The following is a 250716-nucleotide window of genomic DNA, read 5'->3' as shown; positions in this document are numbered from 1 at the left end:
TGGTGAGATCTGTGCTCATCAACGTGAAAGGAAAATTCAGAGACTATAAAGACCCAATTGACTACATGTGCTATCGAATAAAACACTGAAAATGCAAAAGAACAGATAAATCCATATTAAATACTGCACATATCAAACTGTAACACTGATAATTCACTTATCTGCAAATATAAATGTTAACGAAAGAAAAGTGAATAAACGAGAAATTTAATAAATGCAAATGGTTTCACAGAGATTAGTCAGAGGCAACAAAATGATGACATTTAAAGGATGATGTGTTCTTCAGAGTCCCCTGAAGGTCTCACGCCAACTGAGACCCCCGAGGAGGATTTGTGTTAGATATGTTTGACAGTGCTCTCTGCTTTTGTAATCAAAACCCCAAATGAGGATTTACAGAGTGATGCTCGTTCCCAGAGTTCAGAGACCTCATGTGTGCTCACCTTTGTCAGTCAGTTTCATTTCCAGTTTTACTTTTGTCAATTAGTGGATCTGCTGGATCTGGACTTTTCTCTTTAAAATCTAAAAATAAAAATAAATTAAATTAAACACTATAAATGTAACATTATATTATTTAGTAATATTTAAAGTCAGGATGACATTTTTTAGCTGAACTAGTAGATCAAGTGAAGTATGTATTTCATACAGTTTCTTAATCTGCATGACAGACAATGTTTTCAATTCAGCATTAAAGTTCAACTGTAGAATAAAAAAAGAACAAAAAATGACACCTGAAGAGTGAAACCAGAAACTAGCAGGTGGACCTTTATTATTAAAACTGCATTTGTTTGATCTACAGCAGAATCTGTTGACTTTAAAGATCATCTCCAGCTGCAGCAAAGAGTTTCCAGCATTCAATGACACAGACTCTGGGCACGTGTAGAAACCACATTCAGGAGTAGTGTCTTCTCTGAGGAAAATCTCAACATCTATCATCACATCAGGTGCTCGAGTAGAAGTTTTTCAACTTTGTTTTGATTCTGCAGTGAAACTGAGACGTAAACTGTGTCGACACGCTGGAGTCGCCGCACTTCAGCTCTGTTTTCAACCAATAACTGTCACATTATGTGAGCTCTACTTTCAGCGCACAGCTAAAATCACAATGCTTGCACATTCAAAGTAGTGAGGTTGGCTTATAAAATGACAGTGGTGCAGTGGTAAATACCAGAGTGACAAGATCAGACATTTGTTTAGTGAGTTTGGAGTGTCTGGTTGCGGAGTACGCTCAGTAGCAGTGTGTGTTTAGTGGCTGTGTCATACGTGTGTGTGTGTGTGTGTGTGTGTAAACCATGTCAGTGGCTTGTGCGTCCAGTAGCATGGTGTGTGTGTGTGCGTCTATGTGTGTTTATGTGTGTGTACTGGCTCTCTGTGGGGTTGTCGGTTGCTCATGCTGTTTGGAAGTTTATGATCAGTATTTTCCGGCTTGCATGACTTAGCGTGTGAAAATCCATTCACACCCAACACAAACACACACACACGTACACATGTACACACACACACACACACACACACACACGGACTAATGGTGTGGATCTTGATGATGTTCCATGGTGTGTCCGTTACTGTAGGGCAGTCTTGGTAGCGGTGCGATGTGGGGGGAGTCAGGGTGTGTGTATGTGTGTAGCTTTGTGTGTTTGTGAGTGCAGCTGCATGTCGGTGTGTGTGGAATGAGTGTAAAAGACATCAGACACCACCGTTAATGGACTTAATCAATGACAGATGAAATTCTTGTTGTTTTTCTCACCGCAGCACTGTCTGCTCCAATAGAAACAAGGCACAGAATGTGCAGAGAGACTGATGGGGACGACTGAGGTTGGAAATCTCACTTACGTTCTCAGCCACCATACACACACACAGACACACACACACTCTTAAACGCAGCGAGGAAAGGTTCTACATTGGCATGAACCTGCTCGCATTTCGTTCTGCCACAGAGTTTACGAATTGCATGAAATATGCATTTTACAAATAAACTATGCATACATTGGTGTATGACTACACACATACATCCACACACACATGCACACACACTTGCCAAAGTCCTTTCTGTGCTCCAGCTGGGGACCCAGCTGCAGTGATGTCATTGCTTACTGCCACTTTGCTGATTGTGACTCTTATTGAAAGCAGAGCACTTTGATTCAGCTTCAAGAGCGGTCACCGTGCACAGACGTGCGCATGCATACACACAACAGAGAAATACTAAAATAGATTGCACGCATTATACACGTGCCCCCACACAAGGTTCATACCATCAGCATATTTGGAGTGAGGGCACACACACATATTGACACACAAATTGCCTTTAGGTTGGATCATAGCGGTCACAGCACTTTTCCAAAGTAGACAAACAGATTGAATACTCAGGAGATGAGATGGAAAGCAGGATGAGAGGGGAGGAAAAGTGAGAAGGCTGTGCCCCTGAAGACCTGATCCCAAAAGAGAGAGGGAGAGAGGTGGGGAGGCAGCACTGACAGTTTGCTTTGAGAGCAGAGATAACAAAGATGAAGTTACGCAATGAGGGAATGTCTCCTTTGCCCAAGCTATCCCCAAATCCATCCATCTCCCTCACACGTGTTAGTTTATGCGCACAAACACCTACCGCACAGCACGCTGACAGACACACACTCATAACTGTGTGCAGATTGAGGCACAGACACACACACACAAACTAGTCTTTGCCAGTACTTTTTTTTTAAACTATCACGATCTGATATAAAACATCATTCTCCTCTTAACCTCCCCAGCAGACACACATGCACACACTGACAAAATCAGTTACAAGGTTCTGTGAAAGTCCTGCCAGTGAAAAAGCTGCAAACATATGAGAACAGGCCCGAGCAGTTTCCCCATATTATGGTCCATCTGGACTCGTCCCAGCACCCCCCGCTCCCAACCCACCCGCCCACCTTCTCCCTCCGCGCTGGCCTTCGCTCGGTGTCCTCGCTGCCAGTGGCACGGTCTCAATTCCTCAACCCGGCATCACCTCCTCCACCAGCCCCCCAAGACCTTTTCTACCCCATTCATGTCCCCAGACCTTATTCGTTTTTTGCCTCTCCCTAAACCTTTTTCGCCTTGTCCCTTTCACCCCCCCCGCACCTCTCCCCTCTGCCCCCCCCTTCTCCCCCTCACCTCCCCTCCTCTCTCCTCTGCCTTGTATACACTCGTCTGTTGGCATGTCCTCTGTCTTTCCAGCCTTTGAAGGCTTTTCAGGCTGCTAATAAAAGACAGGTCCCCACCACAACAAAAGGGCTCAGCGCTGCCTTTGAATAAACAGTTTATTTCGCTTTTTTTTTTTTTTTCTTCTTCCCCATCATACACCCCCGTCCCTCCTTCCCCTACATCCTACCCCACCCCTGTGTATGTGTGTGTGTGTGTGTGTGTTTTCAGTCTTGGCTAAGGGGGAAATATGTGCACTTGCTATGTTTTTTTTCCATGTGATCACAATGCTCTGGAACAGATTAACAGAAGACGAGGGAGGGAGAAAGAGGGATGAAAAAGAGCAGAAGAGGGAACAGAAAACGAGAAAGCAGGTAACTGTGGCAACCTTGGCCTTCAGAGTAGACAGGCGTTCTGCATGTGTTTGTTTCTGCATGTGTTCGTCTGTCAGTTCTTCAGTCAATCTGGCTCTCTGTATCTCCGTGCTGACTCGGACCATATGGCTCGAGGGGGCATGGGACACATGCACATGCTCGACTCCCGCCTCGGCATCTTATCTCCGGAGGACTGCAGCACACTCCTACAGGCACCTGTAGTCTGCACTCTGAGGTAAACTCCCCAAACCACATTAGTCCTGTGTACACTGGCAACACCTTGCTTTTCCCAAGGGGATTCAAATAAACATCTAGTTGAAGAGAGACCTGTTTTGTTGGATAAACTGGAACAACTCGGCTTTGAATCTGAGCGTAATCCACCGCTTCCAGGGGAATCACGTCAAAGTTTAGCTGACAATTTGTCCTGTTTACATGTGTAGAAATATTTCTCTGGCTTGAAACGACTTGTAAGGCATATTTGAAAAGGCGTATTTTCCCCCAAATGTTAATAAGTTCTCAGTTTGCTGGAACTGGACCCAGTGTGGCCCTGGTAGCTGGAAAGACACTCTGCTACTGAATGGAGCCCCAACAGTCGGGCCAGGAGCCGGCTGGGCAGGGCAGCGCGCTCCCTCCAGCAGATCTGGACAAACATAAATATGGCTCCAAATATTTGAAATGCTTGAGGTGAACCTTAATTCATCTCATCAGACACTTACACAACTTCAGCGCAGACGAGAATCTCAGTGAAAGATACGTTTATTAAGCACTTGTAACGTGTGTTTTCAAGTGCTCGGAGTGAATTCAGCGACTTTCTTTGCCCGGGTTTGTTTCCCTGCTCGTTTCAGCCCAACCCACACAAGCCACAGCCAGACTGTAACACAACCAACCGCTGCACTGGACCAAACCACAGCTCGCTACTTGACATCCACGAGCAAACTCTCTCCCTCTCCGTCAACTTGTAGCTCTTTCTGCCTCATTCTTCTCTTGCTCGTCCAACACGCCTCTCTCTCCGTCCTCTCGTGTTGTTTGCCTACCTTTTGCCTTCCTACCCCGTCCTCAGTTTTGCTCTTTGCCTCTTGCAGTATTTTCTGGTACTGGCAGGCGATGTTGCCGCAGAGCTCAAAGTAAATAAATGGTCATTTTTCGGCCTCTTTCTCTTGGAAGAAGAACAACAGCGAGAGGAGCATGTGTGTAAAGGTTTGTGTTAAGTGTGTTAGAACGCGTGTGTGTTTATGCGTCAGTGTGTACATATTTGTGTATATATGTATGTCTGTGTGTGTTTGAGGCAGCAAACCACAGGCTTATTGGAGCTATTAGAGAGCTGGCTGAGCAGCACAGCATAGCAGCACCAGATGGGCAACTAGACGCAGACACATTGCATGTAGATTCACACTGCACACATAAAACAGACACACACACACTCACACACTACGTACATGGACACATGGTGCGCATTAATACTGACAGATTGACAGAAGAAATATTAATACATACAATACACACATGTGCATAAACAGACTTTGAAAACTATGCAAACAAATTGAGTACACACACCTACACTTGTGCACAGCTGGCACACACAGCTGCCACACACTCTGGAGCCTCCCGATGAATGATGGACAGAGTGAAAGTGAGGACGGGTGACACCAGAGAGCATCTCTTCATCTCTGTCACTCCGCTAATCCCTCTCTCCTCTCGTCCATTACGTCACTTTGCTTCTCGCCAGGCAAATACCCCCCGCCCCAATCGCCCCAAAACCCTCATCCCGCGCCGTGCGTCAGACGCTTACACTTTCCCTTCTCTGTTTACCTCCTTTCCTCCTCAACATCTATTTCTTTCTCCTTTTCCTGTCCTCCTCCTTCCTTCCCCTCGTCATTGTTTTGTTCTGATTTTAAAATATGGAAATGTGGTTTCTGTTTTTAATATTTTTTTTCTGACATAGGCTAGACTGTCTGTGTTGTATCATGTGCAGTGATGAGGTATTCAACTTCTTAACCTCAAAACATCAAACTGTAAAATAGTCAATTACGCAAAAGTTGCACATTCAAATGTTTTACCTAGATAATAAAGGACATAGTTACTAACTAAAAATTTACTTAATTAAGCCCTGCAAAAATGGGCCCTTTGGAGTGTACTGTTAAATAAATGCTGTTGGATAATTATTAAGCAGCTTTTTGATGCTGGTTGAGGTATTCAGATCTATCCTATAAACGTTTAGGTTGTTGAATCTATAACAAGACGACCTATTTTGTAAGGAAATTGTAAATTGTAAGTTTAAAACTTAACATGCAAAGTAATAAAGTAAATAGAGATTTTAAATAAATGCAGAGCGAGGAGCAATTTCCTTGAAGGAGCAGTGCAGTGGAAGTACAAAGATACATGAAATTACTAGTTTTAACTAGTGCTTGAGTAATGCAGCCTCACACATGGACCTGCACATACACATTCATATCCACAGACACATTATGTGCGAATAAAGGTCCTGGCATTGAGCCTGAAACAAAACCTTTACTCGTGTCTTTGTTCTCCTCAACATTCTTCTGCCTTGAATGGTGAATAGACATTTTCACCGCACTTTTCAAGTCTTAACATTACAAGTCACTACAAGACACATTTTCCCATTCACACTCGCATTCATACAATACGTCTTTATTTAGCCTCCTCTATCATTCACACATCCCACCCACACACTAATGACACAGCCACCGGGGTTGATTTGACATGCAGACTGGAGGAGCGCCGGGGAATGAACCAGTGACTGTCCCATTATTGGACGACCTGCTCTACCTCCACAGCTGGCGATCCTCTCAGCTCCATCACTTGTACCTCTTCCAGTTTTATACTGCCTGTGTGTTTTATTACAACCTGTGCTCCCCTTGTTTTCAATGTCCAGCACTGCTGCCAAGATCAGACTTCTAAGAATATGTAATTTATACCCTTCACATATGCACTTTACACCTTGCTTAGTATTGGGGATTACCTGTCCAAAAAGGTCTCTTTGAAGCCCACAAAACATTACAGCTCACACTTAATTTCTTCCCAGAAGTCACAGCAGCCTGTCTAGAATTTCTTACTTTCCCTGCAATGTTCCCTTTGCATCTCCCTCTCGGCCAGAAGAAATTTACTACAAGCTCGCAGCGTTACCCTTCTCCCATTTGTCATCCATCAGGCCCGGAGAAGTTATTGGAACGTTGCAGCCATGCTTCCCGCGGCGTGGATGCGGCCGGCAGGCACGTTCTTGGGGTTGCAGTAAAACAAGCGTCTAATGACACCCCCTGTAACCACAGCAAAAAGGGGAGGGGGTGGGGGGCACGCGTCACTTGCGCTAACCCAGGAAATGCTTTGGTAGGCCACAGGGTAATTGGGACTGTCCCATGTAATTTGGGCGGAGAGGCAGGCATGTTTGGCCTGCACTCCTGCACTTGTCTCTCCTTGGCTGTTGGTCAACCACACAGCACCACAGAAAACGACAAAGGGATGGAAGGAGGGAGAGAGGGAGGGAGGGAGGGAGGGGGAGAGCTAAAGGAGATAGGGTACTGAAAAGCGATAAGGCTGAAGTTGAGGAAAACGGGAAAACGAGTGGAATACTGAGAGGCTGAATGGAAAGAAATGGGTGAATAGAAAGCAGAGAGGGAAACCATGGAGATTGACAGAGCGGATTAGCAATGTGTGTGTGTGTGTGTGTGTCTGCGCGTGTGTTCAAAGGAGTGTCGGGAGAAAGTTTAAGTGTGGTGTGTGTGTGTATGGAGGGCATTATTTTTCCCCACGCAGGTTCTCCTACGCTGAGGCAGATGGAAAATAGGAAAGGGGAGCAGGGGGAAATTCAGCTTAGTCAGGTCTTCTGCTCCAGCCGTGTACGCATCACAGTGTGTGTGCGTGTGTGTGTGTGTGTGTGTGTGTGTGTGTGTGTGTGTGTTTGCTCTGTCTGTCAGGTCCTCTTCACAGGCAGCGCTCACTTTAAGTGGGACAGACAGCTCGAAGACTAAAGAGTTCTCTGTGTGCTGGCCTGAAACCACAGGTGTGTGTTTGTGTGCGCACACTTGCATCTACAGAAGGTTGTGTGCGTGTGTGTGTATACATCTCTTTGTGTACATATTTCTGTTTTGGTGCAGGGTTCAATGTGGTGTTCATGCATCTTTGTGTGTGCATGTGTGTGCTAGTAAGTGTAGAGTGCGTGTGTTACTAGTTATTAGGTGTTTCAGGTGTGTGCGTGTGTAACTGTGTGCATGCTCATGTGTTAAAGTTAAACCTTACAGGCACTTAACTGTGCACTGGTGTGTGTGTAATGTCTCTCTTTGGGGTTGCTGTGGCGGCTTTGTCATACCTGTCTGTGTCTGCAGATTTTTTCGTATTAGTGGAATTAGACGGCCTGTTCCACATGTTGTCTGCGTGTGTGTGTTCTGTCTCCATATCTGTCTGTGTTTTCTTGACTCGCTAGTGTGTGTTTGCGTGCACGGACAGAAATATGTCTGCTTAGGTTTATATGTGTGTGAGTGTGCATATATAAATGTGCAAGAATGTGTGTGTATGTGTGTGTGTGTTGCAGGCTCTGGGCTCTGGGGTCACCGGCAGGTCCTCATCTCCTCAGACCAGACCAGACGATGAGGAGGGGAGCGGCTCGGTGCGGTGTGCAGCGCTGTGCTGTGTAGCAGTCTCCAATCTGGGACATGGCCTTGGGCTGCGACTAAATGAAAAATGAAACAGAGCAGCAGCAGGGCCTTAAATGTTTGTAAATCGGAGACTGACTAAACCGTGCTAAACACAAAAACACACACGGAGCAGACTCCAAACAGATCTCCCACAGAACAGTACCCCCTGACCTGCTTTCCTGGCCTGGCTCTGGCCCCGCTCCAAACGGAGTCAGGTACACACCAAAGGCGATTCTTCCAACAATGGCCGGCCTTGGGTTTATTTTCCTATAAACTTTTGTTTTCATGATTAATCAGAGTGACGTTTTTCTCGACCGGGATTCATGACCGCAATTGAATGCTTTTTTAACTTCAATAAACAAAATATTTAGCAAGTGTTGTTGTTCTTCTCCCTGGATTCTTGCGTAACAGTAATATGTTTAACAAAGCACAGATGCTGCATCAGCCTGGAGACATAGGTCTGCATTACAGAGGGAGAAAGAGAGGAAGACAGACTTGTTAAGAATGTCCCTACATTCGGCTCAGTCACTGCAAACACATCATCATCCTGCCAGCCAGAGCCGAAGGCCGGCCAAGCCCAAGACACACTGGCCTTTCTCTGGACGCCGCTGACCTATTAAGTTGATATCATGTTTTCTTTGTGACATTTAGGCTCTGCTCTTCACATGTGGCTCGTGGGGGGGGGGGTTGAGGGCAACAGAGGAATAAGCTTAAGTAAAAACACAGAGGAGGCAGGGAGGAGGAGGTGTAAAATGTGATGGAACAGGAGGGGAGAGACAAAATGGGAGAGATATACAGAGTGAGAGGGGAAATGGGGGGTGAGTTGAGGGGGAGAGAGGGTCCTGCCATAAACAGAGGGAGTGCGAGGTACACTTCACACTGGAGACCAATAGAATTTTAAGCCTTTTGTGCAGCAGTTGAGGTTACGAGTTGTTTCAATTCAGGAAGGACTCTCCAAGCCAAAACAGTTCCAGTATCCCTGCACCAGCGCAGCAGACAACGCCAAAGTGCAGCACAGCTGGGAAAGTCCATTCTGACTCATTTGTGGATTCCATCTACAGATGGAGAAATTCTGCTGCAGTGTAAATAAGACTGGAATAGTGAAATATAACACCATCCTCTCATCCATTTTGATGGGTAGCCTGACTACCAGTAGCCTCTGGCCGAACGTCAGTCATGTGTTACCCCCATGGTAGGACTGACGTTTGAAAAGGGTTTCCCCGACTCTCTAATCCTTCATAACAATAATATCAGCAAAATCAGCAGAGAGATGGAGGTAATTAACTCAATTATGTTTTGGGGTTTATTCATATTTTTCCTGGTGGCCGTCGGCGGAAGAATCCTCTAACCACGTCTCAACACTCTACAATGATTTATGTGAATGAAAAGGAAAAAAAGAGAGAAAACATCAGTAATGGGCCGGAATACATATGTAATATAAACTGCAGACAACACTCTGTCACCCATGTGTATCCCCATCCATCCCTCCATCCCTCCATCCCTTCATCCCTCCATCCATCCCTCCATCCAGTCTGTGTAGTCAACACCCTTCCTTGACTCCTTGACTGCTCTCTTTGCTCTCTCCTCCCTCCCTCCTGCTCCCTCGTCCTCTGTCCTCTCCCTCTTTCATCTCAGGCCAGACATGCCCAACTGTAGCCAATTAGCACCCCCCCCCTCCCCCCACCCACCCCTTTTCCTTCGTTTCTGCCCCCTCTTCTCTCCTCTCTCTGTTTGTTGTGTAAATTAGATTTGGGGGCTCTAGACAGATTTTGTACTGTTTAAGCTCTCTCTTTCTTCTGCGCTCTCTCTCTCTTAACATGAATAAACCTGTTGGCAATTAAACATTTATGGAACTGGCATGCCCCCATTTATCCCATCCCACTCTCTCTCCCTCTTGCTCTCTCTTTTTATCCATTCACCTCTAACCTGCTTTTATCCCTCGCTGTCACTCTCGCTGAAGCTCACATTGTCTCCTCTTTGCTCACCTCTCAACACCTGTTGCACAGGTTGTCCCATCCCTGCTTGTATCCATCCCCATCTCTCTCGCTCTCCCTCTGTGTGTGTGTGTGTGCATGTCTCTCTCTCTCTCTCTGAGTGGAATAGGGGAATGATTAGTGAGAACACATTCAGATTTTCCTTCCATGTGTCGTGCCAGTGAAACGCCCGTGTGCCCGCAGCATTTGGGACAGCTGTGCCAGGGAAGAAGTGGTGTTGGGCTGTGTGTATTTGTGTGTGTGGGCACGCATGAGAGAGTGTGTGGATAAGAACGACCAGGGTTAAAAAGCAACAGAGCATGATACAATAAGCAGCACTTGCATAATATAAATGAGGAGCTGTCTAACTGGTTGTACAATGTGTGTGGTAGCTGAGTGCGTGTGCACGTATGTTGGGCGCTGCAGTGGTGTTTGCAGCGGTGGGTGTGCACATGCTTTCACAGCACAGATGTTTGTGTACCACTCGTGGTTTATCAAGGTGTGTGCAGATGCATGTGAATGTGTGTAGGCTGTGTGTTTTCAGTCGTGGGAACTCTAATTCTGCTCTCGCAGCCCAGATGTGCTGCATGGTGCTATGAAACCTGACGACCCCCCCCCCCCCCCATTCCCCCCCCTCACCAACAGCAGCCCCCTCTCCTCCCTTGTCCTCCAAACCCGCCCAGAACTCTGCGTTAAGACACATGTGGAAACAATTCAGTCAATGCCCTGAGCAGGGTAGCCCTCACACACACAAACAGACATATACACACTCAAGATACACGCACACATTATGCACACACAAGATACACACACAATTCACACTCGCCCCTCTCATATACCATGTGCGGACATACACACGCCCTGCGTACGCTCACATGTTACTCTCATCTGTCCTCTGTTGAGGTGCTCATTGCATGGCATTTGACAGTGTGTTAACTCTACTGTGATCCTAAACTGCTATCAGGTTGTCTACACTCAATCAGTAAGTCATGTGTATCCCCAGGATAGCTCAGGGTTTATGGAGGAGGTGAGCAGGAGGCTACACTTTCAGAACAATATGTGCAGAGGGGAGAGTGTAGATTTTTTGGGGATGTTGTAACAGTATGATACAAGCTACTTGTGCTGTAGCAGCTTCTGATGTCACATCGCTGTGTGCGTGATGCCAGTGCGTGACAAGACAGGAGATGTGATGTGGAACAAAAGTCCGAGAGAGGTTTTACACGTTTAAAGACGTGTAGTTAAATAATAGTCAAATAATCAATTGTAGGACTATTTTGTAAGTTTGTTTATTTGTTCTGTTAATTAACTCACTTTTTAACCTGTCCGTCATATTTCTCTTTCTCCAAATGATCCCAAATAGAAACTTGAATTTATACAAATTTCACTGTATGTTAGGACTGTAGCCTCGTTTCTTTTGCCTTTGACTTTATATCTGCATGAATGTAGCAGTATTCACTATTAATGCTCTGCTCATATCTTTTAAGGAGCCCTTAACTCGTCATTTGGTTTAGGTTCAGCAATAATTACTAAACACATTTACATAAAGCAATAAATTTAGATCATTAAACCTGACTTGAACATGAACTATTATCTGTGTGTTTTTATCAAAAGACCCAGAGGAACTTGTGAATCCGGTGATGTAATGTCAGAAAATGATGTTCCATGATATCATTCCACTTCTGAGAATAACAGTTTTTATTACTTATTATTTTAAGTATGCTTCTATATTCAGTGACACTCACAGGCTTATCTTGTCTTGATTTGATAAAACCTCAAGGCCTTTTTGCCAAAGTTCCCAGGATCCATATGGGGTTTGCTGCTCGACTCTGATGCACTGAATAGGGAGCGTGTGGTGTCTAAAATGAATATTGTTTTGAAAGTGTAAATGCTGAGTCTGGACACAAACCGCTGACTACAAAATAAAAACTGAAAGTGCACCAGAAAACTAACAACAACTGTAATGTAACAAGCATCGCAGTGCTTTGCTCCGCTCACCTGCAGTAAACGGTCATATGGAATTTTTAAAGTGACTGTCAAAGAGTGAGAAAGTGTGTGTGTCGGGTCAGGGGAGAGCAGAGACCGGGTTGTTTTTGATATATCCAAAGTGCAGAAACAAGCCCATTTCTGTAATTCAATATTTCACTGCCTTCACATCTGGAGCTACATGTAAAAATGGAAAATAGAGGGGTGGGATATAAGACTGACATGGAGAGAGGGAGGAAGAAAGAAGGAGAGAAAAATACACCCTCTTCTCCTGCGCACACATTCATAGTCTTCACTCGCTCGCTGCACTCACAGTATGACTGCATGCTCGTCTGTGTACACACACTTTTTACGGTAACACAGGATGCATACTTGCTGCATGCACATATACTTCTTGTCTTTCGTTTTCTTTCTCCCTCTCAATCAGTCTCCCTTCTTTTTCTTTTTTTTTTGCAGACACACACATACACACACCGCTCTGGGTTGACTGGTGTTGTAAGTTGGCGTGAGCGTGTAGGTGATCTGGGTGTGATTACTGCTTGGCTCTCCGACAGCTCTGATGATGACATTCAGTGCTTTGAGCTCCTCTGGCCTGGGCCCGCTCCAAACACAACCAGGCAGTACACTCTCTCTACCTCGCAACCATGCATACATGTGGCCTAGATACTACAGAAACACATACACACTCCCCTGGATTGTACCTCATGTTCAGCTGCACACTGGGGTTCGGGTGCGAGGGGTGCGAGATTCAGAGACAACAAAAAAGCAAGTTGTGTCAAATGATCGCTAAGAACATAGAGGTTTAATTGCCACCATCATGTCACCTTCTCTTTCTTACATTGACCCTATATATTCACATCACTATTATGATATTTAAAGCTTTTTCAGCCCACGTGTACGTACAACCTGCTCTGGGGTCTGCTCCTCAGATCACTTCGATCTTTCTATGTTGTCGCCGCCTCTCTCTGTATTCCATTTGCTCCAAGTGTCTGTTTGCCTCATTTAAATGCCAAGCTTAGAAACCAGCTGTGTGTTGGATCGTTGCTATCAAGACAGAGTCAACATATGTACACACACACACACACGTGCGCACACACACACACAGACGCACCATTCTCTCAGTTGTGGGGCTTCATGCCCAGATTGTGTTAATCCTCGCTGTCCTCCACACATTTCTCTAAACCCATCAACGTCAACGCAGCTTTGATGAAGAAACACACACGCACACACACACCCACAAACACACACACACACACACACACACACACACACACTTACAACTCTCCATCATTATCATTGTTTCAGCTGGAGAAGAGTCAGCGCTTTTGTTTGTAATTACAGGGGTTTGAGGAGAAAGGGAACACTTCTCAAGAAGAGAGAGGAGGATGGATGGAACAGGAGAAAAAAGGAGTAGGTCAGAAAAAAAACACATCAGCATGTCTGTGACATATTAGTCACATTTTACCGTAATTGTTGTTCGACCTCATCCCACACTTGTAAAAAGAAGAAAAAATAAATAGTTTGGGAATGTGCTTTACTGTGGATGGCTTCCAAGGTTTTGTCTGGTGTGTTCTGTACAAAGGGCAAAAGGAGCTTTGTGGTTGGCTGGTATGGCTTTAAAAACATTACAGCAATGGGTAAGAGGCCTGTTCCACTTCCTAAGCCCGGGGCTTCAGTCAGGATTGACCCCATCAAAGCAAAATAGATTGTGCCATTTGTAGAGGTTCTAAAGAGTCTTCAGCTGCAGTCATTCCGTTTCCCTAAAATCAAAACGAATCCCTCGGTGCAAAACCCAAGATAAAGGAAACATAAAACTGACTCGGTTTCCTTCCTTCTGGACGTGTGGTGATAAGCCAACCCGAGGATCTTTGAGAGAAAAAACCAATTGATTGATGGACTGATTGATTTTGACTTTTCAACGAACCCATCGATTCAATATCAGAAAGAGCAAAGCCTGTTTGTCAGAAGCACACGCTTGTTTGACTGAGGCAGAGAAATGCTCCAAAACAACACAGCTGAGTGATGACAGGCACGTGGCACATGGCAACATGCACACAGCTTGCTGCGATCCCTCAGGGTTCATAAAACACAAGCCTCGTTACAGCCTGCGCCCCCACTGTGACAAGCAAGCCGAGGTCACAGTTCGGGGATAAGGGTCGCTGTGAGTAGAATCAGAGGACGAAGCAGACTTACTGTCGTAAACAATACTTCTTCTGGCCATTAACCCTTTTATCTTGAATTTCTGTGCAGTGGATATATTGTCCTGGCAGTTGTTTGGATCTGCTTAGCTCGTCTATCTCTTTCATCCCTTGTTTTCTTGGACAGTTCACGCACACTCCTACGTGAGCTTCATCACACATATTTCATGCAGCATCTTGGAAAGGAGCACCGCTGTGGTTTGTTGTGCACAGGCACATTTCTAGTGGAAGGAGCTCAACACAAAAACAGTGCAACTCACTTCGGAAACATATGCACAAAATGCAATGAACCCCACACTCGGACATATTCCCCACATATAACTGCTTTCGAAACCCGCAGCACTTAGGGAGGTGTGTGTGACCCATGTACGTCCTCTCCTGACTCCCAGTGTTGCCCAACAGGGAGTGTTTGTGTGGTATCCATGGGCAACGGCGAGAGAGGGTGGGGGAGGCTGATGTAGAGAGGCAGGGCTGCAGCCACACTTTCTGCACTGGTTTGTTTGCATGTCTGATTGCTGTGTGTGTGTGTGTGTGTGTGTGTGTGCCTGCAGATCATGCAGGTGGGCCTATGCACGATGTCATTGTATGACTATGTTTGTGTATGGCTGCGTGTGCATGCGCACTTGTGCATGCATGTGTGTGCCTCGGCAGCGTGTGGAAAGTGTTGTTGTCTACTGGCTAACTGTTACTGACAAGCACACACCGACTACTGGAGTCAAAAAGTTAAACGTACTCTATGCTCTTTTCTCTCCCTGGAGGCTCCCTCTTTCTGCCTCTCTCACTTTCTCTCCTCCCATTTTTATTTTCTATATTTTTCTCTCTGTCATACTCTCCTGCTTTTTCTCTCTCCCTGACGATTTCTTTCTTTTGCCCCCTCCCTCCCTCCATCTCTGATGATTTTAGCAGAGGTGTGACTCATTGGGCATCGAGCCACAATGTCAGGTAGTGAGGGGAGGGCGGGAATGAGGTGGGGAGAAAGAGAGAGGGAGAAAGAGAGGGGGAAAGAGAGAATGAGAGGGGGAAGGAGAGTTGTTTTAAAAGTGGTGAGGTGTAGCACAGGGGTTGGGGGGGGGGGGGGTCTGAGATATGCAAAATGGAGTGGAACGTGCAAGAAGGAAAGAGTGAGGGTGAAAGAGGGAGACTGGGGAGAGGGAGGGGTGTACAGTCAGCACAAGGAAAACATAAAAAAGGAGGGAAATGAATAATTTCTGCAAACGGTTTCCGTCACGATTGAGTTTTTTTTCCCTCCTTGCATGTTTTCACGACTGCTGCTCGTGTTTTGGCCATGCAGCGCTGACCAATGTGTTTATGTGCAAACCTGTTCACGGGCAGGCCTCCATTCATGACTTTTTATGCCTTAAAGTAGCTAATTACCGAGAGGGTCATTAATATACGCCCGCTTCCCAATAAAACAAAAAAAAAAGGCCTGGAGGAAATGGAGGAGGAAGGAGGGATGGTGTGGGAGAAGGGTGTAGAGGACGAAAGGGCCTGAAAAGAGGGGAAGTGGAGCTGGGATGGGTGGAGAGGAGGGGAGAAAAGAGGAGAAGCGGTGCGATTAGGAGGATTTGGTACAGAGAGGGTTACGCAGGCACATTCATGTTCATCTGGCTTGTCAATCAAATGTCTCCGTGGCCCCTGAGGCGGGGGTTCTCCATCTCTCTCATTGTCTTATCTCAGCCTTGGCACAGACACCCCCCCCAACATATGCACGCACATACAGAGAGACAGACAGAGAGACAGAGAGACAGACAGAGAGACAGATAGAGACAGACAGACAGAGAGACAGAGAGACAGAGAGACATACAGGTAGAGAGACAGACAGACAGACAGAGAGAGAGACATACAGATAGACAGAGAGACACACAGATAGACAGAGAGACAGAGAGACAGATAGACAGACAGACAGACAGACAGACAGACAGGTAGAGAGACAGACAGACAGACAGACAGACAGAGAGACAGAGAGACAGACCAATAGACAGAGAGACAGATATAGACATACAGGTAGAGAGACAGACAGACAGAGAGACAGAGAGACAGACAGACAGAGAGAATTAGAGGTAGAGAGAAAGGCAGATAGAGAGACAGACAGACAGACAGACAGACAGACAGATAGATAGATAGATAGAGAGACGGACAGACAGATAGACTAATAGACTGATAGAGAGACAGACAGGGACAGACGGACAGACAGATAGATAAGGGTTCTGGGGTTTTCTCCCATGTGATGACACATTGTGCTGAATCCTTTTGTCTCAAATGCCCGAGGTCACACAGAACACACAAACTTGAGCTTTGCCTCCTGTCCTCACCAGACACTGCATTTGTGCCAAAGCCATTTCTGTGTCTCCCTTTCCTCTTCCATTGTTAGCCCTCAGTGGAAACAGCGAGAGATGCCTCCGTTGCTCCATCTCCGCTTTACTTTGGAAACAACAGCAGAAAGCGTAGGTAGACGGACAGTCACATGAAGAATTCCAACAAGCACATGCAACCTGATGTGCTCTCCCTCCATTAAAACTGCACTCTTACGTTGCTAAGTATTTTGTTAAGTACTTCAGTGTGGGGCTGTTATTACATCTTGGCTCGTGCATGCACTGGAGGCCGACCTGATCCATCCAGTATATTTGAGCGGTGGTGACAGAGGCATGGGGAAGATCAAAGTCATCCTGATAGATTGCTATCGCCACTCCCACCTGTTCCCTCTGGAATTTCCTCTCTTCCCAGCATGTGTGCATACGCGTGCACGTCTGTTATGTCTATCAGACTGTTTGTGTTTCTGCATGTGTGCCTGGGTTTGCATCTGTTACCAGGTGGACGTGGACCTGTGTGTGTGTGTGTGTGTGAGCTTGTGTGCTGTATATGTGTGTGTGTGTGTAGGCTGTTTCAACACGTCTGCAACTTGCGGGAATCTTATAATCTGGAGCTGGAATATGTGTTCATGTCTGTGTCTGTCTAGCCCTGCTGCACCTCTCACTCTCTCTCTTTTCTCTCACCCTCTGACAGCTCTAATAAGTTCAGCAGATCAGGTTACACCCCTCGATTCATGCCAACTTCTCCCTGTTTTTCTTTAATTCTGTCCTCTTGCATCTTACTTTTGCCCGCTTCCTACAGATGCTATGTCTCACCAATAGACCGTTTCTCACGAACCTGAGGATACACACACACACACACACACACATGCAGCACACACACACACAGGGAGTGAGACAGTGCATGCACGCACCGTCCCTGCAGGCCTCTCAGGTTGCTGACATTTTCCATTTTTTGCGCATATAAAGTAATAATAATAATATTAGTGGGTGTGACACAGAGCAAGGGTCCTTTCACTGCCACTGCCAGCCTCCTATAAATATCCCCCTTCTTCTGGGGAATCCGAGAAGCAGCAGAGACCTTCAGTTTACACAGCTGAGAAGCATGTGGACGAAAAACCCTCCATTCTGTCTCTTTCCCTCTTTTTTCCTCCCTCTCCTCTGCCCTATCCCCGCTCTTCATTTTCCTATCACTTCACCACTTTGGTCTGCTACTGTTTGTCTTTAACATTTATTTTTCTCTTTTCTGTCCCAGCCTCGTTTTATCTCCCCTCACCTGCCTTCCTCCCCCATAATTACTTGCACCTTTTTTCTGTGGTGTGACCTCCCACCTTTCCTCTCACCCTCACATCTCTCCTTTTTCTGTTTATCTCTTCTGATGGATGTTGTGGTGACACATTGGACAGAGTTCAGCGGGTTATTATGGAAACTGTAGAGAGAGATGAGGGAGGGGGGGGGCAGTAATTGGAAGAAACACACACACACACACACATGCACATAAAACAACACATGTTTTGTGTTTATAGCATCAGATAGATGTGAGCATTAATTCATATATCAGTGTTTGTCAGAGACAGAGAACAGTGGAAGTTGAACATAGCCCTATGTTTTATTGGTCTTTAGCTCCCCCTAGTGGATTTTCTGTGTTAACGTAACAAAACGTCCATTGGCAACTAGATAAACCCTTATCAAAAGCTCAGTCCAGGTATGACATGACCACACTGATCATCTTTGACCACAGAGTCATGACACTACTGTGCTTTATTTTTTTTGTTTAATTGGCAAATCTTTGTACAACATATGGTTCTTTACTGTGATCATAACTTTCAAATAGACCCCGAAGACAGACAGCACACGCCACTCATCGGCATGTTCATTGATTTGCTCAACTTATCAAAATAAATATCATTAACATCGGTTTAGCTCTTCGGTCTAAAAGGTTCCAACACATGCACCCCCTCCTTCATTCTACTATCTCTCTTCTACGCACTCGGTCCAAGAACTACACACTAAAAAGAGTTTTATCACAACAAAAAGATACGTATGTGGAGAAACAAGCTCCTATTTATTGTGTAATAATAATATTGTAGCCAACACCATTATCCTGATGGCACATTTCCAGTTTTTCTTGTGGTTCATCCCCTCCACTAATAGGCCCAATCTATCACAGTATTTACTCGTATAGACGTGCAAAGGTGAAAGGAACTCAGACAAACAAGTTACCTGTGTTGTCTCCAGTCCCAGTAAGATGTGGCTCAGCATTTTACAATACCTTCGAAGATTATGGCTTTAACCTGGTGATCATGGCTTTAACGGCTCTCCACCTTTGGAATAAATTCCCTTAAAGGTGAGGAAGCCCCGTTTATTATGTTGTAAAAGTCTAAATGCACCATTATGTGCCGAAGGGTGACAGTGAACATGAGATGACTAATTCCAAGCACATTAATGTGATCTTCATTAATAATTCATACTCGACAGAAACATATTACAAAATAATGTCTGTTATGAGATAGTTATTCTAAATGGCAAAATTATAAATCAAGTGAAAGTATATCATTACAAAGGCCTAGTGTAACGTTAATGATTATTCCTACTAAGGATATAGACTGTTAGTATAAAACATAGCTGACATAGTCTATTTTAATGTATTGTGGAATGTTTGGTTTTATTCATTTTTAACAGAAATATAAATTTGTCATCAGTGACCCTCCTGCAGTTGTTATAAAACTCCATTTATGTAGTCAACCTCTACAAAGCGGAGTAATAATGAACTGAGTGCTACAGCATAAACACTCTATGCGGTTTTCATTCTCTCAGTAGATGTTATGCAGACAATACCCAGTAGATGGCGCACTAAGATCACAAATGGAAAATAAAAACACTATAAACCATAACGGCCTCTGACAGAGACAAAGTCAAATCTATAAAACTTAATGAAGAGATTCTGGAGGTTGTATCTGGGGTTTTTCAGTTAATATGAGATTTTACTTTCTAGGAAATGTTTATGAGAGACGAATTCACCCATTCTGCGATTATTATATAGTTCTGTGATCACATTTATTAACGTGGCCTGCAATTCAGACTAATCCCAGATACCAAACCTACCAAATCAATGTTATCAACTCATTCATAGTCACATATATGTTTCATATTTGATTTTACATTGTTTGAAATGCATTGGATATTAGATAGGACGGTGTATTTGCATGTTTTTAAACGTCATTAATTTATTTGGAGAATCATTTCTCAAATGAGGAAGGCATTGGATTGAATCAGCGCTTTTCTCAACCGAAAAATGTTGACATTAATGCAACCCCACGACCTTGTAGGTAATGAGCCCATTTATTATCATAACATGTCTGTATGTTTAAAACGTAATGTTTGAGACCCTTTGATTATTTAAGTGACTAAGACTATATACTTGTCATCCTCATGAATCTGCAGTGCTTTCACTGAGTCAAGGGCTGTTGGCCACTTAATGATGATTCTATATTTATCAAGTAAGACAAACAAAACTTGTATTTCCATCCATTGCTTTTTAATGGGGGCCCCTTCATTTGCTCGCCACCTTGTTGCTGACACACGTCTCTGATAACATTAGTCCTTATTTCCAGGCTGTTTTACATTGTCAGGCTGTGGCCAGTAGATGGAGCCACAAGATCACGAATGAAATCCAAAATATTCAGTTTGCACACTTTCAGGTAAATCGAACACCTTATACCTGATCACTTTAAAAAACCCTTGATGAACGAATGGAACATATTTTTCTTTATTTCTAAGCATGTGAATGAATAAATGAACTATTCTAACATAAGGTGTTCATCCACCTGGTCGCCACCTTGCACCTTCTCCGCCTGACACACACTCTTCAGAGAGCGGCGTGAGGGGGTCAGGGTCAGGTGGCTGCTGAGCGGTGGTTCAGAGGAAGTGTAGGCCGCCCCTCTCTGTCGGGGAGCGGGGTGAGCGAGGCGGATGAGAGCGGCCTAATGCTCCGTGTAATGCATGTTAATGTAACAGGCACACAGGGACCGCCGGCCGGAGCGCTTTGGGATTATTTATCACAAAACATTTGTATTCTTCCGTCGGAGAACGCTTGATCCCGGATAGCTGCACACTAATCCTTCACTCCGTTAATTAAAAAGAAGGGGAAAGCAATGGAACTGGTGCTGGTGATTTTTTTCCCTTCTTGTCCAGAAATGTAATCATTTCTGGAGAAGCTTAACCATCTGCTTGAGGTTAAGTCTGCAAGCAGATTGTGTTTCCTGCTTATTTAAACCTGGGGATTTTTGTTTCGTGTTTTTTTTTTCCTGAAAAGGGGAGGGTGGCGCATTTCAGGGGCTGTTGGCTGTTGGACAAATAGGTCAGGGACAACTTTAGTTCCTATAGGGAAAGCTCAAGTGATATTTGATAGATGACATCTGATGAGCATTTGATAGCACTGCAGTTTCTGCTCAGAAATATGTTGTGCCATTTGTTATCCCCCTGTGAAACGCCAGGCTGGACTGGAATGATCAACTATTCCGCCCTCATCCCCTGCTTCCTGAAGGTCTTATTCTCTTAACTGCGTAAAAGAGAAATGTCAGACACAACCTCTGTCTCTGAGTTGAAGTATTCCCACTTGTCCCGTTTGACTGTTTTTATTCCAAGTGAAAATATCACAACAACATTACGCATCAGTGTCGCTTGGTTCCCCTGATCATTCTCACGGACGCGGAATGCAGAAGTTCACAGGTTTAGGGGCAGTTAAACAGAAAATGTAGCGTCTAGTCTAAAAGGAAATGTTGCCCATAGGATGTAGAAATAATTGTTTCTTGTTCTTTCTCTCTCCCCCCGTCTTCGTCCCCCCCCCCCTTTCCTAACAAGCCCAGCGCTGCCTGGAGGCCAAAGCTGTGTCGTCAGTCCCAGAAAGACACTTTCAGATTTCAAGCCACCGTCTTACATTAGGATGCCACTCGTGTCTGTGCGGAGACGAACCCGAATTCACAAAGACATCCTTTAGTTCCCCCCCACTCTCTGGTTCAGCGGTTGTCTAACGGATCAGGAATAACGGGGGACACATCAAATCTGGACAAACGTGTGTCGCCCTCTAAAGATGCCTGAGCTGTGGCCGTTGTCCTTAAATAACAGACTGGTACTCAGTGGTAGGTCTTTGATACTGAGGTCATTTATTATCAAAATGTGTGTTTCCTCAAAACACCCCCAGCACCCATGCGCGCTTCGTTCTGCTATTGTAAACACATCACCTCGGCTGTGTGGCATTCGTCTAATCCCAGCTATAATACCTGATTACAGACAAGTATGATTAAGGCTTTATGACATTGCTTTTATGTTGATTGTGTTGATACATGTTCGGGCCTACTTACGTGAATTACAGTCGTGTAATGCCTATTTGTATGAGTGTATCACCCACTCGTGATTGTCACTACAATCGTTTTAAGCTCCAAAAACGTCTCATTTAAATATTGATTAAAATTGAGTGCTCGGACCAATCAAAGATTCTTTTTGAAAAAACCCAAATTTCGCGTGTGATGATTAATTAATGTGGGACTGTTTTTTTTTTGCAATGTGGGCATTCATCTTCAAAGGGCTCTCATTAAAAAGCATCATGGAATCCCAGGAGCCTGCTGGCACTGGCCACTGCCCGTGTGAGGCAAAGCGAAAGAGGCCAGGGTGTTTTGTTTTCTGCATTGGAACATGTAATGGTAGTGTCCCAGAGGGGTAATTCTTTTATTCTGAAGCTAAAATGGGAGTTGTAATTCATCAAAGTACTAAAATAATGTGAGCTACCACTGCCACCCTGGGCAGTGTGGTCACCGAGACAAATCCTTGTCCGTCCTCATCTGTTAAATGCAGCCTAGAAAACGACACCCACAACACAATTTGTCCCCTAATCCAAATCTGTCTCAAACGTCTGGTGTCAAACTTACGCCTTCTCGTCTTTTTAATAGGTCAGAGGAATAGACACGAGGATGCGAAAGGGTTAAACGTCTACAGTAATTAGAGTCGCACTTCGCGTCGGCGTCCTCCAATACGGAGCATGGAGAAGCTACGTCCACCCCCTCCGTCCTCCACCCCCACCCCTCTGTCTCCCTCTCTCTCTCTCTCTCTCTCTTTCACACACACACTCTCTCACAAACACACACACACGCCTCCCCACCAGCTCCTCCGAGTGTCTAATACACTGGAAAATCAAAGCGCGAGCCTCCCCCGTTCACACACCACCGGTGTTGCGCTTGGAGCACAACACACACAGAGAGAGAGAGAGAGAGAGAGAGAGAGAGAGAGAGAGGGAGAGAGCGGCGCTTCCACTCTCATCTCTTGTCCCCTCAGCTCAACTACCCAGTGAAGTTATCTATAAACATAGATGTTACAAACTTATATGTGAAGATTCTTTGAACTGGGGCCAGGATCTGCTTCTGTGTTTACTTTTCTGCTGAATGGCCCCATGAAGAGAAAGATGTCCTGGTGAGGTGATTTTACGCACGCCGCTGAAATGGATCGCAGACTCTCCAGAGGCAGTTGGGTGCCGGTGACTGGACTGGTTATATGTCTGCTTCTGTGTGCGTGTGTCGTGGACCTGGTTCTGGCGCAAATTCGGTACTCCATCCCGGAGGAGCTGGAGCATGGAGCTTTTGTGGGCAACATCGCCGAAGACCTGGGCTTGGATGTGGCTAAGCTGTCAGCCCGTCGGTTTCGCATCGTCTCCGGCGCAAATAAGCAGTATTTAGAGGTGAACTTGGAGAATGGCATTCTCTTCGTCAACGAAAAGATAGACAGAGAGGAGCTGTGTGAAAGAAGCCCGAGCTGTTTTTTACACTTACAAGTGGTTATTGAAAACCCATTAGAACTATACAGAGTGGAAGTGGAGATTCTCGATGTGAATGACAACTCTCCTAATTTCCCATGGAGCGAGTTTAACCTCGACATCACAGAGTCGGCGGCGCCCGGCTCCTGTTTCCCGTTGGAGAGCGCACAGGACCAGGACGTGGGCACCAACTCTCTGCGCTCTTACCAGCTAAGCGCAAACGAGCACTTCATACTGAATATCCAGACGCGCAACGATGGGAGCAAGTTTGCGGAGCTCGTGCTGGACACGCCACTGGACCGGGAACAGCAGAAGAGACATGAAATGGTTCTGACAGCCATCGACGGGGGGTCGCCGGAACGCTCCGGGACGGCGTTGATAACTATCATAGTGTTAGACGCCAACGATAACGTGCCCGTGTTCGACCGCTCAGTTTACCGGTCGAGCCTGGTGGAGAACGCAGCGAGGGGGACGCTGGTGCTGAAGCTAAACGCCACAGACCTGGACGAAGGCTCAAACGGAGAGGTGACCTACGCGTTTAGCGGGCACGCACCCCTGAAGGTGCGAGAACTGTTCAGCGTGGACCCGTACACGGGGGAAATCCGAGTGAAGGGCATTGTGGACTATGAGAAATCCAGTGTCTACGAGCTGTATGTGCAGGCGAAAGACAGGGGACCTTCAGCTGTGGCAGTGCACAGTAAAGTGCTGGTAGACATCCTGGATGTGAATGACAACGCGCCCGAAGTCATCCTCACATCAGTGTCCACACCTGTCCAGGAAGACGCGCCGCCGGGCACGGTCATAGCTGTTATCAGTGTCATGGACCGGGACTCTGGAGAGAACGGGAACGTTGACTGTCAAATTCCGAACAACGTTCCCTTTCAGCTCCATTCATCATTCAAAAACTACTATACTCTGGTGACAAGCGAGTTTCTGGACAGGGAAGCGGTGGCCGAGTACAACATCACCCTCACAGCCCGCGACTTGGGCTCTCCGTCGCTTTCCACCAGGAAAACCATCCTCGTCCAAGTGTCTGACATTAATGACAACCCCCCGCGGTTCTCTCAACCTTCATACACAGTTTATGTGACCGAGAATAATGCCCCGGGCGCTTCCATTTGCTCCGTCACTGCATTCGACCCCGATTCCAACCAGAACGCCTATCTGTCTTATTCTATTCTCGAGGGTCAGATTCAGGGCATGCCCGTGTCCACTTATGTCTCCATCAACTCTGACAACGGCAATATCTACGCACTGCGCTCTTTTGATTATGAGCAACTTAGAAACTTTCAGATCCTGGTCCAGGCGCAGGACGCTGGTTTCCCCCCTCTCGCCAACAATGTCACAGTCAATGTCTTTGTCTTGGACCAGAACGATAACGCGCCTGCTATTGTATCCCCGCTGCCCAAAAACGGCACCGTGGCCACAGAGGTGGTTCCACGGTCAGTGGATGCTGGGTATCTGGTTACCAAGATAACAGCGTTAGACGCAGACGCGGGGCAAAACTCCCGGCTGTCCTATCAGGTATTACAGGCTACAGACCCGGGACTGTTCAGCGTGGCTCTGTACACAGGCGAAATCAGGACTATACGCCGGTTAGTGGAGAAAGACGCAACAAGGCACAGGCTGGTAATATTAGTCAAGGACAACGGGCAGCCGCCGCTCTCCGCCACCGTCTCCATTGTCCTCACGGTGGTGGACAGCGTGCCCGAGTCGCTGTCAGATTTCGGAGACCTCACTCTCAGCCCACAGCCCCCCTCCAACCTCGCTCTCTACTTGATCGTGTCACTGAGCACAATATCTCTAATATTCCTGGTGGCTATCATCGTGCTGGCCGCGGTGAAGTGCTACAAGGATAGGGAGACCCACAGCGGGTACAACCTGCCCCCGTTCGCCTGCTGCTGCTGCGGCGGGTTCCAGCCCGAGCCGCCCCCGGAGGTGTTCAAAAAATCCAACCTCAACCTGCAGATTTCCTCCGCGGCCAAAGTGCCCACAAACTGCATGGAAGTGAACGGAAACAGCAGCCTCTCGCAGTCATACTGTTATAAAGTGTGCCTGACCCCCGAATCTGCCAAGAGTGACTTTATGTTCCTGAAGCCGTGCAGCCCCGGCAGCACGCCGAGGAACAACGAGGCGAAGAGCGCAGAAAACTCGTGGAACGCACAAAGCCGGAGCGCATCTGTGAACAACGGAGCAACTACTCCCAATGAGGTACAGTCAAATCAGAGTATAGAAAAACACCCTAGGGATGATGCTGCTCGTGTAAATGTAACATTCTCACTTACTGTCAGTGTTAAAAATCAATCTATCTGACACGAATCTAGACTGTGACATTCGCTCATGAAGGTCAAATTACGCATGCCAGACGAATTTGAACCCAACTTGAGCAAAGCCACGGTTCTCTATTTGCTCTCTGGTTAATAACAATCTTACACGGTATCTCGCCTCCAATGATTTTTATAATTATGGCAGTCATTTATCCCAGATGTGCTGGTTATGGTGATGTTTTGCTCTCGAGAAAATGAACAGAGGCGACGTGATATTCCATTCTAATTGACTTGTTACTGAAAGTGTAACGCTCCGTTTTGCCAGGAGCATATGCTGTGCGCACATACCGCGTCTTATCATCATCTGTATGGAATGAGAGATATCAATTACTGCGTGAGAGGAAGATGAGATATGGTTCAAGCGGACTCCTCTATTCAGGCAAATATCTCCAGATGTCTCCCTCACATATTATTGATTTAAATGTGTGAAAAATGATTTTCAAATAATAATATTATCATTCATTTTAACTGAATCATAAAAGGTCGTGACCTGAGAGAGTAATGATGTCTACATCATCCAGTGTCATTGCACCATGCGAGGACACACACACACACACACGCACACGCACGCACACGCGCACGCACGCACGCACGCACACACATACACATGCACCCAGTACATATACCTGGATAAAAAGTCAAGGTTATACACATGATGAACAAGGTGAATGGCAGCTGTTTCAATTCATCAGCCCCGGGTTCAGACAATTCTTGTTCGATCAGTCGGGTTTGCGACACGCCTTCTTGCTCTCAGACTAACACTACAGGACAGATAACCTCACTAACTGTGCCTCAAGGGCACAAGCGCGGCCGAACCATTATACTACACACAATGTGGCGTGTCACAGGGGAGGGGGGAGGGGGGGGGGGGGGGGGGTGGGGGGGTCCATTATTGATGAAAAATGGCAAATGGACGGTTTTGGGGAGACAGGGGAGGACATCGAGAGGGGAGGGGGGCAAGGAGAATGACGGGGTGCAAGGACACGGCTGGACTGAGACGTGGGACGCCTGTAGATCGGATCCGGCGTTGTCCTCTGAATGTGAGAAGAGAGAGGGAGGGAGAGGTAGAGGTAGAGAGAGAGAGGGGGGTGGGGGGGGAAGAGAGAGAGAGAGTGGGGGAGGGAGAGGGGGAGAGAGAGAGAGAGAGAGACGTGGTTTCAGATTTGTCGAGCAAGGACGGGGAAGAGGAGGGGAAGAGGAGGGGAGAAGGAGGGGGAGGAAGGAGACTAGGAGACGGAGGATTTACGGAGGCAGGCTGTCTACATCAGTGTTTTCTAATTCTAATAGACGGGGCAGCGGTGCGTAAACGTGCGCGTAATGCTCATTGTCGTCTGCCTGTTTCCATCATAAGGCGGAGGCGCAACGACTCAGAGCCCCCGATACCAGACTCCTCCACCAGGCACAGTGAGAAATGTCAGCCCGGTCACTGGCACACACTGTACACCTCTGGCCACATGAGGGATTTCGAGGTCACGGTGATTGTGCAGCCCGCAGCTATGTGCTCCTCCAGGAGGAAGTGTCCTTCCTGTCGTTAATTGCCTCCTCTAATTCACCCTCAGCGCATGAGCACGTGATTCGGCGCGAGGTCGTCAGTGACACATTAAATCTCAAAGGCAAATTACCATGAAAGCATCTGAGCGTCACACGAAGCGCACATTCCTGTCTCCGTTGATGAAGTGAAGGTGAAATAAGCGAACAACGCGTCGAGTCGTGTACGACAGGTGCGTGCACGAGCGTAGGAGTGTAGCAACATATGCGTGTGGAGCCTTCTTGGGTCGTGCGCATCGCTGCGAGGAGCGCAAACTTTTCAAGGCTGTCTTTGAGACTTTTAATTAAAAACCTTGCTCGAGGAGCATCAGGCAAATATTAATGTAAAAATGATGCATAAAATCCACAAAACAATGACGTGTGTAATTTTCTTAATTTCCTCCCTGGCACGGTTTCCTTTGAAGATTAGGATCATGTTTCGTTTCATCCCGGTGGGGTCCTAATTGGTTTTGTGCGCAGTTCGCGAGGAGTGTATTTTGAATACCGATTCTAATAATACGCTTACGTCGCATTCTCCTTGTTAACAACTTTAGGGGAATTCATAGAGCGTGGAATCCATACTATGAGACCCAAACCCGGGATAAATATGACTCTCCTTCACCCCCTCCCTCTGCTCCACAGAGGATAAAAGCACAACTAAGTGACAGACGAGTCGGAGCTGAAGGCAACAGCACCTCTGCTCTTTAAAATAAAAAAAGACTGTTCTGCCAAACGTCCACAGGGTGGCAGCCACGACCCATCAGAAAACAGCCATGTCTTCATTTCAGGACGAACACGTTGATGGACCTCTGCTCATGTCGATTATCACTGACCTCTACTGATCCAAGAGGGCGGAACCAAGGATTTCTGTTTTGATTGAAACTTAGACTTAGGAGATACAATTCTTTAAATAGACCGGAGCAGTCAAATTGTGACCGTGTGTGAATTTACATGAAGATTTTATCATTTGTATGAATATTAAATTAAATTCTTTCCTCTTTTCTTTCTGCAGCTAAAGCAGCCAAACACAGACTGGACTCTGACAAAAAACCAGAACTCCTCCATAAAAAGGTACATTTTCACCCGTGATATGTGCATGTTTTTAATGTGAAGCAACATTCTTGGTAAATACTATTTGAACACATAAAGTACCTGAATAAAAATCCCTTTTCTTCAATTTGATATAATGTAGATGTTGAATTTAAATGTAATTCAAGTATTGAATCACAGACTGGGGTCTTTTTTTTTGTAGTTACAACTCTATCAACATGGATGGCACCCTGATGCGTAAGGCCATGCACGCAGACCCAGAGAACTACGTCACGTCCATGGCACCTGGACAGTACTGGACCTGGGGTACTCACATGAGAGGCGTGAAAGGTGAGACAGGCCGGACACAGGGGACCATAGCTTTCATCAACACATTGTATTTACACCGCAGTATATAACGGCACATCTTCATGGCTTGATGTAATGATATTTTGTTTTTCCCCCTTTCTCCCCATTCATTTTTGTTGGTAATGTCTTTCCTCACCTTCACTTAGTTGGGTCTCTTCATTTGTTGTATGTCACTGTTTACCTGCTTCATTGCAAAACACTTTCTATAAGATTCTTAATGAAAATATCATTACAGCAGTAAGTCAGTATTGTATAGTCTAATCAAGTATTCGCTTCTCCCCTCCTTCCTGCGTCACTCTACAGAATACAAGATGTCTCCATCAACCAGTGGGGTCACCTCTCGCCCCTGGACTCCTCGCTGCACACCTCCTCCTCAGCAGCAGCAGCCGCCGGCGGTGCCCCCCCACCCCCACCCCCACCCGCCCCCTGACTACCACCACAACGTGTACATACCCGGGACACCGTCGGGCTTTTGCACCCTGAGGCCCACTGTACAGCGGAGTGAGCTGGACGTCCACAACGCCTTCTCCACCTTTGGCAAGAGGCGGCGTATGCAGATGTCCCCCCAGGGAGAGGCTGCGATTATAAATAATGACTTGTACAACGACTGACTTTTAAATGGCTGTCTGACAGGATGATGAAAATGATGGATAACCTCATGTGAATACAGAGCAAGAGACCGTTCAGTATATAAATTAATGAACATATGATTTACAGCTGGTATGAAAGATATACAGGATGCGCAATTCACTGAGTAATAGAAATAATGAATGAACAATCCATATTGGCTAAAATGCTGACGGGAAATAAATTCTAATATTTATGTGATAAGTCACTGCAACATAGTCCTTGTATGTGTCTGTCCATTATTATTTTTATTATTGTTATTATTTAGACAATCAAACTCGAGCAGCGGTTACATCCAAAATGTTTGGAAAAGCATTAGCGGACAACAATTTTGCACATCCTAATGAATTTATATTTCTAAGTTCAATCAATGAAAACATTTGCTTTATTTTCTTTTATATGTTTGGTTGCTAATAGAGCTTGCGTGAATATGACAAATAGTATCATAATGTATATGCAAGCTGCAACTTGACGCAGGCTACTGTAAAGATGGGGGATTTCCCCCTCACGTGTACTGTATACATTTATGAAAATAAAGTATTTTTTTTCACCTGGTCTTTTTATGTCTCTTGAATATGTGTGGCCTGCTGTGATTCACAAAACTCATGGCCTTACAGAACCCACGCACCCAAATACAGATTCGGTTGATCTACATGCACAAAGCATTTAGATGCAAGTTTCCTAGATCTGTGTTTAATTAGCTGGAGTCAATTATTTTGTGGTGAAAAAGTTCCACAGCTATACTCTTACAAGGGTGAAAAGCTTTTCGCCTTGGTAAGCTGTTTTCCACAGTGAGGAATAAACATAGTAAAATGCTAACATATGCTAATTGGAGTGCTTGCATTTCCATTTGCCCGCAGAGAATAGTGGGGTTCATTAACTGAACAAACAGGACCTGCTTTCTCGAAATATCACTTTAATTAAGACCACCAACACGAATGCAAGCGTTTGAGGGGGAGGGGGATCAGCTCCAAATGCCACACCTGGATGTGAGCGTGAAGGCCTGTGGCTTTTCTCCTCTCCCTGTGCCCTTTTACATCTGACTTCCCAGGGAATTAGTTCCTCCCGTGGTTAGAGCTGGCCACTGGCCAGGAATGAGCAGCGTAATTAGGTCATTGTATGGTTCAGATTTAGAATAATTCGGTTAATAAGGAAACTGGGGTCCACAGAGAGCACGGAGGGGAGCGGGCTAACCTTCTCTATGGTAAGGTGATCCGTGGGGACGGCCTGTGGGGGCAACCATATTTAGGTCAACTTGGCTCAGGCTACTCTCAGATGAGTTAGGGACAGAGCTCTATTCCTAAAATAGAGCTGTAGGATTTTCTGACACAAGAAAAACATATTTATTTATATATTAATTATGTTACTTAACAAATCTATTCAGAGACATACAATTCATGTATACGTCTAAACATGGAAAACAAACTAAATAGGCCCATACAAATGTATGTTTCATTTAAACCCAGCAGTTAGTGTAACTGCAGTGAAATTACAGTGTTATTTTTTAGTATGGTCATTAGGATCCAAACTAGCATCACAAGTGTTTATGGGATATAATATTCAACGCATATGAAGTTGTAACACTTCACCTCTTTGAACTAGGCTGGTCAGTCCCACTGGGAGCTGTCCATCACCATGGTGCTGAAATATGTTTCCGACTGGTGGATCTGGTGGTTCTTTTCTAGCCAGCTGTAATTTGGTCAGTCGTCCACCAGAGGGCACACAGAGCATTACTTACTGAATACTGGTGCACTATGTTGAATTAAATGATTTTGTGGCAAAACATAAATATAAAATACAAACCGACAAAAACTATGTTACAACAGCTATGCAAATACAAATATGTAATTTTATATAGGAATAAAAAACGAAATAAAACTACAGATTATGCAGACAGATGGCCCCTTGGAGTGTTATACTCTAATATATAATGTTATTGGTTTACTGATGCAGTGCAAGAATAATTTGAAAGTTGCAGCAGGTCGTGGTGAAGCCATTTTAATTTACTTGAACTTACTTTTTGGCTTCTAGCTTTACAGTTTAGATGCAAGAAGTTTTGTTTTTTGTTGGAAATCTGCCAAGCTGCTAATTAACTATAGTAACTGCAAATATCCCCATTGTGGGACTAATAAAGGACTTATTATCTTTACTATAACTGCTAAATTAATGAAATGAGGTAAAAAGTACAATGTTTCACCCTGAAATGTAGTGGATATTATAATGTTGGAATAATAGAGTAGCCTTAAATCGAAAGCAAAAGTACAAGTACTTCAAACTACTACTTGTGTAAAATACTTGAGCTAATGTAGGTGACTTGGTTATGTTTAACTACAGCTTGGCGCTCATACTCAATAAAGACCATCACTCTTAACATGGGGAGTCCTACATGCAATATGCTTGTTAACCATTTACATCCATGTATGAGAAGGATGTGATTAAATAAGAAGTTATGTTATTTTACATTAAAACAAAAATACATCTTGGTTTGTCATTTTAAATGGTATTAAAATCCTGGATACTTAAATTATTATTCAATTATTTCATAGTCCTTATTTTAACACTGATGTGGTAGCACAACTTCCCCAGCAGAGAGCAGCATTGAGTAAAAATACACCAAACAAAGAGGGTGAGGAAAAAAGGTTATTGTTATTAAATCAGGGACTGCAGAATAAGATGGCGTAAACAGACCAGAACAGTGTCAGACAAACAACAAAGGGAATTTGCTGAATGTATTAGTAGGAAAAAAGAAATGCAACTAAGAGGTGATGCAGAGGAACTCAATTCTCTCTTCTTTTCTTTTTTGAGACTGATGCACAAAGTGTTGCAAGATAAAGTGATTCAACCTTTTATAATGATCTCATTTATGTATAACTTTGTCTAAAAATATGGTGATAGCTATTTATAAGTTAAATTAAAAATGCTAATATCACCCAAATCATTGTGTTGTTCTTGTCTTTGGAGTTGGAAAAAATCTATTTAAGATTGTTGGAGTTGGTATTTAGTAAACCTAGAGTCCAGTCAATGAAATCAGATTAAAGGTGTCTGTTCAAGCTGCTTCAGCTTCTAACAACACATTCTGAGTTCGCTGATCAAGAGTTGTTGATTTTCATCAAATTGGAAATGGTTAAAAACTCATCTTACTGAGTGTAGATATTCATCTCTCTACAGTAAGTTACTTATTACCCTCCTCTCTCATCAATGATATATTGCAAGTAACGTGATCAGTGGATCCCTGGGATGAATCATGCGGCCATAGAAGCGTTAAGATTAAAACCATGGAGCACCTCAGTGCCACTGACTCAAGGGGTTTACAAGGTCCGACACACTCATGAAAAGTAACAAGAGTATAACAGTTGGGCACTATTGAGGTGATTGTACTTTAAGGGTTTGTTAAAGTCCCTCATATTTCTACTCTGTCCGAATCTGCACAACCCTTTTCACTCAGGGCGTTAACCAGAAGGTGGGTGGTTCGATAACAGCAAATTTCCCCTGATGGCTGTGTGCTCATTATGTTGTGATTATTATACCTTAAGCGTCACACTATTAAATGGTGTGCCTTTCATTAATAATTAAGTTAATAAATATAACTAAAATTACCATATAGTTACCAAAGTGGAAGGATATGGAGTTCTCGACTGTGTAGAGGTTGGCAAAATTCACACTTACAGTATGCAACATTAATGAAGACAACATTTGTGTTAAAGAACAACATTTATTATGAAGATAATAAAAGTATAAACACACAAACTAACTAAAGGTGTACTTACTATATACAGATGTGCAGATGTGTATGTGAATATGCGTGTGCGTGTGGGTGTGAGTGAGTGTGCTTTCAAAATGGCGGCTGGCCACTATGAAGACAAAAGACTCCCTGGAGTGTTTACACCATGTGGCTGAGATCACATGTATGTGTTAAGTTTTGGGAGATGAGTGTGTGTGTGTGTGTTGGTGCCAGGTTAGAGAAAGTAGTTAGTTGCATGTATCTATGAAGGTGACTTGTACTGTAAAGCCTTTGAGTAGTTGATATGATTAGAAACAAGCTAAAATTCCGTACATTTACTCAAACTCTACAGTGTTGGTTCACATTTGAGGTCAGACTTAAATGACTGAGTTAGGACTTTTCCAATTCAAAGGCCACAGCATGTGAATGTTGATCTATTCAAGTCATTAACTTTTCCACAACCTGCACATATGTTACTGATGATTTCAGATGGGCTCTGAAACATAGAGACGTCTAAGAGAAGAGAGGAGAAGAGGAGAGGATAGAAGAGAAAGAGTAGAGGATAGAAAGAGAGATGATAGAAGAGGAGACGATAGGATAGAAGAGAAGAGGAGAGGATAGAAAGAGAGATGATAGAAGAGGAGAGTAGAGGATAGAAGAAGAGAGTAGAAGATAGAAATAGAGATGATAGAAGAGGAGAGGAGAGGATAGAAGAGGAGAGTAGAGGATAGAAGAGAAGAGGAGAGGATAGAAGAGAAAGAGTAGAGGATAGAAAGAGAGATGATAGAAGAGGAGAGGAGAGGATAGAAGAAGAGAGTAGAAGATAGAAATAGAGATGATAGAGGAGAGGATATAAAGAGAGAATATAGAAGAGGAGAGTAGAGGATAGAAAGAGAGATGATAGAAGAGGAGAGGAGAGGATAGAAGAGGAGAGTAGAGGATAGAAAGAGAGATGATAGAAGAGAAGAGGAGAGGATAGAAGAGGAGAGTAGAGGATAGAAAGAGAGATGATAGAAGAGAAGAGGAGAGGAAAGGATAGAAAGATTGAATATAGAAGAGGAGAGGAGAGGATAGAAAGAGAGATGATAGAAGAGAAGAGGAGAGGATAGAAATAGAGAATATAGAAGAAGAGAGTAGAGGACAGAAAGAGAGATGATAGAAGAGGAGAGGATAGAAGAGGAGAGTAGAAGATAGAAAGATAGATGATAGAAGAGGAGATGATAGGATAGAAGAGAAGAGGAGAGGATAAAAAGAGAGAATATAGAAGAGAAGAGGAGAGGATAGAAGAGAAGAGGAGAGGAGAGGATAGAAAGAGAGAGGATAGAAGAGAAGAGGAGAGGATAGAAAGAGAGATGATAGAAGAGAAGAGGAGAGGATAGAAGAGAAGAGGAGAGGAAAGAAGAGGAGAGTAGAGGATAGAAAGAGAGATGATAGAAGAGAAGAGGAGAGGAGAGGATAGAAGAGAAGAGGAGAGGATAGAAAAATTGAATATAGAAGAGGAGAGTAGAGGATAGAAAGAGAGATGATAGAAGAGAAGAGGAGAGGATAGAAGAGGAGAGTAGAGGATAGAAAGAGAGACGATAGAAGAGAAGAGGAGAGGAAAGAAGAGGAGAGGAAAGGATAGAAAGAGAATATAGAAGAGGAGAGTAGAGGATAGAAAGAGAGATGATAGAAGAGAAGAGGAGAGGATAGAAGAGAAGAGGAGAGGATAGAAAGAGAGAATATAGAAGAGGAGAGTAGAGGATAGAAAGAGAGATGATAGAAGAGAAGAGGAGATGAAAGAAGAGGAGAGGAGAGGATAGAAAGAGAGATGATAGAAGAGAAGAGGAGAGGATAGAAAGAGAGAATATAGAAGAAGAGAGTAGAGGATAGAAAGAGAGATGATAGAAGAGAAGAGGAGATGAAAGAAGAGGAGAGGATAGAAAGAGAGATGATAGAAGAGAAGAGGAGATGATAGAAAGAGAGAATATAGAAGAGGAGAGTAGAGGATAGAAAGAGAGATGATAGAAGAGGAGAGTAGAGGATAGAAAGAGAGTTGATAGAAGAGGAGAGGAGAGGAGAGGATAGAAGAGGAGAGTAGAGGATAGAAAGATTGAATATAGAAGAGGAGAGTGTAGGATAGAAAGAGAGGTGATAGAAGAGGAGAGGAGAGGATAGAAGAGGAGAGTAGAGGATAGAAAGAGAGATGATAGAAGAGAAGAGGATAGAAAGAGAGAATATAGAAGAGGAGAGTAGAGGGTAGAAAGAGAGATGATAGAAGAGAAGAGGAGAGGCTAGAAGAGAAGAGGAGAGGATAGAAAGAGAGAATATAGAAGAGGAGAGTGGAGGATAGAAAGATAGATGATAGAAGAGGAGAGGAGAGGATAGAAGAGGAGAGTAGAGGATAGAAAGAGAGATGATAGAAGAGAAGAGGAGAGGAAAGAAGAGGAGAGGAGAGGATAGAAGAGGAGAGTAGAGGATAGAAAGAGAGATGATAGAAGAGAAGAGGATAGAAAGAGAGAATATAGAAGAGGAGAGTAGAGGGTAGAAAGAGAGATGATAGAAGAGGAGAGGAGAGGATAGAAAGAGAGATGATAGAAGAGAAGAGGAGAGGCTAGAAGAGAAGAGGAGAGGATAGAAAGAGAGAATATAGAAGAGGAGAGTGGAGGATAGAAAGATAGATGATAGAAGAGGAGAGGAGAGGATAGAAGAGGAGAGTAGAGGATAGAAAGAGAGATGATAGAAGAGAAGAGGAGAGGATAGAAGAGGAGAAGAGATGATACAGAGTAGAATGGAATAATTTAGAATAGAACAGAAGCTTAGCACCATCATCTAAAATCATGCCAGGGAGAGGAGGTGTAACAGGAGCCAGACACTTTCTTTTTCTATCAACAAATAAATGTATAATAAATGATGTGTGTGTGCCTTTGATTGTTACACAGTTCTAATGACAATTCACCCAGACACCAAACTTATGGAAGAGGCACTGAGGCACGTAGCATTTTTACTGACAAGGATCAGGATGTATTTAAAATGTTCATGGGAGGAAACTGAAAATCCTCCTTTTACACGCAGGAGAAAGAGTAAAGTGAGTGAACCCTGCTTCATGTCACTGTCAAACAAAGCTGATTCTGAAACAGTTCCTGCGCTGTGTACAGTCTCTGTCACAAGGTGTCACTGTTGACCATTAATGTATAACGCCTCTCTTTAACTGAAGCCATGACACACCCATTCGTAAAGGGAGTAAGACGCAGCTGTCTGGAGGATGAGTGTTTTTTTAATGTTTAATTTAACAACAGAATCCTAAGGTATATTTTTTTAGACCTTAAGTAGAAAACAAGAAATGGCTTTAGATCCTGGATTATTTTTTCCTGGAGATGAAAGGATGAAGGTCTGGGCCACTGTCTTTGTCCTGTGTGCAGTCTGGCCCAGTGCTTTGTCTGTGACGCGCTACTCCATAGCCGAGGAGATGGAGAGGGGCTCTGTTGTGGCCAATCTCGCTGCGGATTTGGGACTTGAGCCCGGAGGTTTGGCCCAACGAGAGGTAAAACTTGATATTTTCACCAACAAGAAATATCTAGATTTTAACAAAAAGACCGGGGAGCTGTACATCGTGGAAAAGATGGACAGGGAATATCTTTGTCCGGCGAAGCCCACGTCCTGTTTTCTAAAGCTTGACGTGATCATAGAGAGTCCCTTACGCATCTTTAACATAGAGCTCGGAATAACGGACATAAACGACAACGCTCCGCATTTTCGACGGGACAGAGTAGAGCTCGACGTGTCGGAGTCGGCCACGCCGGGAGAGCGGTTCTCTCTGCCTAATGCTGTGGATCCAGATGTGGGCGTTAATACAATAAAAACATACAAGCTCAGTGTCAGTGAACAATTCACCATCGAAATTCAGACGGGCAGTGACGGAACTCAGTATGTGGATTTGGTGTTGACCAAGTCTTTAGACAGGGAGGAGAAAGCTGTTCATAATCTAATATTGACTGCTGTGGACGGCGGAGTCCCTGTGCGCTCTGGCACTGCCAACATCATCGTTAGAGTGCAGGACACAAACGACAACCCTCCTCGGTTTGACAAGCAGACTTACACCGTTAACATGACGGAAAACTCTCCGATCGGAACCTTGGCGATGAAGCTTAACGCCACAGATCTCGACGAGGGTGTGAATTCGGAGATTGTGTACTCGTTCACCCTTTACACGTCAGAGAAGACACAAGATGTCTTTGCTCTAAATCCGAACACGGGGGAAATAACAGTGAAGGGCACTATTGACTATGAAGATATGAAATTCTATGAGATGCACATTGAGGCTAGGGACAAAGGGATTCATCCGTTATTGGGACAGTGTAAAGTGGTCGTCCACGTGACTGATATGAATGACAATTATCCAGACATCACCATACAGTCTGTTAAAAACACAGTGAATGAGAACATCCCAGTAGGAAGTGTCATAGCTCTAGTAGGCATAAGTGACAGAGACAGTGGCGATAATGGAAAAGTGAGCTTATCAATACATCAGCCGATGCCCTTTATTCTAAACAGTTCATCAGAAAGACCCATGCATTATAATCTCATAGTGTCTGAGCCTTTAGATCGTGAAATTGTTCCAGAATATGACATCATACTGGTTGTGACTGATGCAGGGACACCGCCTTTATCTGATAATGAGACAATAACTGTGCATCTGCTTGATATCAATGACAACGCACCACAGTTCCCTCAGTCGTTTAATACGATACGTGTGATGGAGAATAACGCACCTGGGGCCTTGCTCAGTTCACTCACTGCCTTTGACCCTGACCTCCATGAAAACCAGTATCTGGTTTATTTCATCCTAGAGAAGGAGATAGCCAACACCTCCATGTCCATGCTGTTCTCCATCAACCCAGAGAACGGTAATCTTTACGCACTGAAAACTTTTGACTATGAGATCGAGAAGGAGTTTCTTTTCCACATCGAGGCCAGAGACTCTGGTTCTCCTCCACTCAGCAGTAACGTCACCGTCCATATTGTTATTGTGGACCAGAACGACAACGTTCCGGTTATCGTGTCTCCGTGGCGCGCGCACGGCTCAGTGGTGGAGGAGAAGATCCCCAGATCCACAGATAAAGGCTCTCTGGTTGCCAAGGTGATCGCTTTAGACACAGACTCGGTGCACAACTCTCGGATTACCTACCAGTTTCTACAGGTGACTGACGCCACCTTGTTCAGTCTGGACCAATACAACGGAGAGATCCGGACTATGAGGATGTTCAGTTACAGAGATCCACGCCACCAGAGACTGATTGTTGTTGCCAAGGACAACGGGGAGCCCGCTCTCTCTGCTACAGTCACCATCAAGCTGTCCACAGTGGAGACTGTCGTTAAGGCCTACTCTGACATGACTGAGGTGCCTCTAGAGTACGACATCTTCTCAGACCTAAACCTGTATTTGGTGATCGGTCTGGGCTCCGTGTCGTTTCTCCTGCTCATCACCATATTGGTCACCATCGTGCTCAAGTGTCAGAAACCCAAGCCCAGCAATGCGGCTCCTCCCTGCAGGAACAGTGTGATCAGTGAGAGGAACTCCACCATCGCAGATTCCACTCTGGTCTCCAACGATGCCTACTGGTACAGTCTGTTTCTGGCAGAGACCCGGAAAGGAAAGATGGTGGTCAGACAGCCTGTGCCAAAGGGCTCCAGATACATCGTGTCCAGTATACCGAGAGGAACAGGACTCACAGACACTAGCGACTCAGCAGCTTCTACTTTGCAGGTAGGAATTCAAATTACACTTAAAAAATGCCCACATCATTTATCAATATTGAGCCATATGTTGCTATATACTCTGAACATTTTGTAGAAAGCTTCATTAGTTAAGATTAAAAAGGGTGTCAGTAAATCTTATGTTTTCTTTCTGTATTAATCCATTAAAACTCACAATGATAAAATGTTGTTAAAAAAAATAAGGTCATCATATTAGTTATAACAAATATATTAATTTAAAAGTAAAAGGGTGGCGCTGTTACGTTAGTAAAAGCCCAGACCATGAACGTCATGACAGTGACTCGCTGCCATTACGGCAGATCGTGAATCAGCCGGACAGCTGCGTGGTGCTGAAACGCCGCTCGGAAAACACACTCCTAGTTTTTTCAAATAATGCTGGAATATCGTGTGGATTAAAACTATATTAATATGAAAGAGGTCGATGATCATCACAACAAAAGTAAATAATCCTGGATATCTGCATTGAGACTGATCTAAATACGGACAACAATGCGACCCGATGTAACAATGGAGTCTTGCAGAAGGTACGTGCTGCTCGTGGTTCTTGTTCTTTTTTCTTACGTTCGTAACATATCGACATCAGTGACTCATTATTCAATACCCGAGGAAATGAAAGAAGGATCAGTTGTAGCAAACCTCGCTACTGATCTCGGCCTGGACGTGAAAACACTGAATCAGAGGAAGATGCGTCTGGATATCATCACAAATAAGAAATATCTGGATGTGAACAAAGAGACTGGGGAACTGTACATTGTGGAGATGATTGACAGAGAATATCTTTGCCCTTCAAAATCATCAGTTGCATGTTATCTGAAACTGGAAGTAATACTCGAAACCCCATTACGAATATTTAATATTGAGGTAGAAATTCTGGATATGAACGACAACGCCCCACAATTTAGAAGAGACGCGATACACTTAGACATTTCTGAGTCGACGTCAAACGGAGAGAGATTCTCTCTCAGTAATGCAGTTGATCCTGATGTCGGGAGCAACTCGGTGAAAACTTACCATCTGAGTGAAAGCGAACATTTTAATATTGAAGTTCAGACCGGAAGAGATGGGTCGAAATTTGCTGAATTAATCTTAAAAAAGACTTTAGACCGGGAGCAGCAGGCTGTTCATAATTTAATACTCACAGCTGTAGATGGAGGAACACCTGCTCGTTCTGGTACCGTTAATATTATTGTTCACGTTTTAGACACAAATGACAACGCTCCTACGTTTGATAAAGCGATTCATAATATAAAAATACTGGAGAATTCCCCCATAGGAAGTCTTGTTATTCATCTGAATGCAACTGATTTAGATGAGGGGTCAAACTCTGAGGTAATTTACTCATATAGTTTATATACGTCAGAAAAAACGCAGGAAACATTTAATCTGAATCCTTCCACTGGTGAAATTACTATTAAAGGAATGTTAAACTACGAGGACTTCAGGATTTATGATATGGAAGTTATAGCAACCGACCACGGAGCCAATAGTTTATCAGGACAATGTACCATAAAGATTCTGGTTGAAGACATGAATGACAACCACCCAGAAATATCTATTAAATCATTTCAGAGTCCAGTCAATGAAAACATAGAATTAGACACAGTGATCGCTGTGGTTAGTGTCAGTGATAAAGACTCTGGTGACAATGGAGTGGTTGATCTTCGTATTCCAGATAATATGCCTTTCAAACTGAGAGAATCCTCTGATAACTATTATGAATTAGTGGTGTCAGAGCCGTTAGACCGTGAGAAGGTTCCTGAATATGACGTCACTTTCACTGTCACAGACAGAGGTTCTCCTCCTTTATCTGACAACGAAACTATGACTTTAGAGCTGCTGGATATTAATGACAATGTTCCACAGTTCCCTCAGTCGTTTTATACGATACGTGTGATGGAGAATAATGCACCTGGGGCCTTGCTCAGTTCACTCACTGCCTTTGACCCTGACCTCCATGAAAACCAGTATCTGGTTTATTTCATTCTAGAGAAGGAGATAGCCAACACCTCCATGTCCATGCTGTTCTCCATCAACCCAGAGAACGGTAATCTTTACGCACTGAAAACTTTTGACTATGAGATCGAGAAGGAGTTTCTTTTCCACATCGAGGCCAGAGACTCTGGTTCTCCTCCACTCAGCAGTAACGTCAGCGTCCATATTGTTATTGTGGACCAGAACGACAACGTTCCGGTTATCGTGTCTCCGTGGCGCGCGCACGGCTCGGTGGTGGAGGAGAAGATCCCCAGATCCACAGATAAAGGCTCTCTGGTTGCCAAGGTGATCGCACTTGACACAGACTCGGTGCACAACTCTCGGATTACCTACCAGTTTCTACAGGTGACTGACGCCACATTGTTCAGTCTGGACCAATACAACGGAGAGATCCGGACTATGAGGATGTTCAGTTACAGAGATCCGCGCCACCAGAGACTGGTTGTTGTTGCCAAGGACAACGGGGAGCCCGCTCTCTCTGCCACAGTCACCATCAAGCTGTCCACAGTGGAGACTGTCGTTAAGGCCTACTCTGACATGACTGAGGTGCCTCTAGAGTACGACATCTTCTCAGACCTAAACCTATATTTGGTGATCGGTCTGGGCTCCGTGTCGTTTCTCCTGCTCATCACCATATTGGTCACCATCGTGCTCAAGTGTCAGAAACCCAAGCCCAGCAATGCGGCTCCTTCCTGCAGGAACAGTGTGATCAGTGAGAGGAACTCCACCATCGCAGATTCCACTCTGGTCTCCAACGATGCCTACTGGTACAGTCTGTTTCTGGCAGAGACCCGGAAAGGAAAGATGGTGGTCAGACAGCCTGTGCCAAAGGGCTCCAGATACATCGTGTCCAGTATACCGAGAGGCACAGGACTCACAGACACTAGCGACTCAGCAGCATCTACTTTGCAGGTAGGAAATCAAATTACATTTAAAAAATGCCCACATCATTTATCATTATTGAGCCATATGTTGCTATATACTCTGAACATTTTGTAGTACGCTTCATTAGTTAAGATCAAAAAGTGTGTCCTCAAATTTGAGTTTTTTTGTCTGTAATTGTCCATTAAAACTCACAATGATGGAAATTTGTAAAAACAAATACGGTCGTGATACTAAATCTAGCAAAAATCATATTTTAAAAGTAAAAGGGTGGCGCTGTTCCGTGAGTAAAAGCCCAGACCATGAACGTCATGACAGTGACTCGCTGCCATTACGGCAGATCGTGAATCAGCCGGACAGCTCCGTGGTGTTGAAACGCCGCTCGGAAAACACACTCCTAGTCTTTTCAAATATTGCTGGAATTACGTGTGGATTAAAACTATATTAATATGATAGAGGTCGATGGTCATCACAACAAAAGTCAGCAAACCCGGATATCTGCATTGAGACTGATCTAAACACGGACAACAATGCGACCCGATGTAACAATGGAGTCTTGCAGAAGGTACGTGCTGCTCGTGGTTCTTGTTCTTTTTTCCTTCGTTCGTAACATATCGACATCAGTGACTCATTATTCAATACCCGAGGAAATGAAAGAAGGATCAGTTGTAGCAAACCTCGCTACTGATCTCGGCCTGGATGTGAAAACACTGATTCAGAGGAAGATGCGTCTGGATATCATCGAAAATAAGAAATATCTGGATGTGAACAAAGAGACTGGGGAACTGTACATTGTGGAAAAGATTGACAGAGAATATATTTGCAATTACAAGTCGTCCGCATCTTGTTATCTCAGACTGGAGGCAATATTAGACAACCCAGTGCGAATTTTTAATATAGAAGTAGAAATTCTGGATATGAACGACAACGCCCCTCAATTTAGAAGAGACGTAATACACTTAGACATTTCTGAGTCGACGCCAAAAGGAGAGAGATTCTCTCTCAGTAACGCAGTTGATCCTGATGTCGGGAGCAACTCGGTGAAAACTTACCATCTGAGTGAAAGTGAATATTTTAATATTGAAGTTCAGACCGGAAGAGAAGGGACGAAGTTTGCAGAATTTTTCTTGAAAAAGACTTTAGACCGGGAGCAGCAGGCTGTTCATAATTTAATACTCACAGCTGTAGATGGAGGAACACCTGCTCGTTCTGGTACTGCCAGTGTTATTGTTCGTGTATTAGACACAAATGACAACGCTCCTACGTTTGATAAAGCGATTCATAATATAAAAATACTAGAGAATTCCCCCATAGGAAGTCTTGTTATTCATCTAAATGCAACAGATTTAGATGAGGGGTCAAACTCTGACATAATTTACTCTTATAGTTTATATACGTCAGAAAAAACGCAGGAAACATTTAATCTGAATCCTTCCACTGGTGAAATTACTGTGAAGGGAATGTTAAACTACGAGGACTTCAGGATTTATGATATGGAAGTTATAGCAACCGACCACGGAGCCACTAGTTTATCAGGACAATGTACCATAAAGATTCTGGTTGAAGACATGAATGACAACCACCCAGAAATATCTATTAAATCATTTCAGAGTCCAGTCAATGAAAACATAGAATTAGACACAGTGATCGCTGTGGTTAGTGTCAGTGATAAAGACTCTGGTGACAATGGAGTGGTTGATCTTCGTATTCCAGATAATATGCCTTTCAAACTGAGAGAATCCTCTGATAACTATTATGAATTAGTGGTGTCAGAGCCGTTAGACCGTGAGAAGGTTCCTGAATATGACGTCACTTTCACCGTCACAGACAGAGGTTCTCCTCCTTTATCTGACAACGAAACTATGACTTTAGAGCTGCTGGATGTTAATGACAATGTTCCACAGTTCCCTCAGTCGTTTTACACGATACGTGTGATGGAGAATAACGCACCTGGGGCCTTGCTCAGTTCACTCACTGCCTTTGACCCTGACCTCCATGAAAACCAGTATCTGGTTTATTTCATCCTAGAGAAGGAGATAGCCAACACCTCCATGTCCATGCTGTTCTCCATCAACCCAGAGAACGGTAATCTTTACGCACTGAAAACTTTTGACTATGAGATCGAGAAGGAGTTTCTTTTCCACATCGAGGCCAGAGACTCTGGTTCTCCTCCACTCAGCAGTAACGTCACCGTCCATATTGTTATTGTGGACCAGAACGACAACGTTCCGGTTATCGTGTCTCCGTGGCGCGCGCACGGCTCGGTGGTGGAGGAGAAGATCCCCAGATCCACAGATAAAGGCTCTCTGGTTGCCAAGGTGATCGCTTTAGACACAGACTCGGTGCACAACTCTCGGATTACCTACCAGTTTCTACAGGTGACTGACGCCACCTTGTTCAGTCTGGACCAGTACAACGGAGAGATCCGGACTATGAGGATGTTCAGTTACAGAGATCCGCGCCACCAGAGACTGGTTGTTGTTGCCAAGGACAACGGGGAGCCCGCTCTCTCTGCTACAGTCACCATCAAGCTGTCCACGGTGGAGACTGTCGTTAAGGCCTACTCTGACATGACTGAGGTGCCTCTAGAGTACGACATCTTCTCAGACCTAAACCTGTATTTGGTGATCGGTCTGGGCTCCGTGTCGTTTCTCCTGCTCATCACCATATTGGTCACCATCGTGCTCAAGTGTCAGAAACCCAAGCCCAGCAATGCGGCTCCTCCCTGCAGGAACAGTGTGATCAGTGAGAGGAACTCCACCATCGCAGATTCCACTCTGGTCTCCAACGATGCCTACTGGTACAGTCTGTTTCTGGCAGAGACCCGGAAAGGAAAGATGGTGGTCAGACAGCCTGTGCCAAAGGGCTCCAGATACATCGTGTCCAGTATACCGAGAGGCACAGGACTCACAGACACTAGCGACTCAGCAGCTTCTACTTTGCAGGTAGGAAATCAAATTACACTTTAAAAAATGCCCACATCATTAATCATTATTGAGCCATATGTTGCTATATACTCTGAACATTTTGTAGTACACTTCATTAGTTAAGATCAAAAAGTGTGTCCTCAAATCTGAGATTTCCCGTCTGTAATTGTCCATTTAAACTCACAATGATAGAATTTTGTAAAAACAAATACGGTCATGATACTAAATCTCGCAAAAATAATATTTTAAAAGTAAAAGGGTGGCGCTGTTCCGTGAGTAAAAGCCAAGACCATGAACGTCATGACAGTGACTCGCTGCCATTACGGCAGATCGTGAATCAGCCGGACAGCTCCGTGGTGTTGAAACGCCGCTCGGAAAAAACACTCCTAGTCTTTTAAAATATTGCTGGAATATCGTGTGGATTAAAACTATATTAATATGATAGAGGTCGATGGTCATCACAACAAATAATCCTGGATATCTGCATTAAGACTGATCTAAACACGGACAACAATACGATCCTTTGTAACAATGGAGTCTTGCAGAAGGTACGTGCCGCTCGTGGTTCTTGTTCTTTTTTCCTTCGTTCGTAACATATCGACATCAGTGAGTCATTATTCAATACCCGAGGAAATGAAAGACGGATCAGTTGTAGCAAACCTCGCTACTGATCTCGGCCTGGATGTGAAAACACTGAATCAGAGGAAGATGCGTCTGGATATCATCGCAAATAAGAAATATCTGGATGTGAACAAAGAGACTGGTGAACTGTACATTGTGGAAAAGATTGACAGAGAATATATTTGCAATACAAAGTCGTCATCAACTTGCTATCTTAAACTGGAGGTAATACTAGAAAGCCCATTACGAATATTTAATATAGAGGTGGAAATTTTGGATGTAAACGACAACGCCCCACAATTTAGAAGAGACGCGATACACTTAGACATTTCTGAGTCGACGCCAAAAGGAGAGAGATTCTCTCTCAGTAACGCAGTTGATCCTGATGTCGGGAGCAACTCGGTGAAAACTTACCATCTGAGTGAAAGCGAACATTTTAATATTGAAGTTCAGACCGGAAGAGATGGATCTAAATTTGCTGAATTAATCTTAAAAAAGACTTTAGACCGGGAGCAGCAGGCTGTTCATAATTTAATACTCACAGCTGTAGATGGAGGAACACCTGCTCGTTCTGGTACTGCCAGTGTTATTGTTCACGTTTTAGACACAAATGACAACACTCCTACGTTTGATGAAGCGATTCATAATATAAAAATACTGGAGAATTCCCCCATAGGAAGCCTTGTTATTCATCTGAATGCAACGGATTTAGATGAGGGGTCAAACTCTGACATCATTTACTCATATAGTTTATATACGTCAGAGAAAACACAGGAAACATTTTATCTGAATCCTTCCACTGGTGAAATTACTGTCAAGGGAATGTTAAACTATGAGGACTTCAGGATTTATGATATGGAAGTTATAGCAACCGACCACGGAGCCACTAGTTTATCAGGACAATGTACCATAAAGATTCTGGTCGAAGACATGAATGACAACCACCCAGAAATATCTATTAAATCATTTCAGAGTCCAGTCAATGAAAACATAGAATTAGACACAGTGATCGCTGTGGTTAGTGTCAGTGATAAAGACTCTGGTGACAATGGAGTGGTTGATCTTCGTATTCCAGATAATATGCCTTTCAAACTGAGAGAATCCTCTGATAACTATTATGAATTAGTGGTGTCAGAGCCGTTAGACCGTGAGAAGGTTCCTGAATATGACGTCACTTTCACCGTCACAGACAGAGGTTCTCCTCCTTTATCTGACAACGAAACTATGACTTTAGAGCTGCTGGATATTAATGACAATGTTCCACAGTTCCCTCAGTCGTTTTATACGATACGTGTGATGGAGAATAATGCACCTGGGGCCTTGCTCAGTTCACTCACTGCCTTTGACCCTGACCTCCATGAAAACCAGTATCTGGTTTATTTCATTCTAGAGAAGGAGATAGCCAACACCTCCATGTCCATGCTGTTCTCCATCAACCCAGAGAACGGTAATCTTTACGCACTGAAAACTTTTGACTATGAGATCGAGAAGGAGTTTCTTTTCCACATCGAGGCCAGAGACTCTGGTTCTCCTCCACTCAGCAGTAACGTCAGCGTCCATATTGTTATTGTGGACCAGAACGACAACGTTCCGGTTATCGTGTCTCCGTGGCGCGCGCACGGCTCGGTGGTGGAGGAGAAGATCCCCAGATCCACAGATAAAGGCTCTCTAGTTGCCAAGGTGATCGCACTTGACACAGACTCGGTGCACAACTCTCGGATTACTTACCAGTTTCTACAGGTGACTGACGCCACATTGTTCAGTCTGGACCAATACAACGGAGAGATCCGGACTATGAGGATGTTCAGTTACAGAGATCCGCGCCACCAGAGACTGGTTGTTGTTGCCAAGGACAACGGGGAGCCCGCTCTCTCTGCCACAGTCACCATCAAGCTGTCCACAGTGGAGACTGTCGTTAAGGCCTACTCTGACATGACTGAGGTGCCTCTAGAGTACGACATCTTCTCAGACCTAAACCTGTATTTGGTGATCGGTCTGGGCTCCGTGTCGTTTCTCCTGCTCATCACCATATTGGTCACCATCGTGCTCAAGTGTCAGAAACCCAAGCCCAGCAATGCGGCTCCTCCCTGCAGGAACAGTGTGATCAGTGAAAGGAACTCCACCATCGCAGATTCCACTCTGGTCTCCAACGATGCCTACTGGTACAGTCTGTTTCTGGCAGAGACCAGGAAAGGAAAGATGGTGGTCAGACAGCCTGTGCCAAAGGGCTCCAGATACATCGTGTCCAGTATACCGAGGGGCACAGGACTCACAGACACTAGCGACTCAGCAGCATCTACTCTGCAGGTAGGAAATCAAATTACACTTAAAAAATGCCCACATCATTTATTAATATTGAGCCGTATGTTGCTATATACTCTGAACATTTTGTAGTACGCTTCATTAATTAAAATCTAAAAGTGTGTCCGTAAATCTGAATTTTTTTGTCTGTAATTGTCCATGAAAACTCACAATGATAGCAATTTGTAAAAACTAATACGGTCATGATACTAAATCTTGCACAAACAATATTTTTAAAGTAAAAGGGTGGCGCTGTTCCGTGAGTAAAAGCCCAGACCATGAACGTCATGACAGTGACTCGCTGCCATTACGGCAGATCGTGAATCAGCCGGACAGCTCAGCGGTGCTGAAACGCCGCTCGGAAAACACACTTCTACTTTTTTCAAATAATGCTGGAATATCGTGTGGATTCAAACTATATTAATATGATAGAGGTCGAACGTCTTCACAACAACAGTCAATAATCCCGGATATCTCCATTGAGACTGATCTAAACACGGACAACAATGCGACCCGATGTAACAATGGAGTCTTGCAGAAGGTACGTGCTGCTCATGGTTCTTTTTCTTTTTTCCTTCGTTCGTAACATATCGACATCAGTGAGTCATTATTCAATACCCGAGGAAAAGAAAGAAGGATCCGTTGTAGCAAACCTCGCTACTGATCTCGGCTTGGATGTGAAAACACTGAATCAGAGGAAGATGCGTCTGGACAACATCGCAAATAAGAAATATCTGGATGTGAACAAAGAGACTGGGGAACTGTACATTGTGGAGAAGATTGACAGAGAATATATTTGTCCTGCTAAGTTGTCTTGCTATCTCAAACAAGAAGTAATACTAGAAAACCCAGTACGAATTTTTAATATAGAATTAGAAATTCTGGATATGAACGACAACGCCCCACAATTTAGAAGAGACGTCATACACTTAGACATTTCTGAGTCGACGCCAAAAGGAGAGAGATTCTCTCTCAGTAATGCAGTTGATCCTGATGTCGGGAGCAACTCGGTGGAAACTTACCATCTGAGTGAAAGCGAACATTTTAATATTGAAGTTCAGACCGGAAGAGATGGGTCGAAATTTGCTGAATTAATATTAAAAAAGACTTTAGACCGGGAGCAGCAGGCTGTTCATAATTTAATACTCACAGCTGTAGATGGAGGAACACCTGCTCGTTCTGGTACTGCCAGTGTTATTGTTCGTGTATTAGACACAAACGACAACGCACCTACGTTTGATAAAGCAATTCATAATATAAAAATACTGGAGAATTCCCCCATAGGAAGTCTTGTTGTTCATCTGAATGCAACGGATTTAGATGAGGGGTCAAACTCTGAGATAATTTACTCTTATAGTTTATATACGTCAGAAAAAACGCAGGAAACATTTAATCTGAATCCTTCCACTGGTGAAATTACTGTCAAGGGAATGTTAAACTATGAGGACTTCAGGATTTATGATATGGAAGTTATAGCAACCGACCACGGAGCCACTAGTTTATCAGGACAATGTACCATAAAGATTGTGGTCGAAGACATGAATGACAACCACCCAGAAATATCTATTAAATCATTTCAGAGTCCAGTCAATGAAAACATAGAATTAGACACAGTGATCGCTGTAGTTAGTGTCAGTGATAAAGACTCTGGTGACAATGGAGTGGTTGATCTTCGTATTCCAGATAATATGCCTTTCAAACTGAGAGAATCCTCTGATAACTATTATGAATTAGTGGTGTCAGAGCCGTTGGACCGTGAGAAGGTTCCTGAATATGACGTCACTTTCACCGTCACAGACAGAGGTTCTCCTCCTTTATCTGACAACGAAACTATGACTTTAGAGCTGCTGGATATTAATGACAATGTTCCACAGTTCCCTCAGTCATTTTATACGATACGTGTGATGAAGAATAACGCACCTGGGGCCTTGCTCAGTTCACTCACTGCCTTTGACCCTGACCTCCATGAAAACCAGTATCTGGTTTATTTCATTCTAGAGAAGGAGATAGCCAACACCTCCATGTCCATGCTGTTCTCCATCAACCCAGAGAACGGTAATCTTTACGCACTGAAAACTTTTGACTATGAGATCGAGAAGGAGTTTCTTTTCCACATCGAGGCCAGAGACTCTGGTTCTCCTCCACTCAGCAGTAACGTCACCGTCCATATTGTTATTGTGGACCAGAACGACAACGTTCCGGTTATCGTGTCTCCGTGGCGCGCGCACGGCTCGGTGGTGGAGGAGAAGATCCCCAGATCCACAGATAAAGGCTCTCTGGTTGCCAAGGTGATCGCTTTAGACACGGACACGGTGCACAACTCTCGGATTACCTACCAGCTTCTACAGGTGACTGACGCCACCTTGTTCAGTCTGGACCAGTACAACGGAGAGATCCGGACTATGAGGATGTTCAGTTACAGAGATCCGCGCCACCAGAGACTGGTTGTTGTTGCCAAGGACAACGGGGAGCCCGCTCTCTCTGCTACAGTCACCATCAAGCTGTCCACAGTGGAGACTGTCGTTAAGGCCTACTCTGACATGACTGAGGTGCCTCTAGAGTACGACATCTTCTCAGACCTAAACCTGTATTTGGTGATCGGTCTGGGCTCCGTGTCGTTTCTCCTGCTCATCACCATATTGGTCACCATCGTGCTCAAGTGTCAGAAACCCAAGCCCAGCAATGCGGCTCCTCCCTGCAGGAACAGTGTGATCAGTGAGAGGAACTCCACCATCGCAGATTCCACTCTGGTCTCCAACGATGCCTACTGGTACAGTCTGTTTCTGGCAGAGACCCGGAAAGGAAAGATGGTGGTCAGACAGCCTGTGCCAAAGGGCTCCAGATACATCGTGTCCAGTATACCGAGAGGCACAGGACTCACAGACACTAGCGACTCAGCAGCTTCTACTCTGCAGGTAGGAAATCAAATTACACTTAAAAAATTCCCACATCATTTATTAATATTGAGCCGTATGTTGCTATATACTCTGAACATTTTGTAGTACGTTTCATTAGTTAAAATCTAAAAGTGTGTCCGTAAATCTGAATTTTTTTGTCTGTAATTGTCCATGAAAACTCACAATGATAGCAATTTGTAAAAACTAATACGGTCATGATACTAAATCTTGCACAAACAATATTTTTAAAGTAAAAGGGTGGCGCTGTTCCGTGAGTAAAAGCCCAGACCATGAACGTCATGACAGTGACTCGCTGCCATTACGGCAGATCGTGAATCAGCCGGACAGCTCAGCGGTGCTGAAACGCCGCTCGGAAAACACACTCCTAGTTTTTTCAAATAATGCTGGAATATCGTGTGGATTCAAACTATATTAATATGATAGAGGTCGAACGTCTTCACAACAACAGTCAATAATCCCGGATATCTCCATTGAGACTGATCTAAACACGGACAACAATGCGACCCGATGTAACAATGGAGTCTTGCAGAAGGTACGTGCTGCTCGTGGTTCTTGTTCTTTTTTCCTTCGTTCGTGACATATCGACATCAGTGAATCATTATTCTATAAACGAGGAAATGAAAGAAGGATCAGTTGTAGCAAACCTCGCTACTGATCTCGGCCTGGATGTGAAAACACTGAATCAGAGGAAGATGCGTCTGGACAACATCGCAAATAAAAAATATCTGGATGTGAACAAAGAGACTGGGGAACTGTACATTGTGGAGAAGATTGACAGAGAATATATTTGTCCTGCAAAGTTGTCTTGTTATCTCAAACAAGAGGTTATACTAGAAAGCCCATTACGAATTTTTAATATAGAAATAGAAATTCTGGATATGAACGACAACGCCCCACAATTTAGAAGAGACGCGATACAATTAGACATTTCTGAGTCGACGCCAAAAGGAGAGAGATTCTCTCTCAGTAATGCAGTTGATCCTGATGTCGGGAGCAACTCGGTGGAAACTTACCATCTGAGTGAAAGCGAACATTTTAATATTGAAGTTCAGACCGGAAGAGATGGGTCCAAATTTGCTGAATTAATCTTAAAAAAGACTTTAGACCGGGAGCAGCAGGCTGTTCATAATTTAATACTCACAGCTGTAGATGGAGGAACACCTGCTCGTTCTGGTACTGCCAGTGTTATTGTTCACGTTTTAGACACAAATGACAACGCTCCTAAGTTTGATAAAGCGATTCATAATGTAAAATTACTGGAGAATTCCCCCATAGGAAGTCTTGTTATTCATCTGAATGCAACTGATTTGGATGAGGGGTCAAACTCTGACATAATTTACTCATATAGTTTATATACGTCAGAAAAGACGCAGGAAACATTTAATCTGAATCCTTCCACTGGTGAAATTACTGTGAAGGGAATGTTAAACTACGAGGACTTCAGGATTTATGATATGGAAGTTATAGCAACCGACCACGGAGCCACTAGTTTATCAGGACAATGTAGCATAAAGATTCTGGTTGAAGACATGAATGACAACCACCCAGAAATATCTATTAAATCATTTCAGAGTCCAGTCAATGAAAACATAGAATTAGACACAGTGATAGCTGTGGTTAGTGTCAGTGATAAAGACTCTGGTGACAATGGAGTGGTTGATCTCCGTATTCCAGATAATATGCCTTTCAAACTGAGAGAATCCTCTGATAACTATTATGAATTAGTGGTGTCAGAGCCGTTAGACCGTGAGAAGGTTCCTGAATATGACGTCACTTTCACCGTCACAGACAGAGGTTCTCCTCCTTTATCTGACAACGAGACTATGACTTTAGAGCTGCTGGATGTTAATGACAATGTTCCACAGTTCCCTCAGTCCTTTTACACGATACGTGTGATGGAGAATAACGCACCTGGGGCCTTGCTCAGTTCACTCACTGCCTTTGACCCTGACCTCCATGAAAACCAGTATCTGGTTTATTTCATTCTAGAGAAGGAGATAGCCAACACCTCCATGTCCATGCTGTTCTCCATCAACCCAGAGAACGGTAATCTTTACGCCCTGAAAACTTTTGACTATGAGATCGAGAAGGAGTTTCTTTTCCACATCGAGGCCAGAGACTCTGGTTCTCCTCCACTCAGCAGTAACGTGACTGTCCATATTGTTATTGTGGACCAGAACGACAACGTTCCGGTTATCGTGTCTCCGTGGCGCGCGCACGGCTCGGTGGTGGAGGAGAAGATCCCCAGATCCACAGATAAAGGCTCTCTGGTTGCCAAGGTGATCGCTTTAGACACAGACTCGGTGCACAACTCTCGGATTACCTACCAGTTTCTACAGGTGACTGACGCCACCTTGTTCAGTCTGGACCAATACAACGGAGAGATCCGGACTATGAGGATGTTCAGTTACAGAGATCCGCGCCACCAGAGACTGGTTGTTGTTGCCAAGGACAACGGGGAGCCCGCTCTCTCTGCTACAGTCACCATCAAGCTGTCCACGGTGGAGACTGTCGTTAAGGCCTACTCTGACATGACTGAGGTGCCTCTAGAGTACGACATCTTCTCAGACCTAAACCTGTATTTGGTGATCGGTCTGGGCTCTGTGTCGTTTCTCCTGCTCATCACCATATTGGTCACCATCGTGCTCAAGTGTCAGAAACCCAAGCCCAGCAATGCGGCTCCTCCCTGCAGGAACAGTGTGATCAGTGAGAGGAACTCCACCATCGCAGATTCCACTCTGGTCTCCAACGATGCCTACTGGTACAGTCTGTTTCTGGCAGAGACCCGGAAAGGAAAGATGGTGGTCAGACAGCCTGTGCCAAAGGGCTCCAGATACATCGTGTCCAGTATACCGAGAGGCACAGGACTCACAGACACTAGCGACTCAGCAGCTTCTACTTTGCAGGTAGGAAATCAAATTACACTTAAAAAATGCGCACATCATTTATTAATATTGAGACGTATGTTGCTATATACTCTGAACATTTTGTAGTACGCTTCATTAGTTAAGATCAAAAAGGTTGTCAATCTCATGTTTTCTTTTCTCTAAAAGTCCATTAAAACTCACAATGATAGAAATATATAACGATCATGATACAAAATGTAGCAAAAATATTAATTTAAAACTAAAAGGGTGGCGCTGTTCCGTTAGTAAAATTCCAGACCATGAACGTCATGACAGTGACTCGCTGCCATTACGGCAGATCGTGAATCAGCCGGACAGCTCAGCGGTGTTGAAACGCCGCTCGGGAAACACACTGCTAGTTTTTAAATGATGCTGGAATATCGTGTGGATTAAAACTATATTAATATGACAGAGGTCGATGATCATCACAACAAATAATCCCGGATATCTGCATTAAGACTGATCTAAACACGGACAACAACACGATCCTTTGTAACAATGGAGTCTTGCAGAAGGTACGTGCTGCTCGTGGTTCTTGTTCTTTTTTCCTTCGTTCGTAACATATCGACATCAGTGACTCATTATTCAATACCCGAGGAAATGAAAGAAGGATCAGTTGTAGCAAACATCGCTACTGATCTCGGCCTGGATGTGAAAACACTGAATCAGAGGAAGATGCGTCTGGATATCATCGCAAATAAGAAATATCTGGATGTGAACAAAGAGACTGGGGAACTGTACATTGTGGAGAAGATTGACAGAGAATATATTTGCAATTACAAATCATCAGCGTCATGTTATCTCAAACTGGAAATAATACTAGAAAGCCCGGTAAGAATATTTAATATAGAGGTGGAACTTCTGGATATAAACGACAACGCCCCGCAATTTCGAAGAGACGTCATACACTTAGACATTTCTGAGTCGACGCCAAAAGGAGAGAGATTCTCTCTCAGTAATGCAGTTGATCCTGATGTCGGGAGCAACTCGGTGAAACTTACCATCTGAGTGAAAGCGAACATTTTAATATTGAAGTTCAGACCGGAAGAGATGGGTCGAAATTTGCCGAACTAATCTTGAAAAAGACTTTAGACCGGGAGCAGCAGGCTGTTCATAATTTAATACTCACAGCTGTAGATGGAGGAACACCTGCTCGTTCTGGTACTGCCATTGTTATTGTTCGTGTATTAGACACTAATGACAACGCTCCTACGTTTGATAAAGTGATTCATAGTGTAAAAATAATGGAGAATGCCCCCATAGGAAGTCTTGTTATTCATCTGAATTCAACTGATTTAGATGAGGGGTCAAACTCTGACATAATTTACTCATATAGTTTATATACATCAGAGAAAACGCAGGAAACATTTAATCTGAATCCTTCCACTGGTGAAATTACTGTCAAGGGAATGTTAAACTATGAGGACTTCAGGATTTATGATATGGAAGTTATAGCAACCGACCATGGAGCCACTAGTTTATCAGGACAATGTACCATAAAGATTCTGGTTGAAGACATGAATGACAACCACCCAGAAATATCTATTAAATCATTTCAGAGTCCAGTCAATGAAAACATAGAATTAGACACAGTGATCGCTGTGGTTAGTGTCAGTGATAAAGACTCTGGTGACAATGGAGTGGTTGATCTTCGTATTCCAGATAATATGCCTTTCAAACTGAGAGAATCCTCTGATAACTATTATGAATTAGTGGTGTCAGAGCCGTTAGACCGTGAGAAGGTTCCTGAATATGACGTCACTTTCACCGTCACAGACAGAGGTTCTCCTCCTTTATCTGACAACGAAACTATGACTTTAGAGCTGCTGGATGTTAATGATAATGTTCCACATTTCCCTCAGTCATTTTATACTATACGTGTGATGGAGAATAACGCACCTGGGGCCTTGCTCAGTTCACTTACTGCCTTTGACCCTGACCTCCATGAAAACCAGTATCTGGTTTATTTCATCCTAGAGAAGGAGATAGCCAACACCTCCATGTCCATGCTGTTCTCCATCAACCCAGAGAACGGTAATCTTTACGCACTGAAAACTTTTGACTATGAGATCGAGAAGGAGTTTCTTTTCCACATCGAGGCCAGAGACTCTGGTTCTCCTCCACTCAGCAGTAACGTCACCGTTCATATTGTTATTGTGGACCAGAACGACAACGTTCCGGTTATCGTGTCTCCGTGGCGCGCCCACGGCTCGGTGGTGGAGGAGAAGATCCCCAGATCCACAGATAAAGGCTCTCTGGTTGCCAAGGTGATCGCTTTAGACACGGACTCGTTCACAACTCTCGGATTACCTACCAGTTTCTACAGGTGACTGACGCCACCTTGTTCAGTCTGGATCCAATACAACGGAGAGATCCGGACTATGAGGATGTTCAGTTACAGAGATCCGCGCCACCCAGAGACTGGTTGTTGTTGCCAAGGACAACGGGGAGCCCGCTCTCTCTGCTACAGTCACCATCAAGCTGTCCACAGTGGAGACTGTCGTTAAGGCCTACTCTGACATGACTGAGGTGCCTCTAGAGTACGACATCTTCTCAGACCTAAACCTGTATTTGGTGATCGGTCTGGGCTCCGTGTCGTTTCTCCTGCTCATCACCATATTGGTCACCATCGTGCTCAAGTGTCAGAAACCCAAGCCCAGCAATGCGGCTCCTCCCTGCAGGAACAGTGTGATCAGTGAGAGGAACTCCACCATCGCAGATTCCACTCTGGTCTCCAACGATGCCTACTGGTACAGTCTGTTTCTGGCAGAGACCCGGAAAGGAAAGATGGTGGTCAGACAGCCTGTGCCAAAGGGCTCCAGATACATCGTGTCCAGTATACCGAGAGGCACAGGACTCACAGACACTAGCGACTCAGCAGCATCTACTCTGCAGGTATGGGAAAAATGTACTTAAAATGAGTTGAACTTAAGTTTGTTCAGGGACTATTACTCAAGTCCACTCATAAGTGTCCACAACAGTTGTGGCTTTGTTGGGCTTGAGAATATTTGCTGTCTTTTTTTTTTTGTTTTGGTTAATATGCATAAATAGTTAAATATAACTATGATGAACTGTGCATCAGATCATCTCATATACACATATGAAAGTTTACAAATATGTTCATAAATAATATACAGTTTCCCTTTACTAAATACATGTTCTTTGTTATTTCAGCATGAATTCCTATTATGAATCAGAATGAGTGACGAGGTACATTCAGCCTCCATTGCTTTAAAAAGTAACGATTTGTACATTTTACATTATAAACAGGTGGATGATTGATTTCATCCTGGTTGGCAATGTTTTACGAACAGACACTCATGTGGTAAAACTCAAGGAGCACAAAGGAAAGAGGATGCAGTTATTTACTTTACAATCACTCTATAGAAACTTGAGAAAAACATCTAACTCATTAAACTTTTACAAATAAAATACAACCATAAAATTAATAGAAATCTATAATTTGTTTTTCTGGTATTTTCACTTCCACATGTCGGGAATAAAAGTTCGAAAATCAGAAAAGAACGTCACCAAATAACTCACTTTCAGTCTCTTACAATGTGATCAAAACTGACACATACGCAGCCTTTTTTAACGATTAATTTATTGTTATTACAAGTGAAAATATTCATACAAAACTACTTTCGGTCGCTGCTCTCCACAAAAATACACTTCCTGCTGAGGTCATCGATCACATGATAGTTCATTGGTGGAACGGAAGTCAGTGGTTGCATCCAATGCGCGTCACTCCTCATCTCAGCACGGAGACATACTTTCCCTCCAGAGCCTTGGCTCGTTTCCTCATTCAGCAGGAAGAGGATTTGTCCACGTTTCAGCACATTTCACGGCTGCAAACACGGAATCTGCACGATGGCGCATGATATACAGCGCGTGTTCTGGAGACGGTACGTTTACGCATTTCTTTTTGTCGCTGTCATCACGACCACGGTCTCCGCCGTCAACCACTATTCAGTTCCCGAAGAAATGGAGGAAGGATCTGTCGTCGCTAACTTAGCAACGGATTTGGGGTTGGACGTGAAGACCCTGAATAGAAGGAAAATGCGCGTTGACGCTGTTGGCAACAAAAAATATCTCGACATCAACAAAGAGACCGGAGAGCTGTTTATACTGGAAAGAATAGACAGAGAGTTGTTATGCCCACTGAAGACAACCACGTCTTGCTTTCTTAAATTAGACGCTACGATTGAAAATCCAATACGAATGTTTAATATTGAGGTCGAAATCACGGACATTAATGATAACGCTCCTCATTTCCGACGAGGAACGATGCACTTGGACATCTCTGAATCCAGCCCCATTGGAGAGAGGTTCTCGCTGAATAACGCTGCGGATTCAGATGTTGGAACGAATTCTGTGAAGGATTACCACCTGAGCTCAAGTGAACACTTCTCTATTGAAATTCAAACGGGGAGAGATGGGACGAAATTTGCTGATTTGATACTTAAAAAAGCTTTAGACAGAGAGAAGCAGACTGTTCATAATCTAATACTGACTGCTGTGGACGGTGGAGTTCCCACGCGCACAGGTACAGCCAGCGTCGTTGTTCGTGTGCTCGATGTGAATGACAACGCCCCTTCGTTTGACAAAGACAGATACGTTGTGCATGTGATGGAGAACTCACCGATTGGAAGTCTAGTGATCAAACTAAACGCCACTGATTTAGATGAAGGCTCCAACTCTGATATTGTTTATTCATATAGTTTGTATACATCAGAGAGAACACAAAATGTGTTTAACCTGAATTCAGGAAACGGTGAAATCACAGTGAAAGAGATGATTAATTATGAAGATATTAAACTTTATGAAATGGAGGTTATTGCCAGTGATAAAGGACAAAACTCCTTATCTGGACAGTGTAAGCTGACGATACAGGTGACAGATATGAATGATAATCATCCAGAAATTTCCATTAAATCCTTTCAGAGTCCGATCAAAGAAAATGTACCAATAGACACAGTGATAGCTGTGGTTAGTGTCAGTGATAAAGACTCTGGTGACAATGGAGTGGTTGATCTTCGTATTCCAGATAATATGCCTTTCAAACTGAGAGAATCCTCTGATAACTGTTATGAATTAGTGGTGTCAGAGCCGTTAGACCGTGAGAAGGTTCCTGAATATGACGTCACTTTCACCGTCACAGACAGAGGTTCTCCTCCTTTATCTGACAATGAAACTATGACTTTAGAGCTGCTGGATATTAATGATAATGTTCCACAGTTCCCACAGTCGTTTTATACGATACGTGTGATGGAGAATAACGCACCTGGGGCCTTGCTCAGTTCACTCACTGCCTTTGACCCTGACCTCCATGAAAACCAGTATCTGGTTTATTTCATCCTAGAGAAGGAGATAGCCAACACCTCCATGTCCATGCTGTTCTCCATCAAACCCAGAGAACGGTAATCTTTACGCACTGAAAACTTTTGACTATGAGATCGAGAAGGAGTTTCTTTTCCACATCGAGGCCAGAGACTCTGGTTCTCCTCCACTCAGCAGTAACGTCACTGTCCATATTGTTATTGTGGACCAGAATGACAATGTTCCGGTTATCGTGTCTCCGTGGCGCGCGCACGGCTCGGTGGTGGAGGAGAAGATCCCCAGATCCACCGATAAAGGCTCTCTGGTTGCCAAGGTGATCGCTTTAGACACGGACTCAGTTCACAACTCTCGGATTACCTACCAGTTTCTACAGGTGACTGACGCCACCTTGTTCAGTCTGGACCAGTACAACGGAGAGATCCGGACTATGAGGATGTTCAGTTACAGAGATCCGCGCCACCAGAGACTGGTTGTTGTTGCCAAGGACAACGGGGAGCCCGCTCTCTCTGCTACAGTTACCATCAAGCTGTCCACAGTGGAGACTGTCGTTAAGGCCTACTCTGACATGACTGAGGTGCCTCTAGAGTACGACATCTTCTCAGACCTAAACCTGTATTTGGTGATCGGTCTGGGCTCTGTGTCGTTTCTCCTGCTCATCACCATATTGGTCACCATCGTGCTCAAATGTCAGAAACCCAAGCCCAGCAATGCGGCTCCTTCCTGCAGGAACAGTGTGATCAGTGAGAGGAACTCCACCATCGCAGATTCCACTCTGGTCTCCAACGATGCCTACTGGTACAGTCTGTTTCTGGCAGAGACCCGGAAAGGAAAGATGGTGGTCAGACAGCCTGTGCCAAAGGGCTCCAGATACATTGTGTCCAGTATACCGAGAGGCACAGGACTCACAGACACTAGCGACTCAGCAGCTTCTACTTTGCAGGTACAAATGACCACTCACTGCAGCTTGAATAAACACTTAATCTAAATTTTTCAATAATGGTCCCTGGTATAATGTGTCTTTCAGGAAATCCCCTCTAAAGCAAAAAATTACGATTAAAAAGTGAATAATAATTATACAACAGGAAACTTACTTCCACATAAAAAGAGCAAAACTCAAAATTAATATCAATTAGTACACAGTGTGCCACATACTTTTTCATTTATGTTATCCTTGGCAGTGTTTCACATGTGACACTTACTTGTTCAATGTTTGTGTGTGTGAACTCCCATCAACTGCCATAATAATAATTTCAGTTCTCGCATTCTGTGTCTATGTACGGTAGGTTAAAAAAATCTGTTAAAAGTTCCGTCAACTCCCTTAATATATAACCAGTGAAAGAAGCAATATATTTGCTGCTCGAGTTAAATGTGCATCAGAAGTTAAAATAAGTTTTTCAAAAAATTAAAACAGGACTTTAATTTATATACATTTTAAATAGAAAGTAAATGATCACAAGCAAAATAACATGCATATCATTAAATATAAAGTAAACAGATAAGAATATTGGAAGTCCGAAGTTTCCCTTTTGCTCCAATAAAATATTGTAAAACTGTGTTTGCAGTTTTGCTGTTGTTTTATCGAGCAAAACTGAAACTGCTTTTTCATTCAAAATAGTTGAGGGACATTTTCATATGACTTTTGTTTGTGGCCTGTGTCGGTGGAAACATTGGATTATATTCACAGTCTAACACGGAACAAATATTTGATACACAGAGACCCTGATTTATTTTGGTCTGCGAGTGTAGACTCTTGTGTAATGTTTAATAATCTGTCCAATTCTTTTATGCATGATTTGTTTTCAAGTACTTGGCATATATAACCTAATGGACTAAACAGTTTTTCCCTCTGTACTAAGCAATGAAACAACTTTGGTGCATTCCTGCAGACATGTGCCCTGCTTCTTCTGTGGTGCACGTCTCCTCTCAGTTTCACAGGATTGGAGAGTCATCTATCCATATATCCATATATCCATCTATCTATCTATTCATCTACCTTATATATTTTCTTATCTATCTATCTATCTATCTATCTTATATCTTTTCTAATCTATCTATCTATCTATCTATCTTATATCTTTTCTAATCTATCTATCTATCTATCTATGAATGATGGTAAGTATGCTGCAGGAACAAGTATATAACTAAATGTAATCTGTTTAAACCCAGTCATATGAGTAACTGTCACAAGATGCATTATCTTTTGCTGATAATGTTAAATCTGTGATATACATGTATGTCAAACATTTAACGCTTGTGCCACGACACCAACTCTGTGATCATACACACACACACACACACGTATCATTGTCTGTGCTTGCATTGATCTGACAATTTTGTTTTTTCTTCCCACTCTAAAGTACCCTAAATGAGGGAAGTCCATTCTGCAGTTGGAGGTATGCAGGAGTCTCACTCCCCCGCCCCGGGTGCCCTTTAATGAATGATGTTTTGAGTGGATGTTTGTTTATCCTTTTGTCTTGTCTAACTTGTTTTGGAGAGGGAGGTTTTATTTGCAAGGCTCACATGCAGTTTGCTGAATCCCCACATTTCAGTCCCTTTTACTCATATTTCATTATCATCCTTAAACCCCACTAAACTGTGTCTGTGTAAGCTCACTAACAATTGTGATTATTACTTCTGACACTATTTCAGGATCACATCCCTTCCCTAATGTTCTGCTATTTGACACATTATTAAAATACAGCCTCAATGACCATCATGGATCTCAGGGGACAGAGACAGTACACCATGATAGTCACATAGGTACAGACATAACAATATTCCTGGGGCGATTTGATGGCTAAATGCTTCGGGCACATACAACACATTTACACATTCTCTTTGATGCCTGGCCGGCTGGAACATTTCCTGCATGTCTTTCCCCTCCTCTCTCCCCTACATTTCCTCTATCTCTCCACTTTCACAGGCAAAGAGAAAAGGCACGAAGGCCAAAAGCATATACGTACACAAAGAGAGACAAATCACCACACACATTTCTTTTAGGCTCATCCAGTACTAATAATTCAAACACCAGCATGCAGCTCCGTAATATAACATAATCATTGATTACAGTTATAAAAAATAACCCATCCCTCCAATTAACATTTTCTGCCTTTGCTGTTTTAACAATCAGGCTTCTGTTATCAATAAAGAAAATATTGATTTGTCTTTAACTGAACCACTATGTTCTCAAAAGGATGTTCTGCATACAAAGATGAATCTGTGTTCATCCCCTAATCACTCATCACCCTCTTGTCAATGTTTGAATGTGACTGTGCTGTTTTTGAATGATAGGGTTCGTCAAACATGTAAATTGTCTGAGTGTTACTGACTTCACAGATCGGCACTTTTGAATTTCTATCTGCTGTGTAGTGTGAGTCATGACCCAATTCTTTGTGCAGGAGTGGCGCAAAGTGAAACCAGCCACCCAGTTACCTAGCAACCACTCTCCTCCACGTAATACTGGAGCATGGTTTTCATTGATAGACCCACTGCCTCACCACTACATGTTTTCGAGGATCGTCCCGACCCTGTCCCCCACTTTGTCCTCTGCCTGAAGCCCCTGTCTTGAGTGGCGGACGTCGGCTGCATGAAATGTATCAGTTTGGCTGGTCACAGGGTTGTTAGCGCCGGGCTCCTCCTTCAGATTGATCTAATTCTCTTGTCTTGTCGGCAGGGCTCCACCACCAGCAGCGGCAGCCGCAGCTCCACGTAAGGACACACACCTCCGACTGCATCCCGCATCTATGCTGACATGACGACATCACACGAGGAAAAGAGGAAACCCCGACCCTTGCACAGCCATCTCCATCCTGCTCGGTCCAGTCCCTGTTCCTGTTCCTGTTTCTCGCACTGTGCAGTTGTCATGCTTCAACACCGAACAGACTGTGGTGGATAATCAACGACGCGACCCTCCCCCTCTCTTTCTTTAAGCACATACAAACCCAATCAATAACGTCTCTCTGTCCATTCAATATGCATGAGACTGCAGACTGCACGGCTTCAATCACACTCCCAAGACCTTCAAAAAATACAATTTCAAGAGGAGAAATTTGCAAAGGAGACTGTACATTAAAATTGCACCAGTGGATATTCAAAGAAGCCACAACAAGGACTATTAGAGTGAACACGGGAATGGTGACATGCCTTTAAGAGACTGTTTTCCCTCTCTAAAAAAGAAACACATGTTAATATTACATTTCTTACCTCTGTGCTTTGTCTTGCTCCATAACAGCATTGATGTATTGTGTATGTATGTGTAAGTTAACAAAGAAGTGAAACAGCACAATTAACTAAACGTGAAAAGCACCAACCTAATATTTTAAAGTGTGAAACTAAAGTGATTCAGTATTTTATAAATGTGGTAGCATTTAGTAGTTTGTTTTGTACTTGACTTTGGGCTTTATGTGTGAGCTATAGGCCTACATATATGAATGAGTGCTAAGAGATTTATAAATTAAGTTTACCAGTACGTCAGCCATTATGTGTTATATCTGCCTTTTCAGTTGTTTTTGCATGGAATGATCAAAGTACTTTTATAGTTTTAGGTATTTTATGATATTGAGCAATCCATTGTCTAGAGTTAGACATCATCTGTTTAGTCTTTTTCTAAACAAGATAGAGGACCACAGTTTATGGGACCATGATATGAAGTACAAGAGTGTTAAACCTCCTTTTTACAAAGTCCCAAGATTTTCAGAGACGGTCAACACATCTGTAATCTCATTCTGACAAGAGGAGAATAGCTGTCAGTGGTGGGACATTTTTTGGGATTTAGAAAGTTAAGTGTGCTCTCAGCTTAAACTTAAGTATACAGTGTGCTTGAATGTTTTGTCCACTCAGACATTACTGGAGAATATGACTGTAGGTGATTAAAATGAAGACAGTGAGTCTTTGAAGATGGATTGATTAATTTCTCAGTGTTAGTACTGTGTACAGATAACAAACATTTTAATTTGTTAAAGCCAAAGTCTGGATGTTCCTTGATTTCGACATCTTCTGAGTTTGTGTAACAAGTTGAAAACTCATGACGACTTAATACTGAAACAACTTAGTCGTGATTTGATGCCACTCAATGAAAGCTGTGCTCATGTGTATGACTAACTTCCTTATGTATCTGCATATGCAAAACATATATAGGGATATATCATATATCATATCTGTATCTATACATCTGCCTTTTCACTCGAACAAAATCAGTGCAACATGTGCCATCCGATTTATGGGCCAACACCTGTGTGAAAGCAAAACAACAGTAGTCAAACTCTTTAGCACAGCTCACATTGCATTACCTGTATAAAGTTTTAATGTGTTACAGGAAACATACAGCGTCTGCATTTGTATAGTGGTGCGTTCATGGTGCAATATGTAGTGACTTGTAAAATGTGAGCTTATTGTATGCTATGGTCTGGTCTGTACGATCTAATAAATACAGAAACCTACATAGAAAATGCTAAGTTAACGGTGGACTTCTGAATCTCTCAAATGGCATAATGGCATTAATATGAGGGGAGTTTTAATTCTGGCCTAGTTTAACGTATAAATCAAACTACATTCATGTTGACACTGTTAAATGATTAAATGGTGAGTTTACTTTATTTGTTTCTGCCCCACCCTTGCTACCCAGTCAACAAACTTAAGTTTAACTTCATGATATATCATAATGTCTGTAACTTCTTAAACAAACAAGAGGCACTTCTGCTTTGGAACAGTATGATGTTCCTGTCTGCATGTATTTAATGTAATTGAAGTGCTGTATGCCTATTGATTTTGTTGATTCAGGGACTAAATGATCATTCATATAATAGAGTGATTGACTAAGGAACATCATTTCTACAAGCCTGTATTTTCAATTTATAAAAAAGACGTTATGGTGGCACATTGAGGTTCACATAGCATAGTTTTCCAGATATTCACTGAATCCAGTTTTACTTTTTTGTGGACCATAAATCTAAACAGAGTTAGAAAAATAAAACTGAATGAATACCAAATTATCCCCTCACACAACACCTGGTTTATGACACTAAAGGAGAAGTTGTTGAGTGTACGTGTTGAGGTTTATTTGCTGGAGGAAATGGCCAGTGTTTTTATTTTAAAAACACACTCCTCTCCCATCAGAAAAGGTGACACACAGTAGTATATCAAAGTGGAGTGCTATGTCAGCCTTAGCAACAGAATTATGTGTTTCACAGGAACAATATGGGGGAATGCTCTGCAGATAGTTTAATTTGACATGTTGTCAGGGCTGATGGTAAATATTTTTCATTGACTTTTTCATTGACTTGTACTCTGTACATAATGATTTTCCAAAAGATGTCAAGTCAAGTCATTTATTTACAGTATATAGCATATTAAAAACAACAGGAGTAGAGCCAAGATGATTTACAATCATAGCAAGTAGATCTGTAGGATTCTCAGATGTGTGGTTTCTATTTTTAACTTCTTAGTTCTCTCTGAAACTGAGATGGTGACAAAAAAACAAGTGTCAAAGAAAAGACAATGTTCGCTTTTAGAGATCTTTTCTCTACAGCCGCTCTGCATCAAGAACACAAGTTGTCACTGTCGCTCTGGACTCCCCCCCGCTCTGGAATGTAAGTATTGATTCAAGTGAAAACTCAATTGTTTGTTATATTTAAGTTCTACAAGATATTGATAAAAAAGACAAATATGAATATATAACAGAACTCTAAATATCTGCAAGGCAAGAGTAATAAAGAATGATTATTCTTTTTCTTATATATATATTTCTTATATATATATATTGTTATGTCTTTCAGCCAAATTGTCAATTGGCTTAGATTAAAATGGTTTCTCTGTTTCTGAAAACACAATGTTATATAGGTAACAATTTATATTTGATTGTACACACTGTACCATCCATGTCAGTACAGTGGCGAACAATACACTTAATGGAGTGGTGGGAAAACAGTTTAACTCTGCAACAATGCTTCCCTGCTACAAAATACTGAGGGTGGACATACGGAGTCATGTCAAAATAAATAATTAACAGTACAAAGTGTAAAGTGATGATATACTGTGTATTAAAAATGCATTTTTAATACTCTAATGTGTTCTGTGGGTAAAACCTTTTTTTCACATTATAGCTCATCTCACTCCACAGTTTGGCATATCTGCTTAAATAGAACAAATGGGCACTATTCCTTGAAAACAATGAGCTCTCACTACAAAATTAAATCTGTTACCATGGCATCACATAGCTCATGTGCATGTCATTCAACATCAAACAAAACTGCCCTTTTCTGAAGACCAGTCACTACACAGGGGGAAGTACAGGAAACAGTGCTGTGTCGATACTGAACCTTCACATTATTACTACTTCCAAATTCAAATTCATTTTTTATTACTCTGAATTTCATTTTCTGATTTTCATGCACGTAAACCAGTGAGAGTAGTAAAAGTAGAGAGATTCTGCCTTCTTGAAAAGCTTCAACACTGCTAACACAGCTCAGCCTGCCTTCAACAATAAAAATGTCTTCATATGTGTCCTTGTTCAGCAAGACTAAGTCATTTGAACTTCTAAGATTTTTAAGATACTTTGGTTTAAAGGGTATTTTTAAGTCATTACTTATTCCTTTTTTCATATTGATAAATCTCCAGTTCTCAACTGACTGAGGAAGGTTTCAGGTCACAATGATGCTTCATTCCTTTTAAGGCCAATTCATTGCTTTCAAAAATGTTTTTTCTTCTAATCTAAGCATTATTCTTTTTCAAGTTGTTCAAGAACAGCACGTGTGAGTTAAAACAAGAGGGACAATTCCAAAGGCAGGCTTTTGAGAAAGTGCTCTGTCATGATGGCAGTGGAAACAAGCTCCAGCCACATGTCCCCTCTGGATTGTCATTTGTGATCAGTCAGCACATTATGACACAACTAAAAAAACATGTGTGGTGTATAGTTAAAACTATGAAGATGCATTTTAATAGAATATAATTCAAAACTCATCATTAGGTTTGGTTTTGTGTAAACACGAACAGTGCAACAAACAGCGTGATCGTGTAAACACTGTTTTACAAACAGTGATTCTAATGAGTGTGTCTGCTCCTCTGTCTGCCTCTTTGTGTGTGTGCATGCATGACCTCATCTCCCCAGAGAGATGAGGTCATGTGTGCATGTGCAGGAGAGATTGAAATTCAGCCCCACAGAATGAATTATTTTAATTCAATATCCACTTTATCCCCACATTTTAGCATCATATTTTTAGCAATTGAGTGTTTGCTGTCTGAATGTGTGGTGTCTTTTAAACAAATCTAGACTAAAAGCTTTGTTGTGGCGTCTGGTTTTGATAATATTATGTTTGTTTGGAACAAACTGAGGCAAGAAACATTTTTTAATTTCCTTTCTCAGCACCACCCGACTCAGTCACACTGCCTGTTGTCTGCAGTGCTGGTCTGACACACACAACAATGTGGAGCAAAACACTGCAACAACCACCAGCTGGCAGTAGTTGCCCAACACATGCTGTAATGCTGTATTTTATTTGTAAGTGTATTTTTCGGATTGCTCTTGCAAAGCATCTCTTTTGTAATGCTGATGAAACAATTTCGATTTTAGAAATATTATGTGTGCAATTATTTTGTCTGAGAAATACAAATATTGTGTTGTAAATAAAATATTGGGAAGGGATATAAAGACCAAGGGTAACATGTTTATTATGTATTTTACAGAATTGAAACATTCAGACTGTGTCGATACGGCTGACTTTCTTTGTCTGCAGCATCCCTCCCCCCTCTGCTTCCTCTCTGGGTGTGCGCTCGATTTCAGCACCATGGACAGTGACCTGCCTAATGGAGCTGCGTTGCCATGGTGACGTGATGTCTTTTCGCTGGGGCACAGTGTGCTGTGGAGCCAGCCACACCCCTGGACCCCCCTCCTCCACTACACAGTGCAGTACCCGCAGCTTGCAGACATCATATGAGCCTTCCCTGCTAAATAATAACGCTTACTTTGCTTAATAAGGGCTGATAAGTGGGGAAAAAAGGTGGTTTGATTTTTAAAACAAGTTGGTATCATTGCTGGAGAGGCAGAAATTAGGCGGAGGTGATGCGGAATGCGGCAGCGCACATGCACGCGCACGCGCAGTATACATTTGGCCTACATCCAGAACCAATACGTAGCAGAAGCAGGTGGGAGGTGTGCGCACACTCTGGGTTGTAATGTGGGGCAGCTTGTTTCCTGGCTGCCGTTATTAGAGTCATCATGTATTTTTTTCTCTCATGGTTTTCATCTGGATGTTCACATGCACTGCTGCAGTGCGGAAAGGCTGCTGCGAGGCGAACAAGGCACAACGACTTGTGACCAATGCAGAGCTGCAATATGAGTGGGGCTCATGTGAGCAGCACTTGCAGGTTTAGTCCAGGAGATGTCACTGTTCACCTCTGCAATAGGGAGTAAGGTTGTGGGAGTGTGCTGAACAGACCACATAGAGTTTCAGCAAATAGATTGTGAATCGCAGCAGCTTCTTTAGCACCAACACAATAAAGAGGTAAAGCTTCATCTTAAGTGTCTGAATTCAGTTGACACACGTTCATTTAATGACTCACCACTGCTGATCATTACCATAATGGCACAGTCTTTTGCTCATAGCACAGCCTGTCAGCTGGAGTCACTAAACAATGAAACTTTTCCAGAGAAAGCACCAAATTCAACACACATGGTTTACCCTATATATAAAACCAATTTATATATAGGTGAATTATTAATGAATACATATGAATTTGTGTATGGATGTACCTTTTCATAATTATTGCCAAACTGCATCACTCTACAGACCCACATCCTTCTTCTTGCTGCGGGTTAAAGAATAAAAATGCTCCTGTAAATCCAACTTCATATTGTTTCCTCTCGACACACGACACACTAAGTTGTTATTAGGCTACAATCTGATATATCTGTAGAAAAAAATAAAACACACATTTACATTTACATTATTATTATTATATTATATTATATTATACTATACATAAATATTAACAGTTTTAGGAACACTGTTGGTAATGGCAACTATCTATAAGTGGGGAACAGACATCATAAAACAATGGGATAAAGAATTAAATAACTTATCACTTAACCTTATAAACTTTTTGGAAAGATAAACCCATCCCTCAGGTTTAAGATATTGATATTATTATTACTTTTCAGTATCGGCTTGTAAGAGCCAGACTTCAATACACACCTAAATGTTAAAATATTAAGATATATTGTCATAATAACCTCGTTTTAGAGCATCTTAGAGCATGTGTGGAATATTTTATCCAACAAAATCTCACGGGCTAGACTAACAGCATCGCAGCAGTGACAATGGGTGGTGCTGTTACACTACATATATTCACAGTGGTTGCGTCTGTGGGAGAGGCGCATCTTTTTTTTTTTTACATGTGCAAAGAGACCGGGTGAGAGAACGGGCTAAACAGCCTTCATCCTTCTGCTGGAAACGATGGTTCCCGCGGACCTTTGTTGTTTAATCTCCATAAAAGGAATCTGAAAATCCCATACGAGTTTTGTTGACGGATTTAAGACCAGCGATCAAATCAAACAATGGCGACATCGGACAGCAAAGGACAGCGACTGGATGTGTGGATTTTCTTTTGTCTGGCGCTGCTGGTTGTGATTCAACTGGATGGAATCTCTGCTCAAATCCGGTATTCCATCCAGGAAGAAGTGAAATTAGGGACGCCAGTGGGAAACGTGGCCAAAGACCTTGGATTAGATCTTGGGCGACTGGTGGAAAGGAACCTCCGTGTCGTGTCAGGAACAAAGCAGGATCTGTTTAAGGTAAATGCGAGAGATGGGGTTTTGTTGGTAAACCAGCGAGTGGACAGAGAGGAGCTGTGCGCAAAAACCTCTCCGTGCGTCGCAAATCTGAAAGCGGTGGTCGAAAATCCCCTCGAGATGCATCAAGTTATAGTTGAAATAATCGATGTAAACGACAACTCGCCGAAATTCCCCGAAGAAAACTACACATTGGAGGTACTGGAGTCCGCCGTCGTGGGATCTCGATTTCAAATGGAAGGAGCCCACGACTTGGATGTTGGTTTGAATTCCTTACAGTCATATAAGCTGAGCAACAACCAGTATTTTCGACTGGAAACAGAGGAATCTGGGGAGGATGGAAAAGTGCCATTCCTGATTTTACAACGACCTCTGGATAGAGAACACACAACTCAACACTGGTTACAATTAACAGCGTCAGATGGAGGGAAACCATCGAAATCTGGCGCAATTAATATCACCGTTATTGTGTCAGACATTAATGATAACTCACCCGTGTGTCATAAACAGAAATACACCGTGACAATAAAGGAAAACGCACCTGCAGGGACATTCCTTCTGACAGTGAATGCAACAGACTCGGATGAGGGTATAAACGGTGAGATAGAGTATTCTCTGAGGGGTAAACTCAGAGGCCTGTCTTCTGAGCCGTTTGATTTGGATCGTAGAACTGGCAGACTAACAGTGAAAGGAGGCCTCGATTACGAAGAGAAGCAGGTCTACGAGATTAAGGTGCTGGCTGCGGACAAAGGGGCCGTGTCTCTGTCCACACACTGCAACGTGGTGGTTAGAGTGGAAGACGTGAATGATAACCATCCCGAGATAGAGATCACGTCCCTCTCCAGTCGCATTCCAGAGGACGCACCTCTTGGCACGGTGGTGGCGTTGATGGGTGTGACGGACTTGGACTCGGGTGTGAATGGACAGGTCGTGTGCAGTGTGCCTGGACATTTGCCTTTTGACTTAAAGCCATCCCCCGACGGACAGTCATACTCTTTGATCACCAGGGACTACCTGGATAAGGAAACAATGCACATGTATGAGATCAAGATAACAGCTAAAGATTTAGGGAGCCCCGCACTGTCATCTACCAAGGTGATACAGGTGGAGGTGCTAGACGTCAATGATAACAGACCTTTGTTCACTGAGACTCCATACACTTTTTATGTGCCTGAAAATAACAAGGCTGGAATGTCAATTTTTTCAGTGCGTGCCACTGATGCCGATGGAGGTGAAAATGCAGCAGTCACATATTCACTCGACCGGAAGAGTCCAGGTCCCACTGTAACCTCCTTTTTAAATATAAACGAAGCCAATGGCACGATTTTAGCGCTGAAAAGTTTCGACTTTGAAACTGTGAAAACGTTCAAGTTCCACGTTGTTGCGTCAGATTCTGGAACTCCGTCACTGAGCAGCAACGTCACAGTGAACGTGTTCATTCTGGATCAGAACGACAACGCTCCAGTCATCCTGTATCCAGTCAGCTCGAACGGTTCTGCTGAAGGTGTGGAGGAGATTCCCCGCAATGTGAACGCTGGACACTTGGTGACTAAAGTCAGAGCCTATGACGCTGATATAGGATATAACGGCTGGTTACTGTTTTCACTGCAGCAAGTTACTGACCACAGTCTCTTTGGTTTGGACCGCTATACAGGACAGATCAGAACACTTCGCTCATTCACAGAGACAGACGAGGCTGAGCACAAACTGCTCATACTGGTCAAAGACAATGGGAACGTGTCACTCTCAGCAACAGCTACTGTCATCGTCAAAGTTGTGGAGCCCAAAGAAGCTTTTGCAGCTTCTGATGTGAAAAGTTCAACAAAAGCAGATGAGGACACTAATGTGACTTTTTACCTGATGATAACTGTGGGCTCAGTTTCAGCTCTTTTTCTCGTCAGTATCATCGTGCTGATTTCAATGCAGTGCTCAAAGTCCACAGACTTCACTTCAAAATATCTACCAGAGCCTAATTATGATGGGACACTGTGTCACAGCATCCAGTACAGATCTGGAGACAAACGCTACATGTTAGTTGGACCCAGGATGAGTATCGGATCTACTATAGTCCCAGGAAGCCATGCCAATACACTAATGCTGCCTGACAGGAGAGGGACATCTGGAGAGGTAAATATATTTTGTTACTTATATGACCTCATATGCTTTGACACGCTATGTTGAGCTGTTGTTCATATGTAGAAGCAGCTCCATGTTTTCCTTCTTTTTTTTCCTTTGCTCTTTCTGTGGGTGAGAAATAGCGCTGTCCGTGGTGCTGAAGGAAATCCCCATGTGTTTCCATCAAGACTTTACCTAATTATTTATCCTTATTGGCAACACAACGACTGGCAGATTGACCTATAATCACTCGAGCTGTGTTTCCTTCGTATAGTACCCGTATGTCAAGTCACGTGACTAGACTGAATCAAGGCGAATTCCTTTAGTGTATCGAACAAAATGGAGGTGTGGAGCAGAGTGACTGTGTCTCCACTTCTAGTCTGCCTCGAATACATTACTTAATCTTCATTAATTGAGACTTTGGAGCACATTTAAGACCATCACTTTCCCCATCTATTGGCAGCATCTATTGAAGGAAGTAAGAAGTGAAGTAATACACTTGGTTTCGTATCGTAGTGAAGCCCAGTGGCCAGATGATGTCAGTGTGGCCTCGGTAATGGTTGTGTTGCTCATTCTGCACTGGCCCTGCCCATCTCCAGATCATCTCAGATGAAGGGTATGCTTGCGGAGTGCACATCGTAGGTTTTGCATTACGCGTGAAAAGCGATTTATATATTGTGTGTGTGAATGCCTCTATATGAGAATGCTGTAATTTATTTTATTTAACTGATTCGATGAACAACTGGATCGTTGTATTTACCGCAAATAAAGCCGCAGTCTTTGCTTCACAATGGGATATCGAGGACAAAGGCGCCGAGTGAACTGCTGGTGGATTTTGTTGCTGTGCTTTGAGGAGGGGATTTTGGCTCAGCTTAGATACTCAGTTCCAGAAGAAGTACAAGTTGGATCAACTGTTGGAAATGTCGCTAAGGATTTGGGGCTTGACACCAGCACTTTGACAGACAGGAGGTTTCGCCTCGTTTCGGGTCCAAATCACGCTCTGTTTCAGTTGAATCAGAACAATGGAGTGTTGTATGTAGGGGAAATTATGGACCGCGAGGAAATCTGCGATGGAATAAAGGTTTGTTCGATAAACCTCAAAATTGTTGTCGAGAGCCCACTGGAAATACATTATGTTAGTGTGGAAATAACAGATGTTAATGACCATTCACCAACGTTTCCGGAAAGCGAGCAGCGACTGGAAATAGCAGAGCACACTCCCCCAGGTACTCGTTTCCAAATCCATGCCGCTAGAGACCCTGACGTCGGTACGCAGTCAGTGCGATTATATAAACTGAACCAAAATGAATTTTTTGAGACAGATGTGAGAGACAGCGAGGGGGACAAGATCCCGTTTTTAGTTCTGAAAAAGCCTTTGGACAGGGAGCAAAAGGCAGAGCATAATTTAACATTAACGGCTACTGATGGGGGCAGTCCGGCCAAATCTGGGAGTCTTAATTTAACAATCACTGTACTAGATGTAAATGATAATCGCCCTGTGTTCAGCAAAGACACGTATAGCGTGTCATTAGATGAAAATGCGCCGATAGGAACTCTTGTACTACAACTGAACGCTACGGATTTAGATGAAGGTCTGAATAGCGCGATTGAATACACGTTTGGAAAAACACAAAAGAAGAAAGTGCAAGATACATTTGAATTAGACAGCGTCAGTGGTGAGATTCGAGTGAAAGGAAAAGTGGACTTTGAGGACACGGAAATTTACAGACTAGACTTGCAGGCTTCAGATAAAGGTCAGCCACCCTGGACGGCTGAAAGCAGAGTCGTGATAAAAATTAAAGACGTGAACGATAATCAGCCAGATATTGAAGTGACATCACTGTCCAACGTTGTCCCCGAGGATTCAAAGCCTGGCACCGTTATCTCCCTTATTAGTGTTACGGATAGAGACTCGGGTGTTAATGGAAAAGTTATTTGTAAAATCTCAAATAATGTTCCCTTCGATTTGACGCCATCCATTGAGGAAAACATGTACTCTCTTGTCACAAAAGGTCGCTTGGACCGAGAAACTGTGTCCGATTATGACATCACAATAACAGCTACAGACTGTGGTGAACCTCCACTTTCCTCTGAAAAAACTTTACGTGTTCAGGTGTCAGATGTAAATGATAACAAACCAGTTTTTAGTCAGAATCCATATGAACTTTATTTGGTAGAAAACAATACCCCGGGAGCATCAATATTTTCTGTGACTGCAGCTGATAATGATCTAAATGAAAACGCAGCAATAACATACCACATTGTGAGAGGTGATGGGCTGCAGGGCGATAAGACATCGTTCCTGAATGTAAACTCGGAAAACGGACAAATATCAACGCTGAAAAGTTTCGACTTTGAAAAACTGAAAAAGTTCAAGTTCCATGTTGTTGCGTCAGATTCTGGAACTCCGTCACTGAGCAGCAACGTCACAGTGAACGTGTTCATTCTGGATCAGAACGACAACGCTCCAGTCATCCTGTATCCAGTCAGCTCCAACGGTTCTGCTGAAGGTGTGGAGGAGATTCCCCGCAATGTGAACGCAGGACACTTGGTGACTAAAGTCAGAGCCTATGACGCTGATATAGGATATAACGGCTGGTTACTGTTTTCACTGCAGCAAGTTACTGACCACAGTCTCTTTGCTTTGGACCGCTATACAGGACAGATCAGAACACTTCGCTCATTCACAGAGACAGACGAGGCTGAGCACAAACTGCTCATACTGGTCAAAGACAATGGGAACGTGTCACTCTCAGCAACAGCTACTGTCATCGTCAAAGTTGTGGAGCCCAAAGAAGCTTTTGCAGCTTCTGATGTGAAAAGTTCAACAAAAGCAGATGAGGACAGTAATGTGACTTTTTACCTGATGATAACTGTGGGCTCAGTTTCAGCTCTTTTTCTCGTCAGTATCATCGTGCTGATTTCAATGCAGTGCTCAAAGTCCACAGACTTCACTTCAAAATATCTACCAGAGCCTAATTATGATGGGACACTGTGTCACAGCATCCAGTACCGATCTGGAGACAAACGCTACATGTTAGTTGGACCCAGGATGAGTATAGGATCTACTATAGTTCCAGGAAGCCATGCCAATACACTAATGCTGCCTGACAGGAGAGGGATATCTGGAGAGGTAAGCTTATGTTTTGATTTCGAATTAATGCATAGTTTATTAACCCACAAAGAATTGACTCTGAGTTCGTAAAGAAGATTTCATCGTAATAGAAAAGATTACCTCTATAATCATTTAAAACAATTCTGTTCCATGCTGTTTTAATTAATGCGTGTTCTCAATGTTCATTATTTCTCTCTTAGAAAATTAAAATGTGCTGGCTACTACAATGACACGATGTTTAAATGTGCTGAATCGTATTTGTGGTGTAAATAGTAAACAGGTGATTTGGTATTTGAGTTTCAGTTCGAATATGTACTGTATTTTGAACCAATAGCTTTAAAAATAAGCATTTCACCGCGCTGTCCATGGTGCTGACACTGAGTCACGCTATGTCAAAGTGGAGAAGTTTTAATGCTTCGTGTACTTCATCTATGGATTTCAAAGAGCAAATCTTTGGCTTGTATTTTAAGAGATTTACTACTCACTGTGTTTTCTTACACACCACACTCTTGTGTTAAAATAAATCTGGTCGAATCTTCTCAAACTTTCCCAGAGATTCCTGGACAAATTGGATGTTGTACAATGGCTATTAGGATGTAGTGTGGTGGACATTGTGTCCATGATGTAATTGACAATACGTCTATCATACCACAGTTTCAATCTTGTCATCTTGGACTATGGAAACACACTAATATTTTCGTTTATGTGCCGGGTTAGAAATGGGTCATATTGTGCTTTGTCCACGAGGTGTCAGTATCATATCAGCATACATTATTGCGTTATGGAGTTGGCCCTGCCCCTTCCAGCGAGGTTTTGTTCTGATCGACAGACAGAACGCTGTAAACCTTCCACACAAACGACTGATGCCGTTACGCACAGAGTGAGGCTGAAAATATGGGAGACGGTTCCTCAGCGTACTTTATGTCTTAGACGAATTCCTCCTTCAGAAGTACCTTTGAGTGGATACAAAAATAACTACAGTAATCTGAGCTGAGGCGATGGGACAAAGACGAGGAATATACGCCTGGTGGGTGGCCTTCCGTTTTTCTGTGATGCTGAGCTGCGTGATGCGGGTTTCAGCTCAGATCAAATATTCTGTTCCAGAGGAAGTGAAGGTGGGATCTATTGTTGGAAATGTTGCAAAGGATCTAGGACTCGACATCACTTCATTGGACGAAAGACGCTTTCGTATCGTCTCCGGAACAGAAGATTCTCAGTTTGAAGTACATCAGAACAATGGCGTGTTGTATGTGCGTAAAAGCATCGACCGAGAGGAGCTCTGTGAAAGCGCTTCGCCGTGCGTAGTCAACCTGAAAATGGTCGCTGAGAATCCTATGGAAATACATTATGTGGCAGTGGAAATCGTTGATGTAAACGACCATTCACCAAGTTTTCAGGAGGAAGAACATGTATTAGAAATGGCTGAGTCTACTCTTCCCGGTAAACGCTTCCAATTACCAACAGCGCACGACCCAGATGTTGGCATCAATACAGTACGTGTTTATAAATTAAACCACAATGAATATTTTAGCACACAGATTCGAGAGACAGGAGATGACAAGATACCATTCTTAGTTTTACAAAAGTCTCTAGATCGAGAGAAACATAATGAACACAAACTGATACTGACAGCGGTTGATGGTGGAAATCCTCCGAGATCAGGGACTCTTAATGTCACAGTCATAGTCTTAGATTCAAACGATAATCATCCGATATTTAGCCAAGAGGTGTATTCAGTAACAGTACCTGAAAATGTCAAAGCTGAAACAAGTGTAATTACAGTAACCGCAACTGATCTGGATGAAAGTGCAAATGGAGATATTGAATATGTGTTTGGTGGTAAAATTGACCGGAAAATATATAACATGTTTGTCTTAGATAAAGACACTGGTGAAATTCGAGTAAAGGGAGAAATTGACTTTGAGAAGAATGAGGTTTTTAAGTTAAATGTCCATGCCACTGACAAAGGACAACCTCCAATGAGCACTGATTGCAGAGTGATAATCAAAGTTCTGGACGAAAATGACAACAAACCTGAGATAGAGGTGACGTCGCTGTCAAATATGGTGTCTGAAGACTCTAAACCCGGGACGGTGGTTTCTCTCATTAGTATTACTGACAGAGACGCTGGTTTAAACGGGAAAGTCATATGTAAACTTTCAGATAATGTGCCATTCGAGTTAAAACCGTCATTTCAAGATAACATGTACTCGTTAGTTTTGAAAAATGGTTTGGATCGAGAATTAGTGTCACATTATGACATTGAACTCACAGCGACAGACTGTGGGCAGCCTCCCCTGTCTACATTAAAAACTCTGAGTATTGACGTATCAGACGTGAATGATAACAACCCTCAGTTTCTGCAGAATCCAATCGAACTTTACCTGGTGGAAAATAACGTGCCAGGAAATATTATATTTTCTGTGACAGCTTCGGATAAAGACTTGAATGAAAACGCGGCTTTAACTTATAATATTGTAAGAGGGGAAGGTAGTCAAGTTAAAAATGCTGCATTTTTAAGTATAAACTCAGATAATGGTCAAATATCAGCGCTGAAAAGTTTCGACTTTGAATCTGTGAAAACGTTCAAGTTCCACGTTGTAGCGTCAGATTCTGGAACTCCGTCACTGAGCAGCAACGTCACAGTGAACGTGTTCATTCTGGATCAGAACGACAACGCTCCAGTCATCCTGTATCCAGTCAGCTCCAACGGTTCTGCTGAAGGTGTGGAGGAGATTCCCCGCAATGTGAACGCAGGACACTTGGTGACTAAAGTCAGAGCCTATGACGCTGATATAGGATATAACGGCTGGTTACTGTTTTCACTGCAGCAAGTTACTGACCACAGTCTCTTTGGCTTGGACCGCTATACAGGACAGATCAGAACACTTCGCTCATTCACAGAGACAGATGAGGCTGAGCACAAGCTGCTCATACTGGTCAAAGACAATGGGAACGTGTCACTCTCAGCAACAGCTACTGTCATTGTCAAAGTTGTGGAGCCCAAAGAAGCTTTTGCAGCTTCTGATGTTAAAAGTTCAACAAAAGCAGATGAGGACAGTAATGTGACTTTTTACCTGATGATAACTGTGGGCTCAGTTTCAGCTCTTTTTCTCGTCAGTATCATCGTGCTGATTTCAATGCAGTGCTCAAAGTCCACAGACTTCACTTCTAAATATCTACCAGAGCCTAATTATGATGGGACACTGTGTCACAGCATCCAGTACAGATCTGGAGACAAACGCTACATGTTAGTTGGACCCAGGATGAGTATAGGATCTACTATAGTCCCAGGAAGCCATGCCAATACACTAATGCTGCCTGACAGGAGGTGTGCAACTGGAGAGGTAAGAAATGTTTTGATTTCGAATTAATATATAGTTTATTAACCCACAAAGAATTGACTCTGTGTTCGTAAAGAAGATTTCATTGTAATAGATAAGATTACCTCTATAATCATTGAAAACAATTCTGTTCCATGCTGTTTTAATTAATGCGTGTTCTCAATGTTCATTATTTCTCTCTTAGAAAATTTAAATGTGCTGGCTACTACAATGACACGGTGTTTAAATGTGCTGAGTTTTATTTGTGGTGTAAATGGTAAACAGGTGATTTAGTATTTAATTTTGAGTTCGAATATGTATTTTGAATTAGCAGCTTTAAAACTAAGCACTTTACAGCGCTGTCCATGGTGCTGACACTGAGTCACGCTATGTCAAAGTGGAGGATTTTTAAGGAAGAATGTTTTAATGCTTTGTGTATTTCATCTATGGATTTTAACGAGCAGATTTGTGGCTTGTATTTGAGGAGATTGAGTTCTCAATGTGTTTTCTTACACACCACTCTTGTGTGTGTATATAAATCCGGACGCATCTGCTCAAACTTTCCCAGGAATTCCTGGACAAATTGCATGTTGTACAATGGCTATTAGGATGTAGTGTGGTGGACATTGTGTCCATGATGTAATTGACAATACGTCTATCATACCACAGTTTCAATCTTGTCATCTTGGACTGTGGAAACACAGTAATATCTTCGTTTATGTGCCGGGTTAGAAATGGGTCATATTGTGCTCTATCCACGAGGTGTCAGTATCATATCAGCATACATTGTTGCGTTATGGAGTTGGCCCTGCCCCTTCCAGCGAGGTTTTGTTCTGATCGACAGACAGAACGCTGTAAACCTTCCACACAAACGACTGATGCCGTTACGCACAGAGTGAGGCTGGAAATATGGGAGACGGTTCCTCAGCGTACTTTATGTCTTAGATGAATTCCTCCTTCAGAAGTACCTTTGAGTGGATGTAACAATAACTACAGTAGTCTGAGCTGAGGCGATGGGACAAAGACGAGGAATATACGCCTGGTGGGTGGCCTTCCGTTTTTCTGTGATGCTGAGCTGCGTGATGCGGGTTTCAGCTCAGATCAAATATTCTGTTCCAGAGGAAGTGAAGGTGGGATCTATTGTTGGAAACGTCGCAAAGGATCTAGGACTCGACATCACTTCATTGGACGAAAGACGCTTTCGTATTGTCTCCGGAACAGAAGATTCTCAGTTTGAAGTACATCAGAACAATGGCGTGTTGTATGTGCGTAAAAGCATCGACCGAGAGGAGCTCTGTAAAAGCGCTTCGCCGTGTGTAGTAAACCTGAAAATGGTCGCTGAGAATCCTATGGAAATACATTATGTGGCAGTGGAAATCGTTGATGTAAATGATCATTCACCTAGTTTTCAGGAGGAAGAAAAAATATTAGAAATTTCTGAGTCTACTCTTCCCGGTAAACGCTTCCAGTTACCAACTGCTCGTGATCCCGATGTTGGCACGAATACAGTACGTGTTTATAAATTGAACCATAACGAATATTTTAGCATACAAATAAGAGAGAGAGGAGAGGACAAGATACCGTTCTTAGTTTTACAAAAGTCTCTAGATCGAGAAAAACATAATGAGCACAAACTGATACTGACAGCGGTTGATGGTGGAAATCCTCCGAGATCAGGGACTCTTAATGTCACAGTCATAGTCTTAGATTCAAATGATAATCATCCTATATTTAGCCAAGAGGTGTATTCAGTAACACTACCTGAAAATGTCAAAGCTGAAACAAGTGTAATTACAGTAACCGCAACTGATCTGGATGAAGGTGCAAATGGAGATATAGAATATTTTTTTGGCGGCGAACTTGACCCGAAAATATATGACATGTTTGTCTTAGATAAAGACACTGGTGAAATCAGAGTAAAAGGTGAAATTGACTTTGAGAAGATTGAGGTTTTTAAGTTAGACGTCCATGCCACTGACAAAGGACAACCTCCAATGAGCACTGATTGCAGAGTGATAATCAAAGTTCTGGACGAAAATGACAACAAACCTGAGATAGAGGTGACGTCGCTGTCACAGATGGTGTCTGAAGACTCGAAACCCGGGACGGTGGTTTCTCTCATTAGCATTACTGACAGAGACGCTGGTTTAAACGGGAAAGTCATATGTAGTCTTTCAGATAATGTGCCATTCGAGTTAAAACCGTCATTTCAAGATAACATGTACTCGTTAGTTTTAAAAAATCGTTTGGATCGAGAATTAGTGTCACATTATGACATTGAACTCACAGCGACAGACTGTGGGCAGCCTCCCCTGTCTACATTCAAAACTCTGAGTATTGACGTATCAGACGTGAATGATAACAACCCTCAGTTTCTGCAGAATCCAATCGAACTTTACCTGGTGGAAAATAACGTGCCAGGAAATATTATATTTTCCGTGACAGCTTCGGATAAAGACTTGAATGAAAACGCGGCTTTAACTTATAATATTGTAAGAGGGGAAGGTAGTCAAGTTAAAAATGCTGCATTTTTAAGTATTAACTCAGATAATGGTCAAATATCAGCGCTGAAAAGTTTCGACTTTGAAACTGTGAAAACGTTCAAGTTCCACGTTGTTGCGTCAGATTCTGGAACTCCGTCACTGAGCAGCAACGTCACAGTGAACGTGTTCGTTCTGGATCAGAACGACAACGCTCCAGTCATCCTGTATCCAGTCAGCTCCAACGGTTCTGCTGAAGGTGTGGAGGAGATTCCCCGCAATGTGAACGCAGGACACTTGGTGACTAAAGTCAGAGCCTATGACGCTGATATAGGATATAACGGCTGGTTACTGTTTTCACTGCAGGACGTTACTGACCACAGTCTCTTTGGTTTGGACCGCTATACAGGACAGATCAGAACACTTCGCTCATTCACAGAGACAGACGAGGCTGAGCACAAACTGCTCATACTGGTCAAAGACAATGGGAACGTGTCACTCTCAGCAACAGCTACTGTCATTGTCAAAGTTGTGGAGCCCAAAGAAGCTTTTGCTGCATCGGATGTTAAAAGTTCAACAAAAGCAGATGAGGACAATAATGTGACTTTTTACCTGATGATAACTGTGGGCTCAGTTTCAGCTCTTTTTCTCGTCAGTATCATCGTGCTGATTTCAATGCAGTGCTCAAAGTCCACAGACTTCACTTCTAAATATCTACCAGAGCCTAATTATGATGGGACACTGTGTCACAGCATCCAGTACAGATCTGGAGACAAACGCTACATGTTAGTTGGACCCAGGATGAGTATAGGATCTACTATAGTCCCAGGAAGCCATGCCAATACACTAATGCTCCCTGACAGGAGGTCTGCAACTGGAGAGGTAAGCTTATGTTTTTATTTCGAATTAATGTATAGTTTATTAACCCACAAAGACTTGACACTGAGTTCGTAAAGAAGATTTCATCATGGTAGATAAGATTACCTATATATTCATTTAAAACAATTCTGTTCAATGCTGTTTTAATTAATGCGTGTTCTCAATGTTCATTATTTCTCTCTTAGAAAATTAAAATGTGCTGGCTACTGCAATGACACGGTGTTTAAATGTGCTGAATTGTATTTGTGGTGTAAATAGTAAACGGGTGATTTGGTATTTAAGTTTCACTTCGAATATGTATTTTGAATCAACAGCTTTAAAACTAAGCACTTTCCAGCGCTGTCCATGGTGCTGACACTGAGTCACGCTATGTCAAAGTGGAGAATTTTTAAGGAAGAATGTTTTAATGCTTCGTGTACTTCATCTATGGATTTTAACGAGCAGATTTGTGGCTTGTATTTAAGGAGATTGAGTTCTCAATGTGTTTTCTTACACACCACTCTAGTGTGTTAATATAAATCCGGACGCATCTGCTCAAACTTTCCCAGGAATTCCTGGACAAATTGCATGTTGTACAATGGCTATTAGGATGTAGTGTGGTGGACATTGTGTCCATGATGTAATTGACAATACCTCTATCATACCACAGTTTCAATCTTGTCATCTTGGACTGTGGAAACACACTAATATCTTCGTTTATGTGCCGGGTTAGAAATGGGTCATATTGTGCTCTGTCCACGAGGTGTCAGTATCATATCAGCATACATTGTTGCGTTATGGAGTTGGCCCTGCCCCTTCCAGCGAGGTTTTGTTCTGATCGACAGACAGAACGCTGTAAACCTTCCACACAAACGACTGATGTCGTTACGCACAGAGTAAGGCTGAAAATATGGGAGACGGTTCCTCAGCGTACTTTATGTCTTAGACAAGTTCCTCCTTCAGAAGTACCTTTGAGTGGATGTAACAATAACAACAGTAATCTGAGCTGAGGCGATGGGACAAAGACGAGGAACATACGCCTGGTGGGTGGCCTTCCGTTTTTCTGTGATGCTGAGCTGCGTGATGCGGGTTTCGGCTCAGATCAAATATTCTGTTCCAGAGGAAGTGAAGGTGGGATCTATTGTTGGAAACGTTGCAAAGGATCTAGGACTCGACATCACTTCATTGGACGAAAGACGCTTTCGTATCGTCTCCGGAACAGAAGATTCTCAGTTTGAAGTACATCAGAACAATGGCGTGTTGTATGTGCGTAAAAGCATCGACCGAGAGGAGCTCTGTAAAAGCGCTTCGCCGTGTGTAGTAAACCTGAAAATGGTCGCTGAGAATCCTATGGAAATACATTATGTGGCAGTGGAAATCGTTGATGTAAATGATCACTCACCTAGTTTTCAGGAGGAAGAAAAAATATTCGAAATTTTTGAGTCTACTGTTCCCGGTAAACGCTTCCAGTTACCAACCGCTCGTGATCCCGATGTTGGCACGAATACAGTACGTGTTTATAAATTGAACCATAACGAATATTTTAGCATAAGAGAGAGAGGAGAGGACAAGACACCATTTCTAGTTTTACAAAAGTCTCTAGATCGGGAAAAGCACAATGAGCACAAATTGATACTGACAGCGGTTGATGGTGGAAATCCACCGAGATCAGGGACTCTTAATGTCACAGTCATGGTCTTAGATTCAAATGATAATCATCCTATATTTAGCCAAGAGGTGTATTCAGTAACACTACCTGAAAATGTCAAAGCTGAAACAAGTGTAATTACAGTAACCGCAACTGATCTGGATGAAAGTGCAAATGGAGATATTGAATATGTTTTTGGCGGCGAACTTGACCCGAAAATATATGATATGTTTATTCTAGAAAAAGACACTGGTGAAATTCGAGTAAAGGGGGAAATTGACTTTGAGAAGAATGAGGTTTTTAAGTTAGACGTCCATGCCACTGACAAAGGACAACCTCCAATGAGCACTGATTGCAGAGTGATAATCAAAGTTCTGGACGAAAATGACAACAAACCTGAGATAGAGGTGACGTCGCTGTCACAGATGGTGTCTGAAGACTCGAAACCCGGGACGGTGGTTTCTCTCATTAGCATTACTGACAGAGACGCTGGTTTAAACGGGAAAGTCATATGTAGTCTTTCAGATAATGTGCCATTCGAGTTAAAACCGTCATTTCAAGATAACATGTACTCGTTAGTTTTGAAAAATCGTTTGGATCGAGAATTAGTGTCACATTATGACATTGAACTCACAGCGACAGACTGTGGGCAGCCTCCCCTGTCTACATTCAAAACTCTGAGTATTGACGTATCAGACGTGAATGATAACAACCCTCAGTTTCTGCAGAGTCCAATCGAACTTTACCTGGTGGAAAATAACGTGCCAGGAAATATTATATTTTCCGTGACAGCTTCGGATAAAGACTTGAATGAAAACGCGGCTTTAACTTATAATATTGTGAGAGGGGAAGGTAGTCAAGTTAAAAACGCTGCATTTTTAAGTATTAACTCAGATAATGGACAAATATCAGCGCTGAAAAGTTTCGACTTTGAAACTGTGAAAACGTTCAAGTTCCACGTTGTAGCGTCAGATTCTGGAACTCCGTCACTGAGCAGCAACGTCACAGTGAACGTGTTCATTCTGGATCAGAACGACAACGCTCCAGTCATCCTGTATCCAGTCAGCTCCAACGGTTCTGCTGAAGGTGTGGAGGAGATTCCCCGCAATGTGAACGCAGGACACTTGGTGACTAAAGTCAGAGCCTATGACGCTGATATAGGATATAACGGCTGGTTACTGTTTTCACTGCAGCAAGTTACTGACCACAGTCTCTTTGGTTTGGACCGCTATACAGGACAGATCAGAACACTTCGCTCATTCACAGAGACAGACGAGGCTGAGCACAAGCTGCTCATACTGGTCAAAGACAATGGGAACGTGTCACTCTCAGCAACAGCTACTGTCATTGTCAAAGTTGTGGAGCCCAAAGAAGCTTTTGCAGCTTCTGATGTGAAAAGTTCAACAAAAGCAGATGAGGACAGTAACGTGACTTTTTACCTGATGATAACTGTGGGCTCAGTTTCAGCTCTTTTTCTCGTCAGTATCATCGTGCTGATTTCAATGCAGTGCTCAAAGTCCACAGACTTCACTTCTAAATATCTACCAGAGCCTAATTATGATGGGACACTGTGTCACAGCATCCAGTACAGATCTGGAGACAAACGCTACATGTTAGTTGGACCCAGGATGAGTATAGGATCTACTATAGTCCCAGGAAGCCATGCCAATACACTAATGCTGCCTGACAGGAGAGGGATATCTGGAGAGGTAAGAGCTTGAAATAATATTATATTTTGCACACACTGAGTGCTGTGGTACCGCTTTGTGTTGAATGGCATGTTTTTCTCATATCACTCCAAAGGCATACAATCCACAGAACACTACAAAACAGTTTAAAACAATCTCAAACCTTTTGTTAAGTTAAATGCTTTTATTTGAAACATTTATTCTGACTTCATTTAGAAAAACAATAATCAGAGAAATAGTTCGCTTTCAAGAGCAAGATATGTCATTTTACAAATCTATGTATCAAATGAATTAACTTTAATGCATTTTGTGAAGTTACATCTACTTTTTCCACACTACCTTCACCAATTGTTGGTTATTTTCAAGCCCCAATAAATACCAATCATCTCTGGAATAGTTAATCTCCTTTCATCTGATTGTAGTCCACGTTAAACTCTGGTTGTTATATTGTGTGAATATTCCTTTAAATCCTGAAATACAAATACGTTTTTGGTGAATCCTTAGTTTGTGTGATTAATGTGGATGAGTTAAGAGTTCTCTCATTATGGTAGAACGCCTGAATTTGGTCTCTGTCTATGGTGCTGAAAAGTATTGGCTTTTTGTTGTTACGTGGAACATGGCGCACGAACAAATAAGCATTATAGCAGACATTTTGCAAGTCCACTAACTGCACGTAATTTTAACATCTACAACAAATAAGCTCTTCCTATGGTTCATCTGAAGACATTCTGCTCATATTGTATGAACATGAAAACCTTCAATAAAATTATGAATTTAAAATCTTGATTTTATGCAAGAGCCTCACTGGAATGAGTTTGTTTGTCCCACCATATTGGAGAACGTATATCCTACTTATCTAATGACCTCTGGGTGTCAGTATTAGCCTTTATAGTGAAATCTGACGGTACCGTGTCCCTCCCCTCACAAAGCTTTTGTTTGCTCACTGCAAGAGGCAGAGGGCACAGTTGAATCAAGCTCGTCAACCGATGGGTTCTTGCTGAATTTTTCACTATGCGACACACTGGTGGTTGGATATCGTAAACCATTTTTGCAGCAACGGGATTTTGTGTTTATATTTTGCTGGAAAACGATGGAGGCTAGAGCACAGACTCGAACGAGGACCTCCACCGGCTTCTCCTTTTATTTGGCTCTACTGTTTTTTATCGGAAAACGAGCTCTGGCAGAAATAAGGTACTCGATTCCAGAGGAGGTAAAAGACGGAACTGTGGTTGGATATGCTGCAAAGGATCTTGGCCTTGACATTAATTCTCTGTTGGAAAGACGGTTCCGTGTCGTTTCTGAATCTAAGGAAACGTTTTTTGATGTAAACCAGGACAATGGGGCTCTGTATGTTCATAAGAAAATCGACAGAGAGGAGCTCTGTCAGGGCAGTGGTGCTTGTTTAATAGAGCTAAAGATCCTCGTTGAAAACCCTTTGGAAATTCACTACGTGGTTGTAGAAATTACTGATGTGAATGATCACGCTCCCAGTTTTCCTGAAAAACACCAGATATTTGAAATAGGTGAACAAACGCTGCCAGGGAAGCGGTTTCAGTTGCACACTGCCCGTGACCCGGATGCTGGAATTAACTCGGTTCGCACATACACTTTATCATCAAATGATCACTTCACGATAGATATTCGTCAAAGCGATGAAGATAAAATACCATTTTTAGTGCTGAAAAAGTCACTGGACAGAGAACAAACGAGCAAACAGTTGCTTTTTGTTACAGCGAGTGACGGAGGTAAACCTCCGAGATCAGGTACACTTAACGTTTCCATTATTGTTCTTGATAGTAACGACAATCGCCCTGTATTTAGTCAGGAGATTTACCAAATTGAAATACAAGAAAATGTTCCAGTCGGTACGTCAGTATTAAAAATAAATGCGACGGATCCTGATGAAGGCACCAACGGAGAAATTGAATACAACCTTGGAAAAACTCTGAAGAAAAAAGTCTATGATATCTTTGAATTGGACAAATTAACTGGAGAGATCCGAGTAAAGGGAGAAGTGGACTATGAAGAAAACGACGTTTATAAACTTGATATTGAGGCGTCCGATAAAGGAACACCTCCACTGACAGGTGAGTGTAGAGTCATTATTAAGATAAAAGACGTCAACGATAATCCCCCTGAAATAGAAGTGACGTCACTATCAGACACAGTGGCTGAGGATTCAAAACCTGGCACAGTTATTTCACTTATTAGTGTGCGAGACAAAGACTCAAATGTAAATGGAAAAATAGTTTCAAGCATAACCTCTGACGTTCCGTTTCAGTTACAGCCGTCGTACAAAGAGAACACTTACTCGGTTATTACTAAGGGATTTTTGGATCGAGAGCAGGTGTCACATTATGAAATAACAATAAAAGCTACCGACGGTGGTGACCCTCCCTTGTCCACCTTTAAAACTCTCAGCATTCAGGTGACAGACGTTAATGACAACAGTCCTCAATTCTCCCAAAACCCATTACAGTTTTATCTGTCAGAAAATAATGTTGCTGGAAAGTCGATTTTCTCTGTGAGCGCAACGGACAGTGATTTAAATGACAATGCAGCTATTTCGTATCATATTGTCAGACAGGGGAGTAAAAACGATATAATGTCTTTCCTGAATGTAAATCCTGATAATGGACACATCACCACACTAAAAAGTTTCGACTTTGAAACAGTGAAAACTTTCCAGTTCCACGTTGTTGCGTCAGATTCTGGAACTCCGTCACTGAGCAGCAACGTCACAGTGAACGTGTTCATTCTGGATCAGAACGACAACGCTCCAGTCATCCTGTATCCAGTCAGCTCCAACGGTTCTGCTGAAGGTGTGGAGGAGATTCCCCGCAATGTGAACGCAGGACACTTGGTGACTAAAGTCAGAGCCTATGACGCTGATATAGGATATAACGGCTGGTTACTGTTTTCACTGCAGGAAGTTACTGACCACAGTCTCTTTGGTTTGGACCGCTATACAGGACAGATCAGAACACTTCGCTCATTCACAGAGACAGACGAGGCTGAGCACAAACTGCTCATACTGGTCAAAGACAATGGGAACGTGTCACTCTCAGCAACAGCTACTGTCATCGTCAAAGTTGTGGAGCCCAAAGAAGCTTTTGCAGCTTCTGATGTGAAAAGTTCAACAAAAGCAGATGAGGACAATAATGTGACTTTTTACCTGATGATAACTGTGGGCTCAGTTTCAGCTCTTTTTCTCGTCAGTATCATCGTGCTGATTTCAATGCAGTGCTCAAAGTCCACAGACTTCACTTCTAAATATCTACCAGAGCCTAATTATGATGGGACACTGTGTCACAGCATCCAGTACAGATCTGGAGACAAACGCTACATGTTAGTTGGACCCAGGATGAGTATAGGATCTACTATAGTCCCAGGAAGCCATGCCAATACACTAATGCTGCCTGACAGGAGGTCTGCAACTGGAGAGGTAAGACCATGTATCTCAATTTAAGATTATTTTTCATGCATTCACAAACTAACAAAGATAGTATCCTCCTGAGCCATAGGATCACCTTGAGAAACTTAAAATAATCAATGGTTACAGTAAAAGTTAAAAAAAATGTCAATGGCCATTTGCCTCTCTTAAAATAAGCATGTGTTTCAGCTTCTAAGAGATTATAGTGCTGTGATAAGTGTACTTGTTCTGATACTCTTCACACAGTGAACTTTTTCATGTTGGCATTTGAGTTGCAGTTGGAAAATGTGTTTTCTCAGCAATATTTATAGGCTACTCTTCAGGGGGATTCATGTAAAGTTAAAGGCATTTTTCGCAGCGCTGTCCATGGTTCTTGGTCACCTTTTAAACTTGAATGTTATTTTCTTTTAAAAGCTGTATGTATTTAGTTTATGGATTCTTATGGATGGAAAGGATTTAATTTGTGGTCTGTGTTTTAGCCCATTTCCTACAAATCACTGCGACTTAACTACTCTTCTGTCATTTAGGAATCTGGTTGAATAACCAGGATTCCAGTGGTTCAATTAAACTAAGCTCACTCTCTTTGGTTTGATCTACTACAGATGTTCTCACCTTCAGTCTCTTTAAATGGCATTTACGGGTCATTTAGTCCATACATTCCTGCACACTAGCGTGTGGTCTTAGTTCATTTGGTCATGCTGTGGTGACGTGTACATCTGGTTTTATTATATCGGCTGGAAGAGAGAGCAAACGTTGTGTCAATGTATCGACAATTGAAATGGTTTGTTCAGTTTTGCGACATTACAGCAACAAACGCCGTTGTGTACCCGATAGGGATCAATGTTTATCTTAAGTATATTTGGATGTGTGAGACAAAATTTTATGCTTTCTGGTCGGTGGAATCGGTTTTTTCTCCCCTTTATGGTGAATGTGAGCGTGGAATTTCCCACTGGGTGTCAGTGTTACAGTACGGAATTGCAGAGGCTTCAGGACAAATAGACTCTGCCCCTTTCAAAGACAGTTTTTTGTCAGCTCGGTCACAAAGGATGCCACCTATTCGGATATTTTCCTTCCATCGCGCACAGGCTTTTCTGAAACGTAGTCTCAGGACGGCTGGGGTGTTTTAAGACGACGATATTTGAGGATGCTATTCTAAATGATTTACGCCAAAGGAGAGGAAGGATAAAGAGGCAGAATGATTTCTTGGTCGCGTCCCCTGCTTTTCTCTCTGCTGTTTTGCTTTGGCGAGCTGATCTTCGCCCAGATAAAATACACGACACCGGAGGAGGTCAAAGTGGGAGCTGTTGTTGGAAACGTGGCCAAAGATTTGGGCCTGGACGTCAGCACCTTGATTAACAGACGATTCCGTATCGTGTCCGGAGCTCAGGACGCGCTGTTTGAGGTAAACCCGAACAATGGGGTTTTATATGTTCACAAGAATCTCGACCGAGAACAGCTGTGCGATAGAAACGGAGCCTGTTCAATAGATGTTAAAATCGTTATTGAGAATCCGCTGGAAATTCATTATGTCACGGTGGAAATAACGGATGCAAACGACCACGCACCGACTTTTACGGAGAAAGAAAAGGTAATTGAAATAGCAGAGACGACGCTACCAGGGGCCCGGTTTCAGTTACCGGGCGCACGTGATCCTGATGTGGGAATAAATGCTGTGCAGCGTTATAAACTCAGTCAAAACGATGATTTTCATTTGGAAATTCGAGATAGGGAAGAGGATAAAATCCCATTCTTAGTGTTACAGAGACCCTTGGACAGAGAGAAGAAAACAAACCACAGCTTGGTTTTAACCGCTATAGATGGAGGGACACCAGCAAAATCTGCAAAACTTAATCTCACCATAAAGGTTCTCGACAACAATGATAACAGGCCAATTTTTTCGAAAGAGGATTACTCTGTGATGTTACAGGAAAATGTTGCTTTAGGTACAGTTGTAATAAAAGTCCATGCGACTGATCTAGATGAAGGAACTAATGGGGATGTCGAGTATGCCTTCGGTGGTGATATTAATTCTAAGGTATTGAAGTTGTATAGCCTCGATAGAAACACAGGTGAAATACGAGTAAATGGACAAATTGACTACGAAACCGCTAATGTTTTCAAGTTAGACGTCCAAGCTTCTGATAAAGGTACGCCGCCGATGACAACAGACTGTCGAGTCCAAATAAAGATTCAAGACGTGAACGACAATAAACCAGAGATTGAGGTGACGTCAATATCCAACATGGTCCCAGAAGATTCAAAACATGGGACCGTGATTTCCCTCATCAGTGTCACAGACCTTGATTCTGGCCTTAATGGAAAAGTAATATGCAGTCTGACGGGGAATGTGCCATTCGAATTAAAACCATCATTTAAAGAAAACATGTATTCATTAGTGACAAAAGGAAATCTTGACAGAGAAACTGTGTCACATTATGACATAACAATAACGGCTACAGACTGTGGAGAGCCTCCGCTTTCTGCGTTGAAAACGTTGAGTATTGAAGTGTCAGATGTCAATGATAACGCCCCAGACTTCCCACACAGCCCCCTGGCGTTATATCTGATGGAAAACAATACACCTGGCGCATCGATTTTTTCCGTGAGTGCATTTGATAAAGATTTAAACGACAATGCGGCAGTGTCCTATCGAATTGGAAGGGGAGGTGCCCATAATAATATGGCCTCTTTTCTGAATATTAATTCCGATAATGGACAAATTTCAGCCCTGAAAAGTTTTGACTTTGAAACTGTAAAAACATTCCAGTTCCACGTTGTTGCGTCAGATTCTGGAACTCCGTCACTGAGCAGCAACGTCACAGTGAACGTGTTCATTCTGGATCAGAACGACAACGCTCCAGTCATCCTGTATCCAGTCAGCTCCAACGGTTCTGCTGAAGGTGTGGAGGAGATTCCCCGCAATGTGAACGCAGGACACTTGGTGACTAAAGTCAGAGCCTATGACGCTGATATAGGATATAACGGCTGGTTACTGTTTTCACTGCGGGAAGTTACTGACCACAGTCTCTTTGGTTTGGACCGCTATACAGGACAGATCAGAACACTTCGCTCATTCACAGAGACAGACGAGGCTGAGCACAAACTGCTCATACTGGTCAAAGACAATGGGAACGTGTCACTCTCAGCAACAGCTACTGTCATCGTCAAAGTTGTGGAGCCCAAAGAAGCTTTTGCAGCTTCTGATGTGAAAAGTTCAACAAAAGCAGATGAGGACAATAATGTGACTTTTTACCTGATGATAACTGTGGGCTCAGTTTCAGCTCTTTTTCTCGTCAGTATCATCGTGCTGATTTCAATGCAGTGCTCAAAGGCCACAGACTTCACTTCTAAATATCTACCAGAGCCTAATTATGATGGGACATTGTGTCACAGCATCCAGTACAGATCTGGAGACAAACGCTACATGTTAGTTGGACCCAGGATGAGTATAGGATCTACTATAGTCCCAGGAAGCCATGCCAATACACTAATGCTGCCTGACAGGAGAGGGATATCTGGAGAGGTAAGACAAACATAAATCATGTTTTCAAGTGTATAGTATTGCATTTGCATCGTGGTCAAAGCTTTCTTCGTATCATTTGTTCAAATTACAAATTGTTTTCTCATGTACATATTCTAATAAGTTGTTTGATTTTCTTCTATCTCTTATCGTCTCACTGCCAATGGTTATGAAGTACAGATATTCAATTAATTAAAAAGTTTAAATAGCAAAACACTGGATGTGGGTAGACAGCTCTGTCTATAACAAACATATGCACTGTCATCTTAATGCACACTCATAGTCATAAGGAATGTAATATACACAAAATGCTCATTTTCTGTAAAGTGGTCAGTCTGTATGGGCAGAATCTGATCGTGACCGCTGTCCGTGGTGCTGAAAAGAATGAACTGTTCAGCAAAACAGTAAATTGTCTTTACTTGTGAATATGTGGGCAGGATGTTTTCAGTTGGGTTTCACTGCATTCTAACTTCTAACCTATGTCTGATGTGAAAGTTGGTCGATGGAGCATTATGTGTGGAATGTTGAAGCAGCATGACTGAGTGTTGTTATTTTGGTGTTTGCAAATCGGTGAGGATTCTCTGTCATCAGTTCATGGTGTCTTTTAGTTGTTATTTACATTTGTCATAACAAGGACAGACATACACAAATTCATGATTGCTGTCGATGGTACTGACAAGCTGAAAATGGTCAAACCAGTAAAGCAATGGAAAGTATTATTTTAATGATCAATCAAATTATTACAAGCAGAGAGAATAGACTAATTCTGGGTTTTTATTAGTTTCCCAAGACCTGAGTTTTGCCCTCATGTCAATAAGAACATTTGATAAGCTGATAAGGAGAACAGTTCTCAGTAACAACCTCTAGGTGTCACTATCAAATCGTGAAACCATAAACGTCTTCATCCCACCCCTTACAAACCTTTTGTTTGCCATTTTAGCAGTGCAAGGGAAGCACTTGATTCAAGCCCACCAACCGATGAAATCACGTCTGCGTTCTGCAAATATGCGACACTCACGGGATTAATGTAAATAATTGTTCGTCGCATTAAGAGGCTCGTGCGTGTATGTATTTTGTGATACAACGATGGGAACGGATACAAATACCCCAACGAGGAACAGCTCCACGGTTGCTTTTTATGTGGTGATGCTGCTGCTGTTTTTCGGAGAACAGGCTTTTGCTCAAATCAGATACTCTGTTCCCGAGGAGGTTAAAGACGGAACTGTCGTTGGAAACGTTGCAAAGGATCTTGGCCTTGACATCGCTTCTTTGATTGATAGACGGTTCCGCGTTGTGTCTGGAAGTGAAGACGCTATTTTTGAAGTAAACCAAAATAATGGGGCACTGTACGTCAATAATCACATTGACCGAGAGGAGCTTTGTCAGGGCAGTGGCGCCTGCCTCATGGAGCTGAAAATCCTCGTTGAAAACCCTTTGGAAATACACTACGCTGTTGTGGAAATTACTGATGTGAATGATCATTCTCCCACTTTTCCCGAAAAGAATCAGACATTTGAAATAGCGGAACATACGCTGCCAGGAAGGAGATTTCAGCTGCACACTGCTCGTGACCCTGATGCCGGAATTAACTCAATTCGTACGTACACTTTAACGGCAAATGAACATTTTGAAATAAATATCCGTCAAAACGATGCAGCTAAGATACCATTTTTAGTGCTTAAGAAATCGTTGGACAGAGAACAAAAGGACACACACACTCTGTTGGTGACTGCAGTTGACGGAGGTAAACCTCCGAGATCAGGCACGTTAAATGTTTCCATTATTGTTCTCGACAGTAATGACAATCGCCCTGTATTCAGTCAGGAACTGTACGAAATTTCGATTCAAGAAAACGTTCGTCCTGGTACGTCAGTGTTTAGAATGAGTGCAACGGATCCCGATGAAGACAATAATGGGGAAATTGAGTACACGCTTGGAAAAACCTTGTTGCGGAAGGTCTATGATATTTTTGAATTGAACAAATTAACTGGAGAAATAAAAATAAAAGGAGTAGTAGACTATGAAGAAAGCGATGAATATGAACTTGTTGTAGAGGCGTCCGATAAAGGAACACCTCCTCTGACAGGTGAGTGTAGAGTCATTATTAAGATAAAAGACGTCAACGATAATCCCCCTGAAATAGAAGTAACGTCACTGTCAGATACAGCGTCAGAAGACTCAAAACCTGGAACGGTTATTTCACTTATTAGTGTGCGGGACAAAGACTCAGGGGTTAACAGTAAAATAATTTCACAAATAACAAATGACGTTCCGTTTGAATTAAAGGCCTCGTATAAGGAGAACACATATTCAGTTGTCACAAATGATTATTTAGATCGAGAGCAGGTGTCACATTATGAGATAACAATAAAAGCCACTGACTGTGGTGAACCTCCCTTATCTACTTTTAAAACTCTCAACATTCGGATTTCAGATGTAAATGACAACAGTCCACATTTTGAAAACAGCAGGTTAGAGTTTTATCTGTCAGAAAATAATGTTGCTGGAAACTCGATATTCTCGGTGAGGGCAACGGACAATGATTTGATGGATAATGCAGCTATTTCTTACCATATTGTCAGGGAAGGGAATAAAAACGACATAATGGCTTTCCTCAACATAAATTCTGATAACGGTCACATTACATCCTTAAAAAGTTTCGACTTTGAAACGGTGAAAACTTTCCAGTTCCACGTTGTTGCGTCAGATTCTGGAACTCCGTCACTGAGCAGCAACGTCACAGTGAACGTGTTCATTCTGGATCAGAACGACAACGCTCCAGTCATCCTGTATCCAGTCAGCTCCAACGGTTCTGCTGAAGGTGTGGAGGAGATTCCCCGCAATGTGAACGCAGGACACTTGGTGACTAAAGTCAGAGCCTATGACGCTGATATAGGATATAACGGCTGGTTACTGTTTTCACTGCAGGAAGTTACTGACCACAGTCTCTTTGGTTTGGACCGCTATACAGGACAGATCAGAACACTTCGCTCATTCACAGAGACAGACGAGGCTGAGCACAAGCTGCTCATACTGGTCAAAGACAATGGGAACGTGTCACTCTCAGCAACAGCTACTGTCATTGTCAAAGTTGTGGAGCCCAAAGAAGCTTTTGCTGCATCGGATGTGAAAAGTTCAACAAAAGCAGATGAGGACAACAATGTGACTTTTTACCTGATGATAACTGTGGGCTCAGTTTCAGCTCTTTTTCTCGTCAGTATCATCGTGCTGATTTCAATGCAGTGCTCAAAGGCCACAGACTTCACTTCTAAATATCTACCAGAGCCTAATTATGATGGGACACTGTGTCACAGCATCCAGTACAGATCTGGAGACAAACGCTACATGCTAGTTGGACCCAGGATGAGTATAGGATCTACTATAGTCCCAGGAAGCCATGCCAATACACTAATGCTGCCTGACAGGAGGTCTGCAACTGGAGAGGTAAGACGTCAAGATTTTTGCCCATTGTTTTGTTTTCATGTTTATAAACCATTTGACACAGCTGATCCAATACTTTACCACTCTTCTACATGTGCTGCTTCAAGCACAAACGCAGATTGTTTATTTGTGTTTGTTTTGAATGACATCATCTAATCCATCAGGGATTGTTTACATATCAATTTATATATCAGTGCAAGTAAGTACCATCAGCAAAGCAGAGTAATTACTGTATGGTTGTATTGATATGTGGGCAGCACGTTTTTGACAGGGGAGCTTTCCAACTTCTAACACTTGACTGAAAAGTGAAAGGGGTATTGATAGTGTCGGACTGAACAGTATGAACTGATTTGTTTTAACACTGTGATGTCAGAAAAAAGGCCAACTGAATACTCGCGGTCATTGTCCATGGTGCTGAAAGACGTGAGCACTTGAGATAGTTCCCCGTTAAATAACATATTAGATAGTATTGTCTACATGCTTCTTAAGTTTGTATAGGAAGTAAGCAGTGTTTATCAGTAATCCATGTCAAGTGCAAAACATCCGCCGGTTTGATTTGTCACTGAGGTGAAGAGAGAGCGAGTACTGAACCCGGGATTTTTTTATTTTACACGTTTTAATTTTTTTTGAAAGATCACAGTAAAATGTAGTCAGGTTTACCTTAGAAATTACCTCTGGGTGTCACTATTACATCGGGAAACCAGGCACAACCTTGTCCCCTCCCTTTCAAGTCTTTTGTTTCCTGCTGAACAGAGTAACGACGGCATTTGCACCGGGCACACCGAGCCACAGACGCTTTTTGTTTTGAAAATATGCGGTTTTCATTTGGTTGGACATAGATAATTGTTTGTCGCATTAGCAGAGCCCGTGTGTGTGTGTATATACATACACTGTTAGTGGATTACGATGCGGACCGATAGGAAAACTCGACCGAGAGTCCGCTTCTGGTTTTCTTTTTATTCGGCTCTGTTAATGCTTTTCGGAAAACAGGCTTCTGCGCAAATACGATACTCTGTCCCGGAGGAGGTTAAACACGGAACGGTTGTGGGAAATGTTGCGAAGGATCTTGGACTGGACATCACTTCTTTGAATGACCGACGTTTCCGTGTTGTGTCTGGGACTAAAGACGCATTCTTTGAGGTAAACCAGGACAATGGAGCCCTGTACGTCAATAGTAATATCGACAGAGAAGAACTCTGTCAAGGAAGAGGTGTCTGCCTGCTGGAGCTGAAAATTCTTGTTGAAAACCCTTTGGAAATGCATTATGTAGTTGTAGAAATCACTGATGTAAATGATCACGCTCCTAATTTTCCTGAAAAACAGCAGATGTTTGAAATACCAGAAAATACGTTGCCAGGAAGGCGATTTCAGCTGCACACGGCTCGTGATCCAGATGCTGGAGTTAACTCTATTCGCACATACACTTTATCGTCAAATGATCACTTTGAAATTGATATCCGCCAAAGTGATGAGGATAAAATACCCTTTCTGGTGCTGAAGAAACCGTTAGACAGAGAACAAAAAACCAATCATTCACTGCTGGTTACAGCAGTTGATGGAGGTAAACCTAAAAAATCTGGCACATTGAATATTTCCATTGTAGTTCTTGACATTAATGACAACCGGCCCACATTTATTCAGGATACCTACCAAATTACCATACAGGAAAATGTTGCAATTGGGACATCAGTATTTCTAATGAATGCAACAGATCCAGATGAAGGCGCCAACGGGGAGATTGAATACAGCCTAGCAAAAACATTGAGGAGAAACATATATGACCTATTTGAACTTGACAAATTAACTGGGGTGATTAGAATAAAGGGGCAAATGGATTATGAAGAAAACGACGTTTATAAACTTGATATTGAGGCTTTCGATAAAGGAACACCTCCACTGAAAGGCGAGTGTAGAGTCATTATTAAGATAAAAGACGTTAATGATAATCCCCCGGATATAGAAGTGACCTCACTGTCAGATACAGTGGCTGAGGATTCAAAGCCAGGCACAGTTATTTCACTCATTAGTTTAATAGATAAAGATTCTGGAGTTAATGGGAAAATAATTTCAAGTCTAACCTCAGAAGTACCTTTTGAATTAAAACCCTCCTATAAAGAAAACATATATTCAGTTGTCACAAAGGGAATTTTGGATCGAGAGCAGGTATCTCATTATGAAATAACAATAAAAGCCACAGATTGTGGTGACCCTCCCCTTTCTGCCTTTAAAACGCTCAACATTCAAATATCAGATGTAAATGACAACAGCCCTTACTTCTCCCAAAACCCATTACAGTTTTATCTCTCAGAAAATAATGTTGCTGGAAAGTCTATTTTCTTTGTGAGCGCAACTGACAATGATTTGAATGACAATGCAGCTGTTTCGTATCATATTGTAAGAGAAGGGGGTCAGAACGATATAATGTCTTTCCTGAATGTAAATCCTGATAATGGACACATCACCGCACTAAAAAGTTTCGACTTTGAAAGAGTGAAAACTTTCCAGTTCCACGTTGTTGCGTCAGATTCTGGAACTCCGTCACTGAGCAGCAACGTCACAGTGAACGTGTTCATTCTGGATCAGAACGACAACGCTCCAGTCATCCTGTATCCAGTCAGCTCCAACGGTTCTGCTGAAGGTGTGGAGGAGATTCCCCGCAATGTGAACGCAGGACACTTGGTGACTAAAGTCAGAGCCTATGACGCTGATATAGGATATAACGGCTGGTTACTGTTTTCACTGCAGGAAGTTACTGACCACAGTCTCTTTGGTTTGGACCGCTATACAGGACAGATCAGAACACTTCGCTCATTCACAGAGACAGACGAGGCTGAGCACAAACTGCTCATACTGGTCAAAGACAATGGGAACGTGTCACTCTCAGCAACAGCTACTGTCATCGTCAAAGTTGTGGAGCCCAAAGAAGCTTTTGCAGCTTCTGATGTGAAAAGTTCAACAAAAGCAGATGAGGACAGTAACGTGACTTTTTACCTGATGATAACTGTGGGCTCAGTTTCAGCTCTTTTTCTCATCAGTATCATCGTGCTGATTTCAATGCAGTGCTCAAAGTCCACAGACTTCACTTCTAAATATCTACCAGAGCCTAATTATGATGGGACACTGTGTCACAGCATCCAGTACAGATCTGGAGACAAACGCTACATGTTAGTTGGACCCAGGATGAGTATAGGATCTACTATAGTCCCAGGAAGCCATGCCAATACACTAATGCTCCCTGACAGGAGGTCTGCAACTTGCGAGGTAAGAGATTTTTATTGTCATTCTGCAGGCTGAAAATGCAAACAAATTATGCAATCACACAATTGCTTGTGGACAGCAACATAATCATATTTACATTGATGGCCAAGATTCAGGGCTTTCTGTGACATGAAACTGGAATTCCTATAAAAAAAGAAGAGTGATTTTTACAACAAGTTTGAGCTTTTCTATTCTTGGAAAGCATCTCTGCTGATTTTTGGTGTGATCTTGATGTAATTTTGCTGGAATTATTGAATTTCCCGGTCATAAAATATATGAAATGAACCAAAGTGATATTTGTCATCTTGCAGGCTGCGTTAGTCTGTGTGACTTGTTGTTGTATGAGATAACGATTGAATCTCATCTTCATGCTCAGTGTTTTATGCAGTACTTGTGTCAGTAAGTTACAAGAGTTCAAATATATCTGTTTTTCTGATGGAGTCGCATGGTGGCACTAAACAACAAGAAATACGCACCACACAGTTCACTCTACGCAGGTCTGTGAGACTGCCTCTGAAGCATTGAACAGCGCACACCATTATCCTCCGTCTGCGATTTCATATTGAGATATTGTCGTCCATAGGAAACGGGTGCTTTGTTAGACGTGGATTTTCTTTGTAGATTTAATGGATATGTAAACAGTGTTGCGATCACGTAGCGTTTACTGGATTTATCCCTTGGCCTCAGACAATGGAACAAAGCGGACCGTGCTCCTACCGACCAGGAAGAAAATGGATTTCCTTCGTGTTGGCGTTGACTTTGTTTTTCAGCATGAAGGCCTCGGGACAGATGAGATATTCTATATCGGAAGAGATCAAAGAAGGAACTGCAGTCGGGAATATTGCGAAGGATTTGGGAATCGATCCAAATATTTTAAAAGCGAGGGGGTTTCGCATTGTTTCTGGCTCCACTGAACCGCTCTTCCAGGTAAACCAAAACGATGGGATTCTGTACGTAAATCGTAAAATTGACCGAGAGGAAATATGCCAGCGGACCAGTACGTGTCTGATAAACCTTAAAAGCGTGCTAGAGAACCCGCTGGAGATCCATTATGTTGCAGTGGAGGTGTTAGACGTAAATGACCACTCGCCCTCTTTCCCGGAGAACAACAAAAGGCTGGAGATTTCAGAGTCCACTTTACCGGGAACACGGTTTCAGCTGCATGCAGCACTCGACCCAGACGGCGGCATGAATTCAGTTCAACAGTATAAACTTAGTCAAAATAATCATTTTCGACTGGAAGTGAAAGATCGAGGGAAAGATGGCAAAGTGCCTATTTTACAGTTACAAAGTCCTTTAGACAGGGAAGCATCCAGCAGCCACAAACTACTGCTTACAGCCGTGGATGGGGGTAAACCCCCGAAATCAGGGTCTATGGAGATATTAATAGATGTTCTAGATGTGAATGATAATGCTCCCATTTTTACAAAGGATGTCTATTCTGCAGAGATAAATGAGAATTCACCAATTGGCACAATAGTGATTCGAGTAAACGCCACTGATCTAGAAGAAGGTTTAAATGGAGAAGTTAGTTATTCATTCGGTAATGTAAACAGCAAGGTGCAGGAAATGTTTGACGTCAACCCGAGCACAGGTGAAATAACTGTGAAAGGACAACTAGACTATGAAGTGGATGACAGTTATGAAATAGATATTCAAGCATCCGACAGTGGCGCTGTTCCACTTAGAACCGATAAAAGCATAACTGTAAATATTAGAGACATAAATGACAATGCACCTGCGATTGAAGTAACGTCACTATCTAATAAAATACCAGAGGATGCTAGACTAGGGACGACGGTGGCACTTCTTAGTATCACCGACCTGGATTCAGGCGTGAACGGAAAAGTTATCAGCTTTGTAAACGGTGACACGCCTTTCACATTAACACCTTCGATACAGGACAACATGTACGCTGTTGTGACAAAGTCACAGCTCGACAGGGAAAAGCAGTCGATCTATGATGTAACAGTTACTGCAAAAGATGCAGGTGAACCAGCCTTAACATCTGAAAAGACATTCAGAGTTGTTGTATCCGATGTAAACGATAACAGTCCAGAGTTTTCAACGAGCAGATATAATTTCTATGTCCCCGAGAATAATCCTTCAGGACTGTCGGTATTCTCTTTGATTGCGTCTGATCGTGATGAAGGAGATAATGCTCTTATATCTTATCATATTATCAGAGATGGAAGCAAATATAATAAAGTGACGTCGTTTCTTAATATCAACTCAGAGAACGGAGACATCATGGCGCTTAAAAGTTTCGACTTTGAAACGGTGAAAACTTTCCAGTTCCATGTTGTTGCGTCAGATTCTGGAACTCCGTCACTGAGCAGCAACGTCACAGTGAACGTGTTCATTCTGGATCAGAACGACAACGCTCCAGTCATCCTGTATCCAGTCAGCTCCAACGGTTCTGCTGAAGGTGTGGAGGAGATTCCCCGCAATGTGAACGCAGGACACTTGGTGACTAAAGTCAGAGCCTATGACGCTGATATAGGATATAACGGCTGGTTACTGTTTTCACTGCAGCAAGTTACTGACCACAGTCTCTTTGGTTTGGACCGCTATACAGGACAGATCAGAACACTTCGCTCATTCACAGAGACAGACGAGGCTGAGCACAAGCTGCTCATACTGGTCAAAGACAATGGGAACGTGTCACTCTCAGCAACCGCTACTGTCATCGTCAAAGTTGTGGAGCCCAAAGAAGCTTTTGCAGCTTCTGATGTTAAAAGTTCAACAAAAGCAGAGGAGGACAATAATATGACTTTTTACCTGATGATAACTGTGGGCTCAGTTTCAGCTCTTTTTCTCGTCAGTATCATCGTGCTGATTTCAATGCAGTGCTCAAAGTCCACAGACTTCACTTCTAAATATCTACCAGAGCCTAATTATGATGGGACACTGTGTCACAGCATCCAGTACAGATCTGGAGACAAACGCTACATGTTAGTTGGACCCAGGATGAGTATAGGATCTACTATAGTCCCAGGAAGCCATGCCAATACACTAATGCTGCCTGACAGGAGAGGGATATCTGGAGAGGTAAGACTTTAATAATGCACACTTTGTTTATGAGAAACACCTCCTATTGAATTATAGCACTGTACTTACTTGGACTAACATAAGTCAAACACCTTTTTATAAAATGAACACAAGCAGTACCATTTCCAAAAAAAGAGAAGCATCACAATATGTGTGAAGAGTGTGATGCTCTCTTTCGGGTCTCTGTAACAGTATTTGATGTTGCCTGTGTTGTTGTTTTGTCTTTCACAGTTAGGTTTTGTATGACTGTGTTCAGCTTGTCAATTAGCATCATAATCCATAGGTTGCTCACATAATATTGCTGACTATCCCTGCCCATATTGTTGATCTCTGCAGCACACTCTGGGGAGCATTATTATCGGGCATATTTTAAAATGATATAATTTATAATAATCTCCCATTTAAAATGAAAACAAAAAATATATTTGTAGAAATGTCAGGTTGTCTTGTGGCAATAAGTGGGCAGCAGGTTTTTACGAGCCAAACACATTTCCCACCATCCCGCATTGACTCTGTTGTGTTATGTATTTGTTGACTTTTACTATGAGAGCACGGAGTTCATTGTTTCAGGTGCTGGGTTAGGGGGGGCTGGCCGCTGTCCAAGGTACTGAAAAGCATATACTTCACTGTTCCCACGCAAAATAGAGTGTGACGATAACAGGATGTTGTAAAAACGAGGCAATTGATGATACTTCATCAGAGTATTTAATTTGCATTAAGTTGGAGCAGCATTGACAATATAAATTATGAGAATATAATACAGCTACTTCAACCAGCTCTTTGTATTTTGGTTAGAACCTTTTCTATGCTGTTGATTCTCATCGCAATCACAATGTTTGCTTACAATATATAAATGAGCAAATGTCTTCTGCTTTAGTTCTGTTTCAACGCTATTATCCTCTTGGTGTCACTATAACATAAAGGATGCGATAAAACTCGTCGTCCCTCCCCCCACAAGGCTTTTGTTTGGTGCCTCACAGCAGAACAAACGTTTGGTGTGAGAACGGGAGTCGAATGAGACCGTGTGGTGGTCGAATATAAACATTTGATCTTCTGAGTGAAAGAATCCTGCGTTGATGCTGTTGGATAACGATGGGGAGCAAAGGACGACCGAGTGACTATGGCTGGCTTGCTTTTCGTCTGTGTTTACTGGGGTTTTTCGGAAAGCAGGCATTGGGTGAATTGAGATACTCTATTCCGGAGGAGGTGAAAGAAGGAACCGTTGTCGGGAATGTCGCCAAGGATCTGGGTCTGGACAGAACGTCTCTGGCTGATCGACGTTTCCGTGTTGTTTCTGGATCTAAGGAGACGTTCTTTGAGGTAAACCCGGACAGCGGTGCTTTACAGGTCCGGAACAAAATCGACAGGGAGGAGCTCTGTCACGGTAGTGGTGCCTGTGTAATTGAGCTAAAGATCCTTGTCGAAAATCCTCTGGAAATGCACCATGTCGTTATTGAAATCACTGATGTGAATGATCACGCTCCCAGTTTTTCCGAAAAGGCACAGACATTTGAAATAGCAGAGCATTCTTCTCCGGGAACGAGATTCGAGCTGCACGCGGCCCGTGATCCCGATGCTGGAATAAACTCTATCCGAACATACACACTAACGTCAAACGATCACTTTGAAATAGATATTAGTAACAGCGATGAAGATAAGATACCATTTTTAGTGCTGAAGAAGTCATTAGACAGAGAACAGAAGAATGAACACGTATTATTTGTTACAGCAGTTGACGGAGGTAAACCTCCGAGATCAGGCACGCTCAATGTTTCCATTGTCGTTCTTGACATTAATGACAATCGTCCAATGTTTAGTCAGGACACTTATCAAAAAGAAATATATGAAAATGCTCAAGTTGGCGCTATTGTTACGAAAGTAAATGCCACGGATCCAGACGAAGGTAGTAGTGGAGAAATCGAGTACAGCTTCAGCAAAACAATGGCACGTAAAATCTACGAGATATTTGAACTGGACACTTCAAGTGGACAAATTAAATTGAAAGGGCCGTTGGATTTTGAAGAATCTGAGATTTATAAACTGGAAGTCCAGGCATCAGATAAAGGGCAACCTCCATTAACAGGAAGATGTAGAGTTATTGTAAAGATTAAAGACGTCAACGATAATCCGCCAGAAATAGAAGTGACATCCCTTTCAAATACAGTGTCTGAAGATTCAAAACCTGGAACAGTTATTTCACTTATCAGTGTGACGGATAAAGACTCTGGTGTTAATGGAAAAGTTATTTTACGCATAAACGATGGCGTGCCTTTTGAGTTAAAACCCTCCTATAAGGAGAACATTTATTCAGTTGTTACTAAAGCATTATTAGATCGAGAGCAGGTGCCACAGTATGAAATAATTATTAAAGCCAATGATTGTGGTGAACCTCCCTTATCGACATTTAAAACTTTAAACATTCAGATATCAGACGTAAATGACAACAGTCCACATTTCCACCAAAGTCCATTCCAGTTTTATCTGTCAGAAAATAATGTTGCTGGAGCGCCAGTATTCTCTGTGAGCGCAACTGACAGTGACATGAATGAAAATGCAGCTATTTCATATCATATTACGAGAGGAGGGAGAGGAAATGATGTGACGTCATCTTTCCTAAATATAAATTCCGATAATGGGCAAATTTCCGCGCTAAAAAGTTTTGACTTTGAAGCAGTGAAAACTTTCCAGTTCCACGTTGTAGCATCAGATTCTGGAACTCCGTCACTGAGCAGCAACGTCACAGTGAACGTGTTCATTCTGGATCAGAACGACAACGCTCCAGTCATCCTGTATCCAGTCAGCTCCAACGGTTCTGCTGAAGGTGTGGAGGAGATTCCCCGCAATGTGAACGCAGGACACTTGGTGACTAAAGTCAGAGCCTATGACGCTGATATAGGATATAACGGCTGGTTACTGTTTTCACTTCAGGAAGTTACTGACCACAGTCTCTTTGGTTTGGACCGCTATACAGGACAGATCAGAACACTTCGCTCATTCACAGAGACAGACGAAGCTGAGCACAAACTGCTCATACTGGTCAAAGACAATGGGAACGTGTCACTCTCAGCAACAGCTACTGTCATTGTCAAAGTTGTGGAGCCCAAAGAAGCTTTTGCTGCATCGGATGTGAAAAGTTCAACAAAAGCAGATGAGGACAACAATGTGACTTTTTACCTGATGATAACTGTGGGCTCAGTTTCAGCTCTTTTTCTCGTCAGTATCATCGTGCTGATTTCAATGCAGTGCTCAAAGGCCACAGACTTCACTTCTAAATATCTACCAGAGCCTAATTATGATGGGACACTGTGTCACAGCATCCAGTACAGATCTGGAGACAAACGCTACATGCTAGTTGGACCCAGGATGAGTATAGGATCTACTATAGTCCCAGGAAGCCATGCCAATACACTAATGCTGCCTGACAGGAGGTCTGCAACAGGAGAGGTAAGACTTTAATCTGCTGTTTCTGATGTGGATCACTTTATTGAGGTGCATAGAATTTATTCATCATATTCATCATCTTTACATTGCGCTGGGATTTTTTTGAGACACTGCAAAGTGTCCCTTCTTTCCATCAGAACCGATTTAAGTTTGTCAGCTGTCTATGACGTGCATTCAACTTCCTGCTTCTGCTCGTAAGACCCGCTGTATGATGCACAAACAGGTTTTCTTATAGCAGACTCTCTCAAACACACATCTCTCTCGATTGTTACACACAGATATTTGTCTAGATTTTGTTACCCTTTTCTTCCAGTAAGATACAAAAAGCTAATGCCTTAATTTACTTTAGCCTCTTTTATGGCAGTATTTGAAAAATGAGCTTTGTCACCGACTACATACAGTCACAGAACTCTACACCCGCACACATTGCCATGCTGTTTGCTATTAGTGTCGCTAATATTCATTTGGAAATTGTGAAAAAGTTCCAGGAATCAAGGAAATTGTTTATTTAAAGGCTCAGTGTGTTTTTGATCGTTGTCCATGGTGCTGAAATTTACTGACTTTTCTGGTTTCAAGCAACAACACGTGCGATGCTAAAACAATGATTTGGCTACTTTTTTCTCCCTTGATCCTTTGTTCGTGCTGCATTTTAGTTGCTTGGATTTTTGCTGGATAAAACATTTCACGTATTTTTTCTGATGATCCTTTTATGTGTGAGGGGGGGCTTATGGCCACTTTAAATCGTCTAAAATGTTGCCTCTTGGTGTCACTGTTACATTATAAGGTTATATGAAGGACTTGGTCCCTCCCCTCACAAAGCTTTTGTTTGGTACCTCACAGCAGAGGATCCATCTGATCTAAGGCTGTGCGTCGAATGAGACGTTGTGGTGTGTTTTCTAAACATGCGATCCTGAAAGGGTTGGATATACCCACCCGATTACTGCAGAAACAGCTTCCACTGTGCGTTAGGCTGCTGGATAACGATGGAGAGGATAAGGCGATATCAATCAAATCAGCATCGGTTTGCTTTATATTTTTTCTTCATGCTGATCGTCGGAAAGCAGGCATCGGCTGAACTGAGGTACTCTATTCCCGAGGAGATGAGAGAAGGAAGCGTTGTTGGAAACGTAGCAAAGGATCTTGGTCTGGATAAAAGCTCTTTGGTTGATCGGCGGTTCCGTGTTGTGTCTGAATCTACGGACGCTTTTTTCGAGGTAAATCCGGACAATGGCGCTTTACAGGTTTTTAAGAAAATCGACAGGGAGGAGCTTTGTCAGGGAAGCGGTGCATGTTTAATAGAGCTGAAAATCCTCGTTGAAAACCCTTTGGAAATACACTACGTACTTGTTGAAATCACTGACGTGAATGATCACTCCCCTGTGTTTTCCGAAAAGGTACAGACATTTGAAATAGCAGAGCAGTCGTCTCCGGGATCGAGATTCGAACTGCACGCGGCCCGTGATCCCGATGCTGGAATCAACTCTATCCGAACATACACACTAACGACAAACGATCACTTTGAAATAGATATTAGTAACAGCGATGAAGATAAGATACCATTTTTAGTGCTGAAGAAGTCATTAGACAGAGAACAGAAGAATAAACACGTGTTATTTGTTACAGCAGTTGACGGAGGTAAACCTCCGAGATCAGGCACACTTAATGTGTCCATTATCGTTTTAGATATAAATGATAATCGTCCAATGTTTAGTCAGGAGACTTATCAAGTAGAAATATATGAAAATGCTCAAGTTGGAACTACCGTTATAAAAGTCAATGCATCAGATCCAGACGAAGGTAGTAATGGAGAAATAGAGTACAGCTTCAGCAAAACAATGGCACGTAAAATCTATGAGATATTTGAACTGGATAGTTTGAGCGGACAGATTAAAGTGAAAGGTGAACTGGATTTTGAGGAATCAGAGATTTACAAACTAGATATTCAAGCATCAGATAAATCAACAGCGCCATTAACAAGCAGATGTAGAGTTATTGTAAAGATTAAGGACGTCAACGATAATCCACCCAAAATAGAAGTGACATCACTTTCAAATACAGTGTCTGAAGATTCAAAACCTGGAACAGTTATTTCACTTATCAGTGTGCGGGATAAAGACTCTGGTATCAATGGAAAAGTTATTTTGAGTATAACAAACGAAGTTCCTTTTGAACTGAAACCTTCATATAAGGAAAATACATATTCAGTTACCACTAAGCGATTTTTGGATCGAGAGGAGGTGTCAAATTATGACATCACAATAAAAGCCACCGACTGTGGTGAACCTCCCTTATCTACTTTTAAAACTCTAAACATTCAGATATCAGATGTTAATGACAACAGTCCACTATTCTCCCAAAATCCGATACAGTTTTATCTCTCAGAAAATAACATTGCTGGGAAGTCGATTTTATCTGTGAGCGCCACGGACAGTGATTTAAATGACAACGCAGCTGTGTCATATCATATTGTCAGAAAGGGGAGTAAAAATGACATAATGTCGTTCCTAAATATTAACTCAGAGAACGGGGACATCACCGCACTAAAAAGTTTCGACTTTGAAACGGTGAAAACTTTCCAGTTCCACGTTGTTGCGTCAGATTCTGGAACTCCGTCACAGAGCAGCAACGTCACAGTGAACGTGTTCATTCTGGATCAGAACGACAACGCTCCAGTCATCCTGTATCCAGTCAGCTCCAACGGTTCTGCTGAAGGTGTGGAGGAGATTCCCCGCAATGTGAACGCAGGACACTTGGTGACTAAAGTCAGAGCCTATGACGCTGATATAGGATATAACGGCTGGTTACTGTTTTCACTGCAGGAAGTTACTGACCACAGTCTCTTTGGTTTGGACCGCTATACAGGACAGATCAGAACACTTCGCTCATTCACAGAGACAGACGAGGCTGAGCACAAACTGCTCATACTGGTCAAAGACAATGGGAACGTGTCACTCTCAGCAACAGCTACTGTCATCGTCAAAGTTGTGGAGCCCAAAGAAGCTTTTGCAGCTTCTGATGTGAAAAGTTCAACAAAAGCAGATGAGGACAACAATGTGACTTTTTACCTGATGATAACTGTGGGCTCAGTTTCAGCTCTTTTTCTCGTCAGTATCATCGTGCTGATTTCAATGCAGTGCTCAAAGTCCACAGACTTTACTTCTAAATATCTACCAGAGCCTAATTACGATGGGACACTGTGTCACAGCATCCAGTACAGATCTGGAGACAAACGCTACATGTTAGTTGGACCCAGGATGAGTATAGGATCTACTATAGTCCCAGGAAGCCATGCCAATACACTAATGCTGCCTGAAAGGAGAGGGATATCTGGAGAGGTAAGCTGGATGACTTTTGCTTGATTTGGGGAAGTGGCAGACACATTTTACTGTGATTTAAAACATTGAACAACGTTGAACATTTTGGGGGGAATAGCTCGACCTGCGAGCCTGAGTTACAATGTCTCTATCCATGGTGCTGAAACCGTATTTGTCTGTTTTGTAAGCCACACGCATTTATAGGTGAAATGCCCTGTATTATTTAAATAAGCAAACCTTATTCTCTGTCATATTTACGAGATGTGATCACTTGGTGTCAGTGTGTGACCAGAAAAGTGTTGCAGGAGAAGCCTTTTGTCAGAGATATGAGTCCTCCCCTTTGTGGGATGGGTTTTCCCCTTTTTAGTCCTGGATGCATCCTTTACGGTCGCAGCAGCATTTGTTATAATGCACTGGAAACTGTACGTATGATTTGAGGATATATATTTATTTTGACACGGCAGTCGTTTTTCTAAATAATCGGGATTACGTCTATCTACTAATTATGGGAAATAAAGGACCTGGAGCATCGAGAGCACAATGGTGGTGGGTCGCCTCCATTGTTTCGTTAATTTTCCTGTGGAGCAGAGCTTCGGCACAGATCAGATACTCGATCGCTGAGGAAGCGAAAGAAGGAACTGTTGTCGGGAATATAGCCAAGGATTTGGGATTAGAGATGAACGCGCTGAAAGAGAGAGGATGTCGGATCGTTGAGGGCTCAACAGAATCATTTTTCCACGTTAACCAGAACGATGGGATCTTGTATATTGACCGAATAATTGACAGGGAGAAGGTTTGTGAGCGGAGCAGTGTGTGCTTGATAAACCTCAAAACTGTGCTGGAAAACCCTCTTGAAATTCATTACGTCACCGTGGAGGTGTTGGATGTGAACGACCACTCTCCCGGCTTCTCCAGCACAGAGTTACGTCTCGAAATTTCAGAGTCAGCTTTACCAGGCTTGCGCCTTCAGCTGCAAGCAGCACACGACCCGGATGTTGGCCAGTTTTCGGTCAAGGAGTATAAACTTAGTAATAATGATCATTTTCGCTTGGAAGTCAAAGATCGTGGAAAAGATGGAAAAATACCCGTGTTAGTTTTACTGAAGACGCTAGACAGGGAAACAAAGAAAAGTCACAAGATGCTTCTTACAGCTATTGACGGAGGCAAACCAAGTAAATCCGGAACAGCGGAACTTATTATTGACGTCTTGGACATCAATGATAACATGCCGGTTTTCACAGACGACACTTACACCGTATTCCTGGAGGAGAATTCTCCAATTGGCACAACAATTATAAAAGTAAACGCCACGGATTTGGACGAAGGATCAAATGGTGAGATTATCTATTCATTGGGCAATAACGTGAATAGAAAAATAAGTGAACTTTTTCGCATAGATCCAAATACAGGGGAGATTATCGTTCAAGAGTTGATAGACTTTGAATTAGGTGAAAGTTATGAGATTGATATACAAGCGTCCGATAAAGGATCAGCTCCTTTCAGGACGGACAAAAGTGTGCTGGTAAATATTGTTGATTTGAATGATAACACACCACAGATAGAGGTTACATCATTTTCAAAGGCAATACCAGAGGACGCGAGACTGGGAACCACAGTGGCATTAATTAGTGTTCTTGATAAAGATTCTGGTCTAAACGGAAAAGTAATTTGCTCATTTGTAGAGGATGTGCCATTCACGTTATCGCCTTCAACACAAGACAACATGTACTCTATAGTCACAAAATCACGCCTGGATAGGGAAAAGCAGTCAATATATGATGTTACAGTTGTTGCAAAGGATGCAGGTGAACCATCGTTATCTTCTGAGAAATCTATAATTGTTGTTATATCAGATGTGAATGATAACAGCCCAGAGTTTTTAGTGAGTCCTTACACGTATTACGTTGCTGAGAACAACTCTCCAGGAGCGTCACTGTTTTCTGTGAGAGCATCGGATCGCGACGAGGGTGAAAATTCTCGCGTTTTATATCATATTCTAAGAGATGGAAAAGATCATTCCAAACTAAATTTATTCAATCTGAATATAAACTCAGAGAACGGAGACATCATGGCGCTTACAAGTTTCGACTTTGAAGCATTGAAAACTTTCCAGTTCCACGTTGTAGCGTCAGATTCTGGAACTCCGTCACTGAGCAGCAACGTCACAGTGAACGTGTTCATTCTGGATCAGAACGACAACGCTCCAGTCATCCTGTATCCAGTCAGCTCCAACGGTTCTGCTGAAGGTGTGGAGGAGATTCCCCGCAATGTGAACGCAGGACACTTGGTGACTAAAGTCAGAGCCTATGACGCTGATATAGGATATAACGGCTGGTTACTGTTTTCACTGCAGCAAGTTACTGACCACAGTCTCTTTGCTTTGGACCGCTATACAGGACAGATCAGAACACTTCGCTCATTCACAGAGACAGACGAGGCTGAGCACAAACTGCTCATACTGGTCAAAGACAATGGGAACGTGTCACTCTCAGCAACAGCTACTGTCATTGTCAAAGTCGTGGAGCCCAAAGAAGCTTTTGCAGCTTCTGATGTGAAAAGTTCAACAAAAGCAGATGAGGACAATAATGTGACTTTTTACCTGATGATAACTGTGGGCTCAGTTTCAGCTCTTTTTCTCGTCAGTATCATCGTGCTGATTTCAATGCAGTGCTCAAAGTCCACAGACTTCACTTCTAAATATCTACCAGAGCCTAATTATGATGGGACACTGTGTCACAGCATCCAGTACAGATCTGGAGACAAACGCTACATGTTAGTTGGACCCAGGATGAGTATAGGATCTACTATAGTCCCAGGAAGCCATGCCAATACACTAATGCTCCCTGACAGGAGGTCTGCAACTGGAGAGGTGAGTAAATTAAATTAGCTACTTATTGTTTTTTAATGAAACGTTTTCTGATTACCATCCTCATCCATTCTGCTAAACCCAGATTTGAATTGAACCGACATGAGGAAATTTGTTATACTCAAAATACCTATGGAATACTTCATATTCATATTCATTTATGAATTAATTTCATAATTCTGTATTTATCAGTTTAACATGATACAATGCAGTATCACACACATTCACAAGGCGGCAGTACATTATCATTATAACGCCTTGCAGGCGTCTCAGCGAAGCATGCCCGAGTCCGTCCCTACTGTTCAGTCCGGTTAGACCACATTTAGCTGGCAGGCTCGGGAATACGCGCACGGTGGATGTTTTTGCATTTTGTGAAATTCATTCTATGGAGATGTGGATATATTTCTTGGTGTGGTGGAGAGATTAAATCGAGACTCGTGGACGATGATGAAGGCGTTTGGAATCGTACTTTTACCGCAAATGATGAAACAAAGAGGACGGGATTCATGGCGACCATTGCTCGTCAGCTTGGTTCTGCTTTTATCCGTCAGAGCGACCTCGGCACAGCTGAGATACTCAATATCCGAGGAGCTGAAAGAGGGAAGTTCTGTTGGGAATATAGCGAAAGATTTGGGAATAGACCTGAATGTAATGAAGCAGAGAGGATTTCGTATTATGTCTGGCACCAGTGAAGCTCTTTTTAAGGTGAATGAGAATGACGGCGTTCTTTATACGAACCATAAAATAGACCGAGAGGAAGTGTGTAAGGAGAGCGCTGTGTGTTTGATTAACCTTAAAACCGTTCTTGAAAACCCACTGGAAGTTCATTATGTCACCGTGGAGATAACAGATTTAAACGATCACTCTCCCACATTTCCGGAGAAAACAAAAAGGCTCGAAATCTCCGAGTCTGCGTTGCCAGGGGCAAAATATCAGCTACAGAATGCCCACGATCCGGATGGTGGCACAAACTCAGTCCAACAATATAAAATCAGCCAGAATGACCATTTTCGTTTAGAAATTAAAGATCGAGGACGAGATGGTAAAACTCCAATTTTACAATTGCAGAGACAGCTCGACAGAGAGGCCAGAAGTAGCCATAAATTGTTGTTGACAGCTATAGATGGCGGAAATCCACCCAAAACAGGCACAGTTGAAATATACATAGATGTTCTAGATGTTAATGATAATATGCCGGTGTTCACAAAGGACACATATTCAGTGGTGCTTCAGGAGAATTCTCCCATTGGTACAACAGTCATCAAAGTTAATGCAACGGATTTGGACGAAGGTGCCAACGGAGAAGTGGTTTATTCATTTGGCAGTGATGTAAAAGTTAAAATCCGAGAGCGATTTGAAATCGACTCTGTTACGGGGGAGATCACTGTGAAAGGTCGTGTAGACTTTGAGGAACAAGACAGTTATGATATTGATATACAGGCGTCAGATAAGGGAATCATTCCATTCAGAACAGATAAAAGTGTTATTATTAAAATCAGAGATACAAACGATAATGCTCCTGAAATTGAGGTGGCGTCATTGTCAAATGCGGTTTCAGAGGACTCTCGACCAGGAACAACTGTAGCGCTTATCAGCATTACCGATTTGGATTCTGGCGTAAATGGCAAAATAATTAGCTCTGTCGCTGAAGACGGTCCATTTACATTAACTCCATCTATACAAGACAACATGTTTGCTGTCGTCACTAAATCACTGCTCGACAGGGAACAACAATCAAGTTATGATATTACAATAATCGCTAAAGACGCAGGCGAACCAGCCTTGACATCCGAGAAAACTATTAGTGTGTTCGTTTCCGATATGAATGACAACAGTCCTGTGTTTTCACTGAGCCCCTACACATTCTACATCACCGAAAATAACACCCCAGGAGCCTCCGTGTTTTCTGTGAGAGCGTCTGATCGCGACGAAGGAGAAAATGCGCTTATTTCATATCATATTCTCAGGAATGCAGGTAGTGAAAATAGAGTGACATCGTTTCTTAATATCAACTCAGAGAATGGAGACATCGTGGCGCTTAAAAGTTTTGACTTTGAAGCATTGAAAACTTTCCAGTTCCATGTTGTTGCGTCAGATTCTGGAACTCCGTCACTGAGCAGCAACGTCACAGTGAACGTGTTCATTCTGGATCAGAACGACAACGCTCCAGTCATCCTGTATCCAGTCAGCTCCAACGGTTCTGCTGAAGGTGTGGAGGAGATTCCCCGCAATGTGAACGCAGGACACTTGGTGACTAAAGTCAGAGCCTATGACGCTGATATAGGATATAACGGCTGGTTACTGTTTTCACTGCAGGAAGTTACTGACCACAGTCTCTTTGGTTTGGACCGCTATACAGGACAGATCAGAACACTTCGCTCATTCACAGAGACAGACGAGGCTGAGCACAAACTGCTCATACTGGTCAAAGACAATGGGAACGTGTCACTCTCAGCAACAGCTACTGTCATTGTCAAAGTTGTGGAGCCCAAAGAAGCTTTTGCAGCTTCTGATGTTAAAAGTTCAACAAAAGCAGATGAGGACAATAATGTGACTTTTTACCTGATGATAACTGTGGGCTCAGTTTCAGCTCTTTTTCTCGTCAGTATCATCGTGCTGATTTCAATGCAGTGCTCAAAGTCCACAGACTTCACTTCTAAATATCTACCAGAGCCTAATTATGATGGGACACTGTGTCACAGCATCCAGTACAGATCTGGAGACAAACGCTACATGTTAGTTGGACCCAGGATGAGTATAGGATCTACTATAGTCCCAGGAAGCCATGCCAATACACTAATGCTGCCTGACAGGAGAGGGATATCTGGAGAGGTAAGATTGTTTCACATTCCCTCGCAGAACTATGTGTAGCCTTATTTGGTAAAAAGATGCATTTCTAACATCATTGCGTTTATTGTTCCTGTGATATTCTCTGGTTTGAATCTGCGGGATCAAACTGATTAATATGTTTGGTTATGAAGCAAGAATTACTGTCTTACACTATTGCATCACCCTTATAAAATGAATGTGAAAACACTGTGTTCATTCAATTATCAGAGTCTTGTTTATAGAAGACATATACATTTATCTTGTATTAAAACAAGAAGGGTTTGCTATTTTGTTAAATTGCTTACACAAAGATGATATCAGTGCGAAAGTGGCATAGTTATGTGCAATTTGTGAGGAGCAACAGGCTTACAGAACTATTCCAATATCAAGAAAGTGAGGATGCAAATTGGGTAGTCATATAGGCAACACTCTGTTTTGTATCAGAGCTTCTGATGTCTCATGGCTGCTGGTATGACAAATTACTAGTATATATATATACATATATATATACATATATTTTTGCCAGTATAAACTTTTGTTACAGTTGGAATATTATCAATCTTTAGTGTTGTACGTCTGAAAATGCATTCGTGGTTGCAGACTGTCGCTGTCCTTGGTGCTGAAACTGTCAAACTCAATTCTCTTTCCCTTTTATAGCCTACTTATTTTTTTTAATTCTAATTTAATGGACAATTGGTGTCATAATGGTGACTCAGAGTTCTTGTATCGATCAACGAACTTTCAAATGAAGGTGTATTGGCATCTTTGCTTCCTCTTTACTTTATGAGTGAAAATATAGTGACACATTTTTCTTGAGAATATGTTTGAAAACATTTTTTCGTGCAAAGTCAACTTCTTGTCATGCATTTATTTCAAATACAGCATTGTAGTGTGGTTCATGATCACTTGGTGTCGGTATAATGACAGAAAAGGCGTTCACATGTTTTCGTCATAGCCACTAGACCCATCCCCTTTCTCCTCAAACCATCACGGACCGAGCCTTTTACGCGAACAGCTTGAACACACAATTTACCAATTTACTCTCATCTCGTGCTCTGTGAGAGAATGGTTGGATAATGAAAACGAATGTGACGGAACGACTGAACGTTATTGTAAGGATATAGCCTTTTGGAAGATTTTTTATCATTTTTATTTTCATTCGCGTCATGGAACAAAGGGGATGTCTGACGTGGAGAGAGCAGACAAAGTGGATGGTCTACGTGATGGTTTTGGTCACGGTTTGTGGCAGAGTTTCAGCACAAGTCCGATATTCCGTCGCTGAGGAAGTGAAAGAAGGGACTGCTGTTGGAAATATTGCGAAGGATTTAGGTCTCGATAAGACCACGCTGAAAGAGAGGGGGTACCGCATTGTCTACAGCTCGACAGAGCCCCCTTTTCGAGTGAATCAGGACGATGGTATCTTGTATGTGAACCGTAAAATTGACAGAGAGGAGGCGTGCGACCGAAGCAAGGTCTGTGTCATCGAATTAAAAACTGTACTAGAAAACCCACTGGAGGTCCATTACGTAGCAGTGGACATTCTGGATGTAAACGACCACGCACCGATCTTTCCTGAAAGTGAGGTGATGTTAGAGATTTCTGAATCTGCATTACCGGGAGCAAGATTTCAGTTACAAGCTGCGCGTGATGCTGATAGTGGTTTATTATCCGTTCAGCAGTATAAGCTGAGTCCCAATGCACATTTTCGTTTGGAGGTGAAAGATCGCGGCGAGGACCGTAAAACTCCCAGTTTAGTTCTTCAAAAACCCCTGGATAGAGAATCAGTTAAGACACATGTGTTACTTCTGACAGCCACTGACGGAGGTAAACCTCCACGCTCCGGTAACATGACAATAAATGTTGATGTCTCTGATGTTAATGATAACCCCCCGGTTTTCACACATGATTCATATAATGTAAATCTGAAAGAAAATTCTCCCCTTGGCACGACTGTTATTCTGGTTAATGCAACAGATATGGATGAAGGTTCAAACGGTGAAGTTATATATTCATTTGGCAAAGACGTAGATGCACGAGTATGTGCACGTTTCGATTTAAATCCGGTGACTGGAGTCATTACTGTGGCAGGGGCCATAGATTTTGAAGACAGTGGCAGATATGAAATTGATATACAGGCATCAGACAAAGGCGCAGCGACACTGACAACAGACAAACCCGTCATTATACACATTATTGACGTAAACGACAACGCACCAGAGATTGAGGTGACATCTTTTTCACGTGCGCTCCCGGAAGATTCTAAACCAGGCACCACAGTGGCGTTGATTAGTGTTAAAGACGCAGATTCTGGTCTCAATGGAAAAGTGTTGTGTCATATAAGTCAAGATCTTCCTTTTCTGCTCGCTCCATCTTTACAAAACAACATGTATTCTCTAGTAACCAAGTTGCTTTTGGATCGAGAGAAGCAATCGCAATATAATGTAACAATCGTCGCTAAAGACGCAGGCGAACCATCCCTGTCATCAGATACAACTATAAGAATTGTTGTGTCAGATGTGAATGACAACAGCCCTGAGTTTTCTCAGAACCCATATACTTTCTACATAACCGAGAACAACAGCCCAAGCGCGTCTATTTTATCAGTGTCAGCCCGTGATGTTGACGAGGGAAGTAATGCGCTGATTTCATATCAAATTTTGAGGGATAGGAGAGAAGAGAACCTACTCAGCTCTTTTCTAAACATCAACACAGATAACGGAGAAATCATGGCTCTAAAAAGTTTCGACTTTGAAACAGTGAAAACGTTCAAGTTCCACGTTGTAGCGTCAGATTCTGGAACTCCGTCACTGAGCAGCAACGTCACAGTGAACGTGTTCATTCTGGATCAGAACGACAACGCTCCAGTCATCCTGTATCCAGTCAGCTCCAACGGTTCTGCTGAAGGTGTGGAGGAGATTCCCCGCAATGTGAACGCAGGACACTTGGTGACTAAAGTCAGAGCCTATGACGCTGATATAGGATATAACGGCTGGTTACTGTTTTCACTGCAGCAAGTTACTGACCACAGTCTCTTTGGCTTGGACCGCTATACAGGACAGATCAGAACACTTCGCTCATTCACAGAGACAGACGAGGCTGAGCACAAACTGCTCATACTGGTCAAAGACAATGGGAACGTGTCACTCTCAGCAACCGCTACTGTCATCGTCAAAGTTGTGGAGCCCAAAGAAGCTTTTGCAGCTTCTGATGTTAAAAGTTCAACAAAAGCAGATGAGGACAATAATGTGACTTTTTACCTGATGATAACTGTGGGCTCAGTTTCAGCTCTTTTTCTCGTCAGTATCATCGTGCTGATTTCAATGCAGTGCTCAAAGTCCACAGACTTCACTTCTAAATATCTACCAGAGCCTAATTATGATGGGACACTGTGTCACAGCATCCAGTACCGATCTGGAGACAAACGCTACATGCTAGTTGGACCCAGGATGAGTATAGGATCTACTATAGTCCCTGGAAGCCATGCCAATACACTAATGCTGCCTGACAGGAGAGGGATATCTGGAGAGGTAAGCTTATATTAAAAGTAACTGATAATAACATGTCTATTTCTTGGGGGGAAAAGAGCAGAGCATCTTTTCAGTAAAGATTTCAATTATTTGGACTTTTACTGATTGAAGCTCTCTTCATTGTGCTTGGTGCTGATGAACCACTGTGCTTTTTGGTTGTGGTGCACTGTCACGTTTTGGATTCCATATTTTCTAATCGTGGTTGTTGTATGTGTTGCTGTATGTACTGCCCTCTGTGACCCCCTCCAAAGTGAGAATTATTAACTCCAATGGCTTTTATCATTTAAGCTGATATGAAAACTGAAAGACTACATCCTCTCCTTCCACACAAAACGTCAAAGCAGATCTGTTTTGATCTGTTAATATGAATCTATAGGAATGTTTCGTCTCTGTAGATTTTACGTTTATATGAAAACTACAACTTGTGTAAACAACCATCTGAACGCCTGGTGTCAGTGTAGCTCAGCAATTCCGTGCTTTTGGCCGCACTTTACGTCACGAGCTCTCCTCGAACCAAGCACTTGCATTTGTTTAAAACAGAAACGCTTTCGTGGGCTCCACATCGCGATTGTCAGTAGTGCGTTTTACTTGCATTTTTTTTGTGTGAAACAGACCGGTGCTTCTTTCAGGACCATGGCACTAGGTCTGTGATTTCATACGACATATTTAATGGACTGTTGTTTGTCATATTCAAGTCATGGAACAAAGAGGACAATGCAAATCGTCGAGGAAACGGTGCTGGTTTTCCCTCATGGTGGTTTTGGACGTTTTATGGAGCGGAGCTTTTGCGCAGATCAGATATTCGATATCCGAGGAGGTTGAAGATGGAACTGTGGTCGGGAATATAGCAAAAGATTTGGGACTAGATAAGAGTGCGCTCAAAGACAGAGGATATCGCATTGTTACCGGCTCGGCTGAACCCCTGTTTCAGGTTAATCAAAATGATGGCGTCCTGTATGTGAAGAGACGAATAGATAGGGAGGAGGTGTGCGAACGGACCAGCCCGTGTTTGATCCAGCTGAAAACCGTGCTAGAGAACCCGCTGGAGATTCACTATGTGGCGGTGGAGATACTCGACATAAACGATCACTCGCCTGTTTTTCCAGAGAAAGAAAAGCGGCTCGAGATTTTCGAGTCGGCTCTGGCAGGGGCGAGATTTCAACTGCAAGCTGCCCGCGACCCCGACGTAGGCCAGTTTTCCATTCAGCAATACAGACTCAGTCATAACGAGTATTTCAGGGTAGAAGTCAAGGATCGAGGCGAGGACCGAAAAGTGCCATTTTTAGTTCTGCAGAAGCAGCTGGATAGAGAAGCAGCAGGGAAACACAAGCTACGTCTCACGGCCGTTGATGGAGGAAAACCGGTGAAGTCTGGTAATATAGAAATAATTGTGGACGTACTTGATGTTAATGATAACTCGCCCGTGTTCACAAAGGAGCTGTTTTCTGCCACTCTTAAAGAAAACGTTCCTGTTGGCACTGTAGTGATTCAGGTGAATGCAACTGATTCAGACCAGGGTGCAAACGGCGAAATAATATATTCTTTTGGTAAGGAAGTTGATTTGAAATTAATGGATTTATTCAGTATCGATCCAAACACTGGTGAGATTCAAGTAACAGGTCCGATAGATTTTGAGAAGAGCAAAAGTTATGAAATTGACATTCAGGCGTCCGATAAAGGACCAGTTCCATTAACAACGGACAAAAGTGTTATAATAACTGTTATTGATGTTAATGATAATGCTCCCGAGATAGAGGTGACTTCGTTTTCAAGCTCCATCAAGGAGGATTCAAAAATAGGAACGACAGTTGCCCTCATTAGTGTCCGTGATTTAGACTCTGGAATCAACGGTAAAATCATTTGCTCAATCAAAGAAGATGTTCCCTTCACTCTGTCTCCATCGTTGCAAGAAAAAATGTACGCTGTTGTCACCAACTCACAGTTGGACAGGGAAGTTATTTCTCAATATGACGTCACCATTACTGCGAAAGATACAGGCGAACCTTCGTTTTTAACAGAAAAGACAATAAGCATCGTTGTATCAGATGTGAATGACAACAGTCCAGAGTTTTCATCAAGCCCCTACACGTTTTATATCACTGAGAATAACAGCCCCGCAGCCTCAGTGTTTTCAGTCAAAGCCTCTGATCGAGACGAAGGCGACAATGCTCTTGTTTCGTATCATATTTTAAGAGATGTAAGCGGGGATAAACTGTCCTCGTTTTTAAACATTAACCCTGAAAATGGAGACATCATGGCGCTTAAAAGTTTTGATTTTGAAACCGTGAAAACGTTCAAGTTCCACGTTGTAGCGTCAGATTCTGGAACTCCCTCACTGAGCAGCAACGTCACAGTGAACGTGTTCATTCTGGATCAGAACGACAACGCTCCAGTCATCCTGTATCCAGTCAGCTCCAACGGTTCTGCTGAAGGTGTGGAGGAGATTCCCCGCAATGTGAACGCAGGACACTTGGTGACTAAAGTCAGAGCCTATGACGCTGATATAGGATATAACGGCTGGTTACTGTTTTCACTGCAGCAAGTTACTGACCACAGTCTCTTTGGCTTGGACCGCTATACAGGACAGATCAGAACACTTCGCTCATTCACAGAGACAGACGAGGCTGAGCACAAACTGCTCATACTGGTCAAAGACAATGGGAACGTGTCACTCTCAGCAACCGCTACTGTCATCGTCAAAGTTGTGGAGCCCAAAGAAGCTTTTGCAGCTTCTGATGTTAAAAGTTCAACAAAAGCAGATGAGGACAATAATGTGACTTTTTACCTGATGATAACTGTGGGCTCAGTTTCAGCTCTTTTTCTCGTCAGTATCATCGTGCTGATTTCAATGCAGTGCTCAAAGTCCACAGACTTCACTTCTAAATATCTACCAGAGCCTAATTATGATGGGACACTGTGTCACAGCATCCAGTACCGATCTGGAGACAAACGCTACATGCTAGTTGGACCCAGGATGAGTATAGGATCTACTATAGTCCCCGGAAGCCATGCCAATACACTAATGCTGCCTGACAGGAGAGGGATATCTGGAGAGGTAAGATTATATTGAAAGTAACTGATATGTATGATGTATATTTCTTGGGGGGAAAAGAGCAGAGCATCTTTTCAGTAAAGATTTCAATTATTTGGACTTTTACTGATTGAAGCTCTCTTCATTGTGCTTGGTGCTGATGCACCACTGTGCTTTTTGGTTGTGGTGCACTGTCACGTTTTGGATTCCATATTTTCTATTCGTGGTTGTTGTATGTGTTGCTGTATGTACTGTCCTCTGTGACTCCCTCCAAAGTGAGAATTATTAACTCCAATGGCTTTTATCATTTAAGCTGATATGAAAACTGAAAGACTACATCCTCTCCTTCCACACAAAACGTCAAAGCAGATCTGTTTTGATCTGTTAATATGAATCTATAGGAATGTTTCGTCTCTGTAGATTTTACGTTTATATGAAAACTACAACTTGTGTAAACAACCATCTGAACGCCTGGTGTCAGTGTAGCTCAGCAATTCCGTGCTTTTGGCCGCACTTTACGTCACGAGCTCTCCTCGAACCAAGCACTTGCATTTGTTTAAAACAGAAACGCTTTCGTGGGCTCCACATCGCGATTGTCAGTAGTGCGTTTTACTTGCATTTTTTTTGTGTGAAACAGACCGGTGCTTCTTTCAGGACCATGGCACTAGGTCTGTGATTTCATACGACATATTTAATGGACTGTTGTTTGTCATATTCAAGTCATGGAACAAAGAGGACAATGCAAATCGTCGAGGAAACGGTGCTGGTTTTCCCTCATGGTGGTTTTGGACGTTTTATGGAGCGGAGCTTTTGCGCAGATCAGATATTCGATATCCGAGGAGGTTGAAGATGGAACTGTGGTCGGGAATATAGCAAAAGATTTGGGACTAGATAAGAGTGCGCTCAAAGACAGAGGATATCGCATTGTTACCGGCTCGGCTGAACCCCTGTTTCAGGTTAATCAAAATGATGGCGTCCTGTATGTGAAGAGAAGAATAGATAGGGAGGAGGTGTGCGAACGGACCAGCCCGTGTTTGATCCAGCTGAAAACCGTGCTAGAGAACCCGCTGGAGATTCACTATGTGGCGGTGGAGATACTCGACATAAACGATCACTCGCCTGTTTTTCCAGAGAAAGAAAAGCGGCTCGAGATTTCCGAGTCGGCTCTGGCAGGGGCGAGATTTCAACTGCAAGCTGCCCGCGACCCCGACGTAGGCCAGTTTTCCATTCAGCAATACAGACTCAGTCATAACGAGTATTTCAGGGTAGAAGTCAAGGATCGAGGCGAGGACCGAAAAGTGCCATTTTTAGTTCTGCAGAAGCAGCTGGATAGAGAAGCAGCAGGGAAACACAAGCTACGACTTACGGCCGTTGATGGAGGAAAACCGGTGAAGTCTGGTAATATAGAAATAATTGTGGACGTACTTGATGTTAATGACAACTCGCCCGTGTTCACCAAGGAGCTGTATTCTGCCACTCTTAAAGAAAACGTTCCTGTTGGCACTGTAGTGATTCAGGTGAATGCAACTGATGCAGACCAGGGTGCAAACGGCGAAATAATATATTCTTTTGGGAACGAAGTTGATTTGAAATTAATGGATTTATTCAGTATCGATCCAAACACTGGTGAGATTCAAGTAACAGGTCAGATAGATTTTGAGAAGAGCAAAAGTTATGAAATTGATATAAAAGCATCAGATAAGGGACAAGTTCCACTCACAACTGACAAAAGTGTTATTATAACTGTTATTGATGTTAATGATAATGCTCCCGAGATAGAGGTGACTTCGTTTTCAAGCTCCATCAAGGAGGATTCAAAAATAGGAACGACAGTTGCCCTCATTAGTGTCCGTGATTTAGACTCTGGAATCAACGGTAAAATCATTTGCTCAATCAAAGAAGATGTTCCCTTCACTCTGTCTCCATCGTTGCAAGAAAAAATGTACGCTGTTGTCACCAAGTCACAGTTGGACAGGGAAGTTATTTCTCAATATGACGTCACCATTACTGCGAAAGATACAGGCGAACCTTCGTTTTTAACAGAAAAGACAATAAGCATCGTTGTATCAGATGTGAATGACAACAGTCCAGAGTTTTCATCAAGCCCCTACACGTTTTATATCACTGAGAATAACAGCCCCGCAGCCTCAGTGTTTTCAGTCAAAGCCTCTGATCGAGACGAAGGCGACAATGCTCTTGTTTCGTATCATATTTTAAGAGATGTAAGCGGGGATAAACTGTCCTCGTTTTTAAACATTAACCCTGAAAATGGAGACATCATGGCGCTAAAAAGTTTTGATTTTGAAACCGTGAAAACGTTCAAGTTCCACGTTGTAGCGTCAGATTCTGGAACTCCCTCACTGAGCAGCAACGTCACAGTGAACGTGTTCATTCTGGATCAGAACGACAACGCTCCAGTCATCCTGTATCCAGTCAGCTCCAACGGTTCTGCTGAAGGTGTGGAGGAGATTCCCCGCAATGTGAACGCAGGACACTTGGTGACTAAAGTCAGAGCCTATGACGCTGATATAGGATATAACGGCTGGTTACTGTTTTCACTGCAGGAAGTTACTGACCACAGTCTCTTTGGTTTGGACCGCTATACAGGACAGATCAGAACACTTCGCTCATTCACAGAGACAGACGAGGCTGAGCACAAGCTGCTCATACTGGTCAAAGACAATGGGAACGTGTCACTCTCAGCAACAGCTACTGTCATTGTCAAAGTTGTGGAGCCCAAAGAAGCTTTTGCAGCTTCTGATGTGAAAAGTTCAACAAAAGCAGATGAGGACAGTAATGTGACTTTTTACCTGATGATAACTGTGGGCTCAGTTTCAGCTCTTTTTCTCGTCAGTATCATCGTGCTGATTTCAATGCAGTGCTCAAAGTCCACAGACTTCACTTCTAAATATCTACCAGAGCCTAATTATGATGGGACACTGTGTCACAGCATCCAGTACAGATCTGGAGACAAACGCTACATGCTAGTTGGACCCAGGATGAGTATAGGATCTACTATAGTCCCAGGAAGCCATGCCAATACACTAATGCTGCCTGACAGGAGAGGGATATCTGGAGAGGTAAGATTGATTCAAGCAATTGTGTGTTTGTTTCGAATTCACTTGATATCAAGCTCTATATGTTGCTGTGGTCTATACATGTTTTTGTCAACATTTGAGGCAAACTTTCATGTTTAACAACAATTGCAAAGTTGCATCTACAATATTTTTGTTTAATATGCATCTACTGTACATATTATACATTCTCACTGTCCATGTTTTTAAATCCATTTCCCACACTTTTTTTGAAAGTACATCTTACAGGGATTGTTAGATTTTTGCAAATAATGTAAAGTAGTTGGTTTAGATTAGGGCAATCGTTGTGGCATTGTTACCAGCACTTGCAGTGTAAAAGTAAATTTATATTTCACATTAGTTGCACAATACCCAATTTATAGCAGATGGGGTTATGCTTGATAAAACTTGAGGCATATTTGCTGGTTTGTTAGCTTATATGATTTTGTGCTGTGCTCCTTATTGCAGCTGTGGTATTTAATCTGTTGGTTTGGCTTCTGTTGTCGGCATTATCCTTTGAGTCTTTTCACCAAATTAATTATTGTATGGTTACAGAGGTTAACCTAGGCCATATTAAATATCAACAGTAAATAAGTACCTAAATGTCAAAACTGGTTCATCAATGTTGTCGCTGCTTTTAAAAGCCTTAGCGTACTTTACTTCCATACAGTTTCTTGCAGGCAATAATTTAATGAATGCTTGTTCTTCATTAGTGTAATGTCCGTCTTCACAACCCATATTCTGAATTCCAAACATACAGGCTATCTAAAACTGTATCTGTTACGACCATGTATGCTACTTGCAAGTCATGTAGTTTATAGTGCATTCAAATGAGAGGAGTCCTACTTTTAGGGAAATACATGTACCTGCATGGCTTCAGTTACCGTTGCATGCTGCATCAGCAGTGTCACAGTGACGACCCACAATACAAGCTCTCTCGAAATAGATGTGAAGGGGCAGCATTCAAGAAAACGAAATTATGCTGGAGATCATGGTGCATTATTGTACAATAAAGTCGAAATAGACGGAAAACGTTCACCAAATGTTGCTTGAGTGAACTACAGTCACTGTCCATGGTTCTGAACATGTTTGGCCACGTTTTCAGTAATTCTTATTTCCGTTCATTTCCTTGCATAGAGAGGTTTGGTCGCATGGTGTCAGTGTAATGTTAAAGTCAAGATAACAGGAGCTTGTCCTCGTTGCATTTTGGTTCCGCCTCTCGATACAATTTTCACTTGAACATTAGCTTGTTCGGTTCGCATTGTCCGCCACCATTTCTGGCTGTGGAGGCAGAGACTGGACATGTATATGTATCGACGTGTTGGAATCTATTTTTAAAACGTGATTATTGTCCTTGCGATGGATTAACGATGATTTCGGGTTTAACCATGGAACAAAGAAGATGCACGCCACGAAGGGCGCCTGGATGTTTGGTCAGCTGTGTGGTTGCGGTGCTTTTGTGGAGCGGAACATCGGCGCAAATACGCTATTCAATCCCCGAGGAGGTAAACGAAGGAGCTGTGGTCGGAAACGTCGCGAAAGATCTTGGATTAGATAAGAACACGCTGAGAGAAAGGAAGTATCGCATTGTTTCCAGTAACGCGGATCCTCTTTTCCATGTAAATCAGAACGATGGCATCCTGTATGTGAGCCGGAAGATTGACAGAGAGGAGGTGTGTGCGCAGAGCAGTACGTGTTTAATCAATCTAAAAACCGTGTTAGAAAATCCACTGGAGGTGCACTATGTGGGAGTGGAGGTGCTGGATATAAATGATCATTCTCCCAGTTTCCCAGACAAAGAAAAAACGTTGGAAATGTTCGAGTCTGTGTTACCTGGGGTGCGCACTCCTTTGCAACCCGCTCGAGATCCAGACGGTGGTCCCTTTTCTGTTCAGCAATATAAACTCAGCCCAAACGATCACTTCCGTTTGGAAGTTATGGATAAGGGAGAAGATGGTAAAATACCAATTTTAATTGTGCAAAAATCTTTGGATAGGGAGGCAGCAGAAAGTCACTCATTAGTGCTGACTGCACTGGATGGAGGAAAACCTCAGAAATCTGGTGAAATGAATATCCTAGTAAAAGTTTTAGATATAAATGATAACGCTCCTGTTTTCACTAAAGGGGTTTATTCTGTGATGCTCAATGAAAATACTCCAGTCGGGAAAACAGTTATACGAGTGAACGCAACCGATTTAGATGAAGGACCAAACGGAGATATAGTTTATTCATTTAGCACTATTGTTAACCGTAGGTCTTTAAACCTTTTTGACATTGATCCATCTACAGGTGAAATAATTGTGAAAGGTTTAATAGACTATGAAGAGAAAGACAAACATGAGATTGAAATCCACGCATCAGATAAAGGTCTTGCTCCTCTATCGACTCAAAAAAGTGTAATTATCAAGATAGTTGATTTGAATGACAATGCACCTGAGATTGAGGTCACCTCTTTTTCGAGCTCCATCCCTGAAGATTCCAGACCTGGAACTACAGTCGCTCTTATCAGTGTAAATGACTTGGACTCTGGTCTTAATGGCAAAGTTATTTGTTCCATAGGTGAGAATGTTCCTTTCACTTTATCACCATCTTTACAAGATAAAATGTACTCATTAGTAACCAAATCCCCTCTGGACAGAGAGAAACTGTCACATTATGACTTGACAATAACTGCAAAAGACGCTGGTCAACCTCCATTATCGTCTGAGAAGACAATAAGTGTTGTGGTGTCAGATGTGAATGACAACAGTCCAGAGTTTTCACTGAGCCCCTATACTTTCTATGTGACAGAGAGTAACAATCCAGGCACCTCTGTGTTTTCTGTCAAAGCTTTTGATGCTGATGAGAATGAAAATGCACATATTTCTTATCATATTCTCAGAGATGGAAGCAAAGACAATAAACTGACTTCATTTCTGAACATTAACTCTGAGAACGGAGACATCATGACTCTAAAAAGTTTTGACTTTGAAACAGTGAAAACATTCAAGTTCCACGTTGTAGCGTCAGATTCTGGAACTCCGTCACTGAGCAGCAACGTCACAGTGAACGTGTTCATTCTGGATCAGAACGACAATGCTCCAGTCATCCTGTATCCAGTCAGCTCCAACGGTTCTGCTGAAGGTGTGGAGGAGATTCCCCGCAATGTGAACGCAGGACACTTGGTGACTAAAGTCAGAGCCTATGACGCTGATATAGGATATAACGGCTGGTTACTGTTTTCACTGCAGGAAGTTACTGACCACAGTCTCTTTGGTTTGGACCGCTATACAGGACAGATCAGAACACTTCGCTCATTCACAGAGACAGACGAGGCTGAGCACAAACTGCTCATACTGGTCAAAGACAATGGGAACATGTCACTCTCAGCAACAGCTACTGTCATCGTCAAAGTTGTGGAGCCCAAAGAAGCTTTTGCAGCTTCTGATGTGAAAAGTTCAACAAAAGCAGATGAGGACAATAATGTGACTTTTTACCTGATGATAACTGTGGGCTCAGTTTCAGCTCTTTTTCTCGTCAGTATCATCGTGCTGATTTCAATGCAGTGCTCAAAGTCCACAGACTTCACTTCTAAATATCTACCAGAGCCTAATTATGATGGGACACTGTGTCACAGCATCCAGTACCGATCTGGAGACAAACGCTACATGTTAGTTGGACCCAGGATGAGTATAGGATCTACTATAGTCCCAGGAAGCCATGCCAATACACTAATGCTCCCTGACAGGAGGTCTGCAACTGGAGAGGTAAGGTTGATTCAAGCAATTGTGTGTTTGTTTCAAATTCACTTGATATCAAGCACTATATGTTGCTGTGGTCTATACATGTCTTTGTCAACATTTGAGGCAAACTTTCATGTTTAACAACAATTGCAAAGTTGCATCTACAATATTTGTGTTTAATATGCATCTACATAATTATACATTCTCACTGTCCATGTTTTTAAATCCATTTCCCACAATTTTTTTGAAAGTACATCTTACAGGGATTGTTAGATTTTTGCAAATAATGTAAAGTAGTTGGTTTAGATTAGGGCAATCATTGTGGCATTGTTACCAACTCTTGCAGTGTAAAAGTAAATTTATATTTCACATTAGTTGCACAACACCCAATTTATAGCAGATGGGGTTATGCTTGATAAAACCTGAGGCATATTTGCTGGTTTGTTAGCTTATATGATTTTGTGCTGTGCTCCTTGTTGCAGCTGTGGTATTTAATCTGTTGGTTTGGCTTCTGTTGTCGGCATTATCCTTTGAGTCTTTTCACCAAATTAATTATTGTATGGTTACAGAGGTTAACCTAGGCCATATTAAATATCAACAGTAAATAAGTACCTAAATGTCAAAACTGGTTCATCAATATTGTCGCTGCTTTTAAAAGCCTTATCGTACTTTACTTCAATACAGTTTCTTGCAGGCAATAATTTAATGAATGCTTGTTCTTCATTAGTGTAATGTCCGTCTTCACAACCCATATTCTGAATTCCAAACATACAGGCTATCTAAAACTGTATCTGTTACGACCATGTATGCTACTTGCAAGTCATGTAGTTTATAGTGCATTCAAATGAGAGGAGTCCTACTTTTAGGGAAATACATGTACCTGCATGGCTTCAGTTACCGTTGCATGCTGAATCAGCAGTGTCACAGTGACGACACACAATACAAGCTCTCTCGAAATAGATGTGAAGGGGCAGCATTCAAGAAAACGAAATTATGCTGGAGATCATGGTGCATTATTGTACAATAAAGTCGAAATAGACGGAAAACGTTCGACAAATGTTGCTTGAGTGAACTACAGTCACTGTCCATGGTTCTGAACATGTTTGGCCACGTTTTCAGTAATTCTTATTTCCTTTCCTTTCCTTGCATAGAGAGGTTTGGTCGCATGGTGTCAGTGTAATGTTAAAGTCAAGATAACAGGGGCTTGTCCTCGTTGCATTTTGGTTCCGCCTCTTGATCAAATTTTCACTTGAACATTAGCTTGTTCGGTTCGCATTGTCCGCCACCATTTCTGGCTGTGGAGGCAGAGACTGGACATGTATATGTATCGACGTGTTGGAATCTATTTTTAAAACGTGGTTATTGTCCTTGCGATGGATTAACGATGATTTCGGGTTTAACCATGGAACAAAGAAGATGCACGCCACGAAGGGCGCCTGGATGTTTGGTCAGCTGTGTGGTTGCGGTGCTTTTATGGAGCGGAACATCGGCGCAAATACGCTATTCAATCCCCGAGGAGGTAAACGAAGGAGCTGTGGTCGGAAACGTCGCAAAAGATCTTGGATTAGATAAGAACACGCTGAGAGAAAGGAAGTATCGCATTGTTTCCAGTAACGCGGATCCTCTTTTCCATGTAAATCAGAACGATGGCATCCTGTATGTGAGCCGGAAGATTGACAGAGAGGAGGTGTGTGCGCAGATCAGTACGTGTTTAATCAATGTAAAAACCGTGTTAGAAAACCCACTGGAGGTGCACTATGTGGGAGTGGAGGTGCTGGACATAAATGATCATTCTCCGAGTTTTCCAGAGAAAGACAAAAGGCTGGAGATTTCAGAGTCCGTGTTACCCGGAGCTCGATTTCAGCTCAAAGCATCACGGGATCCAGACAGTGGTCATTTTTCAGTGCAACAATATAAACTCAGTCAGAACGATCACTTCCGTTTGGAAGTTAAGGATAAAGGGGACGATGGTAAAATACCAGTATTAGTCGTTAAAAAATCTTTGGACAGGGAAACTGCAACAGCCCATTCTTTATTACTGACTGCACTGGATGGGGGTAAACCTCCGAAATCTGGTGAAATGAATATTCTAATAAATGTTTTAGATATAAATGATAACGCTCCTGTTTTCACTAAAGATGCTTATTCTGTGATGCTCAATGAAAATTCTCGAGTCGGAACAACAGTCATACAAGTGAATGCAACTGATTTGGATGACGGACCAAACGGAGATGTAGTTTTTTCATTTAGCAGCAGTATGAATCAAAACATATTAAACCTTTTTGATATTAGTCAATTAACAGGTGAAATAACTGTTAAAGGATTAATAGACTACGAAGAGAAGGATAGATATGAAATTGAAATTGAGGCATCAGATAAAGGTCTTGCTCCCCTAACTACAGAAAAAAGTGTAATTATCAAGATAGTTGATTTGAATGACAACACACCTGAAATTGAGGTCACCTCTTTTTCGAGCTCCATCCCTGAAGATTCCAGACCTGGAACTACAGTCGCTCTTATCAGTGTAAATGACTTGGACTCTGGTCTTAATGGAAAAGTTATTTGCTCCATAGTTGAGAATGTTCCTTTCACTTTATCACCATCTTTACAAGATAAAATGTATTCATTAGTAACCAAATCCCCTCTGGACAGAGAGAAACAGTCACATTATGACTTGACAATAACTGCAAAAGACGCTGGTCAACCTCCATTATCGTCTGAGAAGAAAATAAGTGTTGTGGTGTCCGATGTGAACGACAACAGTCCACAGTTTTCACTGAACCCCTATACTTTCTATGTCACAGAGAGTAACAATCCAGGCACCTCTGTGTTTTCTGTCAAAGCTTTTGATGCTGATGAGAATGAAAATGCACATATTTCTTATCATATTCTCAGAGATGGAAGCAAAGATAATAAACTGACTTCATTTCTAAATATTAACTCTGAGAATGGAGACATCATGGCGCTAAAAAGTTTTGACTTTGAAGCAGTGAAAACCTTCCAGTTCCACGTTGTAGCCTCAGATTCTGGAACTCCGTCACTGAGCAGCAACGTCACAGTGAACGTGTTCATTCTGGATCAGAACGACAACGCTCCAGTCATCCTGTATCCAGTCAGCTCCAACGGTTCTGCTGAAGGTGTTGAGGAGATTCCCCGCAATGTGAACGCAGGACACTTGGTGACTAAAGTCAGAGCCTATGACGCTGATATAGGATATAACGGCTGGTTACTGTTTTCACTGCAGGAAGTTACTGACCACAGTCTCTTTGCTTTGGACCGCTATACAGGACAGATCAGAACACTTCGCTCATTCACAGAGACAGACGAGGCTGAGCACAAGCTGCTCATACTGGTCAAAGACAATGGGAACGTGTCACTCTCAGCAACCGCTACTGTCATTGTCAAAGTTGTGGAGCCCAAAGAAGCTTTTGCCGCTTCTGATGTGAAAAGTTCAACAAAAGCAGATGAGGACAACAATGTGACTTTTTACCTGATGATAACTGTGGGCTCAGTTTCAGCTCTTTTTCTCGTCAGTATCATCGTGCTGATTTCAATGCAGTGCTCAAAGTCCACAGACTTCACTTCTAAATATCTACCAGAGCCTAATTATGATGGGACACTGTGTCACAGCATCCAGTACCGATCTGGAGACAAACGCTACATGCTAGTTGGACCCAGGATGAGTATCGGATCTACTATAGTCCCAGGAAGCCATGCCAATACACTAATGCTGCCTGACAGGAGAGGGATATCTGGAGAGGTAAGATTACTTCAGTGAAAATTGTGAGGTGAAAAACTGTTATTTGTCTGCAAAACATCTACTTTGTCTCATTGAGTAAGACTTTGCATAATATGGCTTTGGATTTTCTGGCTTTGATCTTTCCCAGCAATTACAGCTTCATGTCCTTTTTTGCACTAAGTTTTGACGGCAATTTTTTATAGTTTTTAGTGTCATTCTTCATGAATATCTTCATTAACTCTTTCAGATAAAGGTGAGGAATAAACTATTGAGTTTGTTCTTTGCACAGTTGCACTTATGGGAGTTCATACATGTTTGCTGTTGTAATAATGAAATCCCTTGTGCAAAGTTAACGCATATGGTTGCATTTCCAGTGAAAAAACGTTATTTAATACGTTTGTAAACAATTAAAACTTGGAATTGAACACTTAAACTGAGGGATTTTAAATTAGTTTCTGTCGCTGGCCATGGTGCTGAACGTGAGAGCTCAGATTAAACACTGTGTTCTTAAACTGTAGACATGATGTGAACCATTTGCTGACTCTGTCCCCCTGTGTTGACTCATACCACTGGATGTTATGATTTGAATATATTTTTAGTTGTTATGTAGACTCGTGAAAACATTTTGAGAAGCTTTTCTCTTTATTTTTATAAAACGATTTGCTATGCTGACAGAGAGCAGCCACTACAGATATTTTTAATTGAACTCGCTATTTGTGGACTCTTTCGTTGCAAAAAAAAACTACAATAGGCTACCAATGGCTTTAGATTCTTGCTGCGAGAATTTACATCGCATGGTGTCAGTGTAACATCAAAAAGCAGCCCAGCACGAGCACGTCATCGTGGCGCTCCGGTTCCACCTCTTTCGGGAGTCCACCAGCCGATGCAGTCGTTTCTGAGCTTATACCGCTGCCTTTGTAAAAACTGTTCCCCATCATGTCTGTCGTTGTTGGAAGAGGAGGGACATTTTCACACGTCTAAGAGTTGGATGTTGCCAGTTTAACGAAGTGATCGTTTGTTTGACGGATTTTTGACTGATACGTGTGTAACGATGGAACAAAGAAGACGCGAGGGACGAACGGCGCATGGATGTTTGGTCAGCTGCTTGGTTGCGGTGCTTTTGTGGAGCGTGGCCGCGGCGCAAATACGATATTCAGTCCGGGAGGAGGTTAACGAAGGAACTGTGGTCGGAAACGTCGCAAAAGATCTTGGATTAGATAAGAACACGCTGAGAGAGAGGAAGTATCGCATTGTTTCCAGTAACGCGGATCCTCTTTTCCATGTAAATCAGAACGATGGCATCCTGTATGTGAGCCGGAAGATTGACAGAGAGGAGGTGTGTGCGCAGAGCAGTACGTGTTTAATCAATCTAAAAACCGTGTTAGAAAACCCACTGGAGGTGCACTATGTGGGAGTGGAGGTGCTGGATATAAATGATCATTCTCCCAGTTTCCCAGATGAAGACAAAACGTTGGAGATTCCAGAATCTGTGTTACCGGGAGTGCGTATTCCTCTGCAACCCGCACGAGATCCAGACGGTGGAGCATTTTCTGTTCAGCAATATAGACTCAGCCAAAACGAACACTTCCGCCTGGAAGTGAAAGATAAGGGAGAAGATGGTAAAATACCCATTTTAATTGTGCAAAAATCTTTGGATAGGGAGGCAGCAGAAAGTCACTCATTAGTGCTGACTGCCCTGGATGGAGGAAAACCACCGAAATCTGGTGAAATGAATATACTAGTAAAAGTTTTAGATATAAATGATAACGCTCCTGTTTTCTCTCAGGACGTTTATTCTGTGATGCTCGATGAGAATGCCCCTATCGGAAAAACAGTCATACAAGTGAATGCAACTGATGTAGACGATGGTCCTGGTGGAGAGGTAGTTTTTTCATTTAGCAATATCGTTAATCGTAGGTTGTTGAAGCTTTTTGATATTAATCCATCTACAGGTGAAATAATTGTGAAAGGTTTAATAGACTATGAGGAGAAAGACAAACATGAGATTGACATACAGGCATCAGATAAAGGTCTTGTTCCTCTATCGACTCAAAAAAGTGTAGTTATCAAGATAGTTGATGTGAATGACAATGCACCTGAGATTGAGGTCACCTCTTTTTCGAGCTCCATCCCTGAAGACTCCAGACCTGGAACTACAGTCGCTCTTATCAGTGTAAATGACTTGGACTCTGGTCTTAATGGAAAAGTTATTTGCTCAATCGGTGAGAATGTTCCTTTTACTTTATCACCATCTTTACAAGATACAATGTATTCATTAGTAACCAAATCCCCTCTGGACAGAGAGAAACAGTCACATTATGACCTGACAATAACTGCAAAAGATGCTGGTCAACCTCCATTATCGTCTGAGAAGACAATAAGTGTTGTGGTGTCAGATGTGAATGACAACAGTCCACAGTTTTCACTGAGCCCCTATACTTTCTATGTCACAGAGAGTAACAATCCAGGCACCTCTGTGTTTTCTGTTAAAGCTTTTGATGTGGATGAGAATGAGAATGCACATATTTCTTATCATATTCTCAGAGATAGAAGTGAAGATAATAAACTAACTTCATTTCTAAACATTAATTCTGAGAACGGAGACATCATGGCTCTAAAAAGTTTTGACTTTGAAACAGTGAAAACTTTCCAGTTCCACGTTGTTGCGTCAGATTCTGGAACTCCGTCACTGAGCAGCAACGTCACAGTGAACGTGTTCATTCTGGATCAGAACGATAACGCTCCAGTCATCCTGTATCCAGTCAGCTCCAACGGTTCTGCTGAAGGTGTGGAGGAGATTCCCCGCAATGTGAACGCAGGACACTTGGTGACTAAAGTCAGAGCCTATGACGCTGATATAGGATATAACGGCTGGTTACTGTTTTCACTGCAGGAAGTTACTGACCACAGTCTCTTTGCTTTGGACCGCTATACAGGACAGATCAGAACACTTCGCTCATTCACAGAGACAGACGAGGCTGAGCACAAACTGCTCATACTGGTCAAAGACAATGGGAACGTGTCACTCTCAGCAACAGCTACTGTCATTGTCAAAGTTGTGGAGCCCAAAGAAGCTTTTGCAGCTTCTGATGTGAAAAGTTCAACAAAAGCAGATGAGGACAATAATGTGACTTTTTACCTGATGATAACTGTGGGCTCAGTTTCAGCTCTTTTTCTCGTCAGTATCATCGTGCTGATTTCAATGCAGTGCTCAAAGTCCACAGACTTCACTTCTAAATATCTACCAGAGCCTAATTATGATGGGACACTGTGTCACAGCATCCAGTACAGATCTGGAGACAAACGCTACATGTTAGTTGGACCCAGGATGAGTATAGGATCTACTATAGTCCCAGGAAGCCATGCCAATACACTAATGCTGCCTGACAGGAGAGGAATATCTGGAGAGGTAAGACTTTTTTTGTGAGAAAACCAAGCTTGTGCCCGATGGGAATTTTATTAATTTGTCCGTTCATTTGTTCATTTCACATGTCACTTGCTTGGCATCAACATATAATTGGTTTAAGCAGGGTATTTGAGTGGAACCCTACTGTTTCCAGTTGCACTTTTAATAATGTTGTTCTCGCTTTTTGTCATAGAAGTAAATATAGCAAAGTTGATACTGACGTGAATGCTGTCTTATTGTACATTTGTTATTTTGTTATCTCTGCCTTTTCCCTCCATTGTCTGAAAACACATTGGTGTGAGTTGCACAGTTTGCACATTGTCAAACATTTTGCACTTTCTTTCAGACCACATTGAGATTTGAGCTTTCCAAAGTCATACATGTGGCCTTGCTGAAGTAAACTTCCTGGCGTTGACAGGTTTTACCCTAATGTACCTATACAAGAGATGTTCAGGGTCACATAAATTATTAATTAATGTTTTTAAAAACAAATCAAATTCAAATGTATGCTCACAGATCAAGAATTGTTGGAGGATTTAATGCCTGCACATTTATTCAGAGGAAAAAATGCTTTTCTTGGTATTTTAGCCTGATGCAGCATTTGTCCAGAACCTCAGAGTCAAGCTTAAAAGAAATAACACCTTCGTTAAAAAAAAAGACTTAAAAACTTAAATTTCTTTGTCGTGAACAGTGTGATCGCATGGTGTCAGTGTTTTAGGGAAATAACGACTCTAGCTCGTCGTCACTGTTGTTTGGTTCCGCCTCTTTGTAGCGCACTGAATCCGACGCTGACGGGAGTCGGTGTTCTGCGATACCTTTATAAATATTGTCCAGTATTTTCACCATTTTTGAAACAGAGTGACCATTGGCAAAATCGGATGTCTTGATTGCATTCATTTCAATGCGATTACTGATCCCGCGAGGAATCGTTAACAGTTTTGTTTGGGATCATGAAACAAAGAGGATGGGAGACGAGGAGGGCGAGAGGACGATGGATGTGCTCTGTGGTTGCGGTGCTTTTGTGGAGCGTGGCCGCGGCGCAGTTACGCTATTCAATCTCTGAGGAGGTTAACGAAGGAACTGTGGTTGGAAATGTCGCAAAAGATCTTGGATTAGATAAGAACACGCTGAGAGAGAGGAAGTATCGCATTGTTTCCAGTAACGCGGATCCTCTTTTCCATGTAAATCAGAACGATGGCATCCTGTATGTGAGCCGGAAGATTGACAGAGAGGACGTGTGTGCGCAGAGCAGTACGTGTTTAATCAATCTAAAAACCGTGTTAGAAAACCCACTGGAGGTGCACTATGTGGGAGTGGAGGTGCTGGACATAAATGATCATTCTCCAAGTTTTCTGGAGAAGGAAAAAACGTTGGAGATGTTCGAGTCCGTGTTACCCGGAGTACGTATTCCTCTGAAAGCATCACGGGATCCAGACGGCGGTCATTTTTCTGTTCAGCAATATAAACTCAGCCCAAACGACCACTTCCGTCTGGAGGTTAAAGATAAGGGAGAAGATGGTAAAATACCCATTTTAATTGTGCAAAAATCTTTGGATAGGGAGGCAGCAGAAAGTCACTCATTAGTGCTGACTGCCCTGGATGGAGGAAAACCTCCAAAAACTGGTGAAATGAATATTCTAGTAAAGGTTTTAGATGTGAATGATAACACTCCTGTTTTCTCTCAGGACGTTTATTCCGTGATGCTGAATGAAAACATTCCAGTAGAAACAATTGTTATACAAGTTAATGCAACTGATGTAGACGAAGGACCAAATGGAGATATCGTTTATTCGTTCAGCAACAGTGTGAGCCATAGATTGTTAAAGCTTTTTGATATTAATCCATCGACAGGTGAAATAACTGTTAAAGGATTAATCAATTTTGAGGAAAAGGATAAATATGAACTTGAAATACAGGCATCAGATAAAGGTCTTGTTCCTCTATCGACTCAAAAAAGTGTCATTATCAAGATAGTTGATGTGAATGACAATGCACCAGAGATTGAGGTCACCTCTTTTTCGAGCTCCATCCCTGAAGATTCCAGACCTGGAACTACAGTTGCTCTTATCAGTGTAAATGACCTCGACTCTGGTCTTAATGGAAAAGTTATTTGCTCCATAGTTGAGAATGTTCCTTTTACTTTATCACCATCTTTACAAGATAAAATATACTCATTAGTAACCAAATCCCCTCTGGACAGAGAGAAACAGTCACATTATGACTTGACAATAACTGCAAAAGACGCTGGTCAACCTCCATTATCGTCTGAGAAGACAATAAGTGTTGTGGTGTCAGATGTGAATGACAACAGTCCACAGTTTTCACTGAGCCCTTATACTTTCTATGTCACAGAGAGTAACAATCCAGGCACCTCTGTGTTTTCTGTCAAAGCTTTTGATGCTGATGAGAATGAAAATGCACATATTTCTTATCATATTCTCAGAGATGGACGTGAAGATAATAAACTAACTTCATTTCTAAATATTAACTCTGAGAATGGAGACATCATGGCTCTAAAAAGTTTTGACTTTGAAACACTGAAAACCTTTAAGTTCCACGTTGTTGCGTCAGATTCTGGAACTCCGTCACTGAGCAGCAACGTCACAGTGAACGTGTTCATTCTGGATCAGAACGACAACGCTCCAGTCATCCTGTATCCAGTCAGCTCCAACGGTTCTGCTGAAGGTGTGGAGGAGATTCCCCGCAATGTGAACGCAGGACACTTGGTGACTAAAGTCAGAGCCTATGACGCTGATGTAGGATATAACGGCTGGTTACTGTTTTCACTGCAGGAAGTTACTGACCACAGTCTCTTTGGTTTGGACCGCTACACAGGACAGATCAGAACACTTCGCTCATTCACAGAGACAGACGAGGCTGAGCACAAACTGCTCATACTGGTCAAAGACAATGGAAACGTGTCACTCTCAGCAACAGCTACTGTCATCGTCAAAGTTGTGGAGCCCAAAGAAGCTTTTGCAGCTTCTGATGTGAAAAGTTCAACAAAAGCAGAAGAGGACAATAATGTGACTTTTTACCTGATGATAACTGTGGGCTCAGTTTCAGCTCTTTTTCTCGTCAGTATCATCGTGCTGATTTCAATGCAGTGCTCAAAGGCCACAGACTTCACTTCTAAATATCTACCAGAGCCTAATTATGATGGGACACTCTGTCATAGCATCCAGTACAGATCTGGAGACAAACGCTACATGTTAGTTGGACCCAGGATGAGTATAGGATCTACTATAGTCCCAGGAAGCCATGCCAATACACTAATGCTGCCTGACAGGAGAGGGATATCTGGAGAGGTAAGAAGTGTTGCTTTTTATCAGGGCAGGAATGCACATCCTAAATATACAATTGCCAAAAATACTAAATCACACACCTTTTCCAAACAGCTGGACATAAATTGACTATAGAAACATGAAGGAAATGGGGAGGTTTTGTGTTTTTGATCTACTGCTGAGTTCACTTGATGGTTTACAGGTGGTTGTGCATTTGGTTTCAAAATGGTCATTGATTTAGGGAATCACAGACCTTAATGGTGTTATATCCTTGAAGGGATCCAGGAGAAGTAACAACAATTAATAGACATTTGCCACAAATTGTCTTCTTATCTTTACAAAATGATAGCAATGTGGGCACAGACAATGATACAAGCTGAAATGAAATGATACATATCTTTTGGAGAAATGTTCTATTTTTGAACATGCTGCTTGATTAATTGGTGTATTTTACCCCAATGACGATTAATTCCAATGGCGAGTTGCACCACCAATGTTTGAATATGCTGAACGCATTTGTTGAAAATTTAAAACACTAACCTGCTCTGGACAGATTTCCTTTGGAACTAGTATGTCATTCCTGATGCATCTGTGTCTTGTCTATTGCTGATATGTTTATTTATTTTTTTGCCTACACATATTGACCTGTTTACTAAATGCTGGATAGTTGGACATAGTAAAAGCCTTTAAAGACATTTAAGAATTCAGGCATTGTGTTTCACTGGAGCCTCAGTTGATATGTTTGAATGCAGCCAGACGTGTCGCTATCCATGGTGCTGACAGTCTTTCCAGTAGCAGCCACTTCTCTTAAAAATGTTTCTACCTGAGGACTGTGTGGTAGCGTAGATTCTTTGAAATAACAATCTTAGAGGGAACTGAGACTGTGACTCAAGTCCATTGATTCATAGAAATGATTGGTAATTAATTTATCATAACACCAAACTGTTTGTCTCCTTTGGCCATTGATTTCACTGCTGCATTGTTATTTTATATTACTATATTTTAAATGAACAGTGCTGCAATAACGTTGTGGGTCGCATGGTGTCGATATATTGGCACATAGTGTCTCTCACAGTTTCGTCTCCAGGTCCAACCCTGTTTTTGGCATTAAAAAGGCTTGAAGAAGAGACTAGCGCCATATCATTCCCAGCACTGATTTGGCGATGGAGCGCAGTTGGCGAAGGAATAAGGCTGTATATTATTTCCTTATTACACTACTATAAAGTCCGGAGTTATCATTTCGTCTGTCTATTTGCAAACCATGGAACAAAGCGGACGGCAGGCGTGGATAGAGCGATGGAGATGCGTCGCCTACATGGTGGCATTGATGACATTGTGGAGCGAAGCGTCAGCTCAGATTAGATATTCCGTATCCGAGGAGGTTAAAGAAGGAAGTGTTGTGGGAAACCTAGCAAAAGACTTGGGAATTGACAAGGCGACGCTGAAAGACAGAGAGTATCGTATTGTCGGCAGTTCAACGGAACCTCTTTTTCACTTGAACGGAGACGACGGGATCCTGTACGTCAGTAGGAAAGTGGACAGGGAAGAGATCTGTGAGCGAAGCGATGCGTGTGTGATCAACCTTAAAACGGTACTGGAAAACCCGCTGGAAATCCATTATGTGGCCATAGAGGTGCTGGATGTAAACGACCACTCCCCCATTTTTCCAGAGAAAGAGAAACGGCTGCAGATAATTGAATCGACGTTACCGGGCGCAAGGTTCCAGCTCCAACCCGCCCGCGACCCAGACGGGGGTCAGTTTGCTGTTCAGCAGTACAAACTGAGTCACAATGACCACTTTCGTTTGGAGGTTAAGGAGCGAGGCGAAGACCGTAAGATGCCCTTCCTGGTTTTACAGAAGCAGTTAGACAGGGAGGCTGCGAGGGAACACAAGCTTCTGCTTTCAGCTCTTGATGGTGGGAGACCAGTGCGCTCTGGAACAATAGAAATACTGATTGAGGTGCTTGATGTTAACGACAATTGGCCAGTTTTTACACAAGATACATATTCGGCTATATTAAATGAAAACACACTCCCTGGCACGTTAGTGGTACAGGTTAATGCGACAGATTCGGATGCGAGCGCGAACAGCGAAATCGTTTACTCATTTGGCAAAGAAGTGGACTCAAATGTGCAAAAACTATTTACCATAGACGCAGAGACTGGAGAAATTAAAGTGATAGGTGTGATTGATTTTGAAGTGAAGAAAAGCTATGAAATTGATATACAAGCGTCAGATAAAGGCCCCGTTCCTTTGTCCACTGACAAAACTGTGATAATAAAAGTAGTCGACCTTAATGATAATCCTCCACAGATTGAAGTCACGTCTTTTTCAAAATCAGTTCCTGAGGACTGCAGAATCGGGACAACAGTAGCTCTGATCAGTGTCAATGATTTGGATTCAGGCCTCAATGGAAAAGTTTCTTGCTTTATACGCGAGGATGCTCCTTTCGCTATTTCTCCGTCCCTGCAGGATAATATGTACGCCATAGTGACCAAGTCCCAACTCGACAGGGAAGAAAAGTTTTCTTATGAACTAACAGTTGTTGCAAAGGACACCGGTGAGCCCCCACTCTCATCTGAAAAGACAATAACTGTTGTCGTGTCAGATAAGAACGATAACGTACCACAGTTTTCACTGAGTCCGTATACATTTTACATTGGAGAAAATAATGACAGAGTAGAACCGATCTTTTCAGTCACGGCATCTGATCTAGACGCTGGTGAAAACGCCGGTATTTCTTATCACATTCAGCGGGAGAGCAGGGGAGACAGTATGGGTCAGTTTTTAAATATTAACTCTGAAAACGGAGACATCGTGGCGCTAAAAAGTTTTGACTTTGAAACGGTGAAAACTTTCCAGTTCCACGTTGTTGCGTCAGATTCTGGAACTCCGTCACTGAGCAGCAACGTCACAGTGAACGTGTTCATTCTGGATCAGAACGACAACGCTCCAGTCATCCTGTATCCAGTCAGCTCCAACGGTTCTGCTGAAGGTGTGGAGGAGATTCCCCGCAATGTGAACGCAGGACACTTGGTGACTAAAGTCAGAGCCTATGACGCTGATATAGGATATAACGGCTGGTTACTGTTTTCACTGCAGCAAGTTACTGACCACAGTCTCTTTGGTTTGGACCGCTATACAGGACAGATCAGAACACTTCGCTCATTCACAGAGACAGACGAGGCTGAGCACAAACTGCTCATACTGGTCAAAGACAATGGGAACGTGTCACTCTCAGCAACAGCTACTGTCATTGTCAAAGTTGTGGAGCCCAAAGAAGCTTTTGCAGCTTCTGATGTGAAAAGTTCAACAAAAGCAGATGAGGACAATAATGTGACTTTTTACCTGATGATAACTGTGGGCTCAGTTTCCGCTCTTTTTCTCGTCAGTATCATCGTGCTGATTTCAATGCAGTGCTCAAAGTCCACAGACTTCACTTCTAAATATCTACCAGAGCCTAATTATGATGGGACACTGTGTCACAGCATCCAGTACCGATCTGGAGACAAACGCTACATGTTAGTTGGACCCAGGATGAGTATAGGATCTACTATAGTCCCAGGAAGCCATGCCAATACACTAATGCTGCCTGACAGGAGGTCTGCAACTGGAGAGGTAAGACAAAGTCCTTTATGTCAGGTGTGTTCTGGTATGACTGCTACAGACACATCAGATGCAGTTCATAATGATTTAAGTGCCAGAATACTGAACAACACCAACGAGTCAGAACAGCTGGATACGAATTGACTCTATGCAAAAACAAAATCATAATCAAGCGAAATGAGGAGGTTGTGTGTCCTTATACAAATTTAGTTGTTAGGTTACGTAGCTGGTTGTGTAGCTGGTTCTCACTGCAAATACCGTGTTGGTCCTGTTGTGTCCTAATATATTTCAAAATCTAACTAATATCAATAAATGACAAAACCTCTCCTTTTATCATGACAGACGTTATCAAGGAATGTATTATTTTAATACAGTGTATTCCTGTAAACGAATACAAATGAATTACCTAAATGAGGGAGATGCTACTGTATGTAGTAATATCAAACTTATTCTGTCCTCTACATCTCAGTCTGCTTTCTATTTTAGGACGTTCTGCAATTTTATGTTCAGTGCACTGACCGATGTGACTATTAATAATTTAGAATGGAATGTGCCTATTTCAGACTGTGTGTGGTTGTGTAATGAGCTTCAGTTCAGCAGATCTGTGAAGGAGAGGTTTATGTTCAGTTCTTAAAAAAGTTTGGTCTATTCCTGTGGCCACTGTGTTGTTCTATATCTTATTTGCAAATACATAAGCGCAACAATTTCTGTCACAGCCTTTCCTAACACATGCATCATTTGATTGACTGCATCTGCCCTCCATGTCTCTGCTCTTTCGGTTGCTAAATATCCAGATTGTTAAATAGAAACTATATAGGCTATGTCTTCTTCAAATAACTGAGAGCACATGAATTGTGGTCTGTGTCGATTACATGCTCTTAGACATGTTTCTGATTTTTTCCCCTTTGCCTATCCGTTCGCGTGTGAACAAAGAGAGCGACTGGCCGTCTCAGGATGTAAGTTGAGGTCTGTGCTCGCTGATGTAGTGGAGGTGATTCAATGGGCCATGAATGGCTGGAGCTATGACAGGGAGAGGGGGAGAGAGAGCCTGCGGATGGTGTGCAGTGAATCACAATGTACTGCCAGTCAGGTGGGGTTGGGACACTGTGCTTCAGCAGGCATCGCCCTTCACTACAGGACTGCAAATACAGTGATCAATAATCTTTTTTATATTTTTTAATTTGACTGGCTTTGAACAATGAAATTACTAGACAGTGATGTAAAGAACTGCATACAGTTTACAAACACACACACACACACTAGCTCCTGAGCAGATGATTGCTTCTGTTCGACCAAAAAATAGGTCATACTTTATCACATGTGTGAAGGTCTACATGCTTCTTGGCTGATTCTCTGTCGAACACTGTGTGTTGCCCATAGCAACGCACTGGGAGACCCACCTCTCGGAGTCTACTGGTTTCCACAGACTAGCATGCACTGAGCTGTCTTAGCAACAGCAGCGGAAGAGGATGAAGGAGGGAGGGAGGGATAGAGAGAGCAGTAGAGATGGGGGGAGGGGAAGTGGCTTTTGTATAACTCATCTATAGACATCTCACAATATTTAATGAAAATGTGTTTATTTAGAAGGAAACACAGATTATGTCAACAAAATCAGGCAGCAGATGGTGCAGATATAGAAGCAATATTGAAGTCGGCAGTAGTTGAGCTTCTAATTAGATACATTTTAGAGTATGGGGATCATCTTTTCTCTCAAACAACTGGGTCAACCTTAGATTTCCCACCTATAGAACTGACTGTCAGACAAATGTGTGTGTATACAAAGCAGTAAACCAGTGTGCGGTCTGAACCCAGAGCGAGAGAGGATCAGTTCAGATTCAGAGTGGAGCAGCAGCTCGGCTGCATGGCGTGGAGGCTGGTCACACTATCGCTGTAGCTCCTCTGTCCAGTTTTATTCTTTGCTCTGCGAGCAATAACTACCCCTTTGCTTGTATGTATGAATATTTTATGTGAGGCATATTTGATGTGTGTGTGAGGCATCATGTGCTTTTGCAGTAGTGCGATAGTGTGCCCGGACAGCAGATGCACAGAAAAGAAAGTGTTATTGATGTGATTATAAATGCGTGTGTCTCATTAACAGTGCAGGATGATGTCGCTGGATCATTAGTTCTCTCTGGTTGCACTGTGAGCTGGTTGAGTGTCTTTTACTGAACTGTAAGGAGCTTTAATTACTAAGCCATGGTGCTTTTGCCTGAATCATTTGAAGGGGGGGAAATGGATGAGACAAGGGTGATCTGCAACTCGTGCCATTCAGAGTAGATGTCTCTCTGAGCTACTGAAAAATCAACACAATGTGTGTGTCTGTATTCAACAAATCTTTTACATTTTCTACCATAACTATAACTATAATACTACTCATAACTAGGTCATGAATACAGCATGTTTATCATATATACACCCTGTGTATTTCCCCTCTGTATGCGCTCTGTGGTGGCGTTGTGGCTGCTTGCTCCAGTGGCCTTGTCAGTCTGCTTGGCTGCCTCAGAAGATCCATGCAATTGTGTTTGCATTGCACAGTGCAACGACCCTCGTTTCACGTGTCTGTGTATGTTGTCTTTGTTAAGCGGGTGAGAGGTTTGTTTCCTCATTAAACTGGACTCACTGTCATGGGGAGAGAGGGTATAAGAGCAGAGGCAAAATGTCAGAGGGGGCGAGAGGAGGCACAGCTGCTCCAGCAGGAGAGTGCAGACTGTGCGAACTGTAAATTCAGCAATTTGAGAGAGTTAGTCCTTCCATTGACTTTCACTAGCAACCTTTTAAGGATCCATCTCTCTGACCTATTTACTCACATTTTATTTAAAGCTTTCTAAACATGTGCTTTATTTCACTGTACATTTTTTACTCTTCCTTAAAAAGCCTTTTGTTTTTCTGGGTTTAATTTGTTGTCTGTATTTCAATAGCAACCAAGTTTGACTTTGCCACAATGGGGGGGTCTTAATTCTGAAAGTTTCACCTTAAGCTCCAGAAAGAACAACAGTCTGTTTACAGGGTGCAGCTATAAAGGGATGAACTTATTATCACTGCCACTGAATAACATGGTTACTTGACACCTGCCCACTAAACAAACATTGTATGAAACAACGATAAGACTTTTGATGTAGATTTTACATTTTCTATAGGCTGGATTAGATTTTATATTTTATATGTTTATACTTCCATATCTACATTTTTGTCCTAAATATCCCAACATGTTTAATTGCTAAATGCAGAATATCTTGATTTGAGTGAACAGATAGTAGAAGCTTTTAGAATCAATCTGCTTTCTTTGTCACTGATGGAAATATTACAGCTTCAGGTTGCTGTGATAACACCTAAGGATCTGCTCTATTTTTGTTTTGTGGGTGCCGAGGGGATATGTCATCACCTGATGAGTATTTGCTAGATACTACAATATTGCTGTTATGCTAAAATATACCACTCCCTGCAGTACTCTCTGTTCTGTTCTGCCTCTGCTCTGTTCCACACAGCACCCTGCTTTTCCCTCCTCTGTTTTTTGCAGCTTCCCTCTCAGTCTCCTCCATTCTTACCCTCCATATTGGATTGCTGTTTCCCCCTCCCCCATCCCAGTCTTGCCCTCCTTTTCCCGCTTTTAAGTGTGTGTCCTTCATTTCCTCTTTCATACACCACCCTTTTCTATCTCCCCATCTTTTGCTGCCGTCTTTTCTGTGGTCCCTCTCTTCTCTCGTTTCTGCCACATGCTCTTTGGCTCCGCGTTGCTGTGCCTCATGCCTGTAGGGTTGTGGCTGTCGATGCTGCATGTGTGTGCTGTTGTGTGTCAGTGGGGCACACTCTCCCTTATTGCTCAAGCTTTGTTGGAGGATGGCGCCACTCACATTGAGGTCAGCGACAGTGATGGTAATCTAATTTACTCACACGGTACGGTACAACGAAAACTGCATCTATATTTATGTTCACACTTCACACACACACAGCTACACGTCGCACACACTTGTGTGTCTAAACAACCTTATTGCGAGACAGATTCAGTGGAGAGAAAAAAAAGGAGAAAGCAGAGCAAGAGGAGAGTGTGCTCCCTCTCAGATAGAAACAAAGACACACATGTTTTCTGTGAGTCAATTCAATCAAAGCCCTGCACCACAAATCACATGTCCTCGACTACTGCTATTATTTAAGGCATGTCTTTGTTAATTATTTCAGAGTTTTATCTTCCATCCTAAACCAAACATTCTCCTCTGAGCTGAGCCTGACACAGATGGCATCTTCCAAACGTGCAAAATTCACATAACAAACACTGGGTGTTGACTTAGAAAGGTAATGTCGCTGCTTAGTTATATTAAATCTCTCTGCCAATGTGCTTTAAGCCTCCATGTTTTCTGTTCCTCTTACTGCTCTCTCGTATGTTAAACACCTTTCTGTTAATTTCTATTACCTGTAAGCCTTGTTTACCTTTGATCAATCAGGTCAATTATGTTTTAAAGTCACTTTAACACATATTGTGACTCAAACATTACTAAGATAAGCCCCCACCTATTGACCCTTGTTGTTGCAGCTTCTAATCAGAAAAAAATGACAACCATAATGTGGAAATAAAGCAGGATTTAAAACTTTGAGAAAGCTAGACAGTAGAGGCAGGTTATCAGTCATGAAAAAAATGTTCATCTGTAATATTTAAACCACTCAGTTATATTTCTTAAAGGGTAAAAAAGAGAGAGCAGCTCAGGCCTGCCACTGAAACAATAGTTTAAGAAACAACTCTTATCATTGTGTCAAGCCAGACCTGTGCTGGCACAGTGCACCACTTATTTAGGCCTGGAAATGTGTCAGCCATCACAGCATATTACTTGGACAATAATAGTTAGATATGTCTTTCTTCAACAACACAATATAAAACAAATGTGTCTCTTGCTTGGTTTTGTCCTCCTTTGACATATAACCATACAGGGTGGATTCAGAATGCTCGTGAGATTACAGAGATTACAGATTCTATTACACAGGTTCATGTTTTTTCTTGGTTGTCAAGTTGTTAGTGTACAGTGGGTCTCTGATTGAATGGAGGAGGTGACATAGTATAACAATTTTGTTTTTTGACTATTACACCGAGATTTTGTTGAATATAAATACTCAAGGTTTTATTGTTGAGCCACAAAAACCTCTCCTTGTGTTTGTGTGTGTGTTTGTATCAGCACTGCCACTCCCCAGACTGTAAGGGACCTGGTTTTGGTGAATCAGGAGGTTGTTTTGTGAATCTCAGCAAACTCTGACACTGCGGCAGTGCAGCTTGTATTTTGTCAATAAAGTGTTAGTGCATGTCTGTGCGCTGCTGTGTGTTGAACGTGGAGTGGCAGAGAGGGGATGGACAAAAGGGGGAAACGTTTCTTCTCTTTATCAAGTTAGACAAACCTATTCTCAGCGGTGCAGCATTTACATGTTGTGACATTAACTTTGAGTCTTGTTAATTTAATGTCAAGCAGCCACCATTGTTTTCTGTACTGTATGAGCCAAATGAAACATGTGAAGTCAACACTTATGAGTGGGACACTTTGTTGAAATTGCAGACATGTGTTAGACATAGAATAAATTCGTATACATTCACACAAAAGTGCAGGATTTAACCTTTAATATACAAGTGGCATGCATATTTGTTTTCTGTTGCCTCTTCACTAACAGGGAAAAATCAGAGTCATTGAGCCAAAAATTCCACTGCGAGCTAAATTCACGACTGTGGGCTGAGACTCCCTGGCACTGCTCCTTGTCATCTGTCCTAGAACATGACCAGACTGGTTCAGAGCCATGTGTGGCTTTGATGGAAACTGGCTATATGGGTCAAACCTGTTTTTTGTTTTCTCGTGGCGATAAAAAGAAACACCAATTTTATTTGTGAGCTTATCTAGCACTCGTGACCTTTTGTATCGAGGCACATAGTAACGACTTTAGAAAATCTGTATAGTTGTCTTTTCATCTCACTTCCATCGCTCTTATGACTGGTATTTTCTGAGCAGCTCTGACCTTCTTCCTCTTCCCTCCGCTCGGTTATATAAGCCCTCAGCTTCATCACATCTCAGTTCATTGACTCAAGGTTATGTGGACGAATCTTGTAGGTTGGATCTTTCTCCTCTCGTTTTAGAATCACTCCACTGCAGCTGAATCAAGGTACTGGGGCCTTTCTCCAGAGTGTTAGCCAGGCGTACTTCTTTTATCAGTAACATTGCCTTAATGAAAACCCTTTGCACACATTATCTTCATGTGTCATTTCAAATCCCTGCTGGATGATAAGAGCTAAGCTCAGGGTGCTGCATCATGCCCATGCGTTCTCTTGCTTTATTTTTAATGATCTGACCATGTGGTATCTCACCAGGAATAATAATTTTAATACTATGATGGGGCTGTACAACATATTGTATTCCATACTGTATATATTGTGTCAGTCTGTCTGATGTAATAACCAGTGTTTAGCTGCGTTAAGTACAGTTAGCCCTGTGCTTTGTCTTTTTTTTTCTGAATCAACAGAGATCAGAACAGATGTGCGTCTGCTCTGCTCTTGTTTGGCATCAGTGCTCATACAGCCACAACATCTGCTGCATGTGCTTAGTTCATCACCGCCTGCCTGGAGGATTGAACTGACTAAGGGGTCAGCGCAAGGCTGGGTGCAAGACAGCCCGCCATCAAGTGGAAAACTAGTGGAGACATATAGTTGATTGAGTAGCCATGCGTCCAGTGAAGTGTCCTGAGATCTAGATGTATGGGATTAGGGTTGTGATCTCTGACTGAGAGGACATATGAATGGGTGAGGGGAGACGCACAGTCCGTTAACACAGTGGATGAAGCCTTGGTAAGAGGATTGCCTTCTTACAGCAATATCCCTGCACTGCTCACTGTGGTGGAGAGAGGGTAAATGCTCACACACTTCGTGCCGTGCACTTGTCTGATTAATTCCGTATGTTGTATTTATTTCTGGCCATGCATGGATGGGATCAGATGTTGGCTGTTAGAGGGATCCAGTCTGTCCCTGCAGGATTTCTCCTCCCCCTGTGGCTATTTGTCCCTGCCCCCACACTAATCACTCTGGGTAATTTTTTATGGTATAGCAAGTGTATTCTTCCTACTTGGGTATTCACAACAACACAGCTGCATATTCTAACTTAATACATGTAAGTGGAGATAAGATATAATTCTATTTAGAGGTTGTCACAGGCCATTTTCTGTAATTTGTGTAGATTTTAGACAGAATCACTTACTCCATCTGCTCGGCTTTGACTGCGTCTAAACTGTGTGAAAACGAACACAGCAACAGTTTTGTATCGATCTTTTTTTTGAGTATGTTTAATTAGTTCAATATTGAGTGCGCAGAGTGCTCGGGTCAAACTGGGCAGAACCTGCCTGTGTAAGCTCATGGAGATATTTGTGTCATGCTGCTGCTGTAAGGTGACAAGCTTTTCATGTCACGTTTAGTTCAAGAATTGCATGAACCTATCCTGCATCACTTTAACTGAAAGGCTTTTGTTTTTAAAGCCATTAAATCAACACAAACAAGCCTGAGTGTTATGCTGTAAATTATCTTTTTTTGTTGTTTTTATTTATCCCTAAATGTTTACATTTTAAAAAGGTGCAAGTTTCCACTTGATGTCACAGATAGTTTTACTACAAAACAACTCTCTCTTGATGCACTCAGCTTATGTAGTAGCAGAAATATAATGCATTGATCTATGGTCCCTCAGGGCCGCAGAGTCACTGTGCTGATATCAACTGCATGTGTTCACATGACAGAGAGAAAGCCTGTTTTTAAACATCGAATAAAGCTAAAACCAAAAAACATTTAATACATTTTCTTCTTATTTTAAAAGGATCTGGACGTCACCTTTCAGTGTGGACCAGTGAGCTGCTCCGAACAGTGACTCATCTCGTCCCACATGTAGCTTTCCATTTTGCAGAGTTGGTCTGCTGCGTTTATTTTTAGATGAACCATCTGTCGTTAAAAAAATCTAATCACGACCTTGGGCATTTAGGGTTAATGCAAGTATTATTCTATCATGATATTAGGGAGATTAGCAAATGTCACGTCCTGCAGCCACACACACTTCAGCTGTGTGTGTGTGTGTGTGTGTGTGTGTGTGTGTGTTTACAGGCATGTTAATCACTATATTTTCTTCCATGTTACCCACCATCTTGTCAAGTGGGTGCAGAGTATGAAAAGGAAAAAAAACAACGAGACATGGGTGTGAAAGATGAGTGTTGATGCTGTAAGCCTGACTCATATCCCACTCTCTCCTCCCACCGACTGACTCCCTCTCCCTCTCTCCGCCTCGTCCCCTGCTTTTGTTCTCCTTATCACTACCCCACTGTACAACACTGCGTTCTATCCCTCTCATCTGAACCTTATACTGGATTATTTTCCTTTGCATTCACTTTTTTCTCAGATCCTTGTAATTGTGTTCACATCTCATCATTCTCATTCTTAAACCAAGAATCCCTTTCTGTGTTCTTCATCCCTCTCCACCTCCTACGCATCCTGATTTCCTCTGGCTGCTGCTCTCTATGATGCCCCCTCCTGTTTCTCCATGTAACTGCAAGCCGGTAGAAAATGGCTGACACCTTTTTGGAGGCTGGGTTACGCCCTCCCTTGTTCTCTGTCATCTCTCCTTTTTTTCCATTTGAGTCTGCTATTCTTAGTTTGGTTGCAGTTGGGAAACAGAGCTTTATTCATTCATCATCCCTTTGTTTCTGACATGGCCTCTCCTCTCAACTGCACTCCCTCTTTCAAACTGAAGCTGCAAGTGGAGCTGAATATGCCACAGCACTGTTCTCTGTCTCTCAGCCACATGTGTGAGGCAGAAGTAGGGACATGGGGAGCACAGCCAAATCTTTACAGCCTCACACCAATAACAAAAGCCTTTTTTGTGTGTATTTTCGTGTGTGTGTGTGCTGTAAATGACGTCTGGGGGATTTTTCAGTAATTTTGTGTGTGTGGCTTTTGCAGCTGTGCATGACTTTTTCATAAGCAGCATGAGAAGGAGGAGGGATGTTTTACTTTGAAATACAATTCTTAAAAAGAGCCTTTTTCAACTGGTAACAATCTGTTCTGTATCATTAATAATCACAACTAAATTCACTCCTAAGGTTTCTTAGGCTTTAGGTACAGATTGTTATTTTGGTTAAGGTTATACAATTCCATGGTCACGGTGATGTTTTGTAAAACCCTAAACTGTCCCTTTCTTTTCATATCAGATTGACAATATCTATTTTCCTACTAATGAGGGAACTTTTGTAATGTTGCACAGATTGAACTATATTACTATAGGGTTGTAATATCGTTAATAAACATTGTTGAGGAATTCGGGGGAAAAAAGTAGCAGCTTATAAATTCTGTGAAACAAGTTTATGTGATTTCAAGATGGAGCTCTGTGGTTCCTGGATTAGAGACTTGGGCCTTAAATGACTGCTTTAGTTGGTTTGTGTGTCCCTGCACAAGTAATTATCAGGATGATCGTTAATAATCTACTGCATGAACATGGTTCAGTCAATGACATATTCCTAGTTAAATATGAATATAAAAAATATAACCGTAAAGACATTTTCAGGTAAATAATTTGTACATTTATTATTAGTAGAACTGTAAGTTGCTTTCTTTTAGATGCTGCTGTGTCACATATTGAATGATAGTGTATAGCTGTACATAATCTACGGTCAAGGTTTAACATGTATCACTCCAACACTTAAATCTAGATGTAATGTGTCAGAATTTACAGTAACATAGACTTGTGATTCAGTTTTGGTTGAAACTGTGTCTTTGTGTGTCTCACCTAATGTGTGATCATTTAGCTCAGGCCTCAGTGCCGCTGTCAGTGTGTCACATCATGCTGTTCTCTATGCTGATGGTTTAGATATGAGCAGAGATTCATAGCAGATAACAAGATCATGTATCACGTGATGAACTGAATATTAAAAAAAAAAACTAAATCTTTCATATACACCAAACTAAATCGTCCAGACTAGATACTGAGCCAGATAATCTAAGCATCATATTACAGTTAATGAAGGGGAAATCTGCTTAATGTGAGTAAGAGGAGCAAAACTGAGCAGAGACTACAAAGGTGTTAAAATAAAAATATGACCAGTAATGAGAAGTTTGGTCTGTTTATTAACAGGCAACTGCTAATGGGATCTTTGTGATAAGACTGGAGTAATTGTTCCCTAATCCCTTGTTTACTCCCTAATGTTCGTCCTAATCCAGACTCACTTTGGTTTGTCCTCTAACTGAGAACTGGAGTAAATTGTGCCAGTGGCTCTCTAGCATATATAACAAAAAAGATATTGGTTATTAATAAGCTATACTATAAGCAATCAGAATGTAATGTTACAGTGCAGCAATTCTTACTCGTATGAAACCAAATACTAGATGTCCGTGTGATGTATAGAATGTAATTACTTGTGGCGCCAAATGCTTTAAATCACAAAACATTGTGCTGGTTGCTTCAGGTGTTTTGAATACGAAATGCTTGTCAGAGCAGGGTTTCCATTGTGCCACCGCTGTCAGCACTCCCAGCTGTCCTGGATTAAGGCTTGTGTAAAGTGTGTAAAGTGGTAATTCTACTGTGGTGCTCCTCTAATGCGATTAGGTGGAATCATCTTAATGATGCCATGAGGAGTCAGCAGCACACAGTGTACATTAGGATGCTACTTTCCCTCAAATTACAGACTATAATCTCCAGGCTGCTTTCAAGTTTTTACCTCTATAGGCCTACTTTGTGTTTGTTTTGACCTTGTCTGTTATCTGTGCCTTTACTGTCACAGTGCCATGTGCATAAAAGCCAGAAATCTCGAAAGATTTTTCAATACACACTATCTCTTAAATTCATTTACAATCTTTTCTATGATGTGTCAAATATTTACTCTCAGACTAACACAATACAATTCAACAGCACCACAAACTTCAACCTCAAAAACACTGTCAAGATTAATGAACATTTAATACAATTAACATACCACTCACACACAAGCTGAAATGCATCCTGCACTATCCTCATCATCATCACTGCAGCATAAGAAGCCTCTTTTACTACACATGCCTGGGTGACGTCCGTGTAGCTGTTTAAGTTTTGATGCTGACGAGAGTGGTGGATGGTGTTTGCTATTCTCAGAGAGCGGCCGCGATGGAGCACAAGCTTAAATGATTGGTAGGCAATTCATTATTTTATAAATAGTTATCTTCATTGTCTATGAAAAAGTGGAGCAACCTCACAAAACCATTTCAACCGTTTCCAGGATCTGATCCTCTGCAGGCCGGCACTCTCCTCTATTATTCAGACCCCCTTTTTTTTTTTTTTTCTTTTTAAGAAATGGGCCAAGCCCTAGTGCAGCAGGCCTCCTGCACCTGCAATGCATTTCACATGCAGCACTGCCTGCTGCATATTCAATACTTCATGACAGATAAGAAAGTAAAAATAGACATTACACAGGACTACATACATGTATAATGTGATGATGCAAGGAACATATTAATGAGACACCACCTTGTGTGTGAAAGAAAAAAAAACGATTTGACGTTGTAAACAACAACATATGCAAGTACTCCATTAAAGCGGCCTTGTATTCTGCAGTTTTCAGTTGTGTGTGATTGAATTATCCCTCTCACTTCACCTCTTTGTTTTGATTTGCATCAGCATGGATGGAAATGTGCAGATATTGTTAGACACATCCACATCTCCTCTCCCATCTGGGCGAGTTGACGTTTTCATTTCCGGAGAAGTGTGGCAGACACCGAGGCTGTGTGTGAGTGTGCTAATCTTATATGAGGGCTTTATGGCTTCCCCTTCCTCTGACACCAGTGAGCCTGCATGCGCATGTGAAAACTGATGTGGAGAACAAAGAAAGGGGGGAAAAGACTCCCCCTTGTGGCAGAAAATGGAAATTACTCGCTGCTTCTTCAGTGCAGTATGTGTGTCTGTGTGTCAATACATTCAATTATTTAGCATGTTGACGCTCTGTATGCTGTGGCCCATCGACTGGTATTGCTATCGAGCTTTTTTGTATCATTATTGATCGGCGGAGAGCGGGTCCTGGCCCATTTTCCATTCTGTCTGATTTAAACCAAACACAGTCCATGCCCTCATCCCCAGGGAACCGTGTGATTGACAAATCTGGGTTATCCATGCCTGACTGTGCAGCTAGATTTATTCTTAATCCCACAAAAAAAAATGTTCGGTTTAGGCTGTTGCTCTGTGTGAGAGAGAGAGAGAGAGAGAGAGAGAGAGAGAGAGAGAGAGAGAGAGAGAGAGAGAGAGAGAGAGAGAGTGTGTGTAAAGGCAGCCTGTGTATCCTCTATTATATTAAATGCTGTTTTTGTATGAGTGAATATGCGCAATATGGATACGAAAAGGCTTTTAAATCCAAAAGTAATCTGTATTTGAATTCATAGGTCTGTGTATGAGCGTGAAAAGGGAGGAATAAATGTCCTGTCCTTGGTGTACAGTGTGTACTGGGTGCTCATAAAGAGGGGTGCGGGGAAGGGGGGGGGGTGCAGGGAGGGGCTGTGACGAGGTCGGCATCTGCGTCACTATGGATACAAGGGAGGGAGGCAGTGAATTAATTACGGGTGCTCCCTGTGAAATCACTGATCTATCGGACACTGCCTTTGTCGCTAGGCACAATGTTGAGCCAATCAGAGTGTCGCTTACACAGTCACATTGATCCCAGCTGACCAATCTGATTTTTACGGCATCTCTGCTGTCACCAGGGCATATTATGGATCCTTTTAATTATTGGCAGTTTCCACAGAGGGTCTGTAAAATTCAACCGTGTCTGCGCCACTGCGGTCCCAGCCTGTTTACTGGGTTAGATTTTAACATTTTATTTTCAGAGAGACACAGACATGGCATCTCACTTAAATATACATGAATAAAATTCAGGCACAGACGAACATTGTTTCTATTTGTGCTCGTCTCCCCCGACCTTCACTTTTCTCACTCTTACACACACACACACACACACACACACACACACACACACACACACACACACACACACACACACACACACACACACACACACACACACCCTGATCATTCATTCCTAAAAAGGAAATCACTGCAGTTCATGCTGTTGATGCTACTAATGACTATTAATTAAATATTACTGACAAACCCTGTTTCAGTTGACTTTATGTAATGACAGATTATGATAGAAAATGTCTAATATGATTAGGATAGTTTATCTTTCACAGTCCATGGCCTCTTTGCACAGACTGCACATTTGTAAGGAGCCTTTATGAACATCCTTTTACTTGTTACCAGTGTCTGTACAACTGTGAAGAAGTATAGACAGTACTGTATATAAAATGCCTTAGGAATAGTTAGTTAGATTAACAATGTGTGAATTAAACTCAAACTCTACTGTCCTGTCTCTCAAATTGAGCGCTGGCAGCTTGTGACACCACTGAGTGGAACAATCTCATCAGCAGCAACGACATGCTGTTTCTCCTGCCTGTTGTTTTACAGTCGAGTAACTAATCATGTGATATTTGGGCATTGTGCCATCACTTTCCAAATGAGTGAACACTGTGGTACTGTGCTTCTAGTTTTATCTCAGGGATGTTTGCATGTGTGCGTTTGGGCATCCTCCATATTGCTGTGTCCTGGTTTTCATCTTGTTCCGGCTCATGTTTCCATGGACCCGCCCCTGTCCTACTTCCTCCAGAAACCAGCGGAGGCGAGCACAGATTTGGAAATAAATGATTAAGTGGCGGTTGGATTAAGTATGAGAGTGATTAATATTTCCCCCCACGTCTTTCTCTGTTCCCTTCTACTGAAATCACATGTCTTATAAATATAATATATAATACCTTTGTGTCGTTCATATTGCATATGTGATTGTGGTCATCTAGTACATGCAAGGTATTCTATGGGATTCTGTGCATGTCTGTGTATGGATGTTGATGCTATTTACAAAAACACACAAAAAAGTATTCTCTCAGGAAAACACAATTTTTCTCTTATACAATACACCAATCTTTTACATCCTTATCTCCATTCATCTCCCTACATTTTTAGCAGATCTAAGTCACTTGAGTGCTGCTGCATTTGGGTGTGGTTCTATAGTCACACTGTATGAGCCATATCAAAGCTGTTTATCAGAGAATCTGCAGCGAATGTGGTGAATTTCGGTTCAGCAGCACATCAGTACACAAAGAAAAAGGGGAAATAAAAAGGTCTTAACAGTAACAAGATACACACTGAGTAAGGAAGGAAACATGCAAAAGGAGTAGGTTGCCCCCTTGTGTCGTGATGAGCACTACTCCGCACAAAAACAGCACAGTGACATCAGTATCTCGTCACACGAAGCAGGATGTGGTGTGCAGACTGCAGAAGTGGGGGTGGTCTCCTGGGTCCTGGCCCAGAGAGGGTGCAGTGGGTTGGGCATGACAGTGTGCAAAGGTCACCCTTTCTGTGGGGCTGTGGGGGTGGTAGGAGAAGCAGGCACTGCTGCTAAAGTGGATATGTCAGAGTGAATATGGTGCTGCAGTGCTACATTACCAATGCATGAGCAGCTCAGCTGCGGCCCTGGACAGCCAACATGCACCGGAGTGTGGTTTGTGTTTTGGAGCTGTCATTACGATGTGAAAGATGAAAGTGCAGAATGAAACGGAACAGTAGTGCACAGAAATGTGGAGGTGGAAATCAAGTAGTGTATTACTTTTTTAAAATAAAACCATTGCTTTGCATTGAGTGTATATGTGTGTGTGTGTGTTGCTATGGAGATAAGAGAGCTGTGCAGAAGGAGAGAGGGAAGGGGGGAGGGTCTCGCCTTGGAGCATGTTCAGATAGCACCCTTCCCCCATCTCCTCTCACACAAATGAACAGTGAGGTACACACCCTGACAACACACACACACACACACACACACACACACACACACACACACACACACACACACACACACACACACACACACACACACACACACACACCTGATGGCTATGCTAAGGACTACCATGAAATCATTAGTATGGAGGAGATTCAGAAGCTAATTTGGTGACTGTATGTGGTGGAAGCCCTTTAATTATGCAGTGAACACGCCTCAAACGCTGCTGTTGACTGCTTCCGCCCATGCCACCCCCTCCCCTCACCTTCTCTCTGCTATCATTGCTTTGTGCTGTTTCTCCTTCAACTTCACCACGTGAAAGGTATAAACCACAGACAGACAAGCAGGTTAACTGGCACACATGTATTTAACCACAGGATTTGTTATGCACGGCTCCCAATGCGCAGGGAGCAAATACTGTGTATTTTTTCCTAAACCGCCATTTATTCATTATTAATTATTCAGCAAACCAATTATCATATCCTCAGGAAATGTGACTTTGATCATTGCAAAGAGACTTCATTAATAAAAAGTGAAATACTGCCTTCACGAGGACTTTGTTTACCAACTAATACTTTATCAATTAAAGCAACACACATGTGAATTTATACATGTTTGGAAGAATAATCTACTGTTTCTGCATTAATGCATACAGAACTATAAATAGATTCACTGACCCCTCTGCAGGTGCTTCCCAGAGGAGCTGTATCTGGAATTGGAGGAGGAGGCTCAGTGTGTTCAGCATCTATTACATCTGCAGGACGCAATCAGGGTTTCCTCTACAGGGCCTAATAACCCTTCAGTCCTACAGCCTCATCCCTATACTGTATGTGGGCTAAAGAATGCATGCTTCACTTGTGGATTGTAGACAATATTGTAGTTCATTTATCATTTCTTGTAAAGGTGCAACTTGTGAAGGTGCAGGTGCTTATGAACACAATTAAATGTCTTGTGTATTCGGTCTAGAAAAAAAGGTCATAGTGTCAGCAGGCCACAAAGCAGATTGGACGCCTGGATGATTTCTCTAACGTGCTGAGTAAACTGTCGCATCATGATCATTATGTGTCATGTTGATTCTATGAGGAATATAATCCAGTCTGAAGTCCGATAAGGTCGCTGCTGCAGCATAAGCAGTGACCTACAAATGAATCATTGAATTTCATCTTCTGCGGCTGATGGACCAGGTGATCTTTGCATGTGGGTGCTTGTATGTATATAAATATCCTACAACATGCTCTATCTATTGTCCTTGCATTTATGGGACATACTATTTTGTGTTGATATACATTAGGAAAATTGAACAGGTCATGTGAGCTATTATTGTTATTGCTGTTTGGGGTTAACAGATGACTGCGGCTCAGTCTGTGATGGTTATTAATATTTTCAAATCAAATCATGTTATCTACAGAATGGAAATGGGACAGGAGTTTCTCAATCCAGGGCTTAATCCTGGGATTAAAGATGAGGGAAATGTTCATAAACTCACGTCTACACTCTGTGGGAAAACACAGGGAGAGACACCACAGCACCCAGACATCTCCCCTGTGCTGATGCATACAGCAGGACAATCCTGCTCAATTAAATCTATGTATTGGCCTTGAGGTTGACATAGAAAAACAAAGAGAAGGAAAAGGGAGTAATGTCGGTGGGGTGGCAAGAAAATGTATTAACTAAAGTACATTGTTTGTCCGGTGTTAAGCCCTCATTTGCACTTTATATATAAAATGGTGTGTGGAAGATTAAAGTCTGGACTACTAGGAATGACTTACTTACAGGTTATCATAGAGACAGAGAAGGAGATAGAGATTCAGACAGAGAGTGAGCAAGAGAGAGACAGATCTAGAGATAAAGACAGAGATACAGTGTGATAGAGAGAGATGCAGACAGAGAGGGAGAGAGAGACAGATACCTAGAGAGAGAGAGATAGAGACAGAAAAAGAGATGCAGACAGAAAGAGAGACAGACAGACAGTGAGAGAGAGACAGATATCTAGAGAGAGAGAGAGAGAGAGAGAGAGAGAGAGGGGGGGGAGAGAGAGAGAGAGAGAGGGGGGGGGGGGGGTGGGGGGGGGGGGAGAGAGAGAGAGAGAGAGAGGGGGGGGGTGGAGAGGGGGGGAGAGAGAGAGAGAGAGAGAGAGGGGGGGGAGAGAGAGAGAGAGAGAGAGAGGGGGGGGAGAGAGAGAGTGGGGGGGGAGAGAGAGAGCAATAGAGAGAAAAAAGAGATGCAAACAGAAAGAGAGACAGCAAGATAGAGAGAGATGCAGACAGATAGACTGAGAGACTGAGAGAGACCGAAAGAGAGAGAATGAGATGGAGATGCTTACAGATAGAAAAAGTAAGAGGGAGGAAAAGAGAAAAAAAATGTATATATATAGAGAGCGAGTTTGAATATGTGGAGAGTCTTAACACGGTCACAACACATCAGGGCCGTAATGTGCTGTCCATGGTGCTGAAAAAATACTTCTAGCTCTCTGTTAAATGATTCAACAGCGCATAGAGTTTAAACCAAAGCAACTGGCTGCTTTGGAGGCAACATATTATATTTTCATTATTATCTGCATTTCACTTCTTGTACCACGTGGCGTCAGTGTTGATCCATCAGGGACAGCGCTACTCTCTGATACTACTAAGCCCCTCCTGTTTTCAGGCGATAGGAATGTTTCTTCAGTCTTTGTTATAAAGAGGCAGAGGACGGTGGAACAAACACTGGATTTTCCAACCACATTAAAACCTCACCTCAGCTGATATCTTCCATATAGTGCATTGACAATACTGAACATAATTATGCCTTCGCCTTGCAGATGGAGCTATTTTGGGATATATCTGTGTCTTTTTCTTCTGGATTGTTATTGGCAAACGGTGTCTGGGCAGCTCTCCTATTCCGTCTCAGAGGAGCTAAACCCGGGGAGTCCGGTTGGAAATATCGCAAAGGATCTAAACCTTAATTCACAAGAGTTGGAATCCCGTATGTTCCAGATTGTTACTGGATCAAAAAGGAAATATTTCGAGGTAAATCTAAAGACTGGTGTTCTGTATGTCAGTGAGAGAATAGACAGAGAGGAGCTCTGTGCAGAGGAACTGAAATGCTCAGTAAGTGTGGAGGCTGTAATTAATAACCCTTTGAAGCTTTATCGTATTGACGTAGACATTTTAGATGTAAATGACAACGCCCCATTGTTTACAACCAAATTACAGAATTTGTATATCGCAGAGCACACGTTACCAGGAGTGAAATTCGCATTATCTGAAGCAAGTGATGCAGATGTGGGGAGGAACGGCGTCAGTACTTACAAATTGAGTCAGAATGAGCATTTCTCGTTGGCCGTGCACAAAGCAGGTGATCGTGCGTCTGCTGAGTTAGTGCTGCAGAGAGCGTTAGACCGAGAGAAGCAGCCTGTCATCACCATGACGCTGACGGCTATAGATGGAGGGAACCCTGCTAAATCAGGCACCTCACAACTTATTATTAATGTTTTAGATATCAATGATAACATTCCGATATTCAGTGAAACGTTGTATAAGGCAAGAATCCCCGAAAACACGCCCGTGGGTACAACAGTAATCGCTGTGAACGCCACGGACGCAGATGAGGGCCTGAACGGTGAGATTGTGTATTCGCTGAGAAGCAAAGATCAAGATCGCGTGCTTGATATATTTGAAATTGACAGTCAAAGTGGTGTCATTAAGGTAAAAGGCAATATAGACTTTGAGGAGAGAAAGGCGTTTGAGATACGCGTGGAGGCAAGTGATAAAGGCCAGCCTCCCATGTCTGCTCACTGCAAGGTGCTGGTAGAAGTGGTGGACCTGAACGACAACGCTCCTGACATCACTGTGACGTCACTGCACAACACAGTGAAGGAGGACGCGGGTGTCGGCACCGTGGTTGCGCTGGTGTCAGTCCTCGATAGAGATGGGGGGGAAAACGGTGAAGTGAAAATCCAGATTAAAAACGAGGTGCCACTCAAACTCGAGACAAACTACAAAAACTATTATTCTCTGTTAGTTGCCGGACCCCTCGACAGAGAGACCGTCACTAGATACAACGTCACCATCGTGGCCACAGACTCAGGAGCCCCGCCTCTCTCCAGCACCAGTGTAGTTTCTATACAAGTTTCCGATGTGAACGACAACGCGCCGCTGTTCCCAGAGCCGCTGATTAATGTGTACGTGAACGAGAACAGTCCAGTGGGAGCAGTTATTAAAAAGGTGACTGCTACTGATGCGGACATTGACCAGAACAGTCAGGTGACCTACTCGTTTTTACAAAGTAACAGTAACCCACTACGGTTATCTACAATGTTTAACATCAACTCAGAAACAGGAGATATAGTCAGTCTGCAGTCTTTTAACTTCGAGGAGTTGAAAACGTTTCAGTTTAACGTTCAGGCCACAGACTCTGGTGTTCCTCCGCTCAGCAGCAACGTGACTGTGAACGTTTTTATCCTGGATGAGAATGACAACAGTCCTACGGTTCTTTCTCCATACTCTGAGCACGGCTCCGTTAACAGTGAGAGCATCCCCTATTCTGCTGAAGCGGGATACTTTGTGGCAAAGATCAGGGCAGTAGACGCAGACTCTGGATACAACGCGCTGCTTTCTTATCACCTCTCTGAGCCCAAAGGAAACAACCTCTTCCGGATCGGAACCAGCACCGGGGAAATCAGGACTAAGAGGAGAATGAGTGACAATGACCTGAAAACTCACCCCTTGGTGGTGCTGGTTTCTGATAACGGAGAACCCTCCCTGTCAGCTACTGTGTCTATAGATGTGGTGGTGGTTGAGAGCACAGCTGACATCCAGACTCAGTTCAGACATGTGCCCACAAAGGACGATGGCTTCTCTGATTTAAACCTGTATCTGCTGATCGGCATCGTGTCGGTGTCAGTCATCTTTCTGCTGAGCCTCATCACCTTAATAGCTGTCAAATGCCACAGGACAGACAGCAGCTTCAGCAGGTACAGCGCCCCAATGATCACCACCCACCCTGACGGGAGCTGGTCTTACTCTAATGCTACTCAGCAGTATGACGTCTGCTTCAGCTCAGACACGCTCAAGAGTGACGTAGTGGTTTTCCCCGCACCGTTTCCGCCTGCAGATGCGGAGCTGATCAGTATTAACGGAGGAGACACTTATAACAGGACTCAGACTTTACCCACCAAGGAGAAGGTGAGTGAACAGTGAAAGTGTTATCTTATGTTATTATTCTCGAGGGTTGTGGTTGAGAACATGCTGCTTCTCGTTTCCTTCGTTTTATATATGAAGACAATTCACAACGATGCAACGACTTATGGTTACATTTGTAAATATGTTGTGTACGTTATGTTGTAGTATACAGGCCAAGGCAACGATAATAGTGAAGTTAAAAACAATGCGACCTTCAGTAATTATTTTGAGACCCGAACTGCAATATGTGTGTGTCGTTGTCCATGGTGCTGAACTCATCACCACAGTGTGTGTGGTTTCTGCGCTAAAAAGAGGGCAAACCTTTTTTTGCGGGTGTCATCATCCATATTCACCTGACATCTCTTGCAGTTCTTTATATGTATTAATGCATGATGTGTACCAGAGGTATGGTCTCCAAATAAATTAATCTTTAATTTGTGGATTTAGAGAACAAAACTGAAATGTTTTATTCCTTATTTGCATTTTCTTGTATATACTTTTCTATTACAAGTTGTCTATAAATACGTGGCCTAAATAAGGGGAATCAAGCATATTTTTGTGATTTATGACTTATACTTAGTACAGAAGTATGTAGGTTATTTCTGTGTTTTGTTGTGAGTGTAGTTATTTCACATGACCACATGAGGACATTGCAGACCATCACATTTTGATCTTCCTCTTTGTTGCTTGAGGCTCCTCCCAGAATCAGATGATGAGGAGGAGGATGTTTCTCAGGGCTTTGTTACAAAGAGACGCAGTACAGGAGTAGACTGTGTAGCCATCGTTTAGTCAGTGCTTCATACAAAGAACGATATTGTTCTGAATTTTCAAGCGGGATTTTGGAGACTGGGATCCATATGCTCTGTTCACTTTGGATAACAATATGTCGACGCGGAGGATACGCAACTCATTCGGGATTTATATAGTCGTTGTTCTCCTGGATTGTTGCTGGGAAGCGGTGTCCGGGCAGCTCTCTTACTCCGTGTCAGAGGAGGTAAACCCGGGGACTTCAGTGGGAAATCTCGCAAAAGATCTAAACCTTAATGTCCAGGACTTGGAGGCGCGTATGTTTCAGATCGTCAGTGGATCAAAGAGAAAATATTTTGACGTAAATCTGAAAACGGGTGTTCTTTTCGTCAATGAGAGAATAGACCGTGAGGAGCTTTGTGCGAAGGCTACAAAATGCACCGTCAATGTAGAGGCCGTGATCAACAATCCGCTGAAGCTGTATCGTTTAGAGATAAATGTGCTCGATATTAATGACAACGCACCACTTTTCTCTGAGGATTTGCAGTCGCTAAACATTGCAGAAAGTACAGCGCCGGGAGGGAAATTTGGATTTATCGGGGCGTCAGATCTCGACGTTGGTAAGAACAGCGTGAGCACATATAGGCTGAGTCCAAATGATTATTTCTCTTTAGAGACTCTCAAGGGAGGAGATAGCGTGTCTGCTAAGCTTGTGCTTCAGAAAGCTTTAGACCGAGAGACACAGCATGCAATAAAACTCACCGTGACCGCAGTTGACGGAGGAAACCCACCCAAGTCAGGGACATCCTTGATTAATATAAATGTTTTAGACGCTAACGACAATGCTCCGACTTTCAGCAGCTCTTTATACAAGGCACGCATTTATGAGAATTTACCAATGGGTACAACTGTTATAGTTTTAAATGCATCAGACGCAGATGACGGCTTGAATGCTGAAATTGAATATTCCTTTAGGAGTAAAGGTCAAGATCAGGTTTTAGATTTGTTCCAAATAGACTCAAGAACAGGTGCGATTTTAGTGAAAGGTAAAATTGACTATGAGGAAAACCCTGTGTTTGAGATTCATGCACAAGCCAGTGACAAAGGCCAGCCCCCGTTGTCTGCAGATTGTAAAGTGCTGGTAGAAGTGGTGGATCTCAATGACAACGCTCCTGAGATCACTGTGACGTCACTACTAAACACAGTGAAGGAGGACGCTGAAGTAGGTACTGCTATTGCACTTGTTTCTGTCCTGGATAAAGATGGTGGGAAAAACGGGGCAGTTAAAGCTGTGATTTCAAACGATGTCCCCTTTAAACTTGAAACCAATTATAAAAATTATTACTCTTTAGTTGTTAGTGATCCGATTGACAGAGAATATCAGGGTCACTACAATGTTACTATCATAGCAACTGATGAAGGGACTCCACCTCTCTCCAGCACCAACATAGTTATGGTTCATGTGTCTGATGTTAATGATAACCCACCTCGCTTCTCAGAGTCACTGGTTAATGTTTATGTGAAAGAGAACAGTCCAGTAGGAGCAATTATCAAGACTGTGACTGCAACTGATGTTGATATTTATCAAAATGGTCAAGTGAGCTATTCATTTTTGAAAAGTAACAGTGACACGTTACCATTATCTGCAATGGTTAACATCAACTCAGAGACAGGAGATATAATCAGTCTGCAGTCGTTTAACTTCGAGGAGTTGAAAACGTTTCAGTTTAAAGTTCAGGCCACAGACTCTGGTGTTCCTCCGCTCAGCAGCAACGTGACTGTGAACGTTTTTATCCTGGATGAGAATGACAACAGTCCTACGGTTCTTTCTCCATATTCTGAGCACGGCTCCGTTAACAGTGAGAGCATCCCCTATTCTGCTGAAGCGGGATACTTTGTGGCAAAGATCAGGGCTGTAGACGCAGACTCTGGATACAACGCGCTGCTTTCTTATCACCTCTCTGAGCCCAAAGGAAACAACCTCTTCCGGATCGGAACCAGCACCGGGGAAATCAGGACTAAGAGGAGAATGAGTGACAATGACCTGAAAACTCACCCCTTGGTGATGCTGGTTTCTGATAACGGAGAACCCTCCCTGACAGCTACTGTGTCTATAGATGTGGTGGTGGTTGAGAGCACAGCTGACATCCAGACTCAGTTCAGACATGTGCCCACAAAGGACGATGGCTTCTCTGATTTAAACCTGTATCTGCTGATCGGCATCGCGTCGGTGTCATTCATCTTTCTGCTGAGCCTCATCACTTTAATAGCTGTCAAATGCCACAGGACAGACAGCAGCTTCAGCAGGTACAGCGCCCCAATGATCACCACCCACCCTGACGGGAGCTGGTCTTACTCTAAAGCTACTCAGCAGTATGACGTCTGCTTCAGCTCAGACACGCTAAAGAGTGACGTAGTGGTTTTCCCAGCACCGTTTCCGCCTGCAGATGCGGAGCTGATCAGTATAAACGGAGGAGACACTTATACCAGGACTCAGACTTTACCCACCAAAGAGAAGGTAAGAGAAATTGTTTAAAAAGCAGTAGTTCAGTCTGTGTGAGTTTCACGAAAGCTATGGCCGAAACCATGTCCTGCTGATTTTCATTCTCTCAGGTGAAAATACTTCTTGAAATTTTTCCAAGCTTTGGATTTGTGTTGAAGTATACAACGAGCCGACAGGTAACAGTATATTGAGTTCATTAAACTCTGACAATATACAGAAAGTGTATGTCGCTGTCCATGGTTCTGAAATAAGCACCAGAGTGTGTTATTCGCTGTCTGCAGAGTGCAACGGGACAATGTGTCCGATAATTTCAAATACTAATATATTGTCATTGAAAATCTATTCAGATCTTTATAGTTCTTTTATAAAATCAATAATGACATAGAAAATTGAAATGAGAGCGAGTACAGTGTCAATTTCCGTTTTGATTGTTTGATATAGTGGAGGAAATTGTTCAGTTGAAAATGATTTGTTTGCACAAATAGCAAATCATTTCTGTGATACTGTGAGATGTTGAGTGCAGTTATTACAAATCACCACACGGGGACACTGTAGACCATGACATCTTGAAGCGGTTTAAGATTTAAGGGCGCACACGACTCCTCCCAGAAATTGACGAGGGTGATTGTGTTTCTCTGGGCTTTGTTACAAAGAGACGCACGGAGAGAGAGAGAGAGAGAGGGATGAGACTCCCTATCCGACTGGCTTTTAATGAGAGTTGTTGACGGGAGTAGATTGACTGGCATTCATGGATATTTTTTGTTGGATATAATTATGCATTTCTCAAGCAGAAGGAACATTTTGCGGATTTACATTGTCACCGTGCTGCTGAATTCTTGCTGGGAAGCGGTGTCTGGGCAGCTCTCGTATTCCATCTTAGAGGAGGTAAACCCGGGGACGTCTGTTGGAAATCTCGCCAAGGACCTAAATCTCAACGTGCAGGAGTTAGAGTCTCGTATGTTTCAGATCGTTCATGGATCGAAGAAAAAAAATTTCGACGTGAATCTAAAAACGGGGTCTCTTTACGTAAATGAGAGAATAGACCGCGAGGAGCTTTGTGCGAAGGCTACGAAATGCACCGTCAGCGTAGAGGCCGTGATAAACAATCCGCTGAAGCTGTATCGTTTGGAGATAAATGTGCTTGATATAAACGATAATGCGCCACATTTCTCAGAGAATTCTCAGTCACTTAACATTGCAGAAAGCACTTTGCCAGGACTCAAATTTGGGCTGATAGAGGCATGGGATTTGGATGTCGGTAAGAACGGTTTAAACACGTACAGGCTCAGTAATAATGATTATTTTTCTTTGGAGATTCACAAAGGAGGGGATAGCGTGTCTGCGGAGTTAGTGCTGCAGAAAGCTTTAGACCGCGAGCATGACTCTGTTATAAAGCTCACACTGACTGCTGTAGACGGAGGAAACCCACCGAAGTCAGGAACATCACAAATAATTATCACCGTTTTAGATATAAACGACAACATTCCCATTTTCAGTAAATCTTTATACAAAATTCAAATACATGAAAATTTGCCACCTGGGTCTAAAGTGATCGTTCTAAATGCGACAGACGCAGATGAGGGTGTAAATGGTGAAGTAGAATATTCTTTGAGGAAAAAAGGTCAGGATCACGTTCTAGATTTATTTCAAATAGACAGTAACACCGGTGTGATTTCAGTCAAAGGGAAGATTGACTATGAGGAAAATCCGGCGTTTGAGATTCATGCACAAGCCAGCGACAAAGGCCAGCCCCCGATGTCTGCTCATTGTAAAGTGCTGGTAGAAGTGCTGGATCTAAACGACAACGCTCCTGAGATCACTGTGACGTCATTAGTTGACACAGTGAAGGAGGATGCTGAAGTAGGTACTGCTATTGCACTTGTTTCTGTCCTGGATAAAGATGGTGGCAAAAACGGGGCAGTTAAAGCTGTGATTTCAAACGATGTCCCCTTTAAACTGGAAACCAATTATAAAAATTATTACTCTTTGGTAGTTAATGGTCTTGTTGATAGAGAAACTCAGGCTCACTACAATGTTACTATCATAGCAACTGATGAAGGGACTCCACCTCTCTCCAGCACCAACATAGTTATGGTTCATGTGTCTGATGTTAATGATAACCCACCTCGCTTCTCAGAGCCACTGGTTAATGTTTATGTGAAAGAGAACAGTCCAGTAGGAGCAATTATCAAGACTGTGACTGCAACTGATGTTGATATTAATCAAAATGGTCAAGTGAGCTATTCATTTTTGAAAAGTAACATTGACACGTTACCATTATCTGCAATGGTTAACATCAACTCAGAGACAGGAGATATAATCAGTCTGCAGTCGTTTAACTTCGAGGAGTTGAAAACGTTTCAGTTTAAAGTTCAGGCCACAGACTCTGGTGTTCCTCCGCTCAGCAGCAACGTGACTGTGAACGTTTTTATCCTGGATGAGAATGACAACAGTCCTACGGTTCTTTCTCCATATTCTGAGCACGGCTCCGTAAACAGTGAAAGCATCCCGTATTCTGCTGAAGCAGGATACTTTGTGGCAAAGATCAGGGCTGTAGACGCAGACTCTGGATACAACGCGCTGCTTTCTTATCACCTCTCTGAGCCCAAAGGAAACAACCTCTTCCGGATCGGAACCAGCACCGGGGAAATCAGGACTAAGAGGAGAATGAGTGAAAATGACCTGAAAACTCACCCCTTGGTGGTGCTGGTTTCTGATAACGGAGAACCCTCCCTGACAGCTACTGTGTCTATAGATGTGGTGGTGGTTGAGAGCACAGCTGACATCCAGACTCAGTTCAGACATGTGCCCACAAAGGACGATGGCTTCTCTGATTTAAACCTGTATCTGCTGATCGGCATCGTGTCGGTGTCAGCCATCTTTCTGCTCAGCCTCATCACTTTAATAGCTATCAAATGCCACAGGACAGACAGCAGCTTCAGCAGGTACGGTGCCCCAATGATCACCACCCACCCTGACGGGAGCTGGTCTTACTCTAAAGCTACTCAGCAGTATGACGTCTGCTTCAGCTCAGACACGCTCAAGAGTGACGTAGTGGTTTTCCCAGCAGCGTTTCCACCTGCAGATGCGGAACTGATCAGTATTAATGGAGGAGACACTTATAGCAGGACTCAGACTTTACCAAACAAAGACAAGGTAAGACAATAGTTACATCAAGTACTTGTTGCTGTGTATTTTCTATCGATGATCAATTAACATAATAAGCAGTTTTGTGGTATATGAAAATAATTAGATTTATTATGTGGCTTCAAAACCGGCGCATATTTAGCTAACATGAAGTCTCAATTTTAATTCAGATGAAACGTAGTCAGCAGATTTCTCTTATATACACGAATATCATGATTTGCTTCAGGATTCTACTTCAATGTATTCACCATTGAAAAGAAAAACGGGGCAAATTAAAAAACACACAATGAGCAACATGGCAGGGACCCCTTTTCTACAAAGGAAAAGAATACATGGTTGCTGACTTTGTAGTTTAATTTTGCAACTGTAGTGTGCTTTTCATTTGTTGGTGGTTTTTAATTTCAGACATTTTTGGCATCTGATTTTGTTGTGTCTCTTTGTGGCTATCCGTGGTGCTGAACGCAACTTTTTAAACTTACTACCAGTTCCCAGAGTGTAATGCAAAACAAAAACGTTGTTTAAAAGCAGATTTTCATTGAATACGTTTACGAATTTCTTTGATGATAATTGTGAAACAGTACCATGCACCTTAAAGAAATATGTTTATTTTATATCTGCAGTCACTTTAATACTCAGTGAAAAAGATTCAGTTCATTTATTCGTTTAACTTGCTGTAACTAATGTGAGATATTTCTTGAGATTTCAGTCAGTTTATAAAACCGACTGTTATAGAAATACTTAAGTTTGAATGTATTTTTTAGTAATTAGTAATTCAAACGACCTTTTTTATCACTTTTATGTTTTCACTCGCATGTATATAAGGAGAAATTAGGAAGTTTAATAACGCCCAGTGTTATTATTGTTAATAAATCATGCAGTTTTGACAAATGTCCACATGGAGACACTGCAGACCATCACATTTGGACTTGCTATTTAATGTCTTAGGGCTCCGCCCAAATTCAGCGGGTGATGTGGGCTTTGTTACAAAGAGAGGTCGGACGACAAAGAACGGTCGTGTCTTTTGGTCGTGAAAATGCTGACATCTTTGCTTGGATTATTTTTTTGGTGACCGTGGTATCATAGTTTCTGTAACCTATTATTCAGATTGGCCTGCATGCTCCTTCTCGACGTAAGGAATTATGCATTTACCGAGCAGAACGGGCTCTGTGTGGATATATCTGCTGTTCGTGCTGCTGGATTGTTACTGGGAGCCGGTGTCCGGGCAGCTCTCTTACTCCGTCTCAGAGGAGGTGAATGTCGGGACTGTGGTCGGGAATATCGCTAAAGATCTGAACATCAACGTCCAGGATTTGGAGTCCCGCATGTTTCAGATCGTTTCTGGATCAAAGAGGAAATATTTCGAGGTAAATCTAAAGACTGGTGTCCTCTACGTTAATGAGAAAATAGATCGAGAGGAACTCTGCGGCGACGAAGCTAAATGTTCACTCAGTGTAGAAGCTGTTATTAATAATCCATTAAAACTGTACCGGATTGAAGTTACAATCTTAGACGTGAATGATAATTCACCATCATTTCTCAGCACGTCACAGATAATCAATATTACTGAGAACACCGCGGCAGGGGCTAAATTTCCCCTCCATCCTGCTCACGACCCAGACGTAGGTAAAAATAATGTTAAGAATTACAAGCTTAGTCAAAACGAACATTTCTCCCTTGACACACATCAAGGAGAAACTGTAACTACGGAATTAGTGCTTCAGAAAGCTTTAGATCGAGAAAAACAGTCTGTAGTTCGACTCACGCTGACTGCGATTGATGGAGGAACTCCTGCTAAATCAGGCAGCATCATAATTATAGTGAATGTGTTGGACATTAATGATAACGCTCCTATATTCAATAAAAAACTGTATAAAGCCAGCGTTCATGAAAATGTGAAAATAGGCAGCTCGATAATAACATTGAACGCAACAGATTTAGATATGGGCCCAAATGGACACGTGTCATATTCATTTAGTGACATAGGTCGAGGAAAACAAACTGATCTGTTTTCCATTGATGAAAAAACAGGGACTGTCACAAATAAAAAGAACATTGACTTTGAAGAGAACAACGCTTTTGAGATAAGAGTTCAGGCCAGTGATGGAGCTTCGTCTCCGATGACATCACATGCCAAATTATTGATTGAAGTCTTAGACGTTAATGACAATGCTCCTGAAATTTCTGTGACGTCACTGTTAAACACCGTGAAAGAGGACGCGTCCATCGGCACAGCTATTGCTCTTGTTTCAGTATTTGATAAAGACGGAGGTAAAAACGGGATCGTGAACTGTAAAATTTCAAATAACGTCCCTTTCAAACTTGAGTCGAATTATAAGAATTACTACTCGCTGGTGGTGGACGGTCCTCTTGACAGAGAGAGCGCATCTCAATACAATATCAGCATCACTGCTACTGACGAGGGGAGCCCACCTCTCTCCACTACAAGTGTAATTACTGTACACGTGTCAGATGTAAATGATAACAGACCTGTATTCACAGAATCTACCATTAATGTCTATGTGAGAGAAAACAGTCCAGTAGGAGCAGTTATAAAAACAGTGTCAGCTTTTGATGACGACATCGATCAGAATGGTCAGGTGAGATTTTCATTTTTACAAAGTAACAGTGACACGTTACCATTATCTGCAATGGTTAACATCAACTCAGAGACAGGAGATATAATCAGTCTGCAGTCGTTTAACTTCGAAGAGTTGAAAACGTTTCAGTTTAAAGTTCAGGCCACAGACTCTGGTGTTCCTCCGCTCAGCAGCAACGTGACTGTGAACGTTTTTATCCTGGATGAGAATGACAACAGTCCTACGGTTCTTTCTCCATACTCTGAGCACGGCTCCGTTAACAGTGAGAGCATCCCCTATCCTGCAGAAGCAGGATACTTTGTGGCAAAGATCAGGGCTGTAGACGCAGACTCTGGATACAACGCGCTGCTTTCTTATCACCTCTCTGAGCCCAAAGGAAACAACCTCTTCCGGATCGGAACCAGCACCGGGGAAATCAGGACTAAGAGGAGAATGAGTGACAATGACCTGAAAACTCACCCCTTGGTGGTGCTGGTTTCTGATAACGGAGAATCCTCCCTGTCAGCTACTGTGTCTATAGATGTGGTGGTGGTTGAGAGCACAGCTGACATCCAGACTCAGTTCAGACATGTGCCCACAAAGGACGATGGCTTCTCTGATTTAAACCTGTATCTGCTGATCGGCATCGTGTCGGTGTCAGTCATCTTTCTACTGAGCCTCATCACTTTAATAGCTGTCAAATACCACAGGACAGACAGCAGCTTCAGCAGGTACAGCGCCCCAATGATCACCACCCACCCTGACGGGAGCTGGTCTTACTCTAAAGCTACTCAGCAGTATGACGTCTGCTTCAGCTCAGACACGCTCAAGAGTGACGTAGTGGTTTTCCCCGCATCGTTTCCACCTGCAGATGCGGAGCTGATCAGTATTAATGGAGGAGACACTTATAGCAGGACTCAGACTTTACCAAACAAAGATAAGGTAAGACAATATTTACATCAAGTATTTGAACATTTTAAGCAGATAATTTAATATATATATACCTGTTTTACAAACGTTATTCTAAAACAATGGGGACACTATGTTGCTTTGAAAAACGACGTTCAGTAAATATGAATTCTCAATTTCACTTACGGTGAAATACACACAAAGTACAAGAAGTCAGGTCTTTTTCTTTTATGTACTCTACTATGACATATTACAAATTTGCCTCAGGGGGCTTCACAATATGTACAGGTTCCTTTGTCTCAAACTTTACAGCCTCAAAAAGCAATAGGGGAAAATACTTTGGCCAAATGAAATAATCAACAGCACGAACAACGTGTTGGGGATCCCTTAGGACAAGTACTCGAGGTTACTGTCTGTGCTTTTGTAGTTTATATTGCAATCACATCTTCCTTTTTATTTGTTGGTGGTATTTAAATTTCTGTAATTTCTTTGCGGATGATTTTTTGTCTGTGCGTGTCGCTGTCTGTGGTGCTGAACACAACTCAAAAGGCTCACTGGCAATTCCAGATTCCCAGCACCTAATGCAAATGAAAAACTTTGTTTGAATGCGTCGTTTTCACATAAGACATTTACAAACATCTTTTTGTAATTACCGCTGAACAGTATGTAACAGTCTTCATAATGTAACTCAAGAAAACAGTGATGATCTAATTTCCATAGTCACTTTACTCCTTCGTGAAAAATACCTTTCTTCATCTGTTTATTTTGCGTTCACTAATTAGAGACATTTCTTGAAATTGTAGTCAGTTTATAAAAGAGAGGTTTTTTTTATTAATAATAGTTCAGTCGTAAAATATAATTATTATGAGACAAACGAACTTGTTTACGGTTTGCCATTTTTTATTTTTGCACTTTCTTCATGTATAATGAGATCTGAGGGCGTTTTATTATTCCCAGTGTTGTAAGATTTTATGTATCATGCAGTTTAGACAAATGTCCACATGGAGACACTGCAGACCATCACATTTGGACTTGCTCTTTAATGTCTTAGGGCTCCGCCCAGATTCAGCGGATGATGTGGGCTTTGTTACAAAGAGAGCTCGGACGACAAAGGACGGTCGTGTCTTTTGGTCTGGAAAATGCCGACATCTTTGCTTGGATTATTTCTTCGGTGACCGTGGTATCATAGTTTCTGTAACGTATTATTCAGATTGTCCTGCATGCTCCTTCTCGGCGTGAGGAATTATGCATTTACCGAGCAGAACGGGCTCTGTGTGGTTATATCTGCTGTTCGTGCTGCTGGATTGTTACTGGGAGACGGTGTCCGGGCAGCTCTCTTACTCCGTCTCAGAGGAGGTGAATGTGGGGACTGTGGTCGGGAATATCGCTAAAGATCTAAACATCAACGTCCAGGATTTGGAGTCCCGCATGTTTCAGATCGTTTCTGGATCAAAGAGGAAATATTTCGAGGTAAATCTAAAGACTGGTGTCCTCTACGTTAATGAGAGAATAGATCGAGAGGAACTCTGCGGCGACGAAGCTAAATGTTCACTCAGTGTAGAAGCTGTTATTAATAATCCATTAAAACTGTACCGGATAGGAGTTACAATCTTGGATGTAAACGATAATTCACCATCATTTCTCGGTACGTCACAGGTAATAGACATTACGGAGAGCACAGCAACCGGGGCTAAATTTCCCCTTAATACTGCTGAGGATGCGGACGTTGGTAAAAACACTGTAAATACCTACAAGCTTAGTCAAAATGAACATTTCTCTCTCGATACACATAAAGGAGAGAGTGTATCTCCTGAATTAGTGCTTCAAAAAGTTTTAGATCGAGAAAAAAAGTCTGTGATTCGACTCACGCTGACTGCGATTGATGGAGGAACTCCTGCTAAATCAGGAACGATGGTCATTACAATAAATGTCTTAGACATTAATGATAATGCTCCGGTATTCAGTCAAACTCTGTATAAAGCCAAAGTGTTTGAAAATGTTAAGATAGGAACATCAATTATAACATTAAATGCTACTGATTTGGATGCAGGTCCAAATGGACAAGTATTATATTCATTCAGTAAAGCAGGTCAAGGAAAACACACGAATCTATTTTCTATTGATGAAAAAACAGGGACTGTCACAAATAAAAAGAATATTGACTTTGAAGAGAACAACGCTTTTGAGATTCGAGTACAAGCCAGTGATGGAGCTTCGTCTCCCCTCACTTCACATGCCAAATTATTGATTGAAGTCATCGACGTCAATGACAATGCTCCTGAAATTTCAGTGACGTCACTGTTAAACACTGTGAAAGAGGACGCGTCCATCGGCACAGCTATTGCTCTTGTTTCAGTATTTGATAAAGACGGAGGTAAAAATGGGATCGTGAACTGTAAAATTTCAAATAACGTCCCTTTCAAACTTGAGTCGAATTATAAGAATTACTACTCGCTGGTGGTGGACGGTCCTCTTGACAGAGAGAGCGCATCTCAATACAATATCAGCATCACTGCTACTGACGAGGGGAGCCCACCTCTCTCCAGTACAAGTGTTATTACTGTACACGTGTCAGATGTAAATGATAACAGACCTGTATTCACAGAATCTACCATCAATGTCTATGTGAGAGAAAACAGTCCAGTAGGAGCAGTTATAAAAACAGTGTCAGCTTTTGATGACGACATTGATCAGAATGGTCAGGTGAGATTTTCATTTTTACAAAGTAACAGTGACACGTTACCATTATCTGCAATGGTTAACATCAACTCAGAGACAGGAGATATAATCAGTCTGCAGTCGTTTAACTTCGAGGAGTTGAAAATGTTTCAGTTAAAAGTTCAGGCCACAGACTCTGGTGTTCCTCCGCTCAGCAGCAACGTGACTGTGAAAGTTTTTATCCTGGATGAGAATGACAACAGTCCTACGGTTCTTTCTCCATACTCTGAGCACGGCTCCGTTAACAGTGAGAGCATCCCCTATTCTGCTGAAGCGGGATACTTTGTGGCAAAGATCAGGGCTGTAGACGCAGACTCTGGATACAACGCGCTGCTTTCTTATCACCTCTCTGAGCCCAAAGGAAACAACCTCTTCCGGATCGGAACCAGCACCGGGGAAATCAGGACTAAGAGGAGAATGAGTGACAATGACCTGAAAACTCACCCCTTGGTGGTGCTGGTTTCTGATAACGGAGAACCCTCCCTGTCAGCTACTGTGTCTATAGATGTGGTGGTGGTTGAGAGCACAGCTGACATCCAGACTCAGTTCAGACATGTGCCCACAAAGGACGATGGCTTCTCTGATTTAAACCTGTATCTGCTGATCGGCATCGTGTCGGTGTCAGTCATCTTTCTGCTGAGCCTCATCACTTTAATAGCTGTCAAATGCCACAGGACAGACAGCAGCTTCAGCAGGTACAGCGCCCCAATGATCACCACCCACCCTGACGGGAGCTGGTCTTACTCGAAAGCTACTCAGCAGTATGACGTCTGCTTCAGCTCAGACACGCTCAAGAGTGACGTAGTGGTTTTCCCAGCACCGTTTCCACCTGCAGATGCGGAGCTGATCAGTATTAATGGAGGAGACACTTATAGCAGGACTCAGACTTTACCAAACAAAGACAAGGTAAGACAATAGTTACATCAAGTACTTGTTGCTGTGTATTTTCTATCGAGGATCAATTAACATAATAAGCAGTTTTGTGGTATATGAAAAGAATTAGGTTTGTTATGTTGCTTCAAAACCGGCGCATATTTAGCTAACATGAAGTCTCAATTTTAATTCAGATGAAACGTAGTCAGCAGAATATCATGATTTGCTTCAGGATTCTACTTCAATTTATTCACCATTGAAAAGAAAAAGAAAAATGGGGCAAATGAAAAAACACACAATGAGCAACATGGCAGGGACCCCTTTTCTACAAAGGACAAGAATACAGGGTTGCTGACTTTGTAGTTTAATTTTGCAACTGTAGTGTGCTTTTCATTTGTTGGTGGTTTTTAATTTCAGACATGTTTGGCATCTGACTTTGTTGTGTCTCTTTGTGGCTATCCGTGGTGCTGAACGCAACTTTTGAAACTTACTACCAGTTCCCAGAGCGTAATGCAAAACAAAAACGTTGTTTAAGTGCACATTTTCATTGAATACGTTTACAAATTTCTTTGATGATAATTGTGAAACTGTATGCTGCAGTTGCCACCATGTACCTTAACGAAAACTATGTTAGTTTAATATGTCCAGTCTCTATTATACTCAGTCAAAAAGATTCTGTTCATTTATCCGTTGAACTTGCTGTAACTACTTTGAAATATTTCTTGAGATTTCAGTCAGTTTATCAAAACGACTGTTATAGAAATACTTAAGTTTAAATGTAATATTTAGTAAAGAGTAATTCAAACGTCGTTGTTAAATAATTTGATCATTTTTATGTTTTCACTCGCATGTATATGAGGAGAAATTAGGAAGTTTAATGACGCCCTGTGTTATTATTGTTAATACGTCATGCAGTTTAGACAAATGTCCACATGGAGACACTGCAGACCATCACATTTGGACTTGCACTTTAACGTCTTAGGGCTCCGCCTAGATTCAGCGGATGATGTGGGCTTTGTTACAAAGAGAGCTCGGACGACAAAGAACGGTCGTGTCTTTTGGACGTGAAAATGCCGACATCTTTGCTTGGATTATTTCTTCGCTGACCGTGTATCATAGTTTCTGTAACGTATTATTCAGATTGGCCTGCATGGTCCTTCTCGGCGTGAGGAAATATGCATTTACCGAGGAGAACGGGCTCAGTGTGGATATATCTGCTGTTCGTGCTGCTGGATTGTTACTGGGAGACGGTGTCCGGGCAGCTCTCTTACTCCGTCTCAGAGGAGGTGAATGTGGGGACTTTGGTCGGGAATGTCGCTAAAGATCTGAACATCAACGTCCAGGATTTGGAGTCCCGCATGTTTCAGATCGTTTCTGGATCAAAGAAAAAATATTTCGAGGTAAATCTAAAGACTGGTGTCCTCTACGTCGATGAGAGAATAGATCGAGAGGAACTCTGCGGCGACGAAGCTAAATGTTCACTCAGTGTAGAAGCTGTTATTAATAACCCGTTAAAACTGTACCGGATTGAAGTAACAATCTTGGATGTGAATGATAATTCACCGTCATTTCTCAGCACGTCACAGATAATCAATATTACTGAGATCACAGGGACAGGCGCTAAATTTCTCTTGAAACGTGCCCATGACAAAGACGTCGGTAAAAACACTGTTAATACATACAAGCTTAGTCAAAATGAATATTTCTCTCTTTCTACGCATAAGGGAGAGGGTGCATCTCCCGAATTAGTGCTTCAGAAGGGTTTAGATCGCGAAAAGCAGTCTGTTATACGTCTAACACTGACTGCAATTGATGGAGGAACTCCTGCTAAATCAGGCAGCATCATTATTACAGTGAATGTGTTGGACAGTAATGATAACGCTCCTATATTCAGTCAAACACTCTATAAAACGAGTGTTTATGAGAATGTGAAAATAGGCAGCTCGATAATGACACTGAACGCCACGGATTTGGATGTTGGTCAAAACGGACAAATATCGTATTCATTTATTGAAATGGATCAGGAAAAACAAACCGACCTATTTTCTATCGATGAAAAAACAGGGACTGTAACAAATAAAAAGAATATCGACTTTGAAGAGAACAACGCTTTTGAGATAAGAGTTCAGGCCAGTGATGGAGCTTCGTCTCCCCTCACTTCACATGCCAAATTATTGATTGAAGTCATCGACGTCAATGACAATGCTCCTGAAATTTCAGTGACGTCACTGTTAAACACTGTGAAAGAGGACGCGTCCATCGGCACAGCTATTGCTCTTGTTTCAGTATTTGATAAAGACGGAGGTAAAAATGGGATCGTGAACTGTAAAATTTCAAATAACGTCCCTTTCAAACTTGAGTCGAATTATAAGAATTACTACTCGCTGGTGGTGGACGGTCCTCTTGACAGAGAGAGCGCATCTCAATACAATATCAGCATCACTGCTACTGACGAGGGGAGCCCACCTCTCTCCAGTACAAGTGTTATTACTGTACACGTGTCAGATGTAAATGATAACAGACCTGAATTCACAGAATCTACCATTAATGTCTATGTGAGAGAAAACAGTCCAGTAGGAGCAGTTATAAAAACAGTGTCAGCATTTGATGACGACATCGATCAGAATGGTCAAGTGAGATTTTCATTCTTACAAAGTAACATTGACACGTTACCATTATCTGCAATGGTTAACATCAACTCAGAAACAGGAGATATAATCAGTCTGCAGTCGTTTAACTTCGAGGAGTTAAAAACGTTTCAGTTTAAAGTTCAGGCCACAGACTCTGGTGTTCCTCCGCTCAGCAGCAACGTGACTGTGAACGTTTTTATCCTGGATGAGAATGACAACAGTCCTACGGTTCTTTCTCCATACTCTGAGCACGGCTCCGTTAACAGTGAGAGCATCCCCTATTCTGCTGAAGCAGGATACTTTGTGGCAAAGATCAGGGCAGTAGACGCAGACTCTGGATACAACGCGCTGCTTTCTTATCACCTCTCTGAGCCCAAAGGAAACAACCTCTTCCGGATCGGAACCAGCACCGGGGAAATCAGGACTAAGAGGAGAATGAGTGACAATGACCTGAAAACTCACCCCTTGGTGGTGCTGGTTTCTGATAACGGAGAACCCTCCCTGTCAGCTACTGTGTCTATAGATGTGGTGGTGGTTGAGAGCACAGCTGACATCCAGACTCAGTTCAGACATGTGCCCACAAAGGACGATGGCTTCTCTGATTTAAACCTGTATCTGCTGATCGGGATCGTGTCGGTGTCAGTCATCTTTCTGCTGAGCCTCATCATTTTAATAGCTGTCAAATGCCACAGGTCAGACAGCAGTTTCAGCAGGTACAGCGCCCCAATGATCACCACCCACCCTGACGGGAGCTGGTCTTACTCGAAAGCTACTCAGCAGTATGACGTCTGCTTCAGCTCAGACACGCTCAAGAGTGACGTAGTGGTTTTCCCTGCACAGTTTCCGCCTGCAGATGCGGAGCTGATCAGTATTAACGGAGGAGACACTTATAGCAGGACTCAGACTTTACCGAACAAAGACAAGGTAAGGATAATACCGAGTACATTTTTATTGATATACTGTAGTTGTGATGTAAGCTTCTACAATTCAATTTCGAGAGACATTTTACCTTGCTTCTCGATTTGTTATGATCTTGCCTTAGTTTGTGTTTGTGGAGTTTAATTCACACGTCTCGTTTTTGTCACTAATGGTGTATTTTAATGACGAAATAAAATTTACTTTTTTAGGCTTAGAAACTCGTCATCATGTTTAATTTGCTTCCATGTCATACAGTGCACAATTAGTTTGACTTGTTTGTCATAATGTTAGTCTTGGATCTCGATGGAAAAATCGAGATCTTAAACATATGTCGGGCTATGCACTACGCTGTAAAAGTTAAATACACCATGGTGGTGTATTTAAGTATTTGGTGGCAAAATGAACATCCCACAAGTACTGTGAAAAAGAGATGAACTTGGGATGCTTGGGATAGTTTGTTTGCATGGGAAGTTGTAAATCATTTGGTTCTGATAAATATCGGTCATCCACCTTGTTTTAATATATACTTTAAAAGTATGTTTTGTGTTCCTCTCACAATATATTTTTATATCTAATAAATCAATATTTAGGACTTATTACAGACAGTCTCACCCCGAGTGTGCTTACAATGATGCATCATTGTGGTGCTCTATCCATGGTCCTGAAATATGTGGTAAATGCAGTTAGTATGCTGTGATTTCATAGTATTGCATGTAGAAATTAAGCAGCTGCAATTTTAGTATTTTATTACTGATATGAGACACTTGACGTCTTCAGATCTCTTTGAAAAATCTATGTTTGCTTGTGTTTATTTCAAAGCATTGTAGTTATGTCAACTGGCCATGAGGTGGCAATACAGACCAGAACACCGCCGGCAGGTCGCTGACGTTTAGAGGACCCTCCCACATTATACAGGGATCATCATTTTTGTCAATGCTTTGTTAGAATGAGACGCAGGGCGCAGGAGAATAAATACAGACATCGGGTGGCACATGAGTTGATGTTTCAAACGATGCTCTGGTCTTAATAAGAGAAGACGCGTCGACATACGGATCTATGTTTTGTTCTCGCTGTGTGGAATTATGCCGTCGCCGGGGAGAAAGATTTATATCGGGACATATCTAGTGCTTGTTGTCTTGGAGTATAACTGGGGAGCGGTATCCGGGCAGCTCTCCTATTCCGTCTCAGAGGAGGTAAACCTGGGGACTTCTGTTGGAAATCTCGCCAAGGATCTGAGCCTGAACGTTCACGATTTGGAGTCACGTATGTTTCAGATCGTTACTGGATCAAAGAGAAAATATTTCGATGTAAATTTGAAGTCAGGTTTTCTCTACGTCATTGAAAGAATAGACAGAGAAGAGCTCTGTGCCAAAGCGACAAAATGTACAATTAACGTCGAAGCTGTGATAAATAATCCACTCAAACTTTACCGGATTGAAGTGAATATTCTCGATGTAAATGATAATCCGCCGTCTTTCAGTGCCAAATCCCAAACTATTGACATCGCAGAGAGCGTATTACCGGGAGCTACATTCCCTGTGCTGTCTGCCTACGATGCCGATGTCGGGAAAAATAGTATTAACACATACAAGCTGAATCCCAATGAATATTTTTCTTTAGTGGTGCACAGAGGAGAGAGCGTGTCAGCCGAGCTGGTTCTGCAGAAACCATTAGACCGAGAGAAACGGGCTTTGATTAAACTAACGCTGACCGCTGTAGATGGAGGAACGCCTCCGAAATCAGGCACATCAGAAATATTAATTAATGTTCTGGATATCAATGATAATATTCCAGTCTTTGGCAAAACTCTCTACAAAACAAGTATCACGGAAAATGCAGCACTTGGCACTACAGTAGTGACAGTGACTGCAACTGATGCGGATGAAGGTCCAAACAAAGACATCGTGTATTTACTGAATTCGAAAGATCAGGACCGTGTCTTGGACATTTTTGAAATCGATGCTCAAACGGGAATAATAACAGTTAAAGGAAAGATTGACTTTGAAGCAAATCCTGCCTTTGAAATCCGCGTGCAGGCTGCGGACAAAGGCCATCCTCCGTTAACAGCTCAGTGTAAAGTGCTCGTGGAGGTGGTGGACTTGAACGACAATGCCCCTGACGTCACGGTGACGTCACTGCTCAGTACAGTGAGGGAGGATGCTGAACTTGGTACAGCCATTGCACTTGTTTCGGTTCTTGACAGAGATGGTGGGAAAAATGGTGAAGTGAAATGTGCAATATTGAATGCGGTCCCTTTTAAATTAGAGACAAACTACAAAAATTATTATTCTTTAGTTATCGCCGGAGCTCTGGATAGGGAACTCGTTACCCACTACAATATTACTATTAAAGCCACAGATGAAGGCAGTCCCCCTCTCTCTAACACAAGTGTGGTTATTGTTCAGGTTTCTGATGTAAATGACAACACGCCTCTGTTTTCAGAGAGTGTAATAAATATGTATGTGGGAGAAAACAGTCCAGCTGGCACCGTTTTGAAAGCAGTATCTGCAACTGATGCTGACATTAGTGAAAATGGTCGGGTGAGCTACTCATTAGTCAGCGACAAAAGTAAAGTGCCGTTGTCTGCTATGCTTAATATCAACTCAGAGACAGGAGATATAGTCAGTCTACACTCATTTAACTTCGAGGAGTTGAAAACGTTTCAGTTTAAAGTTCAGGCCACAGACTCTGGTGTTCCTCCACTCAGCAGCAACGTGACTGTGAACGTTTTTATCCTGGATGAGAATGACAACAGTCCTACGGTTCTTTCTCCATACTCTGAGCACGGCTCCGTTAACAGTGAGAGCATCCCCTATTCTGCTGAAGCGGGATACTTTGTGGCAAAGATCAGGGCAGTAGACGCAGACTCTGGATACAACGCGCTGCTTTCTTATCACCTTTCTGAGCCCAAAGGAAACAACCTCTTCCGGATCGGAACCAGCACCGGGGAAATCAGGACTAAGAGGAGAATGAGTGACAATGACCTGAAAACTCACCCCTTGGTGGTGCTGGTTTCTGATAACGGAGAACCCTCCCTGTCAGCTACTGTGTCTATAGATGTGGTGGTGGTTGAGAGCACAGCTGACATCCAGACTCAGTTCAGACATGTGCCCACAAAGGACGATGGCTTCTCTGATTTAAACCTGTATCTGCTGATCGGCATTGTGTCGGTGTCAGTCATCTTTCTGCTGAGCCTCATCACTTTAATAGCTGTCAAATGCCACAGGACAGACAGCAGTTTCAGCAGGTACAGTGCCCCAATGATCACCACCCACCCTGACGGGAGCTGGTCTTACTCTAAAGCTACTCAGCAGTATGACGTCTGCTTCAGCTCAGACACGCTCAAGAGTGACGTAGTGGTTTTCCCGGCACCGTTTCCGCCTGCAGATGCGGAGCTGATCAGTATTAATGGAGGAGACACTTATAGCAGGACTCAGACTTTACCCACCAAGGAGAAGGTAAGAACATTTGTAGCCAATGTCTCATTGTTATGTTGAAAGTAGAATCACACAAATAACCTTAATAAAAGACTTTGTTTAACAACAGTCTGTCATTAGAAAGACAGTCTAAGTTTGAGTTAAAGAAGGCGGGAAGTCACACGTTCTAGTCTTACAGGCCTGCTCCACATGTCTTGTTCAGTGTTCCCTGCTTTGGCTGCGAACTAATGCATTTAAATTATGTCACTGTCCGTGGTACTGAGCGTCAGTTTTTTACTGTGATCTGCCTCTTCACATATGGCCAATAGGTATATTTCTTCTCTCCTAAGAAGCCAGTTACAATAGGTTATGCAGTATAATTGCAATTGTAGTTATGATGATAGAATTTGAAGACGTGAGTGTTTGACTTTGACTGGTTTAAGTCAGAAATGTGCTTGCCATCCCAACTTCCTGCTTTAACAGTTGGTTCAATGTTTTATTGTCGATGAGTAACTTTGGGAATGATTGTGAATCGCCTAATTTATTGAAGCCCTAAACTCCATATAATCTCGTGTTTTCAATTTACATCTTGGATATTTAGATTCCTAGGCACGCAAACTCTACCACATGCTGTCATGGAGAAAAGACACGTTCTCTTTCATGATTAAAACATAAATTGCTCAATACAAAGTTTAAAGATGCTGTTTTACTTGTGTCAGACATACAGCCTTGATTTTGATGTTGAATATCTGTTCAAATTAGTTGTAATTTTGGTAATTTGATAGAGAAATGTCTCAGCACACTCTACACGTTAACTTTTAAAAAGCACTCTTTCTGTGCTGCTAAAAATAACTGTGAGCCATGTCCATATATTTAGGAATTTAATGTGTAATTTGAATCTAAAAAAAACAACAATTTCAAGCCTCACGGTGTCATTTATAATTCAGTGGTTGTCCACATTTTTGAATGAGAATGTGTACTTTGTAGGTGTGCAGTTTAATAAAGTTACCACACGGTGACGCTTTAGACCGTAACACTGAAACGTCATGGCTCCTCCCTGAGTTAAAGCAAACGAAGGGACTGTGGGTTTTCATCACAAAGAGACACGGGATGAGACGGGGCGCACGGTGGATTATTTGTCTTTAAAATATGAAAGTCGACATAGCGCTGCCTGCAATTTTGTCACATCTCATCATTCCACAATAGAAACATCGCTGTGGATGTATGCTTGGTTCATTTTCGACGGAATTATGACTCTGCCGAATACCAGGAGGTCTTTTGTTACATATCTGGTGCTGCTGTTGTTGGACTGTTACTGGGAATCGGCGTCTGGGCAGCTCTCATACTCCGTTTCAGAGGAGGTAAACCCGGGAACTAATGTCGGAAATATCGCCAAGGATCTAAACCTCAACGTGCAGGATTTGGAGACGCGTTCGTTTCAAATTGTTACCGGATCCAAGAGGAAATATTTCGAGGTAAATCTAAAGACCGGATTTCTTCACGTCAGTGAGAGGATAGACCGAGAAGAGCTTTGCACGGATGAACCTAAATGCACCGTCAGCGTAGAGGCTGTGATTAACAACCCATTGAAGCTTTACCGCGTCGAGGTAGAAATCAAAGATGTGAATGACCACTCTCCGTCATTTAACACAAAATCCCAGATACTGGACATCGCAGAGAACACAGTGCCTGGGTTCAGATTCGAGTTATCGGAGGCAAGCGACGCTGATGTAGGTAAACATGGCGTTAGTGCGTATAGACTCAGTCCGAATGAATACTTCAGTCTTGCGACACACAAAAGAGGGGAGAGTATATCTCCAGAGTTAGTGCTGCAGAAAGCTCTAGACCGGGAGAAAAAGCCGCATCTACAGCTCCTGTTAACAGCATTAGACGGGGGCTCGCCACCAAATTCAGGCACATCAGAAATTATAATAAATGTACTTGATATTAATGACAACGCACCGATGTTTAGCAATATTCTATCCAAAATTAAAATTTTTGAAAATATCCCCATCGGTACGGCAGTCTTCACCTTAAATGCGACCGACGCAGATGAGGGCCCAAACAGTGAAATAGTATATTCTCTTCGTAGCAAGGACCAGGATCACATTCTGGACGTTTTCAAAATTGACCCTGACACGGGGATCATTTCAGTGAAAGGAAAAATCGACTATGAGGAAAGAAGAGCTTTTGAGATCCGGGCAGAGGCGAGAGACAAAGGCCAGCCTCCGATGTCTGCTCATAGTAAAGTGCTGGTGGAAGTGATTGACGTAAATGACAACGCTCCGGAAATCACTGTGACGTCACTGCTCAATACAGTGAACGAGGACGCTGGTGCAGGTACTGCTATTGCACTCGTATCAGTTCTAGATAGAGACAGTGGCAAAAACGGTGAAGTAAAATGTGAGATCTTGAACACCGTCCCGTTCAAGTTAGAGACAAATTACAAAAACTATTTTTCTTTGGTGGTTGACGGGCGCCTCGACAGAGAGGTCACTCCACAGTACAATATAACTATATCAGCTACAGATGAAGGGAGTCCTCCTCTGTCCAATGTCAGCGTCATTATTGTTCACATTTCTGATGTTAATGACAATATGCCATATTTCCCAGAACCGGTGATAAACATTTATGTGAAAGAAAACAGCAAAGTAGGAACAGTAATCAAAACAGTGACTGCAATAGATGCAGACACCAGCAACAATGGTCAGGTGAGCTACTCGATTTTAAACAGTGAAAGTAAATCTCTTTCAATCCCCACATTGGTGAACATCAACTCGGAGACAGGAGATATTATCAGTCTGCAGTCTTTGAATTTCGAGGAAATGAAAACGTTTCAGTTTAAAGTTCAGGCCACAGACTCTGGTGTTCCTCCACTCAGCAGCAATGTGACTGTGAACGTTTTAATCCTGGATGAGAATGACAACAGTCCTACGGTTCTTTCTCCATATTCTGAGCACGGCTCTGTTAACAGTGAGAGCATCCCCTATTCTGCTGAAGCGGGATACTTTGTGGCAAAGATCAGGGCAGTAGATGCAGACTCTGGATACAACGCGCTGCTTTCTTATCACCTCTCTGAGCCCAAAGGAAACAACCTCTTCCGGATCGGAACCAGCACTGGGGAAATCAGGACTAAGAGGAGAATGAGTGACAATGACCTGAAAACTCACCCCTTGGTGGTGCTGGTTTCTGATAACGGAGAACCCTCCCTGTCAGCTACTGTGTCTATAGATGTGGTGGTGGTTGAGAGCACAGCTGACATCCAGACTCAGTTCAGACATGTGCCCACAAAGGACGATGGCTTCTCTGATTTAAACTTGTATCTGCTGATCGGCATCGTGTCGGTGTCAGTCATCTTTCTACTGAGCCTCATCACCTTAATAGCTGTCAAATGCCACAGGACAGACAGCAGTTTCAGCAGGTACAGCGCCCCAATGATCACCACCCACCCTGACGGGAGCTGGTCTTACTCTAAAGCTACTCAGCAGTATGACGTCTGCTTCAGCTCAGACACGCTCAAGAGTGACGTAGTGGTTTTCCCGGCACCGTTTCCGCCTGCAGATGCGGAGCTGATCAGTATAAATGGAGGAGACACTTATAGCAGGACTCAGACTTTACCGAACAAAGACAAGGTGAGTTGTAACAGATTTCACAGCTTTGTAAAACATTTAAGCGTGCAAAATCTTTAAAACATTTAAATGGATTGCAAATGATTTTTCAACTTTAAATATCAATGATGTGCAGCTATACTCACACACACTTGTGTCTAGTCATTTGATAGGGGCCAGCTATACTCGCACACACAAACTCACTCATAAATCTGAAAGTGGTGATATCTCACTCTTGTTTGTAGTCTATTTATCTCTGTGGCATGTAAAACAAATTCCCAATGGTTTGATGGCACTTTGACCCGGATAAACAGGAAATCTGTGATCTAAGTTCTTCGGTATCTTCAAAGCAGTACTCTGAGCAACGGCATGAAATGCATTAAAACTGGTTTGAGTCGCTGTCCATGGTCCTGAAAACATTGTTTTCTTATTTTCTTTGCAGCGATATTCAGATGCTGGTTGTGGTGGTGCTGATTTGCAGTTTATATCCTGTGTTCTTATGTCCAGTAATTGTGAAAATAAATAAAAAGGCATAGGTGCTGTTAAAGAACAACAAAACTAGAAATCATGTGAATAAAAACGATTAACAACACAAGTTAATTAAACTTAAACTTAACAATGGCTCTATGAACAGTCTACCCATTGAGTTAGTCTTTCAAAAAAACACAAATTATTGATATCAGGCTAAAATATTAATTACACTGTACATGATGAAAATAATATTTTGGGCAGTCATTCTTTACACAAAAGTGTCACGAGAGGTCGCTGGAGACCATGCAAAAATATTGTGTTCAGAGTTTAGAAGAAACTCCTCCTCTACTCGTGACAAAACACGTAAACGTCATCATCTGTCTGTGCTTTGTGGAGATAGTGTACAGTCGAGTGAAGCCCTGAAGAGAGAGGACCTCAGTCAGAATGGATTTATAAAAGTGGTGTTTTTTTCGCGGACGGGCCAAAAGGCAGTGACCAGGACACGTCGCTTTTTCTCTGAACAGCGATGGCTGCTCGGGAACAATGGAATAACATTGGGGGTCTGCTTTTCACCCTGCTTTGTCTCTGCGAATGGTCCGTGGCTCAGATATCCTACACGATATCAGAGGAGGTGGACAAAGGAACGGCGGTGGGGAATCTCGCTCGGGATTTAAATCTCAATGTTCAACGGCTCGAGTCCGCGGGTCTTCAAATTACCTCGGCGTACAACAAGCGCTATTTCGACATTAACCACGAAACCGGAGTGCTTTTCGTTAGCGAGAGGGTAGACCGGGAAGAGCTTTGTCCGAATACGGTAAAGTGCTCTTTAAACATAGAGGTGGTGTTGAGTAACCCTCGCAGCCTCCATCGAATTGAAGTTGTGGTTAATGATATCAATGACAATGCGCCGTCTTTCCTGGAAGAAATAAGTATAATTGATATGTACGAGTCTTCCTATATCGGAGAGAGGCATCCGCTGCCTGTGGCTCATGACGCAGACGCAGGGATCAACTCGGTGAAGACTTACAAATTGAACCCGAATGATTATTTCTCGCTGGACATACAGAGCATTGGTGAGCAGAGTGTGTCTGCTGAGTTAGTGCTGCAGAAAGCCTTAGATCGAGAAAAACAAGATGTTATTGAACTAACGCTGACTGCGATAGACGGTGGAAAACCTCCCAAAACGGGGACTTTACAGATACAAATTAATGTTCTGGATGTAAACGACAATTCACCCGTCTTCAGTAAATCTCTCTACAAGGTCCAAGTGGTTGAAAATGCAAATGTAGGCACGAAGTTATTGACGCTGACAGCTACTGATTTAGATGACGGTGTTAATGGCCAGCTTTTGTTCTCTTTTACAGAGAGGGGCCGTTTAAACCCTGATGGTAAATTTGCCCTGAATGATAAAACTGGAGAAATAACCGTGAAAGGTGATATTGATTATGAGGAGAATCAAGCTTATGAGATTCGTGTTCAAGCGCGAGATAAAGGCACTCCTCCTCGCAGTGCGCACTGCAAGGTTTTAGTCGAAGTTATCGATGTGAACGACAACGCTCCGGAAATCTCTGTGTCATCACTGATGAGTCCAGTGAAAGAAGACGCTGAAATTGGCACAGCTGTTGCCATGGTGACTGTCACCGATAAAGACGGAGGCAAAAATGGCGAGACAAACTGTAAGTTAACAGGTTATGTGCCCTTTAAATTGAAATCTAACTATAGAAACTACTATTCGTTAGTAGTGGATGGGACTCTTGACAGAGAGAGTGTTTCCCAATATAATGTATCAATTACAGCGACAGATGAAGGAACTCCGTCTCTGTCGAGCACCAGCATAATAACTGTTCACGTGTCTGATGTTAATGACAATCCTCCGAGGTTCCTGGATTCGCAGATTAATGTTTATGTGAAAGAGAATAGTCCCATTGGATCAACAATATATTCTCTGACGACATTCGATTCAGATTTAAACGAAAACGCAAAGTCAGCGTATCACCTGATTAATAGTTCGCCCAAGAGTACACACGTAGCATCAGTGGTCAACATCAACTCAGAAACAGGAGATATAGTCAGTCTGCAGGCTTTTAACTTCGAGGAGTTGAAAACGTTTCAGTTTAAAGTTCAGGCCACAGACTCTGGTGTTCCTCCGCTCAGCAGCAACGTGACTGTGAACGTTTTTATCCTGGATGAGAATGACAACAGTCCTACGGTTCTTTCTCCGTACTCTGAGCACGGCTCCGTTAACAGTGAGAGCATCCCCTATTCTGCTGATGCGGGATACTATGTGGCAAAGATCAGGGCTGTAGACGCAGACTCTGGATACAACGCGCTGCTTTCTTATCACCTCTCTGAGCCCAAAGGAAACAACCTCTTCCGGATCGGAACCAGCACCGGGGAAATCAGGACTAAGAGGAGAATGAGTGACAATGACCTGAAAACTCACCCCTTGGTGGTGCTGGTTTCTGATAACGGAGAACCCTCCCTGTCAGCTACTGTGTCTATAGATGTGGTGGTGGTTGAGAGCACAGCTGACATCCAGACTCAGTTCAGACATGTGCCCACAAAGGACGATGGCTTCTCTGATTTAAACCTGTATCTGCTGATCGGCATCGTGTCGGTGTCAGTCATCTTTCTGCTGAGCCTCATCATTTTAATAGCTATCAAATGCCATAGGACAGACAGCAGTTTCAGCAGGTACAGCGCCCCAATGATCACCACCCACCCTGACGGGAGCTGGTCTTACTCGAATGCTACTCAGCAGTATGACGTCTGCTTCAGCTCAGACACGCTCAAGAGTGACGTAGTGGTTTTCCCCGCACCGTTTCCGCCTGCAGATGCGGAACTGATCAGTATAAACGGAGGAGACACTTATAGCAGGACTCAGACTTTACCGAACAAAGACAAGGTAAGAGACAATCAATCAGTGCAAATTTAGTATTTCATGTATACCATTAGCTGCTTTGGGTAAAACAAAATACCTGCATTCAAAATTAAACTAAGCCTACATTTTTAAAATAGACAATTTAAGAAATAAATGAAGGTGTGAGTTCCATCCCCCTTATAAAGGACAACGAAATATATCTACCTCTCAGCAATATGATAATTGTTACGTAAATATCTACAGTAAATACCCCCCCCCCCCCCCCCCACCCCCCACCCCCTCAGTGTTAATACGTACAAACGAAACGAATGATGTTGGTGTGGAGTGAAATGTGTGACTTTCAACTCGTTTATCATTATCGAAAACCTAAATTCAGGTTTGAACAGTTTTCCTTGAGACATAAACAAGAGGAATTCAGTGGTGTTCCAGACGCTGTTTTTACTTCGCCTTTTGTCTGTTTGGCTCATTTGCTCCGTAACAGCAAAAACAATAATTTCGTCAACTGAAATTATTGGAAATAATACCAGAATATTTCCCTCTTATTTGGTAGGAATTCTGATTATTTTTAACAATACAATTAAAAACTTTCTTCACTTGGAAATACAAGCTGCTTTTGCATTACATTCATACATATGTAGTTGTGGCAGTTCTCCGCACGGGGACGATATAGACCGTGACACTGAGGGTCCTATGTGGTACGTCCACGCTCCTCCCAGTTTTAGTAGACGGGTTGAATCATCATCCTCATCACAAAGAGAGAACGAACGGTTCAAGCGACGATCTATTTTATCCCTATATCCAACAATATTCAGCCTACAGTCTTAAGTTGTATTTTGTGGTGCTTGGAAAATTCTCGACGGGGATTTCTTGCCTTGGATCTTTGTTTAAAAATCACCTAATGGAAATATGCCTGCACCACTGAGGACGTCTATTGTTTCCTATCTGGTGATCGTGTTGCTGGAGTATTGTTGGGAAGCGGAGTCTGTGCAGCTTTCCTATTCCGTGTTCGAGGAAGTGAATCCTGGAACATCAGTTGGAAATATCGCTAAGGATTTAAACCTCAGCCTCCAGGATTTGGAATCACGTATGTTTCAGATTGTTAGTGGGTCAAAGAGGAAATATTTTGAGGTGAATGTAAAGAGCGGCGTTCTCTACGTTAATGAAAGAATAGACAGAGAGGAGCTGTGTGCGAAAGCCACAACATGCACTGTCAGTGTCGAAGCTGTGATAAACAACCCACTGAAGCTGTATCGCTTAGAAATAAATATACAAGATGTGAACGACAATGACCCGTTATTCACGGAAAAGACTCAAATTATAGACATAGCAGAGAATACTCTGCCTGGAATGAAATTCGCGTTGTCGGAGGCCGTCGATGCAGATGTAGGCAAGAACACGGTCAATGCGTTTAAATTAACACCGAACGAATATTTTTCTATCGCAACAAACAAAGGAGGAGAAAGCGTGTCGGCTGAGTTAGTATTACAAAAGGCGCTGGATCGAGAAAAACAGCCTGTGATACACCTCACTGTCACCGCTATAGATGGAGGGACTCCGCCGAGATCTGGTACATCGCAGGTCACTATACACGTTTTGGACATTAACGATAACCCTCCTGTGTTTAATAGTCCCTTGTACAAAACTCGTATATTTGAAAATACGCCACTCGGAACAACGGTGATAACTCTAAATGCAACCGATGCAGACGAAGGGACAAACGGAGAGATTGTGTATTCCTTAAGAAGTAAAGGCCAGGATCACATATTGGAATTTTTTCATATCGATCCCATTACGGGTGCGATAATGGTCAAAGCTAATGTCGATTTTGAGGAACACACTGCGTTTGAGATCCGCGCAGAGGCAAACGATAAAGCTCAGCCACCGATGTCTGCACACTGTAAAGTGCTGGTTGAAGTAATTGATGTAAATGACAACGCTCCCGGGATAACGGTGACGTCACTTCTCAATAATGTAAAGGAGGACGCTGATGTAGGTACAGCTATTGCACTTGTCTCTGTACTGGACAAGGATGGAGGAAGAAATGGTGAAGTTAAATGTAAAATCTTGAATCAGGTTCCTTTTAAACTAGAGACGAACTATAAAAACTACTATTCTTTAGTTGTTGACGGGGCTCTAGACAGAGAAATTACCTCCTCCTACAACGTCACCATATCAGCCACCGATGACGGGACCCCACCTCTTTCCAACACGAATGTTATTACTGTTCACGTTTCTGATATAAATGATAACTCTCCTCGTTTCCAAGAAACTGTGGTTAATGTCTATGTAAAAGAAAACAGTAAAGTTGGGGTAGTTATTAATACGGTATCTGCATTTGATGCTGACATTGACCAGAATGGCCAGGTGCGATATTCATTTCTCGAGAGTAATACTAATTCAGCGACAGTGTCCACAATGGTTAACATCAACTCAGAGACAGGAGATATAGTCAGTCTGCAGTCTTTTAACTTCGAGGAGTTGAAAACGTTTCAGTTTAAAGTTCAGGCCACAGACTCTGGTGTTCCTCCGCTCAGCAGCAACGTGACTGTGAACGTTTTTATCCTGGATGAGAATGACAACAGTCCTACGGTTCTTTCTCCATACTCTGAGCACGGCTCCGTTAACAGTGAGAGCATCCCCTATTCGGCTGAAGCGGGATACTTTGTGGCAAAGATCAGGGCTGTAGACGCAGACTCTGGATACAACGCGCTGCTTTCTTATCACCTCTCTGAGCCCAAAGGAAACAACCTCTTCCGGATCGGAACCAGCACCGGGGAAATCAGGACTAAGAGGAGAATGAGTGACAATGACCTGAAAACTCACCCCTTGGTGGTGCTGGTTTCTGATAACGGAGAACCCTCCCTGTCAGCTACTGTGTCTATAGATGTGGTGGTGGTTGAGAGCACAGCTGACATCCAGACTCAGTTCAGACATGTGCCCACAAAGGACGATGGCTTCTCTGATTTAAACCTGTATCTGCTGATCGGGATCGTGTCGGTGTCAGTCATCTTTCTGCTGAGCCTCATCACTTTAATAGCTGTCAAATGCCACAGGACAGACAGCAGTTTCAGCAGGTACAGTGCCCCAATGATCACCACCCACCCTGACGGGAGCTGGTCTTACTCTAATGCTACTCAGCAGTATGACGTCTGCTTCAGCTCAGACACGCTCAAGAGTGACGTAGTGGTTTTCCCCGCACCGTTTCCGCCTGCAGATGCGGAACTGATCAGTATAAACGGAGGAGACACTTATAGCAGGACTCAGACTTTACCAAACAAAGACAAGGTAAGAGACAATCAATCAGTGCAAATTTTGTCTTTCATGTATACCATTAGCTGCTTTGGGTAAAACAAAATACCTGCATTCAAAATTAAACTAAACCTACATTTTTAAAATAGACAATTTAAGAAATAAATGAAGGTGTGCGTTCCATCCCCCTTATAAAGGACAACGAAATATATCTACCTCTCAGCAATATGATAATTGTTACGTAAATATCTACAGTAATACTCTAACGGAAAACATCTCTCCGTGGTGCTGTCAACTTTCTTCGTCCCTCGGTCTACAGCAAGTGACTCACTTATAAGGTGGACTTTTCTTAAACGTTTACAGGTTATTAATTATTTGTCTATATCCTATGGTCCTGAGATGGAAGTCGTTTGAAGTAGCATCAGTTTAATGCATCTCTGCAGTTTATAGCCTGAATGTACGGCGCTCTCCGTGGTGCTGAAATGAGTCAAAGCCACCTTTGGAATCTCGGACCTTTCTGAATATCTATCGTTTAACCATTTAAATTCAAAGGTAAAAAAACAAAACATTGGTATAATTGTATTCTGTTTAGCTGATTATTTGCTTCACAATTTAACTCATTTATTTTTATAGAAGAATCTGAAATCCCTGAAATTAAGGGGTCAGGGTCTCTTACTGGACACACTGCATCAGTTGAAAGTTGTAGTGATGCGTACATTTTCAAATCTATAACTGAAAACGTTCAGGATTAAATATAAAAATGCGTAACATGAATTATGACACTAAAAATAATCTTTGATTTTGTGTTCATACAACGAAACTATTGTGTGAAACATTTGTGTTGACGTGTGAGTCGTTTACCACGTGATGTCGCTCGAGACCATAGATTTCTTTTTTGGATTGTGTGTGTGAAACTCCTCCCTGCACGGGAGACCTTAAACCGTCAGTTGAGAGAAGACACTGGGGTTGTAGGTGGCGAGACGGGCTGCTGCTGCCGCTGGATATTCGTGTTTATGACGGATATACATACATAAACTGGACGTAAACGACTAGCGGGGATCTAATGTTCATTGTACAACGATGGAAAACGATATACACGCCTGGATTCATATCTTTGCGCTGCTTTGTCTTTGTGACTGGTCCGCTGCACAGTTATCTTACTCCATTTCAGAGGAGGCGAACAAAGGCACGGTGGTGGGGAATATCGCAAAGGATTTGAACTTGAATGCACAGGATCTAGAAACGAGGGATCTACGAATTGTTTCGAGTTACCGTGAGAAATATTTTGACGTGAATTTGCGGACCGGGAACCTGTTTGTCGACGAGAGAATAGACCGAGAAGAGCTTTGTCCGAACACAGCACAATGCTCCCTGAGAATACAGGCTGTTTTAAGCAATCCAATGAATGCACACCGCATTGAGGTTAGTGTGGTAGATATAAATGATAACTCGCCAGAATTCATTGAACAGTTTTATTGGTTAAACATCTCGGAATCGCTGTCAGCGGGAGAGCGATATTTTCTCCCCATAGCAGTAGATGCAGACATCGGTGGCAACTCAGTGAAGACGTACAAGCTGAGTCAAAATGAACATTTCTCTCTGGACGTGCAAAGCGGCGGAGAGCACGGTGTGTCCGCTGAGTTAGTGCTGCAGAAAGCTTTGGATCGAGAGAAACAGTCGCTAATTCCGCTTATTCTGACGGCTGTGGATGGAGGAAAACCTCCGAGATCGGGTACACTCAAAATAAATGTTAATGTTTTAGATACCAATGATAATACGCCCATTTTTAGCAAGACGCTTTATAAAGTGCGTGTAAAAGAAAACACGACTCCCGGTTCACTCGTTATTAAGTTAAATGCAACCGATGCAGACGAGGGCATGAACAGTAAGATCCTGTATTCCTTTCTCAAACGAGGTAATATTGATCCATCAAATATTTTTGATCTAAATTCAGAAACTGGAGAAATTACTGTGAAGGGAACATTAGATTATGAAGAGACTCCTGCTTATGAGGTCAGAGTTCAAGCGATGGATCAAGGCACCTCTCCTCGTAGTGCACATGCCAAATTATTAATAGAGATAATTGATGTGAATGACAATGTCCCAGTGATATCAGTGACGTCACTGATGACGCCTGTAAAAGAAGACGCAGAGCTGGGGACAATAGTTGCTTTTCTCACAGTGAGTGATAAAGATGGAGGAAACAATGGTGTAGTTAACTGTAAGGTAGAGGGCTCTGTTCCGTTTAAACTCAAGTCCAACTACAAAAATGACTATTCATTAGTAGTAGATGGACCATTGGACAGAGAAAACACTTCTCTTTACAAAGTCACCATTACAGCTGCAGACGAAGGAATTCCACCTCTGTCCAGCACCAGGGTCATTACTGTTCATGTTTCTGATGTCAATGACAACGCACCTCGTTTCATGGAGCCTGTGATAAAAATTTATGTCAAAGAAAACAGTCCAACAGGATCCATTATTTATACGATAAATGCTTCTGATCCTGATTTGGACAGTAATGCAAAGCTGACTTACAGGTTGTTAGATAACTCTCAAAAAAATATTCCAATTTCATCTATTGTAAACATCAACTCAGAAACAGGAGATATAATCAGTTTGCAGGCCTTTAACTTCGAGGAGTTGAAAACGTTTCAGTTTAAGGTTCAGGCCACAGACTCTGGTGTTCCTCCGCTCAGCAGCAACGTGACTGTGAACGTTTTTATCCTGGATGAGAATGACAACAGTCCCACGGTTCTTTCTCCATATTCTGAGCACGGCTCCGTTAACAGTGAGAGCATCCCCTATTCTGCTGAAGCAGGATACTTTGTGGCAAAGATCAGGGCTGTAGACGCAGACTCTGGATACAACGCGCTGCTTTCTTATCACCTCTCTGAGCCCAAAGGAAACAACCTCTTCCGGATCGGAACCAGCACCGGGGAAATCAGGACTAAGAGGAGAATGAGTGACAATGACCTGAAAACTCACCCCTTGGTGGTGCTGGTTTCTGATAACGGAGAACCCTCCCTGTCAGCTACTGTGTCTATAGATGTGGTGGTGGTTGAGAGCACAGCTGACATCCAGACTCAGTTCAGACATGTGCCCACAAAGGACGATGGCTTCTCTGATTTAAACCTGTATCTGCTGATCGGGATCGTGTCGGTGTCAGTCATCTTTCTGCTGAGCCTCATCACTTTAATAGCTGTCAAATGCCACAGGACAGACAGCAGCTTCAGCAGGTACAGCGCCCCAATGATCACCACCCACCCTGACGGAAGCTGGTCTTACTCTAATGCTACTCAGCAGTATGACGTCTGCTTCAGCTCAGACACGCTCAAGAGTGACGTAGTGGTTTTCCCTGCACAGTTTCCGCCTGTAGATGCGGAGCTGATCAGTATTAATGAGGGAGACACGTTCAACAGGACTCAGACTTTGCCCAACAAAGACAAGGTAGGCAATTTGTGCTGGATGCTTGGAAAATGTAACAATGACAAAAACACAAGATTTCCTAACTGCTTATTATTTTAAGCAATACATCAGAAATCCAATAACATCATAAATTAGGCAAATAAATACTATCAGTCTGACAATCTATTGCACTTGTTGCATCAACTAAACTAACTTTTCATGACAGTATGTGTGTACTTTAAGGAAACTAAATGTTTTACATTGTTTGCTGGATCACAAGTATAACAATTTCTAGCCCTTTCAGATTTGACGCCATGTAAATCTACCTCCGGCGGTTTTGAGCAAGATTCCACGTATCAACTTTTTAAAAGTAAAATGGTTATGGTGCTTTGGGATGATTGAACTTGTTCATAGTCAGTATTTTTATATTACTCCCTGCCGGGGAGAACGCTGCGTTTGTGTCTTTCAGCTGAAAAACATGATTATTTTATTCATGTTGGCAACATTCTAGTAGTGATTACAAGAATTCAACTTGGTTTTGTCTGAACTGAAACAGTGATTGCATTGGTGCTGAGCTTGTAACCACACATGAAACAGGTTTAACTAAGCTGAGGTTTTGCAAAGTCTCCTCAAACTGAATGCAGTGAAAATTCGCTGTCCATGGTGCTAGACTTAGTGATGGTTGTATGTGGTTTCGTTACCATGGTGGAAAAAAATATGATCTCTTTAATTTATGCCTCATTCCTAAAATGGGCAATGTAAAGTATGGTATTAAATTTCATGGTAATCTTATTTCTGGGTATGTTGGAGTATTTGTACATTACAATTACTCGTTCAGCCACTAAAGTGTTTAGCTTTTCCATCCACTAGTGCTTGTCACATTAAATATTCAAAAGGTAAACCTAATAATTTCTGTCATTCATAAAGTTTTGAATGAGATGACCATGTGTTACACACTGGGTTGTATTTCATTTCCCATCATTCACCGCATGAGGTCGCAGGAGACCGTAACCATGAATGTGTGCGTGTATGTCCAAAACTCCTCCCTGCTGAGGAAAAAAAGAAATCGTCATCAGCCTTAGTACACCCACGGAAGGTGCCGTGACGAGCAGGGCAGGAGCTTCGCCACAACAATCTAGCTTTGGGTGGAAATATCACTGCTGAGGATACATGATCGACTGGGCTCAGTTCTTATGTTGTATCAACAATGTATATCCGAAGAGAAAGTGAGCTCATCTGGATTCACGTCGTAACGTTCTTTTGTCTTTGTGACTGGACCGCCTCGCAGTTATCCTACTCGATTTCTGAGGAGGTGAACAAAGGCACTGTAGTGGGGAATATCGCAAAGGATTTAAACGTTAACCTGCAGGAACTGGAGGCCAGAGATCTGCGTATTGTTTCGAGTTACAGTAAGAAATATTTTGACGTGAATTTGCGGACCGGAAACATCTTTGTCGACGAGAGAATAGACCGAGAAGAGCTGTGTCCTAATTTGGAAAAATGCTTGTTGAAAATACAAGCTGTTTTAAACAACCCCATGACTGCACACCGCGTCGAGATCAATGTTTTGGATGTAAACGACAACCCACCTGCTTTTATTGAAAACACGTATTATTTGAATATTTCGGAATCATCGTTGACGGGAGAGCGATATTTTCTCCTCATAGCAGTAGATGCAGACATCGGTGGGAATTCAGTGAAGACGTACAAGCTTAGTCAAAATGAACATTTTTCTCTTGATGTGCAAAGCGGTGTAGAACACGGAGTGTCCGCTGAGTTAGTGCTGCAGAAAGCTTTGGATCGAGAGAAACAGTCGGTAATTAAACTTGTCCTGACGGCTGTAGATGGAGGCAGACCGCCACGAACGGGTTCATTACAATTAGTTGTGAACGTAATAGACGTCAATGATAACATACCAACTTTCAGTAAATCTCTTTACAAGGTCCGTGTCAAAGAAGACGTGTCTCCCGGTTCACTTGTAATTAAGTTAAATGCAACCGATGCAGACGAGGGCATGAACAGTAAGATCCTGTATTCCTTTCTCAAACGAGGTAACGTTGATCCATCAAATATTTTTGATCTAAATTCAGAAACTGGAGAAATTACTGTGAAGGGAACATTAGATTATGAAGAGACTCCTGCTTATGAGATTAGAGTTCAAGCGATGGATCAAGGTCCTGTTCCTCGTAGCGCACATGCCAAATTATTGATAGAGATAATTGATGTGAATGACAATGCCCCAGAGATATCAGTGACGTCACTGATGACGCCTGTAAAAGAAGACGCAGAGCTGGGGACAGTAGTTGCTTTTCTCACAGTGAGTGATACAGATGGAGGAAACAATGGTGTAGTTAACTGTAAGGTAGAGGGCTCTGTGCCGTTTAAACTCAAGTCCAACTACAAAAATGACTATTCATTAGTAGTAGATGGACCATTGGACAGAGAAAACACTTCTCTTTACAATGTCACCATTACAGCTGCAGACAAAGGAATTCCACCTCTGTCCAGCACCAGGGTCATTACTGTTCATGTTTCTGATGTCAATGACAACGCACCTCGTTTCATGGAGCCTGTGATAAAAATTTATGTGAAAGAAAACAGTCCAACAGGATCCATTATTTATACGATAAATGCTTCTGATCCTGATTTGGACAGTAATGCAAAGCTGACTTACAGGTTGTTAGATAACTCTCAAAAAAATATTCCAATTTCATCTATTGTAAACATCAACTCAGAAACAGGAGATATAGTCAGTTTGCAGGCCTTTAACTTCGAGGAGTTGAAAACGTTTCAGTTTAAAGTTCAGGCCACAGACTCTGGTGTTCCTCCGCTCAGCAGCAACGTGACTGTGAACGTTTTTATCCTGGATGAGAATGACAACAGTCCTACGGTTCTTTCTCCATATTCTGAGCACGGCTCCGTTAACAGTGAGAGCATCCCCTATTCTGCTGAAGCGGGATACTTTGTGGCAAAGATCAGGGCTGTAGACGCAGACTCTGGATACAACGCGCTGCTTTCTTATCACCTCTCTGAGCCCAAAGGAAACAACCTCTTCCGGATCGGAACCAGCACCGGGGAAATCAGGACTAAGAGGAGAATGAGTGACAATGACCTGAAAACTCACCCCTTGGTGGTGCTGGTTTCTGATAACGGAGAACCCTCCCTGTCAGCTACTGTGTCTATAGATGTGGTGGTTGTCGAGAGCACAGCTGACATCCAGACTCAGTTCAGACATGTGCCCACAAAGGACGATGGCTTCTCTGATTTAAACCTGTATTTGCTGATCGGGATCGTGTCGGTGTCAGTCATCTTTCTGCTCAGCCTCATCACTTTAATAGCTGTCAAATGCCACAGGACAGACAGCAGTTTCAGCAGGTACAGCGCCCCAATGATCACCACCCACCCTGACGGAAGCTGGTCTTACTCTAAAGCTACTCAGCAGTATGACGTCTGCTTCAGCTCAGACACGCTGAAGAGTGACGTTGTGGTTTTCCCTGCACAGTTTCCCCCTGTAGATGCGGAACTGATCAGTATTAATGAGGGAGACATGTTCAACAGGACTCAGACTTTGCCCAACAAAGACAAGGTAGGCAATTTGTGCTGGATGCTTGGAAAATGTAACAATGACAAAAACACAAGATTTCCTAATTGCTTATTATTTTAAGCAATACAGCAGAAATCCAATAACATCATAAATTAGGCAAATAAATACTATCAGTCTGACAATCTATTGCACTTGTTGCATCAACTAATCTAACTTTTCATGACAGTATGTGTGTACTTTAAGGAATCTAAATGTTTTATATTGTTTGCTGGATCACAAGTATAACAATTTCTAGCCCTTTCCCAATTGACGACATGTAAATCTACCTCCGGCGGTTTTGAGCAAGATTCCACGTATCAACTTTTTAAAAGTAAAATGGTTATGGTGCTTTGGGAGGATTGAACTTGTTCATAGTCAGTATTTTGATATTACTCTCTGCCGGGGAGAACGCTGCCTTTGTGTCTTTCAGCTGAAAAACATTATTATTTTATTCATGTTGGCAACATTCTAGTAGTGATTACAAGAATTCAACTTGGTTTTGTCTGAACTGAAACAGTGATTGCATTGGTGCTGAGCTTGTAACCTCATATGAAACAGGTTTAACTAAGCTGAGGTTTAGCAAAGCCTCCTCAAACTGAATGCAGTAAAAATTCGCTGTCCATGGTGCTAGACTTACTGATGGCTGCATGTGGTTTTGTAACCATGCTGGAAAAAAATATGATCTCTTTAATTTATGCCTCATTCCTAAAATGGGCAATGTAAAGTATGGTATTAAATTTCATTGTAATCTTATTACTGGGTATGTTGGAGTATTTGTACTTTACAATTACTCGTTCAGCCACTAAAGTGTTTAGCTTTTCCATCCACTAGTGGTTGTCACGTTAAATATTCAACAGGTAAACCTAATAATTTCTGTAATTCATAAAGTTTTGAATGAGATGGCCATGTGTTACACACTGGGTTGTATTTCATTTCCCATCATTCACCGCATGAGGTCGCAGGAGACCGTAACCATGAATGTGTGCGTGTATGTCCAAAACTCCTCCCTGCTGAGGAAAAAAAGAAATCGTCATCAGCCTTAGTACACCCACGGAAGGTGCCGTGACGAGCAGGGCAGGAGCTTCGCCACAACAATCTAGCTTTGGGTGGAAATATCACTGCTGAGGATACATGATCGACTGGGCTCAGTTCTTATGTTGTATCAACAATGTATATCCGACGAGAAAGTGAGCTCATCTGGATTCACGTCGTAACGTTCTTTTGTCTTTGTGACTGGACCGCCTCGCAGTTATCCTACTCGATTTCCGAGGAGGTGAACAAAGGCACTGTAGTGGGGAATATCGCAAAGGATTTAAACGTTAACCTGCAGGAACTGGTGGCCAGAGATCTGCGTATTGTTTCGAGTTACAGTAAGAAATATTTTGACGTGAATTTGCGGACCGGAAACATCTTTGTCGACGAGAGAATAGACCGAGAAGAGCTTTGTCCTAATGTGGAAAAATGCTTGTTGAAAATACAAGCTGTTTTAAACAACCCCATGACTGCACACCGCGTCGAGATCAATGTTTTGGATGTAAACGACAACCCACCTGCTTTTATTGAAAACACGTCTTTTTTGAATATTTCTGAATCATCGTTGACGGGAGAGCGATATCTTCTCCCCATAGCAGTAGATGCAGACATCGGTGGGAATTCAGTAAAGACGTACAAGCTGAGTCAAAATGAACATTTCTCTCTGGATGTGCAAAGCGGTGGAGAACACGGAGTGTCCGCTGAGTTAGTGCTGCAGAAAGCTTTGGATCGAGAGAAACAGTCGCTAATTAAACTTGTCCTGACGGCTGTAGATGGAGGCAGACCGCCTAGATCCGGATCTATACAATTAATTGTTAATGTAATAGACGTCAATGATAACATACCAACTTTCAGTAAATCTCTTTATAAAGTGCGTGTAAAAGAAAATGCGTCTCCCGGTTCACTAATAATTAAGTTAAATGCAACCGATGCAGACGAGGGCATGAACAGTAAGATCCTGTATTCTTTGATCAAACGAGGTAATATTGATCCATCAACTATTTTTGATCTAAATTCAGAAACTGGAGAAATTACTGTGAAGGGAACATTAGATTATGAAGAGACTCCTGCTTATGAGGTCAGAGTTCAGGCGATGGATCAAGGCACAGTTCCTCGTAGCGCACATGCCAAATTATTGATAGAGATAATTGATGTGAATGACAATGCCCCAGAGATATCAGTGACTTCACTGATGACGCCTGTAAAAGAAGACGCAGAGCTGGGGACAGTAGTTGCTTTTCTCACAGTGAGTGATAAAGATGGAGGAAACAATGGTGTAGTTAACTGTAAGGTAGAGGGCTCTGTTCCGTTTAAACTCAAGTCCAACTACAAAAATGACTATTCATTAGTAGTAGATGGACCTTTGGACAGAGAAAACACTTCTCTTTACAATGTCACCATTACAGCTGCAGACGAAGGAATTCCACCTCTGTCCAGCACCAGGGTCATTACTGTTCATGTTTCTGATGTCAATGACAACGCACCTCGTTTCATGGAGCCTGTGATAAAAATTTATGTCAAAGAAAACAGTCCAACAGGATCCAACATTTATACGATAAATGCTTCTGATCCTGATTTGGACAGTAATGCAAAGCTGACTTACAGGTTGTTAGATAACTCTCAAAAAAATATTCCAATTTCATCTATTGTAAATATCAACTCAGAGACAGGAGATATAGTCAGTTTGCAGGCCTTTAACTTCGAGGAGTTGAAAACGTTTCAGTTTAAAGTTCAGGCCACAGACTCTGGTGTTCCTCCGCTCAGCAGCAACGTGACTGTGAACGTTTTTATCCTGGATGAGAATGACAACAGTCCTACGGTTCTTTCTCCATATTCTGAGCACGGTTCCGTTAACAGTGAGAGCATCCCCTATTCTGCTGAAGCAGGATACTTTGTGGCAAAGATCAGGGCTGTAGACGCAGACTCTGGATACAACGCGCTGCTTTCTTATCACCTCTCTGAGCCCAAAGGAAACAACCTCTTCCGGATCGGAACCAGCACCGGGGAAATCAGGACTAAGAGGAGAATGAGTGACAATGACCTGAAAACTCACCCCTTGGTGGTGCTGGTTTCTGATAACGGAGAACCCTCCCTGTCAGCTACTGTGTCTATAGATGTGGTGGTGGTTGAGAGCACAGCTGACATCCAGACTCAGTTCAGACATGTGCCCACAAAGGACGATGGCTTCTCTGATTTAAACCTGTATCTGCTGATCGGGATCGTGTCGGTGTCAGTCATCTTTCTACTGAGCCTCATCACTTTAATAGCTGTCAAATGCCACAGGACAGACAACAATTTCAGCAGGTACAGCGCCCCAATGATCACCACCCACCCTGACGGAAGCTGGTCTTACTCTAATGCTACTCAGCAGTATGACGTCTGCTTCAGCTCAGACACGCTCAAGAGTGACGTAGTGGTTTTCCCCGCACAGTTTCCGCCTGTAGATGCGGAACTGATCAGTATTAATGAGGGAGACACGTTCAACAGGACTCAGACTTTGCCCAACAAAGACAAGGTAGGCAATTTGTGCTGAATGCTTGGAAAATGTAACAATGACAAAAACACAAGATTTCCTATCTGTTTATTATTGTAAGCAATACAGCAGAAATCCAATAACACATCATAAATAAGGCAAAAAAAAAAACTTTCAGTCTGACAATCTATTGCACTTGTTGCATCAACTTATATAACCTTGCATGACAGTATGTGTGTACTTTAAGGAAACTAAATGTTTTACATTGTTTGCTGGATCACAAGTATAACAATTTCTAGCCCTTTCCCAATTGACGCCATGTATTTTCTACCTTCGGCGGTTTTGAGCAAGATTCCACGTATCAACTTTTTAAAAGCAAAATGGTTATTATGCTTTGGGAGGATTGAACTTGTTCATAGTCAGTATTTTGATATTACTCTCTGCCGGGGAGAACGCTGCCTTTGTGTCATTCAGCTGAAAAACATGATTCTTTCATTCATGTTGACAACATTCTAGTAGTGATTACACAAATTCAAGATGGTTTTGTCTGAACTGAAACAGTGATTGCATTGGTGCTGAGCTTGTAACGTCATATGAAACAGGTTTAACTAAGCTGAGGTTTTGCAAAGTCTCCTCAAACTGATTGCAGTGAAAATTCGCTGTCCATGGTGCTAGACTTACTGATGGTTGTATGTGGTTTCGTTACCATGCTGGAAAAAAACATGATCTCTTTAATTTATGCCTCATTCCTAAAATGGGCAATGTAAACTATGGTATTACATTTCATTGTAATCTTATTTCCGGGTATGTTGGAGTATTTGTACTTTACAATTACTCATTCAGCCACTAAAGTGTTTAGCTTTTCCATCCACTAGTGGTTGTCACATCAAATATTCAAAAGGTAAATCTAATAGTTTGTGTCATTCATAAAGTTTTGAATGAGATGACCATGTGTTACACACTGGGTTGTATTTCATTTCCCATCATTCACCGCATGAGGTCGCAGGAGACCGTATCCATGAATGTGTGCGTGTATGTCCAAAACTCCTCCCTGCTGACGAAAAAAAGAAATCGTCATCAGCCTTAGTAAACCCACGGAAGGTTCCGTCACGAGCAGGGCAGGAGCTTCGCCACAACAATCTAGCTTTGGGTGGAAATATCACTGCTGAGGATACATGATCGACTGGGCTCAGTTCTTATGTTGTATCGACAATGTATATCCGACGAGAAAGTGAGCTCATCTGGATTCACGTCGTAACGTTCTTTTGTCTTTGTGACTGGACCGCCTCGCAGTTATCCTACTCGATTTCTGAGGAGGTGAACAAAGGCACTGTAGTGGGGAATATCGCAAAGGATTTAAACGTTAACCTGCAGGAACTGGTGGCCAGAGATCTGCGTATTGTTTCGAGTTACAGTAAGAAATATTTTGACGTGAATTTGCGGACCGGAAACATCTTTGTCGACGAGAGAATAGACCGAGAAGAGCTTTGTCCTAATGTGGAAAAATGCTTGTTGAAAATACAAGCTGTTTTAAACAACCCCATGACTGCACACCGCGTAGAGATCAATGTTTTGGATGTAAACGACAACCCACCTGCTTTTATTGAAAACACGTATTATTTGAATATTTATGAATCATCATTGACGGGAGAGCGATATCTTCTCCCCATAGCAGTAGATGCAGACATCGGTGGGAATTCAGTAAAGACGTACACGCTGAGTCAAAATGAACATTTCTCTCTGGATGTGCAAAGCGGTGGAGAACACGGAGTGTCCGCTGAGTTAGTGCTGCAGAAAGCTTTGGATCGAGAGAAACAGTCGGTAATTAAACTTGTCCTGACGGTCGTAGATGGAGGCAGACCGCCTAGATCCGGATCTATACAATTAATTGTTAATGTAATCGACGTCAATGATAACATACCCACTTTCAGTAAATCTCTTTATAAAGTGCGTGTCAAAGAAAACGCGTCTCCTGGTTCACTTGTAATTAAGTTAAATGCAACCGATGCAGACGAGGGCATGAACAGTAAGATCCTGTATTCTTTGATCAAACGAGGTAATATTGATCCATCAAGTATTTTTGATCTAAATTCAGAAACTGGAGAAATTACTGTGAAGGGAACATTAGATTATGAAGAGACTCCTGCTTATGAGGTCAGAGTACAAGCTATGGATCAAGGTCCTGTTCCTCGTAGCACACTTGCCAAATTATTGATAGAGATAATTGATGTGAATGACAATGCCCCAGAGATATCAGTGACTTCACTGATGACGCCTGTAAAAGAAGACGCAGAGCTGGGGACAGTAGTTGCTTTTCTCACAGTGAGTGATACAGATGGAGGAAACAATGGTGTAGTTAACTGTAAGGTAGAGGGCTCTGTGCCGTTTAAACTCAAGTCCAACTACAAAAATGACTATTCATTAGTAGTAGATGGACCATTGGACAGAGAAAACACTTCTCTTTACAATGTCACCATTACAGCTGCAGACAAAGGAATTCCACCTCTGTCCAGCACCAGGGTCATTACTGTTCATGTTTCTGATGTCAATGACAACGCACCTCGTTTCATGGAGCCTGTGATAAAAATTTATGTGAAAGAAAACAGTCCAACAGGATCCATTATTTATACGATAAATGCTTCTGATCCTGATTTGGACAGTAATGCAAAGCTGACTTACAGGTTGTTAGATAACTCTCAAAAAAATATTCCAATTTCATCTATTGTAAACATCAACTCAGAAACAGGAGATATAGTCAGTTTGCAGGCCTTTAACTTCGAGGAGTTGAAAACGTTTCAGTTTAAAGTTCAGGCCACAGACTCTGGTGTTCCTCCGCTCAGCAGCAACGTGACTGTGAACGTTTTTATCCTGGATGAGAATGACAACAGTCCTACGGTTCTTTCTCCATATTCTGAGCACGGCTCCGTTAACAGTGAGAGCATCCCCTATTCTGCTGAAGCGGGATACTTTGTGGCAAAGATCAGGGCTGTAGACGCAGACTCTGGATACAACGCGCTGCTTTCTTATCACCTCTCTGAGCCCAAAGGAAACAACCTCTTCCGGATCGGAACCAGCACCGGGGAAATCAGGACTAAGAGGAGAATGAGTGACAATGACCTGAAAACTCACCCCTTGGTGGTGCTGGTTTCTGATAACGGAGAACCCTCCCTGTCAGCTACTGTGTCTATAGATGTGGTGGTGGTTGAGAGCACAGCTGACATCCAGACTCAGTTCAGACATGTGCCCACAAAGGACGATGGCTTCTCTGATTTAAACCTGTATCTGCTGATCGGCATCGTGTCGGTGTCAGTCATCTTCCTGCTGAGCCTCATCACCTTACTAGCTGTCAAATGCCACAGGACAGACAGCAGTTTCAGCAGGTACAGCGCCCCAATGATCACCACCCACCCTGACGGGAGCTGGTCTTACTCTAATGCTACTCAGCAGTATGACGTCTGCTTCAGCTCAGACACACTCAAGAGTGACGTAGTGGTGTTCCCCGCACCGTTTCCGCCTGCAGATGCGGAACTGATCAGTATTAACGGAGGAGACCCTTATACCATGACTCAGACTTTACCGAACAAAGAGAAGGTGAGTTACACATTGTAGTGAATTCTTGAAAAATATAATTGCTTTGACTGAGATTATCGCATTGTTTGATATGCATGCGAGCATATAATAACGAAGCTACAGGCCAGAAGTGTATACAAACGATTCAAAAGATCAGGTTGTTTGGTTCTGTCTTTATTTGACAATGTGGCACAGTTAAAAAAGTCGTTTGAAAACCTATGGAATCTGGATAAATTGAAATTATAGCGCTGTTTAAACACACATCGTTGTATGTGAACTTGGCCGAGCAATTCTTAACTTGTATTGAGACGGCGCATGCAATGGTGCTGAATTTGCAGTCAGTGGTTGCGGTTCTCTCTCCTTGAAACATCGTTTTTACATTTTCGGAAAACATTTCCTGAGCTTTTTAGCAAGAAGCGATAAAACGGCGCTCTCCGTGGTACTGAAGGAAGACTTTCCAATGTTGTCTGTGCGCCGTCTTTCTTTGAAATTACGTACTTGGATTAAATAACTTTACTTTTTACTATCCGAATTGTTTGTTTACACAACTTTAATGGTGAATTGTATGAATAGGAAGAGGGGATGCAATGTTTTTCGTTCGTCCCCAGCCCCAGATACATTGTTTTTTATCTTCCACAAGTTTACTGGACTATTTAAATATCAATCACTTGAGGGATATGGCAACATGTTTGTTTTAACCATGGTATGTGAGATATATTTTTAATAATTGTTTTTGAATTTAGATTAAAATGAACTCATAATGGTGTATTGTATTCAGAATATTATTGAAAATTGCTTTACCGTTGTGAGGAGTATATATGCATCATTTGCCACATGATGTCGCTGGAGACCATGGATATGAATGTTTCCGTGTGTCTAAAACTCCTCCTCTGTGCACGGTAAAATAAAATCGTCATCGGCCAACAGTTTATTAGACACACGGTCGTGTTGGTGCCACAAGGGAAGGAGCTACAACAGAATAGCACTGCTTTTGATGGAAATGCCTGGGCAGTGAATACACGAGCTACTGGATTATATTCTTTTTTCTGCATCAACGATGTATGTGCGACGACAAAAGGGATTCGCCTGGATTCATATCGTTGCGCTGCTTTGTCTTTGTGACTGGTCCGCCTCGCAGTTATCCTACTCGATTTCCGAGGAGGTGAACAAAGGCACCGTAGTGGGAAATATTGCAAAGGATTTAAACATCAACTTGCAGGAGCTGGAGGCCAGAGATCTGCGTATTGTTTCGAGTTACAGTAAGACATATTTTGACGTGAATTTGCGGACCGGAAACCTGTTTGTCGACGAGAGAATAGACCGAGAAGAGCTTTGTCCTAATGTGGCGAAATGCTCCATCAAAATACAAGCTGCTTTAAACAATCCAATGAATATACACCGCATTGAAGTCAATATTCTTGATGTAAATGATAACTCGCCTTCTTTTATTGAACAAACGCATTCACTTCACATTTCTGAATCACTATCACCGGGAGAGCAATATCTCCTCCCAGTCGCAGTAGATGCAGACATTGGCAGCAACACGGTAAAGACATACAAGCTGAGTCAAAATGAATATTTCTCTCTTGATGTGCAAAGCGGCGGAGAACACGGAGTGTCCGCTGAGTTAGTGCTGCAGAAAGCTTTGGATCGAGAGAAACAGCCTGTAATTAAACTTGTCCTGACGGCTGTTGACGGAGGCAAACCACCTCGATCAGGAACTTTGCAGTTAATTGTTAACGTTATTGATGTTAATGACAATACACCAACTTTCAGTAAATCTCTTTATAAAGTGCAAGTCAAAGAAAACGCGACTCCCGGTTCACTTGTTATTAAATTAAATGCAACTGATGCAGACGAAGGCATGAACAGTAAGATCCTGTATTCTTTGATCAAACGAGGTAATATTGATCCATCAAAAATGTTTGATTTAAATTCAGAAACTGGAGAAATTACTGTGAAGGGAACATTAGATTATGAGGAGACTCCTGCTTATGAGGTCCGAGTTCAAGCGATGGATCAAGGTCCTGTTCCTCGTAGCGCACATGCTAAATTATTGATAGAGATAATTGATGTGAATGACAATGCCCCAGATATATCAGTGACGTCACTGATGACGCCTGTAAAAGAAGACGCAGAGCTGGGGACAATAGTTGCTTTTCTCACAGTGAGTGATACAGATGGAGGAAACAATGGTGTAGTTAACTGTAAGGTAGAGGGCTCTGTTCCGTTTAAACTTAAGTCCAACTACAAAAATGACTATTCATTAGTAGTAGATGGACCATTGGACAGAGAAAACACTTCTCTTTACAATGTCACCATTACAGCTGCAGACGAAGGAATTCCACCTCTGTCCAGCATCAGGGTCATTACTGTTCATGTTTCTGATGTCAATGACAACGCACCTCGTTTCATGGAGCCTGTGATAAAAATTTATGTGAAAGAAAACAGTCCAACAGGATCCATTATTTATACGATAAATGCTTCTGATCCTGATTTGGACAGTAATGCAAAGCTGACTTACAGGTTGTTAGATAACTCTCAGAAAAATATTCCAATTTCATCTATTGTAAACATCAACTCAGAAACAGGAGATATAGTCAGTCTGCAGGCCTTTAACTTTGAGGAGTTGAAAACGTTTCAGTTTAAAGTTCAGGCCACAGACTCTGGTGTTCCTCCGCTCAGCAGCAACGTGACTGTGAACGTTTTTATCCTGGATGAGAATGACAACAGTCCTACGGTTCTTTCTCCATACTCTGAGCACGGCTCCGTTAACAGTGAGAGCATCCCCTATTCTGCAGAAGCGGGATACTTTGTGGCAAAGATCAGGGCTGTAGACGCAGACTCTGGATACAACGCGCTGCTTTCTTATCACCTCTCTGAGCCCAAAGGAAACAACCTCTTCCGGATCGGAACCAGCACCGGGGAAATCAGGACTAAGAGGAGAATGAGTGACAATGACCTGAAAACTCACCCCTTGGTGGTGCTGGTTTCTGATAACGGAGAACCCTCCCTGTCAGCTACTGTGTCTATAGATGTGGTGGTGGTTGAGAGCACAGCTGACATCCAGACTCAGTTCAGACATGTGCCCACAAAGGACGATGGCTTCTCTGATTTAAATCTGTATCTGCTGATCGGCATCGTCTCGGTGTCAGTCATCTTCCTGCTGAGCCTCATCACTTTAATAGCTGTCAAATGCCACAGGACAGACAGCAGTTTCAGCAGGTACAGCGCCCCAATGATCACCACCCACCCTGACGGAAGCTGGTCTTACTCTAAAGCTACTCAGCAGTATGACGTCTGCTTCAGCTCAGACACGCTCAAGAGTGACGTAGTGGTTTTCCCCGCACCGTTTCCACCTGCAGATGCGGAGCTGATCAGTATTAATGGAGGAGACACTTATACCATGACTCAGACTTTACCAAATAAAGATAAGGTGAGTTGAGATCTCCACTGAAGGTCAACATTTCCTGTCTGAATGTCAAATCAAAATTCTACTGTCTGTCTTTCACCAAGTACTATTTCTATGCTTTTCTGAAAAAGATTTAACTTGACAGAATTTATCAGAGTAGTCATTTCCACCCATATGCAAAGTCTTATTCCTCTAAAATACAAAAGATGGAAAACCAATTGGTTTTAAAGTGTTAACAAGACTTTGTAAGGGATCTGATGCCTGCAGTGGGATTTGTTGGGCACTCTCCATGGTTCTGAAAACACATTGTTGTCTTCTGGGTCTTTGTTGCCTCACAATTTTTGTAGTGGTGGTTGTTGTATTATATGATCACTATTGCCTAGGCTGTCAGTTTGTTAATGTATTTTTTTTTCTCAATGTGACAGTGATAAAAATTGGTTTATTAAATCCTGAACATGCTTCAAATAGCAGATTGTTATAGCATTGTTGACTTATATGGAGAAGAATGGTCTTCAACATATAAGTCAACAATGCTGAGCTCAGAATATATCCATGCCTTTGGCTTAGTCCTTGCTTTTTTTCCCAGATATTTTTATCGCTTAGATCACTGTCTTCTGCTGTAGTTTATCTGGAAGTATTTGACGTGATACTTTCCCTTTGATACTGAAATTGTTTAAAGTGTGCTTTATCTATTTAAAACGTTAAGGTACAGCATATAACTTGTGTTTAAATGTGTGAAAAAGAGGTTGTGCTGCTCAATATTTTCATACTCGAGTTTTACCGCGAGGGGTCGCTCGTGACCACAGGTTTTTTGTGAGCTCGGTGTTTTCAGTCTCCTCCTTTTCCGTGTGAAGCTCGGCAGTCCACGAGTGCTTTATGAGCGGATAGCGATGAAAAGCAGAGGACTGGAGCGGATGGGATTTTAAATGTTGGGAGATCGAGTGGCTTTTTGTGGATGAATATGTTTTGAATCGGGACAATGCGTTTGAAAGCAGCGATGGGCGTCTGGAGGGGAAAGGAAATTCTCTGTTGGATGTTCATCCTGTTTTTATCTGACCGGTCTGCTGCTCAGACCGGTCAGATGTGGTGCTGGTTTCTGATAACGGAGAACCCTCCCTGTCAGCTACTGTGTCTATAGATGTGGTGGTGGTTGAGAGCACAGCTGACATCCAGACTCAGTTCAGACATGTGCCCACAAAGGACGATGGCTTCTCTGATTTAAACCTGTATCTGCTGATCGGGATCGTGTCGGTGTCAGTCATCTTTCTGCTGAGCCTCATCACTTTAATAGCTGTCAAATGCCACAGGACAGACAGCAGCTTCAGCAGGTACAGCGCCCCAATGATCACCACCCACCCTGACGGTAGCTGGTCTTACTCTAAAGCAACTCAGCAGTATGACGTCTGCTTCAGCTCAGACACGCTCAAGAGTGACGTAGTGGTTTTTCCCGCACCGTTTCCGCCTGCAGATGCGGAGCTGATCAGTATTAATGGAGGAGACACTTATAGCAGGACTCAGACTTTACCAAACAAAGACAAGGTGAGTTGAGTTCCCAACAAAAGTTATATTCGCTTATGTTAAACTGAAACATGACCTAATAAGTAGGCTACGATGTGCGGTTTCCAGCGATATGACAGACTACAAGATTCGTTTCAATGTTACTGGCTCCGCTGGGTTGTGGTATTTGTTTCTGTTGCCTCTTTTCTGTCCTTCGATGTCGGCTTTGGGCATCGGCGCTGCCAATGGTACTGAAATCACTGGGGCCTGTTAGAGCTCCTTTGTCACTTTGGGATCAGATCTGGGACCTTTTCACAATTTTGTCATTTCTCGTGATATTTTTCGTGAGTGTGAAAGCAAATAGGGATAAAAAGGTAAATAATGAATTTGGTGACAGATTTCTCCCCAGAACAATAATTCACTCGTATGAGAGTGAATGGTAAAGAGATTATGTGGGATATGAGTGAATATGGCTGTTACGTACTGGCATTTGAAGCAGAGGTCGTTGGTCAATAAGTGAGTTTTTCTAGTGACAGCGACGACGCTGTCCAAGGTGCTGAAATCTAGAAGTTGTTTTAGCATGCATGAACAGTCTGCCTCACTTCTTTGTAATTTAAACTTTAATAGCAGACTACGTCAACCCTCTTTCAAGTGTTTCTTTATTTTGAACACAAGGATTCCTACACAATTTAACATTTTTTATTGTCCACAACTTCTAAGACAAGACATTATTAAAATGTTCATGCCATTTTCAATAGCACAAATATAACAGTTGGTGTCGCCGGGAGACCATAATTTTCCATGTGGCTCAATCTCCTCCCTGACTCCTCCTCTGCGTGCGCAGCGTCAGTGCTCCGCCGCTGCTTTGTTAGAAAATACACAAATGGTCACAAGGCAGAGACGGCTTCGTCTGTTGATCACCTAAACTGTGGACATGTTCGAAAATGACTATTTCTTTCGTTCTGTGTCAGCGATGGGACGTGGAGGACTAACGGTCACGGTTTGGATACAAATAATAGCTCTCCTTTTTTTGTTTGACGGGTCGACAGCGCAGCTTTCCTTCTCCGTTTCCGAGGAGGTTGACAAAGGGACGGTGGTGGGAAATCTCGCTAAGGAATTACAGATTAATGTCCCGGAACTGGGAAAACGGGATTTACGAATTGTTGCTGGGAATTCTAAGACATACTTTGACGTGGATTTAAAAACCGGTGCTCTGTTCGTTTGCGATAGGATTGATCGTGAAGAGCTGTGTCCAAATACGGCAAAATGTTCCCTGAATATCGAAGCCATTCTGAGCCACCCGACGCATCTGCATCGCATAGAGATCCAGATTATTGATATTAACGACAATGCACCATCTTTCCGTGAACAGGAGAAGACTTTCAATATTTCTGAATCCTCTTTTAGCGGAGAGAGGTATCTACTCCCAATGGCGAACGACGCAGACAGGGGGAGTAATTCGGTGAAAAGCTACAAGCTGAGTCCAAATGAGTATTTCTCACTGGACGTACAGAGCGGTGGTCAGCACATCGAGTCTGCGGAGTTAGTGCTACAGAAATCTTTAGATAGGGAGAAACAGTCAGTTATTCACCTGACTTTAACTGCTGTGGATGGAGGAAAACCTGCTCGGTCTGGGACATTAAAAATAGTGGTTTATGTTATGGATACAAATGATAATGCTCCGGTATTTAGTCAATCTCTCTATAAGGCCAGGGTCATTGAAAACGCCCCATTTCAGACATCTATACTGACAGTAAGTGCTACGGATTTAGACGAAGGAATAAATGGTGAGATTACCTATTCATTTATTGAGAGAGGACAGTTCAATCCTGCAGCTGTATTCTCCATAAATCCAGAGACAGGGGAAATAACTGTGACCGGGAAAGTAGACTATGAAGAGCATACAGCATATGATATTCGTGTACAGGCTAGAGATAAAGGTGCGCCCTCTCGAAGCGTTCATGGTAAAGTGTTGGTGGAAGTGACTGATGTTAATGACAACACACCTGAAATCATTATCACATCTCTTATGAGTCCGGTTAAAGAGGACGCTGAGATAGGCACAGTGGTTGCTTTGGTCACTGTTACTGACAAAGATGGAGGGAAAAATGGTCTCACAGCTGCAAATATTCTTGGGTTGGTACCTTTTAAACTAAAGCTAAACTACAAAAATTATTATTCATTAACAGTTGATGGACCTCTAGACAGAGAGAGTGTGGCTCAGTATAATGTCACCATCATAGCCACTGATGAGGGCACTCCACCTCTCTCCAGCACAAGTGTCGTCCCTATTCACATTTCTGATGTGAATGACAACGCACCTCTCTTCTCAGAGCCTGTGATTAATGCATATGTGAAAGAGAATAGTGCAGTGGGAGCAACCATCTTAACTATAACTGCAGTTGACCCTGATAAAGAAGAAAATGCAAAAGTAACATATTCTTTACTAGATGGCATTTCAAAAAGTATTCCTATGACTTCTGTTGTAAACATAAACTCGGAGACAGGAGATATAATCAGCCTGCAAGTCTTTAACTTCGAGGAGTTAAAAACGTTTCAGTTTAAAGTTCAGGCCACAGACTCTGGTGTTCCTCCGCTCAGCAGCAACGTGACTGTGAATGTTTTTATCCTGGATGAGAATGACAACAGTCCTACGGTTCTTTCTCCATACTCTGAGCACGGCTCCGTTAACAGTGAGAGCATCCCCTATTCTGCAGAAGCGGGATACTTTGTGGCAAAGATCAGGGCAGTAGACGCAGACTCTGGATACAACGCGCTGCTTTCTTATCACCTCTCTGAGCCCAAAGGAAACAACCTCTTCCGGATCGGAACCAGCACCGGGGAAATCAGGACTAAGAGGAGAATGAGTGACAATGACCTGAAAACTCACCCCTTGGTGGTGCTGGTTTCTGATAACGGAGAACCCTCCCTGTCAGCTACTGTGTCTATAGATGTGGTGGTGGTTGAGAGCACAGCTGACATCCAGACTCAGTTCAGACATGTGCCCACAAAGGACGATGGCTTCTCTGATTTAAACCTGTATCTGCTGATCGGGATCGTGTCGGTGTCAGTCATCTTTCTGCTCAGCCTCATCACTTTAATAGCTGTCAAATGCCACAGGACAGACAACAATTTCAGCAGGTACAGCGCCCCAATGATCACCACCCACCCTGACGGGAGCTGGTCTTACTCTAAAGCTACTCAGCAGTATGACGTCTGCTTCAGCTCAGACACACTCAAGAGTGATGTAGTGGTTTTCCCCGCACCGTTTCCGCCTGCAGATGCGGAGCTGATCAGTATTAATGGAGGAGACACTTATAGCAGGACTCAGACTTTACCAAACAAAGACAAGGTAAGGGTGAATGCACAATAAACACAGGGAAGCCAATGATTTACCGTTACAATTTTTCACATGAATATAATTGTATAGCTAGCCACGTAAGGACCACAATGGATCCAAGTACTCAAAATGAATTTTGTTGCAGTTGTGTATAATCTGACACCTACTCATAATACCAATTTAGGAATCCTCAGCTGTGAAAATATTGCAATACTTGCAAATCAAATGCTGAAATTCTGCATTTGTTTCTTTGTGACCTGTTGGCCTCTTAGCAGTTGTTTGCAGCGTGCAACAATTGTGAACTTATCTTTTAGTTTTAGCCTTTTTGCTCATCCTTCTTTAAATGTGTCTACACTCTTGCTAGAACTCTAGGTGATGGTGTTTGTTGCTTCTCAGTTGATGTCGAGTCAGTGTGACTTTCTGTCCGCACTGTTGATTGACTTGAACATCACCACTAGATGTCACTATCACACCAGAGAGTTGAAGCACGTTTTTTTTTCTGACAAACACTCCTCCCTTTTCGTCTAAGAGAGGTGGTTCGTAATTCTTTGTTTGTCGTGGCAGCACAGAATATATTCACTACGTTGCAAGACTGATGTGGATGTATCATTAGTGAGACATGTTACCACAGGAGTGATTTTTTTCGAACAAATTCGTCTGGCAGGCAATGGACAGGATGAAACGACGGGATATTTTCCGGCACTGGATTTATTTTATGTTCCATGCATCTTGCATATGGAGTCTCGCCGCAGCACAGGTCGTGTATTCGGTTACAGAGGAATCGAGCTCGGGTACTACTGTGGGACATTTGGCTAAGGATTTACATTTAGACGTACAGGAACTGGAGAGCAGAGGTTTTCAGATTTCCGGACCTAATACGAGGTATTTCGAAGTAAACGTCAAGACTGGAATACTCCTGGTGAAAGACAGAATAGACCGAGAGGAGCTCTGCTCGCGTAATGTTAAATGCTCCCTGGAAGTGGAAGCCATTGTTAACTCTCCGCTCAATCTCTATCGCTTCGAGGTTAAAATCTTGGATATAAACGACAATGCACCATCTTTTCGAATTCCGGGAATTATTTTGAATGTGTCTGAGTCAGCTTTCCCCGGTGAAAGATTTACGCTACCAAACGCCTTTGATGCGGATGTCGGGAGTTATTCTGTTAAGGGCTATAAACTGAGCCAGAATGAACATTTCACCCTGGATGTGCAGAATAGTGGGGAGCAGGCAATTTCTGCTGAAATGGTGCTGCAGAAAGCCTTAGACCGCGAGAAACAGGCAGTTATCAAACTAACACTGACAGCTGTAGATGGAGGAAAACCTCAGAAATCTGGCACGTTACATATCACTGTTAATGTACAAGATGTAAATGATAATGTTCCGGTTTTTGACAAACAGTTGTACAAAGCCACGGTGGCAGAAAACACGCAGCAAGGTGCAACCGTCATTTCTGTACACGCTCAAGATTTAGACGAGGGTCTCAACGGAGAAATTCTGTATTCTTTTATCAACCACGACAATGACAACAACGTAAATAAATTTAAAATCAATGCAGTAACTGGAGAGATTACGGTAAACGGTGAATTGGATCATGAAAAAAGCAATGCAGTTGAAATCCGAGTCCAAGCGAAAGACAAAGCGCCAAACCCAAGAGCATCTCATTGTAAAGTACTTGTTGAAATCACGGATGTAAATGATAACCCACCAGAAATATCAGTCACGTCTTTAGTCGACGTAGTGAAGGAAGACGCGGCTCTGGACACAATGGTTGGACTCATAACGGTCAGAGATAACGACTCTGATAAAAACGGCGTTGTTCAAGTTAAAATAGTTGATCCAGTGCCGTTTAAAATTAAAAACACTTACAAGAATCATTATTCTTTAGTGGTAGACGGAACTCTAGACAGAGAACGAGCTTCCTTATACAATGTTACAATAGTAGCGACTGATGAAGGGGTCCCACCTCTTTCTAGTACAAGTGTTATTACAGTCCACGTTTCTGATGTCAACGACAACCCACCTCGTTTTAAAGAACCCGTCATAAACATTTTCGTCAAAGAGAACAGTCCTGTAGGCGTCATCTATACCATGACTGCAGATGATCCTGATGTTGACGAAAATGCAAAAGTGACGTTTTCTGTAATGAATAATAATAACAACAAAAACAATGTAATAGGGTCAGTTATAAACGTCAACTCAGAGACAGGAGATATAGTCAGTCTGCAGTCGTTTAACTTCGAGGAGTTGAAAACGTTTCAGTTTAAAGTTCAGGCCAAAGACTCTGGTGTTCCTCCGCTCAGCAGCAACGTGACTGTGAACGTTTTGATCCTGGATGAGAATGACAACAGTCCTACAGTTCTTTCTCCGTACTCTGAGCACGGCTCCGTTAACAGTGAGAGCATCCCCTATTCTGCTGAAGCGGGATACTTTGTGGCAAAGGTCAGGGCAGTAGATGCAGACTCTGGATACAACGCGCTGCTTTCTTATCACCTCTCTGAGCCCAAAGGAAACAACCTCTTCCGGATCGGAACCAGCACCGGGGAAATCAGGACTAAGAGGAGAATGAGTGACAATGACCTGAAAACTCACCCCTTGGTGGTGCTGGTTTCTGATAACGGAGAACCCTCCCTGTCAGCTACTGTGTCTATAGATGTGGTGGTGGTTGAGAGCACAGCTGACATCCAGACTCAGTTCAGACATGTGCCCACAAAGGACGATGGCTTCTCTGATTTAAACCTGTATCTGCTGATCGGCATCGTATCGGTGTCAGTCATCTTTCTGCTGAGCCTCATCACTTTAATAGCTGTCAAATGCCACAGGACAGACAGCAGTTTCAGAAGGTACAGCGCCCCAATGATCACCACCCACCCTGACGGGAGCTGGTCTTACTCTAATGCTACTCAGCAGTATGACGTCTGCTTCAGCTCAGACACGCTCAAGAGTGACGTAGTGGTTTTCCCCACACCGTTTCCGCCTGCAGATGCGGAGCTGATCAGTATTAATGGAGGAGACACTTATAGCAGGACTCAGACTTTACCAAATAAAGATAAGGTGAGTTGAGATCTCCACTGAAGGTCAAAATGTCCTGTCTGAATGTCAAATCAAAATTCTACTGTCTGTCTTTTAACAAAGAAAAGATGAGTTAAGTCTCCCGATAAAACTTTAACATTACCTAATTAATAAGGTACCTTTCCTCCGACATGACACACAATATTTGTTTCGACTGTTTTAGCTTTGCGTATCGGTGGAAAAAGTGTTTCCTTGCATTTGTTTCTTTGTCCTTTTCTGTCTTTCCCCGTCTGCTCAGGCAGTAAGCACTGTCCATGGTTCTGAAATCACGGGGGACTGTATCTGCTTCTTTGACACAGAGCAAACCCGGAGAGAGAAGGCTACTCCTAACTTCTCTTAAAGTCAAATTTTAAGAAAGTTAAATAGTCATCAAAAATAAAGTATTTAATGAAAATACAGCTTGTGAGTAACGTTGCAATATGTAAAGCATATGAGTCTTCACTCAACACGTTTAATAGATAACAACTTGTGATTAAGTGCTTAATAACACTGCCTAAAAATATAACCTGAATATTTGGCTAAATAATGATCGGAAAAAACATGGCTGTTTACAGCTACAGTACAAAAGCTGCTGGCTTAAGGCACAACATCGTGCAACCTTATTGTCTATCAGCTCAGTGTGAGCACGATGTTTTGAAGTCAGTGTTATCTGGAAATATATGAACCATCATTTTTTCTCGATTCCCGGTAGTGAGCTGTACTGCAGATGCATAAATCATAACAATGTTGTTGGAAAGAAGGAATCTTAGCATAACCAACAAACTTTGGTGGCATGCTGACTTTACCAGCTTTTGCATGTGGTCCATTTTAAAAGGTTAAGTTTGCAAACCAACAGTTGGTTTAGAGCAGTTCGCTTAAGATGATTAACTTAGTTACTCACTGTCAGAAGACCTGAAAGGTGGCGTGAACAAGTTGTAGGTTGTACCAGCGGTTGTTGAAGCAGTAGTGGGAAGACAGCAGTTGTTGTTAGATAATGAGGATTTACAGCAGTTCCAGTGGATTCACATGGCGACATATCCACTTCAAAAAGCGTCCGAGATGTTTTAAAGTGTTTAACCTGTAGTATAACATAGTTCCTAAACGTTTGTCCTGTTTGGCTTCAAACGCACTAATTCTGGGTGGTAATAACCTCTGTGTTCTACTTAACAAGTGATTTAGCTGCGAGCAGAGACTGCTTGAAACAATATGTTGAATTATTCCGTGGTTAGTGTACCTCCTTTACAACATCGTGCACGTGTTAATGTTTGTTTGGGCTTGGATTACTTCCCGACTGTCACCGCGCCATTTTTAAAATCCAAAAAGGCGCCTCTTCCTGCTGCTTCTTCTTCTTCTCCTTGTTTCCGGCAGACTGGGCGCCGTTTGGCTCATTGCTGCCTCCCGCGGTTCAAAAGTCGACACGAATCCATTGCACATGTTCTTCTTCTTCTCTCCAGCGGCACAATTAACCGAGCTCAGTGCTGCCGCTGCAGGGGGGGGGAATTTGGACTCGACACGGGTTGTGTTGCCTGACGTGAAAAAATACCGCAGGCCACGTGAGTGAGTGTGTGTTTAGTTATTTCACGAGCTGCTTCCATCGACTTCCTACAAACGTGAGTCACCATTTGGAGTATTTTACAAACCCTTTTCGAGTTCATGTGGATGACTTCATGGCTCTGCAGGGAGCGAGGCAGGTGTAAACAACCACAGTTAAGCTAATGTCTCCAGTTGCTTCCTGAGCTTTGTGAAACCAGTAATGTACCTCATGAAGTTGTCACGTTTCATGAGGCAGGGACGTTTTCTCCAGCTGGATTGCACCTGAGGGAGGTGATTATTGACAGCAGGTATATTTCTTGGGTGGGGCATTGTTTTTATTCGCATTAGTTTACATGTGTAGCATTTAGACATTATTCTGGTTGCTCTGGTAAGTTATACTGCTTTGTTCAACAGAGTAGTTCATGAGCGTCATCTGCTTTTCTAAATTCATAGAGCAAAACATGTCATAAAAGAATCAAGAAATGGAGTATGTATTCAATATGTACAGGTTATTTGTCTGTATGTGTGTGTGTGCCTGCTGATTTAGCTTTTCTTAGTTTTTTGTTCAGAAGTTGTGTCGAAGGCCTTGTACACTGATAGTGATTGTTATTCTGTTAAGGGCTACAAGCCTTTGTCAAAATGAACATTTCACCCTGCATTTGCCGAATCGTGGAGATCATGGCTCTGTCTGCTGAAGTGGTAGTGCAGAGAGTCTTAGACCACAACAAACAGGAGGTTATCAATCTAATGCTGACAGCTGTAAATGGAGGAAAACCTCAGTGATTGTGGCTGTTTAGCTCTTAGCTCAGGTTGAAGTTGCACGCTTGTGCTGGGAATTATCAGAGGTCGCATATCTCAGTGCATCCATTCACAGCACACAATTTCACTCGTCATAGTAGAGAAAACATAGGTGTAAGTCTGCATCAATGGTCGCCCTGTTTTGTTGAAGTGCCCCTGTAACCTGTAACAGTAGCACACTGAACCTGGAGCAGCTAAATGGAGCTTAGTGCTCACTTATTCAGTTATTCTCCTCTGTGCTTTTTTATTGTGACGTGTCTAATATAGTCTGTGAAAGTGTCTTTATAATATTGACTACGGTGGAATTTGTCCCACCTGTACTCTCACAACAGGAATATGAGGGACATGTCTCTGATGCACATGTCACTCTCATGACAGAAAATCAAATATGGGCAAAAATAATGTAGAACACTTGTGTGGGTGGTATTGTAGGTTTGTAGGTCATTTAATTCTCTCAGCGTTTTTTACCGTAAGAGTTTTAGCCTTTAGAGATCCCCTTCTCTAATCTGAAATATTGTTATTTTTTTCTCTCTTCAGCATTGTACTGCTTCTATTTATTCTACTCTTTCAATCCAATGTGTTTACTGAGATATTTCCATGAGCATTTCTGGAGTCACATGTTATCCTTCCTGATGCTCACCGTCAGAGCATTTAGTCCTCTATTTAGTATAGGCTAGTATTTAAGTAGTATTTTTAAATCCAATTGGTCTGTATTATAGGCTTATGTTTTCAACACATGTTCATATTTTAGCTGAAGGCACTGCACTCCAAGACCCCATTGTATTGTGAAACATGGTTATACTTTTATAGGGCAGTGTGTGACAGTGTATTTCGCATTACAGTATAGCAAAGGGTCGCTTTTGGCCAATAATACCAAATAATAACGAGGATATTGCTTTTTGTTGCTCTAAATAAAGAACTTCTTTTAACATAAATTTAAACGTTAGCTCTTTATAACTCCCCCTCATTCCCCAAATTCTGTGTTGTGCAATTAGATCTCCTTTAATTTCCCTTTCCCTGCCTGCTCCATGTCCCATTTTCCATTGCTCTGCAGTGACAGAACATACACGATATTATTCATCTCACGTCGGCTCCTTTTTCTCTCCCTCCTCCTCCACCATGCTGTCAGACCTTTCTCTCGTTCCCCTCCCCCTCTCCTTCAGCAGCAGCACTCTGAGAAGGGGAGCAGCTGAGAGAAATAACAGGGAATTAACATCCATCTCTGTAGACATGTGCGGATTGGCCTCAGAGCGCTGTAAACATGATCCAATATATTTTTCATTAACGTCCCTGATGTACATGCAGAGCAGAGGCGACCTTGATCCGCTCGCACCAACAAGCACATCGCGTTGAATTCGTCAGTGGATAAATCGAGCTTTTACGCGCGTTCCCGTGCCATTTGCACTTATTCATGATGGTTATCATGGCTCCTAACTGGTGGAACATGTGATGATATTCTCGGCGAGGCTCACTGTGCATTGTGTTGCTGTGGATCTATGATGCTTTCGAGTCACTCAGACGAGATGACCTCATTTCAGGGAGTGGTCCAGGGCAAACCAGCATGGCCTGATCTGTCAAAACTCAGTTCATTTGATTGGTTCAGTGCGTATAAGGGCCCTGTGCGCTCTCACACAGACTGCGCACGTTGCAACGCGATGCGAATGGGCTGTGTGAAGCTTAGAAGTGGGTCAGCGTGTGATTTAAAGATGGCAGCGCTCTTCATGCGCCATCTGACTGAAACCTGTGCCTCAGTAGACGCCGAGCTCCCTTTTTTATTTTTTTTCAAATATGCTCACAGGCTCTCCACACCACTGCATGAAACGATGCCCGGAGCGGTCTCTCTGCGTAAAAGTGGTCCAGCAGCCTACGTGTTATGTATTGCTGCAGCAGCTTTCTGTGGATGTGACTGAGGGGGAGGGGCAGGTAATTTTCCGCAGCAGCAGCAGGGAGCTTCAGGACCGAGGTATCAGCTCAGCTCGGCTCGGCTCGGCTCGGCTCGGCTCTCCCTCCTGCTCCGCGCTGCGGATGGGCGGGGCCGACAACACCTAGTGTCAGTCACAGCTGAGCCGGTTGGGCGGGGCAGAGGGCTGCGATGGATGAGCAGAAGCTTTTATCTGTGGCACCATCATCAGAACATCCTGTGTCTGTGTGAATGTGTTTGACCTCCGTATATATGGTTGTATAATATACTTATATATACTAGGCCATAATAATAATAATAATATGAGCATTCAAGAACTAATAGTGCGGATAGTGGCAACATGGATAGAATGGCATGGTTTAGAGTTTGTTTCTGATAAAACCTTCTATCTCCCCCCTCCCCAAGTGCTGCAACATGCATTCAATTATTGATCACACTACATTACCCTGGTGGAGGCACACAGCTAAGTGGTTCAGCTCATAGATTGCGGATCCTTGTGATGGAGCACACCGGTGGGTTTAACAGATGGACCCATTATGATGTAGAAATGCCCTTACCTCATCACTTTTCATACAGAGATACACAACAGCAGCATGTTTAACCGAAAAACATTAATACATTCCTAATCTCTGTCTATCTGTTTGTCACACACATGTCTTGTATAGGCTACTTCCTGTTTTTCTCCTTGACAAGGGTGTGTCCTTTGTGCTGGTGAGGTTAGCTCTGCTATCTGTGGTTACCATGGCGACTGCTCTGAGCCGTAATGAAATGATGAACTAGTCTGTTTCCAGGGAGCTGCCAGTATGCAGCCCGCCCCCCACCCAGACATCCACCCAGCATGTGTCGTCAACACAAGCAGGAAGGAAGCGGGGTGGACACAATAGGAGGCAGGAGAGATGGAGAAAGAGAGAGAGAGAGAGAGAGAAAGAGAAAGATGCGGACATTCAGCATCCTGAGCAGAAATGCCAAGTCAGACGAGGCAAGCGAGGGAAAATAGTGCATGCTATTTTAGAATCGTTCCTCAAAAATGAGAGGGTTTTAGAGGAAGCGACAAATGCATAAGGCGCAGATTTGAGCCTTGAGCATGAGATAGTGAGGAAAAGGGAGCTTCTGTGGATGAGATGGACAAAAAAGACCCACATTAAATACATGCCCTGCAGCTGAGTGAGAACATCACAGGCTTACAATTGGTCACAGATATGAGGAAGAACTTATCACCATCCCTCCTCTTCTCCCCACTTCAACCAAACTCATTCTGGGTCCATGCCCCCTCTTAGTGGCATCGGGATGCTGTCGCCGTCATTAGATTAGCTTTGTCATGCTCAGAAGCCCGGGTAGCATCCTCTCCCATCCGGCAAGGATACAAAGCCGGGGCATCCTAAGAGGGAAGTATCCAAAGCCTGCCTGCGTTTCCTGATAGCTTTGTTCAGTGCCACAGCAAGAATCTGTTTGATTTATGCAGAGGCTGAACCAGGACGACCAAGGAGCTGTTTAACCCTTACAGGGCCCCCAAAGGGAGGGATTTGTGCTGTTTTTAGTTCTCTCATGCCCTTTATGTTTGAAAGCAAGGTACACAAGGGATCAGCGCAAACATACATACCCGGAATATTCCTCCTCCACCAGCTTACTGTGTCCACCTGAGTAAAAGGATTGTGGTTAGCAGGGCTCTTTTGTTCCAGGGATTTTAAAATGGGGCAAGTTTTTGTGCATATTAGGAAAATAGGATGGGAAGAAGGTACGAGAACACAGCTTCTCCTAGGGCTATAAATGAACATACAAAATAATAGCGGTCACCAGTCTGCTTTTGCTAATGCGATTGTAGTGTCTGTATTTTGAGTTTTGTACATCAAGGTTTTTTTTTCCAGCTCCTATAATATTATTAGAGTATTTCTAATAGTGAGTGGCAGCTAGAGCAGGTTTGTAGTAGGTTTATTTCCTTTCATGGCCGCTTCAGAGACAAATGGTTGACTTCAGCCGGCGTGCTTCCTTTTAAGATTGTGTATGGTGTGTAATTCATACATTTATGGTACCTTTACAGGCTCTATTGTGACATGCAGATATTTATTTTCTCATTTCTAGGGGGGGGCCTTGCAGTCACTGTTTTGTAACCGAGAAAGAAAATGCCGGCCAATGCAGCCTGACGTCTGTGCCCTCCTTCTCTCTCTCTCTTGCTCTCACGCACCCTTCCTCTCTCAGCACACACACGCACTCATAGCTGATGGGATTAGTGTTTTAGTGCTTTGGCTTAATGAGAAAGCCTGTGTGGAGGGGCAGTGGATGGGGTGATGATCATGTGTCCAACCCTTGCACTACCAAATTTTTCCAACAGAGGGACCAATTTCACTGTCTCTCCAACCTCTGCTCCCTCCTGCACAGCCTGCCTCACCCACGCATACAGTAGGATTAAATTATGCAGTGCTATTGGCAGTGGATTTTTAGTTTTTTTTAACTGAGGCTTAGCTCTTTGTCTTCAGTATAGTTTTGAGACTTATCTTGAAGAGGCAGTTTTGCTGTCATAGATTTTTAAGGGATTTTCTTTTTGTTATTTGAGTGCATCTTTTGTAATTCGCACATTTCCTGGCACCACAGACATCAGCGTCCGCCTAGACAACAGCGTGCACACGTTTCATCTTCTGCGGCACTAAACTAAAGCTTCATGATACAAGATTTTAGTTAGAGAAGCTGATATGGAAACTTCTGGTCCACAGTCATTGTTTATGAATATAAATAATGATCTTTCTCCTTTCACTCTAAATGCTTTAATGTGAGACACATTGCACTTTACCTGTAAGTCAGTAGTTACAGTCATTGTAACCTGAGTGCTGCCATTGCCCTCAGTCTGTGCATCTGTTTATCAAAGCTCCTGATGGCGGTTTTTGTGCCATTTCAAAATGAGTGGAAACAACAGCAAAAGATGTTCTGACATTTTCCAAGACAAAATAGATTTGTCCTTAGATAGCATTTGCGGCATTGTATTTATTGTTTTACTCAGCCTTTGTCTGTGTGTGTGTCAGCGAGCATACATGCCTACAGGCTTGAATGCCCTTTAAGTTTGCATGACTGCCTGTTTGTATATGTGTTGAGCGAGGGAGTGATGTAAGCGGTCATTCTTCATGATAGCCCAGCCATGACCCGTTTCACTGTGGGATCACTCAGAAAGAGAGGGGGGGTCCATACTTGGGAAGTATCATGAATGGGTTTTAGAGTGGCCACTTGCAGTACTAATGAGGATGAGTCTTAGAATATTATTAATTTGGTGGCCATCTTGCATAATTGATGGAGCGGGGTGGTGGGTGAGAGGGGTGTTAATAATCTGCTAGAGAGAATGAGCGAAGAGGGAGTCTCAATTTTTACAATCTGAATTATCTCTCTTCCCATCACAAGTCTAAAGACACTTTTTTTTTTTTTTTAAACCGTATTTGTTTGTTTGTTTGTTTTGTCTATTTGTCTGCCAAACGCATGAGCTCTTGTGTTTCCACTTGAGACTCTATGCCCCAGGGCCAGTCCTCAGCTGGAACACTGGATGTCTGACAGAGGCGCAGCTGGTGCCACTCCATAATGGAAAATGTAGGCGAGAGACAATTGTAGGAGAATATTAAGAGGTTGGACGAGGGTTGAGAATACAAAACAGGTAAATTAATTTATGAGGAGGTGGGGGGATATTTTTATGCCAATCTGGGAGAAAAAAAGAAAGAAAAGAATACTAATTAACCAATTAGCTCTTTGAAATTGGTGTTTGTTGATGCATAACATGCGTCTGTCTGCAGGTGGATTAATGGTGATAACTTCATCTGCAGAACTCCTGAGTGGGCAAATGAAATAATCCACAGCTCAGTGGCATGCAATTAACGCTGAAACAGATGGGAGTATTTATAACGGCCTGTGTACTAGAGAGCTGCAGTGACATATCAAAAACATCAGAAGGGCATAAAGGAAGGAGAGGAGGAGAATGAGCGATACAGGTGGAAAGGTCATGTGTAAATGCTGGTCTCTGTTTGGTGTTAACGAGATAAACGTCTCTGTGTTTTCACTTTTGTGTTATTGCTGCAACACGGAGGTTCAAGATGTCCCACCGGGAAAATCTGCTAAATGTCACGGTTAGCATGGCAGACCGACATGTAGACCCATCAGAGACTGTTAGCCCCGGCTGAAAGAAACCGTCTTATCACTGCTGCTCAGAGATGAGGGATGTTTACAGAGACACAAATCCGTGCCATGGGAAACAGGGGCCATTTAACGTGTTTCACAGCAGCAGGACTTCACATAAAGGCAAAGTGTTTTCATTTGATGCCATTGGAAAATACAATGTTTTCTTACCGACCAGTAGCCAGGAATATTTTCATTTTTAATTATACTAAAAGACTTTAGCTATAGGCCAACACGCATTGAGCCAGGGCCCCCCCTGGCCCCACCCCTGCAGGTGAAATCTGAAGTGCCCCTGTCCTATCAGAAGTCACTACTAACTAGTCACCTACTAACAATACTATAATAATGAATATGGCAATTAAATCAAAGCAATAGAGCTAACGGTAAACAGTAAATTACTTAAATGTGCTCCTCACTGAATCAGGAACTGTGTATGGATGTTGGACATATAACATCATGTCCCCTCTGTGTAAATTGTGGCTCCTTTATTCCCCCGATTTAGAGACATGGTAAATGTTCTGTATTTATATATCCACCACTGCATGAAGTCTTTTATAAACGCACTGCGTAAAATGGCATGTTTTGTAATAATTTGTCTTCCGTCAACGGACATTTGGCTGCTTTTCCAATTCCCCATTTCGCCACCTCCTCCTCGTCGCCTCCGAGTGTGAAGAGTTGCTCCATCCACTATAGCAGCATCCGAAGTGACTCACTGTCTTCTCTCGGTCTCCCGGGATGCCAAGTGCAGTCGTCGCCGTGGGCAGACGTGGGCGTGGGTGAGAACGAGAGAGAAAAGAAAAAGATTATGTAGGCGGCGGACGCTCATCTCATCTTGGCCCAGTGGATAGGGTGAACCAAGTGGGTCTCACAAGGCCATTTCTTCACAGCACAGCTTGCATAAATAGGGGTGATGGATCACATCAACACAGTGTGGATGTGTTATATTTGTGCAGCCTACACTAGATTCAGCCATGTCTCTGCTCGGAACATTTAGTTTTTGTGTTCTTGGTGGATCTTAGCAAGAGCTTTCTCAGTGAAACTGCGAACAATGAATGCTGCATGATTGTTTTCTGCAGATGTCACCCCACTTCTTAGATAAACAGTGTGCAAAGATCGTCCTCTCTGGCATGTTGACTGAATTAGGGTTAAAGTCTTGCAAATTAACATGCATCAGATTTAAATCTGATTTTAATTGAGGTACATGGGGACCGAGGCTGGAGTAATTATAGGGCACCCTGAGCAGGATGATTTGGTTGTTAGTGTCGCCACCTGCTACACCACACATGCGTAGTTCAGACTGTCTGCAGATTACAGGGTGTATTAGTGGATTCTCATCATGTGCGTTTTATCACTTGAAACTAAAACACTGGTTCCTGATGTATGTCTTCAAATTAGGTGAAATCAATAATTAAGGATATAAAGATTCATTTTCAGAGATAATGTGCTTACTCTTAAATATTTGTGCCTGCGCGCAGTTTATGTGCTTTGCCGTTGCTGCCTGTTTTAGTGGCCGTTGCTTTTGCCAGATGTGGAGACGAGTCACATCTGGACCCCACGTCTGTGACCCCAATTAACGACATTAACCTCATGACAACAGGAGCGTTGTGCTTTGTTCTTTAAAAATGAATTCAAGAATATATGTAGGGTTCAATAACACATTCAAATATGTTAAATAAGCTAGATTGAAACATGCAACATTTACAAGGGGTGAGGGGAAAAAAAAAAATTCAGTGCAGGAGGTGAAGCAGCTCCATCCTCACCCCCACTACTGGTCTGATTGGTGGCTAAACACAGACAAAGTAACACTGCATCACTGCCGCTTTGTTCACCTTATTCTTATATTTTTTGTGACATATAACTGATTGTCACATACCCATTGTCAAACGTACTTCATGGTCACTCACTCTGAACAATACAATAGCTCCTGTTATGAATCCTCATGCATTTTGCAGCTTGTTTGTGTTTCCTTTTCTTTTTAATATTCTGTATATATTTCCTTTTTCATTCTGGCCGGAGGTTTCCTGGCTAATTGTTGGTTTGCGTCAGTGAGGACGTCTGATCGCCAGGCTGCTTCATAAATCAGTTTTCCAGCGCACAATAAAAAGGGCGGTGGCGCTGACAAAAAGAGGGGAAAAAAAACGATTGTTTGCCATTCATTTCCAAGATATCAGTGTGCGGTTGTCACTGGGCTCTCATATGTAGATGTAGATGATAAAACTCCGTGGTTTTCTGTCTTTTGGGAGTTTATATTTATTAGATGTTGCGCGATCGTTTTATCGGAGGTGCTGAAATGCAGCCAGCATCGTTTGAGCGAGTGCCTCCCCCTCCCCTTTTGCCCACAGACACCATCACCACACAGCAGAGAGAGAAGGAGGGGGGGGGGAGAGAGAGAGAGCGAGAGAAAGAGACCAATAGGCAGCATTAGTGAAGGGAGTCAGCGTTGCCAGGAGCAGAGAGAAAATTTAAAAAACACCACACAGGCAGACAAAGGAAAACATGGAGGCGCAGGGGGAAAGTCCCTTTAAAACAGGCACCGGGGAGAATGCGGTGGTCGTCCCGCACATAGCCGGAGTTACGCACGGACTATTCCCTTGTTTTTAATGAGGTGGGTGGGGACGCACAGTGAGCCGAAAAGGCGGAAAGATTTCTCCAGCCCGTCTGCGCATTCCGGCCGCCTGCGATGGCTGTGACGGCGCGATGCAGTTACAGTGCAAAGGAGAACGTGCCCTTTTCTTTATATTTGTTTATATTCGTAGTCGGTGGCCTCACAAACGCACAGATTCGATACTCCATCCCGGAGGAGCTGGAGAACGGGGCATTCGTCGGTGACATCGTCCGGGATTTGGGTCTGGACCTGAGCAAACTTTCCACCCGACGCCTAAGAATCACGTCGGACAGCGGACGGAGATATTTCACCATCAATCACAAAACCGGGAAGCTGGTGGTGAGTGACCGCATTGACCGAGAGACGGTGTGTGAATTCAGCGGCACCTGTTCACACAACCTGGAGGTGGTGTTGGAGAATCCGCTCGAGGTGCACAACGTGGAGGTGGAGATCTTGGACGCGAACGACAACGCACCGCAGTTCCCTCGAGATGAGTATCAGCTTGAGGTGTCGGAGTCCGCTCTCACGGGGTCGCGGTTCCACATCGAGGGAGCTCAGGACGCAGATGATGGCTCAAACTCCGTGAAGCAATACAGACTCAGCCCCAACGACCACATCACTCTGGACTCCATTAAGCCCTTTTCCAATAATAAGCACATCGAGCTCATCCTGAAAAAACCCTTTGACCGCGAACAGATTCCCTCTCACGAGCTAACCCTGACAGCAGTGGATGGAGGCACCCCACAGCGAACAGGCACGGCCAAAATCAACGTACGTATCCTTGATGCAAATGACAACGTGCCTGCCTTTGACAACTCCGTGTACAAAGTAAAGCTGTCTGAAAACTCTCCAAAGGGCGCACTGGTGATCAAGCTGAATGCAACAGACACCGATGAAGGCTCCAATGGGGAAGTTTTTTACTCCTTCAGCAGTTACACACCTGAGAGAGTCAGACAGATGTTTTCCATGGACACAGACACAGGAGAAATTCGAGTGAAGAACAATATAGACTATGAGGAGACCAACTCATATGAAATGTACATACAGGCAATGGACAAAGGGCCAGCTCCAGTGGCAGTGCATTGTAAAGTAGTTGTAGAAGTTTTGGATGTCAATGACAACATTCCTGAGATTGTGCTGTCCTCTCTCTCCAGCCCTGTGCGTGAAGACGCCCGGGCTGACACGGTTGTGGCATTGATCAGCGTGAATGACCGTGACTCTGGAACAAACAAACAAGTAACCCTGGATATCATGCCCAATTTGCCATTTAGGATCAAGTCCTTCCGGAATCACTACACCATCGTCACATCCGCCTTCTTGGACAGGGAAACCATCTCTTCCTACAATGTCACCGTCAACGCTGTGGATGGAGGCATCCCACCCCTGTCATCTCAGATGACCTTTAAGGTGCACGTGGCAGACGTGAATGATAATCCACCTCGTTTTGAACAGACCTCATACACTGTTTATATTACAGAGAACAACGCTCCCGGTGCATCTCTATGTGTTGTTAAGGCCACAGACACTGACGCTGCAGAAAATGCACGCATCACCTATACTGTCCTCAATGACAACAACCACGGTATCCCTGTAGCCAGCTATGTCAGCATCAAACCCGATACAGGCGAGGCTTATGCCATGCGAGCCTTTGACTTTGAGAAGCTGAGAGAATTTCATTTCCAGGTCAAAGCCCAGGACAACGGAATGCCTCCCCTCAGCCGTGTAGCCACGGTGTATGTTTATGTTATGGACCAGAATGACCATAAGCCCAAGATATTCTACCCACCCGCCAATGGGAGCCGCACAACAGAGACGCTGATTAAAAACGCTGAAGCAGGAGTGTTGGTTAGCAAGGTGACAGCGTGGGATGGTGATGCAGGGCAGAATGCTTGGCTGCTCTATTCCCTGGAGCAGACCAACACAGACATTGACCTTTTCAAGGTGCATGAGCACACAGGTGAAATCCGCACCACAAGGCGTGTGATTGAGGACAACTCCACTTCCTTCATCCTGAAGGTGTCAGTGCACGATAACGGCCTACCACCACTCTCCTCCACCGCTACCATCCATGTGTACGTGATGGAGCTGCCCCCAAAGTTGGCCCCTGACCCCAAACGCATCATCAGGCCCAACAGCCCCTTAATGTTTTCCAATGTCACTCTCTACCTCATCATTGCCCTGAGCGCCACAACCTTCGTGTTCCTGGTCACCATCTTTGTCCTAGCCATCGTGCGGTGTCATGCCTACTGTACCCAGCCTGGCTCCTGCTCCCCATGTTGCGTTTCCAAGAAGAGTGTTCCAGAGGGGAGCACCTCAGCAGGTGGTGGTGGAAGTGGAGGAAGAACTGCGGGTGGAGGAGGTGGTGGGCAGCCAATAAACAATGTGGCCCAGCGACGTGACCTCAAAGGGGAACCACATTACATTGAAGTGCGGGGAAATGGGTCTTTGACCAAAACATACTGTTACAAGACATGCCTGACTGCTACGTCAGGAAGTGACACTTTTATGTTCTACAACACAGGACGGCCTCATAGTGGCACCTGGGGCTCGGGCTACGTCACCAGCCACAGTGGACAAAGCCAGATATGTGTACGGCGTCTCAGTATGCCAGACGCAACTGCCATTAAGGTCTGTCTGGTGCGATCTCTGTGTTTGTTGTTTCAGATTGCCTCACAACAGTAAATGACACAAAGTGCAAAAGCCATAAAACTAGAATTCTCAGTTATGGTTCAGGCTTTTCTCTAGGGCAGTGTTCAGGCAGTAGGATTGCAGTTGACATTTACAGGTCTGGAGCTGTTTCATCTGGTGTTTTATGTTTTGTTATGTTTTTTTATGCATTTTCCTGCTGCTTGTTCAGATAGATTGTTTTTCTAGAACATAGTGGTATGAACATTTATCAGGTATTTCTATCACTTGCATCGAAGATGAGAATATCTAAGAACGTTTGTGCCAGTCTCAGGATTTGCTTAGTCTTTTAAGTTCTAAGAAAGAGCTAGCAACACCTTATCTACGGTTCCATCATTACCTTTACATTTTATCTTCCGGTCTGTATCTTAATATTAAATACAAGTGTGGGTAGCTTCTGTGGGATGTGTGTGTTGTGGGCATGCACACCTAGATTTGGTCGCTCTGTCTCTGCTCCCTTTTTCTTAATCTTTAATTCTCTTTTCAAAACAGACTGACAGATTTCAGTGGCTTATTCACCTATGACCCCAAACACTCAGTGTTATTTGTCGGCTTTGGGGCTGTGTGCCTTAATAAGTCCAGTATGTCCACAGGGCTTTCAGTGGTCATCTCTATAGAGAGGCAGAGTCTGGGAAATAGTGCAACCGTTGCCAGCTACAGGGGCCACCAGTCCCACTGCACCAAAATAATCATCTTCTAGTCACGTACGTCTCTGGTACTGAACAGAAAGCCAGAGTTTGAGAATCCGTTAAAGAGCCAAGACTATGGCACAGACTTTGCCTTGAGCTTCATCTAAATCAGAGCATAATTTAATATTATCATTGCATAAGGTTGATGCATAAATATGCATAATTTGCAGTTATACTAAAACAATGAATTAATAGAATAACACAAACATTATTTGTTTTCTTCATTATCGTGTTTGTCCCAGAGCCTCAGTGGGTCTGTCTCTTCAGTGCAGAATAGGATGTGGGATAAAATATGTGATAAAAAGAGGAACGTCGAAGGAATGGTTCTTTTATCATCTGACCAGCTCCTCATTAAATGTCAATCATGTTTGTTTGTGCCATGTAATTAAGTGGCAGCGATGTGTTTGTCCGTGCTGCGCGTGGATTGGCTGGCTCCACACAGATGAGGCGGGGGATGTAAGGTGATTGGACAAAGTGTTGATGTCGGAGGTGTGAGCTCTGTATCCATGCTATAGGAGTCTTCTCCGAGAGGGAGAGGGAAGGATGGAGGAAAAGGCGAGAAAGGGGGGTTGGGTGGCCAAACAGAAACCGGTATTTATTCCCTGATTAGACAATGTACAGCCACGCAAGGAAATTAATACACAGGAATCATTTATTTTTTTAATCTACACATTTATTTACTCCATTTAAAATGATGAAGCAGAATGCACTGATGTCTTGTCATTGTGGTCGAATTGGTTTCATATTTTTGCTTCTTTGTTGTTGTTGTTGTTGTTTTTGTTTTCCTGTGTTATTTGGAATTTTCCTAGTTTTGCATATGGCACTTCCCTTAGGAGACTGCAGACATGTTTAGGTTCCAGATGCCGGTATGTCTCTATGTGCTCATACCATACGACCAGACAGACTATTCTCCCTTCAGGGGTAGCAGGGGAAATCTTTTTCAAAGCAGTTTAGTCCTATTTGTGGACAATCTGGCCTTTTTTTCCTCATTCTCTTCCCATATGTTGTGACAGAGGGCTTTCTTTTTTTATCTTTGTCTTTTTCCTTTTACTATTGATCCCAACACTAATTGCTTTTTGATGAGTGATTGTCTTCAAAAATCCAGTTCACCTTTATTTGCCAGTATGAGTAAGTGTTGCACATGCTACAGCACTCGACATTGTGCTCTGTTTGAAAGACTCCATGAGGAATACCATGCTTCTCTCATTAAGACCAACTATTGGATTCCAAGGGTGATGAATGTCCACTGCAGACTGGTAGAGGTCAATGCAGCTTCAGCAGCAACTGAACATCTGTCATATTTGAAAGGAAATTAGATTGCAAATGGGTCTCTTATGAACTGCATGGCCAAGCAGCGAGAATTTAGTGCCCTCAGTCAGATTGGTTCAGCTCTGTCAGTGGTTTAGCTTGAGTTTAGAGAAAATGTAATCTCATGTGGTCCTGTAGGTAAATAGCCGACTGTGATCTGAAAGAACAATCTCAACCAATTAATGAATTTAAATTGTCATCAGGTTGTGATGTTTTACCTTTTTTCTTGACACTGATAGAATGTCACTAAGTGTCCACTACTGGCAGACGGGCAGAGTTTGTGGAGATGTCTGGTTGTGTCACTCTGTTATGATTTGTCTATGTCTACATACCGAGCTGACTGGGTTAATCTGACATCTGCCCTCCCCCATCCCCGTCTCCCTCCACCTGTGTCCTTCAGGAGAGAAATAACGGAGGGCAGTGGGTGGAGGGTATAAAATGTAGACTGTGCTCAGCACAGTTACCATGGTGAGATTTGTCATAGTGACTCAAGCAGACTCTGTGCCAGTGAAACTCAATGTTGTGATCCGTGTAAAGAGGATGTAACAGGGAGAAAGCAGCAAAAGAGAGTGGGTGGTGAATATACAGAACTGAATGGAGGAATGCAGCGGTAGAGAGACAATACAGAAGTTAGAAGGGGTCGTTCTGAAACCATCAGTGAACATAACTGAAAAACAACTTGATATTAAAATGCATTTGTGATGACAGATTTGTACAGTTTGGGATATTGTGATGTGATAAAGGTAAAAGAGAAGGGAAGGTAGAGGTATAAAGTAGTAGCTTTGAATTAAGTGTTTGGACAGCAAATGTGAATTTTCTGCAATTTGTCCCCTTTACTGAAGTGTACCACAACCAGTCCAGTGTTAGTGGACCTACCCTGGACATGTTTTGTCAGATCCAAAGTGTGACAGTACCAGGGTCAGTGGACCACTGGAGTAAAATCTCAGTCATTTTTTTTCACAGGACATGGAATGGAGAAGGGTGCAGGATATGCACTTATAAGCTTCAATTTAATCACTGACTTTTCTCCAAAAACAGGGGCAAGCTATTGCTGCATTGTGTGTGTGTGTGTGTGTGTGTGTGTGTGTGTGTGTGTGTGTGTGTGTGTGTGTGTGTGTGTGTGTGTGTGTGTGTGTGTGTGTGTGTGTGTGTGTGTGTGTGTGTGTGTGTGTGTGTAACACACATGCACAAGCATTTCTCTCCATGACTTATTAATGAGATGGTATTGCCTTTCGTCTGTACTTAAGACTCAATCCCTCTCGCTTTCTCTTGCAGCCCAAGGCGCCAAATGCCGACTGGAGATATTCAGCCTCCCTGAGAGCAGGAGGTGTAATGCAGAGGTAAGCATCCCACCGGTGTGACACTTTGCAGTAAAAAGCTCATCATACCTCACCAGTCATTTTCATCTTATTCTGAACAAATTGTCCCACCTGATGATCTATGAAGATTTACGCAAACAACCAAATCCTGCACGATTTACACCAGACTTATTACCACAGTTGATGCTGGGAGTCTTGTAACTTAACCTTAAGTATTCTACAGAAAGGGCGTAATTATGCAGATAAGGTACACTGTATATTCAAAATGTAAAAGCATATTGAGATTAGAAAAGCCAAAGATATTGCAATATCATTCTTCTGTCACTTTGAAGGTGACAGAGACCAATGCAGTACATTGTCACTGAGTCTCTTTTATGATTATTCCCAAACATGTGTTTCTAACGCAAAGGTTTCTCACCTAAGATGTTACATTCCTTTGGAAATTAATTTTTGAATTAATACATTTAACATTTTATTTTAAAAGATAAAGTTTCTTACATATCTACTAGCTTCCTTTTACTTCACTCTAAATTGGTTAATGCTAGAGAACCAGTACATGTAGATCTTTTGAAGGGATGCAACCCAGAGTAATGCTGTTCCATGTTTTATTGTTTTAATGACCTAATACTAACAGTCAGGTACCTTTACCTTTCAGTGTGGGTGTTGACGTTTAGCTGACACTGGGGTCTACTGCACAGTATAATCTGCTCATTACATGTCACTAAATCTGTGGGATGGAGTAAATAAGAACATCATTAAAAGTGAACAGGAAAAAAATCAGGTCAGGGCCACACCCGTCAATGAACCACCAGCCCTCCCAGATGAAGCATTTATAATTTTTCACATGTCTGTGGCAGTAAAGCTGTCTGAGATCATCTTTGCCGCAGCTGTTGATCAGCTGTGGTTGCAGCACTGACGGGAAGAGGAGGGACTTAGGATCAGTCAGTTCCAAAACAGGATATCTACCCTCACTGTTCACCTTTTTACACATGAACACATCATTGTAAATTGATCGACTGAAATCTCTACCTTGATAATTAATAACAATTGAATGTGAAATTTGAGAGAAGCAGCATAGCGAGAAGCAATGGTTCTGTCAATGTTAACAGACAGATGGAGAACTGACAGGAGGGAAGGATGAGCAGAGAGGTGGTCAGTGGTGGATGAAGGTCAGGTGGTCAGGTGGACAGATGGATAACAGGGACGCAGGGATTGCTCCATGAACACACTAGCGGTCACATCACCCCTAACACACTGGGCCGTCACATGCTGTGAGATCATATGGACATGATCAAATCAAGGGTCATGCTCTTGAGATGATGCCATAATTTCAAATAGTGCCTGGTTTAATTATGTGGACTCGATTAGGTTATCTCTATGTTATCATATCTGTATAGTTTATATTTTATCCATGCCTTATAGTTAGATATGGTATGGATAGATTTGAGATAATTGGCCTTGAACAGACGTAATAGGGATTTCCGATTCATACACTCACACAGAGAAGTATATCTCAGTGGTGTTGACAGTGTTACAGCAGAGACAATCGCATTAATGTTTTTCGCTGCTCCAGCTAAACAGTATTTATTTATTTGGGTTCTTTCACCCTGAGGCCCACACACAAATGCATACGTGTGTTATGCACGTCATAATATGTGTTCCTTCATGTCTATTATTGATCTTTATTCATACTTCGCTACCACTGTCCAGCGTAGAAGCATAATGCAGTTTCTGATATCTTTGTCTCAATTTATATGCAATTTACATCATGTAATGCAGTTTAGATGTGTTTTCATCATGTGCACGTACTCTGTGAAGACACACATGTATGTATGTGTGTACTCTGGGATGTCCATGTCAGATTAACAAGAGTAAAGCATGTGAGTGTCATTAATGTTACATAGATTACCTCATAATTACAGCAGAGATTAATGAGCATTAATGTGCTAACATATTAAGTCTTTCTGGTCTCACTACCTCTGATGTGATTTAGGTTGTATCTCATCCTGACCAAATACCAAGCCTAATACAATATTAATGTATTTACAGTACACGCTGGCATAATCAGTTTTCGTTAAGAGATTTTGCTCATGCACCCAAACATCGTCTTATGGTGGCGACCTATTTAATTTTATTTAATGCTCAACATTTCCTCCAAATAGGGTTTTTGGGAGCTTGTATCTGTAACTGTAATTTTCAACAAACAAATTTGGCCTGAGAGCGTTTAATTGCTGGAAAATGATGAGGAAGCATGTGGTTAGAGACAGTAGGAAAAATATGAGATGATGAGAAATGAGAGAGAAGGACAGGCATCGTCTGAAAAGTGTATCATCAATCCAGTGTTTGCCATTAATATTTGATCAGCATGATGATGCTGAGCTGCACTTAAAATGGCCTCCGTGGCTAGATCACTTTTGTTCTCTGCAGAACCACTCTAAATAGAGATCTAGATACATACATCTTTTCCCATGTCTTTAGCACTAATAAACTGCCGACCCATACACACAGTATTCTATGTAAATACTCCCTAATTCTCAAGATATTTGATAAAGCCTCAAGAAGAAAAAAAATGAGTGAATATTAAGTTATTGAAGAAAAAAAGAAGATATACCAGCTCACACAGAGCTTAGTTAAGGTTTTTACACTTTGGGGCAGTTGATAGTCAGAATCCTGTTTTTTATTTAGATTTAATAACATTTGAGTTCAAATGTTTTAAATCTGATTTATATATATTTTTTTTTACTTGAACAAAATAAAGTCTGGGTTGAGAGGGTTTTTAATCTGCTGCTAAAACCCAGCAGATTGAAGGTAACTACGGGTGGTATGGCCAAATCACAGAGAAAGGATAAAAAAGGATTTCATTCGACTATTTCTATGATTAGTTATGTCTGTGGCTAAGGGTAATATGCTTTGGTTCTGATCATTTAACAAAAATGCTGCCCTCCTTTCTTGGATGATGTCAGAAAGGATGTTTCACCTGGATACCTGAATCTTTATAACTAAAATCTTACTTTCCATACGATAATGTCCAGTAAGCCCTCTCCTGGCAGCATTTCTGTAGCAGTTTTTTTTTTTATTGCTTCAGTGAATGTGGAGTTTTTCCGTAAAGGGGGATGGAGCTGAAATCCCATAGAGGGGGCGTGAAAATCTACGGACAGCCATCTGTAATCCATAATCCAGAGAATATCAGGAAAATGTCGGGTGAATAGTTTAATCCTAATCTGAATGTCACATTTCTGGGAGAGTGTTTGCTGCTACCCCAGCCCAAATTCAACCACACCACCCACAGGAAACATATGGAGGTGGGACAGTTGAATATGTTGGAATTTATGTTATAGTCCTAATCAGAACATAGAATTAGCACAGTATAAAATCACATATATGGATAGTTTGTGTTTTGCACTTTAATCTAACACAGTATACAAGGTACTGCACGTGAGATGATTTATAAACAGTGTTTAATATTTGAATGTTTTTTTTGTGTGTGTTCCAGCTCAGTGCACATGGAGGAGTCCTCGGTAATGCAAGGAGCCCAGGGGGTCCTGGTTCAGAACTGGCCCACTGCTTCCAGTGCCGCTGGTAAGAATCACTGAAGATGCCTTCAGATGATCACAAATAACCTCCTCGTCTGAATGATATAGATTTTTGGGGGGCTGATGTCAATATAGATATTAGGGAGTAAAGTATTTATGATAATGATATCCTAGCTTATATATATGAAAAAATATTTCTAAGATGTTGTTATCAAATCCTCATAACTTGATATTGTACAATTTAACTATACACTTTATTATAAATAACAAAAACTAATATGTAGAACTTGAATTAGGAAAAAAAACACATTCACATGCAAATCTCTTCTGCATTGTATCTGTAAAATAAAAAAAATAATAATAATCATCAAACCAATACATCTGTCAGGCTCTAGTCACAGCCTTCTAAGTGCAGTTAATAGATCTCTGGACAACACACTTAACATGACGCAGAATGCGACAAATATGAGCTCAGACTATCTTATACCAATAACTGTACATTCCTCAAGAGTTTATCGAACCACAAGAGAGCAATGGTTAAAAAAAGAGAACAGAGATATCTCCTGCAAGATCGCCCCAACCCACTTCTACCACTTCCCACTGCTGCAGGGAGAGGAAATGACATGCGCTACGTAGGCGGAGATGGATATCTCTGCTCCCTGTAGCAGCAAGAGAGACAATACAGAGTGAAAGAGAAGGGGAGAGAGAGAAGGGCAATAGTTGATTGTATTATCAGCAAGATGTTTATAGAGGAATAAGCCACTGAACCACAGAAGGCAAACATTAGAGAATACATTAGAGAAGACTAATAAAACATAATTACATTCCCTCACCTTTGAATGTGGATGTCTCCTGACTTGCAGCTCGTTCATATCTGAACAAAGACCAAGATTATAGGGATGGATGATGTGGGCTATTAAGAATATGTTAACTCTTTACCTATGTAACACTTAAAAGCAATATATAAACATGTGGAAATGGTTAATAAAACACAATATCGTAGCTGTAAAATAGCTACATCAGACAATGTGCACTTTAATGTTGGTAGTCCTGAAGTGATGGATCTTAATGTAGAGCGTAATTTAAAAAAAAACTAATTTCAGCTTCAAGACTGTGTCAAATTGCGAAACCGAGTCAAATTCACAAAGTTATTTAAATACAGTGGCAATTATTCTCAGCACTTTTGGTGTTAATCAGCTGCAGGCAAGTGTCGCACATGTAAGTGTCAACTTTGCTTGTTGCTTGACAACCATTAAGTCTAAATTCAACTGTTTGCTGCATCATTGCTGTCAAGAATGCAGGGATATTTTAACAGAGGAACAGACTTAAAAGCATTGTGTGCCAACTCACTTAAAAAGACTGGAGCCTTCTTCTAATGTACTAATGATGACGGGAGAGGGTCACACTCGATGCAGAGAAGTCACTTTATTTTCAGACAACAAAAGGGCAAAATATCTTTTGAGCACCACGGCTCACACAAAACCCTGCAAAGGAGCCTATCAGAAAACAGTGCTACTTGGAGCATAGGAACAGGAACATCAGAGCAAAACTAAACACAAAATGACAGCACGCTCAATGTTAGATGGCATTTCACGGACATTGTTATGTGAATGTCATTGGTTATGATGCCCCAAACCAAGATCCCAGACCAACGATGCACTGCACCAGTGTCGGTGCCCGAATTCACTTGTCATCCCCTGACTTTCCTCACGACGACAGGGAATGGGATCAGAGAGGATTAAGAGGGAAATGGAGACAAGACTGTCCTGGTGGAGGAAAAATGAAGGTGGAGACAAGTGAGAGATCGAGACAGACGTGTGTGCAATAAGAAGGTTGAAGCGTGTACGACTACGCAATTACGCTGAGATAAAGAGGCGATTTGTCGTAATTATGAAGCTGGAGATGGTCTGGCCTGGTGTCTTTTATAGACAGGAGGCGGTGGGCTGGGCAGGCAGACAAACTACCCACACACTAACTACTGCTTCTTCCTATTTGCACGCACATACGCACAGCCTCCTCAGCTCCGCCATCGATTTCTTGCCTTGGCTGAGGACTTACAGCCTGCAGGCACAATGTGAGATATAGAGAAACAGAAAGATAGAGGGATGGAGAGTCAAAGACAGAGAGCGAGAGAGAGAGATAGAGAGAGAACAGAACAGACAGCAGTGACGTCTTCAGGGTGGGTCGGCGATAACAAGATCAGCTGGTGAGGATTTAAGGTGGTCTAATTTAGCTGTGGCAGTTCAAGAAGAACACATTATGTGCACGCTAACCTTGCTTTGCCTCAGGGCTAAATGTCCCTTCGTTCTCTCATTTTCTGCCAGGTTAAGAATGGAAATAGTAGCTCAGGGCAGTGTTAGCTTCAGGTCAAATCTTAGGTTTAGATTAAGGATAATTCTTGGTTTAGAATGTCCGATGATATGAAGAGCATATATTTGTGGAACATTCTTTTGGAAGACAAGATTGAAGAAGACTTGTACTCTGACTTTCAAGTTGATTTTGTTCATCGTGTCTCGAAAATGAAAGAAATTGAGATATTGATTCGATGTGGCCTGTCACATTGCTATGAGTCAGACTGGGCTATATATAGCTGTATTGTCTTGTTTATTCTGCACACTGTGGTCCTGAGGTGGGAAGCAGGATTATGTACCAGTTTGGTTTGTTGAGGGAAGTGTATCATTCTGGGTACAGAACCAGGGTGCTGTTGTGCCTCGCTGTCTATAGTTTGTTTCGATGTGAGACACGGAGGTACAGCTGACAACGCCCCTGTCTCTTCCCCTCTGAGTTAGAGTGTGCGTGTTGGCATTAGTTAGTGCGTGTCACTGCTTCTTGTTTGTGTGTTTTCGCATGTACGTGCCGATGTGTGTGCTTGGCTGTGTTTCCAAGTGTGTTTTGGCTGAATGCTTTGTGTGCTGCTCCTGCCGGGACAGATGGAGCGCAGCCCACGCCCAGATTAACAGACCAGCATTAATGAAATCAGTGCTCTGCTCGCTGTCTAACTCCCTCTCCCTATCTATTCCTCACTCCCATGTCCTTCTCCCCTGTCCCCCCCCCCCCCCCCCTCTCTCTCTCTCTCTCTCTCTCTCTGTCTCTGTCTCTCTGTGTGTCTCTGTGTCTCTGTCTCTCTCTCTCTCTCTCTCTGTCTCTCTCTCTGTCTATCACAGCACATTCAGAGAGAGCTGTGCAGAATTGCAACCATCCCCTGCAGAGATGGGCAGAACAGAGGGAGATGGGCAGTTAGCTCTCTTTTAGGTTTAAAAGAAAAGAGACTAAACAACTAAAGATAAGGTGCATAGGGAGATGGAGAAGTGATGGACATAAACTGTTTGGGAGGGAGTGGCGACAAGTAAATCAGAGCGATTGAATGTCGCAAAGTGTTAGAAGGAAAGGGAGGAAGCTGTGTGAGGCTGCTGTTGCTAGGGGAGAGTGGTTAGACTAAGAAGAGCGAGAGAGAGAGAGAGAGAGCTTGCAGCATTACTCTCCATCAGCACAAGCACTGTCACCATGACTCCCACCAATGTCCTACTGCTTCACTGGAGGATGCAGTTTCCACGGCAACCATTCACAGCCCCCAATATTGAGAGGAGAGCGAGAGGAGGGGAGTGCAAACATATGGTGTGGGACAAAAGGTGCTGGAGGAAGAGGGTGGGGGCTAAGAGCTGGCTGTGGCATCAGGTGAAGGACACGCTAAAGAGGACGGCAGGGAGACAGTGTTAAAGGAGGGGGGGGGGATGTGTTTGGAAAGTGAGAGTTAGAGGTAAGAGGTGTAAGGGGGGAGAGTGAGGAACAGAAGGGAGAAGAGTGACCTACATACACCGGGGCGGCGTACTGCAGAGGTGGATGCAGGTTTGCCGTTTTCTTTATCAGCCCAGTCCGCAGACCCACTGAAGCACGTACACAGAGGGAACAGAGAGAACGACAGATTTGGTTTGAGTTAGCAGCGGCCAACCACAGTAGACACCTGTCAAGGCAAAAATAGACTCAGGGGTGAAGGCAAAAGGCCAAGTGAGGGGGAAGTCAGTGCGGAGCGATGATGGAGAAAAAGACAATAATCTGCTGAGGATTTGTGCTTCTTTTTTGCTCCTCAGGACTTCAGTGTATGAACTGCTTTAGACCCATGTCCTCATTTAATTTACTTTGTTCGTCCATCTCATCAGGAAAGAGGTGAGAATTAAAAGTACAATTAAAGTGATTTCTCTGAGTGTTGGATAAAAAAAAAGCTAAAGAAGGGATAAAGATAGAGAGTCGATTAAATTCAAGGCTGTGACTCCTTTTTTGGCTGTGGCCTTTCAGTTGATGTATATGGGATATGAAAAGATTTCTGGCAACATCAGAAAGGTACGGTAGAAGAGTCTAGAAGCTGTCAGGGGCTTTTTTACAGTTCCTGAATCCCTCCTCCCCTTCTGTTTCCTATTCTCGACTTCAGATATTTGCTTTCCTTTATTGTCTCAGTTGTTTTTTTTATTCCCACCCTGCACTTTCAAAGTCTTTAAATATCTTGCCAGCTCTCTCACTCTTTCTCTCTGGAGAATGGATCCTTTTCTCCTTCCCATTTATTTATTCTTTGTCATAGCACCCACTCACGCTAACATACTGTAGACTGAACTTGCACATAGATACGCAAATAACAAATCCAAACTCCTACACCAACATTCAGTGTTGTTTTTACTGTGTTAAGTCCTGTCACTTTGGATTACTTGTGTCCAGCACCTGCCACATGATCCTGGTGGGAGCAGACAACAAGACGCTGGACACACACACACACATAAACACACATAAACCGGCAACCTACAACAATTTTTACTTTTTTACTCCCATGACTCTTTTCTTTCTCTAATTACCAATATGGTAATTTATGACGGCACCTAAAATCATACTTATGTCACCATCTAGGCAGAAAGCACACACAGAGGAATGCAAATTTGGGTTTTCAAGAGACAACAATAACACATTGTGATTTTATCAAAATGTGCGCGCACACTTTTACAGCACACAACAATCAAAGGTACTGTCTGTGAGAAGGGTGCGGTCCCAGCAGACTGTTTGTTCTCATCACTCACAGATTTCTCCACTTCCGCTGTGTGTGTGTGTGTGTGTGTGTGTGTGTGTGTGTGTGTGTGTGTGTGTGTGTGTGTGTGTGTGTGTGTGTGTGTGTGTGTGTGTGTGTGTGTGTGTGTGTGTGTGTGTGTGTGTGTGTGTTTGGAAAAACAAAATGAATCACATGCCTTCAGGATCTTTTAAATCCATTGTCTGTTTTTGGTGGTAAGCATCGTGTTTCAATATCTGCATCCTTGTACTTCCTGGCCCCTCTTCTTCTTCTTCTTCCTCCTCCTCCTCTTCCTCCACAGCTCGTTATCTAACGCTGCATTGCGCTTCTGCCCAACTGGACGATGGTTTGGCGAGACAAGGTGATGAATAAAGTAGATGTGGCAAAATAGAGCTTGGCTGACTTAACTGGCTGTAAATACCTTGAGCAAAATTCCGATGATTAACGACTCTGGAGATCAAACTCAGGGGAAGATGCAGCAAAATCCCAGACTGTGATGAAAATTGTTGTCTACAGTGTCACTTTAGCATTTCACATAGAGAGCATTAAAATGTAATAGGGTGCAATGATCATCACTATGAAACTACTAAACCGTCCTCGTCTCTAATGTGCCTGATAGCTATCAGTGACGGACAAGCTGCTTAATACCCAATCACATTAATGTTACCATAAACATTGATAGGCATGATTAAGACTGTTGTCAATAACTGGGAGGGACGGGTGTTGGCTGGCTGAGATTTTCCACGCTAGATTACATGAAAGGTCAGAGCAAACGAGAGATCGAGAGGAGGGTGGTGGTGGCGGCAGCGGCGGCGGCAGGGAAAAGAGAAGGAGGGAGTTTGCGCAATTAGTAGAGCAGAGGAGGAGAGAGAGGGAGTTTTGCTCTGCAACAGCCGTCGACAAATCGGACAGAAGAAATGGTTGTGTGGGGATGAGCGGTGGGTGAGGTGAGGCCGAAACTATCATGAATGAAGAGAAGGATGGAAAAGAAGAGAAAATGAAATGAGATAAGGGGGGGTAAAGGGGTACATATAAAGGTGACAGATGTATATGTAGTTTCCTTTCTCACGTCAATTCACATTTAATCACTGTAAATGTTGAAATATTAGAGAAAAAAATGAGCTTTTAACAGTTAAACACAGCTGCCCTTTTTTTTGAGACGTTGACCCTTTTTTAAGCGATTTACCCTGCCCTGCCTTACCCTCTTCCATCTGTCTGCTCTCAGCATGACTCATCACTCTCTGCCGTGATGTTTTGTTTATGAATGCAAGTTTGCGCTGGTGTCTCATCAAGTTCACACATTGACTTAGACAGGTAATTTCTCAGAGGGCAAGAGAGTGGACGCTGTGGAGCAAAGCATTTGCCAGCACTCCAGTATTCTGCATTTATGATTCAGTGGATTTTTCTGCTCCTTTTCTTCTGTTTCTGTTTTTTTCTTCCTGTTGGGATTATAGAATCAGGGTCATGTTTCTGCTAGGGGAGACTTATCAACTGGGGGAAGACTCTTTTGCTCGTAAATGAATGTGACTTTAGCTGTCTCTGCTGTGACTTCATGTGGAGGAAGCAGCGACTGGATCTAGGCTGTCCTGTCCTAACCTCCTCAGTCTCTGCAGCTCTTGCAGCTGTGTTGTCGCAGTTGTTATAATCCTTACACAGTGGTCCTTGCGTCTGTTTTTTCCAAATATATTCAGTTGAATTCAACATGCCAAAAAATGACATTTCAATAATTCAATGATTATTTATTTAATCTATTATTCTGCTCACAATTTTGACTGTTAATGATTTCATAAGAAAGAGCAAAACATATATATTTTTTAATATTCTTAATCATCATCTTGCTTGTTTTTTCTAACCAGCTGTCCAAAACCCAAATATTCCATTTACAGTGTTATAAAACAAGGAAAAAATGTTAAATCTTCACACTGGAAAACCTATATCCTGGGAATGTTTGAAGAAAATAAATTGATTATCAAAATAGTTGCAGACTAACTTTCTAACCATCAACATATCAATTAATCAGCCAATCTTTGCATCTTTAATTCGGGCAGGGTTCTGAATAATGTTAGTGTGACATAAAAAGATTAAATAAAATTAAACGCCATTATCTGCTTGAACGTGGGCATTTTCCCTGCCCAAAGGAGAAGCTTTGGAACACTGCGTGCGTCTGTGACAGATTGGGATTGTATGCCGAGCAGCAGGGGTCATGTTTGCCATGGATTTACCTCACAGATCTTTGACTGTGAGCAGATCTCATGAGACTTGGTAATTGCAAATCAAGTAAGAAGAGTTAGCAAAAAGCTAGTATAAACATTTAAAAGGGGAATAGTACATCATATTTGAAATAGGGGAGTCATATATAGTTCATCATCTCCACAAATACAATTTAATAATGCTTGTTATTTATATGGCTGAATTGGTTTTCATTATTATAATTATCCATCTGTACAACAAAGCAATTCAGTATTTTAAAAGCCAAACTAAAACATAGAAACCACATTTTAGACTTGTGGTGATTATAACTGATGTAGTGAAGAACAAGGGTGTATCAGTCTGTCCTTATCATCTATCACACAGGCCATCATAACTGGATGATTTTCACTTTACATCCCACACCTTGTTCAGTAATAGTTTAGTCAGGATTACGTTTGCAGTCTCTTTGTCCAGCTGCTTTTAGGATGACTGTTCACTTTGTGTAAGAGATGCAACATGAAGAAAAGGGAAACCAACAGTCTAGTGTAGATATTTTGGGCCTGGCTGGGTAAGGAAAGACGGGTATTCTCTGTCTTGGATACTTCCCGAGGTCAGACTTCTTCTTCCAGACACTGTTCCGTCTGGTTGGATGGAGCCAGGCTCTTTTAATCCCCCCCTTTGGAAAGAACTCAGAAAAGGAGTCTGAGAAATAAAAGTGAATATGTGAGACAAGTGTGGCAAGTAGGTCATTGCTGTGAGGAAGTAGCCAAAGTGAAAGGGACTTTTTTAAATCTGGTAGACTGTCTCCAACTTTGTTATAGACTGTACAGAGACAGACTGATTGTCCATTACCTTCCTAAAAGCACTTAGACCCACCATTTACTTAATAATAATGTGTTTTCTTTGTGTGGACTTTTCTTAATATTATTCTCTCTTATTGTGGCAGTTACGAATTAACTCAAGTGGCAATTGACATGAACAACAGTGCCATAGATGTAAGCCTCGGAGGGAGACAGATTCATTGCCCACGTTTTAGTCATTTTGTTCTTGCAAAGCTCCCATTTAGTTCCACGACCTAAAACAAGTGCACAAATCTGCACATTTGCATCTGTTTTTCAATGGCTGATTCTTTTTCCAATCATATTTCCTCATATCTTCTTCAGTTGTCTGTACCATGCTCCCTTAAACGTGCAGCAGTGATGGACAGAAACAATCTCAGATGACAGGCAAATTGTGCGTTTCGAGCTGGTGGGCCTGTTTCATATACAGCAGTCATGTCATTCATTAAGGTGCAGAATGCATTATGAATGAGGTGCAAACAGCTTGGTAAATCTCACCCAGGGTGTCTGAAGAGTTTAGCCAATGAATAATAAGTGGTGGCAGCCTGTAATTTGTAGCTTTCTACATTACAATTCAAAGAGTGTGGAATAAAATGCCGGCAGATTTGATGTTGTCTGTGAGTAGTAATAAAATCCTAACAGCTGCTTTAATTTGATAACCAAATAATAACCTATCCTGATTCCCTCTCTACTTCTTTCAGATGCTGAAGGCGGAGAGGTGTCCCCCCCAATGGGCGCTGGTGTAGACAGCAACAGTTGGCACTTTCGCTATGGCCCCGGCGGTCCCGGTGCACCGCCACAACACCTGAAGCCTGGCGAGGTTCCCCCAGAGGCCTTTATCATTCCCGGCTCCCCGGCCATAATATCCATCAGACAGAACCAGGGAGGAGAGGACGACAAGAGCGACTTCATCACCTTTGGGAAGAAGGAGGAGGCCAAGAAGAAGAAGAAGAAGAAGAAGGAGAAGAAAGACAAGAAGGATAAGGGGAAGGATGATGATGAGTAGAGGAGCAGAAAGAGAAAACAGCAAAGAAGAAAAGGGCGTTGTTAAAACAGAGGTACCAACCAAAGTCCATTGGGCAAAAAGAAAATGTGAAAACTACCATAGATTTCCCAGTTTCACTATATTACCTATTTTCACTCATAACAATATCAAGTTCTCTCTGTTCTGAACCTGGCCTTATGCACGATTTATTTTACCCTCAGTCCCTTTCTGGGGTAAATTATTGATCTTGCCTTGATAAACAACAAAATGATTGATTTTGCTCCAAGCCCCTATGTGCCTATACACCTGGAGTCAGTCATCCTTTCCTGTAAGGAAGGACCAATCTTTGCCCCCGTCTTCAATTTTTCTCCTCTAACCCATGGGCACGTTGGCACCTCTGTCTTACCCCCTCCCCAACAATGATGTGTAAACCATTCTCTCAGAAAGGAGACAAATACTTTGTACAAGAACAACAAAAAGCTCTGTGCCAGCCAAGGAAAAGAAGAACGACGTAGAAAAATGCGGAGCTGGACACACACCACTTGTAAATAGCACAGACGAGAGTCACTGAAACTAAGGCTAACACTACACTGCTGCAGATTCCTCTGGTAATACCTGGTGTTTCCTAAGATCTCAATGAAACCACATGCACACACACGCATGATCACACATTCAAACATGCAAACACGAGAAAACACACTGACCGTGGCAAGGTGGACACATAAAGCACTTGAGAGAAGGAGAAAAATAAAAAAAGAGAGAAAAACAACTGGCATCAAAGAAATGTGCTTAGAACAAGACACTGCAAGCTTTTTGCCCTGCACATTTGCCTATGCGGTGCACATGTGTACATCAACTCTCTCAGGATGGAAGCGGCATCCTTTGAAATCACTCTGTATTTGCTCACTGCATTTGAAGGACACAGAGAGCTTCATCTTCTGCCAGAACACCAACTGAGGAATGCAGAGAGCTCTGCAAAGATGGAGGGATGGGAAGTTACCTCACATTCTCCTGAGGACCACAGAGGGAAGAGTCCAGCTGCGCTGGCTTGTGACTCCGCTTTCAGTCAGTGGACTCTGATGAAAATAAGTACAGAATATTAGGAGAGCCTCGAGATTTTGATAACACCTTCTCTTATCCCCCTGCTGCAGCAAAAGCCTAAAGCTTTCTGCTTTGAATGTTTGGTAGCAACCAGTCCTTACCTGATACCTTGAGTTTACAACTGCTCACCTGCTTGTACTTGCCCCAAGTTGCCACGAGCCAACTTCTCCTCCCCCAGCAGCCTTTTCTACCCTCATGGTCACCCATCCCACCAATTGCCTCTTCATCTGATGATGAAGTCTTCTGCTTTCATTTGGTCTTGAAAGAGATTCAACATGCACTGTTTTATTTCTCCCTCAGTTTTAACTGCTTTTTACGTCTCATGCCTCCCCACATTTACCCTCAGACACTTCCCCAAACCCCCGCTCTGACCCCCCCTGCTCAGGATCAATCCTGGGAATGGCCTGCGCTGAACATTGTGGTGTGCTGGGAACAGCATGGAGTAATGTGGATGAGGCCTGGGGAAGCCCAGTCGGGGGTTGACGCCCTGAACTCTTGTCAGATGTCTCTCTAAGTGCAAAACGGTTCAGTGCTTTTAACTTGTGAATATGCTGTTCATTTTCCTGTTCTTAGCCACTGATGAGAGGGGACCATGTGGGATGAAGCAGATAAAAGGGATGGAGGCAAAGTGAGGAGACAGGTGCCGTGGGCTGGCCCTCCCCCTCCAGGTACAAGAGAAGAAAGTTGTTCTCCACATTGATTGTTTCGGATCGTTGAGTCACATATTAGCTTTTTCGTACGCTGTAAATGTAAGCGTAGACTTTAATAGATTGTCTCATTAATAATTGAAACCTGCTAAAAGATTTGGGCATCTAGAGATTCCCATCCCACCTGCTATATCCCACCAATCCTCTCTCAGGAGGTTTTGAAAATGGGGCACTCACATGCCTCAAGACCTGCTTCTGTTGGTTCCCCTTCCCTGCCTGTAACTTGTTGCCACGTCCCCCAAAGTTTTGCGGCTCAGTATGACGTCACTCCATTAAGTGGCTGCTGCATGTACTGCTCTAAGGAAACACATACTATATAGAGAAATATATATATAAATAGATAGATGGCTATGATTTTATTCTTTTGTATTATAATTTTTCTTCATTATTTGCACAGGAGATATTTGTATGTACTTCTGTCTCTTGCCAAACATCTACGTACTACAATCTTCATGCTCCACAGATGTTGTATGGCATCCACTAAACCTCTTTAGATATTTGTACATGCTATAGTGTGATACCTTTCAACGCAAGTCTTTTTTTTCTTTTACCAAATATGATTTTTGCTTTTGAGAATAAGCAAAGCAAGAAAAAAAGAAAAAAAAATCACTCTCTGTGTCTGCCTTTGACATGACGATCTAACTAAAACTGTAATATTGTAACTGAAATATGTATGATCCTATGATGAGCTATCACTTCCCTTTCACTCTTAAAAAAAGACAAAAAATGAAAGAAAAAAATTGTCCAGTGTAAAAAAAGGTATATGTAGTATATTCTTGTGTTTAGTGAGCATTCATGCTGTCATTCTTTCCCAATGTATGGTGGTGAACTATGGTGGCACTGTGCTGTCCTAAATGGATCAGCCCAGTTCTGTGGTTATAAAAAAAAAACCTTTTTTGTACACCCGCTCATCAGTTGTAACAGTGAAGTAGTGAATTTCATTTATTTCATTTATTTTCTGACTTTTTTTATTTTACCTAGATGGAAACAGTGGTAATGTGTTTTGTTTATAAATCACTAATAAAGTTTTCTTTCTTAAAAATAAATTTTGAATTTATTGTCTTGGGGGCATTTGGGTGATCTGGTTTTCTTTGTCTTTTATGTAAATAAATGAAAAACAAATTGACCTCTGGGAGTGAAAATACAGAATGCTGAATTAAACAGGAGTTATTTTTAGGTTTGCCTTTTTAACATAAAGATAGCCTCATATAATTTAAGTATTAATTAAAATCTGTTTCAGAATTTTACTTATTTACAGAGACTTTCATTTTCAGCTTCAAAACGGGTCAATGCGACACTCCACAAAAGTGAGAAAAGAATGTATCAGTAAAGGCGCGAACGAGCACATCTCTTCACATCAGTGAGTGCAAGGCTGACAATCTAACTCCAGGCTGCTCTCGTCTATCACACACACACACACACTCTCATCACTCTTCTTTCTCTGCACCAGCAAGCACACAGAAAGGCTCATACCCTGCAGAGATGAGAGACAGTCAGAATGACCTGCCCAGCAACGATGCCTCATTTCTCCCTGATGAAAGCCATGGTCACAGATGGTCCAAACAGTCCCTTGTGAAAGGAAGCTTCCAAATGCAACCTAATTTAATAGAGTGGCTAAATAGATTTATTGTGTCCACTCCCAGTGAGTGAGTTGGTAGAAAAAAGGGCAAATAGAGAGACATCAGTCATGCTGGCCTAGATAATATGCAGCATTGGTAATCAATACCTTTATCCATTCATCAACTCAGACTCAATAGTTTCCTAAAGGGACATTTAGAGTTCTAGAAACACTACAAAGTTGTAGTTATTAGTTCTCTCAAACTAAAATAAGTTTGACATATGGCTGAGAGTTAAATAGACATGTCTGTGTTCTTGTGGCTTTATATTGATGATTCTCTTGAAGTATAAAAAGTTAAAAATATCCCTTTCTGCTGAGTTGTTTTTCATTTTGCATCCAGAGATGGAACATATATTGCATTGAGAGAAGTTCAAGAGTTCATGTAAAAAAAAAAAAAAGTCCCTTTGAAAATCTTTTTATTTTGGTATTTCCAGGAGACAAGACAAA

The 250716-nt window shown here is 42.6% G+C and overlaps 24 protein-coding genes across 50 annotated transcripts; all 24 read left to right on the top strand.

The window, feature by feature from the left end:
- Positions 1–22775: 22775 nt before the first annotated feature.
- On the top strand, positions 22776–29878 carry si:ch73-233f7.1 (uncharacterized protein LOC100537710 homolog). 2 transcript variants are annotated; one of them, XM_034597614.1, is made up of 5 exons: positions 22776–25655; positions 28311–28369; positions 28551–28678; positions 28843–28861; positions 29000–29271. In XM_034597614.1, exons 1-5 carry the CDS (start codon positions 23133–23135, stop codon positions 29124–29126), a joined length of 2856 nt encoding a protein of 951 aa, XP_034453505.1. In that variant the 5' UTR covers positions 22776–23132; the 3' UTR covers positions 29127–29271. The 2 variants fall into 2 exon arrangements, with proteins under 2 accessions (XP_034453505.1, XP_034453504.1); XM_034597613.1 differs by lacking the exon at positions 28843–28861 and having other exon boundaries at positions 29000–29878.
- Positions 29879–36265: 6387 nt separating this feature from the next.
- pcdhb (protocadherin b) lies at positions 36266–39264 on the top strand. Its single transcript, XM_034597615.1, has one exon. The coding sequence runs from the start codon at positions 36367–36369 to the stop codon at positions 38875–38877; it is 2511 nt and encodes an 836-aa protein (XP_034453506.1). The 5' UTR covers positions 36266–36366; the 3' UTR covers positions 38878–39264.
- On the top strand, positions 39228–47653 carry LOC117769036 (protocadherin alpha-C2-like). Of its 2 annotated transcripts, none has more exons than XM_034597616.1 (2): positions 39228–39325; positions 45151–47653. In XM_034597616.1, the coding sequence occupies exons 1-2, from the start codon at positions 39291–39293 to the stop codon at positions 47615–47617; spliced, it is 2502 nt and encodes an 833-aa protein (XP_034453507.1). In that variant the 5' UTR covers positions 39228–39290; the 3' UTR covers positions 47618–47653. The 2 variants fall into 2 exon arrangements, with proteins under 2 accessions (XP_034453507.1, XP_034453508.1); XM_034597617.1 differs by lacking the exon at positions 45151–47653 and adding an exon at positions 41385–41802 and having other exon boundaries at positions 39287–41078.
- LOC117769038 (protocadherin alpha-C2-like) lies at positions 42158–44659 on the top strand. Of its 2 annotated transcripts, XM_034597620.1 has the most exons (2): positions 42158–43993; positions 44300–44659. In XM_034597620.1, exons 1-2 carry the CDS (start codon positions 42206–42208, stop codon positions 44642–44644), a joined length of 2133 nt encoding a protein of 710 aa, XP_034453511.1. In that variant the 5' UTR covers positions 42158–42205; the 3' UTR covers positions 44645–44659. The 2 variants fall into 2 exon arrangements, with proteins under 2 accessions (XP_034453511.1, XP_034453510.1); XM_034597619.1 differs by having other exon boundaries at positions 42162–44659.
- A 1409-nt stretch (positions 47654–49062) lies between the features above and the next one.
- On the top strand, positions 49063–52542 carry LOC117769828 (protocadherin gamma-A4-like). The gene is made up of 3 exons (XM_034598973.1): positions 49063–49812; positions 50119–50439; positions 52432–52542. Exons 1-3 carry the CDS (start codon positions 49063–49065, stop codon positions 52441–52443), a joined length of 1083 nt encoding a protein of 360 aa, XP_034454864.1. The 3' UTR covers positions 52444–52542.
- Positions 52543–56346: 3804 nt separating this feature from the next.
- Positions 56347–64146, top strand: LOC117769037 (protocadherin alpha-C2-like). The gene is given in 3 exon segments (XM_034597618.1): positions 56347–58754; positions 58756–59628; positions 62362–64146. Coding segments are annotated over 3 exon segments (2448 nt in total). The 5' UTR covers positions 56347–57218; the 3' UTR covers positions 62401–64146.
- A 4947-nt stretch (positions 64147–69093) lies between these two features.
- On the top strand, positions 69094–74719 carry LOC117769040 (protocadherin alpha-3-like). The gene is made up of 2 exons (XM_034597621.1): positions 69094–71598; positions 74628–74719. Exons 1-2 carry the CDS (start codon positions 69238–69240, stop codon positions 74640–74642), a joined length of 2376 nt encoding a protein of 791 aa, XP_034453512.1. The 5' UTR covers positions 69094–69237; the 3' UTR covers positions 74643–74719.
- An 815-nt stretch (positions 74720–75534) lies between these two features.
- Positions 75535–78075, top strand: LOC117769827 (protocadherin alpha-8-like). Its single transcript, XM_034598972.1, has one exon. The coding sequence runs from the start codon at positions 75700–75702 to the stop codon at positions 78073–78075; it is 2376 nt and encodes a 791-aa protein (XP_034454863.1). The 5' UTR covers positions 75535–75699.
- Positions 78076–78880: 805 nt separating this feature from the next.
- On the top strand, positions 78881–81458 carry LOC117769826 (protocadherin alpha-8-like). The gene has a single exon (XM_034598971.1). The coding sequence runs from the start codon at positions 79038–79040 to the stop codon at positions 81456–81458; it is 2421 nt and encodes an 806-aa protein (XP_034454862.1). The 5' UTR covers positions 78881–79037.
- Positions 81459–82376: 918 nt separating this feature from the next.
- On the top strand, positions 82377–84731 carry LOC117769825 (protocadherin alpha-8-like). Its single transcript, XM_034598970.1, has one exon. The coding sequence runs from the start codon at positions 82377–82379 to the stop codon at positions 84729–84731; it is 2355 nt and encodes a 784-aa protein (XP_034454861.1).
- A 953-nt stretch (positions 84732–85684) lies between these two features.
- On the top strand, positions 85685–91654 carry LOC117769031 (protocadherin alpha-8-like). Its single transcript, XM_034597610.1, has 2 exons — positions 85685–88143; positions 91563–91654. The coding sequence occupies exons 1-2, from the start codon at positions 85789–85791 to the stop codon at positions 91575–91577; spliced, it is 2370 nt and encodes a 789-aa protein (XP_034453501.1). The 5' UTR covers positions 85685–85788; the 3' UTR covers positions 91578–91654.
- On the top strand, positions 89164–95080 carry LOC117769032 (protocadherin alpha-8-like). The gene is made up of 2 exons (XM_034597611.1): positions 89164–91654; positions 95004–95080. The coding sequence occupies exons 1-2, from the start codon at positions 89327–89329 to the stop codon at positions 95016–95018; spliced, it is 2343 nt and encodes a 780-aa protein (XP_034453502.1). The 5' UTR covers positions 89164–89326; the 3' UTR covers positions 95019–95080.
- LOC117769030 (protocadherin alpha-8-like) lies at positions 92615–101401 on the top strand. The gene is made up of 2 exons (XM_034597609.1): positions 92615–95095; positions 101310–101401. Exons 1-2 carry the CDS (start codon positions 92738–92740, stop codon positions 101322–101324), a joined length of 2373 nt encoding a protein of 790 aa, XP_034453500.1. The 5' UTR covers positions 92615–92737; the 3' UTR covers positions 101325–101401.
- On the top strand, positions 98874–108177 carry LOC117769027 (protocadherin gamma-A11-like). The gene is made up of 3 exons (XM_034597606.1): positions 98874–101401; positions 104754–104829; positions 108162–108177. The coding sequence occupies exons 1-2, from the start codon at positions 99041–99043 to the stop codon at positions 104766–104768; spliced, it is 2376 nt and encodes a 791-aa protein (XP_034453497.1). The 5' UTR covers positions 98874–99040; the 3' UTR covers positions 104769–104829; positions 108162–108177.
- Positions 105701–249697, top strand: LOC117769021 (protocadherin alpha-C2-like). Of its 22 annotated transcripts, XM_034597582.1 has the most exons (7): positions 210204–210431; positions 211556–211561; positions 211917–214208; positions 234206–234270; positions 237743–237828; positions 243131–243190; positions 246560–249697. In XM_034597582.1, exons 1-7 carry the CDS (start codon positions 210339–210341, stop codon positions 246862–246864), a joined length of 2907 nt encoding a protein of 968 aa, XP_034453473.1. In that variant the 5' UTR covers positions 210204–210338; the 3' UTR covers positions 246865–249697. The 22 variants fall into 22 exon arrangements, with proteins under 22 accessions (XP_034453488.1, XP_034453490.1, XP_034453486.1 ...); XM_034597581.1 differs by lacking the exon at positions 211556–211561 and having other exon boundaries at positions 210204–210432; positions 211912–214208; XM_034597597.1 differs by lacking the exons at positions 210204–210431; positions 211556–211561; positions 211917–214208 and adding an exon at positions 105701–108177.
- LOC117769025 (protocadherin alpha-3-like) lies at positions 111360–116468 on the top strand. The gene is made up of 2 exons (XM_034597601.1): positions 111360–113854; positions 116433–116468. Exons 1-2 carry the CDS (start codon positions 111467–111469, stop codon positions 116466–116468), a joined length of 2424 nt encoding a protein of 807 aa, XP_034453492.1. The 5' UTR covers positions 111360–111466.
- Positions 114846–120371, top strand: LOC117769028 (protocadherin alpha-3-like). The gene is made up of 2 exons (XM_034597607.1): positions 114846–117378; positions 120342–120371. The coding sequence occupies exons 1-2, from the start codon at positions 115018–115020 to the stop codon at positions 120354–120356; spliced, it is 2376 nt and encodes a 791-aa protein (XP_034453498.1). The 5' UTR covers positions 114846–115017; the 3' UTR covers positions 120357–120371.
- Positions 120798–127199, top strand: LOC117769029 (protocadherin alpha-8-like). The gene is made up of 2 exons (XM_034597608.1): positions 120798–123489; positions 127138–127199. Exons 1-2 carry the CDS (start codon positions 121132–121134, stop codon positions 127150–127152), a joined length of 2373 nt encoding a protein of 790 aa, XP_034453499.1. The 5' UTR covers positions 120798–121131; the 3' UTR covers positions 127153–127199.
- Positions 128368–139605, top strand: LOC117769026 (protocadherin alpha-8-like). 3 transcript variants are annotated; one of them, XM_034597603.1, is made up of 2 exons: positions 128368–131003; positions 139595–139605. In XM_034597603.1, the coding sequence occupies exon 1, from the start codon at positions 128590–128592 to the stop codon at positions 130981–130983; it is 2394 nt and encodes a 797-aa protein (XP_034453494.1). In that variant the 5' UTR covers positions 128368–128589; the 3' UTR covers positions 130984–131003; positions 139595–139605. The 3 variants fall into 3 exon arrangements, with proteins under 3 accessions (XP_034453494.1, XP_034453493.1, XP_034453495.1); XM_034597602.1 differs by lacking the exon at positions 139595–139605 and adding an exon at positions 134354–134386 and having other exon boundaries at positions 128467–130965; XM_034597604.1 differs by lacking the exon at positions 139595–139605 and adding an exon at positions 134262–134353 and having other exon boundaries at positions 128468–130965.
- On the top strand, positions 172363–174845 carry LOC117769779 (protocadherin alpha-10-like). Its single transcript, XM_034598903.1, has one exon. It carries the CDS (start codon positions 172363–172365, stop codon positions 174751–174753), a length of 2391 nt encoding a protein of 796 aa, XP_034454794.1. The 3' UTR covers positions 174754–174845.
- LOC117769778 (protocadherin alpha-8-like) lies at positions 182788–185549 on the top strand. Its single transcript, XM_034598902.1, has 2 exons — positions 182788–185304; positions 185526–185549. Exons 1-2 carry the CDS (start codon positions 182893–182895, stop codon positions 185547–185549), a joined length of 2436 nt encoding a protein of 811 aa, XP_034454793.1. The 5' UTR covers positions 182788–182892.
- On the top strand, positions 189539–192218 carry LOC117769777 (protocadherin alpha-4-like). The gene is made up of 2 exons (XM_034598901.1): positions 189539–191917; positions 192201–192218. Exons 1-2 carry the CDS (start codon positions 189539–189541, stop codon positions 192216–192218), a joined length of 2397 nt encoding a protein of 798 aa, XP_034454792.1.
- LOC117769023 (protocadherin alpha-2-like) lies at positions 192819–195553 on the top strand. The gene has a single exon (XM_034597600.1). The coding sequence runs from the start codon at positions 192962–192964 to the stop codon at positions 195407–195409; it is 2448 nt and encodes an 815-aa protein (XP_034453491.1). The 5' UTR covers positions 192819–192961; the 3' UTR covers positions 195410–195553.
- LOC117769776 (protocadherin alpha-C2-like) lies at positions 196262–199512 on the top strand. The gene is made up of 2 exons (XM_034598900.1): positions 196262–198875; positions 199504–199512. The coding sequence occupies exons 1-2, from the start codon at positions 196497–196499 to the stop codon at positions 199510–199512; spliced, it is 2388 nt and encodes a 795-aa protein (XP_034454791.1). The 5' UTR covers positions 196262–196496.
- Positions 249698–250716: the final 1019 nt, after the last annotated feature.

This window comes from Hippoglossus hippoglossus, chromosome 10, assembly GCF_009819705.1.
Source record: "Hippoglossus hippoglossus isolate fHipHip1 chromosome 10, fHipHip1.pri, whole genome shotgun sequence".
Lineage (NCBI taxonomy): Eukaryota > Metazoa > Chordata > Actinopteri > Pleuronectiformes > Pleuronectidae > Hippoglossus > Hippoglossus hippoglossus.
The sequence above is the reverse complement of the archived record's forward strand: the minus strand, read 5'-3'. Positions and strand labels throughout refer to the sequence as shown.

Excerpts from the sequence above, each read along its gene's own strand:
- LOC117769032 (XM_034597611.1), top strand. The coding sequence starts at position 89,327 with ATGATTTCTTGGTCGCGTCCCCTGCTTTTCTCTCTGCTGTTTTGCTTT.
- LOC117769778 (XM_034598902.1), top strand. The coding sequence starts at position 182,893 with ATGTATGCTTGGTTCATTTTCGACGGAATTATGACTCTGCCGAATACC. Across the intron at positions 185,305-185,525 it reads CTTTACCGAACAAAGACAAG|TCTATTTATCTCTGTGGCAT; the intron begins GTGAGTTGTAAC and ends TCTTGTTTGTAG.
- pcdhb (XM_034597615.1), top strand. The coding sequence starts at position 36,367 with ATGGCTTTAGATCCTGGATTATTTTTTCCTGGAGATGAAAGGATGAAG.
- LOC117769031 (XM_034597610.1), top strand. The coding sequence starts at position 85,789 with ATGGAGGCTAGAGCACAGACTCGAACGAGGACCTCCACCGGCTTCTCC.
- LOC117769030 (XM_034597609.1), top strand. The coding sequence starts at position 92,738 with ATGGGAACGGATACAAATACCCCAACGAGGAACAGCTCCACGGTTGCT.
- LOC117769028 (XM_034597607.1), top strand. The coding sequence starts at position 115,018 with ATGGAACAAAGGGGATGTCTGACGTGGAGAGAGCAGACAAAGTGGATG.
- LOC117769021 (XM_034597577.1), top strand. The coding sequence starts at position 228,324 with ATGGCTGTGACGGCGCGATGCAGTTACAGTGCAAAGGAGAACGTGCCC. Across the intron at positions 230,877-234,205 it reads CAGACGCAACTGCCATTAAG|CCCAAGGCGCCAAATGCCGA; the intron begins GTCTGTCTGGTG and ends TTTCTCTTGCAG. Across the intron at positions 243,191-246,559 it reads CGATGGTTTGGCGAGACAAG|ATGCTGAAGGCGGAGAGGTG; the intron begins GTGATGAATAAA and ends TACTTCTTTCAG.
- LOC117769023 (XM_034597600.1), top strand. The coding sequence starts at position 192,962 with ATGGAAAACGATATACACGCCTGGATTCATATCTTTGCGCTGCTTTGT.
- LOC117769777 (XM_034598901.1), top strand. The coding sequence starts at position 189,539 with ATGCCTGCACCACTGAGGACGTCTATTGTTTCCTATCTGGTGATCGTG.
- LOC117769828 (XM_034598973.1), top strand. The coding sequence starts at position 49,063 with ATGAATGACAACCACCCAGAAATATCTATTAAATCATTTCAGAGTCCA. Across the intron at positions 49,813-50,118 it reads AAGGCTCTCTGGTTGCCAAG|GTGATCGGTCTGGGCTCCGT; the intron begins GTGATCGCTTTA and ends AACCTGTATTTG.
- LOC117769025 (XM_034597601.1), top strand. The coding sequence starts at position 111,467 with ATGATGAAGGCGTTTGGAATCGTACTTTTACCGCAAATGATGAAACAA. Across the intron at positions 113,855-116,432 it reads GGAGAGGGATATCTGGAGAG|CCCAAGCGCGTCTATTTTAT; the intron begins GTAAGATTGTTT and ends CGAGAACAACAG.
- LOC117769029 (XM_034597608.1), top strand. The coding sequence starts at position 121,132 with ATGGAACAAAGAGGACAATGCAAATCGTCGAGGAAACGGTGCTGGTTT.
- LOC117769038 (XM_034597619.1), top strand. The coding sequence starts at position 42,206 with ATGCGACCCGATGTAACAATGGAGTCTTGCAGAAGGTACGTGCTGCTC.
- LOC117769036 (XM_034597616.1), top strand. The coding sequence starts at position 39,291 with ATGCGACCCGATGTAACAATGGAGTCTTGCAGAAG. Across the intron at positions 39,326-45,150 it reads ACAATGGAGTCTTGCAGAAG|GTACGTGCCGCTCGTGGTTC; the intron begins GTACGTGCTGCT and ends GTCTTGCAGAAG.
- LOC117769027 (XM_034597606.1), top strand. The coding sequence starts at position 99,041 with ATGGAACAAAGCGGACCGTGCTCCTACCGACCAGGAAGAAAATGGATT.
- LOC117769779 (XM_034598903.1), top strand. The coding sequence starts at position 172,363 with ATGCATTTACCGAGCAGAACGGGCTCTGTGTGGTTATATCTGCTGTTC.
- LOC117769026 (XM_034597603.1), top strand. The coding sequence starts at position 128,590 with ATGATTTCGGGTTTAACCATGGAACAAAGAAGATGCACGCCACGAAGG.
- LOC117769776 (XM_034598900.1), top strand. The coding sequence starts at position 196,497 with ATGTATATCCGAAGAGAAAGTGAGCTCATCTGGATTCACGTCGTAACG.
- LOC117769825 (XM_034598970.1), top strand. The coding sequence starts at position 82,377 with ATGGGACAAAGACGAGGAACATACGCCTGGTGGGTGGCCTTCCGTTTT.
- si:ch73-233f7.1 (XM_034597613.1), top strand. The coding sequence starts at position 23,133 with ATGGATCGCAGACTCTCCAGAGGCAGTTGGGTGCCGGTGACTGGACTG. Across the intron at positions 28,370-28,550 it reads CAGAACTCCTCCATAAAAAG|TTACAACTCTATCAACATGG; the intron begins GTACATTTTCAC and ends TTTTTTTTGTAG. Across the intron at positions 28,679-28,999 it reads TCACATGAGAGGCGTGAAAG|AATACAAGATGTCTCCATCA; the intron begins GTGAGACAGGCC and ends GTCACTCTACAG.
- LOC117769040 (XM_034597621.1), top strand. The coding sequence starts at position 69,238 with ATGGCGACATCGGACAGCAAAGGACAGCGACTGGATGTGTGGATTTTC.
- LOC117769826 (XM_034598971.1), top strand. The coding sequence starts at position 79,038 with ATGGGACAAAGACGAGGAATATACGCCTGGTGGGTGGCCTTCCGTTTT.
- LOC117769827 (XM_034598972.1), top strand. The coding sequence starts at position 75,700 with ATGGGACAAAGACGAGGAATATACGCCTGGTGGGTGGCCTTCCGTTTT.